The following is a 288,358-nucleotide window of genomic DNA, read 5'->3' on the forward strand; positions in this document are numbered from 1 at the left end:
GGACCACCTTTCTAGCCTCTGTGACCGTTAGGTGGGGCCGTGCTACTGGATCTGGCCAATGGAAAATGGGCAGAGTAATGCATGTCATTTCCAGGCCTGGCCCTAACCTCCCCTGAACTGCCCACCACACCCTCTTCCCCTTCCATAGCAACCACAGAAGCCATGTATTTAACACGGCAGTGTCAAAAGACGGGAGGAGCCTACATCCTTGAGTCCCTGCTTGGAGCTAAGCTACCAAGAATTGGTGACCAACCTGCACCAAACTGGCCAGGAGCAAGAAATCAAACTGAGCTATTGGACATATTTGTTACTGCGGTAGAGCCTATCCCATCCTGACTAATACACAGGGGTTCAGTAACTTACCACAGTCTCATAGGGAGTAGTCGCTAGAGTCAGGATTCTGATACCACAGTTTGTGATCTCCCACATTTTCCTTTACTTCTCTCATATTCTCCTGTATTTGTTCCCAAACTATGAAGTTGATGTAAAATACGTGGTCTTAAAAAGAAAGAAAGACAGGGGTTACTCCTGTAAAAGAAGCCAGGTTTTGTAACGTCTCTCCACACACAACCAGCCTTCTCTGCATCACGCCACATCCCCCAAAGAAAAATAAAACAGATTTCTTCTGCTGAGCTCCGTCCCTCCAGTTGATAAAAACCCTGGCAGCTTCTGGTACTCAAGTCAGGCAGACGTTTAAAGCTACTCTTCTTTAAGAGACGCTTCTCCAGCAATTTATTTTCTGTCACTGCCCGAGTTCCTGCCTATGAAGGATGATATTTTGTTCACCTTTGGTGCCTTTACCCCCTTGTATTCTGCAGTAAATGTCCCCAAACAATGCTCGCACTATCCATTAGGTAGGGCTGTCTTGACTGGCTGTCACCCAGCCAGGTTTTTGGTCTAAACATAATGTCATTTCTTTTTAGCATATCACCCACCACTATCTCGTGTTGAGTGAGTGTGTGTGCATTAAAAAAAAATGTTTCAACACAGTATTTCTTCTCTATTCTATATCAACACTGCACATGTCAGCACACAGAGAGCAAGCCTAGTGCTTGATAACCCTTTGAAAACTTTGAGGAGGAAGGTTTAGAAAAATGACCGAGAGGTAGCACATAAATTTGGAAACTTGGAAACAGAAAAGCAAACCTGGATACATGCAGCAACAATACTAAGAAGGAAAATGCCAGAAAGCTTTTCATGTTCTGAACCTAACAAGACAGTGAGCTTAAGTACTTTTTGCCCAACCCTTGAAATAGAGTAGGGTGGCCAGATTTTGCTGAGAGTCTCTTAGATGGTTGGTGCTGTGATGTGGACTTTCCACAGCTTCTTTGCTGTGTGACTTTGGGCAAGGTGTTAATGTCCCTGAGCCTCACTTTCCTCATCTGTAAAATGGAACTAATAACAGCTACCTTTCAGGATTCTTGGAGGCATTAGTGAATTGCGTGTGAAGCGCCCGGCACACAGTAGGTGCTCTTCCTTTATTCAAATCACCTTTCCTGTGGATTACATGTTGCTCCTCAGCAAAGTCTGGCCTCTAAAGTGTGGAGCAGCCCAAGGCACCGTGAGCCTGGCTCAGGAGATGAAGTAGGAGGTTTGGAAGGGCCAGAGGAGAAAATGGCACTCCGGGGAGAATCAGAGGACCCAGAAGAAACCTCCCCTTTCCTTGAACTTCACCTTGTGTGGGAGCGGCCTGGTTTCTGGTTTTAGGGATAGGTCCCCACTGAGAAGGTACCTTGTATGTTCTCTCCACCATCCCCTCTTCTCTGATTTATTGATGTGCGAAATTTTCTTCCTAGAGGCACCCAATTTCTAAATCAATTTGATTCTTCAAATATTTTGGGGTCACCTGCCACATACATTGAGTGGCAGGTAGCAGCGGGAAGACCTATATATGACTTAAATGGGACCAGAGTCTCAAGTAGAAGGAAAGACCCTAATGGTGGAATTTTATTAACTGGGAGAGGCACTTCTGGAAGCAGGAGGAGTTTTCCAAGGACTTGAAATTGTACTATACTAGAGGCCCGGTGCATGAAATCCGTGCACTCAGGGGGAGGAGGGTGTTCCTTAGCCCGGCCTGTGCCCTCTCTTAGTCTGGGAGTCCTCAGGGGATGTCCAAATGCCGCTGCACTCGCCAGCCTTGAGCCTGGCTCAGGGCTTCTGGCTGAGCGGCTCCCCTGTGGGAGTGCACTGACCATTAGCGGGCAGCCCCTGCACTGAGCATCTGCCCCCTGGTAGTCAGTGCGAGTCATAGTGACCGGTCCCTCCGTAGTTTGGCCAATTTGCATATTAGCCTTTTATTATATAGGATCATTCTTTTACTCGACAGGTGTTTGTTGAGCACTTATTATGTCCTGGTCCCTATACTAGGGACTGGCGAGGTAGATGATAAGACCCAGTTCCAGTCTTGTAGTTGCTCGTGGTCCACTAGGCAAAGTGGGCAGAGAGGAAGGTCCACAATGTGTCAGGTGCTGCAAGTGCAGAACAGGGTGCCATGGGGACACCGAGGAGGGTCAGCCAACTCAGACCTGTGGGGGTGAGGGAAGGCTCCTGGAGGAGGTAGCATTTGACTTAGGTCTTGAAGGAGAGTGGGTGTTAAAGAGGGGGATGAGACAAAGGAGAAAGATGTTTCTGGTGGAAAATACAGCACATGCAAAAGCATGGATCAGTTTGATAAGACCTACACAATAATAATAAAACCACACCACCCAAACTAGTAGCAGCCAGCATTTCCTGAATGCTCCCTGTAAAGTAAAGCACTTGCCATGAATGATCTCACTGAACCTCACAGTGGTTCTTGGAGATAGGTGGTCTTCATGTTTCCATTCTCCCAATGAGGAAACTGAGTCATAGGGAGGTGGGGTAATTTGTCCAAATTTACAGTCAGGAGCTCAGAACTTAACCTGGCTTTTCTACTTGGAAAGCAAAAACTCTTACAGTCTCTTCCATACTTCCTCTGAGTCTTCATTTGGAGCATTGAAGCCAAGAGCAGCCTTCCTGAGTCATCGTTCTCTGTGTTTGCCGTTTTCTCTTTAAGGTAGCTAAGTCTGAGGCCCAGGAGCTTGGGTGTGGACTCTGATCCATGGACTTCCTCTCTGCCCTCTCACTGCCCAGGATTCCAGCCATCCATCTTCACAAAGCACCAAATCAGAGAAAAGTTCTGGGAAAAACAAAATCGATGGCCGATGTCACCCCCGGGTCTTTAATGAAATTGCAGCGATGCTTGACTTGTGATGCCTCCCCGGCTGTCCACCCCTGGCTCCCCAAGCACTTAGCATCCCTATCGATTCCTCCACTGCTGGAGATGGGAGGGAGCCCATTAGGAGGACTCACTGAAGCCTGTTAATTTATCTTCCATTGTGGGTTGCCTTTTCACTTGTTGACTTAACTTATCTCATTTCCTTAGTTTCTCCATTTAGAAAGAAATAATATTGTCAAGCTAAAAAAAAAAAAAAAGTGTGTTGGCTCTGTGGTTCTTGAATCCATTCTCTCTCTCGCTCTGTTCTGTAAGGGAGCCAACATATTCTATTTCAATGGTCGAGTGAAAAGCCCTGTTTCGTTCAGAATGTGGAAAGTTTTCTGGCATTTTTCTTCTTAATATTGTTGCTGCTTTCTATTTGCTTTATGCCTTTTATTTACATCTCCAATGCCACTTTTAGGAATCTGTCCCAAGTGAAAAAGCATCTCTGCTTATTTACTTACTAGAGGCCCGGTGCATGAAAATTCATGCACTGGAGGGAGGGGGGGGGGTCCCTTAGCCTGGCCTGCCCCCTCTCACAGTCTGGGAGCCCTCAGGGGCGGGAGGCGACCCGGTGATCAGGGGAAGGTGACACCCCCATCACACCTCTGCTGCTGCCACTGCCGGCAGCGCAAGCCTTGGCTGGCCCTGGTTACCTGAGCGTTGGGTGGCCCTGGGAGGCTGGGCAGCTGCCATCCGAGGCTTGCCTGTACCTCGGGCTGGCCCTGGGCAGCTGAGGGGACTGAGGGACTCTGGAGACAGGCGCACGGAGCAGCCAGGCCTGCCTGGGGGTGGGCCCAGCCTTGTTGCACGCCTGCCACCCCGTTGGGGCTGAGGGGATTGGGCACCGCCATCTTGTGGCTGTGGGCACCGCCATCTTTGAGGGTGTGACAGTCAATTAACATATTCCCTCCTTATTGGCTGTGGGTGCCACCATCTTTGCGATGGCATGAGGGTCAATTAGCATATTCCCTCTTTATTAGATAGGATAGTGAAAATTTGAAAATAGCCTGTCTTAGGCAGCTTTGCTGTGTAGCGGACAATCTTAGCATCTCAACTGCCACAATTACAATACAAGGTGATAAATGTGTTTCATAACAAAGGTAAAGGCAAATAAAAACAAGAATCCAGACAGGAAGGGATCCCCTATGCCTGGAGGAGCCAGGGAAGTCCTAAAGAAAAGGTGATCTTTAAATCGGGTTCTGAAGGGTGAATAGTTTACTAGGTAGAGCAGAGGAGGGTCCAGGCAGGAAGATGTATAAGAGTGGGGGAGGCCTGAAAGAGCACATTTAAGGAACAGTGGGGAATTTGATGTGACAAGAGCTTTGATTGTGCGTGTTGAGGGAGGGAGGGAAGGTGAAAGAAGAGAAGTCAATTGGGGTCAGAGGGTTTTGGTGCCACCCTGAGAATTAGACAATGGAAAGTCAGTTTGGATTTGCAAGCAGAACTGTGGAAGGTTGTTCTGTTTCAGGAAGGTCATGAGGCCTCCTGGAGGCAGAGGGACAGTTAGGAGGCTCTGGAGAGAGGCCAGCTGAGCTTTGCTCAGGTTTGGCCCAAGGCAAAGGTGGGGAAGGATTAGAGAGTTATGAAAAAGAGGGCGAAGATAAACAAAGACTTAATTCCTGGATTTGCGATTTTTTGAGACAAAATGGAACAAATTATTAGAATACAATTGCACTCAAGAATGAGAGGGGTGCATATATTCTTTCAAATCAGTGTTTTGGGTGTCTTTAGATATATATCTAGAAGTGGGGTTGCTGGGTCATAGTGCAGGTCCATTTTAATTTTTTGAGGAAACGCTGTACTGCTTTCCACAGTGGCTGCACCAGTCCACATTCCCATCAACAGTGCACGAGGGTTTCCTTTTCGCCACATCCTCACCAACACTTGTTTATTGATTTATCGATGATAGCCAATATGACAGGTGTGAGGTAATGTCTCAATATGGTTTGAATTTGCATCTTTGATGATTAGTGATATTGAACTTCTTTTCGTATGTCTATTGGCCATCTGTATGTCTTCTTTGGAGAAGTATCTATTCATTATTTACAATAGCAAAGGTATGGAAGCAACCCAAGTGCCCATCAATAGATGAGTGGATAAAAAGCTGTGGTACATATAAACAATGGAATGTTACCCGGCCAACAGCATGGATGGACCTAGAGGGCATTATGCTAAGTGGAATAAGTCAGTCAGAAAAAGACAAACACTATATGACTTCACTTGTATGTAGAATCAAAAGAATAATATAAACAAACAAAACAGAAACAGACTCATAAATACAGAGAACAGACTGATGGCTGTCAGAGGGGGGTTGGTTCAGGGGATGGGTGAAAAGGTGAAGAGATTAAGAAGTGCACATTGGTGGTTATAAAATAGTCACAGGGATGTAAAGTACAGCAGAGGAAATATAGTCAGTAATCTACATATATAAAAGCCTAAGTGACCCTTTGACAGTTCGACTGTTCAACTGGTAGCTATGACGTGCACTGACCAGGTGCTCAACGCACAGCCATGGAAACATGGAACAGACTGATGAATCTCAGAGAGAAGGGGAGAAAGGGGGAAGGGCAGGAAGAGATTAACCCTTTGCACTCGCTTGCTTTTTCTCGATTCCTTTATTCTACTCAGGATTTAACTTTTTAAATACCCCAGATTTTACGAAGCGTGGCAGTAGAATAAAAAACTGGAGTTTTTTTCATACAAACTTATTTATTTGGATTTTTTTATATTTCAAATTATTGATACATTCAATACAATTCGACATACGAGCTGCTACTGATGCTAACCGTGTCGAGTCACACTTGACATCCGAATGCAAAAGGTTAACTAAAGATCTTATATCAGTGATGGTGAACCTATGACACGTGTGTCAACACTGACACGTGTAGCCATTTCTGATGACACGCGGCCACTGAGGTGGCCGCATGCCAAGGATGAAACATTTGCTGCTCCTGAGGATGAAACATTTGCGAAATAATGTTTTTTCCTCAAAGTGACACACTACCCGAGTTATGCTCAGTTTTTTGGCGAAGTTTGACACACCAAGCTCAAAAGGTTGCCCATCACTGTCTTATATGCATACTAGAGGCTCAGTGCACAGATTCGTTCACCAGTGGGGTCCCTTGGCCTGGAATATGGAAATTGGGCCGAAACCAGCAGTCCAACATCCCCCGAGGGGTCCCGGATTGCGAGAGGGCACAGGCCAGGCCGAGGAACCCTACCAGTACACGAATCCATGCACCGGGCCTGTAGTATTGTAATAACTATGCATGGTGTCAGGCGTGTACTGGAACTATCAGGAGGAATGATTGATAAAGTATATGATAGTCTAACCACTGTGCTGAGCACCTGAAACAAATATAAAATAATATTGACTATAAATGGTAACCGAAAAAAATTTTAAAAAGGATGCGAGGGTTACAATGAGGGAGACAATAGAAATAGAACTTTGGGAAATTATTGCCTCAAGCAACAGGAATTCCAGAAGAATACCTTCACACCTGGTGTCAGCCTTATCCCAAGAAAATAAAACCTCTTGTCCTCTCTGGAATGTGTCCAGGAAACATGGTCCACACCCAGGATCTTAAATGCGCAGGCAGATGTCCACATGCTTCTAGCATCTACCACATTCTAGCCTTTCCTCTACGAGTTTTCCTTCAGAGTGAAAGTGGAAGAAATGCAAGTTCATAAAATACCACCTTTGAATTTGCTTCAAATATGACAATTGGTGGCTAAACTCAAAATACAGATTTCTGGCCCAGTCAGCATGGCTCAGTGGTTGAGTGTCAACCTATGAACAAGGAGGTCATGTTTCGATTCCTGGTCAGGGCACATGCCCAAGTTTTGGGCTAGATCCCCAGTGTGGGGTGTGCAAGAGGCAGCTGATCAATGATTCTCTTTCATCATTGATGTTTCTATTTCTCTCCCTCTCCCTTCCTCTCTGAAATGACTAATAATAGATTTTTTAAAAATACGGATTTCTGTGAACATCTACAGTAACTCTTCCTGAAATGGATGATTTTGGACACTGGGAATTGGTTGTGCATGTGCATACCCACACATGTGTGCACATATATCTATACACATGCACACACATGTGCACATATGCATACACACAGAGAACACTCTATCCTACCCATCCTGCATATATTTTTGCCTTCCTTTAGTTACCGACCATTTGCAAAGCTGATCTAATGCCCATGAAAACAGTCTCATATCTTTCCGTGACATTATATAATGAAAGGGAAGGTTGGGCTTGGAGTGTAGGGCTGCAAGCTGTGCCCAGTAATAAGGCCCTCAGTTTATAGGTTAATTCTGCCAAAAATATCCTTACAGAGGCTGCCTTCTCAAGCATGTCGGAGAGATGAGAATTTATTACCCAAGGCACTGCTGTCATTGGGAATATAGGTAAGTAACTGCACTGCAAATGCGTTGTGAAGGGGACACGCTTCTGTTGAAAGTTGGCAGGTGGGGGATGCAAAGGGAAGCTCAAGGTCTACGAGACAGGGAGAGAAAAGCGCCCCCCTCCACCCCCCCCCCGCCGGCTTATGTGTTTGGACATTTCCCATTTGGGGACCCTGTCATGGTCCCTTGGGGAATTCAGATATTCAGCCTGGGAAAGAGAGACGGTTGCACGTGTTGGAGTCTGTCTCCAAACAGCACTGTCATTATTATTGAGGGCTTTAAATGAGTGGTAGCCTGGTGACAAAGGGGATTAAAATGCCAAGAGTGTGACCGTTGAGTAAAAGCTGGCAATTAACCTCCATGACACCTATTATCCACTGGTTTTCTCAGAATTAGATGCCAACCCCAGATGAAGTTTTGACCCTACATTACAGGCTCATGGTTTATGGTGACAATTAACATTCTGGGCCCAAGTTTCTAGGCAAAGCTTGAGAAATGTCTTTTTCTAACTCCACTGTCTCACCCTAAATACTCATCTTTGGGGACCTCTCACTGCAGCATCATTTTGTGGGGACCCCATCATATTTTAGGATAAATGTTAAACTATTGCAATGATATAAAAAAGACAAACAGAGCCTTACACAAGATTTCAGTTTACTTCTCTCCCACATAACACTTGAGTTTTTGGAAATTGGTGCAGGCTGGGCAGGCAACTCTGGTCTGTTGAGCCCGGGTCCTCAGGATCCAGGTGGCTTCTCTCCTGAATCAGCAAATACTTTCTGTGCCGGCCCAGGCAACTAACATTTCCAGCTTTGTGATCCAAATGGCCTCTGTTGTGACTACTCAATTTTGTCATTGCAGGATTATTAAAGCAGCTAGAGCCTATACATAAACAAAGGGACATGGTTGTGTGCCAATAAAACTTTATTGACAAAAACAAGTGGTGGGCAGGATTTAGCCTGTGGGTGGTAGTTTTCCTCAACCAGACCTGGAGCAATGCAGTCCAGTGGAAATATAATGTGAGCCACATATATGATTTTTAACTTTCCAGTAGCCTCATTTAAAAAAGCACAATGAAGCAGGTCAAATTCATTTTCATATTACATTGTGTTTAACTCATATCTAAAATTGTATCATTTCAGCATGCAATCAAAATAAATAAGTATTAGTGAGCTATTTTACGTTCTTCCTCTGGTACTGAGTCTTTGATCCCCAGTGTGCATTACATACCTACAGAGATCTGTTTGGACAAGCCACACTTCAAGTGGGTGGTGGCTTTCCTGTTGGTGCAGCCCTGGAGGACTGCTCTTGTCCCCAGGTTAAAGCTGGCTCATTGATACTACTTTTGCATTCCAGCTCACGGGATGGGAGGGAAGGGGAGCGTGCGTCCAATTTTTGCAGAGTCAAGACTCCAAAGTCACACACGTCATTTTCCTTGACTTAATGTTGGTAAGAATCCAGTCACATGGACACATCCAGCTGCAAAGGGGAGTGGGGAAGGTGGTCTCTGGCTGGGTGGCCATGTGCTCAGCTAACGCTTGGCAGGAAGAGTTCTGTCACTTCACTAAGAGGAGGGAGGGGAGAAAAGATATTGGTTGATTTTCACCATGCCATTTATGTTTTATTTAACTGTCCAACAGTCTTCTCTCTGATTCTGAAACCAGACTTTGGCTGAGGGTCGTCCTGAACGTCATTCTGTTGGGATGGGAGCGAGAGGGGTTTCTGTTCGTACCCTGTCTTTCTCTCCTTGACACCACCCATCCCCCTGCCATTCTTTCTAGTTTCTCTCCATCTCCTGCACCCACACGCCCTCTGTATTAGTTTCTTAGGGCTGCGGTAACAAATGACCACAAGCTTAGTGACTTACACAACAGAAGTTGATTCTCTCATAGTTCTGGAGGCCAGAAGTCCAAAATCAAGGTGCCAGCAGGGCCAAACTCCCTCCAGAGTCCTAGGGGAGACTCCTTCCCTGCCTCTTCCAGCTCCTGGCCTTTCTTGGCTTGTAGACTCATCATTCCAATCTCTGCCTCCATCTTCACATCATCCTCTTTGTATTTTTCTATGTCCTCCCCTCTACTTATAAAGATGCCAGGGTCTACACTAAATCCAGGATGATTTCTTCTTAAGATCCTTAATTAATTGTACCCGCAAAGACCCTGGTTCCAAATAAGGTCATATTCTGAGGTTCCAGGTGGACATGGAGTTTGGGGACATGATCCAATTCACTATATTGTCTGACTAGGACTCTGAATCACAAACAACCACGTTCCCCACACGTTCCTGAATTTCTGCTGTTTTAAACCCCTTGCATGTAGGAAACCCAGCACCAGAGCAGAGCTCAGGGAACTTCTCGAGGACCTCTCCAATGGCAGGAGGTCCCCCAAAAGAGCATAAGGCCCCTCAGCACTGCAAGTGGAAGAAGGAGGTGAGGGACAAGGTGCATGGAAGCAAACCTGACACTTGGCACATATCCATGAGTGGCACATATATAAAACACTTTGGATCCTGAGATAAAATAACAACAAAAGAAAACTAAAGAACAGGATCACCCTGTCTAGTTCTTGTACCCAAAATAAATGAGTCCTTGAGCATTTCCTGACAGCTGCTGATTACCTAGCAAAATGCCTTTATCCCTGACTTGTGCAATGTTGATTTCTACAGATGAGGAGATAAAGAATCACGTCTGAAAATTGCTCTTATTCCACCAGGAACAGACAAAAGGAAAGCTGACAACTTTGGTAGTTTTGCAGGTTAAAAAAGAATACCTGTTGTGTGTTTTTTTTTAAATTTTCTGACTTCCTTGCAATTCTTAGAAAATAGATTTCTTGCTTTTGCTTCTAAGTTTCCGTGTGTGTGTGTGTGTGTGTGTGTGTGTGTGTTAGCTGTGAAGGGGGAAGAATGGTGACAGTATCTGAGATGTGGCCTCCTCTCTCTCTCTCCAAGTCCTGTAGATTTTGTCCCCTATCTCTTCATTCTGTCCACTTCTCTCCACTATCCTTTTTCAACCATTCTAATTGGCCAAACCACAGCTTCTTGCCTTCCTACAATCCATGTTTTCTATGGAGGTTAGAGTGACTATTTTGAAACCCAAACCTGCTGATGTTACCTTCTTGCTACTAAGCTATGCTGTGTTCTTGTTGCTCTTAGAATAATAACAGATGTGTATATGGCACTGACATGTGTCAAGCACTGTTGTAAAAAGTTTTATATACACCAGTATTAGTTAATTTAATCCTTCCATTAATATCCCCATGTTTCACATGAGCAAACAGAGAGATTAAGTAAGTCATAGAGTGGGGACTTGAGCCCAAGGAGACAGGTTCCAGAGTCTGTCCTCTTACCTGCTGCTCTGGACAGTGGCCAAGTGGCCTCTGAATCTCTCTATGATGGCCCGGCCACTTCACCGGCCTTCTCACTCCCTGGTTCTACTTCCTTGTATCTCTGCTGCTGTCATTTACCACACGACCTTTGCACACACTCGGATCTGCTGAGCACACTCTTCCTTTCTTTTCTTTTTTTAAAATCCTCACCCAAGGAGTGAGGCTATTTTTAGAGAGACTGGAAGGGGAATAAGGAAGGGGAAAGAAAGCAACAGGATTGCCCTGTCTAGTTCTCGTACGCAACTAGAGAGAGAGAGAAACATTGATGTGAGAGAGACACATAGATTGCTTGCCTCATGCATGCACCCCAAATCAGGGGCAGGGATTGAACCTGCAACCAGGTCATGTGCCCTTGACTGGGAATCTAACTCATGACCCTCCAGTGCACAGGCAGACGCTCTAACCATTGGGAACACCAGCCAGGGCCACACTCTTCCTTTCTGTCTTAGCGAAGGTAACTCTTCCCAGACCTCAATTCAAGAATGCCATCCATGATGTCCCCCTAGAGAGGCCTCCAGGGCACCGCGAGCTTCTGCGCATCACACATCCCAGCTCTACCTCTCCTTGGTCTGGGTGATTAGTTGATGGTGCCCCTGCCTCCCCTTTCACACCTCCTCTAACCCAGTTGCCAGCTTCATGAGGACAGAGTTCTTCTCTCTGTTGTCCTTCCAGGGCTCAGCATGGGGTCTGGCTCACAATATTTGCATAATAAGGAACTGGACGAAGAGGATGTTGGTGAATCAATGGTGTCTGATATCAGGGTACTTACTGATGAGGATTACAGAAAAGCTAATCAGCCCTAGCCGGTTTGGCTCAGCGCATAGAGTGTCGGCCTGTGGACCAAAGGGTCCAAGGTTTGATTCTGGTCAAGGGCTTGTATCTTGGTTGCAGGCTCCTCCTCGCCCTGGGCCCTGGTCAGGGTGTGTGCAGGAGGCAATCAATCGATGTGTTTCTCTCACATCGATGTTTCTCTCTGGCTATCCCTCTCTCTTCTACTGTCTCTAAAAATCAATGGAAAAATATCCTCTGGTGAGGATTAAAAAAAGAAAGAAAAAAGAAAAGCTAACCAGAGGTGAGAGGACTAATCCTGTGGTTTTGTTGTATTGGTTTCCGTTCTTTGTGTGACCTGCCCTAGTTGGCCGGGATGCGCAGAGCAGGGAGCGAGCAGGCTGCTGTGGAGAGGACCTGGGTCTTGGAGCAGAAAGACCTTGAGAGGAAGTCTTCCCTCAGGGTCAATGTTCTGCCATATTTCTGTGTATTTCAGATACTCTTTTTTCCTTCAAATTTTAACGTTTTTGAAAGTGCAATCCATCTTACAACAGAGCTGTACACTTAATGAAGTGTGTTTTTTTGTTGGTCCCTGTAAAACACTTATGAAATCAATGGCGAGTCCCACAGTCAATGGCATTTTGGAATTGAGGTAATTCTCTTTGTGGCCTTGGGTAAAGTCTTTGCTTTCTGAGTCCTAATTTCCTTATCTATAAAAGGGCAGGGTTGTCGTAAATATTGGAGATGAATATAATGGCCTCAGTACAGTGACTGGTGGCTCTAATTCATCAACAGCAAGTCTATTATGGGTTTCATAAAATATGTGTCAGATTAGTGTTTTGCTACAATAATCCATATCCTCGCATGGTCAGTCACACATTTGGCTACTCACAATTTTAAAAAGGAAATGAGAGAGAAGATGGTAGGGGCTCTTTCTTCTTTACATTTTAATTAATGCTGCATAAAACCTCTTCCCAGTATCTCTGCTTTGTGAGGCAAACCTTCCCCACCCACAGCCCTGGGGAGAGGCGCTAACTGGTCACTAGGGTGTGCTCTTAAAGCTCAGTTTTTTTCCCTTTCCCCCACTTTCTAAAGACTCTACAAATAATCTACACAGGACCTTGCTTCTGCCTTCCATTAAAAATTGTATGGAATTTGACTCATCGCCGAAGCACATCTTTTTAAAAGTCAGGGCAATTACTTGTTCTATTTCTACATCCATTGCTCTTTCCCGTTTATTCTTGGTGAGCATTCATCAGCGCAGTTATATTTCAGTAAAGGATTCTATTTGCTCTAAACCAATAACTGGAGTATAATCTTGGGAAACTCATCTGCAGTCTTCACTGACGTCACTGTTGTTCATCGACTCGAGCCAGGACAGGAGAAATCATATAAATTAAGCCTTTAGATGATTCTGTGAAAAATTATGCCTTTGTGAAGGCCCTGACATTGCCCTTAAAAATATCACAAGACCAATAAATAGCTGTCTTAACCATATTTAACTTGGCAGACGCGTGTGTACTAAGAATAATTGAGGAAACATATATTTGGATTAAAAACAGAAAAAGCAACTGCTGAGTTAAGGCAGAGGAGGAGTAGAAAGTGGACTGAGCATACTTTTCAAGTAAAGAAACTCAAATCCCTCTTCTGCTGATTGGAGGAGCCAGCCACAGTGAAAGACAGAGCTCAGAGCATACCAGAGGTGAGAGGACTTTTCCATTGGCCAAGTTTTGTGGATGTTGGTAAATCATTTTTTCTCTCTATTTATGCTGCTAGGATGAGGTTTTCCATCATTTGCCATAGAACACATTTCCTCATCTTTTAAGAGTTGATTAAGTTTTGGAAATAGCAAAATACACTGAGAGCAAAGTTGGGCAAATAAAGTTGGTGATCAAGTGGACTAATGAATGTGTGTGTGTGTGTGTGTGTGTGTGTGTGTGTGAGAGAGAGAGAGAGAGAGAGAGAGAGAGAGAGAGAGAGAGAGAGAGAGAGAGAGATTTTTCTAATTGACAAAAAGCAATGAAACTGACTGCAGTGGGTTGAATGGTGTCTCCTGCCCGAAAGATCTGTCCATGTCCTAATCTGAGGAACCCATGAATGTGGCCTTATTTAGAAAAAGGGTATTTCAGAGGATCTCAAGGTGAAATTATCCTGGATTATCCAAGTGGGCCTTGAATCCAATGACATTGGAGGCAAAGGGAGAGTTGAGACAGCGGAGAGGAGAAGGCCATCTGAAGATGAAGGCAGAGATTGGAGAGGTGCAGCCAGGGAACACCTGCAGCCAGCAGGGCTGGAGCAAGCAACAGAGCATTCTCTCTTGCTGCCTTTGGAGGGTGCACAGCCTGCCGATACCCTGATTTCAGCTTTCTGTCCTACAGAACCAAGAGAGTGAACTCCTTTATAGGCTGCCATTTTGTGGTAATTTGTTGCAGCAGCTCCAGAAAGTTAATATGCTGGTGTTCTTTTTTGACTGTGGGGATGCTGGGGTGGACATTGGTCCTTTCTTCCTTCTTTCTTTTATGTATTTATTCAATGATATTTGAGAGTCTATGATGTGTCAGGGATTGTACGAAGACAATGTAACCAAACATCATAGTCTCTGGCTGGTGGCCTGGGCCTCCCTCTGGGGCGATTGATCACGGGGGCAGGGGGGGGGGGCAGATCGATCACCCCGCAGAGGGAGGGAGGCCCCACCGAGGCCCCACCCACCCACCCTAGCACCACTGGCCTGGTAGCCTGGGCCTCCCTCTGTGAGGCGATGGATCACGGGCTCCTCGATTGATTGCCCAGCAGAGGGAGGCCCTGCCCACCCGACCTGGACTCTGTGATCGATTGCCGCACAGAGGGTGGCCTGGGCCTCCCTCTGTGGGGTGATCATGGGGCAATGGCAGGCCCCCCAACCAATCGCATCGCACCTGCCTTGGCTGGCCTTGTGCCAGTGCGTGTCATAGCATGGTTGTCCGGAAGGTTGTCTGGATGGTCATTCTGCTATTTGGCTGTTCAGTCGATTTGCATATTACACTTGTATTATTATAGTTATTTGTGTGCACTACATAGTGTTCACTATTGTAAGTCTAGTTACCATCCATAACCATACAATTGATCTCCTTCACCCATTTTGCCCTCTCTCAACCACACTTCCCCTCTGGTAACCACGGGTCTGTTTTATGTATCTGTGAGTTTGTTCTGGTTTTAGTTAGTTTTATTTTTAGATTCCACATTCAAGTGGAACCATGTGGTATTTTTCTTTCTCCTTCTGATTTATTTTCCTCAGTGCATAATACCCTCCAGATCTACCCATCTTATCACAAATGGCAAGATTTCCTCGAAGAATGTCCTTGAGGCAATCTAATTTTGCATACAGTCTAATACCCCTCTACCTCAATGCTCCATTGAAAGTTTGAACCACTGAAAGTTCCCACATCAGTGTTACCACTCATTCATTCATTCATATAACCATTTATAGAGCCTGGAGAGGTTAAGCGATTAAGGTCATAGAGCCAGTTAGTGACAGTCTATCCTTTTGGCTGAAACATCACTCCCTATGGTGAAAGCAGAATTTCAGAACCCAACCTTAAAGCTATATGACAGGGACCTTCTCATCTTAGACCAGAGGTTCAAATGACTCCAGGTGCCTTGAGTATCTTTGGTTCTCCTTGACATCTCTTCAGTTTTCCTGCTTCATTGGTGCTCATTCCAGGTGCTCCAAATCCCAATGCTCTCTGGGACTGTGGGGATGCTGGGATAGACATTGGTCCTTTCTTCCTTCCTTCTTTTATTTATTTATTCAACGATATTTGAGAGTCTATGATGTGTCAGGGATTGTACGAGGCAATGCGACTAAAATAGTAACCAAACATCATAGCCTCTGTCCTTGGCCTCCTCAGGGCATGGACCATCTCAATGCCATCCACTCATTCTCTCATCCACTCATTCTCCAATATTTATTGACTGATGTTTATCCAGTATTTATTAGTTCAGTGCCAGGAGCTTTTCTAGACCTTTGGGAGATAGCAGAGAACAAGACAGGCAAGATTTCTGCCTCCATGGAGGTCACATTCTAATGAGGAAGACAATGTAATATATACTATGTCAAGTAGTAGGAACTGCTTGCAAAGAAAAAGCTGCGTGAATGACAGAGGGTGATGGAGGTTCCATTTTAGACAGGCTGGGCAGGGAAGGCCTTGCTGAAGACGAGACATCTGAGGAAAGATCTCAATGATGTGATAGGTGAGCTATTGCTGAGTGGAGATGAGGAATGGGTTAGTTATTGTTCCCTCTGAGGAAATAATTGACAAAGAATGAAAAGTTAAAGTGGATGGTGCACTCTAGCAGGCTAAAGAGCCATCTCAGATGGTGATGAAAGAAAATGGAATTTTTTAAGGAAAGAGGATGAGGGATGGGACATCCAAAGGGCAGGGCTGCACAGCACCGATGATGGCAGCACCCAGGAGCTGGAGTTGCATCCTTATAGGCAGTCCCTGGCGGGAAGCTCTTGTCATCAGTGGGTCTGGGGGGCTGAGGTGGGCTTGGAAGGTGGACGGAATGCAGTGTGCGATTAGGTGTCTTTAGGACAGTTTCAATTCCTAACATGGTCTGACTCCTGGCGTCGAACAAATCTTTCTTGGTCTTTTGTTCTATGGTGGGAAGCTTACAAATGGCCATTAAGGATTGTATTGCCCTATAGTCCTAACAGAAGGAATGTATGTCATCTGAGTCCCTATGGTACCTGGGTGGGGAAGAGGTTTATCAGTGAGGTGGGGGTCTTCCCAGGGCCACTCAGTCTGCCCTCCTGGGCTTATGAAGTTGTGTCTGAAGTTGCCCAGTGTCCTCTTTAGCTGGAGACAGTGCAGTTGGGGGACTGTAGAGAGCCAGCTGGAATAGTCAAAGTCAGAGTGACAGAAAGGGGACTCGCCACATGACATCACATCCCTCCTGCCTCCCAGGAATTCTTCATCCGTTTAGAAGAGGGGAGTGTCATTTCCCAGAACTGCTTGATCAGAACCTAATTATCCCTGGAGCTATGCGTTTCAACGGCGGGGTTCCTGCCACCTGGCGTTGAGAAATGGGTCAGCAGCCAGGACAGAATGTGCCGCCCTGGCATACACGTCAGGGCTGATCACTCAGCTTTGGTACAGAGACACTTTCCCACCTGAACACACCCATGCCTGGCCCCTTATTACAAAAGAAACTGTGGACACAATGTCCTAAACAGGAGACTGGCAATGTGGCCCTGCTACTCTCCCAGAAGGCACTGCCTCTCTCCAAACCCGGTGGACACCTCTAAGTCCACGACCTTCTCAGTCTCAGCTCGTGACAGCACTGGAAGCTGCCTCCTGTATCTCCCCTCTTTGCATCCAGGACATGTAGGGCTTCCTGCTGCTCCTACCTTCCTGCCTATTAGTCTCCAAAGCCCAGAGCTTCATGCATTAAAAAACTTCGGGGTTATGTGGTCTGGTGCTCTGGTTTGGAAACAAGAGACCCAGAGGCATGTGGTTAATTTATCTAATGCCCAACAGTTGGTTCAGGGCTGAGCCAGGCCCCAGGCTCTTCCCTCTGCTCAAGGTCACCTCCATCTTCTCTCTGTTCTGCCATCTGCTTTCTCCTTCACTGGATTTGGTCTCTATAGAGCTTCAGAAGTGGTGGCAAAAGTTCTATCAGCAGCCTGCCCTCCCTTAGCCAGGGACTCTCTGTTCCAAGGAGAACTTGGTAGATTTGACTTGACTCTCCAGCCTGTGAAAGGCCAGAACCCTGCCCGTGTCTACAAATTCCCAGGGCGTGATTGTCAGGGTCCTGCTCTGAGCACAGAGTCTCTGTTTCATCTGTTGTGGGCCTGACATGATTTACATGCACTCACACACATACACACACACACACACACACATACATCCCACTCATCTTGAGCATGTGTGCTTTTGGTAGTTTTTCCAAAGATTGGAGAGTCACGAGGAGGAATCATATAGCTCGCAGAACCTTTCTCATCTCTCGGTCTCTGTCCTTCCTTCTCTCTTCGTATTTTCTATCCCACTCTCACTCCTGGGAAAACAGATTGTGTTCTTCTTCTCCTACAAGGCATTTAGCCAACCTTTGGGATCTCATGCTCATATTTTTCTAAGCCAACCCATTGCTCTCCTTGGTAAATAAACAGGTCTCCACTTTCTAACACAGCAATGATCTCTCCCACACCCATTTCTAATCCTGGTCTCCTGCTTGCCTTTCACATGCAAATCTCCACAGACAACCCAGCTCTGGACCCACTGTTAGTCCTCCCCAGAATCCCTCCTCCTGCTCCTCCTTGCCCAGCTGTATGCTCTCCCTGGGCAATAGTGTCATTGGTCTCAAATTCACCTACGGGAGGGTTAGGGGACAGCATAGGGTTGGGAATGAGCTTTCAGATAAAACAACAACAACACACAAAACACAATTGTGAATCTGAATCTGCCACTGCCCATGGAACCCAAGGCAGATTACTTAACCTCCCTGAGCCTGGGACTCTTCCCCTGCGTGTGGGGATATTAACACCTGCTTGGCAGAGACATTTCCACTCTTAAGTGAGATAAACTTACACAAAGGGCCTGGCACAAGTAGGCATTAGAAAAATGTTAGCTATTATTCTTGTCGTCGTTATTAATAGACGGCTTTGCTCATTCCATTTTCTCATATCTGTCTGTTTGGATCCTACCTGTTCGCCATGGCCCAGCTCCAGTGGCCCTGGGAAGCTGTGCATCCCACTCCACCTCTGGTTCCTGCATTTATGGCCCTTTGGGCTAGTAACTCCTGGGAAGCACTGAATTTATAAGAAGAAATCATTGTTAATAGTCTCTTGGGTCCAGAAAGGCCTGAAGATCTTCTTTAACAACTTTTACTGAGTTCCTCTAATCTAGCCCCAAAGTCTTTCTTTTCCATAACAATTGTCATATAATTTCTTGCATTTCTTTAGTTATTTATCTGGCTCTTTGAGGACAGGGCTTAAGTGCCAAGAATCTTTGTAGCCTCAGTCCTATCAAACCCAGGGTTTGATATATTCAAGGAACTCAATAGATATGTGTATGTATGTATTGAAAGTGCTCAGTAGCTGATGGTTGCCAGAGGGAAAGGGAGAGAGGGTGAAAAAGGTGAAGAAAATAAGAGGTACAAACGTCCAGTTATAAACTAAACAAATCATGGGAATGAGGTATACAGCACAGGCAATATAGGAAATAATCTATATATATAAAAGACTAAGTGATCGAATGACTGGTCGCTCCCACAGCGGGAGCACCACTCAGCTGACAGACAGGCACCACATGTGGGGCTCACGATGGCCACTGCAGCCCAGAGACCACATTGGTGGCGGCGGCTGGCGCAGCGGGGCTGGGATAAGCAGGAGCGGCAGGCAGGAGCAGCAGGCAGTGTTGGACTGCTGGTTTCGCCTGGATGCCTGCAGGCTATGCCAAGGGACCCCACCAGTGCATGAATCCATGCACTGGGCCTCTAGTATTGTAATAACTTTGTATGGTGACAGATGGTTACTAGACTTACTGTGGTGATCACATCATAAGGTATATAAATGTTAAATCACTATGTTGGATACCTGAAGCTAATATAATATTGATCTCAACTATACTTTAATAAAAATAAATAAAAGTAAAACATAAAATGCTCAGTAGATGTTTATTGAATCAACCAATGAGCTATGAGAAAGGAAATCCAATAGGCAGCAGTTATCAGCTCCTGTAAATCAGTGAACTTCAAGATAGAAGTCACTGCTGTTATTCTCTTGGGCCCAGGAATGCCTGGGGAATCTTCTGTAACAGCTTTTACCAAGTTCCTTTCCGTTCATGTCAACTGGCAAAGCCCAAATGTGTTTTCACCATTTTTAGCAGACTGGGCAATCACAGCTCAGTCTCTTCCTGAAAGGCCTGGATGCCAGCCGCCAGGGGTCAGTTCCAGCTGTTAGCTCCTCTGGATCCTCCCTGGCTTGTAAACTGAAGGCACTCTTCTCTCGGGAGCCCTGGACTCTGACTGTGCAAGTTGGTGGTGCAGGGCCGGCTGTATCTGCCCATGTGGGACTGCTTCAGAGCCTCCGGGTGCTGGCTGAACTTTGTAGGGTCTGCATCACAGACTGATGCCCTGACCTACTGCTCTCCTTGTTCTGTGATAAGTGTTATTCCCTACGAAGCCTTTTGTACTTTCAATTCCAGCTAAGTCTCTGCTTCCCGAAGATCCTAAACAGCATACCTCTGCAGACCAGTGTCCCAAGAGAGCCTAGGAGGAGCCAGAAGGAAGGCTGACCTCATTTTCCAGGAGCTGTGCACGTTAAGGCAGGTGAAGCAATACAGAATCTTGGGCTGATCTGACAGCACCAGTTTTGGCCATGCTCCGGCCAGTTAAAGCCTTATCCAGGGCCCTGCCTGTATATCAGGAAGGACACGAAGGGTCCTTTGGTTTTTATGGGGAAATTCAGCTGTAATTACATTGCTCAAAATATTATAGGAAAATCGATCAGAGGGGATGTTCTTTGGGTGGCAAATTTCCTGATTTCCCAAATGAGTCTAAAAACAAGACATTATTGATGAATCCTATTATTCCTTTCAGAGGATAAAGATAAAAATAAATAGTGCTGTCTTAGATTGTACACCCAGAGGACTGGACGCAGCTCGTCCTGGAATGGGGAGGGGGAGGAGGGTGGCTGGGGGCAGTTTTTCCAGCTGGCCCTTCTTTGGTCTGGAGGTTTCCTGGAGTTTGTGATCTCCAAGTGTGACTATGTCTGTTCCTCTCCTTGCCCTTGTCGCCCTTCAGCAAGTCTCTCGGGGCTCCTGGGGATTCCTGCCTCAAGCCAGGCATCATGTGCATTGAAGGGAAATTTGTGAAGGACCTTCGTTCTGCCACTCACCCTTTTGCACTCAGCTGGTGCTTCCTGGGATATTTGGACAGTTTTGTCTTTTTAAAAAATATTATTTAAATTGATTTTGTAGAGAGAGAGGAAGGAAGGAGGATAGAGACATAGAAACATCAATGATGAGAGAGAGACATCATCAATCGGCTGCCTCCTGCATGCCTCTTACTGGGGATCGAGCCTGCAACCTGGGCATATGCCCTGACCAGGAATCAAACTGGTGGCCTATTGGTTTCAGGGTTGATGCTCAACTGCTGAGCTATACCAGCCAGGCTGGACAGTTTTGTCTTGTAGGTCACATGTGGCCTGAAAATCATCAAGACCCGTTCCTGAGAGCTTACAGAATATGTAATGTTGCTTTTAGACAATAATCCACCATCAGAGACATGCCTTCATCCACAGACACTTGGATGGTTTCCATATCTTGGCTATCCTATCTAATAATAGACAAATATGCAAATTGACCATACCTCCGACACACCCACAAGCCACGCCCACAAGCCACACCCACCACCCAATCAGAGCGAGTATGCAAATTAACCCAAACCAAGATGGCTACAGCCACAGAGAGCAAGGTTTCCTAGGTAACAGAGGAAGCCAAGCTTTCCGCCTGCCCTTGCCAGGCCTAAGCCTCCACTCAAGCCTACAAAGTTTCAATTATAGAAGGTAAACAAATTCAAACAAATGGCGGCAGAATGGAGCTTGAGAGAGCAGGCCAGGGTTGCCACCGGCAACGGGAAGCAAAGCTTTCCACATACCCTGGCCGGGCCCACCCGCTTAAGGCAACAAAGTTTCAATTATAACCCCAACACAAATGGCTGCAGGCCTTGGAGGGAGCCCCAGGCTTGGCTCCGCTCCAGGCTACAAAGTTTCAATTGTAGAAGGAAAATAAATTCCAGGTACCAGGGCCTCCACTTGGGTTGCCAGGGGGCGTAGCCGGCCTGCAAACCACCACAGGCCCCTCACTCAGGCTGCCCCACACCCCAAGGGCACCCCCACCTGATCCGGGACACCCTTCAGGGCAAACCAGCTGGCCCCCATCCCTGCACCAGGCCTCTATCCTATCTAATAAAAGAGTAATATGCAGATTGATCATCACTGCAACACACAATATAGCTGCCCCCCTGTGGTCAAAGATCCTGCCCCCATGTGGACACAAGATGGCCACCACAAGATGGCCAGCAGGAGTGGGCAGTTGGGAGGCACCCGGCCTGCAAGGGAGGGCAGTTGAGAGAGACCAGGCCTGCAAGGGAGGGCAGTTGAGAGAGACCAAGCCTGCAAGGGAGGGCAGTTGGAGGTGATCAACCCTGCAGGAGAGGGCAGTTAAGGGTGACCAGGCCGGCAGAGGAGGGAAGTTGGGGGCAAACAGGCTGGCAGCGGAGTGGTTAGGGGGTGATCAGGCTGGCAGGCAGAAGCGGTTAGGGGCAATCAGGAAGGCAGGCAGGCAAGCAGTTGGGAGCCAGCAGTCCTGGATTGTGAGAGGGATGTCCGACTGCCCATTTAGGCCCGGTGGGATCGGGCCTAAACGGGCAGTTGGACATCCCTCGAGGGGTCCCATATTGGAGAGGGTACAGGCTGGGCTGAGGGACAACCCTCCTCCGTGCACGAATTTCGTGCACCAGGCCTCTAGTTGTGCATAATGCTGCAGAGAACATGGGGTGCAGTCCTGATTTGATTTCCTTTGGATGTATACCCAGTAGTGGGACTGCTGGATCCTATGGTAGTTCTATTTTTAATTTTTTTGAGAAACATCCATACTATTTCCCACAGTGGCTGCACCAGTTTACATTCCCACTAACAGTGCACAAGGGGAAAAGAGAGATGTGTTTTAAAATACCTTGGGGCAAGATGGAGGAGGAAATGACAAGGCTCCTGTTTTCTAGAATCGTGTGGAAGGCACTGATATGCTCTTTTTCCAATGCATCCCTAACCCTTGCCTGCATGCCCTCCAGCGTGGTGACAACTCTGTCTATGGCAGCCTTTGGCACTTTGACATTGGCTGCCTGATCTTGGGAGGACACTTAACTTGTCCACACCTCAGTGTCTCCCTTCTGTGCCAGGGTGATTGTGAGGCTACAACTGAGATAATGGGGTGAAGAGCCCTGTTAGCTGTGAACCTGCAGTAAATGTCAGGTTTTATCATGGTACCCTTAGGAGCTACTTTACTTCCGCCACAGTAGGAAGGAAATATCCTTGAGATAGAAGCACTCCAGGACTTTTTTAAAACAGAGGGCAAGCCTTTGTCCGACATGAGCTAAGATGCCTGCTGAGGACAAACTTGGGATTTACAACTGCCTCTTCCTAAAACAACTGCTCCTGCGGGTCAGTGGTCAGACCAGGGGACACCCCCCTTACCCTTCCTTAAATGATGAATCACCTGCTCTCCTACCGAATCAGCAGTCTTCAGGAGCCACATAAATTCTAAGCTCCAATGTCATTCTACCGATTGAGAACAAGGAGTCTTGAGGTTAATTTAAGGGATGAAAATTTATCTCAGTGCAATGGCGGGTCTGATCTTGTCCTGGTATAAGGGGAGGTGGGTGGGTGTGTGCTGGTGTCGCCAACATCTTGCCCCTCTGGCTGGGCTCCTGAGCTTTTCTGCCCAGTTACCTGGGGGATGCTGAACCTTGGGTCCAGGATGCCCACCTGCATTTGGTGCATGAGAAGCAGGCCAGGATGAGGGCAGCAGGAATCCACAGCTGGATCATCTGCCTTGTCTACCATTGCATTCCCAGAGTCTAGCATAGTGCCTAGCTCTGTGGAGCCACTCAATAATATTTGTTGTACAATTAAATTAGTTAAACTTACTTTTCCAGTTTTCATTTTTTTATATATATATTTTTATTGATTTTTTACAGAGAGGAAGAGAGAGGGATAGAGAGTCAGAAACATCGATGAGAGAGAAACATCGATCAGCTGCCTCCTGCACACCCCCTACTGGGGATGTGCCCGCAACCAAGGTACATGCCCTTGACCGGAATCGAACCCGGGACCCTTGAGTCCGCAGGCTGACGCTCTATCCACTGAGCCAAACTGGTTTCGGCTACCTTTCCAGTTTTCAGATGAATGCACAGATTCTATCTCTTGGGTTGTGGAAGAACTAAGACACTTCTGATATACTAACAGGATATTGTAACATAGAAAAGTCTTATTTCTTTGGGTACATTTTAAGCTTCTTGAGGAGAATATATCTAAATATATATCTATCTAGATCTATATCCATGTCTATATTGATCTGTATCCATATCCATACCAATATCTATGTCTATATTTATACCTATCAATATTTATACCCAGATTTATATCTCTCTGTATCCAATTCTCTATCTATATATATACCCCTATTCATGTCTATTATCTATATTTATGTCTGTCCATTCCCATATCCATATCTGTATCTACAGTGATTTGTGGCTCTCAGGTGAACAGGTAGAGACCCACTAGCTAACCACTTAACTAACTTTACTGCTTATAAAGATCTTCAACTGATTGCATCCTTCAAGCAAGCCAGGGTGATATGCATTGTCGTCTCCCATTTGCAGAGGAGGAAATCAAGGCCCCTAGAAGATAAGGCCTGCCAAGGCGGTCAATGGTGAAACTGGGGTTCAAATCAGGCCCTCCCCCAGCATATTGCAGGATCCCCTCACAACACCAGTGTTAGTCCTAGATTCTGAAGAGCTCAGGGAAGGGAGACATGGGCAGGAGTGGGGGTGGGGGTCTCTGAAGACAAGTTCTGGATACTTTTTTTTCAGAATAACTTTTCCTATAAGACATAGGTGGGGTGAAGAGGAGAGACCCTTAGCTGGGGCCTGTAGGTAGCAGTGGAAGCCTTAGTCCATTTTTTGATTTCAGGGACTCTCTAACATCCCCCCCTGGTGTTTAGTTAACTTCTGAGAGTGATGCTCAAACACAAATGTCCCTGAGAAGAGCAGTTCAATGAATAAACAGCCGTTGGGATTAAATGTGGATGCATTTCTGACACTTGCCTCAGAACACTTTTTGATGTGGACTGGGGTGGGTTGAGCAGAGGGCATAAGAGCACAAAATAACTCAGATGCTTTAGAATGGAAAATTATAAGCCTCAAATACCTTTTATTTAGTCTCTTTTTTCTTTATTTTCTTTCTGTCACCATTCATCCCCCCATCTCCTCCTCCACCTCCACCCACCCTCCTGCCTCCCACAATCACCACACTGTTGTCCGTGCCCATGAGTTTTCTCTTTTTTTCCCCCTCAATCCCTCCACTCCCACCCTCAACACCCCACCACACCAGAGCTGTCTGCTTGCTCTCTATCAATGAGTCTGTCTCTATTTTGCTTGTTAGTTCAGTTTGTTCATTAGATTCCACATCTGAGTGAAGTCATATGGTACTTGTCTTTCTCTGACTGGCTTATTTCACTTAGCATAATGTTCTCCAGGTCCATCCATTTAATTTAGTCTTGATTAAAGCTAAATTGAGACCAGAGGCCACAGGCTTCAGTAGCAGGAATCTTGAGAGAATATACAGCCTCTGAGAATGCAAGGCATTGAATTAACCATTGTTTATGAATAAGGGAAGAGCTTAGAGGATATGTATAGGCCCATTATTATAAATTTAAGTTAAATCTATACTCCTTGTGTAACTTGTTCTCCTTAAGTAGAATTTCTGTTTGCTAAGAAGAGCAAAGAGATTTCCCATAAAATTATGTTGACTTGCAGATGCGAGACCATGAAAGTTTGTTATTTAGAAAACAGACCTTATCTTAGGGGATTGACTTTACTCAGACCCACTGTCTGTGACTCACAGATCTATTTCCAATCAATTCAACCCAACTAAAAGACTAGGTTCCTAGAACTGGGAACATAGCTAAAGGCATTCAGGTTTCTCCAGAAAACATACATGAAGAATTATTATAGGAATTAGCCAACACAGTTGTGGAGGTTGAGAGGTCCCATAACCTGATGTCTGTAAACTGGAGACCCAGGAAAACCGGTACTGTAATTCAGCTTAGTCCAAAGGCCTAAAAATGGGGAAGGAGGTGGGCAGGTAGGGTGCAGTGTGATGGTGCAAGTCCTGGTTTGAATCCAAAAGCCTGAGAAGCATGAGCACCGATGTCTGAGGACAGGAGAGGAGAGATGTCCTAGCTCAAGCAGAAAGGCAATTCACCCTTCGCAGGGTTGCTCCAGTTGGGTGATATGTTCATCACTAAACTAGTTACTGTGAGAGAATGGGATGTTCTGGAATGCTTTAGTCCAGATGACATGTGCAATGGGAGATGGAAGTATTTATCAAATGAGCCACATGGATTGAATGTGGAGGAGTCATTCCCTCCGAAGCACAGTTGTGTCCTGTTGTCATAAGAGGGGGCAGCTGAGGCTGGGTGGCAAATATCTCACAGGTATCTATTACACTGGTGGTGGGGAGGAGGTGGCCAAGGTCACCAGAAACCTTGGCCAGGGTCTTGAGGGCCCTTCAGCTGATTTAGGAAACTGCATGAGATATCCACAGGAGGCCCTTCAAGAGCATGATTGAAAATCAAGAGGCCACTCTGAGGCCGATTCAGAGCGAGCTCCAGACTCATGACACCCACTGAGTTTATGAAGAAAGGAAATGATGGGAAGCCAGAAACGGCATCTACACTTGACCAGCAGCCAACCACAAGAGTGGCATGTTGGGTGATGTGGTCAAAGAGGGTTTGGCAGATTCTCTGATTTTAAAAATGGACAAGATGGTTTTGTTTTATATTTATTTATATTTTTACCCCAGGGAATCCAATTTGTGGGCATTCAAAGTGAGTGCCTTTGAGGTCTGGATGAATAGTTTTTCTTCCGTTGTTACAGTGAGCATCAGAGCCAGAAGTGCCAGACATTAGTGAAAGCTTTCCAAAGCCTGTGGATCTGGTGAGACCAGCTGTGGGGTGGCAGTGGCTGGGAACTAGGAGAGGGGAATTACAAGCATGATGAGGTCTCTGAGATTCTTAGGAGATTTACAGTTTGGTTTAGTACTTAAAGATTCTTTTTGGTCTAAAATTAGATTTTCCCAAATTATAGTGTCCCTAGATTCACCCTCTTCTGTGAGATTTCTGTTATTTCTTGCTGAGAATATTTTCTCTTTAGTGTTTGTATGTCCAAAATGTCATTCATTCATTTATTCTTCTCTCCTTTATTCATTCAATCAACCAACATTACCCCGAGGGCTTCCTGAGGTCGAATCAATGTTTCATTCAGAGTAGGAAGATTTCACATCTACTCCCGCCCACTTCTTCCTTACCATTCCCATTGGTCATCTAGCTGCTCACGGATGCCTCCTAGACATTTCAGAGCCAACATCTCCAACACCAAATTTTTGATACCTCTCACTCCACCAAACCCTCTCCTCTTCTAGGCTTTCTCATCTCCAAAAATAGTGCCTCTATCCACCCACTGGCTCAAGCTAAAACCTGGGAGGCATTCTCCATGTTTCATTTGACTTGAAAGCTAAATCCAAGCCAGCACCTAGTAGACTCTCAATCAATATTGACCAGACGGACAGGTGGTTAAACGAGCTGGGGAAAGAATGAACAATGCTTTGAGCTGCCACTCCAGCCGGCACCATCTCAGCCCCTGTAGGCATGGATGTGTGCTCATGTCATGGAGACAGCTTGAGTAAGTGTACAACTGAACACAGATTTTTACATTTTCAAAAACTCCTGCTATTTCTTGGAAACAGATTGTGTTTCTCTGATTGTCTATTAAGTTTTTTTTTTTTTTTTTTTTTTTTTAGCCTGCTGAAGATTTTGGAACCAAACCAAAGTAATCTGCATTTCCATTTTTATATCTTCATTTATAAACGGCACCTTGTAATTTACAAGCACTCACTTAGTGTCGCTAGCAGAGCCGAAACAAATACCAACCCTGCCAGCTCTGCTACCCAAGTCTTCTCTCGGCACCTTTCCTCTCAGAACTTTCTCGTTTTCAGGTTGGAGAGGATGGGCTGGAGTCAGCCTGGCTTGGGGAGGGTAAGGATAGTAATAATGACACGTTACATTTATATGGGGAAGAGAGAGGAAGTCATTGTCTCATGACTCCCACTTTATAGATGGGGAAATAGAGGCTGAGAGAGGAGCGACAATGACCAAGAAGGTTTGCTGATGAGCGCTGGAGCCAGGCTTAGAATCTGTGTCTCTGGAACTCCTCATGCCAAGGGTCTTCCCAGGACACCCAGGCAGGGTCTCTCCACCTCGGCACCAGTGACATTTTGGGCCGCATCATTCTTTGTTTGCATTGCAGGACATTTCACAGCATCCCTGGCCTCTACCCTAGATGCCAGTTGCACCTTTCTCACGGGGACAACCCAAAATATCTCCAGACATTGCCAAGTGTCACCCCTGATTGACAGCCACCGTGCTAGACTGTGTCCTGTCCTTGATTATAAAGAAGGCACACGGGTCAAGAAAACTCATCTCCTTTCATAGCCCCTCCCCCAACCCCTGCCGGTTCCCTGCAATCACAGGGGTTAGCTGAGAATTGCCCTTTCCACCCCATCACTCAGAATTCTGAGCAGATGCCGAGTACCTCCTGTGTGGCACCAGGTGCTTTACATTCTTGGTCGCATTTAACCCCCCAAAGTGGGTACAACTATCTCTGTTTTACAGGTGAGGAGACTGAGGCTTAAACAGGGCACAGCTTGCCTGTGATTACATAGTTCGTGACAGGCATGCTGGGATGCTAACTCAAACCTGTCCAGTCCTGGGGGCAGAGAGCTGACCTTCCCCCCCCCCCCCCACCTTCCTCCTCGCTCCACTCCAACACAGTGAGAACCAGATTCTCTTTCTTGGCCCAGCAGGAAGGTACTGCATTAGAGAAGCCTTGCCCTCTCCTTCCCAGTAGCCCATCCCTCTAAAAGCAGCCATATTTCAGGCACGAAGGACACACATCCATGACTGTGGGTCCAAGTGCCTGACGCCAGTCGCCCTATCCAGACCGTAGCCTGCATCCTCCGCCCCAGCACTGGGCCTTGCTGAGTGAAGCATTTGATTCCCCCAGCTGTGGGATGCAAGCCAGCACAGCAGGGAGGCAGTTCTGGAGAAGGAGCCTCCTGGCTCTGTCCTGGGGACTATGGGCAAGCTGAAAACATCTCTGACCTCGATTTTCCCATCCATAAAATGGGAAGGCCCACTTCTCAGGGAAGGTGTGAGAATTAAATGATGATAACTGTAGACTGGTTCACATCGATGCTAGGTGCTGGATACAGGCTTCCTGCAATGAAGATCCAACTGCCTCTGTTGTAGGTTACCTGTGACCAATTCACTTTCAATTCCTGAACCCCTTTGGTCAGTCTGTGACCCCGTGTACTGTGTGCAGTTACTTTGTTAGGGCCATCTGCCCAGTTAGACTTCCCTGAGGAGAGGGCCTGTCCCTTTGCCCCCTCCCACAATGGCCAGCCCAAGAAACGCTCGTTCAGAATGATTGCTGAAGAAGGGATGGTAATGAGGATTCCTACAGTAACAGCCTTTTGTGTCGGCTGCTGCCTTCTCTGGGTGTGTCTTAATGTAAGAAACCGTTTGCCTTGGTTAGTAGCCTGATGACGGTGCCCTGGGATTCCCCGCTCTGAGCAGTTCGGGCTATTAGCCATCATTCTGGTTCTGCTTTGGCCATTTTCTTTGATTTCCCAGGTGACAGTAGCTTGCAGTAATAAGATTCAAGCTCAGTGGAGCAAACATGCAGAATGCAAGAGGGTGAAGCTCAGTAGGGCCTGGTTACCAATTCCCATCCCAGGCTCCAATCCCCACCTCTGCCCAGCCATTTACTCCTAAACCACCAGCCAGTTACTGGTGCTTTCTGTGCCTCAGTTTCCTCACCAGTAAATTAAGGATATTAATGGGAAAGATTAAATGAACAGCGCCTAGAATGCATCATGCACGAAATCTCTGTTAACAAGCACCCCAGTCCTTTAACTGGGGTGGGTGGGGTGCCAGAGAGCATGGAGTGAGGGGAAACTTTCTCTGCCTTTTTAGCTCTGTAGCAAGCAGCAGGCAGGCCCAGAGCGCAGGGGCGCACCCGGCTGTGGCAGGCTTTCCTTTCTCCATCCCTTCGGCAGGGAAGGTGGCTGGCTTGGCTTCAGGGACCCCACGGTGTCCTGGGAATGGCAGCCAGACCCCACTGCCCACCGCAAACGACAAGCGAAGCCATCCCGCCCAGCTCTATGGCAGCATTCGTTTCATTTCTTCTTTTTTTAGAAGCTGCTCCACCTTCTGCACTCTTCAAAGCACCCAGGACGAAATCTCCCTTCCCAGCCTTCAAGCCAGTTCCCGGGCCCTATTTCCCCCCCTTCTCCCTGGTCAGGTTTGGCCGGGCAAAAAGCAAAAAGAGCTGGTGGAGGGACTGCGGGCACCCGATTCCCACCGCCCCGCGGGCCCCAGGGGGTCTCCCTCCAAGTCCGGCCCCTCCCCTAAGGTTACCCAACTTTTTCCTCTTCCCGCAGCTCCCGGGGCGGGTGCGGGAGGGTCCGGAGGGGTGGTGGCCCGGGGCGCGGCGGGGGCGGGGCGCGGCCCCCTCTCCCTGGGGGCGGGCGCCCGCCCCGCAGTCTTCATTGGCCAGAGCGGGCTGCGGGCGCTAGTGCTGATGTCAGGCGGGCGCGAGTGCGGCGGGCGCAGCGGCGGCCGCCCAGCAGCCCGGGCTCGGGTGGGGGGGCGCCGAGTGGGGGTGGCGGCCAGCATGCTGCTCGGCTGCGGCTCGGCCTCCCACACCCGCGGCGCCCTCATCCTCGCCAGCAGCGGCGGCGGCGGCGGCGGCGGAGCAGCGAGCGGCGCCCGGGTCTGCAGAGGCGCCGGGTCCGAGCGCGCGGCGCGGCGGCGGGGATCGGGGCCGGGGCGGGGACCGGGGACCCGGCATGGCGCTGCGGAGGGGCGGCGGCGGGGCGCCCGGGCTGCAGCTGCTGCTGCTGCTGCTGAGCGCCGCGTGCCTGGTCCCGCCGAGCGCGCAGGTGAGGCGGCTGGCGCGCTGCCCCACCACTTGCAGCTGCACCAAGGAGTCCATCATCTGCGTGGGCTCTTCCTGGGTGCCCAGGGTCGTGCCGGGCGACATCAGCTCCCTGTGAGTCAGTGGGACCCGTCCAGCCCAGGGAGTTGGGACGGCGCGCCCTGACCCCACTCCTTAGCGGGTTTCTCGGTGTTTGGGTGGGGGCGCGCTGTGGGTGGAGTCTCAGGCCCTGGGGAGGATGGAGGGGGCCGGGACGCGGAGTCTGGGGACCCGGACAAGTCCCTGTAGAAGTGCTTCTCCGAGTGTGGCCCGCGGGCCCGCTGCATGGGACCCCCCCTGGGGGAGATTGTGCCGGTGCAGATTCTGGGGCCCGCGCTGATTGCAGCAGGGGCTCTGGAGTGGGGCCTGGGGGTGTGCATGTGGCGTCCCCAGGGAATTCAGAGATGCACTAAAGTTTGGGAGGATGTGTGCGTGGGGGCGGGGGCAGTGTTGTGTGTGGGCATGCAGATGCAGTGAGCGTGACTGGAGTGAGTGTACCCAGGAAGGGTGAGGCCTCACTGTCCCACCTCAAGTCTCAACCGCGGCCTCATCCCGACCTCTGCACAGCTCAGGATGGGAAGAACTCAGTAAAGTCATACAGCCTCCGGAAGGGGGGGGGGGAGGTGCCCCATGGGGCCTGGAAGAGGGGACACAGAGCTTGGAGAGTCTTGGGGCAGGTGGGGCACCCAGCCTCGTGGTCAGGTGCTGGAAGTCAGCCTGACTTCCTGCCCGGAGTCCACGCCGGCTTCTCTCCCTCCCTCCCCCCTCCTCCGCACCACATATTATATTGGCTGCTTTCTCAATGATGGAGGAGCTGATGGGAAAAGGCTCCACATCATTTACCCACCTACTAAGAGATGCTTTCAACCTGCCGGCACGTGGCCTCTCAAGCCGCATGACCAGCTCTCCTAATGGCTGTGAAGGGGCTCCGGGCGCTATCTTTCCTGCTGACATGACTCCCTGCTCGGGCCAAGGTGCTGGGGATGCCCACTCCACGCAGAGGCAGGGAATTCCCAGGTGGAGCAGCTGTGCTCAGGGCACTTCCTCCTGCACTACACTGCCCTGCCTCCTCCCCTGGGCAAGGCACAGAGGCCTGGACCCGGGAGTGAAGGGCTTCTGTTTGCATTTCTAGAAAGTTAGGAGTCTGGCTGGCAGGCGAAGAGGGCCTTTTTGGTTCCTCATATTGCTAAATCGGGTGACATGGAGGATCCCAGAAATTAGAATTCCCCTTGTTAAATCCTTCAGACCAGCAGCTGCTTAATCTATCTGCATGCCAACTGAAGTCATTCTGAAATCATGTGTTGAGGTCCTGCTGTGGCCAGAAGGGGTGGGAGGGGGGGTGCGGCTGGTGGCACTAATAGAGCCAAGCCTCTTGTCCCCCCCCCCCCCCATTGATCGTTAAATCTGGCAGATGGCATTGCCTCCCACTGCACATCCAAGTTCAGGTGTCTCAGAGTTTCCCCCCAAGGCTTTCACGGTGCATTTAATCAGAAGTGCTTCGAGTGTCTTTCAGAGCTGGGCTCCCAAGGGGAATGCTTAATGCTGCTCTGGAGTTCCGTGGGCCAACATTAACGCTGTGTCTACACAAACAGAATCATGGGCAGAGGTGAAGCAATTATCCATTTGCAGCCAGGGCCTCCTGTCGTAGAGAAAAAGGAAGCAGGGGGATTGAGTTAAACGGGCTGAGATAACGTCTGTGGAAGGAGCTAGTCTGAGGGTAAAGGTTGCTGTTATTCAGACTGGTTTTCCTATCGATCCAGTTCACTGGGACATGAACTTGACTTGCCTTGTTCCCTCCCCGAGAAGCCCCGGGCCAGCGGTTTTAAGACTCGTTCCTGAGTGGAGGCGTGCGCAGTACAGGTGGAGGGTAAGGCTGACTGCCCATCCTGCCCAGAACCTCTCAAACCACCCAGGCCTTGTTTTGTTCCTCGCTTGCCTGCAGGAGCCTGGTAAATGGGACGTTCTCCGAGATCAAGGACCGAATGTTTTCCCATCTGCCTTCCTTGCAGCTGCTGTGAGTATGGCAAGTTCTCCCTGAAAATGGGGGTCCCCTGAGGTGTGGTCCTGGGAGGAGCAATCTCTGCGTCTTTGATATCAATTCTTCCTAAGATGCTCAAGCTCATGAGTAAGTCACGGCTGGATCTTAGTGGTAACATGGGCTGTGGTGTTCTCCCCAAGCTGGCTCTGAAGGCTCTTAGCCCAGTGCCCTTTCCTACTTCTGGCCCAAGGATTGGATTGTAGACCCCAGCCCACACATCTGGCAACTAGGAATGTGAGTCCATGGAATTTTGACTAGAGCTTCACCTAAATGAACAGTTTCTCTCACTTTAAGAGCAAACCTACAGTTTCAATTCTTAATGTTACTCTGGAAATAGCAGTATTTCTAGTTGACTGAGTACATAAACTGTTGGGAAGCATACTATGCATTTATATGCAAAATTTTATTTAATCATCCGATTATCCTGACAAGAAGGGTGTCTTTATTTTCCCATTTGACAGATGAGAAAGTTGAGGCTCAGAGAAGTTAAGTAACTTGCTCAAAATCACAGTCAGGATTCTAACCCATACTCATAACTGTTCTACATCCCAGCCCCTCTTGGCGAGTGCCTATGTCCTGCCCTGTTGCCCAGGTCACTTCATGTTTGCTAATGAAAAGAGAAGTCCAGAAAGCAACTTTCAAAAGCAAATCATTGACAGGCAAAGTCATGAGTACATAGCACACTCTCTGTGTATGTATTGGGTTCTTAAACTTGAGATGAATCAAAAGCAATATACTACAGAAAAACATGAAGAAATGGAATATGGATCACTACTCATCCTAAGTCGACTGATTGTTGATCTTTTTGTTCTTGAAATGTTATGTACCTACTTATAACATTAAATTCTGAAATTTCTTAATAACTCTAGTTCTATTAAAATACACTTTCCATAAGTAGAAATACAGTTTTAGGTACTTTACCCAATAGACTTAAGTTGTAACTATCTATTCCATATAAACTTTTACCAAGGAGACTTAGGTGTGACTCATAAAAAACTATTGGTGCTGCTGAAACCGGTTTGGCTCAGTGGATAGAGCGTCGGCCTGCAGACTGAGAGGTCCCGGGTTCGATTCCGGTCAAGGGCACGTACCTTGGTTGCGGGCACATCCCCAGTGGAGGTGTGCAGGAGGCAGCTGATTGATGTTTCTCTCTCATCGATGTTTCTAACTCTCAATTCCTCTCTGTAAAAAATCAATAAAATATATTTAAAAAAAAAACACTATTGGTGCTAAAGAGTATTCTGAAGACTTCCTAAACTTTTTTTATTATTATTATTTATCATGGGAATGTATAATATAGTAGAAAGGTATTTATTTATTTATTTATTTATTTATTTATTTATTTATGTCTCAGCTGTGTTACTTTGGTGAAGTCTCTTAACTTTTCTAGGCTCAGATTTCTCCAAAAATGGAGTTGGATTAACTCCCTTTAGATCTCTCTACTTCCATGATTGCTAGTGTATCATGGAACATTCTTTGGCTATTTAGTTGTGCTGGCTTTAGAATGCTTTGAAATAACAGCTTTCAGGGTCTCCCCTGAGACCCAAAGGGGAGAAAGGGTAGAGTAATGGGAGTGACCAGAAAATCTGGCCAAAGAGAATCCACTTGCTGTGTTCTATCAGCATCTGCGAGTTGGGTTGTGCATCTAATGGGCCAGGCTTAGGTTGAGAAGAACCCATATTTGCTCGTGGCTCAGGACATAGGGAAAGAAACAAATGCTTCACCATGGGACTCCAGGTTTACATCTCCGCATTGAAACCTGTCCTTTCTTTTCAGATTGCTGAATTCTAACTCATTTACAGTCATCCGCGATGATGCTTTTGCTGGACTCTTTCATCTCGAATACCTGTAAGTGCTGTGCTTTGTCTGTTTGCTGAGCATTTGGTCCGTCAGTACAATTGCTCTATTGCTTTCCAAGCCGAACAGCATCTCCTACAGAACTTGGGGGTGGATAAAACCCCATTCCCTTTCCAGCGCTGACCTTTTATAGTTCACTTGTGTATAAACATGCCGGGACAGGAGGAGGCTGGGGACAAAGAGGGGGAAAGGAAACAAAGAAGGAAAGATATCCATTCATTCTCTGCTGACATTTAATTTGCCATGTAGTAAGCACAATTGGAAATTGTGTTGGATATTTTTACCTCTCATAACGAGGCATGGATTTGCTGATCAGCCAGAAAGGATTCTGAGGGTTACTTAGTTTTAAATAAAGTCTCCCTATATGGGAATACAATGTCATGATTTTAATTCAGCTGGCCTATGTCCTGTGTGCAGTATCGCCTGGGAGCTGCTGACAAGGGTCTAATTTTCTTTTTTCTGCTTTCAAGAATGATTATTTTTCCCTTTTCAGAGGTGCAGTTTCCCTCCAGCAATGAGCTTTGCTCTCTCTCTGATTTCTGCCTTTGCCCCCCTCTGATGTCTTTTTTCCGATTAAATTCTTTCATCCTTGTCTTGTGTAACTTTGTAATAACATTAATCCCGTTATCAGATGGGATTTCCTTACCTGGCATTCAGAGGGGTTTTTAAAGCCTTATCTCTGCTTTCCTATCTGAGGTGAGCAGGTAGGTGTTTGAATTCCGAACACATCCTAGGTCTAAGGAAGCTCTCTGCTGATGTTATGGCCTCAGGAAGGATGTTTCTGGCGTTGTTTCTCCAGATGCACATACTATGTGTGCTCTCAGGACATTGTACTAGCATGCTTCACATGGAAGACAGGTAGGACTGCAGCGCTGAGTCCAGCTAGGGTCTCTCAAAGCATGTGAACGCGCCATACAAGGAGTGAATGTGAAGCTACCGGTTTTCTCCTGTGAGCAGTTCATCTTAGTGTCAAGATGATTGAGGAGGAGGTCAGCTTAGTTTATCCTGAAGTCTATCATGGCATAGACCCCTGATCTTTAAAAAGCAGGCAAGGGGACGTTCTCAGTGCAAGAATCAAGAACTATTTCATTAACGAATGGCATCGTGTGCCAAGCCTCTCCCTTGGACCATCTCATCAAAGACCCTCTTCCATTTGATGAAATGTGATGCCTTAAACCAGGGGTGGGGAACCTTTTTTCTGCCAGGGGACATTTGGATCTGTATAACATCATTCAAGGTCCACACAAAATTATCAACTTAAAAATGAGCCTGCTCTATTTGGTCAAACATTGAATTAACTCACCCCTAATGCCTTGGCAGGGCCAGACCACATAATTTCGAGGGCCTTATGTGATGCTCCCCAACCCTGCCTTAAACTAAGCTGTAGGTCTCTATGGCCCGAGGGCATCATTGTAGTGCATCAATTTCTCACCAAGATTTTACAGCATGGCCAGAGTTATTATTAATGCAGGATCCTAGCTCAAGCCCCGGGACGTTTCAGCGCAGAGAAAGAAGTTTGGCCCGCATTCAATGTCATTATACTTCCCACTTCCCTGTGCCTTCGAGATCTTGAGAGGACCCTGCCTCGTCACCGATTTGTTCTGAGATTAGACCGTGTAGGACATGATGAACTCAAGAGTTTGCCAGAAGCCAAGCTTAATGGGACTCTCCCTCAGCGAGAACTTTAATAAGGAGATGTGAAACAACGGGCTCCCCTCAAGGGACAAAGATGTTAACAAAAGTAGGAGTAGCCAGGCCGTGAAATGTAAGAAGGGTTGATGTCTGGGAACATTCCAGGCCTGCGGAGATTTGAACATTCTTGCCTTGGTCCAGTGCTTTCTTCTTTTTCCCCCAAACATGTTTCTATGCCTGTTGCCAACTCTGAATTTGAAGACGTGTGTGCTGCTTCTGGAGAGAGTGCAGAACAAACACTTGTGTCCATGTTTTAGATTTTGTTTCAAAAGCATGCCAATATCATTTCCTAGAGCTGCTAAGCTGAGAAAGTTCCGTTTGCTTATACTGCTGTTCTCCTTAGGTTCATCGAAGGGAACAAAATAGAAACGATTTCAAGAAATGCCTTCCGTGGCCTCCGTGACCTGACTCACCTGTAAGTCCTATGAAAAGTGTTGTCAATTTTTCAAGGTGCAAAGGAAGATTCCCTTCCTGGTGCCTCTCTTTTTCTTGACTGTTTTGTCCATATCGTAACATCCTCGGAATGAAACTAATTTCCAGGTTGCCCTAAAGGTTTCTATGTTATGGACCAATCACCAGTCCTCGAAAATAAAGACACACTTGTCTTGATTATCTTTTCCATCATTCTGGATTGTTGTCATGGACCACAGGACTGCATGTCAAGTAGGGAGCACTCTGCTTCCAGGGGCCTACCTATGTGAGTGACGGAGGAGATGGGGAGGAGACTGACGTGTATTGTGCACCTACTCTGTGCCAGGCACAGGGCTGGGTGCTTAGTGAGCCTTCTTCTCATTTTTCAGGATAATCTGTGAGTCCCCATTTTACAGATTTAGGAACTGACACTTATAGACTCATAGAAGAAGGTTGAATGCAGGGTCAGAATTAGGACAAAGTGGAATAGAGACATTTTCTGTGGTTCCTCAAATTTGAATGCAAATAGCTTTTTCTTTTATGTTGGATTAATCGGCAGCTTAAGCTAAGCTCTCTGGGATTTTTAATAGCTTTCTGGAGAAAAAAAATTCAACAAATTGATTTGAATTGGCATATCAGAATGAAGCAAGTGCACACACTTAACAAATGTAGAAAACTGGAAAAAAGAGGGACCGCGTTTATGAAAATGTAAAGATAGCCATTGTCTTGGTAGAAGCCACTTATTAGCCAGGATGGATATTTTGTGTCTGAGTCTCCATAGTCAGGTCATGTGTGGTAAAAAGAGAAGTGAGAAAATGGGAGGGCTTTGACTGGGGTGTTGGGCAAGAGTGGTAATATCCTTGGCGTGTATCACCCTGCCTGATACAGCATCTGAAGAGTTTACATCAAACCCTGATGTAGGCAAAATGTCTGTCCCTGGGCTCAGGGAGCACTTGGTTCTGGAATCCTACCAAGCAGAAGCTCTGCCTGAGTTCAAGCTAACAGAGTAAGGAGATGAGGGAGCAGAGTGGGAGGTCCAAACATCCGGATCAGCACAGTCATCCTGCTGAGCATCTGACTCCTGTTGGCATAATTACTCCAGGTTTTCTTTTCTTCCTGTAAACATCTTGATTTCTCTCCCCAGCAAATTCAACCTACATGCCCAATCCCTACATTCCTGTAGAGTCACATAGACTTGGGTTCAATCTCAAGGCCATCATTTGTTACTGTTGCTTAGCCTTTTTGAGCCTGTTTCCTCATCCTTAATGTGGGGATGATGATACTGACCCCAGAGGACTGTCGCACATGGTGGTTAATGTTTGCTTGCAAAGCACCCAGCCCATCACCCAGGTTAATGCTCCAGGTATGATTGGCATTGATATCATTGTCATCATCATCATCATCATCATCATCATCAACAACCTCATTCCCTTCCTCCAATCTTTAAGAAGTCTCAGTTTTCTCCCTGGAATGCTGAGTAGCCTTGGCAGTTTGGGTGGCCAGACAGAGTCTGCTAAGTAGACAGCTGTGGGCATCTGAGAGGAACAGCTGTGGCCAGATAAACCAGTTCCCAGAAGTCAGGAATGAGGGGCTTTGTTTTGAGCAAAGACTCTGGGCAGATTGTGAACCTAAAGCAAAGCCCATGAGACTGAGTTAGCCCAGATGTCAACTTTCATTTGACCAGTTGGCTATGGTCCTTGGTCTGGAGAACGTATAGGTACTGTACATGTATATTTGCATAGCTTTTACATGGGTGTATGGACTTCTCTACATGTGTCTATACACTGAGTGGCCAGATTATTATGATCTCTGAACACATACTAATCTGGACACTCAGTGTATATCCTATATAATAAAAGACTAATATGCAAATTGTCCCCTCTACCAGGAGTTCGACCAGCAGACAGGCCGGCCAACCGCCCATGTCCCCTTCCCCTGGCCAGGCTGGCCGGACCCCACCCATGCATTCATGCACTCGGCCTCTAATATATATATATATATATATATATATATATATATATATATATATATACACACACACACACACACACACACACACACTGAGATCATAATAATCTGGCCACTCAGTGTATAACTGCATTTGTGTGTGCATGCTTGTGCATCTGCACATATGACCATATGTATATATCAGATGTACATATGTGTATGAGGCACCTCCTTCTCTGTGAGAAATGCAGAGGGAACAAAGGAGTCCTCTGCTTGGGTCCAGAGTGCATCAGATGCACTAATACACCCATCTCAGCTTGTATTGCCACTTGACAGTCAAGCCCACCAGGCCCCCTCTATCCCCAGCTCTTCAACCTCATTTCCCTAAATGTCCTCAGAACACTGGGCTCTCAGGGGGCTCCCATGCATACCCAACTCATCTCATTCCTGGGCTTTCCTTCACATCCTTTCTCTGGCCTTGGGTGCTCTTTCTTCTGCCCACCATCTCCTGGGATCTGCTTTTCCTTCAAAGTCCAGATTAAGTTCTGTCTCCCATGTGGAGCCATGTGGGTCTCCCCTTCACTTCTCCTGTAGCCTCCCTATTGGCTCCACACACCCAGCGCCTTACTGTAGACTCGGGCCACACTGGTTGGTGCGATTTCATGGTGTTAGTTTTATCTCCCCAGCAGCAGTGAGAGCTCCCTGAGGGGAGGATCTTGCATTAGCTGTGTTCTTCGTCCAGCATCTAGCACAGGGCTAAGCCAGCAGGACATCCTTTCAGATTCACTGGTTGACCGGTGGGTTCCTTACTGAGCTGGATTTTCCATGTGGACTCTACTTCTGGGAAAGTCAGGTGGACTCCTCTGGGCTGGAGATGCATGTAGTCATTAAAGCATTTAGTACATTGTTTAAGAATGAACTGGTCCTTTCATTTCCCCACTTTTTTTTTTTTTTTTTTGTAAATTCTGAGCAAAGATCACATGTCAGCTCTCTAAAGTTCACTCCCGTGATGAAGGAAATCACTGTCTGGAATTTGCTTGTTTAAGTTTCTGATTTTTATCCTCTATAAACTTCTCCAACACCGGCAGGGTCACGTTTTCATGTAAAGAAACACGGGTCAGGTTTCAGGGCCCTGAAGGAGCGGTGCCAATCTGTAAGTAAAATCTAGGACAGTTGTTTCCAGCAGTCCGTAAAGCCCAAGGGACAGGTTGCTGTTAAGTAGTTTTAGAAATGAAGTAAGTGCCATGAATTTGTAGATAAAATGAAGTGGAAAGTGAGATGTTATGCACTGAGTGTGAGTGGGGTGGATGGTCCATCTAAATAATTCAGCTTCTGAAATCCAAATTGAATGCTTGGAACGGTTGCTGAATAGTCTGCTTTTTTGGCCTCGAATATCCCGTATGTTCTTATCACTTCAATACCATACAGTTCAAGTAGAAAAAAAATTAGCTGAAAAATTCCCCTTTAATTAGCTAAAAAAGTTTTTACTTTACATGTTCAGGTAAGGTGACCATCAACCAGAAAAAAATCAAAATAAACATGTTCTTTTTTAATGTCAGAAAGTATTCTAAAGTATGTTCAGTCTGATTACATATTCAGTCTATTTTCCAACATCTTTAAAAATGTACAGATATTAGGAAATAAAGGATAAACAAATATAAGAAATGGCATTTTAATCCATTTGTGGTTACCTAGATGGGAAGGGGTATCCCCATATTCTGTTAGTATCTTGAAGCTGGAATGGTTGGTTAAAATGGGCTCAAAGGCCCTAGCCAGTTTGGCTCAGTGAATAGAGTGCCAGCCTGCAGACTGAAGGGTCCCGGCTTTGATTCCGGTCAAGGGTATATGTCCAGGTTGCAGGCTCAATCCCCAGCATGGGGCATGCAGGAAGCAGCCGATCAATGATTCTTTCTCATCATTTATGTTTCTATCTCTCTCTCTTCCCTTCCTCTCTGAAATAAATAAAAATATATTTTTTAAAAAAAGAAAACATGTAGCATTTTAAAAAATGGGCTCAAAACTTTCTATTCTAGTTGAGTATAAGGAGGACACGCATTTCTTTAATTCCTTTTTCTGGGATGGGTCATTATGATGCTACAGAAGACTAACTTCATATATGTTTCATATACATATTTCATATATAAATATATATACATATATATTTGGTGATGAATTGCCTACATGTTTCTCATTTATGGTTTTGCTATTTGTACTCATGTGTAAAAGAAAAAAAAGTAGCCATTAGTTTCTTGGCTGACTCATATTAGAACACAATGCCTGGGGGAAATTACAGACTCAGTGTACATCATCTCAACACCCAGCATCTTTCAACGTCAGCAGCCCAGCCCCATGACATTCATCTTTAGCAGGATGGTGACAGGGCACTGCAGAATCCTGAATCATCCGAGAAGGAGTTGATGGTGCTCAGTCAGAGTCTTCTTCTGGAAGAGGGGAAGTGGGGGCTAAGATGTTTTAGAAAATTCTTAAAAACTAACAGCAAAAATGCAGAATGGTTTCTGGTCAACCGTTGTTAGTGAGAAAACAAAATCGATCACCATTATTCATTCCCTAAATGGGGTTCGTTGAGGTTTAATATTATTGTCAGGGTTAGAGCTGAGGGTCTTTAGGTAAAAGCATATTTACTGAGTCCTTTCTTAGAGTGACAAGTGATAAAATTCATTAAATGGACCAATAGGGAACTTCTTGGTACACGACTGTCCATCCCTTTTTTAAAAAAATCATTGTCATTTTAGTGCATAATTCATTCAACAAAGATTTACTGAGTACCTACTATATGCCAGGCCATGTTCTATGAGCTGAGGATACAGATGTGGACAAACAGACAAATCTTTTCTCATGTTGCTTACGTATAGGATGAATACACAGTCAATAAACAAGTAGATAAATAAAATGTATAGTATGTCAAGTAACAGTCGTGCAATGAGGAACATAGCAGGGGAGGGAGATGTGTAGAGGTCAGGGAAGGTGGTGATAGCTGCGGACAGATGTAAGAAGGTGATGGAGTGAGCTGTGGGGTGTCTGGGGAAAGAGCATTCTAGGCAGATGGACAGCAAGTTCAGGCCATGAGCTGGGGCTGTGTTTCTCCTGTTTGAGAAATAACGAAGAGGCCAGTGCAGCTGGATCTTGGTGGTTAAGATGTCCCATCGGTAGGTGGGAATGGAGGTAAACTAGACCAGTGGTCGGCAAACTCATTAGTCAACAGAGCCAAATATCAACAGTACAATGACTGAAATTTCTTCTGAGAGCCAAATTTTTTAAACTTAAACTTCTTCTAACGCCACTTCTTCAAAATAGACTCGCCCAGGCCGTGGTATTTTGTGGAAGAGCCACACTCAAGGGGCCAAAGAGCCGCATGTGGCTCGCGAGCCACGGTTTGCCGACCACTGAACTAGACAATGGAGGGTCTTGCATGCCATCAAAGGGACTATGGCTTTTATTTTGAAAACATGAGTGCTACCTGAGGCTTAACCAATGTATATCAAGAGCTTAATAAATGCTTATTTTAAAAACAAAAGACTTCCATTGTACCCCAGAATTTATATTATTTTTTGTATAACTACACTCAGTTCTTTATCTCAGTATCGATGACCAGAGCCAGAAATTGAACCATGTTGTGCTGAAGAGGATTAGAGCTCTGTTTGAAATAATGACTTTATTTAAGGAACTTCAGAGTAATAGGGCATGAAGATAATAACCACATTAAAATGTTACTTTCTGGTTCTAGCTCTTTGGCCAATAACCACATAAAAGCACTCCCAAGAGATGTCTTCAGTGATTTAGACTCCCTGATTGAACTGTAAGTAATGAAAATCAAGTTTGTGTCCGCTTGTGCTTGTGCCCCAGTAAATCCTGCCATTAAGTCCTCTCTCCCCCTTTGCTGCCTTTCTCTTACACTGTAGCTCAAGAACCTATGACAGAGCTGTGCCCTCTGGGAAACACCATGGAGTCTGCATGGGGTTGGGTTGTGTCATTTTAGAATATCCTTAGTAGCCTTAGGTTCCTTCCCCGAGATAGCGTATCCATCTGATCTACCTTCTAGTGTTGGTCACTTTTTACTGCACGTAGTTTACCAAGATCTTAGCGTTTCAAGTGTGTTTGTGAAAACTGGTTTCCTGGAATGTCCTGTTCGTGTTTGTGTGAACCTGTGTTGGCTGGTGTTCTGTCATCGTTCCCGTGTCCAGCATGGCATGGCGACAGTTTCAAGAGAGTTTGGAGAAATGGTGGTATGTTAGCTCTGAAAGCTCCCTGTAGGCTGTCCAGTTAAAACCAGAGGCACTGAAGACTATTAAATAAAGTCAGTGATAAGAACAAAAAAATAGGATGTATTAAATATAAAAAAATTTAAATTACATTTTGGGGTGTTAAATATATCAAGATATTAATAATTCTGGAGTCTCCTACCAGTGCCCAAACATTTGAGGCATGTCTGTTTTCCTGTGCCTGTACTTGGTTTTGTTTTTTAGAGATTTAAGGGGCAATAAATTTGAATGCGACTGCAAAGCCAAGTGGCTGTATCTGTGGTTGAAGATGACAAATTCCACCGTTTCGGACGTGCTGTGTATCGGTCCCCCGGAATATCAGGAGAAGAAGCTAAACGATGTGACCAGCTTTGACTACGAATGCACAACTACAGGTTTGCAGATCCCCTGTCACCAAGGCGGTTAATTAGAACAATCCCTGTGTCTTCCCTTTAGCTTGTCAACAGGGACTGGGGAAAAGTTGTTGCAAAAACTTTCTGTCAAAGTTATTTTAGATGAAATTTAAGTTCCAAAAGGTATGCACTGATGTGGTAAGGAAAATATCTCAACAGTTTAGATTTTTGTTAACTGCACTGGCTTTATTATCGATTCTTTACAAAATTTAAATTTCTCTAAAGATTTTTTTTAAAGTCAAATATAAACTGGTGAGTTTGGCATAAAAACATTTTCAAGTCAGTTTGGGTTTCCATAGAAAGCCAGTGCAGAGAGGCCAAAACTTCTGTTTTCTTGATTGGATTACATGAATTTTATTGAAAATTTAAGTAGTAAATACGAGACTTTAAAAATCTATAAATTGCGTTTGTAGTCCCATCTAAAAAAAGATAACTAGGTAAATTATAACCAAACTAGGCAAAGTAGAAATATAAGTTAAGAGTTAATTGTCAAAAGAGGAAACTCACATTGAGGGAAAAATGTAAAGTTTGATTTTGTTTTCCAGGACCTACCTCAGGGTCCAGTTTATACATTATAAAGATAAAATTAAAATACTAACTGCCTCAACTCTCCGCACATCTTGTAGAGAGCAGGTGAGTGTCTCCATATGAAAGGCTTACATAGAGTCGCCACAGCTTCCGACTCCAGATGTTATTTGTTTTTTAATCCTCACCAGGGGATATATTTTCCATAGCTTTTCAGAGAGTGGAAGGGGGCGGTGGAAGAGAGAGAGAGAGAAGAGAGAGAGAGAGAGAGAGAGAGATGACAGAAACACATCAACTGGTTGCCTCCCGCATGCACCCCGACCAGGGTGCAGGGAGCAAACCCACAACCCAGGTACATATCCTTGACTGGAAATTGAACCCTGAATCCTTACGTACGTGGCCTGATGCTCTAACCACTTAGCAGCACCAACCAGGGCTAATACCAGAGGAGAAAAGATCAATCCACAGTATGAAACCTGCTTTATCAGACTTAGAAAAGTAAACAGGCTGAGATTTGATATCTACAGGGCTTCAAGGCATGTCAGTAGGAGCAGTATGAATGAGAAGGCAGAACATAGTTACCGAAACTCAAAAGACAAAAGAACTTCAAGAACAAAATATCCCATGTAGGCCAGTCCAACTGCCATCCTCCAAATAAACACTCGCAAAGTAAAAATTATTTCCAGATGTCTTTGTAAATAAGGGCCCCTGCAATTCTCTGTTCTTTTCTGAGAGGAATCTGAAATCTTACGGGAATGACCTTGTCTTTCATCACCAAACAGGGGCTTATTCAGCTGTGTAATCGGCAGGTGCCCTTTAGCCAGCGCGGCTGCGTCAGGTTATTCGCTGTATTGTGGAGGAGTGCAAAATATCAGAGAGGTCGAGTCAATGACATTTGCACCGGAAGGTGGCATCCAAGGCCATTGGGTATGAAATGCTAAACCAAAGCTCGTTGGGGCTGCTTCTACCTCTTCCCCAGCTTTTCTAGAGAGTTCCCTAACCCCCAGGTGAAATTAGCAGCTTTTCCATTGTTCTAGTCACACCTGGTCATAGTAAATGAAAAGTTTGCCAAGCTCTGAGAGAAAGGACACGGGCTATAGAGGGACTGAGGGACTTGGGAATAATTTACATGAGACAACCTTATTTCTGAGCTTAGAGCCCCATGGATGGTTATGAAAACCATCTGAGCTCTGATAATTGTCATGGGAACAGAGGGCACTTGGAACTGAGGTGACCACATCCTGAAATCTGTCATAAACCCAGAGTCCATGTCATAAACCCAAAATCAGTGTGAGTCCCTAACACATTTTAGGGCATTCTCTCTCTTATATACAATGAGTGACCAGATTATTATGATCTCTGATATATCAGTGTATATCCTATATAATAAAAGGCTAATATTCAAATTGTCTCCTCAACCAGGAGTTCGACCAGCAGGCAGGCCGGCTAACCGCCCATGTCCCCTCCTCCTGGCCAGGCTGGTCAGACCCCACCCATGCACGAATTCATGCACCGGGCCTCTAATATATATATATATACACTGAGTGGCCAGATTATTATGCATTCAGAGATCATAATAATCTGGCCACTCAGTGTATATCTTCACTAAACAGCTTCCTATTAAAATCCAGAAAGTCATCACACCTCCCTGGTAACAGGAAGATGAGGATTCTATCTTTGTTATTGTTTTATCCCTTTAAGAATCATGGACAAATGGCCCTGGCTGGTGTCTCTCGTGGTTAGAGCATCAGCACCATGCACCAAATGGGTCACCGGTTTGATTCCTGGTCAAGGGAATGTACCTGGGTTGCAGGTTCAATGCCTGGTGGGGTTTGGGAGGGGGTGGGAGGCAACCAATCAATGTTTCTCTCTCCCCCCACTTCCTTTCCTCCCTTCCCCTCTCTAAAAATCCATGGAAAGAATATCCTTGGGTGAGGATTAACAACAACACCAAAAAAGAATCATGGACAAAGGGCCTCTTGCTCCTAGGGTCTTCCATCATGAAAAAAAAAAAAGGCACAGGCAAGTTATAACCTGTCCCCAAATAGAGTCCTTGCCTTGTAAGAACATAGGTCAATCGATGGTGAGTTTTGGGCTCCTCTCTCCTGCTCAGATAAAGTGTCATCGTCTGGGCTTTATTAGAGGCTGGGAGGAAATGCGTGAGGAAGAGGGAAAGCCCATTCCTAGGTCATGGGACTGTTACCGCACCCTCACCAAGGAGGTGGGAAGAAGTGCATCTTCTTAGTGTATTATTTCCTCCGTGGCTCAGATTTTCAGGAAAAGAGTGAGTTCTTGAGGTGGAGGAGGCGAGGCAGACGCTGTTCTTCCCAGGGAGAGAAAGGTACTGGTACCCACTCTGTTCCCGGCACAGGGGTGTAGTTAGCACCACGAAGCACCCTGGGCTGTGTTCAGCTCTCTAGATTAATCACAGTCCTTCCCGAACCTTCCGCCTCAAGTCTATTTTTATCCACCTCAGAAATCCCTGTTACCTGCTCATGATTCCCCGTGTTAGGTGGATAATTCACTAAATTCCTTAGAGGCAGTGAATTTTGCATCCTAATGGTCCTGTTAGCTGCCCTGTTTCAGGGCTGATGAAAATGCAAAGAGAAATAATGCATTAATGTGCAGTTTCTCTCCCAGTAGGGTAGGCATCATGTATAATTTATTCTCTGCAAGTGCTATAAATAGCTATGTAAAAATCTGTTGATTCCAGGGGGAGCCGTGCCTGAATTGGAAGAGTCCCACTGACATCATGAACTTAATCCAGTGTGAATGGAAGTGGCAGGCTTTTGCAGAGATCCCAATAATACTTAAACACTAGTAAATTGGTGTCATATCAATGCGCACATTCTCCGAGAGCTTTCCACGTGGCTGTGCGTTTGCCGCTTGTGAAAGACAAATTAAGATGAGGATGGAAGACGATATTTAAATTTGAGTCCCCTCCCTCCCCCATGCACACACACTCATATGTATCGATCATTTTATTCCACTTGTTTTTTTCCCTTTTCCTTCTCTCCCTCCTCCTTTTTTACTTATTATATTTTTTATTGATTTCAGAAAGGAAGGGAGAGGGAGAGAGATAGAAACATCAATGATGAGAGAGAATCATTGATCAGCTGCCTACTGCATGCCTCACATTGGGGATCGAGCCTACAACCCAGGCATGTGCCTTGACTGGGAATGGAATCGTGACCTCATGGTTTATAGGTTGATGCTCAACCACTAAGCCATGCCGGCTGGGCTGTCTCCTCCTTTTTTTTTATTTTTTAAATAAATTTTTATTGATATCAGAGAGGAAGGGAGAGGGAGAGAGAGATAGAAACATCAATGATGAGAGAGAATCATTGATGGGCTGCCTCCTGCACGTCTCCTACTGGGGATTGAGCCCACAACCCGGGCATGTGCCCTTGACTGGAATCGAATGCAGGACCCTTCAGTCCCCAGGCCGATGCTCTATCCACTGAGCCAAACCAGCTAGGGCTGTCTCCTCCTTTTTTCTGAGGAGGGGTTGTGGAGGGAGAAAGGGGTCTCCTATTAGCAATTCGATTTATAATTCAAATGAGTTAACTGTCTGTGTTGTGCAAGATACTCAGTTTATACAAAATATGATGAAACCGATGTTTTGGGAAAATAAATGACAATCAGACCATTGAAGGCCAGATTTGTAAAATGCTCTCCAGTCTGGCAGCTCTTTCCTCATTCTGGGAATCGTTAATAAAACGCTGACTTTGGGGCCTGCACTTTAAATGACCTGCGTTTTTAAGCAGACGCTCATGTTTCTGGGAAGCCAGCGTGCGGCCGGGGGCCAGACTAGAACAAGCCGCTCGCTCCAGGCATCGCATGCATGTTCAGAAGCTTCTGCAACCCTGGGTTAGACGAATGCCCCTGACAGAGGAGTGGTGTATAGGCCTCGGGGTTGTAATGAAAAGAGGGCACCTGTGTCCTCAGAGTCCTTGGCTAACTCCGGAAAAAGAGGCGGACAAGGCCGGCTGCCCTTTCCCATCTCGCCACCTGTGAGCACAGAGCCCTCGGAGCCTGTGTCCTCGGCCAGCGCTTCCTGGCTTCTACGCTGGTCCTGCGCGTGCCAACAGGAAAGAGTCGAGGCTGATGCTTTCTGTTCCTCTTGGGCTGATCAGCGCTGGCCGAGGATACTTAGTGCGCGGGATAGCTGGTGAATTGATGAAGAAAGTGGGGAAAGGACACTCATAAAGTTTAAGTTCTTTCTTTAGCCAGAGAGCCTTCAGGTGCACTGCTTCCTGGCAGGTTAAGTGCTCCCAAAAAATGATGGTGCACGTCTGGCTAAGGAGAGTCGCTCTGTGAGAAAATCCTCGCCCCTCAGTTCCCAACACTGTCCTTATTGGGGCCCCTCAAGTCCCACCTCCTCTGCAAAGCCTTCCTTGACCGCTCTAACCCCTGGGACTCTTCCTAATTCATTGGACACATAACCAGGCACTGTTGTTTACATCCCGTTATCCACACAGACTGACTCTTCAACAAAGCTATCCCGCGCACTAAGTATCCTTGCATCTGAGGGCATCCTCGCCCTGTTCCTTGGTAAAACTGTACGTTTCCTACTGAGATTTAAGACAGTGAGTCTGTCGTAGCTCAGGGAAGCCGTGTGGACGAGGAGTTTTAATTTCCCACTAAATGTAAGAGTCAAGCATGTGCTCACATTGGGCGGGTTCTCTGTTGCTTGAAAATGCAACAGACCTCCCGTGAGTGCTTGCTGAGCTGTCCAGACCCCAGGCAGAGCCGTCACTCATTGCACCAGGCCCAGGAGCCAGTGCCTGCCTTTCCTTCCCCACAGGGGGGCTTTATAAACCTCTGAGACCGCATGGGAGGGGTTGGCTTGGTTTCCAAACATGCAGGGAGCCACTGGGGGGCTGACTTCTCATGGTGAACCTGCCGAGGCAGCCTCCCCACCAGGGTGATGCAGAGCTGGGCGCGTGTTAGCACGTGGTAAGAGGATCCCATGGCCAGGTCAGCTTGAGAACCACCCAGCAACAGGTTTCTTTACTGCCCGGCTCTTCTGAGAGCGTTAGACACAGCTTTCCCCAGACGAGGCTGCCCACGGCCGCCCTGGTTCACGGAGGAATTTTCAGGGTAGTGTCAGGGGTGCTGCCCTGTGGCTTCCCTTCTGTCTGGCCTTTTTGAAAGCCAGGTCTCACCAAATGTGTTTAAAACATTGAGATCCTTCAGCCAAACCTGTGAGCTGTGTATCTCAAAGAAGCTGTATCAGAAGCTGTGCTTTCAGTCTGAGAGTCCTGTGCACGCCAGAACCTTCTGGAATCTCCCAGAGTCAAACACACTGGGATGTTAGCGTTGCTTCTTTCCTGTCCCCCCTCCCCTTTTTGGAACCGATGAGAGAAAGGAAAGAAGGGGTGGTCGATGACTCCCACAGGACATCTCATGGAGCTTTTCTCTTTAAACACCTATTCCCAGATTTTGTCGTTCATCAGACGTTGCCCTACCAGTCGGTTTCGGTGGATACGTTCAACTCCAAGAACGACGTGTACGTGGCCATCGCCCAGCCCAGCATGGAGAACTGCATGGTGCTGGAGTGGGACCACATCGAAATGAATTTCCGGAGCTATGACAATATCACAGGTGTGTGTGGCTTTGAGGTATTGGCCTAATTTCAGCGAGAGAAGAAATTCTCTGCCGTACCGAGGGACCTCTTGGCTTTCTCCCTTGGTTAGATTTTAGGGACACATTCGAGCCCATCCTCATCTCTGATTGTTTCATGACATGGTCCATTATTGGTGAGAACGGAAGCCTCAGGTGGTGATCCTGTTTGTTGTTGGGGATCCTTTTAAAAAGGGAGAGAGTGATGGGGTACGTGTGGTGGGAGGCATTTCCCTGGAGAGGTGAGAGGTCACCCCGAGAACCCCTTGATCTTGAGCAGTTATGGCACCTTTGATTGTACCAACTTTGTAGTAGCTAAACAAGTCCTTGCCTTTTGTTAAGCAGATTATTAACAATATGGTAATGAACACATGCACACAAGCATGTGTGCTCATGCACACACATGCACGCACATGTACACGTGCACATACGCATACATGTAGGTGTGCACATACACATGTACACATGGGCACACATACATGCCGTCACATGTGCGATCACGCACACATGCACATAAACACACCTCCACTGTCTAGCTGTTCTTCCTGCCCCCTTGCCAGGTCCTGGTGATCACTGCTTCCTTGCAATAAATGCAAACAATTAAGAATGCATGGTTCTCTAAATCCAGGCCTTTGGGACAAGACTTAGTGAATGATTCTCTCAGTGCTGGCAGGGGCTCCCAGGGACTTATGCTACTAAAAATGGAGGGTCTGCTTGCTTTTTAAATAAGTGGGTAAAGTTAAAATAATCTTGCAAACACTTCTCATTTATCAAGTGCAACCGGATAATAATACTAACTATATAAGCAGCGTCACAATGGCCCAACAGTTACCCCACGAGAGGATTTCCTTTAGGGTCCTGATTTGGAGATGGAGCAGCGTTTTGCTGTTCCAGCGAGAAGCGGATGGAGGTGGAATTTCTGGAGGGGGAGGCTCCTCGGGATCTCTCCGGCACCGAGTGGCTTCGCAGCAGGTGCGGGGATGTGGGAGGCAGGGAAAGTGTCGTAATGAGCCCCATCTCGCAGCCCTGAGAGGTCTGTGAGACACACATGCAGATGCCACGGAGAGGCCATTCAGATGAGCACGTTGCTGTCGGCCATCTGGCCGCCTGGTGCTGAGCTCACATTCCTGAGCGCAGCCCCGCTCGTCCAAGTGCAGAGTCAGCTCCGAACCGCACAGGTGAACCTGCCGAGGGAAGCCGAGGCTTCGCACCCTACACCCAGCCCACATGAAAGGAAAAAGGGAGGCGAGAGAGGGACTCATGGACCATGTGTTTCTGCCTCTCTTTTTCCTGACTTGGAAGGTGGTGAGGGGTGAATGAGCCGGCCCCTCTGCCTTCTCCCCGTGACGGGACGTGGGAGCAGAGTGACGCTTTGCTCTTGTGCGGGGAGAGCCAATGTCAGTGCTTGTGGGCAATGCTGGCTGTGGCTGTGAGGTGCCAGGTGCTGGTTTGTGTCATTGGAAACACACACACACACACACACACACACACACACACACACACACACACGATGATCTCGGCTGCTACTGACAACTCCATGGGCTAGAAGTGTTCACCTGGGCAGAGGCATTAGGGAGCATTTCTGAAGTCAGTTCTTTCTGTCTCTCACGCCCCTCGGCTGAGACTGGCAGGCCAGTGGGTGCTTCTGGGCAGCAGGCGCTGCAGGAGGAAGACCAGGGGCGTGCACCCTCAGTTAGTGTTGGCAGGCGGCAGCCCGGGCAGCTTTCGAAGAGCAGTGTGGTAGTTTAAACCCAGAAGCCTTAAAAAATGTGCACAATGTTTGACTCAGCAAACACATAAGAACACTCCAGATGGTTTTCCAAAAACGATTTCTCTACGAGGAAGCATGTTATTTACAATCATGAAAAGCTAGAAATAGCTGCAGTGTCCAATAGTGGAGGATTAGTTAAACAAACTACGGTGCATTCATACAGCGGAATGCTGTGTAGTATTTAAAAGTCTAGTTATAGAAGAGGAAATAACATGGGGAAATATTCACAAGTGAACATGGTCAAGGGAAAACACAGGTTAATAAGAAGCCTATGTATTTGTATGATAAGCTCAAATTTATTTTACTTGATGATTAAGAAATATATCAAGATATTAAGTGTCATTTCAGCATTTGCAGGACCAATGATTTTGATTTTCTTCTTTGTGCTTTTTGGTACCTTGTTGGTGGAGTGTAGGCAGCAGCCAGACTATCTAGGTTTCCTTTGGCTCCGGCGATCGGAAGAGGCCAATGTCTTCAAGAGCCCTTATTAAAACTGTTTCCTTCTGCCCATGAGCCCTCACTCCTACCATCTGACTGCCTCCCCACCCCCAAGGGAAGACAGCCATTTAATGGCCTCCTTCTGCCCTATGGAGTTGGGACGTGCTTTTTGAACATCATGAGGACAATGCATTTGGTCTGTCAGTGAACTTCCTGACTTGTACACCTGCCTCTAAAGACACAGAGACCCAGGTGACCAGCATTTACATATTTCTATGGAGCCACCATTTATAAAAAGGGTTTAATATTTTTTTAATGATGGGAAACTAGACATGGGCTAGAAGCATAAAATGTACCACCTTAACCACTTTGAAGTGTACTGTCCAGTTGTGTTAAGTACATTCACATTATTGTGCAACCAAAAGAACCCTTTTCGCCTTGGAAAACTGAAAATCTCCACCCATGAAACAACTCCCCATTTTTCCCTCTTCCCAGACCCAGGCAGCCACCCTCCCATTTGTTTCTATGAATCTGACTACTCTAGGTACCTCATAAAAGTGGAATCATACAGTATTTGTTTATTTGTGAACTGGCTTATTTCACTTGGCTAATGTCCTCAACATTTATCCACATTGTATCATGTATCAGAATTTCCTTCCTTTAAAAAAATATTTTTATTGATTTCTCAGAGGAAGGGAGGGGGAGAGAGAGAGAGAGAGAGAGAGAGAGAGAGAGAGAGAGAGAGAGAGAAACATCAATGATGAGAGAGAATCATTGATTGGCTGCCTCCTGCACACCCCACACTGGGGATTAAGCCCGCAACCCAGGCATGTGCCCTGACCAAGAATTGAACAATGACCTCCTTGTTCATAGGTCAATGCTCAACCACTGAGCCATGCTGGCTGGGTAGAATTTCCTTCCTTTTTAAGGCTGAATAAAAGCCCATGTGTTTATCCATTCACCCATCAGTGGGCACTTGGGTTGCTTCCACCTCTTGGCTATTGTGAATAATGCTGCTATGGACATGGCTGGACACATATCTCTTTAAGACGCTGCTTTGAATTCTTCTGGCTAAGGATCCAGAGGTGGAATTCTGTATTATATGGTAATTCTGTATTTGATTTTTCAATGGTTTAACTTTTCTATGGTTTCCAGCGGGGCTGCCCCATTGTATATTCCCCACCAGCAGTGCCCTAGGGTCTCTGTGTCACTGTGGAGGAGCATCTTAACCACGGCTGCCCTAATCCCCTGTCCTCTCTTTTGGGGCACAGGTCAGTCCATTGTGGGCTGCAAGGCCATCCTCATCGACGACCAGGTGTTTGTGGTGGTGGCCCAGCTCTTCGGCGGCTCTCACATCTACAAATACGACGAGAGCTGGACCAAGTTTGTCAAATTCCAAGACATCGAAGTCTCTCGCATTTCCAAGCCCAACGACATTGAGCTGTTTCAGATCGAGGACGAGACGTTCTTCGTCATCGCCGACAGCTCGAAAGCCGGCCTGTCAACGGTTTATAAATGGAACAGCAAAGGCTTCTACTCCTACCAGTCCCTGCACGAGTGGTTCAGGGACACGGACGCCGAGTTCGTCGACATAGACGGGAAATCGCACCTGATCCTGTCCAGCCGCTCCCAGGTCCCCATCATCCTGCAGTGGAATAAGAGCTCCAAGAAGTTCGTCCCCCACAGCGACATCCCCAACATGGAGGACGTGCTGGCCGTGAAGAGCTTCCGAATGCAGAACTCCCTCTACCTGTCCCTCACCCGCTTCATCGGGGACTCCAGGGTCATGAGGTGGAACCATAAGCAGTTCGTGGAGATCCAGGCTCTCCCGTCCCGGGGGGCCATGACCCTGCAGCCCTTTTCTTTTAAAGAGAATCACTACCTGGCCCTGGGGAGCGACTACACGTTCTCCCAGATATACCAGTGGGACAAGGAGAAGCAGCTGTTCAAGAAGTTCAAGGAGATCTACGTGCAGGCGCCTCGTTCCTTCACGGCCGTCTCCACCGACAGGAGGGATTTCTTTTTTGCATCCAGTTTCAAAGGGAAAACAAAGATTTTCGAACACATAGTTGTTGACTTAAGTTTGTGATCAGTGAATTTAAAGGACACACAGCACGAGCTCTTGGGAGAGAACTGAGAAAACATATTTAAAAGGAAGCCAGGTTCAGAGGTCTGACGTTAACACTGCATTGGGGAAATAGACGTGTTCCAACTTTTAGAACTCACATTTTAATCAGGGATTACATTTATTGGCTAACTGCATGCCATGTCCATCCTCCCATTTAAAAAGACATAGGGAAGCCTGTAATTCCTGAGAAACGAGTACAGTAGTAACTCTTACCATCTAGGAAAGTAACGTGAGATTTTTTTTTTTTTTTCTTTTAATGAGGAAAGAGAAAATCGGATAAGATAGGACAGCTCTTATAATGAAGTTTTTAAAAAGACCAAACAAACTATGGGCCCTTCTCACCCCATTTTAGCTATCTTTCTGGTAAGGACTCTTAAAGCCAAAGTCAGCTGAAAAGATTTGCTGATGGTAAGTTTAAAAATCGGGTAACACTCAGCATTGCTATTTTGAGCCATCCCAATTTCCAGACCCCCCCAACCCCCCTTCCTAGCAGAACCTTGGCTATTGCATTGGCTCATATGGATGCTTGTCATGGGCGTGTCAACAAAATAATGTTTGACGAATTGCTTCCTCTGCTACAAAGACAATATTCTGCTGACACCTGTCTAGGCCCAGCAGGGGCTGTGGGCCCAGGAGGGAGACAAAGGAGGTCTCCTCTTCTTGTGGTTCAGCGCTGACCCCCGTGGTGGCCGGAGCAGCAATGCCTGTCTGATGCTCTCCCTGATGCGTCGCTTCTCAGAACCCATTCTCTGAGTGTGCGGGTCGCCAGCACACAGCCCAAAGACCGAATGGTGCTTTCTATTCTGTCCTTTAGAGCAATAGAGCAGGTATTGCCATCTGACGAGGATTTCCGAACTAAGAGTTTGTAGAGTGGAGGAGGACTTCACACACATCTCCATGTACTCTGAAACCTAGAGATGGCCCTTGGATTGATGCATGCCTTTGCCCCCTGGGCAACTTAATATTTCAAGTAATTGAATAGCAACCTACCTACCTGCCCACCTGCCTACCTCCCTGCTCACGTAGCCGTCTGCTTTGTTGATTTGCTGATATTGCTGCTGCCAGCACAGCCCTTCCAAAGGTGCTGTAGCACCAAATTGTAGAAGCCGGGGTGCTCAGGACAGCACGCTCCTCCCTGTCCCTGTCCTTTGCTCCCTTGGGGACATGTGCTGACAGGGGGCTCATCCTCTACACAGAAATGGGGGGTGGGCACTGAACAATAGGGACCAGCTTAGGAGCCAGACACGTAGAATCCCATAGGCTGGGTCTGCACTCAGGGGCCCAGGTGGCCTGTTTCAAAATGGGTCTCTCTGGTGTGGACCATCGGGAAGCTCATGGGGACAGGGCTCTGGTTTGGTGGAGGGTCCAGGGGGTGTTCTGCCTGGTTAGCTGGTTCTCTTCAGAGAGTAGGAAGGGAATGGTTTCAGGAGTGGCTCTCAAAGAGTAACCCCACAACTCGTAGCCATGAACATAGCATCATCGCTGTACTGTATTACTTTTTCAATGATTTGTGTTTGCCAAGTCATGAGTAGGTAGATGTTTTGACACAGATATGAATGTGTGTGTTGTTTCCAGACTGTAAGCAGTGCGGACCGAGGCAATAAATAGCACTTAGAGAACAATGCGCTGATGTCACAGCAGCTCTCTTGGGCACATTCTGGGACTGAAGGCTGAGGGCTCCCAGCCTCGGACACCAGGGACCGTCACGAACTAGCTCATTCACACATGGTGGCCTTGTTGCTTGGGGCGTTCCCATGAGGCACCGAGGGAACCGGAGAAAAGTGGCGTGTTGTCATTTTTTTTAAGCACCAACAACTTTCTCCCGTGTTCTTTCCCCTTCCTGGTTGTTTGCATTGACTGCAAATGCCCAGATCCCTGCGTTGGAGGCTGGACGTGGGAGAGCTCAGCTATTCCTCGGCTGTCACGATGGTCAGACTATTCTTTCTGGCACATGGAACCCTTCCGACAAGGCTGGGTGGGAAAACGGGCACTTGGCGAATAGTCAAGTAGGAGACGTTTAGACAGCCCAGCACTGTGCCAGATCGAAATGATGTTCCCGATTCAGACGTTTATAGAGAAGGCAACTGCGCCAACATCACGGCGTTGTCTCTACGGAGCGGTGTGCCAGTTTCCCAGCTTCACCGCTGGGGATGAAATTAGGGGCTAACCACGTGCAGTCACCACCCTGGTAACCATTGCCCAGAATCTGGAAAACCAGGGAGCACAGGGTGCCGGGCTGGGTGTGGGGGGGACTGGCTGAGTCCAGGTGAGATAGGATGAAAGAAAAATCCCAAGCTTATGATGGAGGTGGGGGTCGGAGGGAGAGGGGGTGAGGAAGCCACTCAGTTGCAATCAGGATTTTTTTTTTTCTTTTTCTTTTAAAAAACTTTCAGACAAGATCCTCGTCTGCAGTCCCTAGAGCCCCTGCCCTGAGGGAGGAGATATTTGTTCTGGCCGACTTAAGGAGTGGAGATGTTCTTGGCGCCAGGCGATGGTAGCTTTGCTTCATTAATCTTACTGCTCCATCCCAAGAGTCCCTCAAGTTTTAAACAATTTCTGCAAGAAGATTTCTTCCCGTAATAATGTAAGAGAAAAAAACACCAAGCAACAACAAGAATCCAAAGCAGAGCGTCTTGGGGGACCATCCCTGTGGAGATAGCATTAGGAGGGGCTGTGCTTTTTGCTCCGTTCCTTCCCATCACCCACTGCTTGATCATCTCCGCTGGTTTTGTCTTTACAATCTTGGTGGCGCGGCGCCCAGACTGAGTCCCTCCACATAGCCATGCGGCCAAGACACACAGCCTTAAAGCGAGGACTTGTCCCCAAACTCCACAGAGTCAGGAATAGATCCCTTATGAAGACTAAAAATAAGTCTTCAGATTGAATGGCGCTGTGTCCTTAGACAGTGGATGATAAGACCACCTTGCATTTCAGCAAACCTTTATATTTTTCCATGTACATGTGTATTCATCTTCTTCATAAATAGCTCTTTAGTTTTTTGGAGGGCAGATATTATTCCATCTACAGTGAGAAGGACATAGACACAGAAATTCTAAGTCAGTTGCCTGTTCAAGGTTCTTTCGTAGTGAGTGGCAAAACTAGAACTTGCCCTCTGCCCAGCAGGCTTGGTATTATTTTCCTGTGAGCACTGCCAGGCCCTCCAAATGAACACGTTTTAATCATGATTTTGAAGATAGCAGCACCTTGAGAGAAAATTTAAAAAATGCAACCAAATGTGTATAGCCAGAAGGAAAAGAGTGCTGACTAGACACCATCCAATCAACCGGTCCATTTAACAATTCAACACCGCAGAACTGCCGATACATGCAAGGCCCCACTCTTGAAAGTCTTCCAGAAGTTTCAGGTAATCTTCGGTTCTCAAGAGGGTTTCTAACGGGCCCGGCTGCCTCTCCCCTCACATAGCTACGGGAAAGATGCTGAGGTTAAGACGGGTCTGGTTCTTGTCACAATGTCCACAGGATAAACAAGAACAGTTCCGCGAGGAGGGGGAACTAAAACCGTGATGCACGAGTGATGATGAATTGCTCCGGGCTACAGTCAGCCCTCGGGGAGCACGCTGGGAATGGCAGGGTTGCATTTTTCTTCCCCATGGAGTGAGAGGCTGTGTATTTTTAGGGAAGAAATCAGCGTGGGATGCTGGAACACTCACGATGGAAATTTGGCTGCCAGGAACACTCAGGATGGAAATTTCTCCACCGGGGTGTAATGGAAGAGAGATGAAGGTCTGCGGGAGGGGAGTCTATTTGCATGCCTCCTAAGAAAATCTCTTGAGCCGGTTTCCTGATTCTTCTGCAGAAGTATCAGCCCCTCGCTCAAAGCTGTAGAGTTAATTAGGCAGTGACCAGAGCTTCTGTTAAATGGCACCCTGGAATAGAATGCAATAACCCAGCTGTCGACACAGTGAGTAAGATGGTCCAGACTTGGGGGAGAGGGAAAGGAAATGGATAGAAAAGCAAGGCAGATGGCTGTGGAGGAGACTCTTTGGGGAACATGGAAGTGAACTGGAGGAAAAGAACAAGTCATAATGATTTCCTTCGCCTCAGCCAGGCAAGTAGACAGTGGAACGACCAGGCAAATGAACAGCATCCTAATTATTAACGGAGAGAGCCAGTTATAGCGCTAATGAGAATAAGAATTATCTGGAAAGCTACTGAAATCTAAACCAAGGCACTCTGATCCCTACATGATTCCATTGCTTGTCTCAGAAACCACCTTTTTTCTAGTAGGAAACTATGCATTCCCCATCACTCCCTTTGACTATCAGGAATGTATAAGACCTGTGAGAAAATAGGCCAATATGCCATTTGGTACCATTTTTATGTATTTTAAATGCATAACTTAGGCAACATAAGAATAGTTTATCTGTATATGAGAGTGAATTTTGCGGTATGCAAGCTACAATGAATGCATTTTAAGGCCGAACGTATATTTAGCTCTTTTTGGTAAATAGAGTTAACAAATGATATGCCTCTTAATTCGCTATGTCCTGTAAACCTATGAATAAAAAGTAGCTCCTGCCTACTATGGCTTTGATCTCGGGTCTGCTTGCATATGGATACGTCCACCTGAGTCCTAGAGTTGAAGGGATGCCTACCCGGGCAGCTGAGTGTGCCCATGTGTCTTTGTGGCCTATTCCCTGTTTAAATGGAAGATGGGCACCGCATGGCAGAGTTACAGTATGCAGAGCAGGAGACACCCTCGCTCTCTGCATGCAGACTGGGAGGGGAAGGAGGAGGCTGGCTTAGCATGTCCAGGTTCTCTGTGCTAACTCACCAGTCACATTAGGACACCCCCATTGGCTCAGGTGGAGAGTGGAGCATGCGGGTTGGCGCAGGGAGTATTGTGCTCTAGGGGTCTCATCCACGTGGAAGGAGATATCCGGAGTAGGAAGGAAGCCTCACCCCCCCCCTCTACGCCCCCGAACATCAACAACTTGGGACAAGGCAGTGTCTCCATATTTGAGCAGATCTGGGGAGCTCAAGCTTCCTATTTCTTACCATCTATTTGAAAGTTGTCCACAGAGGCCACAGAAATGCATTTAACCACTTGGAAAGGATCTTTCTGGTATGAAAGAGACCAGATGACAAGGGAAATTTGCCAGCGCTGAGAGAGGACCCCTGGCAGGTGGCACGAGTTGATAGAATTCAGTAAAGCTCTGTTCTTTTTCACAATCCCTTTCTAGATTTTTATTTGCTATTTTATCCTTTCACTTTGAATATAGTGAACTCTAATGTCATTCTGGATCCTGAAGAAGAAACAGGTCAACTTTAAATTTCTTTCAGTAACGTAGAAAATCAGGAGAACTTTCTGGCATTTCATATTTTTAGCAAAGTGGAGTATCTGCTCCACTTACTAGAAATGACACTTTCTCCCACCGCTTCCATCTGCATTTATGTTCTGCGCGGACTGCTGAGCTAGCTTTTCCCCCTTAGGTTTACTGCCGATGCATTTGCATTTCGGTCACAATAAATAACCAGTAAAACCCTCCAATGAGTAGGTTCCAGAACGGTTCTCTCTCAGCATGGAACTACAGACAATCATTTCTAGTCAGGATGGCTCAGAGGAAGAAGAAAGTGGACTTTTGCAAAGAAAAAAATAAGTTAATTCAAACAAATGCTCACTGAGCCATTAGAAAATTAAAGATGAAATTGACATGGGGATTGTATAGCCAATCAAGCCGTGGGTGTGGGCAGAGCCACAGCAGGAGGAAACTCTCATTTCAGAGGCTGTATATGTCTGTCATCACTGTTTCCCTGGCACCCCTCATGTCACCTAGCCCAAAAGGGTTCCCCAATGGATATTCTCTGAAAGGATAAGATTGAAGGTGTTAAGTAGAGGGTATTACATGCCTTAACTCCACTTATTCTCACAACTATTCCATGAATCAGGCACTCTTATATTCCCATTTCACAGATGAGAAAATGGAGGCACAAAGAGGTTGAAAGATTCCCTGGGTTGTACAGCTAAAGACCAGCAAAACGAGGAAGCCCTGGCCCAGAGCACTTAGGTAACTTGCTCAAGTTTGTAGAGTGAATAAGACCTGAGGTAGGAACACACCTAGTTCACCTCCAGAAGAGGATGGGAAATATGCAGGATGCCTGTTAAATTTGCATTTCAGATAAAAACCAAAAAGTTAAAGCATAAGAATGTCCCAAATATTGCATGATATATACTTATACTAAAAATTATTCTTTGTGTTTCTAAAATTCAAGTGTTAACAGATACAGTATCCTGTATTTTTAAATATATTTTTATTCATTTCAGAGAGGAAGGTAAAGGGAGAGAGAGATAAATACATCAGTGATGAGAGAGAATCATTGATTGGCTGCCTCCTACACACTCCACACTGGGAATTGAGCTCTCAACCCAGGCATGTGCCCCGACCAGGAATCGAACCTTGACCTGCTGGTTCATAGGTCGATGTTCAACCACTGAGCTACACCAGCTGGGACATCCTGTATTTTTATTTGCTAAATCTGGCAACCCTAATCCAGAACCCACACTTTGTACATGTGGAAAAAAAAGGAAGTCCTTGAGGGCTAAGCCAGCTGTTCAAAGTCAAGTAGCAAGTGAGTAGCTCAGCAGGAATTCAAACCAGAGCTGTCTGATTCTCAAGTTGAGACCAAATAATGCTTTAGACAGGCCAGGCTAAGAAATGAAGTCAAATCAAGCATTGACTCGCACACCACTCAAGCCTGCAAAAAATTAAGCTTCTGTATTTGTCCTCTGATCAACCTAATATATTTTATGGACTCCACCCCACTGGGTAATGAGTAAACGAAATGTAAGCCAATCCAGTAAACTCAGTCTAATGAACAATTTAAATAGTCTCCTTAGAGCATTCAGGCTGTGGTGAGTTAAACACACAATTTTTCAGATTTCCACTCTCTGGGTTTCTCCTTCAGGAGAACTTTCAGGGACCTTGTGGCAGAGGGAGAGGGATAGGGAAGGTTCCTCACATGCATGTAGAATTTTCCAGATACTCCCTGACCTTTACCCTGACCTGGTTTGATACCTGACCTTGGGGCTGCTAAGGTCTGGCTGATCCTATATAATTTACTGAGTGAACTCGGGCAGGTCTCCCCACCTGCAAAGCTGTGGTTGTAATGGTACCTACCTCACAAGCTGAATTCAAAGATTACATGAGATATTCAATGGAAAGCACTTTGAGCAATGCCTCACATTTGGCAAATGCTCAATACACGTCACCTGTTTTGCTGTTGTTGGGCAGGCCCATCACTGGATCTTGGCCATTTGCCCCAGTCCTAGGCATTTAGCAGTGGCCTCTTTGTCCCCCTTGCAGGCCACTCTGCCACCCCCCTCAGCACCCAGGTCACCTCACCAGAGCACAGAAATGTTGAGATCCCCTGGGGCCAGAAGTGCTGCTCTGTCAGGGCCGTTGTCCCTCACCTTGTGCCATGTAGGAAGAGGCCACTTGGTGGGCTTCTCCTAGACCCTGGCAGCCTCTGCTTGGAATGCATGGCAAGTGGCACTGGCTCTGTAGAATTCTTGGCCCTCCCCCTGACCTCTGCAGCATCCCCCCCCCCCGCAACTTCCAGGGCCTTGCTCCTGCTTCTCTCTTCTTCCTCCCACAATCCCCAATGAACAAAGTAGAAGGCATGGCCTTCCAATTTCCTCTGCCTCAGCTCGGCTTCTTTCTCCTCTGTCTTATGGTAAAATGATTCAGTTGGCCAATGAAACTAGAGGAATTTAGAAACTTCTTTTGTTTTGACAGTGCCTGGCTGTCAAGACTATTGTCTTGCTAAAGAGGTCAAGGAAGGCAGCTTAGAGACTCCAGCTGATGAATGGCCTCTTTCTTCTGGGTAGAACCTGCCCTTGCCTTCCCTGGGGCAGCTGGGAGTTATTATTATCCCCAGGAGAAGCACTCTGGCAGGTCCACTAGGTGGGGCTGTTGGAGAAGGGAACTGAGCCTCAGATGCCAGAATGTCCCAAGGTCCTTCCTGGCTGGGGACACCTGAGAGGGTGGCCTGGCTGGTGGAGCCCTGAGGCACCTCTGGGATTGCAACCTAGGGCCAGGGCTCTGGACTCTGGCTTTCTTGGGATGCCCCCATGAGCAGTGCAAGTCCAGACTGGGGGCTTCTCAGAGCAGGTGCAACCCCGAAAACTGGTGGAGTGAACCTAATTTAGGGGCCATGTCACAAGGTGCTGGGACTCACACCTCCAGTTGGCTCACTACGATCATGCTTCCTCAGGCTTGGCCAGTTGAACCAGCCACCAGGAGCAGCACAAGTGGGGTGAAGGAAATAAATGTTTCTACCTATTAAATGAGAAAATGCCTGACTGAAGAGTCATAAAAAACGAGAGCACGGTTGGAAAAGCCTGTTTTCTAATGGTATTGTGTAGGCTGGGGACTCTTCAGAGGGACAGAAAGACATCTGCCGAGGGGCTCAAACAGGCCTCAGTAGAAGACCAAGGAGTGGGCATGTGGTATAAAAGAAGATGATGTAAATGCAGAAAGCAAGCTGTAGTTTTGAATATAAGCCGCAAATGAAAATTCAATTATGTAGGTGACACAGGCTGTATTTTCCAAATTTGGCCACAGCAATACCTTCCATCCAAGGTTGGAATCAGGGTGGGCTTATGGCTCACTTGCACCCAATAAAACTCAGCAGAGGTGGTGCTGGGACTTCTAAGGCTGAATTATAAAAGATGGGTTAGGTTTCTCTATTGCATAACAAATGACCACACACATCGTGGTTAACCATGACACTTACTATCATCTCACACTTTCTGTGGGTCATATGTTCGGTGTGGCTTAGCTGGGTCTCTCAAGGATGAAATGAAGGTGGTGACTGAGCTGGGTTCTTTGCAAGAAGCTCAAATAGGGAAGGATGCACTTCTGAGCTTCCTCAGGTTTGGGGCAGAATTTATTTTCTTGTGACTGTAGACTTCATGACAGCTGATTTCTTCAAGACAAGTGTATTAGTTTGCTAGAGCTGCTATAACAAAACACCACAGATCAGATGGCTTAAAGAGCAAACATTTATTTTCTCACAGTTCTGGAAACTGGAAGGCTGAGATCAAGGTGTCCACAAGTTTGGTTTCTTGCAGATGGCAAGAGGTTTGGCTTGCAGATGGCAGCCTTCTTCCTGTCCTTGTCCTCACATGGTCCTTTCTCTATGTACATGCATGCTTGGTGTCTGTCCATGTGTCCTAATTTCCTATTCTTATAATGTTGGATTGGCTGAGGGGCCACTCTAGTGGTCTCATTTTAACTTAATCATCTCTTTAAAGGCACTATCTCCAGTCACATTGTAAGGTACCAGGAGTTAGGAATTCAACATAGAAATTTAGAGGGGACACAGTTCAGCCCATGACAGCAAGCAATGGACAGAGAAGTCTCTGCTTCTAGGAGCCTCTTACTTCAGGAAAGGTCTAGACCTTCGTTCAGAGGGTTCACATGATTAGCTCGGGCCCATTCAGGACCATGAACTCAAAGTTCAATGATTATGGACATTAATTGCATCTGAAAAAATCATCACATTTTTGCCATTTACATAATGTAATCATGGGAGTGACAGCTCATTGCCCTGCATAGTCTATTGGTTCGAATTAGGTCACACTTCCTGCCAACCTCAAGGGGAGGGGATTCCTCAGGGGGCAGACATTAGGGGACAAGAATCATGGGGTCTTTCTAGGGACCATCCACCACAGCAGGTGTTACAACTTCCATCTGGTTTGCTGGGACACCACCTGGAGTTCTGTGCCATCCAATGAGTGGTCTGACTGCACAAAGGCCTCCATGCTGTGAGGAAGCTCAAAACACCCCACTTAGGAAGAACCCTGAGAAACCCCGAGCTGACATGAAGAGAGACAGAGGTTTGCACCCAAGCTGCTGCAGCCTCCCTCTGGCAGCTCCAGTATCCCTGCAATGCAGGAGAGACCCCCACGCCAAAACCACTTGGCTGAGCACTTTCCAACAGAAATAACGCGAGAGGATGAAACAATCATTGTTTTAAGCAGCTGCATGTTGGGGCCACTGTTTATGCAGCAATAGTAACTGGAACAGCAGGCATTCCCAGTGGAAGAGAGTTCGCGTATAACTCTCTGAGATGAACATCATAAGGGATGTATTTATTCAGAAACCCTCCCTTGCCTCCTACCCCCATGTTTCCTGGCCCCTTACCCATTTCACTTTTCTCTGTTCCTCTTGCTATCTGGCACACTTCATGTCTATCTGTTTGCATGTTGCCTGTTCTCCACCCCCCGCCGCCTCCCTAAATGTAGATTCCACCATGGCAGGTTTTTGAATCTTCTGTTGGTGTCTGCAGTGGGTGGGTCCTCAATGTGCACGCTGTTATTTTAACTGTCCACGGCTGCTCTAACAGCTGGAGGGAGACTGGAATTAAAAAAAAAAAGAACAGTGTTCAGAGAAGGTCAGAAAACCAAACCGAAATAGAGCAGAACCAGACCTCGGCGAGCATACAGTTCAAAGCCACATTTTATCCTTGAGGAAACGGGGCCCAGAGTAAAGGACTCAGATGACACAGGAGGTTAATGGCAGAGCTGACGCCCGGAGCCAGGTCCCCGAGCCTCCGAGGGTTCTGACCACTCGGTCACATCCACACAAAGGTGCCACATCCACACTGCTCCCACGCTCATCTGCAAGAGTTTTGCCTGAACTTGTGCACATTGCGAGATGTTTTATTTTATTTTTTTTTATAGACTACTCCTATTATTTCTCCATTAAAATACAGTTAGGGCATGATATTGATTTAAAAAAAAGTGTGTGGATGAAGGTTATAATGGATGAATTTCATTTCAGGAGAGCCATGGGGATTGTCTTGGCTGGGTCCCCCAGCACGCAGGGCCTGGGACACAGGCTTGGTTGGAAGGGATTGCTATTGGGGAGTGTGATCCCTGGATCAGGAGCGAGGAGCAGGATGAAGAAGCAAGGTGGCTGGGGCCATGGGGCTGCCTCCTGATCCCACTTGGACCGTCTACGTGTCCGTGTGGATGGGTTTCAGAGCCGCCTGCAGAGGCGATGCAAGGGAAGCATTGCTCCATCAGCTCTCGTCTCCATTGGCCACCATTGGCCTTACAGACATTTGCTGTTGCCCACCCCTGGGTTGGGCAGCCTCTGGGGGTGCCCTGTAGGATGGCATCAGGATGTATGTTCTCCCAAGGCAGGAGAGAGGTGCGTGTCCCACACAATGTAAAGCCCCCGTGTAAAGCTGGTCAGGGTCTGCCTAGAGCTGGTCGCTGCAGAAACGGCTGGCCTTGGAGGTGAGGCCCAGAGGACTCTCAGGAGCCGTCAGGAGGAGTCTGTCTGATCCCCAATACTCAGTTCAGAAGAGGGAAGCAGCTCAGAGCCTCTGCCAGGATCCTGTGCGTTTCTGGCTAATCACGTGGCCTAGATTTCTCAACGCAGAGTTGTCTAGGAGACTCCCTCTGCAACATCAAAGTCATAGGAGAAGTTCAGTGTGCTTTCTATTTGGAAAGAACTGAACCAAAATCTCACCTGTGGGAATTCTTGGTTGCCTAAGGCTTCCCACTTCCCTGATGCTGCAGTGGGTGTCAGGTATGTCCCCACAAGGGCCCTGAATATACGGGGGTTAACGAGGGAGCTGGGAGCTTAGCCTGTTGGGGAAGAGGCTGCAAGAGAATTAGCCGTTATCATTTGCTGAGAACATACTATTTCCAGGCCCCAGGCTAAGCACATTTCTCATTGAATTCTCCCTGCAAACCTTTTAGGTAAATATTATTCCCATTTTCTAAAGGAAAAGGCCTGGCTCAGAACCTCTCCAAAACGTCTATACCAGCACCGTCCAATAGAAATGTAACACAAACCACAAATGTCTCCTACTGCTGGACTTCACCATTTCCTGGTAGCCACATTTTAAAAAGTACCAAGAAAAAGGTGACATTTAACACAATATATCCAAGGTGATATCATTGCATCATGTAATCATTATAAAAAATAGTCACAGGAAACTTTATTTTTTCGTGTGCAGTATTTCCGGCTCATCTCAGTCCAGACTAGCTCATTTTCAGCACTCCGTTGCCATGCTTTAGGAAGCTGGTCCTTAAGCTGGGTATTTTAAAAAGTGCGAAAGTCGGGCCGTCGAATGACTGAGGGTGTGCTAGCTGTGCTCAGTGGGCAGAGATGCTGAGCGTCCTGCAAGACCCTTGACAACTATACAATGATCAGGACAGTCCCAAAGAGGGGGAAGAACGTCCTGCCCAAATGCCAATAGTGCTTCTATTGAGAATCACTCCCTTGGCACATGTAAAGTGCTCAGAGCAGTGCCTGGCTTATAGGAAACACTCATGCAAGCTTATCATTATTATTACTGTTGTCAGTCAAGTCCAGACCCCATCTCCTGGCACGTAAAACCCTCTATAATCTGACCCCTGTTACTAAGAAACTACACACACACAAACATCCACACACAATGCCCATAATAATATAGGGTGTCCCAAAAATGTATACACACACTTTGAATCATTATAAAGGCAGTGTTCATTAAAATACATTTCATTTTCAAATTGGGCTATCAGCTGTTAAAGTGTGTATACATTTTTTAGGGACACCTATATATCAGTAGTTGCTATATCTACTATTCTAATATATCCTATATAATAAAGAGGTAATATGCAAATTGACCATCACTCCAACACACAAGATGGCTGCACCATGTGGTCAAAAATGGCTGTCCCCATGTGGTCACAAGATGGATGCCACAAGATGGCTGTCAAGGAAGGGCAATTGTGGGTGATCAGGCCAGCAGGGGAGGGCAGTTGAGAGGGACCAGGCCTGAAAGGGAGGGCAGTTGGGGGTGATCAGGCCTGCAGGGGAGGGCAGTTGAGGGTGACCCAGGCCTGCAGGGGAGGGCAGTTGAGAGGGACCCAGGCCTGCAGGGGTGGGCAGTTGGGGGTGACCGGCTGGCAGGGGAGGGCAGTTAAGGGCAACCAGGCCTGCAGAGGAGGGCAGTTAGGGGTGACCAGGCCAGCAGGGGAGCAGTTAAGTGTCAATCAGGCTAGCAGGGGAGTCGTTAGGGGGCAATCAGGAAGGCAGGCAGGCAAGCAGTTGGGAGCCAGCAGTCCTGGATTGTGAGAGGGATCCTAGATTGGAGAAGGTGCAGGCTGGGCTGAGGGACAACCCCTCACCCCCCGTGCACAAATTTCATGCATCGGGCCTCTAGTATATATATATAAAGAGCCAAGGTCGTAACATCTAAAATGACCAAAGGCTTGACCGAATGCCAGGCAAGCGGGCTGAACTGCTGACCTCTGGGAGAGAGAGAGATGGGCCTCGCAGGCAGCCAAGCCTCTCTCTCTCTCCCAGAGGTCAGCAGTTTAGCTTGCTCACCAGCAGCCTGGGGCAACTGCTGATCAGCCCCACCTCTATGATCAGGCCCAGAGATAGGCCCAGAGATGCTAACTGGCATAGAAACCAACCAATCAGAACCATATCTGGGTGAACTGCGAGGAGCCAGTGGCTGCCTAGGAAGCGGAGCTTTTGACGCTGACTGGCATAGAAACTGACCAATCAGAACCAAATCTGGGTGAACTGCAAGGAGCCAATGGCTGCCTAGGAAGTGGAGCTTTTGACGCTGACTGGCATAGAAACCGACCAATCAGAACCTAATCTGGGTGAACTGTGAAGGCAGACCCTAAGGTGGGGGTTGAGGAGGGGTTTTAAGGACAACAGCTGTTTGGTGCAAGGTGTAAGAAAGTGATTCAATTTTTTAATGACTGGTTTGGCAGTATAGTGCATATGGCTGGCTTTCAGTCCAGATATAGGGATTATGTGTTTTTGTCTGCTAAGGGCATCTCCTCCTGCTGAAAAAGGCTCCCCCCCGCCCCATTTAAGCAATCCTATCCTATATAATCTATCTATACTGATAAAAGGGTAATATGCTGATTAGACCAGATCGACTGGCCATCTTCCAGATGTCTGACTTCCTTCTAGACAAAGGCATGGAGGTGGGGGCTGAGGCAGAGGCAGTTAGGGGTGATCAGGCCAGCAGGGGAGGGCAGTGGGGGGCGAGATCAGGCCGTCAGGGGAGATCAGTTAGAGGCGATCAGGCAGGCAGGCAGAGAGGTTAGGGGTGATCAGGCCAGCAGGGGGGCAAGGTAGGGGCAATCAGGCCAGCAGGGGGGCAAGGTGGGGACAATCAGGCCAGCAGGCAGAGGGGTTAAGGGTGATCAGGCAGGCAGGCAGGGAAGTGGTTAGGAGCAGGGAAGTTGTCTCAGATTGTGAGAGGGATGTCCAACTGCCGGTTTAGGCCCTGTGGGATTGGACATCTCCCAAGGGGTCCCAGATTGGAGAGGGTACAGGCCGGGCTGAGGAACCCCCGTCTGTGCATGAATTCTGGGCTCTTTTTTTTGTTTTGGCTCTTTATATTTCATTTTGTTGGATACTCAAATCTGCGATTGGAATAGGTAAGTATTATTAGTCCCATTGTACAGTTCAGAAAACCAAGCCCAGAGAAGTTGAACTGCTTGCATAAGTTCCCACAGCTACTGAAGGCAGAGCCATGACTTTATCCTCTTTGTTAGAGATTATCCTTAAGTCTGGGAGCCAAATTGATACCAAGGCTACTGGCATCATGGCGGAGGCCAGGCCATCTTCCATTTCCAAAGAGCTGCCAAGCCCTTCCGTGGGTGTGAGCAACACACCAGAAGAACAATTCTCCCCACCCCAGACCTCAGGCTCACCACACAGTTTCCCTCCTGTCCTAGAAGCGAGTTTGGAGCAGACGACAAAGAGAAGCATACCATGCAATTGCAACCTCAACAATGACAACTGATGAGGCACAATAGCAGGATCTGGCCTGTAATCAGCCTCAAGCTATACTCAGCTATTTAGGCGTCCATTCTGCTGGCTCCGAGAGAGTGCGTGGAGAGGCCCACACCCCTCAACTCCAGCTCCTCGCTCATCATCGCGGTGCACCACGCGGAAGAAGGACCCCTTTGTGACAGCAGCACAAATTACAGCCCAGGCAATCTGGAGTCTCAGCTAGAGCAGATTCTTCTCTCCCCCGAAAGAAAAATCTGTTTCAGGCTTAATTATAGTCTGTCATTACCCGCAATCTTGTAATGATCCGAAGTCCCTGGCAAAATGATAATAATAATAAAATAGAGAAAGAGAGAGGAGAGAGAATCAATTCAAATATGAGCTGAAAAGACTCAAGACAAGTACTGGGAAAGGAGGTGATGGTGGCATTCTTCAGAAACAATTGTGAAATGCAGATCAGAGCTTCCTCCGTAAATAGTCATTCTGGCTCAATTGTCAATTTACCAGGCCCCAGGGCTCAGTGTTAACTTTACCCACTTTCTGAAGCTTTAATCTTGTTGCTCAAAAATTCACCCTGTAAAATGTAGGAGCAGCTCCCAAGAAAAACCCGATGCCCTAAATCAAATGACTTAGATTTAATAGGACAATGCGTCTTACTTAGATCTTGAGAGGATGCATTAAACAGACTAGAAGTGTTCAGTGACATGTTCTTGGCATGTTAGCAAGAATATGCTGAGGTCCATCAGAAGACACCTTTTAAATCAAGTTTTCTTTGTCACTTTCCATGGACTGGACTGTAATTTCCTTTCAGGTACAGCCAACCATTGGGCGCTCCCTCTTGTGGCCATATCAGGAATGGGACTGTATCAATTCCCACCTCCCCACTCACCCCAAAAGCAAAAGTGAGACGACCAACTGATCCAACCTGGTGGGTCTAGGGTTGGATACTAGAGAGGCAGGTTTTTGGGGAGTCTCACATGTTCTGTTTAATCTTCCTGGAGCCTGGATATCCTCCCGAATCCATGAAATTTTGTGAAATGATGTGAATGGCAGGAGAAATTTCTTCTTTTCTTCTCCTGTTTAAATTCTTCCCTAGGTATGTTTCATAAGTTATTGGTGGAAATAATTATTTTCTATTGAATAAAAAGTTATGTATTTATATTGTATGGAACATGGTATTTTCCATTTGTTACTCTGTGAGACTTCTTAGAGCATCAGAGAAACCTTTTAAACTTTGTGTTTCTATAGGAAGATTTTTGATGTGATTCTGGAATAAACACCAATGCTCTGGACGTGGAGTTTGTTTTGGAACATGGAGCTGCCAGTGTTCAGAGAGAGTTGAGTGAGGTCCCCTTCCCTGGAATGGCTGGTAGTTCACAAGGGGAACTTGGCCACCATTTTATGCAGCTCCTCATTTTACCATTGCTCTCTGGTTTAAGGAAGAAAATTGTGACTTACCCATCAGCCCTGTTTCCTAATTTTGAAACCCTGGGGAGACTCCTAGGTAGTGGGAACAAGGTTAGGAAAGAAATGAGTTAGGAATCATTATGTTGCAATTAACAGAAAATTCAACTCAAACCAGCTTAAATCGTATATGGAATTTATAGATACAGATAAATAAGAAGTCTGTGTAGGTTTCAGGTAAGGCTTGATCCAGCAGATCAGAACCATCACCCAGGATCCCATTTCTCCCTCTCTCTCCTCTCTGTCTTCTAAGGTGTAGCAGGCACTGCCTGTGCTTTTCCCATTCCTCCTCATCCTTTCTTGAAGCTCACTTGTAGACATTTTCCATATAAAGAGTCCCTACATCTTTCTTACTGAGGGAATTCTCTGTCCCTGTGAGTATACTCAACAAGCTGGAAACACCAGAGAGTTAACACCTCCAAACTGACTGTCAATATAAAAAACATAAATAGAAGTTAGAGAATAAATAGCTTAGCCTGCTAATTCCTAGTGGGACCATTATGGTATGCGGTTCACTGACGCAACCTTCCAGGTGGGGTTCAGGATCTGAAGGAGGGGCCAATGCACAAATGAAAATGCTTTACAAGAAATATGAATTTAGAAGACATTGGGGGGCCAGGTGGAGACCTCTTTTTTGAAGAGGCACACCTGATTTCTGGCCTGGTCCACCTTTTATTTACTTGAATACACATTTTCCCTTTAGCAATGCATACAGGCATATCAAAGGTAAAGTTTGGTAGACAGTAAAAGGATTATCAGGTTAGGGAATTGCTTTGAGCCACCACTTATCTCAACACTAACAATGGTGCTTATCATCAGCCCTGCTAACGCCCAAGGTCCTTGGTGCACTCTCGTGGTGACAGTATCGGCAAGTGGTAGCTTCCTGAAGTTCACTCCATGTCTCAAAGTCCCCCAAGGAACTGAGCCCTCACTCCCACAGTGGTCTTATCCATCCACCCTTTATTGGTTTTCATCCTTTCCCTGTGTCACATCCCTACTACCTCACAGTGCTTTTTGGGGTTCCCTTCCCCCAAAATCACTTACACCCAAATCCTTGCCTCAGGACCTTTTTGTGGTAATCAGGCTAAAGACAAAACATGTTGCTTCCAGAAAGGGGAACATGGATATTGGACAGCAGACCACAGATGTCACCCTACCGAGAAGTCCTGGAGATTACTCCACTGAGAGAAGCCAGGAGAGCTCCTCTGAGGGAAGGAAACCAGTGAACATAAGTAGATTAGATTTTGCATCCAGATTGCCAGTGGTTTCACTGTGACCAGCACATAGAATGCTGAGCCCATTTCATCCTATGGAGGACGTTGGAAGGTGAATGGTGGGAGGCAGGATGAGAAAAGGGAATTAGAGACACAACAACCAAACAACCAAAGCAGATTGGTTTTGAATGCTGTCCCACCTCAACCCCATGGCCTGACCGGAGGTTTGCTCCAGACTCATGGACCTCCCCCACCAACACACCGCCCTCAAATTTAGACCGGCGGTGTGCAATAGAAATACAATGCGAGCTTTAAATGCAAGTCACATCAGCAATTTAAAATTTCCTAGTAGTCACATCAAATGGGGGGAAAGAAACAGGTGAAATTAATTTTAGTAATATATTTTACTTAACCCAATGGTCACAAACAGCATCCTTTCGACAGGTAATCAATATAAAAATTACTAATGTGGTATTTGCATTATTTTTTAAAAAAATACCAAAAGCCTTCCAAAGCCAGTGTGCATTTCCATGGAGCACATTTCAGAGTAGATTCGCCATATTTCAAGAGTTAAGTAGCTACATGTGGCTGATGGCTACTGAGTTGGGCAGCACAGGTGTAGAACATAACGTGTCGCTGTGTAAGTTTCAAAATGCTTTCATGTGCTTGTTATCATTTGGTCAACATTCCCAAGAGGCAGACCCCTTGGTACTATCATCTCCATCCTGACACTACCTCAGGGGGAGGGTAAGCTATCTTCTACCCCTTGGGGGAAGGGGGAGGAGGGCTGGGGCCTGAGCTAGATTTCAGTCCTGTGTAGCTTCCTTCACACCACATGTATTTCATCTGGATTCATATCACCTTGTTTTATCCCCTTCAATAGTAGCTGCTAGACAAGGCGACACCTCCTGGGATTGTTGACAGAGAAGCTGTGAGGGTTCCCTGGTGGAATTCAGGGTATTTTCCCCGCTCTGGGTTCTGAGTTGGATGGGGGTACACCCACATGGAAGTGGGGGCATGAGCCCGGGCGTCCCAGGTCTCTTCCAGGCCCGCGAGTCTCAAACCACAGATGGCTGATTGGTGGGGACAGGAAACGCACCTGCGGTCACCTTCGGGAGCAAACTGTCGCAAGCAGTTGTGCCTGAGGCTGACCTAGTTTGGCAGTGGGCCGCACACGGGCGCTCTCCTTTTCAAAGATTTGTTCCAGGCGTTTGTTTTCCACAAACCACTCTATTTGCCTCTAAAAATACTCCAAAGCAGATGTGCAACTGACCGTGACTCTCCGGCAACAGCCCAGCACACGAGCGTGAAGCGCTGAAGCCTCCCCTTGGGCCTCTGGCTGGGGGACCCCAGGGGAGCAGGGCTGCTTCCTGCCAGCATCCCCAGACGAATCCCTCCTTAAGATGTGCTGGCCAGGAAGGGCCTCTCTGTCTGTCTGGCTGACTATGAACAGTATCCATGGAACTCTTCCGTTGCAACAGAGAAAAGTCGATTCAGACTGAGGTCATCTCTCTCTCTGTCTCTCTCTCTGTCTCTCTCTGTCTCTCTCTGTCTCTCTCTCTCACTCTCACTCACACACACACACACACACACACACACACACACACACACACATTGTCTCAAGGAGCAAAAATTCACGGGACAGTTTCAGGCACAGCTGGATCCAGGCGCTCAGTGGGCCTGCTTTTGGTTCTGTTTCCTCTGTGTTGGTTTCTCTCTCAAGCATGTTTCTCCTCACAATGTCAGGACCGCTGCCAGGAGCCTCCGGTTTACATACTCACCACTCCAAGTTCAACCCAAAGAGCCTTTCTTTTCCCTGGTAATCTTTTTTTTTTTTAATTTAATATATTTTATTGATTTTTTACAGAGAGGAAGGGAGAGGGATAGAGAGCTAGAAACATCGATGAGAGAGAAACATCGACCAGCTGCCTCCTGCACACCCCCTACTGGGGACGTGCCCGCAACCAATGTACATGCCCCTGACCGGAATCGAACCTGGGACCTTTCAGTCCGCAGGCCGACGCTCTATCCACTGAGCCAAACCGGTTTTGGCCCCTGGTAATCTTTACACAGCTTTATGAGGGTGTAATTAATATACAGGAAACTTTATATATTTAGACTGTACATTTGGATAAGTGTTGATACATGTATATACCTATGAAACCATCACCACAATCAAGATGGTGAGTATATATATCCATGACCCAAAAGTTTCTTTGAGATTCCCTCTGCTCACTCCTCCTTTTCTTCCATCCCAAGTAACTGCTGATCTGCTGTCACTTTATATTCCTCTGCATGTTCTAGAGCAGTAGTCGGCAAACTCATTAGTCAACAGAGCCAAATATCAACAGGACAACGATTGAAATTTCTTTTGAGAGCCAAATTTTTTAAACTTAAACTTCTTCTAATGCCACTTCTTCAAAATAGACTCGCCCAGGCCGTGGTATTTTGTGGAAGAGCCACACTCAAGGGGCCAAAGAGTCGCATGTGGCTCGTGAGCTGCAGTTTGCCGACCACGGTTCTAGAGTTTTATGTACATGGAATCATACAGTATGAATGGGGTGGAGTGTCCTGGATTGCTCTGAGTTGAATTAGCGCTTGTCATGACTTCCTATGGAGGCAGCTGACCTCAGTCTACTCTCCTCCTTAATCTCTTGCTCATACATATTAAACAGTACCCTTGTCGGCTGCCTATTGGTCTTGCCCTTAGAAACATCAATGAGCCACGGAGTGGTGGTGAAGGCCTGGGGTAGGTGTGAGTGTGAGCGTGGGGTGTGTACTGGGAAGAACTGGTTACCGGTCACTAAAACAATTTGCATGAATAGCCTGAAATGGCTTAGATCCGGCTCAGTCCTCCCAGGAGGGAGTGTAGTAAATTCACAAATGCAGTCTGGAGAAGGGAGTCAGAGGCTGTCAGCAGCCTTGAAACAAAACAGAACAGCTTTAGAAGTCACTTTGAAAGTCTTTACATATGTTAATAGAGGGTCACCAAGCGGGTGAGTTGGGACCATCAGGCCTCCGGCAAGTTCAGAGGAACCCTTGTACGGGGTCGGGTTGGGTTAACTAGGTTTTCCATCATCTCACAAGAAGCATCCGGCTTCTCCCTCAGCAAAGGGAGAAATGACTCAGCACTGGTCCCATTAACTTGGTAGAAGACGCATGAACATGTTGAGGTTTATATTGTTGCCTCTCAGTATTCTAACAATGTGCCCCAATTTTTTTCAGAATCACCTTTGGAGTCTAAGACATTCATTAAGCTTCCTGACATCTTCTTGGGTGAAAATGAAAGCAAAGATTGTTTCCCTCTAGTTTAAAATTAAATGTATTGGGGTGACATTGGTTAATAAGATTATGTGAGTTTCATGTGCACACACCTTATGTGGATGTGAACACAGATGCCCCGTAATAGGGTCAGGAGAGTGGAATTGTGAGCGTCTTAAGCCAAATGGAGAACAATGGCGGGGGACCCTGGGAATCAGTGGTCTTGTGTCTTAAGTGATGGGAAGAGGAGGCTCTACGACAAGGGTGGTCTAGTTCAGCTGAGGTGATTGAAACAGAGGGAAGTGGGCAGCCTCGGAGGAGAGAATTGTTGCAAAGAGAGAAGGAAAGACCTTGCCCTTCATGGAAGCTCCTTGCTCTCTGGCCTCCACAGAGCCCCATTTATATACAGTGCGGGCCCTCTGCGGAGCTGGGAGGCTGTGTCTGCAGCGTGGGCTTCTGGGAAGTCCTGGAATATTAAGATGCAAATTAATAATCATAATTCCTGGCCCTAAGTGGCACCACTTCCTGAAAGGCCTCAAAGAGCTTTACTATTTACTGTTCCAAACAAAATGCTGCTTTCTCCAATAACACTGTGAGGTGTAAACAGCCACAAAGCGAGAGAAAAAGAAAACATTTTAAATACAGTCACTATCGCAGGTGAATTTTGGATGGGAAATGTATTTGGTCAGAGAAATCGTTATCAGCTAGGCTCCCCCTTCTTTTCTTCCCCTTTAAGCCACCATAAAAACCCAGAGTAAGTTACCATGAAAAGCTATAATAATGCTAATTTTGTTCCCATTTCCTGGCTTTTTCCACTAGACTCGAGGCTGTTTAATATGACTTTAAAATTTCCTTCCATTAATAATACCCTTTCTTTTGGCCTCTGCTCTTTTGAAGTTGTGTTATTATTTCCCTCTGTGACTGACTGCGGCATATTTGCTGTCCAAAATCAACTCCCAATGCATGAAAGCACATTCCCAAGGGCCACGCTGTCCACCCTGAAGTTTAAAAGCTTCCAAAGATGAGTGGGGATGCATCGTTCTGAATGGAAACATTTGGGGCAGCTTGCCCTGAAAGCTCCTTGGGAACAGGCAATCTGAATGAGGAGGCGTGCATCTGACCTGTCACTCACTGCCTGTAGTCCTGGTAACCGCCCAGGCAAGAGTGGTACCCACACAAGCGGTAATCACCCAGCACTGGGCAGCAATTTCCTGCACACTCCTGCCCCTGGCCCCTTTCCTCCTCCCCAGCAGGGGAACAGTTGCTTTTTCTCCAGAAGGGGTCCCTGAGGGTCCACAGATGCTGAGCTGGGGTGTTGATGGAGTCCGAGTCCTTGAAGGCTGGAGCCGAGAAACATGGGGCACATCCCATTCAGAAGCAACTGAGGCCTGGGCCTTCTCATCAGAGGCCCGGAAGGACCGTATATGTGCCTGGGACCCACCCTCAAAATGCGAAACAAGTTTGTTGCCTTGTAAGCACAGCTGCATAGTGGGACAAATCTGTAAATTGAATACATAAGTAAATGAAAAATAAAGGAATGATTTGCTTTTAGCCCCACCACAACCCTAGAAGGTAAACACTATCATTATTCCCATTTTATAGATGAGAAGACTAAGGACTGGTGAAGGTAAGTCCTTGCCAGGATCACAGAGATGGCTTGTGGCAGAACTAAGATGCAAATATTTCTCCAATTCCAAAGCCTCAGATGCTCCACCTTGCCTTCCAGCCTTGTGCCCATCGACCACATTTTCACCTCCAACTCCACTTGATTTGGGGCCATCTTGAAGTATGTTTACAATGTAGCCACCAGGAAATGAAGGTAGTGACGTGGCTTAGAGTAGTAACACTAACATTCACATGGAGTAGTAATACTAACATTGACATGGAACATGCTCTGTGCCAGGCCCTGCTCTAAATCCTTTGTGTAGGTCAATTAATTGACCTACACGACTCTCCATCAGGTGGGGTTAGACTCTGCCTTTACAGATGAGGAGACTGAAGATAAATATATTACTTGTCAGCAGGTGACACAGACTGGATTTCGAGCCGGGCAGTGTGGCTCCAGAGTTCGTGCTCACAGCTTTGTGCCTGCATATCCCTCTGTCCCCTCATAGGGCTGAGGAACGTTGGGACCATCCCTACTCTTCTCATCAGGTGGATCAACTCCCTTCCCACCTCCCCAGGTGCAGAGGGGCCAGGCCAGAAGAGTGCCTCTGATCCACAGCCTTTTGACTGTCGCCCATCCTTCTGTTCATGGCCCCCTCTGCTGCCCTCTATGCATCTGCAGGTTTCTAAAGCAACCCTCCGCCTAAGCCAAGAGCCCGGGTCTGCGCCTGAATCTCTGCAGCATCTTGGGGGAAAGGCCACGTCTGCCTCATCCTTCTGCCCACGCCCTCTCCCCCAGAGGGTGTTGGGTCCGAAGTGCACAACTGACTGTTCTTCGTGGAGGTGGGGGCTCCCTTCCACCACGGCAATTGGCAGTTGACCAAGCCAGAGCCTCCACTTGGCGACTTCGGTGCCGCCGGGAAGGAGAGCTGTCTACAGGGCCCCTTCTCCCAGGCTGGGAATCACACAAAAAGTATTTCGTCTGTGTGTTTGTGGAATGTGTGTGAGCCCCTGAGACCAGAATCACGTCCTATTTACTCTTAACCTCAGAGCGTAGCATAGATTCTGGCTCATTGAGGTATTCTATTGCTAGTTAATAAGTGAATAAATGAATATAGGTGCTCAATCTATTTTGATTACATCGGATACGGGAAGAAATTGAGGTAGGACATGGGGTCTTGACCCGATTGCAAACCTAGCCACCTGATTGCAAATCTCTAAGTTGTCCTTAAGAATATCCTTCTAGCTTTTTCTCGCAGACATACTGCAGAGCCACATGCTTCTCTAAGCATCGGTGTTTGCAACCACTTGCTGGTGTTTTGTGCTAGGTCTCTTAAATCACCCGCTGTAACCCACAGCCCGGCCACTCCGATGCCTCTGAATTTACAGCTCCACTTAGTCGCATCCATGAAGGGGGCTCCCCCTATCCCTTCAAAGCCCCCAGATTGATTTGGCGCTCACAGTCACTGTTATATTTTATACTGAGCCTTCTGCATCAGCTCATTGGATTTTAGCTGTAGCTATATAAAATCTTCTCCAGTGAAATTATTTGGCCATATTGCGGATGGTTCTGCCATGATCTATCAATGCCACTAACTATCCAGCAATATTAAAAAAAATCCTCTTTCTTTTCTTCTCATTGTAATGAATTTTCTAAACTCGGATTGAACCTTGAAAGGCACTTTACTGGCTTTTTCATTTTTAAAAGGTAGCGTTTTGATTTTTAGATGCAACACGCAGGAGGGGTGGTGGCCAGTTCTGGCTATTTGCTATGCCGTAGAAAGTTTCTGGGGAGGTTCAGAAAAGGGTGGCTGGGATTTCTTGGGGGGCAAAAAGGATGGACTTGGGGCAGGCTCATGGGAGTCATGTTTGACTTAAACACCTGTGTTTTAGTGCAGGTTGGGAGGATGGAATTGAAACAAAGAGCAGGTATAAACACCTGGCTGAGATTATTTCAATGTATTCGTGCATTAATAAAAAGAAGAAAAGTTGCTGTGATCTATCTAATGGTTTGAAAAAAAATATATTATTGTCTCCCACAGGAACCTGATTTCCAGGTCAGATGGGAAGCTGTTGATGCCCACTTTATAATAGCATTGCAAAGTGGCTTAGGTGGAGGAAGCAGATGGTGTCACAGAGAGGAAGAAATGTGCAGTTCAGGGAGGAAAAGCTATGCGTGCATATGAATACTGAGACACCACAAATAACTGTGTATGAAAAACGCAAGTCTTGAACTCTAAGAGTGCGCCTCGAGTTAATATAAATGAGATTTTAAGGCAAATCTTAGACTGATGATAAACCTGGAGTTGATATTAACTCACCTAATAGGATAAGGAAAAGGAAACTCCCACCTTTTGCTGGGATGAAGTTGCTCATATTTACCAGGATTGGCTTTTTAGACAGTCATTTAATGTGTCCCCTCCTTAGGGGAAAGCCCTCTAGTCTAGTTAATCAATATTGTATCTTCTCATGGTCTAACCCAGTGGTCGGCAAACTGCTCTGTTGACTAATGAGTAAACCAGTGGTCGGCAAACTCATTAGTCAACAGAGCCAAATATCAACAGTACAACGATTGAAATTTCTTTTGAGAGACAAATTTTTTAAACTTTAAACTTCTTCTAATGCCACTTCTTCAAAATAGACTTGCCCAGGCCGTGGTATTTTGTGGAAGAGCCACACTCAAGGGTCCAAAGAGCCGCATGTGGCTCGTGAGCTGCAGTTTGCCGACCACGGGTCTAACCAATGGAAGGCAAGCAGGGATATTTTTATTTTTTAAGCAGGGATTTTTTTCAAAACACCACCTTAGAAAGCACCCTTCCTTTGTTCTAACATGTGCATTACTTTTATAATTAGGGGGAAAAAACAAGATATTGTAATTGAAACAATGTCATGTTAGAATGATTAAAAAAACCTGAAGAACAAGGTTAAGTCCTCATTCCTCTGCAACCCAGCTAAGTGTAGGCCACTTCAAGGACACGCATGAAGGCTCTAACGAAGCCTTCTTGTCTCAACCTGGTTTCTGGTAGTTGCTGGCGACCCTGGTGTTCCGTGGTTGGCGGATGCACCAGTTCGGTCCTGCCTCTGTCAGCACATGGCTTTCTTTCTCCCTGTGTGTCTCTATTTCTTCTCTTCTCCAAAGGACGCCAGTCATCTTCCGTTTAGGCCCACCCTGATCCATATGACCAGATTCTGCTTCTAAATAAGGTCAGTTTCTGAGGTTCTGGGAAGACAGGAACCTTATGTCTGTACATGTGTGTGTGTGTCGGGGTGGTGGTGGTGACACTATTTAACTTAGTTTACCCATGAAATGTAAATTCTGAGGCCCCACCCTAGGCATATTGAGTCACAAGCTTTGTGAGTGGAGCCCAGCAAACTGAGTCTCAACAAGACCTCTGGGGGATTGAAGTCCTCCATAGTATGAGAACCAATGTCCTAGAGCAGTGGTCGGCAAACTGCGGCTCACGAGCCACATGTGGCTCTTTGGCCCCTTGAGTGTGGCTCTTCCACAAAATACCACAGCCTGGGCGAGTCTATTTTGAAGAAGTGGCATTAGAAGAAGTTTAAGTTTAAAAAATTTGGCTCTCAAAAGAAATTTCTATCGTTGTACTGTTGATATTTGGCTCTGTTGACTAATGAGTTTGCCGACCACTGTCCTAGAGGAACTGCACATGCAATTCCCCACGCCAGCATTCAGGCTGCACAGAAAACATAGAAAGCTATCACTTTAAGGAGAAAGTGCTCACGAATGGGATTGGTGCTCTTATAAAGGAAACCCCAGAGAGCCGTCTTGTTCCCCTTCCACTATGTGAGGACATAGCAAGACGATGGCGTCTACCAACCAGGAAGCAGACACTATGTCTGCCAGCACTTGATCCTGGACTTCCCAGCCTCCAGAACCGTGAGACATAAATTTCTGTTCTGTATAAGCCACCCAGCCTATAGTATTTTGTTATGTCATATTCTTATGATATTTTGTTACAGTAGCCTGAACAGACTAAGACACTGTTTTTTTCCTTCATCGCAATTATCAGTAAGAAATCACACAATTATTAGTTTATCTGCCTACTGTTTATTGTCTCTCCCGCTAGAATAGAAAACTCTATGTGGAAAAGGACTTGGTCTGTTCACCACATCATTCTCAGGGATGGCTTGGAACAGTCCCTGGCCTATTTTAGGACTCAGTAAATATTTGTTGAGTGACACCAAGCTGCAAAATAAATAAGCAAATAAAAACTTGTGTGATACAAAAATAAATAAATAATAAATATAAAATATATTTGTAGAATAAATTAAAATACCAAGAACCCTAACTGATACATGAGCCTTACTTTTCTGCAAAAATCATGTCCATCTTCATGGAAACATTTTTCTTTAAATCCCAATATTCTTTTAAACCCGAGATCTCTAGTATGGTACCAGGAAAACTTCAGGCTTTTTGTTCATTTGTTTAATCTAGAAAATACTTTGGGTCAAGCTCTGCAGTGCATTTTTAAAAATATGTATTTTATTGATTTTTTTACAGAGAGGAAGGGAGAGGGATAGAGTTAGAAACATCAATGAGAGAAACTTCAATCATCTGCTTCCTGCACACCCCCTACTGGGGAGGTGCCCACAACAAAGGTACATGCCCTTGACCAGAATCGAACCTGGGACCCTTCAGTCTGCAGGCTGATGCTCTATCCACTGAGCCAAACTGGTTAGGGCTCTGCAGTGTGTTTTAAGGTGACTTGGGCATTGTTACTTTCAGCAGGTAGTACAGAGCAATCCTGTGGGTTGGTTAATGACAAGGCACCACTTAGTCCAGCCTTCTCAGGATAGACTTCTTGTGCTGCCCCATCCCTCCCATTTAAATACATACAAGTCTCGGAGAAACCAAGATGGCGGCATAGGTAAACATCTAAACTGCTGCCTCGCACAACAATTTCAAAACTACAACTAAAAGACAAAACGGACATCATCCAGAACCACAGGAAGGCTGGCTGAGTGGAAATTCTACAACTAGAAGGAAAGAGAAAAGCACACTGAGACTCATAGGAGCTGCGGAAGGCAGAGGTACGGAGGCGCGTGCTCGCAGAGAGGGCTGGCAACTGAGTACGCAACTGGCTTTCTCAATTGGGAGGGAGACAAAAGCTCCCGACTGCTCTGAACTCCAGTTCCAGGTGAGACTCTGGGAACCCAGACTCATACGGGGAGAAACTGCACTGTCTGGCAGCAGGCGAAACTCGAGAGCGGCTTTCTCTCAGAGCTGCTTGCAGTGATTACCATGGAACACTGAGACCCAGGGGCCTCTTAGGGCAGGGCTGATGGGAAGCCATTGCTGATTGCTCTGCCCTGAGACTCTGCCCCATCCAAGTTGAGCGCAGAGGCTTTTGCATATGAATGGCCTGGTCCTTTGAATTCTAAACTTACCTAACAAACTGCAGCTGAGTCAGTGAGACCCAGAACATCCAAAAGAAGGCTCAAGGCCCCACAGCAGCTTGCATTGCTTCACAGCTGGACCTCATCTAGGCACCTCCAAAACCCAAACAAAGAAGAGGAATCTGCAGATCTCTCCGTAGCTCCTGCTGGGTGGCCTCAGGCAGAGGCTAAATTAGCACCTCCTTGGAGATCCAAGAACCAGTGTACCCAGGGGTCAGAGTGGGACCATCCAGATTACAACTCCTCAGAACCATAAGGGACACACTCAGGGGGCAGACTCAGTGAGCACGAAAGCCCCACTGAAGCAAGTCTTGTCTCATAAGGGTGTCTCCAGCACAGAAATTCTCCCATCATAGACACAGCTGATCCTCACAGCCAATTGGCCTGGAGGTCAACTCCTCCCAGTGATACCAACAACTATCAAGGCTTAACTACAACAAGGCTGTGCACACAGCCCACAAAGGGGTGCAGCAAGAGTGTCCACCTCAGGTAACTGGGGAGGCTGAGCCACTGGGCCCTATAGGACACCTAGCACACAAAGCCACTCTATCAACTCAGGGAAGCAAATGTGGAGACAAAGAAACAGGACACAAATGAAAGAAATGGAGGAAAGCAAATGACTGGATATAGAATTCAAAACCACGGTTATAAGGTTTTTCAAGAATTTTCTAGAAAAGGCTGATAAATTTAGCGAGACCCTCGAGGATATGAAAAAGGACCAACTAGAAATTAAGCATACACTGACTGAAATAAAAAATAATATACAGAGATCCAACAGCAGACTAGAGGACCACAAGAATCAAGTCAAAGATTTGAAATACAAAGAAGCAAAAAACACCCAACCAGAAAAGCAAAAAGAAAAAAGAATCCAAAAATATGAAGATAATGTAAGGGGCCTCTGGGACAACTTCAAGCGTACAAACATCAGAATTATGGGGGTGCCAGAAGAAGAGAGAGAGCAAAATACTGAAAACCTATTTGAAGAAATAATGACAGAAAACTTCCCCCACCTGGTGAAAGAAATAGACCTACAAGTCCAGGAAGCACACAGAGAACCCCAAACAAAAGGAATCCAAAGAGGACCACACCAAGATCATAATTAAAATGCCAAGAGCAAAAGACAAAGAGAGAATCTTAAAAGCAGCAAGAGAAAAACAGTTACCTACAAGGGAGCACCCACACAATTGTCAGCTGATTTCTCAACAGAAACTATGCAGGCCAGACAGGAGTGGCAAGGAATATTCAAAGTGATGAGTAGCAAGAACCTACAACCAAGATTACTCTACCCAGCAAAGCTATCATTCAGAACTGAAGGGCAGATAAAGAGCTTCACAGATAAGAAAAAGCTAAAGGAATTCATCACCGCCAAACCAGTATTACATGAAATGCTGAAAGGTATTCTTTAAGAAGAGGAAGAAGAAGAAAAGGTAAAGATAAAAATTATGAACAACAAATACATATCTATCAACAAGTGAAGGTAAAAATCAAGTGAATAAAAAATCTGATGAACAGAATAAACTGGTGAATGTAATAGAATCAGGGGCATAGAAAGGGAGTGGACTGACAATTCTCGGGGGGAAAGGGGTGTGGGGGGTGCAGGAAGAGACTGGACAAAAATCGTACACCTATGGATGAGGACAGTGGGGGGTTAAGGGCAGAGGGTGGGGTGGGAACTGGGTGGTGGGGAGCTATGGGGGGGAAAAAGAGGAACAATTGTAATAATCTGAACAATAAAGATTTATTTAAAAAAAAGAAAATAAAAAGAAAGTCACAACAGGCAATACGTAAATGATGCACGTGGCCAGGTTCCAATAAAACTTTATTCACACACACACACAAAAAAATACATACAAGTCTCTACTTTCACCATAGAACTCCAAACAGGGGCTGATAGTTCCTTATTAATTCCAGTTTTTCCATCAGGGCAACGCGAGAACAGCCCCCTCTTTTTTAGTCATCAAAGAAGATCATTTTCTAGTATTTTTCCTTCCTGACTCACTGGCCCTCACTGCACATAAGACATCAGCCCCGGCCACCCTGGGGAATGCCTTCCCCTGAAATAGGTTTACTGTGATGTCATTCATGCCTGGTTGGACCACGGAGTCATAATTAGAATGAGGCGCCTCTCCCCGCTCATTGCTCTGATGGCTCTAAATTGGCTCGCACAATCCCATTTCTTTCTAAATGAATGGGACCTTTGCCTTTCTGAGTGTAGACATGTGAGATTGGCCACTGGGTCCCTGACACTTCCCTCTCACGATCATTTCCCTGGTGTTTTCAGGTGCTCTGCCCTCTACATTTCATTTGGGAGCCACATTGCTGGGTTGTAATTTAATTTTTGTAAATTTAGTCTGTAGAAGGCCACGGCCAATGGCAGGGGATTACAGCTTACTAGGAATCCACATTTAAGCCAAGGGAAGTCCTCTCTGGGGATCTGGATTTATTTACGAAGTTTGGGGACTCAAATGAAGACCAAATAGATTTAGCAGCCACACCTCCCTACTGCAATTTAACAGTCTCTTAAGCACAAAATCAAACACAATATAAGCAAAGTGGCTCAAGTCTTTCCTCAGTGTCTTACCTTCACTTCTGCTGCCTCCTGTTTTGCTATCTCCTAGATGTCCCCAAAGAAGCCATTTTACCTTTTTGAAGATCTGTAGCTTTTTAAGGAGAAACAATCGCATCTCCTAAAATACTTCCTGAAACCTCAGGAGCAACTGGCATTGCAGAAGATCGAATTACTAAAAGACCAGCTCTGTTGACAATCTTGATTAGAAAGGTACTAATTGTGTGCAATACCTTTCAACAAACCTGCTTTATGCCCAACACTGTACTTGGCATTATGGGGAAATAAAGCAATAAATCAATTTTATATCTTAATCTCTGCTAATAAGGAAGTTAAAAAGACAAGCTGCAATGTAGTGGAGTAGTTCAGAGCATGCTCTGTGGAAGTGAATAGGCTGTGCTAGAATCCTGGCTGGAATCCTGCTTGTAACTTAGCCTCACTTTCCTCATCTGCTAGTTTGAGACAATAAGAGTAGCTACCTGGCCAGGGCCTATTGTGGGGTTTTAAATGAATTAATACATGAAAACAGGAGAGTGGCATGTAGCAAGTGATTTCACTTTTACATAGATATGGACGTGTGTGTGTCTTCATACAGTGTAAAAAAATACCTCTTATAAGGAAGGGGCACAGACAGTGCTATCAGAATCCAGAGGTGGGAGACAGTGTTTGCAGCTGGAGGGAACCCGGGAGGCTTTCTGGAAAGTGGTGAAAACAGTAATGCTCACTAAATATTATATTTAATTTGGGTACTTCCCAGCTCTTTTTTTTCAGGGTCACATGACAAGTTCTGGCCAATGGGATGAACGGGGAAGAGCTGGGCGTATTTGGTCTCTCCTCTCCTACTGCAGTGAATGAGAAGGCCACCCCTCCCAGATGTTGTAGCTACAAATGGTAGAAAGGCCGTCAGCCTGGGTACCTGAGTGTCAGTGTGGAGTAGAGACTTCCTTGGACTCAAATACAAATAAAAACCCTATAATGGATATGCAGCATGAGCAAAACATAATGCTTTCATATGCTAAGGAAGCCATTGGGAGTTTAGGCTAATGGTCACTGTAGTATAACCTAGCCTGTCTTGACTAATATAAAATTTTATATACATTATAAGGAATCATGTTTTTTGCACCTTTTCCCAGAAATACTAAAACCTGTTATATTGGTGAAGGTAGTCCTAGTTACTGTAACAAAACAAACAAACAAACAAACCCCAAAACTTTGTAATGGCTCAAACATGGCAGACATTTATTTCTTACACAAAATTCTAAAATGGTATTCCTGATTGGTAGGTGGCTTCTCCTCATGTGATGATTCAAAGACCCAGGACCCTTCTATCTTGTGGTTTTGTCATCTTCCAGATGTAGTCTCCAAGCTTGGCGGAAGAGAAAGAGAATAGAAGGTTATGCATGGAGGTGTAATGGGCCAGGCCTTGACGTGGTAGAATCTTTTCTTACTTTCCATTGGCCAGAACACACCTATAGGCTCTTCTTTAACTGCAAAATAGGTAGGTCAGTGCCATTTATCTTGTGTCCAGGAAGGAGAGGAAAAATGGTTGGGGAATAATATAGGCTCTGCCACACCTCTTGATATATGTCCATTAAAAGGATGAATTAATAACTTCTAGCTTCTTGTTCTTTCAATAGACATCGATTAAACCCCTGCTCTATTCAAAGCACATGCTTGGTGGCTGGGGGATGCAGAGGAGAATGCAACAGGAAGTCTCCCTCGGGGAGTTTATAATCTAGTAGAAAACAAACTATATAATATAAGGCAGAAAATGACAAAATCTCCAAGGGAGGTTTAGATAAGTCTTCTTGAGGAGAAGGGGAGATGGAGGATTCTGTGATGGGAGAGGGGTGTTGTAGGCACAGAGGAGGGGAATTGGGGAGTCTTTATGGCAAGAAGTCAGATTTGATTTGCTGGAGTGAAAGGCATCAGAGAGAAGAGAGCAAGTTTAAGCTGGACCAGTGTGTTGGATGCAATGCCCTCAAACTCACTCATCACACACGATGATGTGCATTTCTGAGAGAGGCTGTTCAATCACCTATCTCCACAGTTTCTATTTTCCCCCGTCTATTTTTCATTACGTAGGTAACCTGCTCTCTTTCCACTTCAAATAATTATGAAGGTGATTATGGAAATGTAGTGTTGGCGATGCTAATGATGAGGAGGGAGAGGAGATTTGGGGAAATTTCCTAATCTACCCGGAAGCCTTTCTGTCTCACTCTGAGAATCCTCGAGCTCATCATTCAGGAGCTGCCCTGGGCCGACCTCTGCTCCCTGGGAGCCCACACGAGAAAAAGTGCAGCAAATTACAGGCTGCTTTTGAGAATCAGCAGAGCAGAGCTTCGGGACAATACATCTGGAGAACACAGAAGTCACCAAGCAGCACATTTAGGCCAGCTCTGAATGGGACCAAATATCACCACCAGATCATGGGACTGAACACCGCTGGGGTTGGGACTGCTTTTCTCCACCCTCAGCTTTTCTGAGGAGCATCAAAGGATACGGGTCAGAGCACTATGCTAATAAGGGTGCGTCTTCATTTAAATCAAGCAGATGGACCAGCTAAGTGCATGACACTGTAGCAACCTGGCAGGTGAAGTTTAGCAATAATTCAAGTTCATTTTAGTGGACCATAAATGTCACCTAAAGAAGGGGTGTGTGCTACTCAGCCCATCACATGGAGTGCTACCTGTGCCTCTTATTCTTCTCCTTCCGTGCCTTCCAGATTCATTTCAGCTCCCAGACACATTAGGAAGGACAGGGAAACCCCTCTACTCTGTGCAGATGATGGTACATCTCTGTTGGATTCCTGGGCCTGCCACAACAAAGTACCACAAACTTGGTGGTTGAAAACAACAGCTATTTATTATATTCTCTCACAGTTTTGGAAGAGTGTTCAAAGCAGAAGGAACCATAATTGCAAAGGCTCTGTAGTGGGAGGGAACCTGGCCGGTGTTATTAGAACAGAGAAAACAAGATTAAGGGTAGTGGGAAGTGGGAGCAGAGTTAGGAGTTTTGGACAAACCACACATAAGCAGTGGTAAGGAGGCAGTGGGTTAATTATGAAAGTGAGAGCAATACACATACCATCCATTCAGTTGGAATTCTAGACATCCTTCACAATCATCAGGTGCCCACTTTCCCCGATGCTGCCCCTCTCCCTTCTCCTCCACCACCTCCTCCTTCCCGGACACCTGACCCATCTACACACAGTACGTATCATGACCTCTTTTATGCCATGCCCTACAACGCACATCTCTCTAAAAAAGCACCTAGCATGTTGCTTTGGACACAGTAAGCACTGAGTAGTATTTCCTTCTATAGTTCTTAAAATCCTTACTGCAACTTTCGGAATTTTCACTGCAAATCAAACTTTTTAGACAAGACCTAGTTTATTTGCAAATACATAAAGATGTAATAGAATCCTTTCAAAGAGCTCTCTTGCTAATGCTAAATTGTAGGGAACAATGCATTCCTGACATTTTCAGATTCACAAACCAGAGAAAAAATATGATCAAGGGTTGGCGGGAGAGGGATGAGAATTTTATAAAGGTTCTTTGGTGCCATCTTCTTTCAGACTGTGTCTTTATTCATGGGGCAAAAGGAAGGAATTCACATAGGGTAAAATCAACTTCAAATCAACTTGGGCACAGGTGTATATGTCCTATGTTTTTGTCCAAGCCAAGTCTTAACTATAGAAAATATACTAGTTCTGTATAAGGAATCTAAGGAGCTCTAGAGGACTCTAGAGGGATACAGGAAATTTTGTGTATGCATGTGTGTGAGTGTGAGTGAGTGAGTGTGTGTGTGTGTGTGTGTGTGTGTGTATGTTTGGAGAGAGGGAGAGGGAGAGAGAGAGAGAGAGAGGGAGAGGAAGAGAGAGAGAGAGAGGAGAGAGAGAGAGAGAAGCTAAACTTGTGTATGTTGGAGATAGGAGGGAGTGGTTGATCAAGTTAACATAAGAAAGTATAATAAGCATTTGACTGCTTAGACAAATATAGAAGTAGTACCTAGAGAATACCATCATTATATGGGAAGGGGGTCATTTGAAAGTGGAACACTCAGGCTAGGAGGAGGTTTCAGCACTTGCTTTAGACAACCTTACAACGATTTTTATGACGATTTACACTTATAGACGTTTGAATATTTTTCTCGAGTTCCTCCCCTTTGCTTACAGTTGGTAATTTTTCCATGTTTTTGGACGCAAATAAACGCAGCTGTTTGCTCTGCGAGAACTATGGAAAACACATTTATGCTGCATTTGTAAGATAGAGAATGTTCAATTGAGACTGAATTTGGCTTCTTGCCTTATGTTTCAACTTTTTTTTTTCTAATAACATAAGGTCCTTCATTCATGCAAATGATGCTATTGACTCATCAGCATGCTATAGCAAAGGAATTGGGGTCTGGCCATAAAATAACGGCATTTCAGTTCTGCTTCATCAGTAATGACCTTCCTGGATGTGGCAGATTATAGTTTGCAAAGATGACCTCAAAAATATCTCATCCCACATCCTCCTTTACAATGTGAACTTGACACTTTCCCATCAGGAAGAAGAGTGTATGTCCCCTCCTCTAGAATCTGAATAGGCTTGTGACTTCCATGTGACTAATGGAATGTGGCAGAAGTGACCATGCATGAGTTCTGAGGCTGAGGCATCAAGGCCATGTAGCTTCTGACTTGTTCACCAGAAACTTCACACTGGGAGCCGGGCTGCTATGGGAAAAGTCTGACTGTTCTGAGGGCGCCATACTGTGAGGAAGCTAAGCAACATGGAGTAGCCAGACTGATAGGTACTCCAGTCAAAAGTCTAATCTTCGAGTTCTCCCAGGCCTGGTTCCAGACTGATTGAAAAAGCCTTCAAATGCTCCAAACTCGCAGTTGTAGAGTCACTCCCAATCTTCAAGTATTTCCAGCTGATGTTCCAGACAGGCCAGATACAAGTGATCCCAGCTATGTTCTTTCTGAATTCCTGATCCACATAAACCATTAGCATAGTATTTCATGCCACTAAGTTTGGAAGCAACAGGAATGGAATTGGCAGCAATAGAAATAGAAACTCTGGAATCTGGAAGTGGGGGACTACTGTAACAAAAACCTAAAGCATATGGCATTAGCTTAGGGACCCAGTGGCAGGTGGGCTCCGGAAGCCCTTTGTGAGAGTAGTGAGGGAAAGCTGGAAGGGCCTCCAGGAGAGCTGATGAGGGATTAAAGCAAACCGAGGGAAATGTTATTAGAAACTGATGGAAAGGAGAGCCTTGAATGTAGTGGAAGAGATTTCAGCAAAACTGTTTCCTATGCTAATGCATAAGTAGAAAATATATCTATATAATCTAGTAAACTTGATTTCCAGGCAGAGTATTGAAGGTGCTGCCGAAACAAAACAAAACAAAACAAAACAAAACAAAACAAAAACAGAGGAGTAAGTAGACTAAAGAATGAATTCTTAAGTTTTCAAGCAATTTGGAGACTATATAAATACTAGAGGCCTGATGCACGAAATTAGTGCAAGGGCCTTGGCCCTGGCCCCTGCCCGCTGCAGCCGTGGCTAGGGGGGACTCTGCCACGGCCCCCACCCACTGCGGCTTTGTCCAGAAGGAAGGACATCCGGAAGGATGTCTGGTCTAATTAGCATATTACCCTTTTATTATTATAGATCCTAGAACAGTTTTTTTCAGCCAGGAAAGGATCCCAAATTAAGAAATGGCTTCTGAGAAAATATAAGTTCAAGATGTAGCTATAAGATCTTTTGTTTAAATCTCAGAAAGATCGAAGATGCAACCTTAGAAATTCTTCCAAAAAGACAAAAGGCCTTCTAAGGATCTTTAGTGTGTGCCTTGTAGATTCTCTTCATTAAACAATGAAACTTGAGGGCAGAGTCCCACAATAACCACACCAGGGCCCAAGAGACAGAAGGGTCTGACTCAAAAAGATTTGTGTGACAAATTCCAACTTTCTTAACACGGCTAAGGCTCGGATCCCCCCTCCAGCCCAATCTCCTGGCACTTCTTCATTCCTCTCTGTGCTCAGGTTAAGCTGGTCTTCATGAAGTTCTTTTGTTTCCATGCTGTTCTCTCTGCTTGGGTAGCACTCCTTCTCAGCTCATCCTTATTCCCAGTGAACTTTTACACATATTTCAGGTCTTGCTTTAAATGACACTTTACTTAGATTTCCTATTCATGCTCTCATAGTATCCTTGTATTTTTCTTTCATAGCACTTACGACTTTGTTAATGAAATAATCATTTGCATAACTGTTTGATATCTCCTTCACCACTATACTGTAGACATGATGGGGACAAGGCCCATGTTCTTTTTATTTCCTGCTCTAATCTCAGTACCTAAACAGAGCCAGGCACATAGTATGTATTCAAAGACCATTTGTTAAATTTTATTGAGTGAAATTGTAAGACAGCTGACCAAGGTTTGCAGTTCAAACTCGTGGCCATAGAAGTAAGCAAAATATGAACTTGCCCATACGGTATCAACCTACAACATTGACTTCATAATTATTATGCTCACAAATCAGCTGAGCTCACCCCACCAGGCTGAGGGCCCCCTGAGTTTGCTCCCGATAGGCCATCTTGGTGTCATCAGGGACACTTCTGATAATAGAATCTCTCTCTTTAAAAAATTGGTTTATGGATGAAAAAGTCCCAAGTATATAGGATGCTGAGTTTAGCAGAATTTGTATGTAAATTGGTATTTGGCTGGTGATCAATCTTGTGCTAAAAATGGAAAATCAATAAAAAAAAAAGAGAATCTAAGGGGAAAAATAAGTTGTAGACATTTTTGGTCCAATGAGTTTCTAAGTCTGAGGACACTGCATCTAAGACCAAGGTTACTGTCTGTTTGAAAGGAGTGAGCAAGAAAACCAGACGAGCATCTCACACACAGAATATAGCTGAAGCTCCTGGTGAAAGAAGAGTCCCAAAGGCAATGCTTCCCATAGCACTTGCTGGGAAAGACCTTTGAGGTGTCTCCTTGGAACTCAGAAAGGAGGCACCGTACATGATCAGCAGTTCCAGGATCTGTTGAGCTGCAGAGTTCACTGAACTACTGAAGGCACAAGAGCTGACCTCATGTGCCAGGCAGTCAGCAAGCTTAAGGACATTGAAGGAGCACGAAAAAGGAATAAAATGAGTAAAAACACCTCATCTCAGTGCCTTCCACTAGATACCAAAATGTTTTGGGACAATCCATGCTATTGGCACAATAGAAAGATATGGATTGCATGGGGGGAAGGGCAAATGTTGCTGAGTAGCACCAATTCAAACAACTTCTGATTGAAGTGGGTGTGTTGGGGTTTTGTGGGGGGGATGGTTAGGGATGGTTAAGCATGCATCAAGAAGCTATTGGACCCAGATAATTTATGTAGATGCCCAGTTAAGTTTGTTATGCAGAGATGCGAGAAGTCTCATTGAAAAGAAAACAGCTGTTATGGGTTGAATTGTGTGTCCCTTCCCTCTCTCCTCCCTAGTACTGCAGAATGTGACTTTATTTGGAAATAGGATCATTGCATCATTGCAGATGTAATTAGTTAAGATGAGGTCATACCGGAGTGGGGGAGGGAGGGCTAATCCAATATGACCGGTGTCCTTATAAAAAGGAGAAATTTGGGCAGAAACAGACGCACATAGAAGGAAGACACAGGGAAAAGATGGGCATCTACAAGCCAAGGAGAGAAGCCTGGAACAGATCCTTCCCTCACAGCCTTCAGAGAAAACCAACACAGCCCATTTCTATTTCACAGTTCTAGCCTCTTGAGCTGTGTGGCGATACATTTCTGTTGTTTGAAGCACCCAGCCTGTGGTCCTTTGTTACAGCAGCCTGAGCCAACTAACACAGAGGATCGCGCAATAGCAGAGTGCATGGATCTCGGAGGCAATGCACAGCTCCTGGATCCACACTTCACTAGCTATGTGACTTTGGTTAAGTCATTTAAAAACTCTTTAAAATTCTCAACTTCCTTTTCTCTAACATGTAGATAATCAGGAGTGATATTCAAGATATTTAACAGCCCATTAGGTTCGCTACAGAGGCTGACGAACCCACGCATGGCCACTGGAGGGTGACTCTAGGTTCATTCCTTCTTAAAGATTCATTCCAGTCTTGGTGGCTAGACAGGCACCGAGCATGTATCTGCTGAGGTGCCATCAACACATTAGCCAGGGTTCTGTCTACTCCTTTAGAGTTGGTCCAATCAGGCCAGGGTGACGCATGACCACTGTGGAGGAAGCACTCAGGGCTCTCTACCCATGATAGTGCCCACCTGGGTCTCTCCTGGGCTGGAGTGTTCAGTGGAGAAGAGGTGTGAAGTGAGGGGCTCATTCAAGGGATACAGAGAAGCTGTTAATTACCAACCTATATGGAAGCATTTTAATATCAACAATCAATCAGGCTTTCCTGACTTTTACCTGCTGAATATCAGGCCTGTGATAATTACAGATAATTATACAGTTTTGTGAAGATTAGATGAGATGACACATGTCAAGTGCTTAGAAAAATGCCTGGCATATGACAATAAATGCTAGTTTACATTATAATTGAGAAGAATGGTACTTCAGTGGAGCTCACTTTATTAAGCATTAATTAAGCACCTACGACCTACTAGGAATTAGGAATACAGAAATGAATGTGGCATAATCCCTGCCCTCAAGGCATTTGTTTTTAGCAGAGCTGAGATACTCTTTTCTACTTCCCTGCTTTTCATAATAAAGGGAGATGAGGGTCTTTCAGTATTTCAATGCCTAGCACTGTTGATTCCACCTTCCTATTCACACTAGATGTCCCCATGCATTCCTCATTCGAGTATTTCTTTAGGGACTTGCTATGTCATGGTTTGGCTTAAGTGATCCCCAATTTGGTAGGTTTTAAAACAAACAAACAAAACAAACAAATAAACAAACAAACACTTGTACTTAGGCCTGAATTCAATTGATTTTGTTTCCATTAAGATAAAAAATGTCAGGCTTGGTTAATACCTGCCTAGTATTCTTTTTCCAAACAGGGCACCCAAAGGATAATTTGTGGTAAAAATCAGAAGTGCTGCTATGGTAGCTTGTCTCCAAAGCTGGGAACCATTAAATTTTCCTCTCCCTGCATGTGATTCCATTACAACTCCATCTAGAAGTGGATTCTATTTATCTACCCTCTTGAATCTGGCTGGCTTAGGAGGAACTGTGACAGAAAGGATATGGTAGAAGTGACTCTATGTCAATTCCAGAACTCACTTTTAAGAGGACTGGCAACTTCCACTTCACTGTGGTCCGAATGTCTCTGTCCCCTCAAAAGCCGTATGTTGAAATTCTAACCCCAAGGTGATAGTATTAGGAGATGGGGCCTTTGGGAGGTGATTAGGTCATGCATACTCTGCCTTTGGGACTCGGATTTATGTCTTTATCAAAGAGACCCCAGAGAGCTCACCTTCCATCTTGTGAGATCACAGGGAGAAAATGGCCATTTGGAAGTGGGTTCTCACTGGACACTGAGTCTGCCTGCATCATGACCTTGAACTTCCCAGCCTCCAGAACTGTGAGAAATACATTTCTGTTGATTTTAAGTTACTCAGTTCATGGTGTTTTGTTATAGCAACTAGAATGGACTGAGACACACTCCCATTCCCTTGAAGCACTTATCCTTGGGCAGCTCCCTCTGGGGACCCAGGGGCCACGCTGTGGGAAGCCCAACACGGAGAGACATGAGTAGGTGCTCCAGTGGACAGTCATCTGAGTTCCCAGCCGATAGCCAGCATCGACTACTAGCCATGTGAGTGAGCCAACTTGGACATCTAGCCCAGCCAAGTCTTCAGAGGACCGCCGCCCCAGCCTCCATCTGACTTCTACCTAGGAGACTCCACCTGAGCCCAGTCAACCCACAAAACCACAAGAGACAGTGATAAATTAATATGTAAGCCACTGGTTTGGGGCAGTTTATTGACTAGCAATAGATAACCAGAATTCTGCTCTTAGGAACCTCAAATATTGCCAACCTGTAAGCATTGTGAAAGAGGCAGGGCATGGGGAATCTAAAGTCTGGGCTCTCGCCACAGCTTTGTCCCTAACAAGCTCTGTGACCTTTACCACTCTGGGCCTCTGATTCTTCTCTTGTATAATAAGGGTCTAGACTGCTAAGATTCCTCGGTATACTTCTAACCCTCTATGGCACTGTAAGCTCTCTTGGATGATATGAATATCACCTTCACTAACCTTTTGTACAGAGTTCCATTCAAATGGAAAATTCTGCTTTTATTTCATAGTCACCGATCTTCAAGGTCATCGGGCCCAATCTGCTCTTTGTATAGATGAGGATAAGCACAGAGAGGTGGAGACGTCCCAGCTTGCACACCCCCTGCTTCTACCTAGGCCCCCTTTCTAAAGTTCTTGCCCAATGACTCCTCCCTTCACTGTGGAAAGGGGTCATTGCTTCCTCTTTTTTAAACGCTCTGGGATTTGTGAGTAAACTCGCCAACACGTGCTTTCTGTGCCTCTGTGTCTTTGACCTTGCCCCGTCCCAGCTTTCTACATGGACCTACCTGGTTTTTCATTTTCTGAGGTTATTTTCCTCAAAGTTTTTTCTTTTACTATTTTTTTTTTTATTATGGGAAAATATATATAACATAACATTGGCCATTTTAACCATTTCAAGTGTACCAAATGGATCCAGTTTCCACGGTTAATTCCTGGCCCTTGAAACCTGTGTGATATCCTAGCTCAGTGGTCGGCAAACTCATTAGTCAACAGAGCCAAATATCAACAGTACAACGATTGAAATTTCTTTTGAGAGCTGAAAACCGATTTCTGTGCATGGGCCACGAGGTTTCAATCGCACTGTACGTGCGTGCCCGCATGTGGTATTTTGTGGAAGACCCACACTCAAGGGGCCCAAGAGTCGCATGTGGCTCGCGAGCCGCAGTTTGCTGACCACTGTCTTAGCTGAAAAGGCCAGTTCTGGAGCATCTCTCTGTGTTCCTGTAGAGCTCAGCTGCTTGAGGCTGCTGGACTAAGCCTCGAGGACAGAGCCAGGTCCAAGCCTGGCTGTCATCCCCATGGCCTAGCTCAGCGTACAAATGCTCAAGAAATGTTTGTTGTGCTTTGGCTCAGTTGGTTGGAGTGTCGTCCTCTTCACCAAAAGGTTGTGGGTCCCATTACGGGTCAGGGCACCTATCTAGGTTGTAGGTTTGATCCCCAGTTGGGGCGTATACAGGAGGCAACCAATTGATGTTTCTCTCTCTCTCCCTTCCCCTCTCTCTAAAATCAATAGGGTGAGGATTTAAAAAAAAATTTGTTTAAATTTAAAAATAAAAACACAATTGTTTGTCAAGTGAAGACATGACCCTATATGTTAAAGGAGAGCCTCCTAAGACTCTCTTATATCACCTTAAGATTACTTCTCCTGTCTCATGGGAATAAACAGGGTTAATAAATGGCAACCACTGTGTCACATGCGGGCCTATAAGGGGCACACATATGCCTCTTTCTCCAAAGGTGAGCTTCTCAGTGCAACAGCGGGGACATGATAGGCTCATAAATACCCCTGGTGACAGTCTCGTTTTAGAACTCACGTTTACTTGCCATGTTGTGTTTCTGTTAGAGAACAAAGAGAAATCTGCCCTTTGGTGACTGAATGAGGTCAAAGCATTATAATGGGTGTCACCAAGGGCTGACAAATTCTGCCCCACGAATGTAATAAAAATGAGCAGATCACTGCCATCCTTTGAAACACTCGCTCAAACATGCCTGTTTCAAACCCAGGCTGTGGGCTGCAGCTAACCACCTCTTTGTCTTCCTCCAGACCAGGCAAGCCGCATGCAGCAGCTCGGGGGCCCAAAACCGTTTGGACATTGAAAGGAATCGCAGCTTTGGCAGAAAGCGAGAATGTCTGTCTAATGGGATGAAGGGACAGTGAGACCCTTGGTCTGGCGGGTCTCTGCTGTCTTGAATCTCCTGTGTCACTGCAATTCCAGTTGCAGAGGGAGGCCTGGTCCAGAGAGGCTACCCCCACACTCTGAACGGTCCTCTTTGCTGTCACTGTCATGGTCATGGCCAGGCTGGAGAGTCTGAGACCCGCTGGGAGAGGCGCATCTTTAGATAAATGCCGTGACCTGGTTTGAGGGGAGAAGATAAAAATCAGCCTTCAGTGCTGTGAAGGACAGCCTAATGGACAATAAATATTTTACCAGTTCCGGCCATTTATATGCAATGCCACCTTTTCACCCTCTCTAGCAAATTGTTTTCTTTGTTTTTTCTTTTTTCCCTCCCCAAGCCCTATTATTCTTTCATAGTGCAGAGGGGAAAACAACATTTCTGTCACTTCTCTAGCCACTCCTGTGTACACAGTAGGTTCTAGTTAGTGGTAATTTTCTTCTTCTTTCTCCCCTGACCCTCTCCACTGGATAAAAATTGCTCCCCCCAACCCCCACCACAAGACAAAAATCAAACAGGAGGACAACGTAGGTGATTCTACTGTAGACGGCCATCAGACTTCTTTTTTTACCCCTTCCAGAGCGACAGGGTCAGCCCCGCTCTTGGCCTGAAGTTGAGGCCAGTGGCCCCCAAGGCGGTTGCTTCTATTTCCGGCTCCCCAAGTCCAGAGAGCGGTAACCTCGCCTCTGGGAGGGCCACGCAACCTGCCCGCCGGCAGCTCCTGCCTACAGCCTCTCTGCATCTACATTTCCATAAATTTACATCAAATTTGTGCTGAATCATATCCCCCCCATGCAGAAGAAATGAAATTCATTATCAATAAGTACAATAAATTTGAATAATCTGAGAGGCGAGTGACTTTCCCTGTCTCTCTTCCATTTAACTCCTTCCTTGAGCCACTGCTCACTCCACTCCCCCAGGAGCCCGAATTGTCTTTCTCCCACCCACCCCTGGTTTCCCATTTTCTGGCTTCTCATCAGGAGCCCTGGGCCCCATCCCCCTTTGTCTTTCCTTTCCTATCTGGCCTTCGCAGGCAGATCGCCCTTTCCAGTAGGTTTCCCCTCCTGGAACTCTTCCATCAGTAGAAGGATCTGCCCCTCTGCTCCCCCTAGTCCCCACCCCTTGCCCCACAACACCCCAGCCAATCACGCCCAAGCCTGGGCCCCCTCAGGATGACAATTGCGGGTCCCCAGCCTGCCAGGCCGTCATCAGCCCCACTCAGTCATTTTGAGCACCTCCTGGTGGTTCAGCGGGGAGTGGAACTTACTTCCACCCCCTGTTGCTGGGCTGATTGGCAGCCAGCGGGGCAGCGGGGGAGCAGCCAGCAACTGATTGTTTGTTGCTGGGCAGGGAGAGCTTAGTGCGGGCAGAGTGAGGGCCCAGGAGCTCAGGGGGCTAAGAGACAGAGGATGCTCTGAGTCAGGAACCTGGCCAGGATCCCCTGCCTGTCTGTTGTCTGGCTGCCAGCCCTGGTAGAAAAATGGATGAGGCCCTTTGCAGAGTGTCCCCAAGTAGAGGGAAGAGAGGAGGTTTATCTTTTATAGAATTGAGGCCAGTGGCCCAGGGGACCTCAGGTCTCAGGGCTCTGCAGGAAGCATGACCGTGACCGCAGTGCACCGTGCCACCTGCAGTCCCCTGCCCCCAGATGAGATCACGAACAAAGGAAGGCATTTAGCAACCAGCCCAGGGGGGGGCTCCTGCCAGGACCTGTCAAAACAGCCCTTCCTTGACAAGAGCAAGAATTGGGGACCTTGACTCTCATGGAGCTAATTAAAAAAAATCTGTATCTACCACTATAAACCACAGTCATTAAGAATCATTTTTTTCCCAGGCCCATCAGCCTTGGATTCTTCATTCAGGCAGGAGAAAAGTGACCTGGGAAAGGAGTGGCCGTGAATACTGCCCAGTTGCATGGTTAAGAGAAAAACCGAGCCAAAAACCTCTCCTGCAGACTTGCTTCGTTTCCTTTAATGAGAACTCTGGCATTTTTGCTTGGGTAGCCAGAATTTGAACTGAAAATACTGTCGAGAGAAGTTGTGTCAAACGCTTTAGGGTTTTCCCCCCATGTGTCTGGGGCTGTTGAGACTTGGCCAGAGTCAACCTGCACATCAGTAGAAAACCTGCAACGAGAGGCTCAGGTTTGTAACAAAAAGTTCACGTCGCCCTTTCCCAGTCTCTCCAGAGATTTCTTTTTTGTTTTCGTTTTTTTGTCATCACTATCTGCTGGTTTAATTTCTTAGATCAAGCTATTTTTGGAGTTTCCACATCTAAACTCCTCTCCAGTGTTTGAAAGTGAAAAGCGTCATTCAAAAGCATCCAAGCACTTTCTTCTACCACTATAGGTGCATAGAAATAAATAAATAAAACTGGCCCCAGGGCTACGAATCTATATGGAAAAATTAGGTCCCTAGAGATTTCTCAGGGAGCTAAGGGAACATGAAAATAGAGGCTAAAAAATAAATGAACAAGCAAAACAGAAACAGATTCATAGATACAGAGAACAGACTGATGGTTGCCAGAGGGGAGAGGGGTTGGGGGGTGGGGTGAAAAAGGTGATGGATTAAGAAGTACAAATCAGTAGTTACAGAATAGTCACGGGGATGTAAAATATAGCATAGGGAAGATAGTCCATAATATTGTAATAACTATGGATGGGGCCAGTTAGGTACTGGAAATATTAGGGGGATCACTTTGTAAAGTATCTGTCTAACCACTATGCTGTACACCTAAAACTAATACAAAATAATATTGAATGTCAACTGTATTTGAAAAATAAAGAAGAAATAAACACTCCTGATGTGGGCTTTCAAAATACGTAATTGTTATTAATAGCACTTTTATTTTACATTTACAAAAGGGTAGAAAATAGAGAATAAACACAACAAAGTAAAAATCAACATCCCCCTCCCCCCAAATAAATGCATAGGAAAAAATGTGAGAAATTAGCTAAAATATTTATAACAATTTACCTAGGTCATGGGAGATTTTATAAGCTTCTTTCTCTAGCAAATACAATGGAATTTAACTTTAAAACAAAGAAAGGAAGAAAATAGAGGCTAGAGTCACGTGTTAATACTTAATTCCAGGAGGGAAATTCAAGTCAAGGGCAGCTGGTTGTAAACTGGTTCTGTGCAAATGGACTGTCGGATGAAGCATTTAATGTACTGCTTTCACCAGAGGTAAGGAGAGTTGGTCAGCAGTTTTCCTTATTTTTCACTTTTTTTTTTTTTTTTTTAAGAAAAAAGCTAACCAACAATATAATTAGCTTTGTTTTCGTCAGCCTGGGCTGCTCTTGATGAGGTGTCTAGAGGCCTTCTGGTATAGGTGCCTAAAAGCTTAAATGGCATTTAATTATTATTATTACTCAATGTCAGGCTCCATAAATGAAAAGAGATAAAAAAGAATCGCTCGCAGCAATACTGCCTTGGTTTGTGATTTCATCGCATCTCAGAAGCGAGGCAGGTTCGAGCTGGCAGGTGGGGCATGAAACCTCTAAGGAGAACCCAGCTCCTGGAGACGCTGTTCAACTGAGCTGGACATTTCTCCACAGGCTGGGGAGGGAAGAGGCCTGCCACTCTTTGATTTTCCTCCCCAATTTCATATTTATTTAAAGAAAATATATTTTTATTGATTTCAGAGAGGAAGGGAGAGAGAGAGATAGAAACATCGATGATAAGAGAATCATGGATCAGCTGCCTCCTGCATGCCCCGCACTAGGGATTGAGCCCACAACATAGGCATATGCCCTGACTGGGAATTGAACCCTGACCTCCTGGTTCAAAGGTCGATGCTCAACCACTGAGCTACGCAGGCTGGGCCCTAATTTTATTTTAAAATACCTTAAATACTGGCTGACTTACTTCAGAGAAGGAAAGCAAATTCGAGAAATGACTTCGCACAGAGGTACGTGGCCTCTAATGTCAGGTCCTTGGCAGCTGACGGCCTGAAATATCAGTGACCGTTGCCAAGGAGCAGCGGTATTGAAAGCCTCAGCTGAACGTGGTAACTGGAAGGGGCAGGCTGCGTTCCCACCTGAATGCCAGCTGAGAGCAAGGCGCAGAGCAGGAGGCAGCGGAAGGCAGATGGACCGAGTTATGTCCACTCTTCCTACAGTCTATTTCATCGACAGGTCAGAAGGAAACCAGATGGTTTGCCAGAGGGCAATATATTGGCAGACAGTACCTGCTTCTTAGCATGAGACATCAGGCTGTTTAAGAACAGGAGCTTGGCGCTGAGTTAACCCTAGATGTTCAGCTCAGGGATGACCTTCTTTCCACTTCCTTGGATTAAAAAGAGAATAGATTAGGTGGCCCAGCATGGTCAGAAGCCTGAGCTGCATTCTAGTCCCTTTTTCTCACGTTTTATTCCTTAGAGCAGTGGTCGGCAAACTGCGGCTCGCGAGCCGCATGCTCGCGAGCTGCGGTTTGTCGCTCTCTTGACTAATGAGTTTGCCGACCACTGCGTAAGGCATTACCCTTACCCAGAAGTTTTGACTTCAGGTTAAAGACATTAGTACATTATTAAAATGTTTTTTAAGTGTTTTTCCCTAAGGTAGTGGTTGGCAAACTCATTAGTCAACAGAGCGGCAAACCGCATGTGGCTCGCGAGCCACAGTTTGCTGACCACTGCCTAGAGCAAAACCTCGATGGTAAGGATTGCAAACCCCACAGGCCCCAGGACAGGGACTGTGGTCTGCAATGCTATTGAACCCAGGGTGAGTATAGGATTTGTATACAACAGGCACAGAATAAAGGCGCTGACTGGCAATCTCCTAGTCCTTGGCCTGCCAGAATCTGTTGTAGAATCTTCTTTAGATGAGGACCCAACAGGTCGGGATGCCAGGGGCTGTTGCTTTTTACGTGCTGCCAGGCAGGCCATCCAGGCTCTTCAGCTACTGTCACCATTTGTATTGGTTATGTGTTGATCTATAGCAAACCCTCCCAAACATTACTGGTTTAAACCCACATCAGTTTATGTAGCCTGTGACCTGTGCAGCAGCAAACGGGGCAGAGCTCAGCTGGGCAGTTCTTCTGCTGGTCTCATCCACAGCACCTGGGAGTCAATGGCCTCGCTCACATATGTGGTAGCTGAGTTGGCCCCGAGTCCCTCATCACCCAGCAAGCTTTTCTGGGCTTGTTTCTATGGTGGGGATCAGAGGTTCCCAAGGACAGAAGCAAGGATAAGTCTGACTGCACAGGTGTTTGCAGGCCTCTTTGTGTAGCACATTTGCAAACATTGCATCAGCCAAAGCAAGTCACATGGCTGAGCCAAGGGTCAAAGTTACAGACAATGGATGGGACACAGGCAGGAAATTATTCACACCATTTTGCAAACAATCTACCACATCAACAAAACAAGGCCAACATTACAGTCCCAATCTTTGCAACTCCCAGGGGTGATACTTCGTTTGTAGATTTCCAAGATGCTTGAATGGGGCCTATTGGAGCCAGATGTCCTAGTTCAGTAGTCAGCAAACTCATTAGTCAACAGAGCCAAATATCAACAGTACAACGATTGAAATTTCTTTTGAGAGCCAAATTTTTTAAACTTAAACTTCTTCTATCGCCACTTCTTCAAAATAGACTCGCCCAGGCCGTGGTATTTTGTGGAAGAGCCACACTCAAGGGGCCAAAGAGCCACATGTGGCTCTCGAGCCGCAGTTTGCCGACCACAGTCCTAGTTGAATCTCTGCTTCCCCATCTGATAAATGGGGATAAAATCTACCTCATAGGGTTGATACAGGATCAATAGGGGCTAAAAGTAGTTTATATATATATATGTATATATGTATATGTATATATATATATACATATATATATATATATATATATATATATATAGAGAGAGAGAGAGAGAGAGAGAGAGAGAGAAATATGCTAATTAACCAGGATGCCATAACGGGTCAACTGGACAGGAGAAGGTTGCACACGCAGTGTCGGGGGTGGGGCGGCAGGGGCCTCCATGCTGGGGGAGGGCTGGTCAGCAGCCGTGGAGGCTGCTTCAAGGGCTGGAGAGGGAGGCAGGGCCAGACCTGCAGGGCCAGGCCCTGGCTCCCTGGGCCGTGGCTGCTGCGGGGCCCGGGGAGCCAGGCAGGGTCGGACTGGCGACTCCAGGGTGGGCGGTGCAGCAGGCGGGTCTGGCCGTGCAGATTGACAGCAGACAGCAGGGCCTGCTTGCCCATCGTGGTGGTGTGGAGCAGGCAGGCCCTGCAGAGAGCAGAGAACCACAGGGAGTGGGCCTAAGCCATCAGTAGGACATCCCCTGAGGGCTCCTGGATTGGAGAGGGTGCAGGTCGGGCTGAGGGACACCCCCCACCTGTGCACGAATTTCATGCACCGGGCCTCTAGTAAATAAATATTGGCTGTGGTGCTTTACACCTGTAAAATGGGTTCACAGCTTCTCTCAACCTACCTGCTCATCTCCACAGGCAGGCAGGGCTGTGCAGGTACGGAAGGCTCACTGTTGGGGATGGTCCGGGAGAGGGGTTTAGGTGGCGCAGGGAAAGCACCTCGAATGACAAACTCCTGTGAGACTCACCTGCCCTGCCATGGGCTTCCAGTCCTTCCTCTTAGGGGAAGTCTCAGTTTGTCCGGGATGCCTCTTAACCCCTCTCCTGCCAAGTGTTAAGCATCACGCTCAGCTTCTGGACCAATTTAGAATTCAATATCACTTTACTGTTCACTGTTCTTTCTATTTACGACAGCTGGTCATTTAAGAAATAAATACAAATAAACCTTAGTAGCTTGGAAAACAATGTTAAATATAGAACACGTGCTTCATTCATTCAGATGTTCGACAACGCCTTGTAGAATGTGCTTTACATCAGAGAGCAGAGCCCAGCCCGGGTGGGGCTTCCACTCCCACAGCAGGGGCCTGAGGGTGGTGGGGAAAGGGCAGGACTGGGGGATGCGCTTCTTGTGGGAGACACACAGGTGCCGGCCCAGCCCTCCTCCTGCCCTGCAGAGCGGTAGTGCTGGGGTCAGGGGTTACCTCCGGGCAAAGACCCGGCCGCCCCTTCCCTAGAGCCCGGGCCGGGCCAGGGGCGGCCGGCGGGGTCCGGGCTGCGCCGGGCGGGCCGGCGGGGCTGTGGCTGCGGCCGCCCGGGCCCGGCTCCTCCTCCCCTTCCTCCCGCCGAGGCTGACGTGGAGGCGACAGCGCGGGCGGCCGCAGGAGGCGGCGGCGCAGCGGCTCGAGGCTCCAGGCCCTCGCGGGGCCGGGCGGTGGCGACGGCGGCGGCGGCGGTGCGGAAGGTGGAGGCGGAGGTGCAGGCGGAGGCGGCGGCGCAGGAGGAGGAGGAGGCGGAGGACGGCGCCGGGGCAGCCCGCCCGCGCCTGCAGCAGGAGGCCATGAACGGCGACCGGACCGAGAGCGACTGGCAGGGGCTGGTGAGCGAGGTGAGGCCGCGGCGCCGGCCAGGCGGGAAGGGCCGGGCGAGCGGCCCCCAGTCCCGGGCCGTGCCCCCCGGGATGGCCGAGCCGGGCGGGGACGCGCGCACGGAGCGGGGGGACGTGCACCGGAGGCCTCCGCGCCCGGCCCTGCGCGACCCGCCAGGTGCGCTGCTCCTTCGCTCTTCCCGGTCTAGCCGGAGGCCACTTTGCTCCACGCCATCTGGTGACAGCCCGTGGGGAGGGGCCTTCCTTCCCTCCGCTGGGCTGGGCCCCGGATTGGAGCGTGGAGCCCGGATCCGGGAGGGAGGAGAGGGCGCCAAGCCCCACCTGCCTTCCTAGTAGCCGCTGTTTTGGAGCCCAGCGATTGGACGCCCGGTGCTGAAGTGGGAAGGTGGTGCCAGGGAAATCCGGGCCCTGCGGCAACCCTAGGCCAGGTGGCATTACCTGCAATGGAGCTTTGGGTGGGGGAGGTCAGGGTCCTCGTTAGCCTCCATCCATGCACCGCTCCATTAAGTCCACATGGGTTGACCGTGGGCCCACTAACTGAAACAGGTGCAGAGTCACTGGGTTTGTGGGAGCAGAGAACACCACGCCCCGCTGTTTTGTCATAATCACCGCTGGGTCAGTGTTTTTGGACTCTTACCCAGTTTCCTCCTCCGTCCACCCTCAGAGCTTTTGACTCGAGAGGGGCTCCCTGACCTCTCCCGCGGAGCGGGCTTGCTGAGGTCTCCTTCTCACAGGCTGCTGGTCCAGTGATGCAGTCACCCACGTCACCCAGGCGGGCTGACCACCCGCCAGAAACGTGCTCTTCTCTCCCTCCTGAGAATTACCTTCCGTCCCCGAGGCGCAGGGGCTTCTTTTCCTTATTCCCGTGCACACAGGCAGCGCCATGACTTTCCCTTCTAAACGTCCTCTCGGCCCCCAGGTCAGCCGGGGAACAGTCCTTAATGTCTCATGCGTGCAAAGCATTGCAGTTCCAAAGAGGAAGGAGATGTCAGAGCTTCTTCCGTAGTTTAATTTGTTTACTCTTGGTCTAGTCATTGGAAACTCCTAACTGTACAGAATTATGATACATTGTGTTGCAGTCTGTCCCCATCTCCCCCAACTTTTCAGGCTTTATGTCAAGGAATAGATCCTCTGGGCATCGGTTCTCTTGGCCCATCAAGAATCAGACCCAGCCCTGACCGGTGTGGCTCCGGGGATAGAGCGTCGGCCTGCGGACTCAAGGGTCCCGGGTTCGATTCCTGGTCAAGGGCATGTACCTTGGTTGCGGGCACATTCCCCAGTAGGGGGTGTGCAGGAGGCAGCTGATGGATGTTTCTCTCTCATAGATGTTTCTAACTCTATCCCTCTCACTTCCTCTCTGTAAAAAATCAATAAAATATATTTTTTTAAAAAGAAAGAAAAAAAAAAAAGAATCAGACCCAGCAGTCCAGGAGGCTGGAGGTGGTTCTTCATAGAAGTCCAGTGTTGAACTCTGAAATAGCAGCATAATATTCACCACCCCCACAGATGCTCACCAGAGGCCTCGTAGGAGTCAGGTTCATTGCCAGGTCCTTGGGATTCAGTGGCGAAGAGAGGACCCTTCTTGCCATCAAAGGACTCCTGGAGCATATGGTATAGTTTGGGAGGGGCCTTCCCAAACTCTACTAATCCTAAGAAAATACAAAAGAATGGAATATGAAGGTTGGAAAACCAAAGGAAGGAGGTGTACTGCATTGTAATCTAGTGGCCCCCCTGCTGGGCTGTGTGTTTTATTTGGCTTTCTTCCAGTGGCCTACATGGAGCACCATACACAGAAGGTGCTCAGAAAATGCTTGCAGAATAAGTTGAGATCCAGGACATGTCTTGCCTATCCCAGACTTATGCTTTCTTCCCTTCCACAAGCATTTATTAAAGGCTTGGGATTGGGGGGAGGGGGGGGCGCTGGGGGATGTGAAAATGAATGCAAAATGCTTCCCGCCTTCACAATAGCTAATGACGATTTGGGTCCATCTTTGATCGTAAGCATTTTACATGGCCCGTTCTCATAGTGGTGTGAGGGAGAAATTATTTCTGATTTCATGGATGAGGAGACTGTGGCTCAGACAGGCTTGGAACTTGCTTGGAGCCTCACAGCCAGAGGTGCAGAGTTGGATCCCTGGTTTTTCTGACTCCGGAGCTTGGCATCACTAGGCCACACTGTGTATTTTAATCATCTGTGCATCTGTCTGAATCTTCCACTAGACCAGTGGTCGCCAACCGGTGGCCCGCGGACCACTGGTGGTCCGTGAAGTCTGAAAGGTTGGTGACCGCTGCACTAGACAGTAGGTTCTCCAAAGGAGGGGACCATGTCTTGTTCATTTTTGAATCCTCAGCCACTGGATTAAATGTTTCGCAGAGTATGATCACCTGCATCAGAGTCATTTTAGGAGCAAAGAGTGCAAAGAGTCATTTTGTATTTTGGGGAAAATGCAATATTTTGAGTCTCACCGCAGATCTGTAGTGGATTGAAATCTCCCTCCCCGCCCTCCAATGGATACATCTAACTGCTGTCCCTCCCCTTCCACCCCCCCCCCCCCCATGAAGGTGAACTTATTTGGAAATAGGGTCTTTGCAGATATAATCAAGTTTAGGATTTCAGGATGATATCATCCTAGATTTACAGTGGGCCTTAATCTGAGCGATGTCCTTCCTTATAAGAGAAGAGAGAGTTGAGCCACAGAGCTACAAGGGGAAAGGCTGTGGGAAGACTGAGACACACCCAGAGGGAGCTCATATGAAGACGGCTTTTTGACACACATCTATTTCTGCACAAGTCCTGGTGTCTCCCTCTCACGCGGGGTCTGCATGCCAGTAGCCTGCCTGCCCAGAGCCTGTGCTCTCTTTCAATCAGTTTGCTTCCTTAGCTTGCCTCTAGGAAGCAGTTTTCATTTAAAATGATTCTACAGACATCAGTTTTACTTTCACCTTTTCAGTATAACAAGCTGAAATGACAGCCTTCTCACAGGCCCTGGAGTAAACGTGGCCATGCGTGTGAAAGGGGCACGGCTGATAGTCTATTTTGAAAATTAAATGTCTGGGGAGGGGGACATGTTCTCCTTATCACCACCTGAGGTGATCTCTCAAAATCAAGGGAAGATCTTGAAAGGCAGCTGTGCGGGCAATCAATAACTTTTTATTTCCTAGATAAAAATCCTGGCCATCTTTCAGCCTACTGCCCTATGATAAACCGTGGCTAATAAATTTTGGTTAATTAATTAGATAGCAATCACTCTTGTGTTCCTTGACTGTGTTGTATGCAGTGGCTGTTAGGCAGATGGAAGACAGTTAACCCTGGGCCTCTGCCCCAAGGATAGCCACTGACTTTGGAAGAGAGGAGTTTTGAAGAGGCGTAGAGTCTGGCTCTGTGATTAAGGCTATAGCTATCTGTCTCAGTTGTTGACTGAGATCTGGGGTGGTGAGTTTTAGCTCTACCTCTTTCTTTTTCTTTTTTTATTCTCACCTGAGGATATGTTTATTGATTTGAGAGAGGAAGGGAGAGAGAGAGGAAGAGGAACATCGATATGAGAGCACAACATTGATTAGTTGCCTCCCGTATGCGCCCCAACCCGTGATGGAACTCACAGCTTAGGTATGTGCCCTGACCAGGAATTGAACCCGCAACCTTATGGTATATGGGATGACTTTCCAACCAGCTGAGCTACCTGGCCAGGACTCTAGCTGTTTCTTGATGCAAATGATCAAAAACCCAACCCAAAGTGGTTCATATTAGAGGGAATTTTTTTGGCTGATGTTGTGGGTCAAATTGTGTCCCCAAGAAGATATGTATCTGTGAATGTCACCTTATTTGGAAATAGAGTCTTTGAAGATGTAATCAAGTTAAGGTGAGGTCCTTAGAGTGGGCTCCTAATCCAACGACCAACATTCTTATAATAAGAAGAGGGAAATGTGACACAAAATTGCACAAAGGGAAGACAAGGTGAAGTGACATAGAAAAGAAGGCCATGTGATAACAGGTAGAGACTGGAGTTACGCAACTCAAAGCCAAAGAATGCCACGATCGCTGGCCACTACCAGAAACCAGGAAGAGGCAAGGAAGAATTCTCCCCTCGCGCTTTATGAAGGAGCATGGTCCTGCTGACACCTTGGTTTTGGACTTCCAACTCCCAAGAATATCAGAGAATTAGCTTCTGTGGTTTCAAGACACCAGCTTTTGGCACTTCGCTGTGGCAGCCTTAGCCAACCAACACAGCTGATGTGACTACAATAGGCGTGACTTTGGGCACAGCTGGATTCGGCGCTCAAGCAGATGCTTCCTCTCCATCTTTGGGTCTGCTTGCTTACCGCCTTCAGTCTCAGCCTCCCAGCCTCTCAAGTTCAAGTCCAGAGGAGAAGCCAGAAACTCTTATGTGGTAGATCCTATAAAGTCCCAGGAGTCACTTCATTTGAACTCACTTAGATAATTTGCCTTCCCTGGGAGAAATCACTCAGGAGTGTAGTGATGTGATTGTCTTAGGCCTGGAGTTGTGCCTGGGGCCCTGCTCAGACCACATGGACTGAGAGAGGGTTGGGACATTCGAGACTGTTTGCCAGAAGAAGGGGACTGGATGTTGAGAGAATCACCACGCTGTGCAACTTCTCTGAGCCTCGTTCTCTCATCTTTAAATAGGATAATAAAGTACTACCTCATAGGTGCTATAATTGTGAGGCTCAAATTAAATAACCCTGTTAGTGCTTAACTTTCCACCTGGTAGAAAGTGTTTAGTGATCACTGGTACAATAAGCATGAACCTCAGGACACAAATTCAGGTGTTCACAAAATGAAAACTTCTTTATTCTGCTATAACACCTTAATTTTGATTACAAATTCATACTGTGAGGGTGGTAGAAATGTAATCTGGATTGGAGTCATGCCTCTCCCTTTCCTTGAACTTGTATTTAAGTTCTAGGGGGCTCAAGTAGTGCTCAGCCATTGGCAGTGGTAATGGGGTGGAGGGCTATTTTTAAAAATATGTTTTTATTTATTTTAGAGAGAGATGCAGGGAGAGGGAGAGAGAAAGGAGAGAGAGAGAGAGAGAGAGAGAGAGAGAGAGAGAGAGAGAGATATTGATTGGCTGCCTCCTGCACATCCCTTACTGGGGGAGTCCAAAACCCAGGCATGCCTGACCCAGAATTGAACCTCTCGATGCATGGGATGACGGGGCAATGCTCAACCAACTGACCAGGGGGAGGGCTATTTTTGTTGAGCCACACTCTCATTTCAGTCTAGTATCTGATTATTGATCACTGGATGTCACTGTGGTGTCCTCCCTTGTTCCCTCTTGGGCCTCTCTGGCCCCTTGTCTGTACCACACCCACATGGCTTTGGGTGGACGAAGAACAAGTTGGTGTAGTGCCTTCACTGTTCTGGGCATGGGGGACTTTGAGCTCTTGCCCAAGGTGGGGGCAAGGTCATATTCTGTTGCCCCCAAATCACTCCTGAGCTGAGGAAAACTTTGGAAAGTTATTGTGCCCTTGTCTACATAGATGCACCACACAACACCAGGCTGGGTTCTGAGATAATGGGGTTATTTTGTAGTTCCTAAGAAAGAAGGCTGTGTTTATTAGGGTAAAGTCTAGGCCACTATACCAAAGATCCCTATCCCCTCCCCAACCCAACCCCCAACATATTATTTTAAATCAGGTAGATATATGGATGCCTTTCACATCACAATGTGGTGGCCCAGTCTGGGAGAGTGGTCCTGCTTCATGGGTCATTTGAGAACTCAAGGTTTTCTCACATATTGTTACTTCACTGTGTCTTAGAGGTTGGTCCTCAACTGTATGGTTAAAGCTGGGTTGTTGCCGTGGTTTTGTCCCATCCCATGGGAAGGTGGGGAGGACAGGGAGAGAGAGAGAAAGAGAGTGCGGAGAGTTCAGAGCAAAGGACTTTTCTTTAATTAAGGATGTCTTCAGAGCTGTACAAATCACTTCTGCTCACATCCCATTGGTCTGAGCATAGCCACATGGCCATTGCTAGCTGCAAGGGAGTCTAGGGATGTCAGTCTTTAGCTGGACATGCCTAACTTAAATTAGGGACAGTTACTCTTATCATTATCTAAGATGATCTTTCAAAATTTGGGAGGTTAAAAAGTAAGAAGGGCATATAGGACACAGAAATCCCCAAGGATAAGAGAAAAAAAAAAAAGGATAAATTGGACTTTACCAAAATTAAAAACTTCTATTTTTTAAAAGATCCTGTAAAGACAAGCCAAAGACTGGAAGAAAATGTGTGCAGAACACGTAGCATATACCCAGAATATATAAAGAACTCTCACAACTCAATAATAAAAAAACAAACATCCGATTTTAAAAATGGGCAGAAGCCTTAACAGAAGGTGCACTCAGCAAGAGACTTGCCTGGCAAATAAGCATATGAACAGATATTCAGCAGCATCATCCATTAGGGAAATGTAAATGAAAACCACAAGATGCCGAGACACACCTATTAGAATGGAAAAACAACATGAAAAATGGACAAACCAAGTGCTGACAAGCATGAGGCACATGGGAAGTCCCAGACATGGCTGGAGGAATAGAAAAGGGTATACCCACTTTTGAAAACAGTTTTGCAGTTTCTCATCAAGTCATACATACACTTAACCAAACAACCCAGCAATCCTACTCCTGGGTATTGACCCAGGAGAAATGAAGACACATGTTCAGACAAAAACTTGTATGTGAATGCTTAGAGAGGTCTTATTTATAATGGCTGAAAACTGGAAATAATCCCAATTAATGGGTGAGCAGATGAACTGTGTTCCATCCTTTAACAGAATCCTGCTCAGTGTTAAGGTGGAACAGACTACTGATCCATGAAAAAAGTTGATGATTCTTAAAAACATTTGGTAACTGAAAGAAGCCAGAGATTCAAATGTTCCTACTGTAAGATTCCATTTATATGAAATCCTTTAAAAGGTAGAACAAAAAAGACAAAAACCAAATTGATCTTTGCTGGAGCCTGGGAGAGGGGTGAGTGGATCAACTACAGAGGAACACGCAGGAACTTTGGGGAATGATGGCCATATTCTCTGCCTTGATTGTGGGAATGGCTACAAGACTGTACAGGTTTATGAAAATTTATAGAACGGTACACCTAAAAAGGGTGAATTTTTCTCTATTTTACATAGAGAAATCTATTTTCTTTTAAAGGGAGAAAAGGATATTCAAGACAGCTATCACTATAGAGACTTTACTCTTTACCTGTCCAATTCCTCAACTCATCAGGTTTCCATCATAACTAGCCATGCCCCCACCTCAGTCCCCCAGGCCTCACTCCCTTCTCCCCACCCCACACTGACTGGGCAAAGCTCAGTGTTTATCCTTTCTTGCACTCTGATTTTTCCGCTTTTCCAACTTAGAAATCTTTTCTAGTCTTTTGTGTGTGTGGAGGGATCATGGGGAAGGGAGCTAGTGGGGAGACTCGTCTATGCCCTGATGTCTTCAGGACCAGGCTCTCAAAACGGAAAAGCCAGTCACTTTGTTTCCTGTGTTCTGCTGGGCACTCCCCTCTTTGGAACACAAAGTCAGAATGTCTGGCTTCTAAAAAGGGAGTCATGCCTCTCCCTTTCCTTGAACTTCTAAAAAGGGACAGGAGTATGTGGGGAGAAACAGCATGGGGGTTACAGGAAATAGAGGCAAGATGGATCGATAGATAGGGTATCAGTTAATATTTCAAAGTATTACTTATACTAATAATGTTATTAAATGCAAAAACGGTGTGCAACAGTGAATAATACATCTTAGACACACATGTAGGCATTTGGTGAGGCTTCATGAAATGGGAGAAAGCTTCTTAGAAGAAGTGGACCTTGAACTGTGTCCTTCCCTTTGGTTTGAAGAGGGTATGGGCAGTCATGACAGGAAACAGGTGTGACACTGGGCTGGTGGTTGACCTCTGAGGAAATGCTCCAGATAAAGACAGAAACCAGTGGGTTGAGGTATAGCAGACATTAAGGTTGGCTAGCCAGGATGGACCAGATGGTGAAAGACTTCCAAAGCAAGACAGAAGGGTGGCTAGTAGCAGAGAGGCACTGGATGCTGTTCTAGCTGGAATACAAGTTGGTGAGAATATTTGGGAAAGATTTGTTTCCACTGAACTCAGTAATCACTAAGCCTTTATCATCAGCAAGCCTTCATATGACAAATAAAGACTAATTTGGTAACTTAGCCAGGAATCAGGGAAGGATAAGATGAGAGATCAATAATCTAGTTTTTCTGTCCCCATCAACATTCCCAAATATTCCTATTGCGTCTAGATCATTCCACTTACATGGTTTTTGAACTAACCCTTGACTTGTCTCTCTTGCTACTGGACCCAAAAGATCTAGAACTCCTTGAAAGTAGTGACCACATGTTATTCCTTTGTGACCTTAACACTTAGTAGTGTACCTTGCCCTTTGTAGGTGCTCAATACATGTAGACTATATGAATGCTCGGATGCTTGAATGAATGACATGGATACAGCATCAGTGGGAATTAAAAAAAAAAGGGATGGCAATAAGAAAGAATTTAAAGGATGACCCCTTCATGATTTCATAGCCAACTGGATTGGAATATGAAATAGAGAGTCCAATATGACCCCTGATGGGTGGCTAGAGAGTGGGGATGCTGGGTCCAACAGAAGGCGGAGTCTGCTGAGAGGAGGAGGAGTTCCGTTTAGAACTCTTCATTGTTCAGTCTCCTGGGAGCGCTAGAACTCCGATGAGCAAGCTTAGTGCTTACTGGGCGCATTTTTGATGAACAGCTCTCCTCACAGAGGCAGATGATTTCGGAGTAAGTTTATTAAAATTAGCATGTAGGGGAAAGTGAGCACAACTGCTATTTTTATCTGATAGGATTCATGTTCTCTCCTGTGCAGGGGAATTCGCACATGTGCTTCTAAAATTGACAACTTATACTCTTACTATGTTAAAAATTAATTTACTGACTCTCACATTGAGTAAAATAATTGGCTGAAGATTAGAAGAAGACTTTGGCTAGCCCTTGAATAAAAATGACTAGAGCAAATGACATTTCTTTCTCACTGCCTGGTTTTCCACCAATAAGACCACACTGGGGCCTTGGGTACCTCACGGCGGAGGACTTTGCTTAGTGGAGAATCTGCATCTCTCGCCCATCAGGTAACGTGGCACCAGTGGTAGGGGACACTCAGTCCCTAAGGAACACAAACCTTTGGTTAATTTTTTATTTTGAAATCTTCCCATTTTCATTTCACCTCTCCTATTCTACTCTGTTTTCATTATGTTACGCTATTTTATTGTAACACACATCTTTTTTTTTAAAGAAATTATTTCAAAATATATTTTTAATATGTTCAGAACAAAGTGTAATCATTATAATTTAAGAAATACAAAATTAAGAGAAAACAAAACATCTGAGGAAAATAATTACAATAAGAGACACTGAAAAAGAGTACTTGTTGAAACAGTGATGCTTGATAGAATATTAACTAGATTATTAAAAGTTTAAAAAGCTACTGTGTTATTATATAATGGCTAGAAGCCACAGTGTTTGATCTGATGAAGAATTGGCAAATAGCCGTGAGCAATGGTTAAGTGTCCTATGGGACTGACTTTCAGAAAATCAGGTTTTGAATCACCACACATCCTAATTATGTTAGGTTCTTCTTCAAGCCAGTCTACCCTCTACACAACTAACCTATAGGATCACCTTAAGAAAATAAAACGCTTTCACCAGGTTCTCTTGTTCAGAAGCCTTCCATGGCTCCCCATTACTGGCATTCAAAGCCCTCCTCAAACTGGCCTTGACCTTCCTAGCCTATGTCTCACTGCTCCGCTCATAAATAAGCTGTTCCAGCCAAACTGATCTGTCATGCTTTCTGGCTTCCATCTTATTTTCACGCCCTGGCCTCGTGCAGGTGGACCTTCCGCTTCTTCCCTGAGGTGGACTAGAAGCCCACACCCCTCATAAAGTCTCCCAAGGTTGAAGTGAGCTCTTCATCCTGTTCTCCTTTACAGGCAAGGTTCCAGACTGCTCACACCTCACTTATATGCTCCCTAAGAAAGGAAAGCACCTTCCCTGTGTGTGCATCTTAACTCCAACACAAGTTACTGAGCTCCTCAGAGACCGGACTGTGACCACCTGTGTTGGGTAGGAAAGAGGAATTCTAGAATGATGAGCTTCAGCCCTAGCCTGTGTAGCTTAGTTGGTTAGAGCATCATTCCATGCATTGAAGGGTTGGTTGTCATTTGGATTCTGGTCAGGGCACATACCTAGGTTTCAGGTTTGATCCTGGTGTGATGTTCTCTCTCTCTCTCTCTCTCTCTCTCTCTCTCTCTCCCTCTCTCTCTCTCTCTCTCCCGCCCCCCTCCCTATCTCTGATTTTAGAGAGAGGGGAAGGATCCTGGCTCACGCTTCAGTGGGTCACGTGTCATCAAGCTTTACCACTAGGCAGCTACATGGTCGTGGGCAAATCTCCTGACTTCTCCAGGCTTCAGTTTCTCTGGACTTTATACAGTGAGGATAACAGTATCTGCCTTGTGTGTCTCATTTAAGATGAGGATACAATGGGGTGATGTGAAAATGGGGTTTAAAGTCACCAACCCACTACAGCCGAGGTGGTGGTCCTATCCTTGCCTTGCCTGGGCTTTAAGAAAACCCTTCCAGGTCTTCAAAGATGCTTCTGCAGAGAGAGGTGATGTGTCAGCTGCCGGCTGTCAAGATGATGCCATTGAAAATTCATATTGATGGGGCACAGATTGACGGATCTGCTGGCTCTGCCATCTGCAGACCCATGACCAAGGCAATATTGGAGGTGGCAGGCATGGGACTCCCTTCTCCTAGCCAGGTCCAATTTGCTTTTTAATTTGCTCCAGCCTGGTGAGTTCTGTCAGGGTCACTCGCTCACCTTCTCTTCTTTCCCGACAGTCTCCGTTGTTGCCAGACCTTTCAGCATGGTTGTAGCTACTCAATCAATCCCACCCCCACCCCCGGTCTCTTCTGCTCTCCCCTTATTCACCTTCTATCACACCCCTCTTGCTGTCCCCCAATCCAATCTTCTGCCCCGAAGGATCTGCCCTTCCCATGTGCACCCCTCTCTGGTTGTTAGCCATCTGCTGACTACTTCACTTTCCTTGTTTGTTGTAGTCTTGAACAAGCCTCCTCTTAAGCTGAAGGCAATGCTCAGGAAAAGACACAGCTAACAGTTATCCCTCTCCCCCTGGGTTCTTGCAGGTGCCTCCATCAGCTTCCTGCCTCCTGCATCTCCCTCTACCTTCCCAGCCTGCCCATAAAACTCCGGACCTGACCCTTCCTTGTTCAAAGACCTCCATCATTCCTATTGGCTCTCACTTTGGTTCAGACTCTGTTGTCATCGAAGGCCTTTCTTACTTTCATCTAAACCAAACGTTCCAACCTTGTTTTGTATTTCTCCTTTTCACATGTTCCATGCTCCTGGCAGACGGAACCACTTTGGGTTTCCACGTACTTGGCCTTGGCTCAGGTTGTGCCCTCTGTCTGGAATGCTTGCTTAGTCATGACCACCTTGCCCCCCAACTGAAAGCTCCCTTGCCTTCTGCGATCCCATAGCATCGCAGCACGCCTCCGTGACCTGCGTCTCCCTGGCCGCCTTATGCTGAAATCATTTATGTTCTGCCTCGCCTCCAGCTGAGAGTTACTCCAAGCAGGAAAGGGCTGATTCATCTGTGAATCGCCCACTGTGCCCAGTGCACAGTCCTGTGTGTAGTGAACGAATTTAAAAGGGATGACAAACCTATTGAGTTCTCAGTTAACACTTGAATTGAAAACAATGGTATCTATTTATTTTGGTCAGAACACCATTCTCCTCTGTTTCTTTCTCCAAAGTCTTCTTACATCCATTTGATCTCACAGAGCTTCTGAGTTTCAAAAGATTGAGATCTTTTCAAGGTAGTAAGTCAGATCTCCTTTTAATACGTTCTAAGGGATTTATGAATTTACTAGAAGGCCATTCCTCTCTCCTTGCTTCCCTCCCTCCCTTCTTTTCCTTCTTTTCTTCCAAACTGGAATTTTATGGCATCAGATATATTGCTTAGGAAGAGTCAGGCAGAAGCTTCGGGTGGGAAGTCGTTTGGTTGTAAAGAGCTGCTTTTTATGATGGGCTCTGATCTGTATTATGTGTGTCTGGCACATGCCAGCCCTGAACTGTGCTCTGAGCTACCTTGCTCCAAGGTCATCTACCACCCCTTTCTTTGCGTTGACTCTGTGCAAAGAAATTGTGTAATTTCTTTGATTCCTATGCTCATTGTCTCTTCATGAGAAATAATAAAGACAACTCCTTACCTTTGACTTTCTTCCCCTGATATTGAAGACTATGTCCCAGGCACTTTGCTAAAAGTTGGAGTGCAAAGTGCAGCAGGACATTGCCACCTTCCTCTGCATTCCTAATCTAATCCCCATGACCTCCTTGCCAGTTAGGATGAGCAGGGGTAGGGTCCTCATTTAATAGGCAAATACATGGAAAGTCAGCGCCCTCCTTTATGGTCTCTGGGCAAGAAGCGAGTGTATGGAGCGCAGCCTTTTAACTTCAAGTCAGATAGGTGTGTTTCCCGCCGGGAGCCTTGGGTGCAGACCCTCTGCCACTCACATCAGCCGGCCCAGCTTTAAACCCAAGACCTTGAGCTGAAAGAGAGACTTTTGGGGTCCAGTTTCAGATTCCTGCCCAGACTTCTATATGGGCTGGAAGCTGAGCGAAAGTGGTGTCGGGAGACCTGTGGATGAGACCATATTTTGAAGGACAATCAGGACACCACCTCTGCCTTTGTAGGCAGACCGGGATGACCCAGACCCGTTGTGAGAGAGTCTAACAGTGCCAAGGATTCACCCACTACCACACTCCCTCCTGCTTCACCCCCAGCACAGGGGTTCCTTAGGAAGCTGTGGGGGCCCTGCCTGTGATGGACTGAATCTGTGAATGGGAACAGGTTGGGGAAGAAAAGTGAGTAGCCAAAGGTAGTACCTGGAGATGATAAAGCCTTGGGTCATAGTGGATTTAACTTGAAACATCCAAGTAATATGAATTCACTGCACTCCCTAAATTTAGAAACTATAGATACATTTAAAAGGGAAAAATTATTTCAGTACTCAGAGCTGACTGTTGTTAATATTTTTGTGCATAATCTTTCAGACATTTTCTCATGGCTTTATTTCTAAAACTGAGTTTATATCATAAGCTATTTTATCTTTTTATTTGTATGGAGGCTCACATACGTACTGTGACTGAACACAGTGAAAGCTCAATGCTGTTTTACACGTGTGTGCGTCTGTGTAACCACCACCTAGATCCAGATCCAGAGCATCCCCAGCTCCCCAGAGGTTCTGCATGTCCTTTCCCAGTCACCCCTCCCCCAGGTAACCATATTCTGACTCTGTCAGTGTATGCTGTTTTTATTCTCTTGCCTACTCAGCAATAAGGAGTGAACAGCCTCCATGTCGCTAGCTCATTGTCATTATCCTCACAATCATCAGTCATAATGGCAGCATAGAGTCCAAGTATTGACAAGCTAGCCATTTGTTGGGCTTTGAGCATGTCTTAGAAATACTGATTGTATTGTTCCCCACCATCAGGAGGCCCAGTCGTCTGATCAGAGTTCTATTTAGCTCTACAACAGGCTGCAGGCCCAGTGACTGGAGATTTTCCTGTTTTGTGTGTGGGTTTTTTTTGTTTTTTTTTTTTTTTTTTGCAAGGCCTGCTTGTGCCCTCCCTGGCTTGCTTGCTTCTTTGAGTGCACGTGTGTCATGGTGAACTTCCTGCTGACCACTTCATGTGCTGAACAGGGCATCCTGCAGCCTCACACATGGTACAAAGGTTTTTACGGGACAGCAAATTTAGGGTGTGACTTCTTCCCATTCAGTAACTTCTTCTTTTTATTATTATGTTTTTATTCTTTATTGATTAAGGTATTACATATGTGTCCTTATCCCCTCATTGCCCTCCCACCCCTCAGCTCGTGCCCTCACCCCCCTAGTGTCTGTGCCCATTGGTTAGGCTTATATGCATGCATACAAGTCCTTTGGTTGATCTCTCCCCCTTCCTCCCACCCTCCCCTGCCTTCTCTCTGAGGTTTAACAGTCTGATCAATGCTTCTCTGTCTCTGGACCTGTTTTTGTTCATCAGTTTATGTTTTTCATTATATTCCACAAATGAGTGAGATCATGTGATATTTATCTTTCTCTAACTGACTTATTTCGCTTAGCATAATGCTCTCCAGGTCCATCCATGCTGTTGCGAATGGTAAGAGTTCTTTCTTATTTATAGCAGCTAGTATTCCATTGTGTAGATGTACCACAGTTTTCTAATCCACTCATCTGCTGATGGGCATTCAGGCTGTTTCCAAATCTTAGCTATTGTAAATTGTGCTGCTATGACATAGGGGTGCATATATCCTTTCTGATTGGTGTTTCTAGTTTCTTGGGATATAGTCCTAGAAGTGGGATCACTGGGTCAAATGGGAGTTCCATTTTTAGTTTTTTGAGGAAACTTCATACTGTTCTCCACAGTGGCTGTACCAGTCTTCATTCCCACCAGCAGTGCACGAAGGTTCCTTTTTCTCCACATCCTTGCCAGCACTTGTCATTTGTTGATTTATTGATGATTACCATTCTGACAGGTGTGAGATGGTACCTTATTGTCATTTTGCTTTGCATCTCTTGGATGATTAGTGACTTTGAGCATGTTTTCATATGTCTCTTGGCCTTCTATATGTCCTCTTTCAAAAAGTATCTATTTAGGTCTGTTGCCTATTTTTTTGACTGGGTTGTTTATCTTCCTTTTGTTAAGTTGTATGAGTTCCCTGTAAACGTTGGAGATTAAACCCTTATCAGAGATAACATTGGCAAATATGTCCTCCCATGTAGTGGGCTTTCTTGTTGTTTTGTTGATGGTTTCTTTGGCTGTGCAGAAGCTTTTTATTTTGATGTGGTCCCATTTGTTTATTTCTCTTTAGTTTCCATTGCCCTAGGAGCTGTAGCAGTGAAGATATTGCTTTGACATATGTCTGAGATTTTGTTGCCTGTGGATTCCTCTAAGATTTTTATGATGTCCTGTCTTACATTTAAGTCCTTTATCCATTTTGAGTGTATTTTTGTGTATGGTGTAAGTTGGTGGTCTAGTTTCATTTTTTTGCATGTATCTGTCCAATTTTCCCAACACCATTCATTGAAGAGACTGTCTTGAATCCATTGTATGCTCTTGCCTCCTTGTCAAATATTAATTGAGCATAGTGGTTTGGGTCAATTTCTGGGTTTTCTATTCTATTCCATTGGTCTATATGTCTGTTCTTGTGCCAGTACCAGGCAGTTGTGAGGACAGTGGCTTTGTAATATAGCTTGATATCTGGTATTGAGATCCCTCCTACTTTGTTCTTCTTTCTCAGGATTGCTGCAGCTATTTATGGTCTTTTTTTAATCCATATGAATTTTTGGAGAGTTTGTTCTAGGTCTGTGAAATATGCCATTGGTATTTTAATGGGGAATACATTGAATCTATAGATTTCTTTGGACATTTTAATGATGTTGATTCTACCAATTCATGAACATGGTATATTCTTCCATTTGCTTATGTCTTCCTCTATGTCTTTTTTCAACATCTTGTAGTTTTGTGAGTATAGGTCTTTTACCTCCTTAGTTAAGTTTATTCCTAGGTATCTCAATTTTTTGTTGCAATGGTAAAATGGATTTTTTAAAAACATCTCTCTTTCTGTAAGTTGTATAAAAATGCCATCGATTTCTGGGCATTAATTTTGTATCCTGCTACATTGCTGAATTCATTTACTAAGTCCAATAATTTTGTGATGGAGTCTTTAGAGTTTTCTATGTACTGTATCATGTCATCTGTGAATAATTACAGTTGTACCTCTTCTTTTCCAATTTGGATGCCTTTTATTTCCTCTTCTTATCTAATTGCTATGGCTAGCACTTCCAGTACTATGTCGAACAGGAGTGGAAGTGGGCATCCCTGTCTTGTTCCTGTTCTTAGGTGACATGGTTTTAGTTTTTGCCTATTGAGTATGATGTTGGCTGTAGGTTTGTCATATAAGGCTTTTATTATGTTGAGGTATGATCCCTCTATTCCTACTTTGCTGAGGGTTTTTATCAAGAAAGGGTGTTGGATTTTGTCGAATGTTTTTTCTGCATCAATTGATATGACTATGTGATTTTTATCTCTCAGTTTGTTTATGTGATGTATCACGTTTATTGATTTGTGGATATTGTACCATCCTTGCATCCCTGGGATAAATCCTACTTGGTCATGGTGTATGATCTTTCTGATGTACTGCTGGATACGATTTGCTAGAATTTTTTTGAGGATGTTGGCATCTGTTTCTGAGGGATATTGGCCTGTAATTCTCTTTCTTTGTGTTGTTTTTATCTGGTTTTGGGATTAGGGTAATGCTAGCTTCATAGAATGAGCTTGGAAGTGTTCCTTCCTCTTGAATTTTTTGGAATAGTTTGAGGAGGATAGGTTTTAGTTCTTTGAATGTTTGGTAAAACTCCCATATGAAGCTGTCTGGCCCCAGGCTTTGGTTTGCTGGAAGCTTTTTGATTACTGCTTCAATTTTCTCCATAGTTATTGGCCTATTGAGATTTTTAGATTCTTTCTGATTGAGTTTTGGAAGGTCATATTTTCCTAGGAATATGTCCATTTCCTCTAGGTTGTCTAGTTTGTTGGAGTAGATTTGTTCATAGTATTTTTTTTTTTACAATCCTTGGTATTTTTGTGGGGTCTGTTGTAATTTTGCCGCTTTCATTTCTGATTTTGTTAATTTGGGTCCTCCCTTAACTTCTTTCTAAAAAATTCACTTTTAGCCCTGCTGACGTGGCTCAGTGGTTGAGCATGAACCTATGAACCAGAAGGTCACGGTCAATTCCTTGTCAGGTCATATGCCCAGGTTGCAGGCTCAATCCGCAGTGTAGGGAATACAGGAGGCAGCAGATCAATGATTCTTTCTCATAATTGATGTTTCTATCTCTCTCCCCTCTCTCCCTTCCTCTCTGAAATCAATAAAAAATATATTTTTAAATTAATTTTTAGGCCCTGGCCAGGTAGCTCAGTTGGTTAGAGCATCGTCCTGATATGCCAAGGTTGTGGGTTCTATCCTCCATTGGGCACATACAAGAATCAAACAATGAATGCATGAATAAGTGGAACAGCAAATTGATGTTTTTTCTCTCTTCCTTTATCTCTCTCTGAAATCAATTAATTTAAAAATTCATTTTTAAAAGAGAAGGGAAATTCACTGGACAATTTAAACATCTGGGTTTAGAAAAAGGTTCTTTTAGGTGACATTGGAGAGCTAAGCAAATAGCCATCTTGGTTACTGGAATCATCTGTGAAGGCACTGACAGGAGAGAAATTCCATGCGTCTCCCAGAAATACTCTCCTACCCGATGCTGAGCAGTAAAGTCGTGATTATGTAGGCGTTAGCCATGCACATTTGGGAACCTTCCCGGATTCCACCCTCTTGGTTTAGATTTTGATTATTTCACTACCACTATTACTATATTATTCTGATTGCTGCTACTACTCTTAGTATTATTGTTACTACTAATAGCAGTAAAGTTTGTCTTACACTGTTTCCATTTCTTAAGCACTTGTATGCCAGGCACAACATGAAGCATTTTTCATATAATGTTCAGTTCAGGCGCATATTTTAAGGAAAAAGAAAACATTTTATTGAGCCGTTTTTTAATGTGCTGTGTCCTGTGCTGAATGCTTTATATGTGTGATTTCATTTATTCCTCACAATAGCCTTGGGAGGCAGTGAGAGTTATACCATTTTATAGCTGTGGTCAGTACGCCTAAGAGATGGCAAGTAAACTAAAGGAATATGTGAGCAATGCAGGAGCTGGGATTTGAACCTCAGGCTTTCCTGATTCCAAAGCCTGTGTTTTTCTTCTCTACCACAGCCTCAGTGGGTGGGTGGATGGATGGATGGATGGCGGACCACCCGACATGAAATGCTCATTTTTAGGAAGTATATATTTTGAATTATGGAGCCAGAATGGACATATTCTCTCATTTAAACTCTATTTAATACTTTAATATAGTACTTGTACACTTTTGTGTCATAGATATTTGATGTCACTTGTCGGTGGTGACATAGGGTTCTAATATGAACTCAAGTACATAGCTTGCATTATAAGATGCCAAATTTCCTCCATATCAGTTGTTTGGGGATATTGGTATATTATTTAGGATTCATTTTAATGTGATATTAAAAACAACAGTGGTTGAAATGTGATAGAGTTATCTGTGTCTCTCTCAAGAACTCTAACTTTGAGGTAGGCAGTGCAGGGCCAATGTGGCGGCTCACAGTTTGTCCGGATTCCAGGTACCTTCAGTGTCTCTGGTCGGCCACTCCATTCCAAGAGTGAGGCTTTCCGTTTTGTGGACCAATAGATTGCAGGAAGGAGGGAGACATGAAAACGCGTGTGCCCTCTCCTTAAGGAAACGTCCTAGAAGTCCCGCAGGACCCCTCTGCTTCCAGCACTTTATATGTACGTAGGGATCGTAGTAACAATAATAGTAGGACCTATGTCATAGGGTCTCATTGTGAGGATCAAGTGTGTAAAGTCCCTGTAGCAGTGACGGTACACAGTCAAAGGTAGAAGAGTCTACCATCTGTGTTTTGGCTGATGCGTCCATGATCACATCTGGAATCTGGGCCCATGAGGCTTGGTGGGACTTTCCTAAGTAGGACTTGTAACTAGTGTTCGTCCCCTCCCACACAAAGTGGACAGCACCCCGTCCTGATGAATCTATGAAGATGATGGTTATGGATGGTGATGGTGATGACAATGATGAAGATACCTCTTGGGAAATGCCAGCTACATGCCAGTTACTTGGGCTAGACACCTTGTTTTATTATTTCCTTTAATCTTCTCACACACCCTATGATATAGATACAACCATGGTCCTCATTTTCCAGATCAGGGGTCTTGGGCTCAGCAGGAGATGGATTAATTTGCTCAAGGCCATTAAGCAAGATGTGGCAGGGCAGGGATTGGACTCCAGGAACGTTAGACTTCCGAGCTCAGGGTCTTACTTGGAACCTCCATTGCTTTCCCTATCCTTTTAGGTCTCTCTGCTTCTGACATTTCATCTCCTTTTGGAGGATCAGCCTGCTCATATACTTAACACTTCCACTTATCTGTAGTGATCCTGATTATTACTGAGTTCTCTTTACTGAAAGAGAAATGCCCAAACATTGACATTAGCTGCAGCAGTGATGTCTGTGTGCCCTCTCCCAAGGAATTTTTAAAGTGTCAGTTCTTAATTCTGTAGTTGGGGAAGAGTAAATGGAGCAACCTATTTTATTGGCATTTAAATGCTCTCCTGGTGAATGGTGATGACGGAAGTAGTGGTGGTTGTAGACAAATGGACTGTCAAGGAAAGCAAGTAAAACCATGCCCAATATTGCCTTGAGGTCCATTGGCGATGTGTAGCCAATGAGGATTTTTGCCGTCTTCCCTGAAAGCCATAATTAACTCAGGCCACCCACGGGAGCCTCTCGCTAACATAATCAACTCATGTGCACAGTTATCAGTCAGAGAAACAGACCTGGACAGAGTCCCCGCCTTAAGAAGTGTTTACAGTTCAGTCTGTCCTCGGAAGTCTCGGGGGATTTGAATCACCAGGTTTGCACACCCACCCGTGCTCTGGGATGAATCTCCACCTGACTTTTTGCTGTGGGGCTGAGTTCTGAACTGACAGTTCTTGTTGAGGAAAATTCCTCACTAATCAGTATTGCCTGGAGTTGGTGGAGAAAGTAAGAATGACGAAGATGAAGTGCGGGAGCAAATTAACGGTGCTCAGAAAAATATGAGCGAAGTGGAGAGAGAGGGAAAAAACCAGCTCCCAGCCGCCAGCTTCAGGGGGGAGACCTTCATCCCGCAGGCGGAAATTTGGGCCCACGTGGCCCTTTAGCGGTGACTCCGCTGTTCTCATCCGAAGAGAACCATTGGGGAAGCTGTAATGATTGAGACTGATGAGAATCTTGGCCTGTGGCGATAAGAGCTCTATTTACTTGGCTAATTAACGTGGTGATGGATTTGCATGGCTGATTTCAAGATCTCTAGTCTGCAGATGACTGCCTTTTGGGGGAGACTGGGATGAACATCTCCTTGCTTAGAGTATCTGCACCTGACTCGAGTATCTGAGAGGTGGGAGCCCACAAGTATTCCCACAAGTGCTGCTTCTTGAGTTGAATCGTCCCCTTGAGCGCTCTGGCCCTTTCATGGAACTCTTCATCCCAGCAAGGGAAGACATTTGTCAAGAAGGCAGGGTCTGCTGGCAAACTTAGGAATGGAGATTTTCTTTCTTTGGATAGGACTGACACAGTTCTTTTCATTACTGTGGTAACGAGATTGGTGCCTTTAGGACTTATTATTTGTGTGTGTTCTTTTATATGCAACATCTTACAGAATCCTTAGACTCTTCCTTAGACTCTTCCGTGAGAGAGGCAGGGCACTGGCAGAAAGGGCATGGGACAGGCCTGGGTTCAAATCCCACCTCTGTCCTCACAAGCTGCATGTTTTATTTTTTCACCTCTTTGAGCCTTGGTTTCCTGATCTGTAAAAGGAAATAGGAAGTTTACCATTTGGGGTTGTGATGAGGATTAATGATTTATGGATGTGAAATGCTAAGTCATCTTTGAGCACCGAATAGCCCCCAAATGACGATGGTTATCATGTGATCACTTATAACAGGGGAACAGCGCAGAGGGGGTGAGTGGCTTCACACCCAGTGGGAGGTGATGGCAGTGAAACCCACATTTTACTCTACACCCAGTTGCTTCTGTTAGTGGCGCCTTTGTCTCTGTATCTTCTGAACACCTTTTGTTGAAGGACAGTCCAGGAGTCATTTCTAGTTCGGCAGATGCCACCCCGTAAGTCTCTCAGGCCCCCATCTATAGAGTGCAGGCACTGTCCCAGGTCTTCTCTGCCTCGCGGTGTTTGAGGCAGACAGGAGAGGCTAAGAGCTGGTAGATGTGCAAGAGGGTGCTGTAGCTCACTGATAGTGGGGTTTTAAGGTCTTTTTATGATTTCTCTTTGAGACAAGGGCAAAATGAGCCACAGCATTTGGACAGCTTTTAAAGACAGTTTGACCAAAAGTTGTCGATGCCTTGCTGGCTTTTTACCCAGCCCACAAGAAAAGCCCTCTGCAACTGAATGGGATTACAATGTAATGAAATGACCAGTGAATCTGCCATTACATGCCACATGTGACTGTTACATAATGTCATTGCAGACATGAGAATTGGTGACGTGAGGTATAGCCTGCATCCAGTGTATCCCAGGCCCCTGGCAACCTGGATGGAGAAGGGAGAGCCCCAGGTGCCTGGGTAATTTTAGTGCTCCATCTTGAACACCTGATCTCTGAAACAAACCAGAATTGCTCGCCCCACCATCAGTATCTCGGCCCGAGGCAAGGTCGGATCAGCCTTACAGTGAAAAGACAGCAAACTCACTCTGGGCAGCAATGATTTTTAAAAATATATGCTCTCTTCAGCAAATGAGATGGGGCTTCCTAGCCTGGTTATGGCCAACTAGAAGGAAAGCCAACCTTTTCCCCTTGCGTTTCCTCCTCCTCTTTACAGGCCTGAAAAGAGCAGGTGCTGCTCTTTGTAGAGCGTAGAGGAGACTGAGAAGATGGGGAGAGGGAGGAAAGGAGAAATAGCAGGAATGAAGGATTGAAATAGATATTCAGGCATACCTTCCCTATTCAAAACTCCAGTTAACCAAAACTGTCAGTGAATCCCACATACCCCCCAGCTACTGTGGTTCACATTATAAACTCTTCCAATTACCTGAAATCTCACTTAACTTAAATTTCAGCACATCCCCTGGGGCATTCAAATAATCAAAGTTTGCCTGTCGAAAGTAATACCGGAGAGGGGAACCCACCAAGATGACTCCGAGAAAGATAGATTATTAAAAAATAATATATCTTAGAGAATGGCATTAGAATCACTAAGTTACCCACTTGAAATTGCTGAAGTGTTATCTAAAAATTACAGAGGCGGACACAGATTTAGACAAGGGCTGTGGAAATGCCCGGGAAGCTGTACAGTTGGAGACTGAGGTGTGGACACAGGCAGGAAAGATGCATCCCGAAGGCACTGGCCAGTTGTGTTGTGGGGCAGGGATTGCTGGGGGCCGGAGGACTTCAGTGCAATGCATGCCAGCGTGTGGTTAGCTCCACATGGCATTTTATGCTACAGATGCCTCGGCTCAGTCTGGCCAGGTTAAGTATACCTGCATCTCCAAGTGACTGTCCTCTATGCCATCCAGAGTGGTGAATCTGCAAGACTTCAAAAAATGAAGGTGGCGAATTGAGTATATGGCCATGTAATGTAGGGAAGTGCTCATTGTAAGGGATAAAAATGATGTTAAAGGCAAATGCCATTGGATGATCCTATAAGTGTTACCTCGTGACCTCTCCATAGACATGGAGTTTATGTATCTGGACTTTTCATCTTCTAAACATGATGTTTAGTGAAAACTGAAATTTATTCCTCAACTATTTGTTGAGCACTCACTCTGGGCCAGGAGCTGTGCTTGGCTCTGGATACGCAAAGGTGGATGACCTTGGCTGCAGAGAGGCCTTGGGCAGTGGGGAGGCAGACAGGTGGGCAGGTGGTGGTGATGCAGTGTATGGTACTCTAATCAAGGTGTACCCAGAATGCCTCGGGGCCACTGGGAGCTAGCTCTTGCTCTGCCCCAACGGTGGCAGAGGGCTTCTCAGACAGGGACTTGTGATCTGGATCCAGGACATGACAAGAAAGAGAGAGGGGAGGGGGATTGAGTGTGGGGTAGCTGTAGGTGGGACAAACGGCGACACGGTGGGCAGCCAAAGTCCGAGAGTAGACTTGAGGGCACATACTAAAGGGCTCTTATTTGCCAGTCTCCTTAATGGAGGCATTTTTAAAGAAGAGTGATGGTTTTCAGAGATTCTGGTACCTGGACTAGGCAGGCAGGGGCAAGAGGAGGCTGTCATGATGGCCCCGGCCAGAGATCACTGGGTCGGGCAAAGCAGGGGTGCTAGGAATGAAGGGAGTGATGTAGGTGAGGTTGGAGAAGTTACGCTGGTTGTTGAATCCTGTTTCCCTGGAGATGCTTATTGGCTGGGGGAGCAGGTATTCCTGGATCGGGAAAGAGTGGGGTATGAAGAGGGAGTAACAGAGTAGAAAGTAGAGGGGGGCCAAGGGAAGAAATACCTCCAAGAGTGAGTCTGCAGTTGATAAGCTTGTAAATTACTCCCGAACATGAACCCTTCAGCCAAGTGTGTTCATTGTCACACGGAGAAACCTTTCTGAGTTGGCAGGCCACGTTCTTGCAGCGGTTAATGAGAGCCAGCCTGATCCCATCAGTACCAGTCCCCAAGGACCACGAGTCATTGTTTGATGGAGAGGGTCACTGGGCGGAGAGGTCGCCTCCCTGACATCCCGCTACCTTTATCTCTCTCTGCAGTTATCTGGTTGTAAAGCCATCCAGATAGTAATGTAGTATGTCAGATAGTCATTTAATTATTATGATCTCCTTTGTAGCAATTATGACTTGCTTTATTGCAGATAACAGTAAACGGGTAGATAAAAGCCACTCGGTAGTGAAAATTGTGATTTGGGGTTCTTAAGATGATAAGCACAAGGCTACCTTCATGGTGTTTGCGGGCGGGCGTGAATTAACATCGACAAATGAGTTATGCGCTCTGCTTTAAAAATATAATTGGAATGCAATTCAAAAGAAAACTGTTTCTGAGAGGATAATAAAAATATTTCACGATATCTAGTATATATGCCAAAAGCTGGACATATTTTATCAAGATTATTCCGTTTAAACTCCACTGATTACTTAGTCTAGCTGGTGTCTGGTCTTTGCCTTTCTCTAGTCGGTAGGTGCAGCCGTGTAAACGTCACTGTCTCTGTGTGGTTAATAGAGATGCTGAGATTGATTAAAATAAAAGAAATTGTTATTAAATAGCCGCTGTTTCTTTTTCCACCGTTATTCATGAACCACTAGAAGGGGAACCTCAGCAAGGTTGAGAAAACTCAATAGAATGGGCCTGCCTAGGTTACTGTGGTGAACATTTATTGTTCTCTTCCCAGCATTGATTTCTCTTTCTCAACTGCACCCCAATTGGGAGGGTGTTACCACGGATACAATCTGGAGGGACAGATCAGAGGGACACGATCTGGGTGTCCTCTCCTCCCCCAAGGCAAAGGATGGCAATGATCTGCTTTGGGCCAGTTGGAGACACCCTTGAGCAGAGAGACCAAAGGTCTGAGACACAGTGGAGTTCAGTTCTGCCCCATGTGGTGGCTTCCGACCTGAACTTTCTTCCCTGAGACTTGCCGGGGCCCCTGGTCCTGTCTCCAGCCTCCAAAGTCACCTTGCTGCCTACCTGTTTCTAAGTTGACCTCTCTGTCCTCCTGCCAATTCTATGAGTGCCAATATCCTCCCAATAGATTGCTGTGCCAATTACTGTTGCTTATAACCCAAGGGCCCTAATTGGTGTATGCAGAGAATGGCCTGGCTCTGCTGCATATAACCTTTGGGATGAAGGACAAATTGACCTCTTTGAGTTTCAGTGTCCTCATCTCTAAAACAGGGCTAATCATACAACCTGTTCCATAGGGTAGCCACATGCATTTAATATGTTCACTAAGTAGTGACTGTGGCATTTCCTGTTATAATCAAATAAAGGTCTCATTATTATAGTTCCTAACAGTGCCTGGCACATAGTTGACATTCAAAAAATACTGACCTGTTTTCTCCTTCCTCTGTCCTAAAAACAAACCCCAACCCTCCTTGTCTGGGGTTAGAGAAGTGAGCAAATATCTCTGGCCCCTACTGCATATGAATTTGACAAGCATCTCTGCACCTTGACTGAAGAGTGAAAACAAAAGCATAAGGAGAACCGAGTGTGCATCCCTTGGACCCACCTGAATGACCAGAAAGTGAGACTCTTTTCTGTGATTTGCCCTGCTCAGCTCAGCCCTTTGGGGTATGGTTGGATGGCCACATGACCCACTTACCCACTTATCCACTAATGTGATTCTGATACCAGCTGCCTTGGCTGAGGCTAAGCCCATGCATGCATCTGGTAACAACCTGCCCAACAATACCATATTAGACAAGGAGATAACAGACCCCTCATTAAAAACAGCACAGCCAGTGATGCTTCATAGGCCTGGCAGATCGGTTCCTACTGCAGGACCCAGAGGTATGTCTGCAAGGGGGGTAGGGGTGCTGAACCACCTTCCCCTCTCATGTGAGCTTGGCAACAAATTCTACCCAAGCTGTACATAGTCCAAGAGAGTTTATACCACATGACTGTCAGTACACACAGATCTAGGTAGGAGCCCTGAGACTGAAAATCTACTCCTGTAAGTGGAGGGTGGGAAGTACCTAAAAAAGAGGCTGGCCATTCCAGTTTGGTAATCAATGGACTTCATTAAGGGAAACTCACATACCAAGCATGTCTTGGGGCGGCTGCAAGATAAAAGTGGATCACTATGCACACTTGGCAGTCACCAAGAATGATATGGGTAAGGGGGAGGGAAGATGGTCTCTGGTGTGGGAAGTTACTTCACATGCTTGATCAAGTCAGGACAACAACCAGTTTCAGGAACCAGCACGTGGCAGAAGATAGGGGAGTGGTGCTGACTTATGTCAGAATGAGCATCGCTTACGATCAGACAATCTCTAAGAAGGGTTTGCAGAAAACAACCTCCATTCTGGCCCAGGTCCGATGTGGGGACAGGCAGCGGTCACATCATGGACAGTCTCCCCTTCGCAATGCTGTCAAGATGAAATTGTCTTTCTAAAAAGACTCTTAATGTCACTCCACAAGTCTAAGACCCTTGAGACTCCTACTTGCTGGAAGAATAAAGCCTGAACTCCTCCCAGGCCCTTTCTGACCTGGCCACCGTCTGTCTCTTCCCGGCTCTGTCACACGCAGCTTTGATTCACACCCTCCACCGAGGCCAGCCCGGCACAGTGCTCACTGTTCCCACAGTGTGTCTTCTGGGGTCTCACCTTTGTGCTTTGCTGTGGCTGTTCCCGGCCAGGAGCATTGTTTTCTTTTCACCGCCACCTGTCACAACTTCCCTCATCGCCAAACACAAAGAATCCCTCTACTTGTTTTTCGGGATTCCTTTCAAATGTGCACATCTTTGTCCAGGTCTTTGAATAACTTGTTTGCCAAGCTGAGATCACTCTCCTAGTGGTAAAAAGGGTGGTAATAACAATATGCACACAGCACTTACTATTTTCAATGTTTTACATATGTGAATGACTTCTTTTCATTCTCAATCAGCCCTGGGAAGGTGCTCTAATTATACCACTTAACAAATGGGGAAACCGAGTCTCGGAGAAGCTAAGTAATTGATCACATAGCTAGTGAGTGGCAAAGCCAAGGTTGAACTCAGGCATTTCAGTGCCTCTGCCATGTTCTCAACCATTACTCCCAACTGCTTTTCTCTCTTCTGGGAGCTTTGTATCTCCTTATGGTATTAGCATAATATTAGTAAACTAGAAGCCTGTTGCACGAAGTTTCATGCAATAGACCTTCCTTCACCTGGCTGCCGGCACCAGTTTTCCGCCAGCAGCAGTTTTCCTCTGGCCACCCGCCGATCGGAGCGCCTCCCGCCAGCGCAATCGGCTACCCCGAGAGGAACTCCGATCGGGAGGTGCTCCGATCGGCGGGTGGCCAGAGGAAAACTGCAGCTGGCGGAAAACTGGTGCTGGCAGCCACGCAATCGGCCACCCCGAGTTCCGCCACCGGTGCCTTCCGATGGATGGTTCCATCGGTCTTCCCGCAGTGCCGGCAGTTGGGGCCTGCGGGAGGAACGGGAGGCGGGGACTCGTGAGTCCCCGCCCCCCGCTCATCCTGTCAGCCCAATTGGCCACCCCAAGTCCTGCCCCCAGCCTGCCATCGGCCCAATTGTGGGTGTAGTGGAGTGATGGTTATTTGCATACTTCCCTTTTATTAGGTAGGATGACAATCAGGCTACTTATTATCTATTTTATTACATTAACCTTTTGCACTCGGATGTCGAGTGTGACTCGACACAGCATTAGAATAAAGGAATCGAGAAAAAAGCAAGCGAGTGCAAAGGGTTAAAAATTAAGATTACTATAAAAAATGTGCCAGGCACCATTGTAAGTCTCTAGGCATGAATGTCTCCCTAGCAGGAATGTGCACCTTACTTAGGGAGGACGGAAAGAATACTGAACTTGGAATGAGAAGAATCCTCAGTTTAGGTTTTAGCTCTGGATTCTACCAGCCAACCTTGGATAAGTCAGTCTACCATTCTGAGTCCCGATGTTCTCATCTGTAGAATAAGGGTCCTGGCTTAGATGATTCCTACAGTCTTCAGTAGCAGTGAGTTTGAGAGTCTGTAAAATGGGACAATACCACGTGTCTTGGGTATGTTGAGGCTATAATAAGATGATGTATGAAGATTTCTCATTCATTTTAAATAGATCACCAGCTATGTATCATGCATTGTTCTCAGCACTGGAGATGTGGAAGGAAAAAGCAAAGCCCTTGCTGCCATAGGGAGGGAGATACTGAAAATAAACCAATAGTTAATTCTATCACTCAAAGTGAAGTGATAAGTGCTATGAAGGAAAACCTAAGGGGAATGAGAGTCTGAGGGACGAGCTTCCTGAGAAGAAGACATTACAACAGAGATTTGAACAAAGGCAGGGAGCAAGCCACACAACCCAAGCAGAGGTTCGGAACAGCAGTGCAAAGGCCCTGAGTGAGCTTGATGGGTCAAAGACTAGCAAGGAGGTCAGTGAGGGTGGAGAGTGGTGAGCGAGGGCAAGTGGAAGGACTGGGTTTTGTTTTAAATGTGTTGGGTGGCCACGGGGCATTTTGAACTACCACAAGTTGCCATCTGTTGTCTTTTAAAAAGCATCTTTCTTGTTACTGCATGGAAAATAGACCGTAGGTGGGTAGAGGTAGGAGGTAGAAGCAGGAGGCCCAATCAAGAGATGATGGTGGCTTGAATGAGGGTGATTGTGCTGGAAGTGGGTGAGAAGTATTCTAATTCAATATATCTTGTGAAGGTAATGCCCATAGGCTTTGCTGACAAATTAGATGAAGGCTGGGAGAGAGAGAAGAGACAAGGATGACTCCAAGGTTTTTACAGAAACATGGTTTGTACCATTTCCCAAGAGGGAAGATTTGGGAAGGAGAGGTTCAAGGGAGGGCAAGGGTTGAATGTAAGATGCCTCTCAGCCCAGCCGGCGTAGCTCAGTGGTTGAGCGTCGACCTATGAACCAAGAGGTCAGGGTTCGATTCCCGGTCAGGGCACATGCCCAGGTTGCGGGCTTGATCCCCAGTGTGGGACGTGCAGGAGGCAGCTGATCCATTATTCTCTGTCATCATGGATGTTTCTCTCTCTCTCTCCCTTTCCCTTCCTCTCTTAAATCAATAAAAATACATTAAAAACAAAAACAATGCCTCTCAGCTGTTCAGATGGAAGCACACAGTTGGATGTCAGAGTAAGACGCGCAGGTGAGAGGGCTGGGCTGATGGAATCGATCTGGGAGGAATCAGCAAAGAGATGACCGTGAGGGCCATTGGACTGAACAAGATTCCCTTGATGGAAGTGAGGTGGAGCTAGGATTAGAGTTAGCCAAGACACGAGACCTAGGGCCTGAGTCACAACTTCTGCATGCAAGTTCCCTTTGAAAAATAAAGTGTCTCAAACCTGGGAATCAGCTGGCAAAGACCCCAGTGTGATGAGCCTGTCATCCAACACTCAGCTAGCCAGACTCTCAGGGATGTGGAGGTGGCTGATCGATGAGTGGATCCACGGGGGACCTCTTGCACCTCAGCCCCTGCCGATGGAATAGGGCTGTAAAGGCCCCAAGGGGCTGCCAGTTTTCCAAACAGGGCCTGGAAATGCTATGAACTAAAATGCATTGCTTTCAGTAGTTACACAATTATCTTTAAGAGTGTCTTGTTCAAAATATGATTGGACTCAAGAGAGGTAATATGTGGAACAGCTAATAATGTATTTGGTATCAATATGGAATAGTGAGAAGAGCCTGGGGTTGGTGGTGAGGAGCCCTAGTTTGAGCTGACAGTTGTTAGTTATGTGCCTCTGAGGAAGACAAGCTCCACTATTTTGTCTGGAAAATGGGAAAACGTTTTTGTCCCGCTTGTCATATAGTGTTGACTGTCAAGTGAGAGAGTGTCAGCGACAGTGTTTTATAAGCTTTAAATGCTAGAAAAAATAATACTTGTAATTTTGGAAAAGTTTACAAAGCCAAATTTTAGCATATCACCTTTCATTTCAAGCTCACAGTCACTTCAGGGAGATGGGCAGAGCAGGTATTAATTAATCAGGGTGGTGCCTCAGTCCCAAAGAACCAGCTAATTATTTCCATTTCATAGTGGCCTTTATTTTGTGCCTTTTATACCTACCCATCACTCAAAAGTCATTCCCAAGCATCCTTTCCTCCCTGTAGCTTTTCCTCCCTGCTCCACCCCCATCCCCCAGCCTCACTTTTGCCTCTCTTGGTGCCTTTCACTAAATAGTTGACTGAATGAATACATGTGCAGAGTGGCTTATTATAGAACTAGAGGCCCGGTGCATGAAATTCGTGCATGGGGGATGGGGGGGGTGTCCCTCAGCCCAGCCTGTACCCTCTTCAATCTGGGACCCCTCGAGGGATGTCCGACTGCCTGTTTAGGCCCGATCCCATGACTGCCCGTTTAGGCCCGATCCCCGTGGGACATCCCTCTTACAATCCAGGACTGCTGGCTCCCAACTGCTTGCCTGCCTGCCTTCCTGATTGCCCCTAACCACTTCTGCCTGCCAGTCTGATAACCCCCTAACCACTCCCCTGCCAGCCTGATTGATGCCTAACTGCTCTCCTGCCAGCCTGTTTGCCCCTAACTGCCCTCCCCTGCAGGTCGGGTCACCCCCAACTGCCCTCCCCTGCAGGCCGGGTCCCCCCCAACTGCTCTCCCCTGCAGACCTGGGTCCCTCCCAACTGCCCTTCCCTGCAGGCCTGGTCGCCTCCCCCTTCCCTCCTCTGCCAGCTTGGTCACCCCTAACTTCCCTCCCCTGAAGGCTTGATCACCCCCAACTGCCCTCCCTTGCAGGCCTGGTCCCTCCCAACTGCCCTCCCCTGCTGGCCTGATCACCCACAACTGCCCTCCTTTGCAGGCCTGGTCCCTCCCAATGGCCCTCTCCTGCTGGCCATCTTGTGGTGGCCATCTTGTGTCCACATGGGGCAGCCATCTTTGACCACATGGGGGCAGCCATCTTGTGTGTTGGAGTGATGGTCAATCTGCATATTACTCTTTTATTAGATAGGATAGACGCCTGGTGCACGGGTGGGGGCCGGCTGGTTTGCCCTGAAGGGTGTCCTGGATCAGGGTGGGGGTTCCCTTGGGGTGTGTGGCGGCCTGGGTAAGGGGCCTGTGGTGGTTTGCAGGCTGGCCATGCCCCCCGGCGACCCAAGCGGAGGCTCTGGTATCTGGGGTTTACTTATCTTCTACAATTGAAACTTTGTAGCCTGGAGTGGAGCCAAGCCTTCTGCTTACCCCATGGCAGCAGCCATTTCTGTTGGGACTTATGTATCTTCTATAATTGAAACTTTGTAGCCTTAAGCAGAGGCCTGGGCCGGCCAGGGTGTGCGGAAAGCTTGGCTTCCTCTATTGCCAGGGGCAAACCTAGCCTCCTGCTCTTTCCAGCTCCGTGGCTGCCACCATTTCTGTTTGGATTTATGTATCTTTTATCATTGAAACTTTGTAGCCTTGAGTGGAGGCCTAGGCTGGCAAGGGCAGGAGGAAAGCTTGGCTTCCTCCATTGCTGGGGAAACCCAAGCCTCCCTCCTGCTCTCTGTGGCCGTGGCCATCTTGGTTGGGTTTATTTGCATATTTGCTCCTGATTGGCTTGTGGGCGTGGCTTGTGGCGTAATGGAGTGATGGTTAATTTGCATATTACTCTTTTATTAGATAGGATAGTAGTTATCAAACTTTTTCAATGGCAGTCAGCAATAAATGCATGAAAATAGGCATGTAGGTGTGTTTATTCTCATACACATATTCAAAAAAGTTCCATGAGTCAATACTTACCTTTACTGTATGGGATTCATGCTTATATTTTCTGGTCTATTGTGTATCTTCTTTATTTTATTTTTTTTTAAGAGTGGCCCTGGGATTAGCTCAGTTGGTTAGAGTGTCGTCCTGATACACCAAGGTTGTAGGTTCAATCCTCGGTCAGGGAAAAATACAAGAATCAACCAATGAATGCATGAATAAGTGGAACAACAAATTGATCTCCCTCTCTCTCTCTCTTCTCTCTCTCTCTCTCTCTCTCTCTTTGTTAAACCTCACCCAAGGATATTTTTCCATTGATTTTTAGAGAGAGTGGAAGAGAGAGGGCGTGACAAAGGGAAACATTGATGTGAGAGAGACACATCAATTGGTTGCCTCCTGCATGCATCCTGACCAGGGCCCAGAACCTGCAACTGAGGAACATGCCCTTGACCGGAATCAAACCCTAGGACCTTTCAGACCCCAGGCTGAAGCTCTACCCACTTAGCCAAACTAGCCAGGGCTGATGTTTCTCTCTCCCTTTCCCTTCCTTCCTCTTTCTAAAATTTTTTAAAAAATTTAATGTTAAAAAAATAAGAAAATGAGGATTGCAACTGAATTCATTTTACCATCCAGATTAATGTATCATGACCCACAATTTGGAAAACACTGTCATGGACTGTTGGCAGCCAGGAGCCTTGTTCTTTGCGAGTCACTTGGGTTATCTGTGAGGTTTGCCCAGCCCCAGCATTCATGCTCAGCTAAAGGATAAAGAAATCAGAAGGCTGTGGGATAGCAGTTCAGCATGACTGCGTTATGATATATTACTGCATGGGATGTACTTCCAGTTTTTCCTGGACTACGTGAGGAAGTAGACATCTAATACATACTTAGGTTTTGGGAAATTACTGTTTGAGAAAGATTTTATTTTCGTCACACATATGTCATTGAAACTGTGTAGGATTTGCAAGGGTGACTTTCAAATAAAAGTTGGGTTCCCTGTCCAGAATACTTGGGCCCCAAATGTTTCCGATCAGGAATTTTGGGTGGCGGAAAGGAAATGCGATAGCGTACTATATATGTTGTATCATCCCCAGTAGAGGCATGGGCAGCGGCCCGTACTCAAACACATTGATTTGCCTTCAGCAAATGTATGCATATTCATACTCAGTGGCCTAAGGACCATAAACACCCTCACACCAGCTGAAGTCATTAACAGGGTATGAACATGGTTGCAGTTTTTAGAAATTTGGGGGGTTTCGAAAAAAACAATCCCATAAGGGATTGTGGAAGTAAAATGTTCTCTGGGTCCCATGTTTTTCCTTTTCAAAACCAACAGGAACCTTTATCCCTTTAGGAGACCAATGCTTGGCTCAGTGCCTAACACATAGAAGACACCCAGCAAATATTTGTTGAATGAATAATGGAGACCCACTATCGCTTATAGAAAAGCCCCATTACAACCAAGCTGCTTTTGAGGAAAGCTCTATGGTTCCTCTGCGAGGCCCTCTGCTCTTACCCCATTTCTTACACGTAGATGGAAACCCATTGCTTCTGCTTGGCTGCCTCACAAGGAGCAGAGGGTACAGATGCTTGCGGGTTCTTTTGTGGGTTTTTTCCCCTTCTTCTTTCAGGCCTTGAATCTGAGGAAAGGAGAGGCAGGCCCACTGGTTTTAGAGAGAGGGGGGTGGGTGAAACTATAACGGTTTTACCCATTTGTTCTAGGTCTAAAAAATAGCCACATTCAAAAGGGCCCTTCCTTAGCTTCTTTGTGCTGGGACGACCAACTCCGTGTAGTAACCAACTCCAGGAATATTCTAAGTTTCTTTGGGGGGCGGGCATAGAATGCTTAGTTTGTCAGGAATTTGGGGTTTCTTTCCTCCCCCAATTTTTTCCTTTATTGATTAAGGTATTACATATGGGTCCTTATCACCCCATTTCCCCCCCCCCCAACCCCCACTCATCCCCTCATCCCTCTGGTGTCTGTGTCCATTGGTTAGGCTTATATGCATGCATACAAGTCCTTTGATGTCTCTCCCTTACCCTCCACCCTCCCCAACCTTCCCTCTGAGGGTGGAGTAAGGAGGAGAGGTGTGATCGATGCTTCTCTGTCTCTGTTTTTGTTCATCAGTTTATGTTGTTCCTTATATTCCACAAATGAGTGAGATCATGTGATATTTATCTTTCTTCAACTGGCTTATTTCGCTTAGCATAATGCTCTCCAGTTCCATCCATGCTATTGCAAATGGTAAGAATTCCTTCTTTTTTTTACAGCAGCATAGTATTCCATTGTGTAGATGTACCACAGTTTTTTAATCTACTCATCTACTGATGGCCACTTAGGCTGTTTCCAAATCTTAGCTATGGTGAATTGTGCTGCTATGAACATAGGGGTGCATATATCCTTTCTGATTGGTGTTGGAATTGGAGTTTCACAGGCTTGGCTCTACAAAGACCTGGGTTTGCATTCTGGGTCTGCCAATCCCTGGGCACATTACTTAAACTCTATAAATTAAGGTCCACATTCTCATTTAGAAAACAAAAATAATAATAACATAGTGGTCTCATTATGTTGTCAGGACGAAAGGTGATCGATCGATCATACATAAAAAGCATTTGTCACAAAACTTTGGTGGTTTTTTTTAAAATAATGATAGTAATAGTGACAATGTTCATCCTGAGCACCATTGTGGTGACTCAGCAGAAGCACAGAGCAAGAGTAAATATAACCTCCACCAATCTCCCACTCTCCCACTATTTGATATGGTCTGTACCAGTCAGGATGGGCTAAGTTATGCTCTGGTAACAAACACCCCTGATCTCTGAAACTTAACACTACAAACGTTTATTTCCTGATCACACAGATTTCGCTGGGGACTCAAATGACTCTCCAGGGCAGTTGCCTGTGTGTTAGCTTCAGGCTGATTTGTTCTTTTGGCACCTCCATAACAATACACTTCCACAGCTGTTGCAACAGGAGAGGAGAAAGCTTGGGGATTCTTACCTTGACTCTTAAGTGCTTCCACCCTAGAAGGTTCCATGTTCCTTCCAGCCCCATTTTCTTGGATAAAGCAACTTATACGATTTTACCTTACTTCAAACGCATGGGGAAGGACAGGCCCTCCACGTGTCTGGAAGTAGAGGAGAAATGGAAATATTGGAGAGAGGCACTAATGTTGACCACATAGACGTTTAGTCTTTTCTCACTCTATCATGTACTGCTCTTGCAAACACAGGTCTAGTGCCCCTTCCAACAAGGTTGCTGAAGGCCCTGCTGTGTTGAGATTCTGGCATTGCCACTGTCGTGGATGATCTTTCGAACTCACTGAGCGGGCTCTGTCCTAGACCAGGCGATCTCTGGGTGCTTGGAGTGAGTCATACCTCCTGGACTAGAGCCCCTCACCCCCCAGTGTTTTCCCTGACACCGTTCACCCCCAATCTTATTGGATGTGGTGTTGACATTGTGGGTTTCTCAAAGTGGAAGTCACCTTGGGTACACCCCTTCATATTCCAAATGTGGAAACTGAGGCCCAGGCAGTGTGTGTTGGTTTTGTACCTGTGTTCTGTGGCTTTCCTGGGGTCCCAGTGGTTCAGGATTAGCTCATCTTTAGACCTACATCTGGATGGAAGCCTCTGGGCTCTGCCTGATGGTTACTGCTCTCCACCCACCTTCTCCATCATCTACGCTTACCGTATTCATCCTCTCCGAGGAGCCAAAACATCCCAAGAACTGGCTGGTCTCGCTTTCTGTGTTGTGATAGGTCCCGTCTAAGGCCAAGGAGTAAATCCACGAGTTTGCTGATTGGTTAGAGCTCCAACAAGAGGATCTTTAGGGCCTTTTTCTTTCCTTCCAGATTTTTTGGTTGTGTCCAATTAGAGAGATAGGAAATGGGACATTTTAACAACTGTCATTACAGGGACTAAACTATCATCATTTTAGAATGAGAGTGAGAAGTCCCATCCCTGTCCCCAATACCCCACCAACACATTCCTCCCAGGGGCTCCCGTTGTTATTTCATTGAGACTCTGCATACGTAGGGTCTTTGGCCAGATGCAGTGAAATACTGTCTATGCTTATACTTGGGCATTTAAAAATAATTAAATTTATTGAGGTAACATTGGTTAATAACATCATATAAATTTCAGGTGTACAACATTATAGTTCGAGATCTGTATACACTTGTGGCTTCACCACCTAAAGTCTAGTTTCCTTCTGTTATCATATATTTGACCCCTTGCCCATTTCTCCCTCCCCCACACACCTGTCCCTCTGCTAACCACCATTCTGTTGTCAATATCTTTGATTGGTTTTTGTTTGTTTTGTCAGTTCATTGTTACTTTTTTTATTTTATAGTCTCAGAGTGAAATCATATGACTTTGTCCTTTTTCATCTCGTTTATTTCACTTAGCATAATACCCTCAAGATCTGTCCATGTTGTCGCAAATGGCAACGTGTCGTCTTTTTTATGGCTGAGTAGCATTCCACTGTGTACACGGACCACACCGTCTTTATCCTTTCATCCCTTGATGACACTTCGGTTGTTTCCATGTCTTGGCTATTACAAATAATGCTGCAATGAACATAGGGGTACATCAACATCATTGGTTAATAGGGAAATGCTTGTACTTGTTTAGAACCCCTCTGTGCTACGGAAGGTAGCACAGACACCCCAGAACAATGCTGAGACCATTCCTTGGTCCTGAACTGGTGGACTGCAGCTGGCCTCTCGGTCCTTCCAGACTATTGTAGCTGGTTCTAACTTTTGAGACACCATAAAGCTGGAACCTCCTGAGCCTGGGTTTTCAAAGTGTAGATGGGAGTGAGAATCACCTGTGCCATGTGCTAACAGTGTGGCTTCCTAAGCCAGTCACCCGACTCGGATTCAGTGGGTCTCAGCTGGACCCGGGAATCTGCATGTTCACGAGCATCCTGAGATGGTGCAGGGCAGTCTTTTCCAGGGCTCCTTGTTGATGAGGCCTCATCAGGGGAAGCGTCCCACCTTCGCCAGGGCAGCACCACTCTGAGCTGCTTTAGAAATGAGGTTTCAGCCTAAGCTTCTACTGGTAAAAATGATTGATGTGGACTACAATTTTTGAACTTCACTGCTGTAGACCATAGTAAGCAGAGGAAAGAGCAATCCAGCCCTGGATTTGTAAAGACCACCCTTTCGTTGGTGTGACTTCCTCATCTACACAGAATGCATTTGCTTTTTTACCCTTTAGTGGAGTCGTAATTGTCCTGTGTTCTGTGCCCCGAGGGGAACTGAACTGCAATGGTCCTGCTCCTCAGATCCTGGCCACTGGGTCTGAGCAGAGGCCTCTGCCTGTTTTCTGCCAGGTACCGTACACCCAAGGGAATGGTGGGCATCACAGCTTCCGGGGCCCATTTCAACCAGGACCTGAGAGAGAAACAGTTTCTCTCTTGGACCCTAACTGATTGCAGTTCAAGTCAGGGAACTTGAATTTCCACTTTGCCAACAGTGGTGGCGAGGGCCTGTTCCTCTTCGTAGACCGGATGTTACAACTCATCCTGCCTACCGCTCCTTACCATGTCTCCACGCCACTGGGATTTTCTTCCCCGAAGTCGGAAGACACTGGGTATCTTTGGGGCCTCAGATTTGGATCTGATAAATCGAAGGGACAAAGGTGGCTGTCTTGATGCCACCAATACTAATAGCACTGACAACCACCGCTGCTGATTGCGGGCAAAGAACCAAAGGCACAAGGGCAGGTCTGTTCAATTGTGTGTAAACGGTATTTTTTTCCTGTGAAATCTCAATACCTCCCTTAGGACATTGCAGCTTAGGTTTCTGAGCCACTCGCCTTTGATATTTACTCGTTGGGGATTTTACTCTTGAGAAATCACTGTGGCAACAGAACCATTTTGCCTCCATGAAGAGGATGTCAAAGTCTTAAAATCCAGGACATTTTGAGGCAGGATTCCAACCTCATTACTGCCAGGAATAAGATTCATCCAAGGTGGAAGTGTCCTCTCTTAGAACTCAAATCCGTCTCAGAATGGCTTTTCTCTCCCCTTTGTTTTGGAAGCCAAGCAATTACTTTTTTTTTTTTTAAGGAAAAAAAAATTGTGCTAATGCACAAAACTCTCTTTTTCCCCTTTCATTTATTTGAAATTGAACTTAACAAAGTCAGTTCTGAGCAAGCTCTCTATATGAGTAATGCTTTTTGTCCATAAAAGAGCATTGACTCAAATGTTTCGGGAGTGCTGATTCTCTCTGCTTTGTGTGAGCGTCCGCAATGACAAAGTGCTCATGTCAGAGTGTATAATGAAACTATAAATTGTTTTCATGAATGCTCTGAATTTGGTCTTTTACGGGGCAAATTCAAAAGGTACTTAGTGCCACATTTCACGTATGTGAATAACACCAGATGGTGCGGTATAGCCAATGAAAGTAAAGGAGTCCTGGTCAGGGCTCACGCTGTCCCATGTGCTGGGTGGTTGTCACGTGGGGGTGGTTCCCAGTGGGGGGAGAAGGAGGGACAAAGAGTTTCCACAAGGTACACTCGTCTATTTGGGGATAATTCCAAATGTGGCTAAAGTACTTAGTTCGTAAAATTGGTCTCTGCGGGGAGGGGGGCTGGAATCACAGAAGTTGTGCATATCTTGGTCAAATATGTGAACCAAAATTCTCAGGTGAGAAGATGTCTGCTGTGTTGTGTGGACAGGTACAATCTATTGCAATAATTTATGGTTCAATTAAATTATTTTAAATAATATTTTTGTGTTTTTTAAATTATAGACACCGTACGAGTTTAGTCTAGAAAATTTAGAAAGCATAGAAAGGCTTAAAGAATAAAAATTTTAGCCCGACCGGCATGGCTAAGTGGTTGAGCATCCACCTATGAACCAGGAGGTCATGGTTCAATCCTGGTCAGGGCACATACAAGGGTTGCGGGCTCAGTCCCCAGTAGGGGGTGTGCAGGAGGCAGCCCATCAATGATTCTCTCTCATAATTGATGTTTCTATCTTTCCCTCTCCCTTTCTCTCTGAAATCAAGAAAAAAATATATTTTTAAAAAGAATAAAAATTTTAAAACATGCAAATAATTTTGCTGCCAAGAGACAATTGTTAGTAATACACAAATGTCTAATTAAGTGTTTTTCTTGGTATATCATTTTGTAAAATTTTAACAAAATTTTACATAATCTTATCTGGATATAGAAATCCCTTTAAACAAAATTATTGGGGTCCAGCTATCTATCTGTTTAGCTATGTAATTTTTTAAAAAGTATTCTACTGTTTTACTTGTTTGTAATGAAGTGATTTTATCTGACCCAGTTTGCCAAAGTTCATGAGCATCCAAAGCTTGGGTTCTGTCCTGAGGGATAGGTTAGGTACTGTCCCAGCCTTTAGGTACCTATGTCAGTTACTGACAAATGTCTGGGTATATGTTCTCTAAAAACAAAACAAGCAACAGAACAAAACAAAACAAAACAAAGAACAAAACAAGCCTGCAGGGCGTGGTAAATGTTGAGGTCCTGTTGAGGTCCTGACAAGTCGCTTGGACTTCTTTTGCAGTACCTGGTGTGTAAAAGGAAGCTGGAGAGCAAGAAGGAGGCCCTGCTGATCCTCTCCAAGGAGCTGGACACATGCCAGCAGGAAAGGGACCAGTACAAACTCATGGCCAACCAGCTCCGAGAACGCCACCAGTCCCTGAAGAAGAAATACAGAGAGCTGATAGTACGTATGACGTCACCGTGGCATTCCTGCTCCCTGGTTAAGATAGAAAGGGGGCATTTTAACATGCCCTTTTCTCAAAAAAGTATTGACTTCAAACAGTTCCACAACCCAGTCCCTCCAGACGGCTTACTCGGGCACCTATGAAGCACACATGTACACATATGTGTTCGTGTGCCAGTTTACTTATTCTTTTGTTCCTATGGAGTATTTTTAAGAGGATTTGTCTAATACAGAAACCACATGTGGTTATTTAAATTCCATTTTAAATGAATTAGAATTAAATAGAATTGAAAACTCAGTTCTTCAGTCTCATCACATTTCATGCACTCAATTGGCATAGGTGGCCGGTGGCGACTGTATTGCATTGCATTGCTACGGGGCACTTCCATGGTGGCCACTATGCTGGACAGTTCCATGTAGGGTGTTTCCAGCTCTGCAGAGTTCTGTTGGACAGCATGGTATAAATGTTGTTCTAAAACTTGCTCTTTTCACTCACACCTTATTTTGGACATCTCTCTAGGCCATACATACAAATATTGCTCATTTTTAAACATAGTTGCATAGTAATATTTTCATTTTTTAAAACTTTCTCTTATCATGAGCATTTAGGTTTTCTTTAGGGCTTTATATGGCAAGATTTTTAAGGGTATAAATTATATGGAAATGGAGGATACCAAGAGCATTCCTGCTTCTTTTTTACTCATGTATGCAGCCTCTTTTTAAAGTGTTGACACGATTGCTAATATTTAACCATTTGTGCTGGGCTCATTGAACTGTCCTGGCACAGAAATAGAGTAGAAAGATTCCTCGGGTTAAAGTACTGTTGACCTATATGTGGACAGCATCAGATAAAAATGTACTCATTATTGAGCATTTACTCATTCACCTGAGATATTTGTAGTCCTGGATGACCTACAAGGAGAGAAATTGAATTCTTTTAAGACAAAAAGTCTAATAGGACTGGAAGTTCTCAGTTAATTTTCTTTTATTTTGAGCATATCTTTTCTTCCCCCTCCCCATATTATTCTGTTCATAGAGAAAACTCAAGTGTGTATCCATTGCTGTTCCTTTGGATCTAACGATGTAAAGAGGAACTCAACTCAAACCAAATGAAATATTACATAAGATTGGCTCTGCTCAAAAATAATTTTGATAAATGCAGGGTTTTTTTTTTTGGGGGGGGGTGGTTGGTTTGCACAGTTTTGGAAAATATATAGGTTTGGTCTTAAATGGAACTGATCCCTCAGAGGTTTTTCCAAAATAAGTCTGGTTGAATTTGTAGTTAATTTTTTGAAAGCATATCTGAACTTGGTTCAGCACATTACTGGTTGCAGGGGGTGGGACTTGGGAGGGTCTGAATCTAGTTCATAGTTTGGTTCAGTTCCTTGAATCTAAGCACATTAAAAAAAACTAAAATGTAGCATTTGTTTCTTTGTAGGATGGAGATCCGTCACTTCCACCTGAAAAGAGAAAACAGGTGAGACTTACTCCTGATCTTGGATAACTCTCAAATTGTATGCATTGGTGCCTTCAACAGTTATGGAGATCAGGGAATCCCACGATGTGCAGAGATATCTTTTACTTTCCAAAATCCTTTTGTCCTACGGAGGGGAATGGGTAGTAGGGCAGTTCTACTGCAGAGAGGGATTGAGGTGGGGTGAAGGGTGAAGGGAACCGAGTGAAGTCCAACAGGGTGGCAGAGTGCACCCCATTCCTTCTTCCAAGGAATTGACCGCATTCCCTTTCTTGTTGGGAAACTGTAAGTTGAAGGTTCATGGCTATAGCACATTAGCTTACTGTTCCATGGGTGGTAATGTTTACTGTTTATTTTCTGCCACTTTAGGCTTTTGTTTCAATTTTGTATTTTATTTTATTCATACTTTAGTATAGTTAGCATACAATATTATATTAGCTTCAAGTGTACAACATAGTGATTCAACATTGTATACCTTACAATGCGATCACCACAATAAGTTTAGGACCCATCTGTCACCATACAAAGTTATTGTGATATTATTATTATTGTTGTTGATCCTCACCCAAGGATATTTTTCCATTGATTTTTAGAGAGAGTAGAAAGGAGGGAGAGAGACAGAGAGAGAGAAACATCGATGTGAGGGAGACACATTGATTGGTTGTTTCCCACAAGCACCCCAACAAGGGCCAGGGATTGAGCCTGCAACCGAGGTATGTGCCCTTGACCAAAATCGAACCCAGGACCCTTCAGTCCATGGGCTGACACTCTATCCCTTGAGCCAAACTGGCTAGGGATTGCGATATTATTGACTACACTAGAGGCCCAGTGTGTGAAATCGCAGGAGACCCAGACCCGGTGCACCGCGGGACCCAGCGTCAAGTCCCGCCGGCACCGCGGGACCCATCAGTGCACCTCCTGGTGACCGTTCTTTGGTTGTTATGGCGTTAAGACCCCTGGGTTTTTATTATATAGATTCCCTGTGCTGTATATTACTTCCCAGGACTTATTTATTTTATAACTAGAAGTTTGTACCTCTTATTCCCCTTCACCTTTTACCCATCTCCCCAATCTCCTCCCCTCTGACAATCATCAGTTTGTTCTGTTCCTATGGGTTTGTTTTTCTTTTGTTTTGTTTGTTCATTTGTTTTATTTTGTTTTGTTTTAGATTGCACATATAAGTGAAACCATATGGTATTTGTCTTTCTCATTCTGAGTTATTTCACTTAGCATAATACCCTCTATGTCCATCAATGTTGTTGCAAATGGTAAGATTTCAATGTTTTCATATTCCTGAGTGATATCCCATTGTGCATATGCATCACATCTTCTTTATCTATTCATCTATTGGTGGACACCTAGCACTTGGGACTTTTAAAAGCCATCTTACCAGCAAAACTCACAAGCCATTTATGTTCTTTTCTTCTAAATGGTAGCCAACATTGTTTACTGACAAATTCAATTTTTCCCTGTGGCTTTTAGATGCCCACTTTTATTAATGAATAAATCCTTGTATAAATACATGGATCTGTTTCTGGACTTTCTGTTCTGTTCCTTTGAGCTTCTATATAGTCCTGTGGTCCTACCACATTATTCTGGTTTTACTTTATAATACTTTTAATGTCTATTTGGGCTCATCTCCTTCCCTTTGCTCTTCTTTTTCAGGAAGATAACGAACATTTTGTCATGTGTTCCTCTGATTCCTCTGCCTCCCTCTCCAAATACATACCTATTGGTATTTTGATTCAGGGCTTGTTAAATTTATAGATTAATTTGGGGACAGTTGACATTTTCATAGGATTATGTCCAGGAATATTGTACATCAAATTTCTTTTAATACAGTTACATACATACATACATACAAATATATTGCTTTTTCCAAAGATATCTTTGTTAGAACTTTTCTTAACTTCACAATTGTTTTATGCTGACATACCCTGAATTATCGCCTTTTATGGGCTTGAGGGGAGCCCGGATGATGTGATGTTAATGCTGTGTATTCCATGTTATGGGAATTCTCTATACCAGAGCAGGGCTTTGAAACTTGTGGATGCAAATAATAACAGGTCTGTTTGGTCTTTTCATAACTGTCACAGCTAACTAAACATTCTGTTTTTGTTCATTGATCATATACCTGGTATTGCATATAAACGTCTTGGGTTCATTACCTTGTAATTTTTGATGCTGCGTGAATAGTATGGCCAAGACACACACACACACACACACACACACATGCACACATGCACATGTTCACAGGTGCCAGTGGTTCTTACATTCTTGAGAAGCAGAGATATCTTTGGGAAAATGATGAAAACCATGGGCCTTTGTTCTAGAAATGCGGCACGTAGATGCCCACAAAAATATTTGCCTTCAATTTCCTAGATTCATTGACTGTCTGCTTCCTGTCCATGGATCCTTGGGGTTTCTTGCACTGCATTTAATAGCTGCTGCTCTAAATGAATTGAGGGTTCTTCTTAGATATAAGTAGAAAACATTTGTGCTTTGTAGTAACTTTTCAGAGACTATGTATGCATGGCTGGATGAATAGATGGATGGATAAATGGATGGATGGATGGATGTAATCTCCTATCTCCTGAGGTCACACTGGCAAGGATGTCTTTCATGAAGTCTCAAGGGCACATTATGGGCATCATGGATTCAAATGTAAGCCAACTACTTGCTGACTGGGTGATCTTGTGTAACCTTTCTGAGACTCAATTTCCTTCTCTTCAAAATGAACATAATAATGACACATATTTATAAAGTTCTTATGAAGAACTGGTATGATAATGCTGACTTCCTTGTACTTGGTGAGTGCTCCATGGTGAGTGAAGAAGTGGATTGGCTATCTTTAATTTTTCATGTAACCTGTCCAAGGTCACACTACAGGTTAAAAGAGCAGCACTAGAACCCAGATCTCCTAACTTGTGGTTCGGGGTTTGAGTTCAGGTGTTTTTGTTCTACGTTTGATTCTTAGAATATTTGAGTGGAGAGGAAGCATAGTCAATATTTAATTCAACCCATTCTGAAAGTCCACAGATTAAATGCTTTATTCGAAGCCCTCTGCTTCAGAGTGGTGGAGAACCAGAAATTAACCTAAGAATTGCTGCCTAACCCACTATTCTTTCCTGCGGCCAACAATATCTGGCCATACCTTTTTCCCTGCTATTTAAAAAATATATACTTTTATTAATTTCAGAGAGGAAAGGAGAGGAGAGATAGAAACATCAATGATGAGAGAGAATCATTGATCAGCTGCCTCCTGTACCCCCTTACTGAGGATCGAACCCACAACCCAGGCATGTGCCCTTGACTGGAATCGAACCTAGGACCCTTTAGTCTGCAGGCCAACCTCTATTCTCTGAGCCAAACTCGCTAGGGCCTTTTTTTCCTGATTTTTTTGTCTCCTCCTCAGAGGACAGACCAGAACTTTCATGATTGTGATGCTAGAAACATAGTTGTCAAGGCTTTCTTTTGGAACTTAGAATACTTTTGAAAACAACTCAATTTCCAATGGTAAATCATCCGTTAAAGAAGCTGTGAAGAAGACGTGACAGCAGCGATGCACTAATAGCTTCCCGTGCCATATTGAAATGGAAATTTCTTCCTGGTACTCCAGGCAGAACCATGCATGGGGCACCTCTTCGCACTGCAGCGAGAGATCACCGGAAGATCTCAGATGATTCTAAATATTTGTCTTTTGCTAAACAAGCAGCCTCTCCAAAGGCGACAAAGGGGAATGTAAATGATCTTGGGTTAATCTTCTTATAAAGTGGGATTTGGGGCAGTCACGGCAGCCCACTCTCCCCACGCAAATTCCTCCTGGAGTGAGTAACCAGATGCATTGTTGTCTTTTCCGGTTTTGATTTTGTGCAGATATGCCACGGGAGGCTTCCTCTGGGTCTAGGGGGGAGCCTTTGCTTTCTTCCCTTAAAAAGTGATGGCTTATTTAGACGGTGATGTACGCTAGGATGACAACCCTGGAGAAATCAGAGCAGAGAGGGCCCTCTGTGGGGTGGGAGGGAGCCTTTCAGTTCAGTAGCAGTCTTCTTAGTCAATCTTATTTCAGTCCCTGGTGACTGCGAGGCAGAGCAGCTTTGCGTCTGAGTCCCGGTTTGATGCTCAGAACCGAAAACTCCCTTCAAAGGTCTCGAGTGCTTTGAGATGTTCCTTTCATAACACTTTGAACAGTAAGTACGACTTTCCTGTCACACCAGGGAACCTGGGGAAACATCCAGGGTCCAGCCTGTGGGATATCTCCCAAAATATTACAACTTCCTTCCGAGCCCTAATGCCTCTTGCTCTAAGCCCTTTGAATCCTGACAGCAATGTTGTAAGGAAGGTGCAAGCACCCCCAATTGGTAGGTGAGGAAATTTAGGCTCAATGCGTCTAAAGAACTTGGGAGCTGTTAAGGGCGCCACTGGCAGATGCAGAATCATAATGAGCAAGATTAAGCAAATATTTATTTACGTAGCCACCTCCCAAACCTACTGCAGAGCGTTTGCCCATGGGCTGGAAGTGTATTCGTTGGCAAGTGTGTGTTTTGAGATTATGTCCGAGATCTTTCTATGAGGTGGGAGGAGGCTGCTGAGGGCTCCTTGCCCAGCCAACAACTATGTATGGAATAATCTCTCGGGTGGTTGTTTTCTGTAAATCAGAAAGCTGTCGCTGTAGCCGAGGTCATCACCTTGGCAGTTGCTGTGAACAGGGGGCCCTTGCTCAGCAGAACAAGTTTCGCTCTATTACTATTAACACAGGAGGCGCCGTACACCAAAGCAGCCGAGTAGAAATTGCAATTAAATTTGCTATCAATCACACCTCTCAAGTAAGCTTGATGTTTCATCAAACTTTTTTTTTTTTTTTTTACAGATTCTTGTTTTATGTAGTATGTTCCCCTATGGAAGGTGTGGGGTAAGGGGTCCAGAGTATCAAACTTTTTAACACCATGTAGTTGAGCAGCATTTTCTAAATCTGGTCTCTTTCTCATGCTCTTTTTTCCTTACTCTTCTTCTTTTTTTTTTTTTTTAAATATTTTTATTGATTTCAGAGAGGAAAGGAGAAGACGAGAGAGAGATCGAAACATCAATGATGAGAAAGAATTATTGATCGGCTGCCTCCAGCATGCCCCCCACTGAGGACTGAACCCACAGCCTGGGCATGTGCCCTGACCGGGAATCCAACCATGACCTCCTGGTTCATAAGTCAATGCTCTACCACTGAGCCACACTGGCTGGGCTCCTTACTCTTCTTGAGGAAATGCCTAGGTCAAGGTTTTACCGGTCTCTCTCTGACTTTTCCCTCACATGTTTGATTTCCAGTTTTACTATATTAGCAAATTGAGAAGTAAGATACAGGGCTCCCTGGTAATGCATCCTCGTTTACTCTTCAGTGTAGAGGAGCTTTTCCATGGCTAGGTTACCTGAAATGCTGTTCATCTAATAAATTAGCAAGATTCAAGGTGATTGAGGGTTCGCTCCTGGAATGCTGCCCTCCCCTTCCTGGTCACTGGCCTGAATTATTTAGGGGCTCGGGTGAAGACACCTGGCTCTCCCAGGGTCTGGGCTAGTGCCAGGTTGGAAGGTTATCTTAATGTTGTCATCACTTTCTCTTCATGTTTTATATCCTCTATCCTCTTAGGTTCCGTGAATGGGGCCTGCAAATGGGGCCTACAAATAACTAACAGGAGAGTGATTGACAGGAGGTAAAAAGCATGATTTTATGAATATTTTACATGGAAGGGAATTTAGAGAAAAGGGAAACTCAACGAACTGGTTAGACTTGGGGGGGGGGGGCGTGGCTTGTATACCATTCTAACAAAAGGATGGAGTTTGGGCTTTGAGGGATGATAAATTGTGGGAAAGTGACTAGGAAATATATGCGGAAACTAACCGGAGACGAGGGTTATTTTAGTTAGGGCTGTTTATGGTGCCCACTCTCAGTCTCTGGTAATAGGAGTTGCTCTCCTCTTCCTGGTACTGGCACCGATGGGACACGCTCACAAAAGGAAATGTGTGCCCTGCTTTCAGGCAGGAAAGGGGAGGAAGGAGAGCTCTCCGTATCTGTTGATTCTCAATTTCTTCAGCTCAAAGTAATCTGTATGACAAAGTGGCATATTTTGGAGTGACATATTCTGACCCGCTCGTAACCATCTTTTCATTCTGACGTCGGGGAGAAAAATGGTGTATGTGGATCCTTTTGTCCCATCTCAGAGATTCAGGGCTGTCTCCTCCACTCGCATCCTGACACCCCCTCCTTGGGACCACTGATGATTACTCGATCATTGGAAACAGGAGGCCCTAACAGTGATCGTCCTTGCCAAGCATGAGGCATCATTTTTTACAAATCTCCCGTCGCTTTTTGTAAGTTTCAAGAACGTATTGCATCTAGAGTGTAAACGGTTCTGGCACATGTCGTGGCATTTCTAAGGGAATTGAAACAGCGGTAGAGGCAGGAATGTTGTTTTTATCCTCTGCCGTCCAAGGTTCCGTGAATGGGGGCCTGCAAGTTTAACTAACAGGAGTGCGATGAACAGAAGAAAAAGCACATGATTTTATGAATATCTCGTGTGGCTGGAGTTCACAGGATGCAATAGGACTTGGGGAGAGTTGGAGAGACTCTCACTGCTCACAGGACGCGTCTGCCCCCGTGGGAACTTCTGCAGCAGAGCGGAGGGAGCGCTGGGGTGAGATGCTCACTGGCCTCTCTGGTCCCAGGGCTCTGCCTTCCCAACAACCGTCAGGGGTGTCGTCTTCACCTCTGAGCAGAGAGAATTTCTGGGAGCCCCACCGTTCCCACAGCGGGGCTCGCCCCGGAAAAGCTTCTGCAGACGTCAGGGTAGTTGGGGGTTGAGCTCTTCCTCTGACAAAGGAAGGTGTGTCGGAATGGAGAGCCATGATACCCTCTCAGCCTCAGGCCTCCTGGCTGGATTTTCATCAACTCTCTCTCCCCTCCCTTCCGCATCCCTATTTTAATAGATCAACTCCTCGCCAAAAAGAGGGACTTCAATATATATGGATTCTGCAATATGTTCCACCGTATTCAGCATTCCGCTATGATCAGAGCTAAAATGTCAACCTTTCCTGTCGGCCTTGGCTAGATCTGAATATTGAAAATAGGCTTCTCTTTAAGCCTTTTCATGTTCTGCTATTCATGCTCCCACCTGCCCCAGAGGTTTAGAGAAAATAATCTCTCGGCTTTGTTTTCTTTCCCTGTGAAATCCTTCCCAGCGTCTGCCACCTTCCCCTGACATTTCCCGCACCCAGTGCTGCTGTTCTAAACCCATGGTCACCGAGTCCTTCCCGATAACATGGAGACAACACGCTCCGCATGGCGGATAAATTACAAGCAGGCGCCCCGTGTTCGCTGGATGGGTTGTTGCAGTGAATGTGTGTGAGTCACGGGCATTATTTTTGGTCAAAAGAATGGTGTGAACTTTTCTCCTCTATTTTGAGTGCTTTGAAATGTACAACTTCTCTTGTCTTTCTTCTTGTTCTTTAAGGTGTTAGGCACCGTATCAGAATAGTCATTTTCTGGTTTTCAGAGTTATTGTTTTGGAGCGGAGGTGGAAGGCCTGATGAATAGGAAAGAATTGTGTGCTGACAAGTACTCCAGCCTGTGAGACACAGAAGAAAATTACAAGTCACCTGCCCTAACGCAGGACACCTCCCCACCCCAGCCTACCCCAGGGGTCAGTTTTAAAGCTGGTGTAGATTTACTGTGAACTCACTTGATTGACTATTGTTTTGCAGCCACTGTAGATGCGACTGATTTTATTTTGGTAGATTTCTTTTGAGCCAGGCTGCAGAGAAAATCATGCTTGACAGTCACATCACTGGGACTCTGAATCGCTGTTCCCTGAAGCAGCCCTATTCTCTGCTTTATGTATCATTGGAGGTATATACCAGGTGCCCGCCCTGTTCTGAGGTCTAAATCCTGGGGAGCGTCGCTGAGCTCAGCGCTGTTCAAAGTGATGTCCAGTGACCAGTGCCCAGTTCAGGCTGCTGTTGCTGGACAAGCTCAGTGGAGAAATGAAGAGGAAGTGTTCAGAAACTTTGACAGCAATCTGACAGCAGGGTTTTTTAAAATATATTTTTATTTATTTCAGAGAGGAAGGGAGAGGGAAAGAGAAATAGAAACATCAATGATAAGAGAGAATCATTGGTTGGCTGCCTCCTGCCCGCCCCACACTGGGGATGGAGCCTGCATCCCCAGCATGTGCCCTGACTGGGAATAGAACCGTGATCTCCTGGTTCATAGGTCGACGCTCAACCACTAAGCCACGCTGGCCGGGCAGACAGCAGGATTTTTGAATATAACAAACACTTGGAGTCCTGATGTCTTAAGTTCATTTTCCTAGTAGTTGATTTCTATTGTATTTTGCAACAGTACTGGTTTGTGACGGAGTAGAGGTGGAGTCGGAGTAGAGGTCCACGGCCTTTCACCATGGACAGACACATGGAGTTGTACTGACTTAGATACTGCGGTGATGCTGGTGGGTGAACATCCACCCACGTGAGGGGCGCAAGCCATTATTGATTCAAACAGGGAAGGTTAGGGCATTGCAGTTTTGGGGGCACTGTTTGTCTTTTTGAAGTTTTCACTATTACTGTTACAAGCATGTCTATCTGGGCATCTCTTCTGCCGCTGAAGAAAAGGCAGGTGCTGTGAAGGTGGATTTTGCTGTGTGTCCTGCAGATGGGGTGCTGAGATGCCTGACCATGTGCAGGCAGCAGCGGGCCCTGGGAGGCTGCCTTCAGCCCTGGGCTCCTCCCCCTCCTCTGGGCATGTCCCCCGCTCTGGTGGAAAGGAATTACACTTGCTGAGCAAATGTCTGGCAAATGTTTTGGAGTTGCGTGGAGGAAAAGCAGAGGCTGCCCACCTGTGACAGTTTGTGCTGAGGAAGAAGACCTGCAGGAGGGAGGGGGCGGGGACCAGGAAAAGAACTGGGAAAAAATTCAAGAACTGAATCCTCTGTCCACTTCATTAGTCTCTGGGGTGAACTGCTCTCCCAAGTGAAAGTTTTCGATGTGATGGGGAGAGGGAGAGAGGGAAGCTAGTAGCTGGAACTTCCCCCGGGATTACCACAAGGGTCTTGCTCACTCTCTCCCCTTTTCCAAGTCTTGGTTGAAATGTGCCCTTCCCAGTGAGGCCTCTGTGGCTCTTTCCCCTGCACACTCAGTTCCCTTTGCCTGCTCATTTTTTCTCCATAGCGCTAACCATCCAACTACTGGTCATTATTTGTTATAATATAATATAATATAATATAATATAATATAATATAATATAATATATATATATAATATGTCTATATATATAAGTTTAAGCTATCAAACGACTGAACGACCAAACAACCAGTCAACTGGTCGCTATGACATGCACTGACCACCAGGGAGCAGACGCTCAACTCAGGAGCTGCCCCCTGGTAGTCAGTGCGCTCCCACAGCCAACCTCCTGCGGCCGGCCAACCTTCTGCAGTCCCTCCCCCCAGCCGGCCAGCCCCAATTGGCCCTGATCGGGACTGGGAAAGATGGCCCCTATTGGCCCCTATCTCTGGCCAGGCCGAGGGACCCCACCCATGCACAGGGCCTCTAGTATAATATAATCTGTTAAAATGCATGCTTACTAGGGCAAGGGGTTAGATGTATTGCTTACTGCTGAAACTTCTGAGTCTAAAACAGTGCCTGACACATGGTAGGTGCTCAATTAATATTTGTTATATAAATAAATATATAAGTAAGGAACAGTGAAGAGCCAGGATCACAAAGGAGGCAACTGTGCCCAAGGAGGCATTTGGCCAGATCTTCCCCTGTGTGGTTGAGTTGGGGCAAGTGGAAGGACATAATCAAGCGGAAGGCAGCCAGCCGTTAACCAGCACCTATCTATGCCAAGAACTGCGGTAGGTGTCCTGTCTTTATTGCTCAATTTTAATATCAAGGCCCCGCATGAAGTATATATGGTGACTCTGTTTTACAGATGGGGTCACTCAAGAGGTTAAGAAACTCACCCAGGGTCACCCAGCCCAGTAAGTGGAAGGACTGGGATCCAACTTAGTCTTTCTGATTCCATTGAGAAATTTCCAAAAATAGCTTGTTGATTACAATGTCCCTTGATTCTCTGTGTTCTTCTCATCCTTCACCAAATTTTTATCTGCTGAGAACAGAATCTGGGAGGATTGGAATGCAACAGTTACAAGATAAGAGCTTTGCAAATACACAGTAAAAACATGAGATCACCTTATTGAGTAACATCCACAAATAAGTGAGTAGAAGCCAGGGATTGGTTAAACCCAGCCCGTGGGGATGAGTGAGCTTTTTTATGCAAGGGCCCATGCCTGTGCTGGTTTCAGTGTTGGTCATTGTTGTCATCATTCCAGCTCCCTTCCAGGCTGAGATCACAACCTCCAGGCTCAGCATATTGTCTCTTACTAAGAAAAATATTCATGGAGTATCTACTAGGTGCTGAGGCAGATCAATAGCTAAAACAAAGTTCCTTGCCCTTCATGTAACTTCCATTTTAGTAGGGAGAAGGAGACAGGAAATAAGTAGTAAGCAATAAACCAGAAAGGAAGCTCAAGTGCTGCCTGGCTGGTGTGGCTCAGTGGTTGAGAGTTGATCCATGGACAAAGAGGGCACTGGTTTGATTCCCGATCAGGGCATATGCCTGGGTTGTGAGCTCAATCCTCAGTAGGGGGTGTGCAGGAAGCAGCTGATCAATGTTTCTCTTTCATTCATGTTTCTATCTCTCTATTCCCCTCTCTCTCTAAAATCAATAAAAACGTGTGTTTTGTGTGTGTTTTTTTTTAAAGATGACAAGTGCTGTGAAGAGAAGAAAAAGTAGTATAAGGGAATGGGCTTGGGAGTTCAGGGTGGAGGTGGGAAGGTTGCAGTATTAGATGAAGTGGTTTAGGTGGGCCCCCTTGATACCATGAATTTTAAACAAGGGCCTGAAAAGGTGAGGGTGTGAGCCAAGAGGTATTCTGGAGGAAGAGCATTCCAGTGAGAGAGAACAGTGCAATAGGGCTGAGCTGGGGTCATGCCTGGTATGTATGGGGAACAGCTCGGAGCCTGAAGGGAGACTGACTTGGGTGGGGGATACCTTGAGTGTAGAGACAAAAGATGGGATATGGGAGATGAGATAAAGTGAGGAGTCAAGGATGAGCCTAGGTTTAATTTTGCATTCTTTCACCTTTATTCTCTTTTGAGTACCTAACATACCTGAGTATTCCCCAATGTGGTAGCATTGAAGTCTTGGGAGATGTAGCCACTACAGTTACACTAGGGTCCTAATGGCTCTGGACCTGAGTTTCTTCAGCTATAAATGAAGGGACTGTACGAGGTAATCTTCAAAATGCCTGTGTGATGATTTCTGATCAATTCCTTTCCAGTAGTCATATTCTGGTTGCTTATTTCCTTCCCTCCTTCCTTCCCTCTTTTATTCATTGTGCATCTTTTATATATATATATATATATATATATATATATATATATATATATATATTTATAGATTTCAGAGAGGAAGAGAGAGAGAGAGAGAGAGAGAGAGAGAGAGAGAGAGAGAGAAACATAAATGATGAGAGAGAATCATTGCTCAGCTTCCTCCTGCACGCCCCACACTGAGGATTGAGCCTGCAATCCGGGCATGTGCCCTGACCAGAATCAAACCATGACCTCCTGGTTCAAAGGTCGATGCTCAATCACTGAGCCACACCGGCTGGGCTATCACAAGTCTTTAAAACATTAGGTGGAGCACAGGCTTCCTATAGCTGAGGAAGCAGAGAACGGAATCTCTGCCTCTCCATAGCTTGCAGTCTTCTTGCTAATGTTAGATTAGAATGCAATAGCAAGGGGAGAATTGGAACAAGTGACAGCTAGCAAAATGCAAAACAGTACCACAGAACAGGAAGCCACATGAGGCTCAGTGGAATGATAAATTACAGGCTTGAGTGGATGAAAGCGTGTCCATAGCTGGGAGAGCAAACAATTCCAAATTTGGGGAACCTGGAGAGGGGTGGGAACGTGGTGAAAGGTGCCCACATGTGGCGGGGAAAGGGCAATCATGGTGTGAGATGAAGCAGGATTGAGAGGGGAGGCTGGCTGTTGAACAACCTCCCGCACGGGCTGAGGGATCTGGGTCTGAGCAGGGTGCAGATCTTAAGGAAGGGATGACATCATGAAGATGGGACTGGCAGGTAATTGTCCTTGTTTGGGAATAAGGAGGTGGGAAAACCAGCCCAGGAGACGTGAATTATCTCTGGACCCTGACTTTTGAAACTCTGGCACATGATGTGATCAAAATTCTGGGCATCAAGGTAGCAAAGAAAAGTTCATGAAACAAGATCTATTCGAAAGGGAGGCAGGGAAAACTATCTAAACAAGGAAATGGAGCTTTTCCTATATTGTTGACCCAGATTTTAGAATCGAACTCGATGTCCACTTGCAAGATGTTCAGTGAAGAGCTCTTACTTTAAAAAAAAAAATCGAATACAACCAACTTTTTTATTACTTACCTGTGAGCTATTCTGGAAACAAAGAACATCCCCAAATGGAGGTTCAGGGCCAACTTCATTTCCTCCAGGCAGCGTCGGGGCCCAATGCGCACACTTGCGGCATTCATACATGCCTTGACTCTGATGGGCTTTGTGTGGCTCAGCTGGGCTTGCACACCAGCCTTCCCGAGCCTCATAAAGCCTCACATTTGTCCACGCCTCCGTTTCTGATTGTATCTCCTAATGTGTTGATATTTCCAGGCTAACCTTGTACAACTATTGAGAGACTCTCAGGACCGAAATAAACACCTGGGAGAAGAAATTAAAGAACTGCAGCAAAGGCTCGGAGAAGTCCAGGGTGACAATAAGGTACCGTGAATATTTAAAGGGAAAGGCTCTGCTGAGTAATTGTGCTCCAGACGTTTATGGACAGCGCATCAGGAACATGTAATGCAGCATTTGCTGAAAAAGTTTGTCATAGATTTTTACATTTGCAGTGAAAATTCACAGTGGAGTATTTCTTATCTTTATGGCATTCCCTTTGTGTGTGCCTGCGCACTCGTCTGTGTGTGTTTTGGGGTTGCTCTAAAATATTGTCCAACTCATTGTAGAAGTTTCATTATGTTCAGCCTGATGATGAATAACATTGTGGTTGAGGGCAAAATAAAAGCCAAATGCTATACTTTTCCCCTTCTATACAAATAATGGATTTGTGGCTCAGATGATTTGGAATTATTCACATTCGGGTTTGAATTTTAAGTAGTCATCCTACTAATTATGTGCACATAACCAATTTATTTTATTGCTAAATTTGGCAATTTGTATGGAACATTGCTCAAAATCCACCGCTCGGTATTAATCAAACTCCCCTGTTGGCAACGTTAATTATAAAATATGAACTCATAAACTCCCAACTAAATGTGTGCACTCTCTCCCAGCTAAAGCTAGGAACAAAAGTACAATTGAGAAAAGGAAGAAGTGCTGAAGTTTAATTCCGTCCCCACGAACAAGTCCCCATTTTGCCGAGATAGATTTATTTTTAACTCCCTGCCGGAGGCAGCGCTCTCAACAGAGATGACCATTGGAATGTCACTCACGGAAACGACATAGTGGGGGGGGGGGGTGCAGAGATGCGGAGAGGGGGACGAGGAGGTGCTTTCTTGACAGATTGTGATGATGGGCCTAGTTCCTGGGAGTTGTTGGTTACGGCAAGGCACCATTTTGAATGTTGTTCACTTTTTTTTTTTTTTTAATGCATGTAAGTGTCTGCTGCCCCAAGAACTCTTTCCACAACAAAAGATCAGACAGGATTTCAGGGTGCTGCTGTCTTGAGTCTCCACCTGTGGGAAATCGTCTTTACATAGCCTCTTCTCTACTTCATCTGCCTCTAACACTCTTCATACCTCTTAGATTTAGCATGTATTTGAAAACTAGGCTCTCCTAATTCCGGTCTTGAACTAGGGGGTAGAAAAGAACGCCAAAGAAAGGTTCTAATGAGCCAGGAACACACTAACCAGGCATCTGGTGTGGCTTTATGCATCATGAAAAGGATTTGAGATCTGTAACCCAGGTGTGCGGCCAGTAATTCAAGGCCAGCCCTTCTCTGTCACTTCCTCAAGCGTGTGCAGTGGTTTCCTGTAAGCCCACAAAAATAGGACAGGAGTTTTGGAGATACTATAAACCCACAAAAGACTGAAACATTTTATTATGTGATGTTTGGATTCATGGTTCTTCTTGATGACTGATTTTTTTCTTTTTGAGCTACCCCATCTCCAACTTTCCTAAGTGTGCATCATATTTTGGTCACTTTTTGGTCAATTGTATCACCTTTTAGGCAGGAGATATGTTAGGAATTGATGTTAGCAACTGATATTTGAAGGAAAGAAAGGGAGGGTGTGTGTGCATGAGTGTGTGTGTGAGAGAGAGAGTGTATGTGTATGTGTGAATGTATGTATGTGAGTATGTGTGTGTGCACGTGCAAGTGTGTGTTTGTATGTGCATGAGTGTGTGTCAGTATATGTGAGGTGTGTGTGTGCATGTGCAAGTGTGTGTTTGTGTGTATGCATGAGTGTGTGTCAGTGTGAGGTGTGTGTGTGTGTGTGTGTGTGTGGTCTGGGGCTTCTCTTGCTGTGACACAGGCTGAACTCCATGGTTTGCTTGTGCTCTAGGTCTTTATTCCAGGAGCTGGACACATTTATCAAACTTTGCTTCCCCAGCCAAGGTTTAGAATTTAGGGACTCAAATTCATGGCCTGTGAACTAATTCGCCTGCCAAAATGTGCAGGGAGGATGTTATAATGTTCAACAGACCCTGCATCTTAGTGTCCAGCCTCCCCCCTCAAAAAGGGCCAATTGCGGGGAGCCCCAGGGATTTCATTTATTCTCATTGGCATCGAAAGTTCCAGGGCTGGTTTCTTGTCAGGCCCCTGTGAGTCATGGCCATCCTCCCCTTCCTCCCACCCCCAGTCACCAACTTTAAGGCCACATTTACTCATTTGATAAGGACACCAGGCATCTTGAGGAACTCAGAGGCCCCTGTTCAAAGGTGGCTGTGACCGTGTGATAAGAGAATCAGTTAATCCTTCATTATTGTCATTTTATTCATTATGTTTCTCTCTGCTCCAACCTTCTCATGGCTCTCTGGATCCAGTTCCACTTTCTTGCCATCGTGTGCTAGACCTTCCATTATTTAGCCCTTGCTGACTTCTCCAGCCACATCTCTAACCGCTAATCTCCTCATCCTTCCACCCTTCAGCACGAATTCAGTGTCTTTGCTAAGCTGAACTGCCTCGTGCCTCGGGGTCTTTCTTTGCACCTGTTGTTTGCTTGTCTGGTACACTCTTCCCCTTTACTTCCCTTGCAAACTCCTGCTCATCTTTCAGGTCATAGGTCAAATGCAGCCTTCTCTACCTCTTAGGGGCCGGTCCTGGGCTTGCCCACAATGCCTTGCTCTCTCCCCTCTGCTTACACTTGTGTGGTATTCCCACGAGTAACTAAGCTCTTTGCAGGCCAGATTCCTGACTGGTATACTACTGTATCCCTAGGAATTAACATTCTTGGTTCCTAATCAGTAGGCATTATTTGATAAATCCTTATGAAGGAATGGAATGGAATAAATGAATGAGTGAATGAATGAAATGAATGAATAAAGGGAATGAAAAGAAGAGCAAAAGGGTTCAAGAAAGGAAAAACAATACAAGAAAATAAGTGGACTCACTGTCACGCAGGTTGTCAATAGTAACTCTCTTCATGGGAAGAGAAACAGTTTAGAAATTTGGAGAAAGGAGCCAGAAAAGCAAATCGTTTGTTTCATCAGAGAAAAACAAAACAAGACAAGGCAAACCCAAGGTGTGAGACCTGGGGAAGGCCCGTGGAGAGCAGAGGGTTTGTGGTGGACGTGGGTAAGGACCTGCTCATTGGCCAGCTGAAGAGCTGAAGCCTGTTAAATTCTAGAAGACTTAATGACTGCTGCTGTTGGTCCCAACTCCCCACTTTCCAAACAGAGGGCTGACGGAATCCTTTTATGAGCGGCCATTAAAGTGGAAGATTTTTATCTCCGAGCTGCCATTTTAACTGATGACCCTCATCCATATTTGGGAAGCCCAGCTTGTGGGTGTTAAGTACATTTAAGAAACAAGGTGATAGGAAATGACTTGCCTTGGATATTTTAAGGTAGACTAATTTTCCCATTTGTTCAGCTAGAGCCTGTAACCCCATGTGCCATAAAGCATTTTCAAACAGCCTCTTGAAAGATTTGTTGCCACCCTGGCTTATAAACAGCTTAGCACTCCTGTGGGGTTGGGGGCAGGGTTCTGGGACAACGGGGGTCCTGTGACCAAACACCCTCTGCCGTCCCTCTGAACAGTGCCCAAGAATTTCCTGGGGCTCCCAGATGGACATACACCCCAATCCAAACCAGATGAAAGGTGTGATATGGGAAATCTACTAGATACCCTCCCCTGCCTTGATAATTCTAGTTCTGAAAGGTTAATGATGGAAGAGGAGGCCTGTGGGGCTAGGAGGACACCCCCCGTACCTTCCGCCAAATCACCCTGGGAAACTCAGTGTGTCAGTCTATAAGGAATAAGGACCAATTAATAATTAATGATGTGGAAAGATCCAGCGGCCCATGCAGGGCCTCAGTTCTGAAAGCAACCCACTGAGGAATGGCTGCTCCCCTTCCGGCCCCGGGGTCTGCCAGCTTCCTCGTCTGAGCATTGGGAAAAGCGCCAGATCAGGGGAAGGGGACCTGGAGGAAGAAGGAAGATTCGGAGAATATAAGGATTAGTAAGACTCAATCATCAAAGGGGCATTCCAATGTGCTTTGAATCACAAATATCCAAAGGTGAGCGGGTGGGCCAGCTGGGTCTCCGAAAGAGGAAGCCTGGCTGGTTTCTCTTTGCTAATTTCCACCATGTAACTGCTGATGCCATGACAAATGTCAGGCTCCCCAGTGAACTCACTGACCTTGGAGTTGGAAAGATTGGCCACTCCAGAAAGAGCCAGCTCTAGCCCGCCCTGGTTCTGCCAAGTGGCGCAGTGTAGGACAGCAGGTCTTTGAATAGTGTTCCGTTCAACTTCATTTTATTATAAAATTAATGAGAAAAAAATTGATTCCTGGCCACTGTCCACATGGAGTTTGCATGTTCTCACCATGTCTACATGGCTTTTCTCTGGGCACTCAGTTTCCTCCCACGTGCTAAAGATGTGCACATGAGAGTCTACACTGTCCCAATGGGTATGGGGGGTGATGATGCCCCCTGAGATGGAAGGGCATCCTGTCCAGGTGGGTCCTGTCTTGCACTCTGAGCAGCTAGGATAGGCTCTGGCCACCTGTGACCCTGAACTGGAATCAGTGGGCTGGAAAAGAATTATCTTCACTTGTTTCTGTTAATCTTTCTTAAATGTATGTAGAGTTCATGTTTATTTCAATACTTTGGGTCTTTATTTATAAATTTGGTGATGTTTCTGTGACCAGAAATAGGCTGTAGGAACTTGACTCTTATTTATATCAATTAATCTATGATAAAATTAGTTTCGCTATATGTCATTTCACTTAAAGTCAGTGTTCAAGAACCTATTGATGACCTCGAGGACTCACTCTATAGTCCAATAGGTCCATCTTTGGAAATGTTTAGAGACAGGTTTAGGTTCTAGCTCTGTCAGTTACAGTCTCTGTGGCCTTGGGCAAGTCAGTGTTCTCAAGGCCTCAGTTTCCTCTGATGGAATTGTTCTCAGGTTTCATCATTCACTCATCAACACATGATTGGGGACTTGTTATGTGTTGATTCATGTTCTAAGATTTAAGGAAACATAAGAAATAACAAAGACCAGGTACTTGTTCTCACAGAGCTTATGTTCTAGTTGGGAAGACAGACAGTAAGAAAATAAAATAGACAAGTGAGATCATTAGACAGTGGTTAGTGCTGGGGAAAAAGAGAAAGCCAGAAAATGAGGTTTAATGATTGTGTGTGTGTGTGTGTGTGTGTGTGTGTGTGTGTGTGTGCATTCAATATTAAGTGTTTGGAAAGTGTGTAGCATAGTGCCTGGCACCCAGTAAGCACTCCACAAGGGTAAATGTTGCTGGTGTGTTTAGCATGACACAGGCCCAGATCAGCTTGGAATCCTCTTGATTTCCACCAGAAATCTTTCCAGGTCTTCCTTCCCGTGGATCAACTGTTTCCAGTGGACTGGGTGTGTGCCTTCCCACGGAGACAGAGACCGGGACGAGAAGCCCGGCAGATGACCCCCCAGAACTCAGCCCTCCTCATCACCACTCCCGACTTTGCCAGCACCAGCTTTACTGCTTTGGGGCAGTTCTGGAAGCTTCCTTGCATTTTATGTGCCCCTAGTGGGATAAGCACCTACAAGATACTCCAGGAGCCGCAGCTCATGTTCCCGTGGAGACAGCCAGCAGCTGGTCTTCTTGTCCATTGGCTTTCGTTTTTCTTCATTTTGCAGAGTCTGGCACGTTAGTGCAGAAGAACGATAGGGCAGTGCGAGGTTTTCCAAAGCAAGAAGGTTCAGGGAGCAGTGCTTCTGACAGGGGCATGCATTCACACTGCCCGGGCCTCGCTGCCAGCTTAAATGGAGCTGTTTGTGACATTCCATAAACCCCGGGTTTCGCCCTTAATAATGAGCTTTATGTTGCACCAGCTGACGTCTTTCAGTGCCTCTGTTTTATCTGGTGTTGGCACCATAAAACAATGGAGCCCTTCTGTGACCATACCTCTACTGACGTGGGACTTTTGGATAGATCCAGCGAGCAAACCAATTAAGTCAAAGCCACGAGCCAGTCAAGACAGACCAGTGAGCATGCAGGTGACTAATTAAAGTAGACTTCACTAAAAAAGGAAGAAAAAGAGCTGGGCTGTGAGTGTTTGTCATGGTCCTGGACGAAGGGCCAGGGAGCTCTTTGTAAACGGTTTCTCTTGATGCTTAAAGCTCAGAGATGTCCCGTCCTGCTGAAATCCCAATGAAGAGGGCGCTCTAATGGAAAGCTCTCACCTCGGCGCATTACAGAAATTAATTACAGAGAACTGAAATGAGGGATAAGGGCCCTTCCCTCGCTCCAGCCCCATCATATCTCACTCGAACTGGGATCTTGACTGTGAACTACAGGTAGTGCTCAGCTGGGTCAGTGAGCAGCCGGGCTGGTTCAGCATCCCCTAATGTTTTATTGGCAAATGAGCTAGTTGCATTTGGTTTCAGAGACCATATTTGAGCCTGCCCTGGCTTATATGAGCTTGTATCATGGATGGCCCATGTGACCAACACAGCACACTTTAGGACTTTAATCCCACTGACCATATATTGTAATTATACTTCTTAGTAGAGAACTAGTTCTGAAAGAGATCTCTGCCCAAGACTGATCTTACAGCAACCATGCCCAAAGTCTACTAAAGTAAAGAGAAACTGAAGCAGCTTTCACACTATTTGGTGGGACACTAAAGATTGTGGTTCTGGGAACAGTGTGTACTGAATTGTCTGATGGTCGTTCAAGGGCCTTCCTAGCTGTGTGATCTTGTGTCACTTGCTTGACTTCTCTGTGGCTTAGTTGTTTTCATTGGTATAGTGGAGATAATAGTAGTACTTGCCTTATGGCAGGTGATTCAGTTCATTTCAACACATATTTATCGGGAACCTGACTACATGCTCTGGGGATAGGACAGTAGTGAGTGAGTCCCTGCTTTCATGGGGCTCCCATTCTAGTGGAGACTGGTGGACAATAAGCAAATAAATTTTGATATCAAATGCCAGGACTGACCAGCAGACCCTGAGTGACAGGTGAATGATTACTCTGACACACGTTTCTGTGAAAGAGAGGGCTAAGGGACTGCCTGGCTAAAGGAACCAGATAGCCCTGTTCACCTGCCTCCTTAGGCTTTTATTGTAGTAACAGCTTGAACTAAAATTAGCTATCAGATACTAATAACAGGGTAAGCATTCTTGAGAAGACACATGCATCTGTAGTGTCCTTTAAGCAAGGACGTCTCAAGTCTAAATATAAAGATTCTGGTAAAACACCTGGGGGCTCAGACTTGTTTGGAAAAGTCAAGACATGGCCTGTCGCTTTTGGCAAGGGCCCCCTAGAGGCCCCTGACCTTTCAGAGATTCCTCCTTACAGACTTTCCAACCAAGTCCCGTGCTTCCCCACAATCATATTTCCCAGATTCTGAAATGCATAGTTTTCACATGTGAACACCTCTGACCTAGTCAGTGGTATCATGTAGTTATGATTAACACTTTGTATTCTTTTTAGAGGTGCGTAATGGTGGGTCTCAAAGTTGATAGAGACTTATGTTTGATGAAATACAGTAGTCCCTCCTTATCTGCGATTCTGCTTTCCACAGTTTCAGTTACCTGTGGTCAGCTATGGTCCAAAAACATGAAATAGATAATTCCAGAAATAAACAATTAATAAATTTTTAATTGAGGGCAGTTCTGAGTATCGGGGTGAAATCTCCAGCCATCCCACTCCATCCCGCAGAGACATGAATTACCCCCTTTGTCCAGCGTCTCTGCATCACATACACTCCCCACCCATCAGGCACTTAGTAGCCATCTCGGCTATCAGATCCTGATGTCACAATGCTTGTGCTTAAGTCACCTGTAGTTGACTTACTAATGGCCTCAAATGACAAGAGTATGATGCTAGCAATTTGGGTATGTCAAAGAGAAGCTGTACACTGCTTCCTTTAAGTGGAAAGGTCTGTGTGTATAGGAAAAACCACGGTACATGTAGAGTTTGGTACTATCTGAAGTTTCAGGCATCCCCTAGCGGTTTTGGAACGTATCCCCCTCAGAGAAGGGGCACTGCTGCATGACGTATTGTGTCAGAAGGTGCTAAGTGCTTAGTAAAACACAGACTGTGTAGCATGCAGCCTGGCAGAGCTGGGGTGGGAGAGGGAGGGCGGGCGCGGAACGGGGGCACTGTTTATATTGGGAAGGAGTATCTATCTAATCATGTGCAGCTCTGAAGGAACCGTGGTGGGAGGTGGTCAAATAACCCAGGGAAGAGGTGAGGAGACCCTGTAGGCGGAGCTTGGGGTGGTAGAGGCCCAGCTTGGGGCCAGTGAGCCTTTTGTGAGGATGAAATAGCAGAAGTTACACAAAGCACAGAACACACTCCACGGTGGGGGCGCTGTGCAGTATTGTTGTTGTTGTGGAGGGAGGCAGCATAGCAGAAACTCTAGAACCCTACACGGCCAGGGTTCCATGCCTGGCCCGGACATTGGTAAGGTCCGATGTGGGCAAGTTACTCTGTCTGTGTGTCTCAGTTTCTCACCTGAAATTGAGGATAGTAGCAGCACCTTGTAAGTGCTTGTTGGAGTTACATGGGTTAACATGTGTAAGCACCCAGGACAGGGCCTGGCGGGTAGCTATGTGCGCGTGTTTGCTCTGAGCGTTAAGACTGAAACCTTGGGTGAGGGCTGCTCCTGAGCTGAGCAGGTCCCGGGTGAGGAGACCTGGCTTCAGAGCCCTGTGTCAGCCCCCCGGGGGGTTCTCAGCTGTAGAGAAGGGAGGACAGTATCTGCCTCCTGGAGTTGTGGGAAGCATCAAATGAGAGGTCCCTCATTTAAGGAGCACTTGAGGCCCCTGGGAGAGCCAGACACTGCTCTGAGTGCCGAGCTATTTCAGTGCAGATGACAGGCCAGGCTCCTGCTGTGGGCAGCTGACAGTGGGGAGCACACACGCAGGTGAAGGCGGCCATGTCTGTGAGTGCGATGAAGACAGCGGGGCAGGGCGGTGCGAGGAAGAGTAACTTGCAGGTAAAGAGCTTCCGGGATGGTGTCCAAGGAAGACTTCTCTGAGGAGGTGGCTTTTAACCTGAGACCTGAAGGAGACAAAAGGATGGGCTCTGGACAGACATGTGGGCGGGCTAGTCCAAGGGCAGAGGAAGTGCAAAGGCCCAGGGACAGGCGGGAGCCTGGTGTATTTGAAGCACAGAGTGGCTGGAGAACAGAACAAGGGAGCGTTAGCACTGGGGTTGGAGGTGGGCCGGGAGCAGCTCATTAGCCTCCAAAGGGCAGAGGCATTTATTCCAGTGCAGTGAAAAGCCACTGAAAGCATCATGTGAAGGAAACTTCTAGCATGTTGTTTGGCCCAAATTGGGTGCTCATTAGCTGGGCAACATCGATACACACTAATGAGTGTGTGCACGGTGATCTCCAGAGCCCGGGAGAGAGAAAGTGAACACTGCTGGGTCTGTGTTGTTGTTGTGTGTGTGAGTGTGTGTGTGTGTGTGTGTGTGTGTGTGTGTGTGTGTGTGTGTTTAAGTGACAAATGCTTCTGTTTAAAGCTGGAACTGGACTAGAAATGTGGTCTCTGGTATACACAGCAGAGTTGCCCACGTGGGGCCTTTTAATCTCTCGTGTTCAGTTTTATCGAGGGTATCTCAGAAGTCAGGGGCAGCGGGAGAGAGTGTGGAGAAAAGCAACAGGAAAAGTAAAGCTAGTCAGGGCCTTGTTTATTAAGCTGCCCAGCACAGCACTCTGCCCGACGAATGTTTAATAAGTGCCTTTCGGTGCTGACCTCTTCCTAGGTGAGCTATTTGCATCCGTGTACGGGATTGGGGGTGAGGAAGGGCTAGCATCTGCATCCTTCAACAATTCTCTCAGCTGACCCTCCCAGTAACCCTGGCAAATAGGCACTTTATACGAACTGTAACCAGACCAACTGGGACTGGGGATTTCACTTCCAAAGCTCTACATCAACAATACATTTACGTCAACAGCGAGAGTTACATCAACAGTGGTCCTTGCATTATATCAGCGATTTTCAACCTTTTTCTTCTTGTGGCACACACAAACTAATCGCTGAAATTCTGAGGCACACCAAAAAAAGAAAAAAAAAAAGTTTTTGCTGATCTGACCCCAAAAATAGGTATAATTTTGATTCATTCACAACGGGCAGCTATTATTGTGTTGGCTGTTGTCATTTTTTTATTTGACAACCGAAGGGGAAAAGAGGTCACTGCCCCTGACTACAGAGTCAGGTGTTGCATGTTTTAAATATTCTTGCAACACACCGGTTGAAAAATCACTGACTGATATCTTCCTATTGAGAAGACGGAGGCCCTGGCGTTGGAGTTGTGCAGTGTCCAGGCTGGGCAGCCATTCCTAGCTGTGCTGTCTGCAGGGTCACTTTAGCCTTATTATAGGTTGAATGTGTCCCCATGAGATTCGTCTGTTGAAGCCTAATCCCAGTGGGATGGCAGTGGGGGTGGGGAGATTAGATCTTGATGGCAGGGCTCTTACACATGGGATTAGCGCTCATAAAAGAGACCCCAGGGAGCACTTCTGCTGCCTCTGCCACGTGAGAAAACAGCCATCCATGAACCAGGAAGCAGGCTCTCACCAGACACCAAGTCAGGGGGCACCTTGATGTTGGAGTTCCCAGCCTCCAGAACTGTGTGAAGTGAGTGTCTGTTGTTTGTTAGCCCCCGAGTCTATGATATTCTGTTATAGCCGCAGGAATGGACTAAGACAGTGGTCGGCAAACTGCGGCTCGCGAGCCACATGCGGCTCTTTGGCCCCTTGAGTGTGGCTCTTCCACAAAATACCACGTGCGGGTGCGCACGCACAGTGCCATTGAAACTTCGTGGCCCATGCGCAGAAGTCAGTTTTCGGCTCTCAAAAGGAATTTCAATCGTTGTACTGTTGATATTTGGCTCTGTTGACTAATGAGTTTGCCGACCACTGGACTAAGGTAATTCCTATTTTTTTTTAAAAAGTCCCCTGGGGCCCAGTGAGGTTTGATGGCTGCTGAGAAGGTGACTAGATCAGCAGAAGCAGGATCTGGGCGCAGATAGCACCTGGGGAGGAGTGCCTGTTCCTGCCCCTGGCTGCCCCTCACTGTCTTGGGGGAGTGGGAGGGGGAGGCGCGAAGATGGATTCAGGCAGATGACAGGAGGGGAGAGAGAATGGGGAAGGCTGCGAGGGATGAAGCCTGAGAAGAGATCAGGGAAGGAGGGGGTCATTCCGAGCCAGGGGCCTTGAGGAGGACCCAAGGTTGAGTGGGGAGTTGGACTCAACGGGCAGTTGGGGGATGGGCGCCTAAGAGCCATTTGGCCCCTTCATTTCAAGTCCCTTCAGCCACATCCCAGCTGCAGCTGCGCCTCATCCATAAGCTGACGACTCACACCCATAATTCATTCATAAACGTTTATTTCCATCTAAGTCACCAAATGAATGCATCCGCTGATGGCAGTGCGCGCACGCCTAGGGCACTGAGCCACGTCCAGGGCTGGCGCTGGGAGGCGGGCTGAGCAGTTCTGACCCTATGTTTGTGGGAATTGAGTGCCCAGAGCAGTTGCTTCCTAGCCTTTTCCAAGAGGGAAAATCATCATTGCCTTCGGTCTACAGATAAGGCTGGTGTGGGGGCTCTGCTTTCTCCAGCGGGGAAGTTTGTGGGGAAACTTACGTGGAGGGTGACACTGACCATCATTCTGATGACAGTCATAATAGCAGCTCACATTATGGAGTGCTTTTTCCGTTCCAGGGGCTGTGCTAGGTATCGCAGAGAAATCCCATCTTCTCTCATGTAGGATTAGGTTCTGAAGTCAGCATGTGAGAGGCAGGAACTTGTGTCTAGTCAAAATTCCCCTGATGGACCCTTAAATTTTCCATAAAGTCCAGGGCACCTGGCCATGTGTAGAGCTGAACAGTGGTATTCTGTATAAATATGAACAGTATGATTTTGCCCACCTCGCAGTCTGGGACACTGAAAGCTGGGGAGGGTAAAGTCACCCAATTTTTAAAACTTTTATTTCTCTCTCAGTCTTTCTTCTCTATCTCTCTCTTACTCCTCTTCCCCCTCACCCCATCTTTTTTTTTTTTTTTTTTGCAAACACATATATTTGAATTCCCTAAGTTAAATGTGTATTTAATAACGGTAAAAAGCTATACTATTGTCATATTTTTACAGTGAAGGATGCTAAGGCTCAGAGACATCAAGGCACATGTTTGAGGTTGCACAGCTCATAGACTGTGGGGCCAAGAGGTGAACCCCAAGGCAGGGGGGACTCCAGAGCCTCTGAGCTGTCAGCTGGGAAGGCAGACCTCTTCCTGGGCCCTGCCATTCCTGCTGCGTGGCCTCCGTGAGCCCCTTCGGCTGATTGCACTTGAGTGTCAAATCCAACTAATGATCCAGCTATCACCAACTTGGGCCTCACTTTAAAAATAAGTGTTTCAACCAGTCTAGCCCTGAGGTTTAATAGCCGATATTGTATGCACATTAAACACCAAATGATTGTTAACATATTTATTGAAGCTTAACAGGCATCCAGTATATAAACGATGACTCTCTTATATGGCTGTCAGACCTGAGTAAACATGTTTAATAATTAATTGGCATTAAGCAAACATAATTGTGTGATTCTAAATTAAGTGCTCAGTGAAGCGGATTGTGAATGGAAAACCACCGTGGTGTTTTATTACTTAAAGTTCAGGCCGCCAGTCTGGCTTTTCATATATCAAGAAAAGAGCCCCACTTTCCAAGTCATGTCACAGGCCTCCTGCTGCCTCAGACTGCAAAAGGCAGAAGCCTACCTGTCCCTCCGCCCTTTGATTTGAGAAAGCTTTTTTTCTTTGGTTAGCTATTTTTCTTTCTGGATAGCCACTTCTGCAAGTCCTGAGCCAAGCAACTGTGTAACGTGAAAGAGTTCGCACAGATCAGCTTTCAGTTGAATTAACCTTTGATGCTATAAACTCCACCCCCCACACCCGCCAGGCCCAATGCAGTTGATTCTCATTATTTACCATAGTTGTATTCTCTATAGTTGTTGCAAATGCTAAAGTAACACATAAAGAACTATGGCTCCTAGGAAAAATACAGGATTAGGTTTGTCAACCCTGAGAAAGAAGATACCTACCAAAAAGGGCTCCTGTGGCTAACTGGGCTCAAATTTAAAAGCAGAACCTAGCAGCCATTTGTAAATAGGGGACTCTCACACAAGCCACACTTTAACAAGAAGTCTGCATTAAACTGCCCACTGCTTGCACTGAACTGCCTGCCTTCAATGTGTTCCTGCCATCTGAGTCAGCCCTTTACAAAGAAGTTCCTGGAATCCTATTTTAACCAATAGAACTGAGGCATTTCCTGTCTAATCGGAGCTGTGCAGCTATATCTCCATTAGCATCTTCACTCACCAATCAGAGTGTGCCTTTTGAACCAATCAAACTTCAAGGATTTGGAGTCCTCATTTGCATGAGGATGGACCAATTGGGGCTAGGATTGGGAAGTTCTGTCTATATAAGTCCTCTGGCTCAGGGAGATAGAGTACTTTCTCACAGCCCAGTTATATCACAGTTGAGCTCTTTGCACTGAATAAAGTTTCCTTCTTCACCACATCCCAAATTGGGATTCTTGTTGGATGTCGAATTGGTGCCAACATCGGTTGACAGGTTTCTGTGAGCCTCTGGTCACAACATTTTTGTCAATGGATCAATACATAATCTTGTTTTATGTGTAGTTTGTTTCTGTTTAATGCATATTATTTAATGCATATTGTTGATTCATCAACATTGAACTCACAACCATTCACTCTTGAATGAAGCTTAGCTAACACACGTATTTTCTCTGTAAGATGCATCACAGCCTTCTTGTGCTTAGGAACATTAGATAGCACTTCAGCATTATGCATGAGGGCCATTTTAAACAGGAAAAAAAAGCAGGAAAATGTGGCACTAAATAGACCACAGAAAGGACACTTGTGTAGAGAGCTAAGCAAGGGCGGAGCATTGCCTCTTTCAACCTCAGTTGGGAGCCAGGCTAATAGACAATGCACATTTTTTGCAACTCTGCACTTGTTCACCCATGCCCATGCAGGATTTAGAAGTGCCATGGGTGTTGATTTTGAGGTTACAAATAAATTTGGGCAAATTTGAAAATACAGAATCCTTGACTAATGTGGCTCGACTGTGATCAGATTCCATCAAACACATGGTCTGTGTATAGCCTCTGCCAGGTCTTCTATAAGCTGTTCTGCTGCCTGGAACATTGTCTGCCCAACCCCAATGATGCTTTAGCACATAGTAGGTGCACAATAAATATACTAGTATGTCCAGTTCAACTGAGTAGTTTTTAAATAAGGAGCCCAAGCTGATGTCCTTTGAAAATGCTCTTCACTCTTCTCCAGTCATCATTTCTTTTCCAAGTTTGTTATTATTTCAATCTACTTAATATTCTACTTTGCCTTTTAACTTTCTCTCACCTCCCCCTAAATCCTTCAGAGACTTGAAAATAAAGCCATTTCCTCTACTGGCAACAAACCCCTCAAGATTCATTGGAAGGAACGAGGAAAAGTGTGTCCCAAGTAGGCACTGCTGGGGAGTGGGATCTGTGTGACAGGGAAAAACTATCCCCAGGATCTCATCCATATAGGAAGCCTGTCCACACACACCCTACAGGGAGGCGGGGGTGTCAGGCTTACAACCTTTTTAGAAGAAGCATCTGGAAGCAGTACCGTAACTTTTAAAAGTCACTCTAATGGCAACCTGCCTGGCACTAATGGGAAGATAAAGGGTCCTCTGGGACCACTGGATCTTTCTGGTCTCACAGAGTTCCCATTGTTGCTCTACCTGGAGGTTTGGCGCTGCCTGTGAAGCTTGGCCCTGCCGTGTGGGGAAGCTATGCATTCTGTGGGGATCCTTGGGAAAATTGCATTTCTGGAATTATATCCCTAGGGATTTAAAAACATATAAATAAACATATGTTATGAAAGTCATGCATAGTTATTTTAAAAGTTTGGAAGCTACAAGTGTTGGCAAAGATGTGGAGAAAAGGGAACCCTCACATATTGTTGGTGGAAATGCAGACTGGTGTAGCCACAGTGGAAAACAGTATGGAGTTATTTACCTCAAAAAATAAAAAAATGGAACTGCCTTATAACCCAGTAATTCCACTTCTGAGAATGTATCCGAAGAAACCCAAAACACTGATTTGAAAGAATATATGCATTTTGCAATAGCCAACCTATGGAAGCAACCCAAGTACCCATCGATATATAAGTGAATAAAAAAGTAGTGGTACATATATATAATGGAATATTACTTAGCCATTAAAAAAAAAAAGAATGAAATCTTACCATTTGTGACAACATGGATGGACCTACAGGGTATTATGCTACATGAAGTAGGTTAGTCAGAGATAGACAAATGCCATATGACTTCACTTATATGTGGAATCTAAAGAACACTATAAGTGAACAAACAATACAGACTATAGACTGATGGTTGAAAGGGGAGAGGGCTTAGAGAACTGGGTGAAAAAGGCGAAGGGTGTGAGAAGTATAGATTTGTGGTTAAAAAATAGTCTCAGGATGTAAAGTACAGCATAGGGAATATAGTAAATAATATTGTAACAACTATATATGGTGCCAGGTAGGTATTGAAAATATGGTGGGGAGGGAACACTTTGTAAACTATGTGAATATCTAACCACTCACTATGCTGTACACCTGAAACTAAAAGAAAATAATATTGAATGTAAACTGTCATTGAAAACATTTTTTAAATTACAAACAAAATAAAGAGCAGCATACACAGTCTCACCATCACTTAAACATTTTAGTATTTTGATATATCCTATCTAATAATAGACAAATATGCAAATTGACCATACCTCCGACACACCCACAAGCCACGCCCACCATCCAATCTGAGCGAGCATGCAAATTAACCCAAACCAAGATGGCTACAGCCACAGAGAGCAAGGTTTCCTAGGTAACAGAGGAAGCCAAGCTTTCCGCCTGCCCTGGCCAGGCCTAAGCCTCCACTCAAGCTACAAAGTTTCAATTATAGAAGGTAAACAAATTCAAACAAATGGCGGCAGAATGGAGCTTGAGAGAGCAGGCCAGGGTTGCCGCTGGCAACAGGGGAAGCAAAGCTTTCTGCACACCCTGGCCGGGCCCACCCGCTTAAGGCAACAAAGTTTCAATTATAACCCCAACACAAATGGCTGCTGGCCTCAGCCTCGGAGGGAGCCCCAGGCTTGGCTCTGCTCCAGGCTACAAAGTTTCAGTTGTAGAAGGAAAATAAATTTCAGATACCAGGGCCTCTGCTTGGGTTGCCAGGGGGCGTGGCCAGCCTGCAAACTACCACAGGCCCCTCGCTCAGGCCGCCCCACACCCCAAGGGAACCCCCACCTGATCCCAGACGCCCTTCAGGGCAAACCAGCTGGCCCCCACCCCTGTATCAGGCCTCTATCCTATCTAATAAAAGAGTAATCTGCAGATTGATCATCACTGCAACACATAATATCGCTGCCCCCATGTGGTCAAAGATCCTGCCCCCATGTGGACACAAGATGGCCACCACAAGATGGCCAGCAGGGGCGGGCAGTTGGGAGGCACCTGGCCTGCAAGGGAGGGCAGTTGAGAGGGACCAAGCCTGCAAGGGAGGGCAGTTGGAGGTGATCAACCCTGCAGGAGAGGGCAGTTAAGGGTGACCAGGCCGGCAGAGGAGGGAAGTTGGGGGCAAACAGGCTGGCAGCAGAGTGGTTAGGGGGTGATAGGCTGGCAGGCAGAAGTGGTTAGGGGCAATCAGGAAGGCAGGCAGGCAAGCAGTTGGGAGCCAGCAGTCCTGGATTGTGAGAGGGATGTCCGACTGTCCGTTTAGGCCCGATCCCACCAGGATCGGGCCTAAACGGGCAGTCGGACATCCCTTGAGGGGTCCCATATTGGCGAGGGTACAGGCTGGGCTGAGGGACAACCCCCCCTCCGTGCACGAATTTTCGTGCACCGGGCCTCTAGTTTGGTAATATTTTTCTTTTACCCATGGGTTCTCAGTATAATTTTAATCCTACTGAATATGAAAGTTAGTAATCTGCTTTTCCCCCTCCACTTAACATGGCATTCTAAACATGTCAGTGGGATTACATAGTTCACATCACCCTTATTTAAAACAGCTACAAAGAAGCCCATTGATTGATTGCATTATAGTTTGCTAACAATTCCACTATTGTTAGAGGCTCTTCTAGTTTGTTTACCCGTTCTATAAATAACAGTGCAATATGCCTTTTCTTTTTTTCCTAAAGCTAGTTTCTGTCTGGGATTATTCTTAGCCCAGATTGTCAGAAGTGAAGTTACTGGATCATTAGGTTGGGACATTTTTAAGGCTCTTGATAATATGGCCTCATTGTTAGGAGTGTGGAAACATGCTCATCTCAGAGTGTGCTATCATTTTTTTTTTTTTTAATTTCTGCTAAGTTTAAAAGAAACCCAGAGTTGGTTTCCTCACCAGGGCTGTGCTAACAGGACATCCACCTTCAAATGCCCAGGCCTGTGTTTCTATAGCCTTGTACCTGCATACATGCACACATGTGTATGTGCATGCGTGGACAAAATACAGTATATTTCTAAAAACTTACAAAATTGGCAAGAAATTTCTTTGTCTTCTGCTTTTCCCTGGCATTTCTTGAAAATCTTTCAAAACTTTCTGCCTGGTGTGCTTGGGTTTGTTTGTTTGTTTGTTTAATCTACTCATTTTAACTCTCTCCCTCTCTTTCCTACTAATGGAAAATGCAGCTCTTGAGGATGACAATTGCCAAACAGAGGCTTGGAGATGAAGAAATCGGTGTGCGGCACTTTGCCGCCCATGAGCGTGAGGACCTGGTTCAGCAGCTGGAGAGAGCAAAGGAACAGGTATTGCTAACATCCGTTCAAAGCAGGAGATGGATTCGCACAGCTGGACACCACACAGAGAAGAGTGGACCGTGTCCCTGTCGCCCAGAGGGTGTGAGGTGTCTGGGATGCGAGTCAGAGGGGGAAGGAGGGTGCCAGCCCCGTGCTTTTCCTTCCTGGGTACTCTGCGAGGTTCCCAAGCCACCTCTGTGTTCCTGGCTTCCAGCAGGTCTGCTGTTACTTTGGATACCATTGTTCTGAACACAATAAGAAACTCCCCCCACCTACCCAGGATAGACAAGGAGAGAACAAAACGTGACAAACTGGCCTTAATTTGCCAGTTTCCGCTCAAATGCTGAGCAGTGCTTTTTAGGCAAAATCTCAACGGGTACAGAGTCCTAGTTAGGGAACAGCTAAGAGAGCCCAGACTTGCTTTCCTTCTCTTGTTAATTGGTTTTGAAGAGCTCGAACACGATTTCTGGGCCTAGAGCGGCTTGAAAAAGCCTGTGTTTGTAAGACACTGGCTGCTGTTCCCAGCGTCGGGATTTGGCCTCTCCGAGCCTCTGATTTCAGGGCACGCTGCCCATTGGTAAGGAATCGGTGCTGTTTCTCCAAGCCGGTGCACCCCTCCCACCTTAGACAGAGTAAGTGTCTGGCAGGACGCCGGCCCCCTTCCTTTTAGCTTTGATCATATTCCAGTGAGTGGCTCTTAGGGCTTTACAGCATGCGGGTCGTCTTAGGCGCTCTCTAAAAACCAGTCAGCCACGCAGAAAGCCCCACCGCTGGCCATCAAGCGGGTGCCTGAAGAACATCTTGGGGAAAGGAGCTTCCTTCTGTTTCAGATTGAGTCTCTGGAGCATGACCTGCAGGCCTCTGTGGATGAGCTTCAGGACGTGAAGGAGGAGCGGTCTTCCTACCAGGACAAGGTGGAGAGGCTCAACCAGGAGCTAAACCACATCCTGGGCGGCCATGAGAACCGCATCATTGACGTGGACGCCCTGTGCATGGAGAACAGGCAAGTGGCCGGGGCCGGGGCTGCCAGCAGGTAGAATGCCGGCTCACCACCGGCCTGCGGGCTAGGAGTTATTTGCAGCCCTGTTCACCTTTGAGAGAATGGCCTTACAATGGAAGGAACATCACAATCTCCCCACCCCCCGACCCAAATAATAATATTAATGTCACAGATTAGTAGTCAATGTCGGAAAGAAGCACCACACACCTGCACGCCCACGTGTGCCCCTTCCTCTCTCCCCTCCCACCCAATTGGGCGAGAGGGCAGGGAGCCAGTGAAAGCTGCCTGTTACTGCTATCAAGGAGAGAGAAAAGAATGAGAAAATAAATTGAGAAATTCCCTGAGCCGCCTCTTTTCCCCGAGGCAAATTTCAGTGTGTGTATGTGTCTAACTCAATGTTATGTCTGGTGTTGCTTCTTCCCGCCTGCCTTCCCAGTGGAATCATCTTAATGAGAATTATGTGAAAAGCGTGTGGATATCCCTTAGGGGATCTCTGCACGGGGCTCTTCTGAAGCGGGGTTTCTGTGATTTGGGCATATTTGACCTTGATCGCAGCCACTTAAGCAGAGGTCGCACAGATGCACTTCCCTCCCCTCCCTTCGGTGGTGAGAAGCATTGTATGTCAAAGATGGCTCTTGAGGCATGTGCTCTTTCCTCCTCTCCTATGTGAATGTATGTGGGTTTTTTTGTTTGTTTGTTTGTTTTTTTGCCCCCAAACACTTTCTAGTTGTACTTGTTTTTCCAGGTACCTTCAAGAGAGATTAAAGCAACTTCATGAAGAGGTCAACCTCTTGAAATCCAACATTGCCAAATACAAGGTAGCAGAGCCATGGTGATGGCATTGGTGATTCCATTGCACGTCTAAATGTCATCCTGTTTCCTTCTCTTTTATGTGCCAAAGATATTTTAGTGCCTGCCTGCCTGCCCTCCCAGAGAGAGGCCCATAAGAGCTTTCACCGAGGTAACTGATGAGAATTAAACCTGAGACAACAAAACAGCTTTTGCGAGAGTTCCTTCATTGCTGTTATCAGGATGGGGCACATGGAGACCCCAGAATCCAGACACGGCCCCTTGACAGCCTCGGTCGGTCCATGCGACCTCAGGCTTCTTACCTGGCTTTTCTAAAAACTGTTCCGTCACCAGATGCTATTGGTCTCATCATCGCCCCTAAGAAAATGGTTTCCGAGCGACGGAGAAACAAAGATTAGGAAATCACAACCCAGACCATAGTGTTCACGTCACCCTGAAGGACAAGGTGTCTAAGTTCTCCCCGCTGTTATTTCGTCTCATTCCAGCACCATTAGTTTGATAATATCTATTTCTGCAGATGTTTCTTGTAAGTGTTATAATTAGAGAAATCTCCTGGGTTTCTCTGCTTTGAAAATAGATTGATTTCCCTTGCTGAGGGGGAAGTTTTACAGCAGTCTAGATGCTTGGGGGAGAGAGCCTTCTCATTTTCCTGGCTTTTGACGTGGGCTTTTTTTTTCTTCTCAGAAATCTCCATGCTGTTCCTCTTTTCCGTTCTGTGGGGGCCACACGTTAGTTTATACCCGTCTATATATACCCATGCAGCCAAAGAAGAATGCAGCTTTAAAGATGTATAATTAATACATAACTTTAAAATATGCACGAATGCATTCAAGAACATGTATTCTGCTCTTCTATGTGCCAAGCACCGGCTGTATAGTACATATCAATTTTTTTTATTAACAGAATTATTTAGGTATAATTTGGTTCCTTGTTCTTTTTTTAAAAACATATTTTTATTGATTTCAGAGAGGAAGGGAGAGGGAGAGAGAGATAGAAACATCAGTGATGTGAGAGAATCATTGATCAGCTGCATCCTGCATGCCTCCCACCGGGGATCCAGCCCACAACCTGGGCATGTTCCCTGACCCAGGGAATTGAACCGTGACTTCCTGGTTCATAGGCTGATGCTCAACCACTGAGCCACACTAGCTGGGCAGTACACATCCATTTCGCTGTAAGAGTCTCTTCTAGGAATGACATTTAGGTGGCACCTATGCACTTCCCTTTCTGTGTCCACGGCAGGAATCACTGATTGGCCGTGGCTCTTTTTCTGGTCCAACCACGGAATCCTTCCAAATACCACCGACAACTTCTGGGCCTCGGTACACGAAAGTGAACCTGTTCTCCACCTCTTGTCTGTTCGGAAGGGTTTTCATAACCAGTGGCTTCACACATGAGACTGAGATTTGATCATTTAACAAATATGCATTGAGTGCCTTTTCTATTTGGGAGAGGGAAATCGCTGTCATTCTGCCAGGCACCAACTTTTTAAAAACCTCCTTCCCGGGACCATAAAACCCCACCCCTTTGGCAGGGACTCGGAACCTGAACAGGTGGGCCAACCTCAGGGGTTTGCCAAGGGTTCTTGGGAGCTGAACTGGGAGGATGTGACTAAACGTAACGAGGTGTTTTTTCCATGATTGGCTTTTCTGACAGAGGTTTTTCTTTTTCTCCCAATCCTGCCCTAGAATGCTCTCGAGAGACGGAAAAACACAAAAGGCCAGGGCAGATCCAGCAGCAGTGCTCTGACGGGCGTCCTCTCTGCAAAGCAAGGTAGGGCTTGTTCTCAGGGGGGGACCCTTCGGACCCCAGAATGCTAGAGCTGTCAATCACATCTCATTTTGTGGACTGGCAACCGAGCTGGCTCTTAGAAACTTCCGCCTGCAACAGAATTCCCTGGCGGGCTCCTTAGAACACAGATTTAGTAGGTCTGGGGTGGGCCCTGGGAATCGGCATTTCTGAAAAGTCCCCAGATGAGGCTGATGCTTGGTTGGGGGGCCCTGCTTTAAGAACCTCCACCTTAGAGGTTTTTCTAATAACTGGCCTCTTCTGTGTCCTTTCCCCGGCCCTGTGCTCTTCTTTCAACAATGTTGTCCCTTCTCTGATCACCAGCTTAGCATCTCCGAGTACATGTTGCAACCTCATCGAATTTCCCTTTTTCCTGGCCTCTTTGAATAGAAGTCTCGGAGCTGCCGGAATCATTTTATCATGGAGCATGTGCCTTTTTCAAGGAAGCTTGTATTGATTGCAATTTTGTTCCTCCTCCCTGTCGATTCCGATGAAAAATAATGGTCTTCCAGGAACCGTCCAGGGGAACAAATAGCAGAGAGCTTGCTTCTGACGCTTACGATCTGGGAACTCAGTTTTAATCGTAAGCCTCGGGTTGAACATGCGCGGCTGGCCCACATTCGGGTCATTGGCAGTGCAGACAGCAACAGTCAGATGGCAGTCTTAATCAGAGCGAGGGTGGCGTAGGAAAAAAATGCTGACTCTCCAGCTTAACTAACACCCAAGGCACTTTTCCAAGCAACTTTTTTCTTTATTCTACTAGAAAAGGACACCCTAGATTTGTTTTATAGATTTTTTAAAAATATATTTTTGTTTATTTCAGAGAGGAAGGGAGAGGAGGAGAGAGATAGAAACATCAATGATGAGAGAGAATCATTGATTGGCTGCCTCCTGCACGCCCCCTACTGGGGACCGAGCCTGCAACCTGGGCATGTGCCCTTGACCGGAATCAAACCTGGGATCCTTCAGTTCGCATGCCAATGCTCTATCCACTGAGCCAAACCAGCTAGGGCTAGATTTTTTTTTTTTTTTTTTTGAGAAAACTACAATACTCTATAGAAATGTGTAGTAGCCCATCTACATTTAGCTTTGGATACTCTTGACAGCATAGTGTCTTTGAGTGCCGAGACCAGTCTTATCACTGCTGCGGGGAGTGCCAGCCATACTCAAACACCGCCGCTGAGCAGCAAATCTGGGCAACCTTTGCAAATAAGCGTTGGGCAACCTATTACAAGATGCCTTAAACTGGTAACTAGAGACCTATGCAGACATTTTGCTTCAAGAAAGTTCTTCCTACATTAGTTATAATAAACATTGGAAACGACATTTATTTATTATAGATCTGTATATGAACTACTAAACAGCTCTTACGTTTTGTTTAAGGAGATACTCAGGATGAGACATCAAGTTAAGTGAAAAGAGCAGAGCTTTTTTCCCATTTTTGAAGAAAAATGTATGAATTAGTATATCTATGTATAGGCATATAGGAATGGTGTTCAAAATCATATAGTGAACCCATGGACACAGACAATGGGGTGGTGAAGACTTGGGGGTAGGGAAGGATGGGAGCGGACTGGAAGAGGTTAATGAGGGGAAAAGGAGGACCCATGTGATGCTTTCAACAACGAAGATTAAAAAACAATAGTCATATTAATTTAATAAATCATATTATTTTAATTAATTAAGTCAACATGGAGCCTCTTAACAAATAATCATGTTAATCTTATGTTTTATATGTAAATTTAGTTTTCAGTTAGCTAAAATAATTAAACTATGCTAATATGTGAAAAAACACACACAAAAACATAAAATGATTTACACTGTTTTCTTTTTCTGTCTGGTGGGAGTACAAGTGATCATTGACTTTTTGTGTAAACCCTTAGTCTATCTTTCCATTCCAAAAATGTGCATATACAGAATGTATTTTGTAGTTTAAATAGCCTCCCACGTTATCTTACGACTAAAGGTACACACCCTGGGAAACTCTGACGTACAGGAAGGGGTCAGGACTAGAGTCATTGTCATTAGCGTGGCTGCGTGACCTTCAGCCAATGTTTTTAATCCATCTGCACTTTGCTTTCCTGTCCATGAAATGAGGATAAATGCTGCTTTCCAGGTGGATTTTTGTTGTTGTTCATTTTAAGTCTCAAATGAGTTAGTCAATAGGAATGTATCTTTGAAATTATAAAATACTGGACAAGTGCAACAGATCTCCTTTTAAAAGTTGTTGATAAAAATCCATGAGGACTTCCGCCTTCCTGTTTAACCCACACACTGTATTTCATTCTGTTGTACTTTTGAACCTCGAAGTGGACTCTTCAGTGCAACCCAGCAGCAGTTAGAGGCAATCAAGCAAGTTGTCAGTGTCCAGGAAGAGCTGACATTGGTCTGCATTCCAGGGTTCCAAGTGACCTTAAGTCTGAGTTGTCCCTGTTCTGTCCCACCTAGTCCAGGATCTGCTATCGGAGGATCACGGGTGCAGTCTGCCAGCGACTCCGCAGTCCATTTCTGATCTGAAATCTCTGGCGACGGCCCTGCTGGAGACGATCCACGAGAAAAACATGGTCATCCAACACCAGAGGCAGACCAACAAGTAGGTGGCTGGGCCTTCAGGTGGGGGTCGGCCGGAGAGATGTGGGGTGATGGCGACTGGTGGGACCATGTGTCTTAAGGGGAGCCGGTGAGAACCCTTCAATTTGGAAGGAAACTCCTTAAACTGGAACTATGCTTCTGCTGAGATCAAGCAAGCAAATAACACTGACCACTGCTTATTGAATGCTTACCCTGACCTACACCCTGAGCAATGCATATTAAATGGTGATTTTGATAGTATGCTTGCCCTGGTAACTCAGCCTACCTGTCCACCAGGTCTCCTTTAGGGGAGGTAACTCCTGGGAGCCATTTTTACCTTTGAGGGGCTTTGAATGGCAGGAACAGCCAAGCATCCTCTCAAAGGCAGATGTGGCTACAAAGGAGTCACACGTTACACTTTAGGATCAGCAAAAAATATAGCAAAAAAGAGTGACAATTAAAACAGAATGTCTTATTTGGTTATTATAAACATACTGTATTGGGCAAAATCAAGCAAGTTGAAGTAGCCATTAGAGACCATAGAAGCAAAACTGAAAGTGTCCAGAGAATGGTGAATAGACAGTAAATTAAAGCAGCAAACACTGCAAACCCCGCCCCGTGGTTGTCAGCACTCCGTGCTCAGAAGGGCCCTGCATGGGGTCTGTGGCTCCTGTCTCCATGTTGAAATTCTTAATTATTGTTCAGCAAGGGGGCTCCCCATTTTCATTTTGCCCCGGGCCTGCCAATTACGTAGCTGGACCTGCTTATAAGACCTACACCCAGAGCCCAAATGAAGGGGTGGAAGAAGAGAGCAGCAACGAAAGGCTGGGCTTCCAGCAAAAAGGGGAGGGATTGGGGAGGGAGTTGGGCCCTGGAAAATGATTGAGAGTATTGTAAAAACAAAACAGAGAAAAAGAGGAGATGGAAGGGAAGGGAAGATCGCGCAGGAGATTAAGATATATATAAAAGAAGGCAGAGAGCAGTGGAGGGAGTCTGGGCAATCTCAAAGAATGACAAGGGTAATTTATTGACAGAAGTCATTTCAAAGATTCTTTTTAAAGAAATCTTAACCAAGGAGTGAAACGGCCAGAGGCTGAAATGCAGATACTTCTAAGGGGAGGGAGAAGGAATGGGAATCTCCTCGAACAGGCACGAGTTCTCTTTTCTCAGGCAGAACCCTGCAGCATTGCACTTTGCTGTTGACCTGACACTCCCGCCTCTCTGACAGGTTGATTTCCTAATGCATCCCTATGGATTCCCATGGGTTGCCACCTCCTTTGAGAAAGACTGACATTTGCATTTTGCTTTAATGCACCTTTTCATTTTTAACTATTTAATATTTTTGAACCATTTTGTGGTTCACATGTAAAAGGTTAAACAGCCCAGGCAGTGTTACTCAGTGGTTGAACATTGAACCAGGAGGTCACCGTTCGATTCTCGGTCAGGCACATGCCTAGGTTGTGAGCTTGATCCCCAGTGGGGGCGTGCAGGAGGCAGCCCATCAATGATTCTTTCTCATCATTGATGTTTCTGTCTCTCCCTCTTCCTCTCTTGAAATCAATAAAAATATATATTTTTTAAAAAGAATAAAATGTTAAACAACAATATACAGCAGGTCCTTGAATAACATTGGTTCATTCAGTGTTATTTCAGTATAATGTTGCTGTGTTGAAAAGGCACGTAACTCATGTTTATATCAATCAGCCTATGGTAAAACTGGTTTTCTTATACGTCATTTTGCTTAAAGTCAAAGAACCTATTGAGGACGTTAAGTTAGGACTTACTGTATCTCCAAACTACTGTTGTCTCTTAGCCACCCAGTTCCCTTTCCTGGAAGAAACCGCCATTCCTCATTTCTTAGGGATCCTTCCCAAGCATGCATATATAAGCAAGTGCAGAATACATTTATATAGATATACAAAAACGCTCATGTATATTTGTGTAGGTATTCTCTCTCTTTTTTTTTTTTATAAATAGTAGCTAGCATACATATTTTTTAAAGTTTTTCACTGTTCTGCACTTTGCCCATAACAATAGATCTTGAAGATTGCTTCACATCAGTACATAGAGTACCTAATGTGCCATTTTTAATACTAAGAAGGTCTTAAGTTTCATGCTTTTGATAAATGTTTTATTTGGGAGCATGTAAAAAAACTAAACAACAAATGGAGTGTGGGCTAAGAATAGAATGTGAATTTTGTCTGCTTGCTGTTATTCCCCATGATTTAGGGCTTTGTAACTAAAATAACAGCAAGCAGAGGGTTTTGGGGGAGCATCATTCGTGGGAATAAAGATACCCTGTCCCGGAAGTGTCTTCCCCACTGACTGACGGTTACCGCCCACCCCTTGAGAAAGTGCAATGGGAGCCATCTTGAAGAATTGATGACAAAACCAGGACTTTACATTTTGAGAGGACGTCCGATTACTAGGCATTTTGCTTGAGGTATTTGTTGCCAAAGAGTTGGCAGTTGTCTGATTATTGCTACAGAAGAGATGAGGTTCACTTGTCTTATAGACAGATGGCAAAGCATTAATAGAAGAGGCAGATGTTAAAGTACTGTTTCATGTAACACCACCTTTAGTTCTCCAGGCCTTCTCAACAAACCATCACTTTGCCAGTGTGGGGTGGTGGGATGTTGGTGGTGGTGAATTTATGAAGACACACTGGCCTTTCGCTACCCTTCCTGCTGTGCCTAAAACTGTTCACTGCTCTTCCCCTTCCCTGGCCAATGGTAAATAGCTTAGACATTCAGGATCTTAGTAGCAGCACGAGCTATCATGGATCAGAGCAAAGATTCAAAAGAAGGTCGCCTGGGTGGAGGTGGGAGTCGGCATCATCTCCAGGTCTGAGGAGAGCCACAGCCCTTTGCTGCTTCTTCAGGTCCCGACTCTCCCCAAAGACCCTCCCTCAGGGATTTCTGTTCCCTGTGTTGTCCAGAAAGCAAGGATAGAGGCACAGTGGTGGCCAGTTCTTGAGTTAGTTCCATCTTTGTAGATCCCCTCTGATGTTGTTATTATCAGAAACTGCTACTGAACATCCAGAGTTCTGACATCTTGAGGATTTTCCTAGACTATTAGGTGGGCATATGCGGAAATCTCCCCATCTTAAAACAAACTGTAGCTAATTACAAATTTTGTTTAAAATCTCCCCTATCCTACAAAAAAATAAAATAAAATAAAATCCTCTCTCCAGCCTGTTTAGCCTTGAGCTACTGCCCTGGCTGTCTCCTATCCCCTGCTCAGCTACTTGGAGAGTCATCTAAAGTCACCGCCTCAATGTTTTCATAGTCTGCTGTTGTCTCAAGCCTGTCACTTGGGTTCTGGATTTCATTGCCTCCACTGACACATCTCTCTCCAGGGCCAGGCACATCCTCTAAGTGACCTCCTCTACACTTTCATGTGGAAGTATGACCACTTCTAGAATAAGACAACACTCATCACACCATCACACCTGGAACTCTCTTCCCTTGGCTTTTAAGGCCCCACATTGCCCTCGCTGCCCTCCTCCGTCTCCAGGTGTGCTTCTCTGGTCCTTTCTTGCCCTACGCAGGAGGCAGTCTAGTCCCCTGTTCCTCTGAATTCTCCCATGCTGTTGGTGAGCAGAGCCACTCCCCCGGGCTACACTCTCATCTCTGCACTCCCAGATCTTCCCTCTCTCCCGCATGTCCAGATGGAGATGCTGTAGGTGCCTCACACTCCTCACCTGCCTCCTGCTTGTTGCCTCATTCCTTTAGCTTCCCTGCATCCCCATTGGCTTGTTTCAGGCCACCATCGTCGCCGACCTGGACAACGACTTTCTAACTGGTTTTTTCCAGTCCCTTCTCAACTCTGCATCAAGAATACTTTTCCTAAACCTCATTATGCTACTTCTATGCTTAATACCCTTCAATATCTCCCCGGTGCATAAGTCTTAACATTGTCAATATGGCAACAAGATAATTAAATCTTGGTCTCTACAAGCCTCTCTGGATTCATCTTTCATTCACTCTTCGCTTCTGCTGCACAGTTCTACTGAAGGACTTGTGTATTTCCGGGCCCCTTCACTTAACAGCTGTGTCACCCCGGCATATTAGTTGACCTCCCTGGAACTTAGTTCCCACATCTACAAAATTAGGATGGTAAGAGCTGCCTCATTGGTTGTGGCAAGGGATTGAGATAATTACTGTGCAGTGCTTAGGGTAATATCTGGTACAGAACACGTGATTGATAAATATCAACTGTTATTAAAGCTTTCCACTGGCACTGCACGTGCCTGCACACATCTGTGTGTCTGTCTCCCACCAGGCTTTTAGTCCCTCAAATACAAGGACAGGGTCTGCTTCTCTTCATTATCCCCTACAGCCTCAGTAATCGTTTGTTGACTTGGTCAAACTGAATTGAATGGACCCTGCTCTTACTTCCACCATCTCTATCTATAAATACAGCCAGCTATTAAGACCCAAATAGCCCTTTTCTCTTCCTGGGCCGCAACATGCCGTTCAGTAGACCACCTGCCATATTCTTTCAGTGTCAAGCCAATCAGGAGGTCCCTCTTTGTCATTTGAAGCATCTTGGGTTATATTTGGCAACTCAGCTGTGGTTACATCCATATTTCAATATAAACAGTTTTAATGAGAATTTGCTCCAAACACAAGAAATCTTGTTTCCTATTGCCATTACTGGGTATTGGTTAACAGTATGCACTTCAGAGGCAAACTGAGGCTTAGGTTTGTGAACCTGGAGGACTAAGAAGAGCTCCTGGTGGCTAACTAGGCTCAAATTAAAAAAAAAAAATAAAAAGGAATCTAGTAGCCATTTTTGCACAGGGGCCTCCCACAAAAGCTGCACTTTGGGGAGAAGCCTCTGCATTAAAATGCCTGCCTCTGCACTGTGCAGTGCTTAGGGTAATATCTGGTACAGAACACATGATTGATAAATATCAACTGTTATTAAAGCTTTCCACTGGCACTGCATGTGCCTGCACAAATCTGTGTGCCATCTGAGCCAGCCCTTATAAAGGAGTTCCTGGCGTCCCATTTCAAGGGACTGAGGCTTTCCCCAGCCAATCAGAGCTGCACAACTCTGCCCAATCACAGCAGCTCTATTCTGACCAATCAGGACAGTGCCTTTGAACCAATCAAACCAAGGATTGATTTGGCATCCTCATTTGCATGGCAATGAACTAATCAGGGACCAGGGGCAGGGACTTCTGTCTATATAAAATCAGCATTGTATTAGGGAGCACACTTTTCAGGGAAGACTAAAGAATCCTATTTCCGTGAGTGGAGCAGAGCTGCAGAGCTGAAGAGGGTCCAGGACCTGGGGCAGCCTCAGAGCCCTGCTATACTGCCATTGAGCTGTTTGCACTAAATAAAGTTTCCTTCTTCACTGAACCCCAAATCAGGGGTTCCTTTTGGCCTTGGAATTGGTGCCAATGACCATGGGTTGACAGGTTCAAATCCAGACTCATCACCAGCTGAGTCCTGCATATGGTTTTGGTCAAGTTAACTATCTTCCATGCCTATGTTTTCTAATGGGAGGAGTAGAGTATGGTGGGTAAGAGCACTGAGTGTTGTGAAAAGACAGATTTTTGAGATGAACTTTGCATCCTTAGGCAAGTTGGTTACCTCTTTGTTCCTTAGGGTCCACATGTGTAAAAGAAGGATTAAAAAAACAATGTGCACTGCAGGGGTTTTGTCAGGTCTGATGAAACAATGCAAGTCTGGTAGGTGTTCAGCATGGACCCCAATTCATGTCCAGGACTTGGGAAAGGTTAGTTTTGCTGTTTGTGTTAACAGTATTGCAGTTGCTATTGCTATCGACACTGTTACTACTACCACAACTCCCGCTGGGTCCATTTTACTGCCTGCAGCCCTGCATCAGATGCCAGTGCCAGGCCATAAAAGCAGTCACCCCTGACAAACTTAGGAAGTAGATTGTTGGGGACACCAGCAAATTCACCTCACTCCGTTTCTGGGAGACATGGCTATTCTCTGGGAACATCAGAAAAAATACAGCCAAATGTCTCTCCACCACGCGTTCCAACATTGCCCTGAAGGCCTCCCTCAGTGTCCAGGGAAGAGTTAAAGCCTTATTGTTTGTTTCCAAGAGGCAGCCACATACAGATGATCTGATCTCGTTAAGAAATAGGCGTCAACTTGAACACGGCTGCGATTGCATCTCAAACCCATCAGCTGGTGAAAAGGGAGCTTGGATCAGAAGGCCTGAGCAAAATATTGAAAATGAGATTACGAATAATGGTGTTTATTGAAGGGTCAGAGTCATGAAAGCAGAATAAACCCAACAATTGGAGTGAAAATTGAAAGTAATTGATCAAGACTATGTAGAATTTAAGACTTAAGGAAAAGAGGCAAAGAAAAGCTCTAAGTACCCAGATGAAGAAAACCACATGTAGTAATATCAAAGAGTTTTTCATGAACTCCGAGGGAATATTAATTAAGATGCTGTAAGTTGATTTAGATAAAATAAGGATGAATTCAAAGCCATATATATGTGCAGATATATACATATTCATGTCTCTGTGTATATGTGGGTGTGCTCAGCTATCTCTGGAATATAAAGAGCTGGGAGAACAATTCTGCTGTTCTGAATTCTCCTGTTGAAAAGAACTGAAACTTTGCTATTAAGGGGTATTTCCGCATCATTTTAGCACAGCAGTGCCAAGAATATTCTCCAATAAAGACTTTTTTCAATTTCCAGACCAATGGGAAGTGATTGAAGTTTTAGATGACTATCAAATTATTTCCCAACATATTTAATTTTGTGTAAAGGAGGGGAAATATATGTCCACATTTATGTCTCTCCATGCATATATATACAAAGTTTGACTTCCGGGTAAGTAGTGTAGTCTAATTCAAATACTCATTCCAGAATTCACATATCAATGAGTCAGAATGGTCACCTTGGGAAGTAATATCATGATTAAAGTGATTTTTGCAATCACTGAGAGTTCTTTAGAAATGTCTATATCTTTAAACTAGAGGTCCCTCAGCCCTGCCCGCACCCTCATGTAGTCAGGGAGCCCAGGGGGTGGGGGTGGGGGTGGAGGGGTTGGTGTTCCACTGATGGCTTATGCCCGCTCCTTAGCGCTACCTCGGAGGCAGCAGAGGCTCCTGCCACCACTGCTGCACTCGCCAGCCGTGAGCCCGGCTTCTGGCTGAGCGGCGCTCCCCCTGTGGGAGCACACTGACCACCAGGGGGCAGCTCCTGCATTGAGCATCTGCCTCCTGGTGGTCAATGTGCATCATAGTGACAGGTTGTTCCGCATATTAGTCGATTCGCATATTATCCTTTTATTATATAGGATTCTCTGTCTACATTGATAATTAAAAGCCATGAGAAAAGAAAAGCATTTATTTAATCAAGTACATTTTTGAGCATCTACCAGGCTTTATTCTAGATAGTAAGACATCAGTCCAACATAGGTTAGTTCTAAGAGGGCAGATATTATTATTTTATTGACTCAAAGCAACATTACCAAGTATATTCATGCATGGTATTTGTTAGACTTGATTGTTTCCAAAACTCAGATCTACCTTCAAAGAGTCAAGGTGTGATACTACTAAGGGTATTCAAAATGCATAGTCATTTTTAGCAATGAGCAATTCCTAAATAGAAATTCTTTAAGATGTTTGGGCAATGGCTGGATAATTATTTAGCTTCTCAGAGAAACTACCTTTTTGGGAGAGGAGTCACTTCAATAGCAACATTTTAATATTTTAAAAAATTATGCACTTTATATGTATTTCCAATAGTGTGTGTGTGTGTGTGTGTGTGTGTGTATTCAATTTTTAGCATGTATCTTAAATCTCAAAACATTTTTATTAGTGTTCTAGTGGGTTTCCCAAGTAGCCTGCTCACATCTGTCTGCTGCAATATTCTCCCCTTTTCCAGAATCCTAGGGAATCGGGTGGCTGAACTGGAGAAAAAATTAAGAACTCTGGAAGTTTCTGGTTTGTGGAGTCTTCCAGGTAAGCAGTACGTCATAAAACTTTTTATTTATTTATTTTTTTAAAAGGAAGCACTCTCATAATTTGCAAAGAAGATTCTACCTTTTCAATGTCCTTTTATTCTAAGATAAGTGCTGAGAAATCTACAAGTGCTTTAAACTTAGAAACCATCATTTTGGAGGGAAATCAGTAAAGTACAATACATATGCAGGTTCTCATCTACGTAACTATGAAGTTTTGCTAACATAAATCTGAAACAGTCTCTCCATGTGGCTATATGTTTTTTGTAAACTTTGTGAATATAGTAAATTGCTTCATTTTTGTCACCATAGGTGTCTTATAAAGATTTGTTCAATTTAATCATAAACCCTAAAAGTGAAAATAAGAAAAAACAAATATTCTAACCCCCATGCACTTACCAACCTCCTTCTCCTCTCTTCGCCCATCCCATTTTTAATGTAGCTTGAAGATCAAAATTTCCTGTGGAGATTTTTTTTCACAGTTGTACACAGTATTAATTAGCCTTATTTATTCTGCTTGTCTTGGTAAAATAACCCCTTTATCGACCCCAGTCAGCTATTCCCCCTTTTCCTTTACACATCCCAGAAACTTGTACTTAAACATTTTCCATCGCCTCCTCTGCCTCTAGAAGCAACGTTGTACATATATTTTTAGTTACTTAACCTTTCTACACAAGCTAGTCTCCTCTACCCTTGATTCCTATCTGTTGCTTCCCTATAACGTCCAGGGAATGAACATTGCCACAGGGATATGAACAACAGCATGTTTGTTAATGTAAATCTGAATTGCTGCCTTAGGTTGCCTGGAAGTGTGTTTCATAAATTGGAATTTTGAGCAGCGATTCCTTGAACTTGATGTCAAAAGACCTAACAAAACTAATTAGTGGCGAGTGCCATCCTGGGGATTTGAATGATCCATTTTGCACAAAAACCTTTTGATGCGGTTAAAACCTTATCTTCTTTGAAGGCCTTTCTTTTATTGCATTGAATTTCAACACAGTCGGGCACATTTGTCGTTTATTTGTGCAGTCAGATTGCTATTTCTGTGCTTGTACTGAAGTTTGGATTTCCCACCCCCTCTTCAAATGACTTAGTGAAATTTCACAATGTTTTATTTCTACAACTTATGTAAAAAGCTGGGAGTTGAATAACAATGAATGCTGAGAATTTTCTCTTTCTGGTGATGTTAGGTCTAGGTTCGAATGGCTATTGTGCGATAACAATTGTCTCTTTCCTTCCTTTTGCTGCCTGAAGGCCTGAGCTACAACGTTTCAGTAGGATTTGGGAGTATGTTCTATTCGACATTTTTGTGTTTGTGGCTAATATCGTTAGTGCATAAATATCCGCCCCGCATGTAAATAAATAGAAATGCATTCTCTATGTATCCTTGCACTTCCCTGATTAGAACAGTCAATTGAAATGGAGAATTTAATTAGCACAAAGCAAATATTAAATGGTGAAATTAGCTTTGAGGAACCCGGCTGAATGGATTTTATGCCATGGCCATGTTTGTTCTCAACTCTGGCCTCCACATAGATACAAAGTGGGAGGGCAGGAAAAAGAATGGCAATTTCCCAGTGGAATAGCATTGCCCTGGCACAGTGATGAAGGATGTTACAAGGAAGCAGCGCCTTATGATCATTCTCAAAGCTGTGTGAGAGTAAGGGGCGGGCCTATTCCAGCATAAATCAGACCAGTCCCTCTGCCTGCTCATTGTTTTATGGCTCCATTGCTTTATGGCTCCAATTATGAAGTAATAATACTCCTCTTCCCTCCTCTTCCTCCTCCTCCTGGTCATTCTCTTCTTTTTTCTACCTTTTCATCCTTCCTCTTCCTTCTCCTCTTCTTCCTCTTCCTCTTTCTTTCCCCAAGTGGGAGCCAAATTATAATGTTTCAGCCAGATGGAGGGAAATGAGTCTCAATGGTTTCAGAGAGTTGCTAACTCTCTTATTCACCATCGTCTTGAAATTATCAGGGTTTCCTCCAGTAAATCAGCCCTTCAACCTGTTGATACCTTTTTGGGCATCACTTTGTGAATTTAGTTCTGTACCAGCCATTCTAGAGATGCCCCTCACCCACTCCAAGAACCCACAGTCCCATTACAGAGGCAAGAGGAATGTATATCAAGAAGTGAGAGGAAAGAGGGAAATGGCACATAATTCAGTGCTGAGGGATAAAGATGTTGGTGTGTGAGGTGTCACTGAATACTAGCCCTGGAAGGACAGTGGAGAGCAAAACGTTCAAGGATGGCAAATACTAATGCATTCTCTATGTATCCTTGCACTTCCCTGATTAGAACAGTCAATTGAAATGGAGAATTTAATTCTCCATGGTAGTGGCAGACATTGCTAAATCAATCACATTGCTCTTCTTTGATGATCTCCTGTGTGGCCCTCAGAACAGCGTTCTACTGTTGGCTTTCCAGGAAGTCACCTTTGGTCAGAGTTGACATGTGAGAGAAAACATTTTCCCCTTTCCTGAGCTAGTCCGATCCCCTCACTTTAGGTAAGGAAGGTTTCTTAAGGAAGCCCAGGAAGTTAGATGATACCTGAGGCCACAGTGGCTGGTGTTAGAACCCAGGTGTTCAGCTTATCATTTCATGTGCCACCTGTCCTAGGAACTACAATTCGGAGAAGAGACCATAGGGTAGGTCAGATGAGGAATGGTTCACAAAGCAAGCTGGATTGGAGAAGAGAAAGTCAGAAGCCAGGACAGTCTCTTCTGAGACACCAAAGGCCAGTGGTGAAGGAGCCAACAACTCGTTGCTACAAGACAGAATTACTGCAGGGCATGGAGCATACTGTGATGTTTCTTTGACTCTCTTCTCCCTCCTTCCCCACTCTCTCAGTCAACAGTATGTAGCTCTTGATGTTCTTTGATAGTCAGGGCAAACTTGTGATCTTGCCTTGAAGTAGATAAGTAGACAAGTCTGACAAATGTCACAGCCCGTGGAGAAATCATCTGGATAGCAAAGCATATTCCACACTGTGTGTCCCATTTCTGAGAGGTGGAAAAGGTATGGGGCTATTGTGAGGAAGCCAGAGGGTGGGTTGGCCCTATTGACCACACTCCTCGGGAAGGAATGACCGTCCGCCCTCCCTAGCCCCTCCCTGTCAGCCTCATTCTCCCAGCCCTGTGCTGGCCTCTGCGTGGAGAATGGTGCTTGGGGATAAAGAAATAGTGCTCAGAAAGGAGTTGCCCTGTGTGTGTTCATACTCTAGAAAGAGACACGATAAGCCAGAACAAATATGGCAAGAATGGAGCCTGGCTCTTAGAGCTTTTCATTTTAATTCTCTCTTCTCCACGTTAAGCATCAGCCTAAGGAGGAAAGTGTGCATTTTGAAAGTTCTTGGCCAATTTTAGAGGAGGAGATGAGGGATGTTGTGTTAGAAGGAATCAGGGGGGCTTCCAGAGTCCAAACACCGGTTCAATGGGATCTTCTACAGCAGTTGTGGTTTGACTCTAGTTGGTGGGTCCCTCATCCTCCAGTCCTACAAACCAAAGGGAAACTGTGCAACAGCAGGCCATCAGATTAGAGCTCAATGTAGTTAATATAGATGGAATCTGGACTGAGTTAGAAACAATAGAACTGGGGTTCTCCTAAGAAAGACCTTTGAATCCTTCAAATATTTTGCAAGAATGACCAAACCTTCCCATTTAGCCTTAAGATTAGGAAATAATCTCCCCAGGCAGGCATCTGGGGAGGTAGTTATCTTCTCCCCAGACACCACCTTGGTTGAACATTAATGAGTGGTGGCTTCTGTTTCCCTTCTCTCCGCACTTGTTACTCGGGTTCCTGACGAGGTTTACTGTTGCTGGTGCCAGCATTTTGGAGGGGCCATGTGGAATGGATGATGCCCTGTGGTTTGAGAGGGCCACAAGACATTCCACCCTAGACATTTCCTCGTGACAGGAAGGGCTGAGGATCTCAGCCAGTTCCCAATTTGGCCCATAATTTTGATTCTTTGGCCACCAAGGCAGAGGGGACTTGGAAGGCTGGTTGGGACACAGAGAGGCAGAGTGTGTCTTTTGCTGAGTCCCCTTAAGGGTGGGGAGCTGCCAGCCTGCCCACTGGGGAAAAATGGATTAGGAATTGCAGTCCTTTCCCTGACTTGAGGACAGTAACAAAAGTCCATCCTGAGGTATCTGCTGAGGGTTCATAATAACCATTAAGCCCTCAAGGTATTTCCAGATGGTATCTTTGCAGCTCAAAGGAAGACCTAATTACATCGACTTCATTCTGAGAGTCACTTAACAATACCCCATGGTTCTCTTTGGGAAACCTCTCTAGACTGAAGATTTCTGGATTTTTTCCATATGCGAAGAATAGCTGTGCCACTAGAGAACCTCAGGGTCAGCTCCTATCAGACTTCTATTCTTCTAGCATGAGCCTCAGATACAGAGAAACCAGAGTGCTATGGCTCTAATAACATAGGCCGTCCACCTGAGGTAGCAGCAAGCACCCTGCTCCCAGGACATCGGGGTTCCCAAGCATGCACCTGCCATTTATTCACACGTTTATCAGATACTTGTTCAGCACCTAATATGTATAAACTCTCTACTATAGTCTTGGAAATCAAGTTAATAAGACTGGACCTCATGGGAAGATAGTGTTATAAACAAACTGGAGGCTCAGTGCATGAAATTCATGCATGGGTAGGGTCCCGAGCGGCTGCTGGCTGCCAGCCGGGGCCTCCCTTCGTTCTGCGCCACTCCCTGGTGGTCAGTGCATGTCATAGTGAGTGATCGAACTCCCAGTCAGTTGAAGTCCCGAGGAGATACTTTGTATATTAGGCTTTTATATTTATAGATGAGGACTCCAAGGTAGAGTCTAGTTCACCAAAGCAGTGGAAGTCTTCACCCAAATCTCACTCTGTGCTCCATTGAACCTGAAGCTGACCAAGGTAGTAGGGCTTTTGAGCCTCTGACCTGAGCCCCAGAGACAGCTAACAACGGCTTTAGAAAGTGTCTTATGTGAAGTTAGACAGCTAAGGTTGGAGCATAGGCTGGGACATGGCCCCAGGGTTTGGGGTTTAGCACAGTGGTTCCCACCGAGGGGGTCCCAAGGCTTCACAGAGCCAAGTTTGGGATCTAGTCCTGCCTGTTGGGCTGTCTTTACTGCCGTGGCAGCATCGCTTTCTGTCCACACCTTTTGTGTCTGTGTTCAAGGTGCTCATTTTCAAAGCCATACTTCCCTGCTCCTCGCTCCATAACTGGCTTTGAGAATAAAGTTGTAATGGTTTCCCTTTCCTTCTTCTCTTTGCCTCAGACTTTCTCTGTCCACTTAGGGAGTTCATGCAAATTGATCCAAGGTTGCGGCTGGTCTGGGACTATATGTTCTAAGTGAAAGTTTACTAGTAGCTATGATAATTTGAGGAACCTGATACTACCTGACTTATGACAGAGTTATTATTCAATCTTAATGACCAAATCAAATTAAATCAGATAGAGTGTCTATGACAGTGCTATGGAAGTGCCTTCTAAAGTAATAATTTGAATAGGTGGCATTTACCGAGTGCTGACTAAATGCCTAAGTGCTTGACATGAATTAATTCATCAAAACCACCTAGTGAGGTGGGTACTATTATTTGTCCTTATTTAACGGATGAGGGTTCTGTGGTTCAGAGAGGTTAAGTGATTTGCCTGAAGTCACACAGCTAGCAAGTGATGGAGTCCAGAACACAAACACTGTAGGGCGGTTCCAAAGCACGGTGATGCTGTTGTTATTGTTATTATTGTTATTATCTCACTCTGATCAGTGCCACTCAGTTTTCAGCTAACATATAGGCGTTTGTGGGCAGCCATCCCCTGAGCAGACTCTCAGGACTCAGAGACAGCTATTCCCTGTCCTCACACGAGAGAAAGCACCTGCTGGCATTGCCCTTCCCCAGTGTTACCTCTGACTGAAGAAGGTGCCTTATTCACCAGCAGGGGTGAAAGCAGCAGCAACTCCATTGAGGACTAATATGTCCATTTTTCCCTTCTCCATGGCAGGGGGCAAGGACACCATAATGTTCAGCGACCCTACTCTCCCCACCACTCAGAGGTCCAGGTCCCCACTGCTGAAGTTCGCCGAGCAGCCCACTGAGGACAAAGTGAACCCCAAGGACGGTAAGCACACCTCGACTTCTTGGTCCTTGGTTGGCCTGTGCCTGGGACAGAAGAGGGCTCAGTGGACCTCAGTCCCGTCCATCTCTGTGGCACTGCTGGGTCATTCCTTGTGTTTCTTTATTATCCTTTCTTGTTGCTCCCATGGGTTCATCTTGTTTGGAGTTTCTAGCCAAAAAACTCAGGCCCCTGCACTCTCTGGATGGTGGCACAGAGGTTAAGAGTGAGGGCTCAGTTTGTTGAACAGCTTGGGTTTCTATTCCAGCCCCACGTCGTATTGGCTGTGAGAACTTGGGCTAGTAACTTCAGCCTCAGTCTTCCTACCTATAAGTAATGGTGCCAATCTCAGGGAAATCTTGGCACATTGCCTGGCACATGGTACGTGGCCTAGGAATCAGTTGCATGGAGAAAAAGTTGTATCCACTCCCAGGCACACTTTCTGGAGGCAGGGTGTTCTGAAGGGGACCATTTAGGGTGCCAGAGGAGCCAGCAGGTGTGAGGGCAGATCTCTTCCCACGTGGCAGCCTTGTTTCTCCAACTCAACTATCCTTCACATCTTTTTAAGTTTGGCTTGTCTTCTTCCTCCATTCCCAGTGTGGTTGCCAACTTCCAAAATGGCCCCACATGATCCTCTTCTGCTGGTATTTATGACCTACTGTGGTCCTCTCTTGCATTGTGTCAGGTTTGATCTGTGTAACTCACAGAATACAGCAGAAGTGATGGTATGTGACTCCCCAGGCTAGGTCATAAAAGACATTTAGTGTCTGCCTTGCTCTCTCTCTGTCTTGGATCATTCACTCTGGAGGAAGCTGGCTGCCATGTCAGAAGGGTACTCAAGCAGCCCTCCATGCTATTCACGTGGTGTGGAGCTGAAGCCACCAGCATCAGCCATGTGAGGGACCACCCTGGAGGCAGCTTCTCCAGCCCTAGTCAAGCCTTCAGATGACAACATTTGGCATTCAACCTCATGAAAGACCATTAGCCAGAACCACCCAGATAAACTTCTTCCAGGCTCCTGAGTCTTAAGCTGCTAAGTTTTGAAGTAATTTGTTACACAGCAGTACCTGACTAATATACCTTGCATGCGGTGTCAAGATTCTTTCATGAACATCTACATTTCCTCTCCATCTTCTCTTGCTCAGAACCATGCCTTCAGCCATCACCTCTATGAAAATACTCTCAAAATTGCCCCCACGCCCAGGTCCCTCTACAGAGTTACAGTTTCACATTTCTCAACGCTCAATCTTTCCCACTGAAATACTCCCTGTACTCCTCAAGTATGACATCCCCAACTCTTCCCGCCTCCTCCCTTTATTGTCTCCCTCTCAGCAGCTCTCCAGGCTTGAAACCTTAGAGTCATCATTGACCACTGTCAACTTTCCTTCCCTGTCCACTCCTGGTCTTTAGCCAAACCCTTTCTTCAGAGTTTCTCGTACCTCCATTCCTACCACCTCTGCCTTGGTGCAGCCCCACTTTACCTCCTCGGCAGGGCTTCCATCCTAGGTTTCCTGCCTCCCAGACTCTCCTGACTTCATCCCATCTTCATCCTGCTGCTTTAACATGAAGCATCTGGAACACTGATTTCCATCCTGCTCGTTCCCTGCTCAGAACTCTCAAGTGGCTCTCAGCTATCTTCCACTTAAAGTCACAGCTCTGCGACCTGGCCTGGCTTGCCTTTCTAATCTTACTTAGGTTTCTCTGATATGAAAACTGTGCTTCCATCAAACTGTACTAACCAGCTGAACCAGTCAGCTATCTGTATAACAAACTACCCTGAAAGAAGCAACTATGTATTATGTATTACAAGTCTTTGGGTCAGATGGGCTCCACAAGCTCACTCACACATCTGGACAGCTGTGTTTTGAAGCCTGTGCTAATCACTCATCATAGTGCTGGGATAGTAAGAATAGGAGCTAGGACAGGTCTGGGATTTCAAGAGTGGTCCCCCATGCACATGCAGGGAGAATGCCTAGAGAGAGCCCCTGACCTGGGTGGGTTACACAACTGGCCAGAAGGCAAGGTTGGGTCTTTCCCAGCCCAGCAGCACGTGGCTGTTTGCAAGGCTGGTCTGAAACACAGCGTGGCCTGCTGTGCAGTCCGGAACATGTCTTAGCTGATAGTCATCCCCTACCGGCATCTGATATCCACATGGAGAGCAAAGCCCTCTGTCTGCTCTGGGCTGCTGAGCCCCCAGGGGGACCCGGGCTGCTACACTGAAAGGGAGCCTGAGCCTGGCTTGATTTTCACCAGGAAGGCATATGTAATGGCCTGATTCACAATGATCGCTTCCTGGGTTCCATCATTAGCTCTCATTGTTCCAGCCGGTCCTGCACCAGCACGGTGGAACAAGGAAGCATTTATGTCGCGGCTGTCATGTCTGGGATGGCCTCCTCATCACTGCGGCATCTCTGATTAATTCCAACTGAAAGCAGCTCACGCTCAGAGGACAAAGCCCATCAGAGACCGGTTAACAAAGGAAGACGAATGCCCCCCTTGGGCCAATGGAGGGGGTGTGGAGCACATTTTTAGGGACCTAGCAATCTTTCCTTCAAAGAGCTACTGTTTCTTCATTTTTTTTTTTTTGAGAAAATACATTTCTCTTTCCACACTATTTGTGTCATAATGCATTTGTATCCGTTGATTGCCTCGTCATTATTAATATGTGTATTGTTACTAATAAGTATTAATGATCCTAATTCTGTTGGCTAAAACAGCACAGAATAATTACTATTATTTATAATAATATTTTCCTACTCTGGACCAGTTCAGAAATCTCTCTTGTATGAAAACGGCAATGCTATGCCTTTGTTCTCACAGGGAAGATGGAATTCCCACAACTTCAGCATTAACGTTCCAGAATCACAGAATGAAAGGAAGATTTTGTTCCCACGGCAAGTAGCCAAGGTCCTTGTTTTGGCTCAACAGTTGTGACATTTTCAGTAAATTTTCTTTGTCAATGGCTTGAGTATATTTTTTACGTACCTGTTGGATAAACAAAGGGGAGGAGTGTTTGGGTAAATCTGCTGCAGACCCATAAGCCACTCCTGGAGCCTGGCCCCTGTATAGTTAAGGTCCTGAGGCTCTGAAAAGCTAGCCTTTCTCAGAAAACAATCCCCGATAGAACCAAACAGTAGAATTTCTGCCTCGTGCATTCCCTTCTGCAGCTGCGTTTCGACCTCTGATGATGACCATAGTGGTGCTCCCCTCCCCGCACCCAAGAAGCAAAGATTAAAAGTTCTCCCTGCTCATCTCAGAGGCTTGCCATTTTCAAAAAGATTCTTACAGTTGATTATGAGCAGACTGTCACCTAAAGAAATGCTACAAGGCAAAGCGCCAGCGACCAAAAGTCCCCTGTGTTAATTTAGACCCCCCTCACTTAGATGTAAATGAAGGCTGAGGAGATTAACCTGATCAATGGTATAAACACTACAAATGGTGTAGGGGTTGGGTTCTCACTGGTAAGGTTAATTAATTTTTTCAGGGCCATCAGAATATACTGTTAAGTGTCCTGGAAGAAGTCACGTCATAAGAGTGATTTCCAGAAGGAGTTTATTCACCTCAGGCTGGTGGAAAGTGTGGCTGCAGAAAAGACTACCTATTACTCCTCTAGGATAAGGCTTCTCACTCTGTTCTGGAAACTCGCTCATTTTGACTCAGTGTTTCCCATGTCCCCTGCACAACCGCTATAAAATTTTTATTTGTTAGTGTGAAAATTATGTAATTGCTTCCCTGTCTACCTCAGATGTAGCTAAATGTTTATGTGAGTTAGAAATCTTTCTCTTTTTACCCCCTGAAAATGCCATTTTAAGAACTTTTCGGGTAGCAACCTGAATACAATCAGGAACAAACACTATAAATTCAAGGATTGCTTTATTAATTAATGCATGATGTTTCAATATGCTAATATATCCACTGATTCACGAGTTAATGTATATGTCCATAGATTCAAACATTTAACAAGCTATTTATTGAGCCCCTACTATATAGAACATTGGCAAAGTTAAAAAATTAACCAGGTAAGATTTGATACCTCAGGTGGTTTTTATAAGCTAACTATACATGGATAATCATTCAAGGGTAACAAGAAGTACTATATTCTCTTGGGGTCCAGAAACAACCTTGTGGGGATTAGGACACTGGGGAGATGACTTCTGACCAGACTTAATCAGATGGGCTTCGTGGAGGAAGTGGCCATCTGGATACATAGAGGAGTGATGGTCACGGAGGCATAGACCCCCTAAGCAGAGGTACAGCGGGTGGGGCTGGGATGCTGTGAAGGTTCCATGTGGCTGGGAGCCTAGGGCTATAAGGAGAAGAGTTGGGACTCAGCTAGAAAGGTCGATGGATGTTGGGTCACTGAAGGCCTTGAATCTCAGGCTAATGGCCTGGGCTTTGTTCCTGTGGCCGTGGCAGGCTGGAGGTTTGACAGCTGGGAAAGGCACGGTCAGGTTTGTGTTTTAAGCTCACAATGTTTCTCAAACTGCAGCGTGTACCCAGATTGCTTGGGATTTCGTTCAAATGCAGATTCTGAACCAGTGGGTCAGGGGTGGGGCCTGGGAGCCTGCATTTGAACAAGCTCCCAGCTGATGCACCACAGCCGGGCCAGGGACCCCACTTAGAGTAGCAAAGCTTTAGGGAAGGCCCCTCTCCCAACAGGTTGGATTAGAGCAGGGGACTAGAAGCAAAGGAACCCATTAGGAACTAACCTAATTATCCTGGCTGAACAGATTGGACTTTTTTTTAAATCAAGGCTTGCTTTAGTCACTCATTTATACATTATGAGTTTCATTGTAAGTATAAGTAATGGTCTCATTTTCAGGTACAGTACTTACCAAGGTCAATGAGTTCTCAGGAGAGTGATAGTTGTTCGTGACTAAGTACACGCGTTAGAAAGTGCAATGTGGATTGGTTGAACTTCTGTCCCTGAGACTTTTTTCTGTGGATATCAAAAAGGCTAAACAGAAAGAAAATGGCTTCTTTTGAAGGTGAGAAGCAAATGTGTATCAGAAGGACTAGAGAGGCACGGGGTGTGAAGACAGTGGTCACAGCCTCCCTGGCTGAGACCCACAATTGTCTTCCCCAGTGATGCCAGCCCGTTGACTGTCACAGCCACCACTCTGTCCACAGTCATCTCTTCCTTCACCGTGCCCCACCCTTCTTCACCTTAGTGGCTTCATTTCAGTCTTGTGATCCATTTGATCTCACCAACATTTCATTTCTTCTAAAGTTTCTCAGAGTTATTTTCCAAGGGTTCAGCCATTTTTAAGTTTCTTAAAACTTTAAATACTATTTTAAGTAACTAAATGCCCAAAAAACACATCCCGCCCTAACCAGTTTGGCTCAGTGGATAGAGCGTCGGATGGGGACTCAAGGGTCCCAGGTTCGATTCTGGTCAAGGGCATGTGCCTGGGTTGTGGGCTCAGTCCAACGTGCAGGAGGCAACCAATCAATGATTCCCTCTCATCACTGATGTTTCTATCTCTCTCTTCCTCTCCTTTCCTCTCTGAAATCAATAAAAATATATTAAAAAAAAAACACACCCAGCTTTTAAATTAAATAAATAGAAGCTCAAAACACATTCTATTCTTTATTTTTTCAATAATGGTTGGCATTTAATATTTTTATATTAGTTTTACATGTCTAGCATAGTGACTAGACAATCATGTAATTTACAAAGTAATCCCCTCAGTATTTTCAGTACCTACCTGGCACCATACATAGTTATTAGAATAACGGTGTATCACATGAATTGATTTGCAAATATTGAACCAACCTTGCATGTCAGGGATAAATCCCATTTGATTATGGTGTATGATCTTTTTAATTTATTGCTGAATTCGGGTTGCTAATATTTTATTGAGGATTTTATCAATTATGTCCATCAGGGATATTGGCCTATAATTTTCTTTCTTTGTAGTGTCTTCATCTGGTTTTGGAATCAAGATAATACTGGCCTCATAAAAATGAGCTTGGGAGTCTTCTCTTGAATTTTTGGAATAATTTGAGAAGTATAGGTGTTAGTTCTTCTTTGAATGTTTGATAAAATTCATCTGTGAAAGCATCTGTCCAGGACTTTTGTTTGTTGGGAGTTTTTTTTATTACTGTTTTGATTTTGTTGGTTGTAATCAGTCTGTTCAGGTTTTGTTTCTTTTTTATTCAGTCTTAGAATATTGTATGTTTCTAGGAATTTATCCATTTCTTTCAGATTGTCCAATTTGTTGACATATAATTGTTAGTAGTATTTTCTTATAATCTTTTGTATTTCTGTGGTATCAGTTGTCACTTCTCTTCCATTTCTGATTTTAGTTATTTGGATCCTCTTTTTTTTCTTGATGAGTCTGGTTAAAGATTTTTCAATCTTGTTTATCTTTTCAAGGAATCATCTCTTGGTTTCATTGATCTTTGTTATTGGTTTTTATTTTACTCTCTTTCAACTGTTTCTATTCTTAAGAAATACCTTTATGTATTATATTAAAATATAAATGGATCACGATACATATAATAATATTGGTACATGTTGCAGAAATTCTAAGCTATATTTTAATTCAAATGTTTTAGAATACATTATTTTTTTAGATTATATCTATTTAGATTTATGCACTTTTAAATATGTAACCTTTTTTTAAAATATATTTTATTGATTTTTTACAGAGAGGAAGGGAGAGGGATAGAGAGTTAGAAACATCGATGAGAGAGAAACATCGATCAGCTGCCTCCTGCACACCTCCTACTAGGGATGTGCCCACAATCAAGGTACATGCCCTTGACCGGAATCGAACCTGGGACCTTTCAGTCCACAGGCTGATGCTCTATTCACTGAGCCAAACCTTTCTAAATTATATAAATAATTCTCAAAAATTCATATAATTCTTAAAAAGTCACCATATACCTATTATCTGCCAGTACAGACACAAACTAGAACATACAGTATGATTTCAGTATTTGAAGTTCAAAGACCAGGCAAAACTCATCCTTGGCATCTGAAGTATGATAGTGGTTGCTGTTGGCAAGAGAAAGGCGATTAGTAAAGAAATATTGATGTGAGAGAGACACACAATTGGTTGCCTCACACACGCATCCTGACCAGGGGGCCAGGGATCAAACCTGCAACCCAGGTACGTGCCTTTGACTGGAATCGAACCCGCAGCCCTCAGTCAGAGGGCCGAAGCTCTATCCACTGAGCCAAACCGACTAGAGCTTTTTTTTTTTTTTAACATTCTTGAATGCTTAGAATGTTCCAAGCACTGTAAACAAGTCGGGTGAAATACCTGCATATATTCTAGAATAAGTTAAACATATGAAATGCTGAGCACCAAGCCTGCACAGAAAAGCACCTAATAAGGGTGAGCTGGTATAATTCCCTTTAGAGAGGGGGGAAACCAGATGGCGCAGGCAGACTGAAAGGCAGCGCAGAATGGACAGAAGGACACTATAGGCGAGGGAACCGTGGGAAATGAGGCTGCAGGGCGGAGCAGGGCAGACCAGGTAGGACCCTGGGAAGGACCTACGTGAAAGGAATCGAAATGTCTCCTAAAAGCCACAAGACGCCAGCGGATGGTTTTAACAGGAAAATACAGGGTCAGACAGGCCTACTTCCTTCTAACCCTCCGACAGTTCACCCTCGGTTCTCCAGTGTTCCAGCCTGAAGCGCACCTGCATGTATTTCTGGCCTGGTGGCAGCGGGGATTCTACTCGGGTTCCATTGGGGGGACCAGGAAGTGCTCCCAGGCCCCTCGCCCCTGGAGGCACCCGCCCAGCAGCGAGCCCCTTCCATACATTTCACACTGTGTGTCCCCGGGGCTAAGAAAATCTCCACTTCTGGGAACCCAAAAGCTCGCTCCCAGCTGCTTCCCAATCCACAGCCCACCTTTGCTTGTTAGGTCGGGAAGGGACCTCGGAGAGTCCTGCCTCATGTTGTGTCTGGGAGAAGGAGGCCAGACAGGTCCTCGGGTCACAAAGCCAGTGAGTAGGAAAATGGGAGCCTGACACCGGCTCTTGGGGACCCTCCTCTCTCCTGCCTCCACCCAGTTGCAGCTGGAGAATTTCTATTGTGTAGAGAAGGGGTTTCCGGGGGGCAGTTTAGCTGGGGACAGAGGGAGCTTGAAGCTGCTTTTGCATAGAGTCGTTTTATTTGAAATGGAGGAAACTTCAGCGTCTACATCAAAGACTGCGGGGCTGGTGGAGAATGCACTTCTGTGCCCCCCAAGGCAGACAGAATCCCTTTTCCCTTCTAAAGAGCACAAAACCTTTGTCCTCAATTAAATACTTAAGGGGCCAAGGCTAGAGAGAGAGCGGGAGGGAGGGAGGGCCTGGGCAGGATGGGTTACAAAATGGCCCTGGTGCTCCCTTTCCCTCCCTCAATGACACGGTCATCACCCTCATCACCCGAGTGCCTGCTGCTTTCTCTTTGAACTCGGGCCCAGTGTCCCCCCCAGGGTCAGCGAGGGGGGTAGGGGGGCCAGGGACACTGTCTGTCTCAGAGGCCCCGTGCCAGTGGGCGGAGGTGGGGGGAGTTGGGGAGTGAGGGCCGCCTTCCAGCCAGAGGGTTGATGCTGTCCTCGCTCTGTTCCAGGGGAGGTTCAGACGCAAGAGCGAGATGAAAGCTGTGCGGCTGCCGAGGTGCTGACAGCGCCGGAGGACGCCGGGAGGGCGGCTGTCAACTCCCCAGCAAACCAGAGCCACGGGCACCGACGCAAGCACTTTCATCCTTCATTACCCTCGTTACCTTCGGTGGAGGAAGAAGTCAACAGGCCTGGAAGGGAAGCCATGAAACTGACAGAGGAGCCGGCAGCTGCAGAATCGGCAGGGGTCAGCGGGGAGAGTCCCCTGGAGGGACCGAGGGACGAGGCGGGGCCTTCGGAGCGGCCGCTCCCCAGGTCTGGCCAGGACCCCTCCGCATCCAGCCAGGCAGCAGCCGCCGAAGCGCCCACCCGGGAAGATGCCCAGGAGCCGCCAGAGGATGGAGGCCCAAGGAGCACCGTGAACACATGAAGGGCAGCGGGGCGGGGCCTGAGGACCCCTGGGCGGCACCGAGGACGGGACGGGATGCGCGGCCAGGACAGCTCTGCGGAGCCGCTGTCCCCTAAACCCCCTCCCGGCCTGGGCCTGCCGGCGAGGACAGACACGGCTCCTGCCGCAAACGGTGACGGCCGCGGGGACGCCCGCGCAGTGCGATTCATTAAATGCGGGTCCTCACGCTTCTCGGTGTCATCTCTCCCCGCCGAGGCCGCGCCGCTGCGCACAGGGCCGGGCGCGGCGTCGTGGCCGCCATCTGGCTGGTTCCCGGCATCCGTCTTTCTGTCGGCATTTTGTTCCATTAGAGCTGTTTTTTATTAGCGTTTAATGTCCATCAAAATGATGGGAGGGCTTCACACCGATGGGGTTTTTAATCAGATCTCCGTCTTCGTCGTGGGTAGGCGGCTGGGGAGGAAGGTGTAATTGAGCATAATGGGTCCAGAGGGCCCGCCGCGCCCCCGCATCCTGGCGGGGGGGCCCCCCCGCAGGACCTCCCGTCAGGGGTGTTCTTGGCATCCTGCCCGCAGCAGGCTCCGTCCTGGCACCCACTGGCAGGTGGAAGGGGCTTAAGCGGGCTGGGAAGGTGGGGCTTCGGGTCTGGCAGCCACAGCCCCCGCGGAGACCTGTTGGCTGGCTGCTGGAGTGCACTGACGGCGGGGTGAGACGGGAGGAGGGGCACTCCAGGGTTGTTTTTTATGTTTTGTTTCTGAGGTGAGATGAGGGCCGGGACCTGCAAATGCTGCCTCTCTCATTCAGCCTGTCCTGGGGCCGTGTGGGATTGCGGGCAGGATACAGCTGCTTAGGGCCCATTCAGTTTCCCGCCCCACCTGAACCCGCGAACCCATCCCTCCTCCAACAGAATGTGAAGGCTGCCCCCTCCGTGCCCCCAGGAACAGGGATGTTAAAGACAAGACACGGAGCTCGTGACCCTAGAGTGGAAAGAGAGAGGAAAACAACTCCCTTCCAGCCCGTGAGGGGGCTGGGGAACCAAGTACTAGGTCCACCTGTGGGGACGGGGCGTGGTCAGCCCCAGCCGGTTCCGTCCTTGAGGACAAAATGAGCACCTGGCCCTGCAGACAACTGAGGCTCATCCAACGACAGGACTTTCTTGGAGCCGAACTCAGTTTCTTTTCCCAGGAAGACCCGATACCAGATCCCAAAGCTCAAAACACTCTGAGAACCAGCAGAATCACTGCTTCAGACAAAGAGAGGCTCACTGGGTGGGAAAGGTTGAAAATTCACCCTAAAAAGCGGATGATCACAATCCTGGGGTGAAACCTGCACGTGCGGGGCCGGCCCACCCTGACCCTTCCCCGCCACATTTCATCTCCTGGCGCCGCTCTGGAGCAGAGTAGGAGCCCGGAGGAATCAGTGCTGTCTCATTCCCAAGGGGCACCGTGCAGACAAGAAGGCCCAGTCCTTTGCCACGTGCATGATGGGGGAGCCTCCGGCAGCTTTCTTTCCACTCACGGGAGGTCTCCCCTGCTGGTGGAATGGGGGCATGCCCGAGTCAGCGCACTGTGGCTCCTGGTGAGCTGGACACACCATCTGCCCCCCCCCCCCCCCGTCTGCCAGGCTGGAGTGCCCCTTTCCCCACTCTGTGCTCCAGTCTCTCCCCCCTCCCCAGGCCCACCCCTCAGCTTCTTCTCCGGGGAGGCCATTTCCACAGCTGCAGAGCCCGCACAGCCCAGCAGCCACAGACATCATTTTCCTGCTGCACTCGGCCTTAATCGCCTGCAAATGCTCAGCCCTGCTGCATAGAGTCACCAAAGGAAAACACAGGCAGGTTTAATGCCATCCTAATCAGAGGGACAGTGTCTCCCCACGGAAGCTCTGGTTGGGACACACGGTCGGCCAGGTGCACATCTTTAGGGCCCGTTCATGACTTTCCAGAAAGCAAAGCTTATAGTGAACTCCCAACACATTCCATCATGGGCAGGAAACTGCCGTGAGCCCCAGGGAGTCTGGGGTGCAGGGCGGGGAGGTCATAGAGAGCGATCACCTAAACCCCCCGCGGGCGATCAGCCTAGAAAGGCTTTGTGTTATGAGATGGCATTGGAGCCAGTGAGTCGATCCTGTTGTCGTGCCCCATACACACCTGTGGCATTGTCCCACCTCTGCTCTCCCAACCCAACATGGTTCTTCTGTTCCATAGCATTAAAGAGAGTTTCGGCCATTACTGATGGTTGCCTTTTGTCTTTTTTTAAAAAATATTTTTTTTTATTGATTTTTTTTACAGAGAGGACGGGAGAGGGATAGAGAACTAGAAACATCGATGAGAGAGAAACATCCATCAGCTGCCTCCTGCACACCCCCTACTGGGGATGTGCCCGCAACCAAGGTACATGCCCTTGACCGGAATTGAACCTGGGACCCTTCAGTCTTCAGGCCGACACTCTATCCACTGAGCCAAACCAGCCAGGGCTGCCTTTTGTCTGTTTAGGAGGCCCTGTGAAAGGGTGCAGCCTTCTCTCCCCTGTCCCACCAGATAACCCTGCGTCAGTCAGGGTCTCCTCATCTGTAATTCACACTTCTTGTTTAAGAAACTTATGCAATAGAAAAATGAATTATACTGCATAACAGGAACTTTAGAAGTAGGGCCTTCCAGGTCTGGCTCATTCAAGAAAGTCACCAAGGATCTGGGTTCCTGTTGTCCTGCTCTGGCCGCCTCGGTGTCAGCTGCTTCCTCAAGCTCACGAGAAGGCTGCAACAGCTCCAGCCATCACCACCTCTCACAGCTGTGTTCAAAGGCAAAAGGAAGTTTCCCCTTTTGCGTGTGTGTGTGTGTGTGTGTGTGTGTGTGTGTGTGTGTAAGAGCAAAACACTCAGTTCTTGTCACATTTCATTGGTGAGAATTGCCTATGTCTAAACCAATCCCTGGCAAGGGAGATGAAAGTATGTCCTGGGTTTAGGTTCACAAATTGGGGAGGGGCCCTGTCCCTGAACATGCAGACCCCACAAGGGTAAACACCAAAACAAAATCAGGTCTTGAGAAACATAGGTGAGTTGAGAATAGATTTGAGTAGTAGGCCATCAACAGCATTGTCACTGAACCCCACGTCTGGTGTTTTAAAAATTGGTTTCTCCTTAAAAAGCCAGAATATTATGTTACTGATGAGGGTGGCCCTGGGGGGAGGGTGGTGGTGGTGGTGTGTTGTTTTGCCAGTTAAGAAGCATGCCACCTCCTCTCCCCTCTCCCCGGCTTCTCTGTCATCCGTCCTATTTCGAAGCTGGAACGCTCCCGCCTTTGTTTACCTCCTCAAGTGTGTCTGTCCTGCCATTATTTTTCCAGCCTGGTTGCCAGCAGAATGCACAGCAGTCTGGATAAATGAAACAGAGCTGACAGGTCTCTTAATGAAAGCTTGTTCACACGGGCTGCATTGCTGGCGATCTCTCTGTACCCGGGAGCCTTTAGGTGAGGATTTTTACATATGAGTGTTTGTCGTTCTTTTAATTAAGGCCCATGGAAATGGATTGGTTTTTGCAAACCAGGCATTTCTCATCTCTAACGCCTCTCCCTTTCCAAGCCTCTCTGTCCCTCCCCCTCCCCCTTTCTTCTTCGCTGGCACAGCCATTCCCAAAGCCTCTCCACGGGGAGGCTCCTCGTGGCCCTCAGCTCAACCCCTGCTGGAACCTCTGCCCAGTGGGCAACCTTAAATAAGCCAAATTCGTTTTCCCGTCCTTGTTCTTCTGCGCCCTCTCTCCCAAGCACCATCACGTTGGGACGTTCTAAAAAAAGGGTTCTGGTATCTGTCATTCACGTGTTGGGGTGCATTTTCGGATGTATTCTTCCGACTGGAGCATTGAGGATGGGCACCCCGATTCCCCATGGGATATAAAAGGTCCAGTCTCCTCTTTAAGGAATTTCAAAGACCAGCTACTTCCCTGTCTCTTTAAAATTACAGCGTGACTTGGCTCCTCTTGGTTTTCTGTTCCTCCAAAAAAAATGACACTTCCTCCTGGCTTGACCATTTTCCTGCAGCCCTGGGGCTGGCTTGGTACCCCACTTCTCTTTGAAAGAGGTCTCTCTTTGAGCATCTTCGCCCTCTGCTTTCATTCGGGAAGTCTCCTTAATAATATGGAGGGTACCTTAGGATGTCAAAAAGGCAGAGGAGTCCCCTTAACTCACTAGGTTAATATATTCCCTTTTTTTTCCAGATGTCTTTCTGAACAAAGAAAAATGTGAAGATCAGAGAGATGCAATAGAGAGCTCAGTAGTGAATCTAAATAGAAACGAGGAGCAGAAAGAATAAGAAGGACCCGTCTCTCGATATGATTGCTCACCAAAACAAAGCAAACCACGTTGATACAGCATGAAGGCAATTTAAAATGATAGATATTGATGTGCTGCCTTACATTTTGTATCACCTCTTTACTAAATGAGAATGCTTTGGAATGCACAGCGAATGTTTGTATACCACTGACAAGTCTGACTTTCTGGAGCCTATGTGAGCCCAGGAATATACATTTTTGGGAATCTTAGCCAAGGCCAGTGGTAGCCTATTAAATTTAAAACAATTGGCTTTTTTTATAAAAAAAGGCAAAACGGCTGCTATTTTGTAGTTTAATTTAAAAAAAAAGAAGTAACTTCTATTCATTTACAGGCTTTGCTTTATTGGATTCTATGATCATCATGTATCATGTCTGTATCATTTTTGTTACCTGAAATAAATATGTGGTAATTTTCCTTATACAGATGATTAATTATCTTTATTATTTGGGTCATTTTTCTCTCTCCACCCCCGCTGCAGGCCAAACATAGGCTGAGCGTTTCTCCATATTGTAGCAACTTATCAGTTACAAATCTATCACCTAAAATTATTAGCTCATGTGCTCATCATGAAAATTAAGGAGAATGTAAAGATTTTATGCATTCAGTCCAAAATGCCAGATCTAAAATCAGTTCATTTATTTCCTGCAATCTTTCAAGTTGATCCAAGTACTCACTGATTTGCTCTATTTTCTCACATTTTTAGTATTTCTGTATATATATATATATGCACTGAAAAGCCCAGCTCAGAAAAATTCACTGCAATTCTGAGAAAAAGCTTATCCTAAACATCTAAAGATAGCATTTCTAATTATTGTCTACATTGTGTTTAAACTCTGCAAACTTGAGCATTCTTCTCACTTTACCAGCTGTGTCTAGGTAGAGTCATTACATCAAATGCTTCTAATTTTACAAAAAGAAATCAAAACAAGTGTGTGTTGAAGTCTCAGTGACAAATGCAAACCCTGTGAGTCAAATAGGCAAGCTGATTAGCAAGCTGGCTGGGAAGTCAAAACAGCAAATGTAAAGAGATTAACAAAATAGAACGGTAAGGGGAGAGGCTAAAAATAGCCTCCGGGGCCAAGTGGGGGCCAAAGGACAGGTTTGGTGACAGGTTCTGGGCCAAAAGCAAAGGTCTGCTTTTCTGGCCCACAATCTGTCCCTCATCTCCGATCCCCTCCCCCCAAGAGCTGGGATCGCAGAGTTTCTCTTCTAACAAACCTCAGTGGTGGCACCCTTCCCTTTACTTGAATCTTTCCAGTGGTGTGGCACTCAGTACCTAACAAGGGAGTCCAATCCATGAGGGGTAGCTATTTTTCTGACCGTAGCCAGGATTAATTAGACACTCAGTAGATCCTGAGGTCCTCATGTGATGCTCTACAGCTTTCCTGAATAAGACTTGATTTAACCCTCACAACAACCCAACAGGATAGCCTTATTTTACAGATGAGAAAAGCCAGGCCCAGAGAGGTGCGGTGACTTGCTCAGGTCACACAGCGTGTGAGTATGGCAGAGCCGGGGTTCCAAACAGGCTTTTCTAGCCGAGCCCGAGCCATCAGCCATCACACTCCACGCGTTCCTTCGCCCTGGCAGGGAACTGTAATTGGCCCTTGTGTTAGTTCCTCTCTGTTTCTTGGCTCTGGAGCCCCATGGAATAGTGTATCCATTCCACTCCCATTAGTGGACAGAACAGAAAGGAGTAGGTCTGCTGGGGTTTCTCCTCAGTCTGAGGGGCTGAGGGTAGTGAAGAGAGAAAGTAAGAACAAAAGGTGCTATGGTCTGAATGTGTCCCCCCAAAATAAACATGTTGAAATGCTATCCCTCAAAGATGATGGTTGTAGGAGGTGGAGCCTTTGGGAGATCCCAAAATCAGGAGAAAGAGAGAGAGGGAGAGAGAGAGAGAGAGAGAGAGAGAGAGAGAGAGACAGTCAGGCATGAATGAGATTAGTGCCTAAAGGGTTCCAGAGAGATGCCTTGCACCTTCCATCATGGGAGGATGCGGCAAAAAAGCCCTGGCTGTGAACCCCAAAAAAGGTCTCTAACCTGGCCATGCTGGTGCCATGATCTTGGACCTCCAGCCTCCAGGAGTGTGAAAAATAAATTCCTGTTGTTTCTAAGTTACACGGTGGTGTGTGTGTGTGTGTGTGTGTGTGTGTGTGTGTGTGTGATAGCAGCCCCAACAGAGGAAGACAAAAGTGGTGAAAAGCACCAGTCTCCTCCTGAAAAATAAACCCACACCTCCTTGGGTGATCCTGAATTAACCTACAATCTGGCAGCAGAGTCAAAGATGACGTGTCTGGCATTTTAGTCCTCTGTAATTGCTGCCTGGCCGTTCTTGGAACTTTTAATTGTGGGGATAGGTGAGCCCATCTCTTTGAGATCAGGATATTTAAAGACTCGGTTTGCTCATCCCCTTTCAGTGCTGACCTGTACAGTTCGAGTTAAGGTTTCAAACCAGTGAGAACCAGTTGGTGGAGCAGAGTCACCAGACAAGAATAGCCTTTCTCCCCAATTGTCACTTGGGTTCAAAGGAAGAACTTTCAATGACAAGCTAGTCCTGGTAAGAGGTAAAAATAACCACTGGGGATGGGTTTCTGGCTAAGGGTCAGTGTGGCTCACTGTTTTAAGAGTCGGGGAAACACAGAAGCTGCCTCCAGCTAACCAGGGTGCAAACGCCACGGCCAGGGCGTGGGTCTACACCAGGAGGTTGAAAAGTTATTATGAGAACTTTTGTTCAGTAAATGAAGGTGGATACGCAAGACTGATCTAGTCTGTGTGTAGATTGTGATTTTCAAAAAGAGGCTGAAACTCCACGCTTTGAATGAAAACCAGCCCGCCTCCGGGCCCCGCTGCTTCCAGGTGCCTTTGTGTGGAGAAGAGCATCGTCCTGGTTGTGCAAAGGCCGGGCAATGCCGTCTGCCAGCACACCCTCCTGTCACTCGCCCAGTGACCCCGCTTCACTGGCCCGACCTCAGCCACCCGGGAAATGGGCCTCATGCCGCAGGGAGAGGCAGGTGTGAGGAGCCCCAGGGCCCAGGCCGTGGCTCCAGTGTCGGAATCGCCGGCAGCCTATTGCAAACAGATTTCCTTCTCTCCGGTTGGGTTCCGCGGCTCCGGGATGAAGCCCAGGAAACGGAATTTTCCTCTCTCCCTTCCCACAACAACCCTTGCCGGCAGAATTGGGACGAGGGGAATAAGAAGTCCTGCAGGGGGTTGGGAAATATCTTTGCTATTTTCAAATAGTAACTGAGCCCGGGAGAGAAGCCTCAAACAAACAGAGTAACCGAGGCCCTGATGCAGTACTGAGCTGCTGCGTTTTTAATGTGCGACGTGAAGATTGCCAGGCCGCCCCAAAGGGCATCTCTCTGCAGGGGGGCGAGGTGCCCAAAATAGCCGAAGACTCCTTCCTGCAGGCGCCGCGGCTGGCAGGGCCACGCATTGGTGGTGGGTGGGGAGGTGGGGACTCTAGGCAACCCCAGAACGAGAGCCTGGCGGAATCTAGGGGGTGGGGGAGTTAGAGGGGGGTGTCCTGAGGGCATAGAGGTATCTCGGGGCTCATGGGGTGAGGGCCGGGGTGACAGGGTAGAAAAGGACCTCAGGAGTCTAGGAGGCCCTCGGGGTAGATGGAGTATGTGGTAGATGGAGGGGCGTACCTCTGGGGGTTCTTAGAGCTCAGGGTGGGGGTGCTCCCAAGGGGGGGGGCCTACCCTCTGGATGGAGGGGGGTGTCTCAGCAGGCCTGGCTGGAGATCTCAGGGTAGAGGATGTCTCTGGAAGAAGAGGGAGAAAATCACGGTGGGGCAGGGTCTTGGGGCAGATGGAAGGGGATCTCGGGGAGCTTGGAGGGGTGTCAGGGCACCGGCTCGGAGGGGCGGGCGGACGCGCTCAGGCCGCCTTGCTCTCCCGCCGCCGCTTCTTGCTCTCCTTGCGCAGCTGGTGCTCCTGCGCCAGGCGCGCCCAGTGCTCGGGCCCGCACAGCCCCACCACGCAGCAGGCCAGCCGGCGCCCCGCGTTGCCGTTCTGCACGCTGGCCGCGTTGCCGCCGAGCCCCAGGTCGTCCTCGCCCGCGTGCACCACCACGGCGCGGCCCACGATGGAGTGCGGGCCGCTGAGCGAGGCGGCCAGGCCGGGCCGGTACTTCCAGAGGCCGCCGCCGCGCACCGCGAAGTTGCCGAAGTCGCCCGGGTGCTGCGGGTGCGGCACGCCCAGCGGGTTGTAGTGCGGCCCGGTGGCCTCGCAGCCCTGCATCGTGTCCCCGAACTGGTGCACGTGGATGGCGCGGCTGGAGCTGTTGGGCTCCGTCGGGAAGCCCTTCAGGTCGAAGTAGGCGTCGAGCCGGCCCCCGGGCGCCAGCTGCCGGAACAGCACGAGGCCGGTCACCTGGGGCTGGGCGGCGTCCAGACTGGCGGACGGCCGCACCGGGCAGGCCGCGTAGAGCATGGAGGCCGCCCGCCGCCGGGCCATCTCCTCCCGGGTCTCCGTCACTATGGCGCGCGTGTCTCTGTTCGGCTCCTCGGGGCCCCCGAAGCTGGCATCGGAGCCCACCCAGGCGCCCGAGGCGCAGGCCACCAGGAACCAGCAGGCACACAGCAGCGCCAGCATGGCTGGACTCCGGCACCTGCGGGCACCCCCGGGGGAGGGGGGGGGGGGGAGAGAGGCTTAGTCAATAGAGACAGGGAATCTCAGGGACCACAAGTCCTTGGACCCAACCCATCCCCACCGAGAGACGTCCTTGTCCAGTCGTTCCGACCGACAGCCCTTATTTCGCCAGGTCCAGAAACTGTGTTCCAGAAACTGTGCTTATAAACACGAAAATCTCGAGAAACTAACGCGTAGGGATCTTTCTGAGCCACGAATCTGATCATGGTTCTCCCAAGTCCTAGCTTCCTGGGTGGGGAGTCTCAGGGCGCATGAGAGGGAAGCTCGTGGCCCTTCCAGACGCCTCCCTGTCTGCATCTCCCTCCCTGCCACTCTAAGCACCCCCCTTGCAGGCATCCCTAAGGCTTGCTGCCCCTGCCTCCTGGGTCTTTGCCATGTGGTGCCCTCTCTCTGAAGTGCCCTGTCCCCCTTCTCAACCAGGTTCAGTTGATGTGAAGACAGAAACTCTCTTTTGCTCATCAGTACCCCGAGCGCCTGGGCCTGCACCTGGCAGTGGGAAAGCTTTAATAGGTGATTGTTGAAGGAGGAGTCCACTGAGGGACAGACATGTCATCAAATCATTCCAGCTTCACCCTGTGCTAGGGATGGATGGAGGAAGCAGTGTCCATGTCTCTGAGGAACTCCGGGAAGGCTTCCCGGAGGAGATTTTTGAGCTGGGTTCTATAAGACAAGTAGGAGTTTTTCAGCCAAGCCAGGTTGAAAGCTCATTTCAGGCAGAAGGCACAGCATGGCATGTTCACACGCTGTGAAAGGACACTGTTTAGAAAGGGGGGGGGGGGGATTTAGTGTGGCTGGAACATGGCCTGGGCCACCGGGAGAAGTCGAAGCTCAAGAGTAAACTTTGAGCCAGGGATTGAGGGGATGGATTTGCTGTGCTGATCGTGGATATTAGCTGGGAGGCCTGTGTGGATGGAAGTTTTTAAGCAGAAAAGTGGGTGATGAGATAGCTTTTAGCTCATTAAGTCGCAGGAGGAAGGATGTGGGCTGGTCTTTAGGGGAGAAGAAATGGGAATAGCCTAGGGAGAGATGGAGACACAGAGAAAGAGAAACAGATAGTCAGAGGGCGATGAGTTAGGAAGCTGTTGCAGCAACAATGAAGGCTTTTTCCAAGGTGGAGGCAGCGGAGGTAGAGGGGGCATGGGTTGGGGAGACCCGTGGGGAACCCTGAGGGGATGGAGGGGGCGAAGTTGAGGATGACTGAGTTCCCAGGGGAGACTGGGTGCCTGGATGGTGGTCCAAGGCCATGAGGAGAGAGGGGAAGATGCTGGTGAGCGCCCAGGTGGGATGGTCAACAGAGGCCTGGAAATGCAACTGTGACTCGCGGAGGCAGCAGCGCAGCTGGGGAGGGTTCTCAGGATTGGCTGCACATGAGATTCTGGCTCTTAAACACCAGAGGCCTGCGCTCCCCCCTAAGAAACTCTGATCCCGTGGGCCGGAATTGTCTTTTTTAAAAAACTCCATCAAAGATTCTGGGACCCAGCCAGGGATTTTTAGAGTCAGACACAGATTCAAATCCCAATCCCAACAACTGTGACATCATCGAGAAGGTCTGACTCTGCCTTAGCTACTTGTAAAATAAGCCCAGTAATACTACCAAGGGTCCCGGTAAGGATTAAATAAATTACTATATTCCAGGCCCCCTTCACATGCTTAAGTCTGCCCACAGGGGTCACTGCTGCCTCCCAAAAACTGGTTTGAGGGTCAGCTGCACGTTCAAAGGCCTTCTCCAACTCCAAAGCAAGCGTCATTGTAAAAGCCAACGCCGGGGTTGAGTATTGATTCTTTCCACAACCATTACAGAAAGGTGGTCTGGGAGGGTGATGAAGAGAATGGATTCTGAGCCCTGGCCAGGTGGTTCCGTTGGTTGGAGCCTCGGCCCAGGCACCAAGGGTTTTGATTCCCAGTCAGGACACATGCCTCGCTTTCGGATTCGATCCCCAGTCAGGGCGAGTATGGGAAGGAACCGATCGATGTTTCTCTCTCACATCGCTATTTCCCCCCACCCCCTCCTCTCTCACTAAAATCAATTAAAAAAAAACAACCAAAAATGTGTCCTTGGGTGAGGAGTAAAAAAGATAATAATAGATCTAATAATAGATTCTGAAGATCCCTGCCTAGGTCTGAAACTGACTCTGCCCTGTGCTCTCCAAGGGTTCGCTGTTACTGTTAGCAGAGTGGCTGGTCTGCAAACTCGAGCCGGGCTCCACCTCCTCTCTGAGCCTCAGTTTTCCTAATCCGCAATTAGGGACAATTACACTTCCCTTCGGGCTTTGCTGTGACGCTCGGAAGAGACCATTAGAATTGCTAACCTATATTGAACACACGTGCCAGGCACTGTTAAAAGCAGTTGGCACGTGTCAATTCACGTGAGCCTCACAAGAGCTCTGTGGGGTAGGTGGTATTGTGATCCCCATTTTGAAGCGTGGGGAAACTGAGGCACAGAGAGGCCAGTGTGTTGTCCAAGGTTACACATTCAGTAACAGTGGAGGACAAGATTGGAAAGCGTGTGGTCTGCTCTGAGCCCCTGGCCTAGACCGCACCCTGCACAGCTCTCATCGAGGGCACTGAGCTCAGAGCGGACGCCTAGAAAGTTCTCAGTGAATGGCAGCTCTTTTCTCAGGGATCAGAGACAAACCGCGGATAGAGATTTCAGGCCCGTCAGAGGAGAGCTGATACCGAAGCCGTGGGCAGAGGGTCCCAGGAAAGGCTCCAAGAAGGAGTGGCAGGTGAGGGGGAAAGCCCAGAGAGTGACATCAAGAGAACCACCTCTGACATGGCCTGGCGTGACATAGCCCGGGAAGTGACCGCAGCCATGGGACCCTCCCTGCCAGGCCTCAGCCTCAACTCTCCATCATCTGGGGCCGACCCCTCCCTCTGAGGCAGTCCTACCCCTTAGGAGGGCTCTGCCAACCGGAAAGTTCTTCCTTAAAAGCATAGAGCAAAAACAGACTGTTCTCTCTCGAGAACACTCGGCTAATAATTAACATGGTATGGAGATGTTTTTCTCTTAACAAAAAGAAAATTCGTCCTGAACGCCAGACAAGCCCTGACTCCCGGTTTCTTAGGCCTTCCACTTCTGTCCCTTGAGGCCAGCTCCCACGAGGCTCAGCCTTCCGACACAGTCTCCCCCTTTGTTTGAACTGTGGGTGGCCAAGTGGTTTTTCAGGATCTGGTCTGGGGGGACAAGATAATGCCTCGCCTCACTCCTAGAAGGAGTCTGGCTGGGAGCCTGAGCCTCCTCCCCCAAGCAGGTGGCTTTTTCTCAGTAGCTCCTGCCACCCGAGCCATGCAACACCCAGAGAGGGCAGCCTTGCGCCCTCCAGACTGATCCCTTCTAGCACTGAGGTCCTCTCCGTCTGGCCCTGGCAGGTCCAAAGGAGAACAGCTCTTTCTCTCACTTGCCTTCCTCACCCCTCTCCCCAGCTCCCCGCTCATCCCCTCGGAGCAGCCGGCCTGCCACTGTTTCTGTCTCAAGAAGATGATCAAACACTTTCCCAAGAGGAGGCCTGATGCCCCACCCCGGTTTAAACTCTTCAGAGGCGCACTCCGAGAAGAAGGAAATGAACCTCAACTTGGCACCCACCTTTCCAGCCCTTCCAAGAGCGTTTCCCCGCCTGAGGAGTGGAGAGCAGCACCCTGCAGACGCAGCCGGTCTGGTCCCTGGAATGTGGACTGACTCCCGAGGCCCGGCTGGCTGTGGGTGTGCCGGAAAGCCAGCCCAGGGGAGTGGTCACCCTGAGGAAAGAAGGTCATTGGGTGGTTGGGGAGGGAAAGCAGGCCGAGCTGGCCCTTGTGGAGTTGCCTCACCTCCTTCTCCTCTGTTCCTTCCTCCCCTGGCCCCTCCCCAGCCCTGGGGTTCCCAGCCAAGTATTCCTTGTCAATGACCTCTTTGGTTTGTACAGACGCAGCCAGTGACCTTCAGCAGGCAGCAGCAGGGGAATAAAAATGAGACCAAAAATAGCCTGTTTGGAAAGGTGGACAATGGTTTCTTTAATGAGAGGCCCTTTGTGCTCTCAAGATTTCCTTAGCTGTTGACTCATTTTTGCTGGACGCTTCCACGGTGGAAGTGGGCACCTGACAGGCATGCATGGAGTTTCTCAGAGCTGCGCCGCCCGCCCCTGCGAGAGCTGAGAGGCAGGTGCGGCCCCACGGGTGGCAGAGTCCCAGCTGTGGCCCGTCCTAGCGATGGGCTCCTGGACCGGCGGCTCCCTGTGCCTCCCTTTCTTCATCTGCATCTGTGAAATGGGGACAGCATGCTAACCGGTACCATCGTCACCAGCGTTGCTGTCGCTTTGTTAGAGACGGTATGGAGTGTGGAGTCTGCGTGAACCTTGAGCCCATCCCCTCCCCAGCGGCCTTTCTTCCTTTGCGGCTGTGATCTTTCCTCAATCACAGAGCTCTTCCAGAAACAGCAGCTTTTCTCCCCCAGAAAAGCTCACGTGGGAAAAGGCAGCTGGCCTGGCAGACTATGTGTCCTCCAGCCTTCCTTCAGCAAGCGCTTAGTGGGTGCTCACAGCACCCCAGGTACTGCACGGTGTGCAGGTGTCCAAAGCAGCAGGGGTTCCTGCCCTCAGGGGACTCACACTCTATGTGGGGGAGAGGGGGCGGGAGACAGCAGTGTCAACAGGTCCTTCCATTACAGAGTGGGGAGTGCAGCTGGGGAGGGATGGACAGGGCCCCTAGAGGCCCAAACACTAGTCCTGGCCCCAGGAAAGCTGGCCCCAGGAAAGCCCAAACATCCAGACTCTGGCCCCACCCAGGCTGAGTGAATCGCTTGCCAGCAGGCGCTTCCTGGAATCATCTTTTAAAATGCTGGTCATTCTAGTGAGCGGCCAAGTCTGAGAACCACTACTTGGCAGGAAGAACTTGAACTAAAGATCTTTGGCCGGGACAGCCAGTCCAGATGATAACATGGAAACTTCTGGGAACTCAGGACTCTAGCCCTCTGCCCCGCCATCCATCCTCAGGCTCCCGGGAACTCCTCTGCTCCACCCCTGCCGCTCTGCATTCTGCAGCTGGGCGGAGTGTCTGTCCTTGACTATGGACTTTCCAGAGTTCTGACCGCCACTTCCCACCCCGCCCCACTCCACAATGTTCTGGTGTCTCATTGTGAACCTTTCATCCATTTTTTTTTACTTTATATTTTCATTCAGTTCTTGAAATAATAACAATTATGTAAATTCACGATTACTGCATGGAGTGGTGCTTTCTTCGTTTAATCTGATTTTCTTTCTTTTAAGGTCCAAGAAAGATCTCCATATGGACTTCTAGAACTGGTGTTAAATTCGTTATTGTATTATTTTCTTTAATCTTTAGGGCCTTCTAAGGGGAAATTCACCCCGACCCTGGCAACATCCAATTCCCCTTTTGTTGGCAATAGCACCCTGATTTCCTTCTTGGAAACCATTGCACTTTCAGGCAATGCAGGGGGTACTGACTCCACCTCTTGCTCCCGAGGTGGGCTCATGTCAGAGTTGCATTGGTTCCTAGATAATCCATTCAGAGCTAATGAGATGCGCTGACACTTTTGCTGGGACTGTTGGAAGAGAGGAATCCTCTCTTACCCCCTGGACTTGAAACTGGAGGAGAAAGAATGACGATATTGCAGCCACCTTGCCCAGATAAGAGAGAACCTGTCTGAAGAGAGGGCCAATGTGGAGGGGAGCAGAATAAAAGTAAGGTGAAGTCTGGACCCAACAGCAGTGTTTGAGCCCCTGGATCTGGCCATGCCTACAGCTCTAACTCTTTATTAGGAGGGTCAATACATTTTTATTTTGCCTAAATTGTTTGGATTAGGTTTTCTGAACTTGAACTGAACACTTTATAAAACACGTCCTCATATGATATGCTATTCGATGCTTTCAATGATTGTGTGGAATGGCTATTCATTTGCTCACTATGTAGACAAGGAAATAAAGTTCACAGAGAATAAGGAATGGGCCCAAAGTTGCAGAACTAGGAAATAGCAAAGTCAAGATTTCAACTCAAGACTCTCTGATTCCTAATCATTACACTTTATTACCTTCCAGGCTACAGAGGAAAGAAAACTTAGAAACAACACGCAAGTCTACAAGGCGTAGTTATCTCTGCAACATCAGTGCCTGCCCTGCACTCGAGACATAGAAATGTTGGCATCTAAACCAACTCTTGCCCTTCCCTGTACAACAGGAAACTAAGAGAGCCTTGGCAAGCAGCCATATTAGGAGATGCAGATGTACTCATATCTGCAGGGTGGGGCAAAAGTAAGTTTACAGCTGTGAGAATGCAAAAGAGAGTTTATTCTTGTAATATTACTTATTTGTTATTGTATTATTTTCTATATGAACGACTGTAAACCCACTTTTGCCCCACCCTGTACATAGAAGAAATCTCTGCTAGAGGACTTTGTTCTTCTTTTATACAGAAACTAGAGGCCCAGTGCATGAAATTTGTGCACTCGGGGAGGGGGGTCACTCAGCCCGGCCTGTGCCCTCTCGCAGTCCGGGAGCCCTTGGAGGATGTCCAACTGACGGCTTAGGCAGGGAGTGGTCCTAAACCATCAGTTGGATATCCTTAGCGCTACCGTGGAGGTGGGAGAGGCTCCCACCACCGCTGCTGGACTCGCCAGCTGTCAGCCCAGCTTGTGGCTGAGCAGCGCTTCCCCTGTGGGAGTGCACTGACCACCTGGGAGGCAGCTCCTGCATTGAGCATCTGCCCCTTGGTGTTCAGTGGGCGTCATAGTGACTGGTCGTTCAGCCATTCGGTTGATTTGCATATTAGCCTTTTATTATGTAGGATACCAGTTGTAAATAGCTTCCCTCTCACTGTGTTCAGAAAACCAATAGAGTGAAAGTCCACAGGAAATAAGTGGTTACCATGAAGAGAAAAATTAGGGTTCCAGGCTGCCTCCTTAAAAGGCTAAGTTCTGTGTCATAACAGGCTACCCAACCAGAGCCCTTCAGACATGCCCCAGGAGACTTCAAGAGTGTCTTACCTGCCTATGGTTCTTCCAGAAACCCCTGGGGGAGGGAGTGGAACCAGGTTACTGCATAATTCAATCTTGGATCCTCTCATTTTGTCCAAAACACATTTGGATAATCTGGCGCGGGGGGGGGGAGAGCCTTGTTGGCAAGGTGGGCAGGAAAGAAAAAGGCATCATTCTTATTAATAATAATAAAGTAATAACATCGAACATTTATTAAGTGCTGCTTGTGTGCCAGGCACTTATTAAGCAATTTACAGTCACCTTTTCATCCGAGTTAATGGCACTGCTCCTCAATGAAAAAGACAGATTGCATTCTGTGTCCACGTCACATTCTGGCAAGTGTCCCTTTCACATCACCCTTCCATTCAAGTGTCTGGACAATGTGTTTGAATCAAAAAGTAATGAACACCAGTCAGAACCAGGAGTTTCTCAACTAAGTCCACTTGGCTGACCATGTGAGAACAGTGACCAAAGGTTGGACACAAAAGCAATGCCTTTTCTGACCAGAAGGTGAGTGTGTGCAAAGCATTCTCAGGAAAACACAGAGCGAAATCCCTCTAGGCTAAGTTTTCATGGACCCTGACCCTGTCTCCAGGTCTGCTTTCTGGCTGGACCTGCGAGAGGAAGCTCAAGTCATTCAAAAGCAAGATGCAGTATGAGTAACTCCAAAGCATATCCAAGGTGGTACTGATTTCCTCAAAATAACTGCACAGTACATTCTGCTTGGAAGAAGAGAAGCCTTTTCCAGCCTACTTTCCAGTCGTGTTTATTTAAAAATATTTGGTGAGCACGGCCAGTGTGGCTCAGTGGTTGAGCATCAACCTATGAACCAGGAGGTCATTTTGATTCACCGTCAGGGCACATACCTGGGTTGTGGGCTCAATCCCCAATGTGGGGTGTGCAGGAGGCAGCTGATCGATGATTCTCTTTCATCATTGATGTTTCTATCTCTCTCTCTCCCTCTTCCTCTCTGAAATCAATAAAAATATTTTTTAAAATGTATATATTTGTTGAGCCCACAGCCTACATCTACCCATCTTCTTGCTGTCTCCCACTGCAGAAGTTGAAAAGCCATTGGCCACCTCTTCACCTTCCCCCTGCTGACCCCTCACACACACACACCCTGCAACCTCATCATAATGAAGAAATACTCTCCCCACTCAGCCAGCTTGGCCCAGTCCCTTGCCTGCACAGCCCCATCATGGCCAAACAAACAGAAAACATGGGCAGAAAAACCTCAGGGAATTTGTGAAAAATGCACAAACCTCACAACATGTGGAGAACGGAATGTAGGGACAAGGTGATAGACCTTCTCTACTCCTAGGCTTATAGAAAATCATTGCTGAAAGAAACTACAGAGGAAGGAGAGGTCTTATGATTCAGCCTCCATTGTGGAAAATGAATTAGGATGTGTAAGTGCTAACAGGATTCCAAAGCTTCAGATTCTAGGCCCAGGGAAGGAAATTGTCAGGAAAGCAGCCGTGGGTCTCAGAAAATGAATGCAGGATGGCTCTGGCCACTGTTAAATGATGTCTAAATGGAATGGGTGACCACCTTCATCACAGCCTCCAAACCACCATCACCCACTACGTCCTCCCAGATGGTAAAGCCACAGGACAGCAGCATCTGGAAGATTGGAAGGTTCTGTGTTATGGCCCTGGTAGCATATTCTGAATTTCATTTCACAGAATGTTGGAGCAATCTTACAAAGCGAGCAAGCTCCTCCCAGTGGTCTGGGCCCTGGCCCAGCTGTGCAGGGCACCATCTTGCCCTTCCTGGAGAGAATATAGGAGTAGGGTGGGGTCTCAGGACATCCTCCTTACAGTGGGGATGGAACAGGAGCTGCTGGCACCCCCAGCTGGGGGTTGAGGCACGGAACTTTGCAAACGTTTCCCCCACCTTCAGTTCGTCTCAGCATAAGAAATGTTCACACTGGTCTTTGTCCACACAACTGTTACATGAGAAGCAGACATTTATTTCTTATTGGTCTGTTGCCCTCAAAAGCCAGAGCAGAAGAGATGGAAGCTAACTATTGGCTCAACTATTTGATTTTACTCATAGAGACATATTTTAATAACTAGACCATTGTTCTGATTGGGTATTATTGACCAGGATAAAGTTAAATCTTCATTCACGAGCACATATGCATTATATAAACACTAGTATAAACTTGAATTTTTTAAAAAAAATATGCATTTACAAGGAGAGAACAGCCATTTGTAAAAGAAATGCCTGTGCATGGGCTAAAGCCATTGTCTCTTTTTTAAAATACTAATCCTCAGAGTTAGATCATCTCAAACAGAACTTGAACATTTACTGCAACTGAAAGTGAAGCTCAAATGTCTATGGAGGCCAACCAGGCCACATAATGAATAAAATGGGCCAGGTATACATTGTCTCCTTTTTGTCTTTGAACAGACAGCCTGTTATCTACATTTTGTCTTCCCATGTAATGGGGATATTTACCCAAAGAAATATTTGTCTTCAATGAAAATAACAACAGCCCATTGAAAAATGGCAATTCAGCCCCAGTGCCTGGAAGATAGAGAAGAGTGGGAACTGGAGAGAGCATGCCAAATCTATAGGGGGCATCAGCTGCTCAATGGGATGTTGCCATATGGAATGCAACCTGTTATTCCCAGATCTTCTATTTCTCAAGAGAGGCCAGAGATTCAGATTTCTATGTGACATCACTCATTTTTTAAAAATGATGGCTCAGTAGTGTTATTGGCTGCCTATAAGAGATACATATTAAATATAAAACACAGGTAGATAGCTAGTAAAAGGATGAAAAAATATTTACCATACAGGCAGTTAAACATAAGATGAGCATGATTATATTAATATCAGACAAAGTACATATCAAGACAAAGTCTATTGCTGTAGTGTGTGTACATAGTCACAGCTACTGGACATTTCACAATGATAAAAGCCACATTTATTAGGAAGACAATTATCCTAAAGATTTACATATACAATAACAAAGCTTTAGAGCACATTAAATAAAAACGTATAAAGCTGCAGAGAGAAATAAATCCATAATCACAGTTGCACATTTTTCACAGACCCTCTTATTAATTGATAGAAGAAATAAATAAAATATCAATTAGTACATAGATTATCTGAGCAACACTATCAACCAACATGACTGGAATATTTTCACAATAGTTGTAAAATGTATTCTTTTTACATTTTCATGAAATGTTCACCAATATAGACCATATTCTAGTCTATCCTGATTTCACTAAATTTTAAAAAGTTAAAGCCTACAAGCTATGTTATCTGATTTCAATGAAATAAAAATAGAAATCAATAATGAGATATCTAGAAAATCCCCAAATATATCAAAATTAAATAATGCACAGTAAGTAATCCATGAGTCTAAAAAGAAACCATAAGGGAATTAGAAAAATATTTCTAAGTAAATCATAATGAAAACAGCATATCAAAATTTGTGGGATGCAGCCAAAGCAGTTATTAGGAGAAAATATAGAACTTAAAGTGCCTATATTTTTTAAAAAGAAAGCTTTAAATGTTAAGAAGCTAGAAAAATAACAGCAAATTAAATCCAATGTAAGTAGAAAAAATAATAATAATTTAAAATATAAAACACTGAGATTTAGAACAGATAAACATTACAGAAAGTTTGAAAAGCTAATAGTGGATTCTTTGGAAAGATTAATAAAACTGATAAAGCTCTAGCAAGACTTCTTTAAAAATCCAAATTACCAATGTAAGAAACGAAAGAGGGCATGACACTCATATTCTATAGCTTTCAAGAGGATAAGTAAATATTTTAAACAAATTTATGTCTATAAATTCAATAACTGAGATAAGATGGAAAGCATAATTTATTAAAATTGACACAGGAAAATAGGTTAAATGGCCCTACATTTTTTAAAATTAATTTTGTAATTTAAATAATCCTTACCACAAAAAAAGTGTAGGCCCAAAATGCAACATTTGTTTAACATTTATTTGAAAATTCATTTATGCAACTCACCACATTAACAGAATAAAGAAGAAAAATTTACTGTATTAGAAATTAAAATTGAAAAATGTTTAATTTCTTTCAAAGGAACAATAAATTTATTACATGTTAACATAAATATTTTTATGAAAAATAACTATAATTTTAAAAACAAAAATTACTGAAAAAAAAAAGAAAAATCACATGGTTATCTTGATAGATGAAGAAAAAGTGTTTGCTAAAATTCAACCCCCATTCATGGTAAAAACTTTTGCAAACTAGTAATAGAAGGAAACTTCCTTAATTTTATTAAAGACAGCTGTGAAAAACCTACAGGTAACAGCATACTTAATAAAGAAATAATTGCTTGCTTTCCACTTAAGATTGGGCATAAAGCAAGAATATATTATCTTTCTACCCCAATTCAATGTTGTACTGGCAGTGCTAGCCAGTGCAGTTAGACAGGAATAAAAAATAATGAAATGCATGAATATTGAGTGGGAAGAAAGTAAACATCATATAAACACCATCTTTGTCTACATAGAAAATTCTAAGGACTATTAAAAAATACTACTATAAATAATAAGAAAATTTAACAAGGTCACAAAGTAAAAAGTTAGTAAATAGCAATTGTATATTTATACTAGCATAAACAATTGAAATAAATACTATCTATACTAATAAAACGGTAATATGCTAATTAGGGCAAACGTCCTTCTGGACAAAGCCGCAGTGGCTGCCTGGGGCTTAGGCAGGCCGAGGTGTCCAGCAGTGGCAGCAGTAGAGGCATGATGGGGGCATCGCCTTCCCCTAATCTGCCGGTTGCCTCCCTCAGAAGGAGGCCAGACTGCGGCTAAGCCATCAGTAGGACATCCCTTGAGGGCTCTTGGACTGTGAGAGGGTCAGGCTGGGCTGAGGGACCCCCATCCAGTGCACGAATTTTTGTGTACCGGACCTCTAGTTTATAATAACACCAAAGAGAATAAAATATTTAGTAATAAGTTTAGGAAAAGATTTTAAGACCTATACACTTAAAATTATAAAATGTACAAAAATAAAAATGTTTCTGGGAAATATTAAAGTAGATCTAAATAAATAGAGAGGTATTTTATAAAATTCAATATTGTTAGGATGCAAATTATCTCAAATTTAATGCAATTCTAGTCATAATCCCAGTGGACTTTTTATAGAATTGCTAAAATAATTTGAGGAGAAAAGTTAGGGGACTTACACTACCAGACTTCAAAATTTATTATAAAACTTTAGTAATCTAGTACAAGGGATAAATCTTTATGATCTCCAAGTAGGCAAAAATTGCTTAATTGAACACAAAAAGCATAAATCATAAGAGAAAAAATGGACAAATTGGACTTTATTACAAGTAAAAATGTTTGCTCTTCAAATGACAATTTTACAAAACTGAAAATGCAAACCACAGACTGGGAGAAAATATTTTTAATATATTTTCAGAATATATAAAGAACTCTTACAACACAATAATAAGATAATGCAATTTTTTAAACGGATGAAAGAATTTAACCAATGCTTTATAAAGATATACAAGTTGTCAATAAACAAATTAGTCATCAGAATAATGGAAAACAAAACCACAATTGAATATCACTGCACATCAATATGCTTGGCTAAAAATAAAAAGATTAACAATATAAATATTGGTGAGGTTGTAGAGTAACTAGATTTTATGTTACTGGTGAGAGTTTAGAATGGCTCAACCACTTTGAAAACTGTTCAGAAGTTTCTTATAGGGTGAAATATACCCTTAACATGTGACCCAATAATTTCATTCCCAGGGGTTTATTTAAGAGAACTAAAAATGAATGCCCACACAAGACTTATACAAGAATATACACAACAGCTCTATTCCTAGTAGTTCCACTGGAAACATCACAGATTGCCCATCAGCAGGTAAATAGATCATTTGTCTTATAGTCCCACAACTGAATACTATTCAGAAGACGGAATACACTACTGTTACATACAACAACATGGATGGATCTCAGCAACATTGCCCTGAGGGAAAGAAGCCAGACACAAAATAATACATACTACATGACTATTCCATGAAATTCCAGAACAGGTGAGCTAATCTATTGTCATAGAAATCAGAACAATGGCTTCCTAGGATGAGGTGAAGGGGCATTGGCTGGGGGCCAGGGTATGTGCTAGAATTAGCTCCAAAGGGACATGAGAAATCTTTCTGGGATGATAGAAGTGTTTTATACATTGAACATGGGATGCCGACATGAGGATTTGCTTTTGTCAAAGATCATGCATTTTATTTATTTATTTATTTATTATTATTTATTTTTTTATTGTCTAAAGTTTTGCATATGTCTCCTTTTCCCCCAATTGAGATCATGCATTTTGTTGCTTATAAATTGTACTTCAATAAATTTGAAAAGCAGAGACATTTGCAAGCATTAGCAGAGTTACAAGGCTGCCTGGCAGCTGTTGGGCTGACCTCATGGTGTGAGGATAACCTCAAGTTCAAATTCTTTCCAGTTAAGGTTATTTAAATGGAATTTTGTATCATGTGTTGTTGGTCCTTGAAATTCAGTTTTGCAGAGGTTGAGATCAGACCTCTAAGGAGCAAGAATTCTAGAATAAACAGAGAATGCTTTCTTATTCATTGCTGGGATGGCTGTCTTGTTGAGGTCCTAAACAAACCCTGAGACAACGGCTGCTGGACAGTTGACCACTGATGGAGACATCAAGAGTGGTGAGAGTGCTGCTCCTGACCTCAGGCGATCTAACCCGCAGGCCCCTCACATGGGTCATCCACTCCAGCCTGAGGGTCCTCAGTCCTCCTCTGTGAAAACCAGACAGTAATTGTGTAAGGTTTAAGTGAGAAATGTGTGTAAAAGTAACCAGCAAAGTGCTTGGCATATTGTCACCACCACTTCTTCTAATTTCATGACTTGTTTGTGAGGCTAATTCATTTTCTGATTGAGCTAGGAAAATACACGAAGATCTCAGGGTGGGGGTGGGAAGATAGTTGTGAATATAAAATGAATTTCTTTATATCATCACAGTTGGCTATTTCTCTTTCAGACTCAAGTTACTAGTATGTTTTGCTTCTGTATTAATTAGATCTCCTTAAGTTGCAAGGGACAGAAAAGCCACTCATGCCAATTATAGCAAAAAGGGTTTTTTTTTATTGGTTCATATAACTGAAAAATCCAGAATCTTATATTCCAGTAGCTCTACAACCCTGAGTACCTCCAACAGAAGTGTCAGGCTGAGTCTCATAGGACCTTTGTGGGTCATGCTCCCATATCTGACCCAACTACTATGTGATGAGGATGGAATGCAGTTCTGTCATAGGCCTATCCCGAGAGCCAGGCGTGGTGGGGTCAGCACCACCAGAACTGCAGAGGAGAGAGGCAGAGACATGGCTCCCAGAAGGAAAACACAGGTGCTGCTCTGTTTTGGACGAGTTCTGTACATCTGGCAGGTGCTTCCTAGCACTACGAATCAGTCCCCCCGCGCATGCCACACTGAATGCCACAGTGGATTATGCACAAGCTGATTAGTGTTCTGGGGAGAAAGGAACTCCCGTGAAGCTGCCTGCACGTCGCATGATCCTGCCGCTCAGTTTTCACATCTATTCCCAGTGAGGCACCGGTTCTTAAAAGTCCTGAGAACATTAGGCACCCCCGCTGGAAGCAGACTATTTCTAATAAGTGTTCATGACATTGTCTTGTTATTGACCAGACTTTGGAAATTCCTTCCATTTAAACAAAGCCACTTTCACGGTACGAAAGGGTGGTGCTGAAGTAAACCCAGGCTTTCACCACCCTTTCGTACAGTGAAAGTGGCTTTGTTGGGAGGAAGAGAAGGGAGGGGTTGTTTGTTTTTTCAAATATTCCATTTTTATAAGCGGGTGACTTGGTCCCTTGGGACACTTTAATTGCTTCCTGTTATGAGACCAGTCAAATAGGATGAATGAATCAGACTATTCAGTTGGAAGCCATGAATGTTAGCTGAATGAACAAGAAAACAAGCCATCTTTTTCAGCTGGTAGCCAGAAAGCGTTCAAAACAATGCTGGTGCACAGCTGGCAGAATTGTCATCATCATTTTGCAGGTTGGGGCTTCCACAATTTGCAAAGTCCTTACACATGTGTGCCATGGACACTTGGGGCTTCCCGTGATTATCAACCCCTGGTTGTCTTTCTAACAGGTATACAGTTCATTCAGGTATCTAAGGCTACCCAATAGGATTCAGAGGGTCACCAAAGAAAGTTGCTGATGAATCTAATTCAATTAGCACGTGGGGTTCTCCAAGGCTGGCCGAGCAGAGAGTCTGAGTCCCTGAGGCTGTGATGGCTCTGTGACCATAGCTTTACCTCTGGACTTCCCACTATGTGATCTGTCCTATAAATTAGTGCAAGCCAGGGGTTTCTTTTATTTGTAGCCCAGACTAATACAGTGTGCCACCCATCCCCTGTGAGGAACTGGCCTTTATGCAGCTAATGCTCAATAAAGGATGCTTTTTCCTTTCCCTAGAACCAAGACTACAATTTTAAATTGGGTCAACCCAAGAGTAACTGCCAGGAATACTTTTGGCTGCAAATAACAGAAACTATGATAAAAAAAACTCCTTAAACATATAGATGTTTGTCACATGGTGCAAACATAGAAAAATAAAGTCTCCTGCTGGCAGGGAGGCTCCATTACACCATCAGGGCTCAGGGCCTTCTCATCTTTCCTTTCCATTATCACCAGTGTGTAGACTTCTGCCCTCACGCACGTGGCCTCATGGCTATAGGTTGGCTGTGACAGCTCCAGACATGGCATCTCATTTCAGAGGCAGGAAGCAGAAAGGAAGAAGAAAGAGTACCCTATTTCCCAGATGACTTTAATTTATGTCTCATGGCCAGAAATGTATCACAGAGCATCCCCAGACCCATGGGAACCTGGAAGAGCAAGTGTTCTTGTCTGAACATATGGCAACCTTAACAAAATGGAATTTTCCTTGTTAAGGAAGGAGAGAATGTCTATTAGGTAGGCAGCTAGCAATGCCTTCCATGCTTGTTCGCATATTTCTCTTTAGTCCTTTAAGAAACTAAGGAGGTTCTTTAATTTGGGATTTTATAAAGACAGAAAGAAGATGAGATCAGGAGGACTAAGCTCATTCATGGAATTAACTGCTGACGGTTAACTTGAGCATAAAGAAAGAGGCCCCAAACTAATAACAATAACATCTTCTATATTCCTTATCTGAAGGGAGGGCTGTAAACCCTAACCAGGTGAGCTAAGGAAAATGTTTCTCCCAGATCCTCCTCATCCCTCCTCGTTCTGGTTCTGTACCATTCACAGACCATTTTTTGGTCCCACAATGATAAATGGTTTCCTTCTAGCAGAGCTTGTGGGCATAATTGTATTCTCTCTATCCAGTATACACATACATACATACATCCACCATTCCATCCACCCATTCTCTATCCATCCATCCTTCTTTCCATCCACCCATCATCCAACTATTTATTCATTCAATCTAAGTTTTCTGGGCTCAATCAAAATATAGTGTCTTGTCTACAATAGCTTTATAACTTTAGTTTTGCTAGTGCCGAGCTACTACCACACAGGTCTGTGTACATGTTCCTTCAATGTGCTCTCAAAATGCTTCGCTTTGCTTCCTTACCCTCAGAGCTGTGTGGCTATTTTCTGCCTATCCCTGTTCTGAGCAAGCTCCACTCTTCAAAGTAGGGGTGGAAGCAGTTTCATTGTCTGCCCTTGCTTTTGACAGGAACAGAAAAACTTTCAAGTTGAGTATATCTTGGCGGGGAGGGGGGATCTCCTTAGAGAGCTCTCCCTGACTCTCCAGAACTTAGAGGGATGTCCAGTGCAGCATAATTAACCAACGATTTTCATCCCTCTTCCCAACCAGCCCGCCACCCAGTTCCTAAGCACTGGGTTTTGCTGTTTAACCCCATGTGGATAGCTGCCACTGGCCTGGACATGTGAGCCTCAGATGTTCCTCCATGTGGCCACTCTCCCTCCAAGATTTTGTGTGGCCTTGTTCTACAGCAGGGACACTCAGATGTCTTATCTGGTGGCTCAGGGCACTGCAAATGGTTCCCTGGGCTCAGAAATCCCAAAACCTCACTTCCTTCCAATTCCATTGGTCAAAGCAATCACAGGCCAAACCCAGATTACATGGAAGGAAGGAAAAAACAGAGAAGTTTTAACGCTTAGAATGCCACGAAGAAGTGAAGAGAAGGCACCTAACAAAACTGCTTCACAGCTTGACTTGTGGGCAATCACCAAGGTTCCCTGGCAGACTGATTTAGGAGACAGCCCTGGCTGAGGGGCCTGGGTTGTGAAATAGGGCTGTGTAAGATTTTGGAGTCAAGCTCAGAGTCAGACAGACTTTCAGTAATACACTCATTTCCTCTCACTCATACAGTCATTTCCTCTCACTAATACACTCATTTCTACTCCGTCATCCCACACATGTTTTGAACAATCCTGCCCTCGGAATGAAGAGAAGACCAGCTTTAAAGCATTTGAAGAAAATGCAGAGAAATGGCCTCATTTTGCTCTGACCAAGGCAGTCTTCACAACCACCTGTAAGAGCAATTTATTTGCTTATTTAAGCAAAATGTGTTGATTATTTTTAGCATAACGGAAGCCCCGGGAGACTAATGAGGTGTTAACAGTGTGTGTTAATTATGTGATTTTTGCTGTCTTCATTAAAGTTAAGATTCTCCATCCTATTTGCCACCTGAACTCCCAGAGGAGTCGCATTGCTTTCCTGACCCTGGCATCTTTCAGTTTCCCACGGGGCGCACAATTCCCCTGCAGAGGAGCAGATGAGCCTGGCTCACACGCCGGGAAGACCTTGAATACCCCCTTGTAAATTTGTATCCATTTTTAATCTCCGTTATTAGTTATTGGAGCTTACAGTAGGCTCCTCGTGCAGGAAGCTAGCAACATGAGCTCATTTTGGATCATTTAGAACTGACTGTCCTTCAAGTCAACAGAAAACTGCCAGAGAAGCTGAAAACCAGGAAGAGGGAGACGCACAAAAATCAGCTTTCGTTGCTTTTCGCAGCATTTTAATTAACCAAGGAATTGTGTTGCTTACACACGACGCTGGTTATTTTAAACTTCTGCAATATATGCTATACCTCTATCCTGGGTAGCAATGCACCCCATCCGGAATAACCTGTTCTCAGGAAGAGATAATCACCTGTCCCGGACTCATCTGAAGCAGCAATCAACATCCCTTTCATGGCTTTGTCTGCGTTGCTGATGTGCTGGAGAAACTTTACTTGGCAATGGTGTGAGGGGCCTTACTGCAAGTCCAGGAGGTAATGGAGCTCAGGATTTCAGCTGAGCGCATCTTAATGATGGCCTCATCAGGGTGTATGAAGTTGGAATGAAAATAGCAGGTGAATCTGACTGCAAATAGCACATTATGAGTCTTCCTAGTCGTTAGAGCTGTCTAAAAATGCAATGGGCCATCACATGAGGTAGCGAGCTCCCACGCCAAAGAATCTGGGATGTTGAAATGAGGGTTCCTTGTCAGGCAGGGGTTAGACTCAATACTCCTTTGGGCCTCTTCCAATCTTCACCTAGAGTCTATGGTTGCTCTAAGCCCACACAGAGCAGTAGTCTTCACTTTAAGAATTTGTCAGTTGGGTTCCATGATGGAGTATGCTGGGTAGAAAGTCCGGAAGTCTTGGGTTCCAATTCCTGCTTTGACCCTTACGAGCTGTGTGACTGTGAGCAGGTTACTTAAAATCTCGGTGCCCTATAAAGTGATGATGGAAATATATTGCTTCCAGGGCTGTTGCAAGAGTTAGAAATAATACATTGAAAACATAAAATGCAAGGTAAGCACTCAATAAATCCCACCTCTAGTTACCCCTAGGAGTCTAGTTCTTTTATTTTGTTATTCATTCTCCACTTCAATGACAGTCTTGATTGGTTAAAAACAGAAGAAATGGAGGGCTCACAGAGACACTGAAGAAAGATCGTACTAACAGCTGGTCTAGCTGAACAAAGAAGGCTGAACACCTCTTCATAAGTCACCAGGTAGAGAGTCTCCTGAGCAGGCAGAAGCCTGCAGCACTGTGCCCTTCCTGGGAAAGGATACTAGCATTACTGAGTGCCTGCAGTGTCCTGGGCACATCCTTAGGATATCTTAATTCTCTATACCATTGTCATACCAACTCTGAGAGGTAGATCTGATCATCCCCACTTTACAGAGGGAAAAACTGAGGCTCGGAGAGGTCACCTGTCTAACCCACTGACTTGTGGCCATTCTCCAGATCGACCTCACCCACTCTACCACCGAGCATTCTGCATCCTCCATCCACAGGGCAGACCTCACCCAGATGCCCAAGCCCCCTTTGGAAAAGAAACCCCCACCTGAGGTCCTATGGTGAATTTAGCCCAACCAATGGGAATCTCTGCAAACCTAGTATTTGTGGATTCTAATTTAGTTGTGATCTGCCACTGACTTCTTCTTTATCTATTCAGCTTGGCTTTTGCAAAGGGGACGTATGTGTCTGCTAGACCTTCATACCCTCTCTTGTCCACACAGTTCAAAATTTTAAATTACAAAAACAAAAAACAAAAAAACGCACAATGAAAGGTCACCCTTGCACCCTGTCTTCCAGGTACCCGGTTCCCCTTCCCAAAAACAGTTAGTTTACCAGTTTCTTGGTATAGCCTCCCAGGGATTTGTGGTCTTGGTTTTGCCAAACCTGAAGTGAAATTCACATATGGCCTTCAGAAAGTGTGCCATTCAATGGCAGTCACAATGTTGTGCAACCACCACCTCTGTCTAGTACAAAATGTTTTCATCAACCCAGAAAAAAGAGTCAAAAACTAAATCACCCATTAGATAATAATCATTTCCCATTTCCCCTCCCTGACTCCGTGGTAACCACCAGTCTGCTTTCCATCTCTATTGACTGCTTCCCATTTCTTCTGAGCACATCATATCAAAGGAACCATAAACCTGTGACCTTTGCTGTCTGGCTTCTTTTACTTATCATGATGTTTTTTTAGGTTCATCCAAGTTGTAATATGTATCAGTACTTTATTCCTCTTTATGCCTGAGTGACATTTGGGTTGTTTTCACCATATTGGCTATTATGAGTAATGCTGCTATAAACATTTGTATACAAGTGCCTGTGTGCACATATATTTTCATATGTCTTGGGTGGGATTGCTGGGTCATACAGTAACTCTGTGCTTAAACATCGAGGCGCCAGAGGCTTTTTGAATGTCCATAACTCCCCCTATTTTTGCACAGTTGTTACCATACCATGCACGCTGTGCTGTGCCTTGCTCTATTCACTTGACAATGGGTTTGGAGGATCTTCTCAGTGGTGCACTAGTACATGTTTAATAACCAGCTCTCGTAGGTTAGGAAGTGCCCTGATTGGTAGCATTTATGATTTCCACAGTGTAACTCCTACCATGGCCATGGCCACTCTGTGAGGTCTCTGGCTGCGGAGTTAGGAGGAGATGTTATTAACCTGCCCTCACAAATGTGTCCAAGCCCCTCCAGCAAACAACTGGATCATTCCATACCACAGAGCAGCCTCATTCCTTTTTATGACTCCAGAGCATGTCATTTTAGGATGTACTATAATTTTTTAACTAGTCCCTCGTGGTAGACACTTAGGTTGTTTCCAGTCTTTTACTTCCACAAACCAGGCTTTAATGGATAACCTTGTGTGCACGTCATTTTGCTCATGTGCAAATATAGCAGTAGACATGGTTCCATGACTTCATAAGCATCGCTAAGGGAAGAAATTCTCAAAAGGCAATTTATTCCTTCACTGGACAGTTATGGCTGCGAGGAAGCACTCTCTGCAAAGAAATTGTCTTTTTTTGTCCCAGTTTCCTTGTGAGTCAAATGGATGCAAATTAACTAGCTCTTGCCAGCATTGAAGAATTAATGTAAAGCCTTGAAATGAAATTGAAAAGCACGTTTTTCTTCTTCAAGATAGGAATTTGTGTGTAAATACAAAGTGGCACGGTTCATACTTGGTGACAAAGAGCTCTCACAGTAGGTTGGTGAGAAAAAAATACATCCACATTGTACTCCTACTCTCAAGTCTCATAAAGATAAGATTGCTGGAGAGGGAGCCAATCAGCTGATGAGGAACTTAGCATAGTTAAAGTGTTTTAGCCCAGTTCTTACTTAGAACTTTTGACCAAGTTCGACAATGTTTCTCAGCAGTGATTACGCTTTAGAATCAGCTGGGAAGCTTTTACAATCTTGATGCTCAGGCCACAGCCCAGACTAATCAAATCAGACTCTGGAGTTAGGGGCCCGGGCATCTGTGTTTTTTAAAGCTCCCTTGGTGATTCCACTGCTCAGCCAAGGTTGAGAAGAGAATAGAAGGAGGTAATCAAATCAGGGACATAGAGGAACATTTGTGTATTAGTCGAGGTTCTCCAGAGACACAGGACCAATGGGATGCATATACACAGAGAAGGAGCTTTACTTTAAGGAATTGGCTCATGTGGTTATGGAAGTGGAAAGTCCAACCTGTGCAGGGTGGGCTGCAGGCTGGAGACCAGGGAAGAGCTGATGCTACAGTTCAAGTGTAAAGGCTGTCTGCTGTCTTGCTTAAGGAAGACAGTCTCTTGTTCTATTCCTGCCTTCAATTGATTGGATGAGGCCCACCCACATGATAGAGGGCAATCTGCTTGACTCTTGGCCTACTGATTTAAATGTTACTCTCATCCAAAAATCCCTATCACAGAAACATCCAGAAAAAATGTTTGGCTACATACCTGAGTACTATGACTCAGTCAAGTTGAAATATAAAATTGACCATCACAATTTAACAGTTGTTTGGGGATATCAAAAACTTTCTCTTTAAGGAGTAAATAGAGGAGTTCGGTGGTTATTTGAAATTGTAGCTCGGTTGCTCCCCCAAGAAGAACCATGTACTTGTCACTTGTAAGCCCTACTCCCAGAGCTTACAGATTTTATTAAAATTAAGAATTATGAAAAGATAAAGTAGTTTGTTCCATCAGCTTGGAATTGTCTGTTTTTATTAGAAGATTATCAATTTTTTTTTTCGTTAGCAGAGTGAGTGTTGTTAATAGTGCAAGGAGATTCACTAGAGTGGATATTAAAAGTTGATCTTAAGCCATGAAGATATTCCTTTAAGAAAATCTGATTCCTTCTGCTCTCTTGAAAGAACCACAGTATCAAAACTCAGAATTAAAAAAGATTAGTGGTGAGACTTGTATAGGTCTCAGCAGGAAGGAAACGTGGTTTATTGGGGAAATCATGGGCAGCCTAATTATCCTTTCTCTCCTTTAAAAAAAGGGCTTCAGAGCCTTTCCAGGTCACCAGCAGAGGCTTTACTTTCTTTCACAACTAATTGGAGTTTAGTTGAGAACCCAGATTTTCTCTACACCTGACCATCAGGTTGCCTGAATATCACAAAGTATTTGATATCAAGTAACAGATGAGGAATTGAAGGCCTTTGGCTCAGCAGCAACCTCAGCTCTGTGCTTCCAGCTGTCCTTGAACCTCCTACTATTGCTCAGGCTCCCATTTCAGAGTGCAAACTGGGGAGATTCAGCCCTTTGAGAAGACCCAGGCCATGAGTACAATGCAGGGCTCGGGAGGGGGGGAGGAGGAGGAGGTCTGAGGACTCACACTGAGCCTCTCACAGCATGCCATATGCAATTGCTCTGGTTCTCCTGGATCTTGGGTTCCGCCTGAGCCACTTTTAACCTATAGAACCAGCTGACTGATAAAGCTGGGACTGCTGTGAGTCAGTAGGACACTGAGTCAGCCTCATTGATTTGGAGTAGGAGGGTGTGGGTTGAGTTGGTGAGGACCTTGGGTGGGTTTTTGTGGTCATGAAAACAGTTTCATTTGCCAGCTACGAATCAACTAGCATTTAAGCAGGCCCAGAAGGAGAAGAGCTAAAGTTAAAAATAAGTCAACCTTTTATTTTTAGGCGAGGCAGAGCACAACCCTAAAATGGTAATTGGGGCATGCAGACCTGCCTCGCTTTGAAGATACAGGGGGAAAGGGCAATCCCACGTAGCTTTCTTATCTGTGCAGGAGGGTATGTGGAAAGACCTGCCTGAGCATGGGAGGTACCCTGAACTGAAGCAGGGTTGTCCTCCTATCCAAGTCCCAAGTAAAGTTCAGGGGACTGAGAGCCTCAGTTGGCTATCTAAACCCTCAGGAAATTATATCGGGGTGAGGGCACCTCTGCTATGTGTAGGTATAGTGCATATAGGTAGAACTGGTGTGCATCAGTACCCAGCTGCTCTAGTTGTTAAAACATTGGGATAGTTTCATGCTCCTTGGTAAGTAGACATTGATCCAAGTCCTCTGTTTATCTACTCATTACCAGCTATCCTGGCCCCTCCTCTGGGACCTCAGAGACTTTCCCAGTGTCCAGAAACTAAAGAGTTAATTCCTGGCACACGGACATCCAGAAAATCAGATGCCCTCTGTTTTCTTGAAAAAACTCCAGTATCAAAATCTAGAATTCGGAAAGATTGGTCATGAGAATTCTATTGTCTCAAGAGGAAGAAATCTATATTTTATTGGGAAAATCATGGACAACTCAATGATCCTCGCTCTTCTTTATAAAAGAGTTTGGGGGCTTTACTATGTCATCAGCAATAGGATTTTCTTTCTTCCACAAATGATTGGAAGCTTCAGCACCAAGGCTAGCTACACCCTTTGAGATTGGTCCTTGTCAGTTCAGTAGTGGTTAAATATAGTGACTATAGCCGATGGCTATAGAGGGATGTGGGTTCCATCAAAGGTCGGTGTTGGGTCAGTAACCCAAGGTACTATATTCAAGGCCCTGCCTATTTAGCAGAAAATACTCTATTTAACCATAGCGTTTTCCTGTTATTTCAGTTCTCTGGGTGCCTTCTCCCATGAGCTCAGGCACTGACCTTTAAGTTCTGCCACTCAGTCCTCTTCATCATGTCACCACCATACAGTGTCCCTGCACCCAATTATTCTTTGCTGGTAACTTCAAGGAAGCAAGAGCTTTGCTCCTTATGTCCATTGAATCCCAAATAAAGGTAGGCCTTTCCACTTGGTTCCCACAGGGCATCAGAGACCAGGTTGTCACTTTAAATGAGACCTAGCATAGCTGTGGAGGCAATGACAGTGAAGTGAAACACAGAAAAAAGCTCATAGCTCTGATGGGCCAGGCATCCTTCACAGCTCATCTTCCCCTTCTGTTGCTTTGGGGCTAAGATCAGCTTCCCTCTGCAGCCAACAGAAAGGCTCCATATGTCCCCCAATAAGGAAGCTACATGGGATTTCCTTTTTCCCCTTTAGGCCAAGCTGACTCAGCCCTGCTCTACAATAAGGAAGAAAGGATTTTCTCCCTGAGCTCTAGGGCCTGCTAAGAGACACAGACAGCTTGGTCAGTGGGAAAGAGCACAGGTTTCAGTCAGTCTCTCTCCAAGAATCCAAGCATCCTGCAAAGGAGTCTGAGCTGGAGTCAACCAAGTACAGACCCCCTCTTACCATGAGAGTGTTTGTTGTATTGTCATTCCTATTTTATAGAAGAAAAACTGAGGCTCAGAAAGGTTTAGTAACTCAACTAAGCTCACACAGCCTATAAAGCTTCTACGGCCTGTACCTGGACAAACACTCCAAAATGACTCCACAAAGCACGTCTCTTATGCGGGACTGGGAAATTCTTAAACTCTTCCGTTATCGACATGCTACAAAGGTGAAAAGGCATGTGGTGCTCTCCAGTTCAGTATGAAGTTAACCTTGAAGACCTCTGGTGGGTTCATGTGGAACAGAAGCCAACAATGAGAAGCTCAGAAGAGGACACGTCACCATGCTTTTGAAGATTTCCAGCTGATTTCTTCACCAGCTTACAGGTGATACCAGCAGCAGCAGCTTCAGCCACAGCACTGGTGTTCTCTAATTCTGCAGTTGCCTTGTTCCTGCAAACATTACTCATGAGCAGCTGTTTAAGATCTACAAGCACAGGTGTGGTGATCACAAAGACCCTGACCTGCCACATGCTGTAGTTGCTTTTGTATCAGGCTTCCTTCTGCTGTAGTAACGCTTCATTTGGGATGAGTATGATTTTCTCTCCTGATCTTTTCAAATCAGATTCTTCACTGCTGTGTCTTTCTGCCTTCTAGCTTTTAAATATCTCCATAATTTGGGTTACTAAATGAGCCCTCTGATTTACTTGCCAACACCAGAAAAATGTCCTTATATATTTCAGGTAATTCCTTTGGTTGCCTACACATATGAGAATCTATCCCTAGTTTTTCCATTCCTTGAGGACAGGGACCATGTCTTAAACATCTTTGTTTTCCCCTAAGCTCCTAGCTCTGTTCTAAGTTTTTCCTGGAAGGACAGTTTTCAGTTTGTACATGGCCCATTTCAATGGGATAAGCTCTCCATTTCTTCTTGCCACCCACTTCAAGTCCATGCCATGGCAACTCTGTACCATTTCCACTCATCTTTGTGGTGCAGAGGTGGTAAGAAGTGAACCATCCTCATCCTTGAAACAGCTCCTTGTTTCCTTAAGTTTCAATTAAGTTCATTTTTGATATTTGTTTCATTAGAAAAAAAATTGCAAAGGAGTATTTTTCAAATTTTTTTTCTTTGTCCTCATGGCAGGCACACAAACTGCCCTTTCAGGTAACATATTCACAGGTTTGGAGGATTAAGATCTGACCATCTTTGGCGGGGGGCGGGGGACGGGGCGTGGGAGGGCGGGGGGGGGGGGCGCGGAAGGGCGGGGATGGGGGCATTGTTCTGCCTACCACAAGCAGGGGAAGCATTCAATGATGTAAAACATCTCATTGTGTCAGAAAGTAAAGAAGTGCTCAATAAATGATAGGGGCATGTCCAAAGGACACTAGGAATCAGTTTGAAGGGCCTTGTATTAGTCTGCTCTGATTGCCATAACAAAGTAGCACAGACTTGATGGTTTAAACAACAGAAATTTATTTTCCCACAATTCTGGAGGCTGGAAGTCCAAGATCAAAGTTTTGGCAGGTTGTGCTACTCCTGAGGCCTCTCTTCCTGGCTTGCAGATGGCCACTGTCTCTCTGTGTTCTTACGGTGGACTTTCCTCTGAGTGTGTAAAGAGAGAGAGAGAGAGAGAGAGAGAGAGAGAGAGAGAGAGCTCCCTATTGGATTAGGGCCCCACCCTGATGACCTCCTTTAACCTTAATTATCTCCTTATACAGTCACATTGGAGGTTAAGGCTTCAACATACTAATTTTTGGAGTACACAGTTTAGTCCATAACAGTTCTTTTCATTTGTATTATAATCCAGACCCGCTATGTGAGCAAAAGCATGTTAGGAAAGCTCTCTGGACATCAGAATGTGGGGGGCCAGATGTGATGTGGTTTGGTGTATAACGCATGGATGGCTTTTGACTCTGCATTGATTGCGTGACTGAATATGAGCATATTCTGTTTGGACAGGTTTGTACCATTTTCCAGTTTCATCATTTAATCTATTTTCTCCTATTAATTGTTTCATTGAGGGGGGGGGGCAGGCAGAATTAGATTGTAATGAATGTATGGAATGGAGTTCTTGAACCTGCAACTAAGAAGAAAACACCTTTGGGCTTCTTGCTGGCCCTAAGTTAGACTGCCCTAGAGCTGTCACATAAAAGCCAGAAAACCACTGCTTGGCTGATTCCCACCACAGCCAGCGCTGTCTCCATGTCTGATCAGCCATATTATCAATGCCCCAACTCACCCCAAAACCAAGTTCCAAGTGATTTTCATGGCTACTCTAAGTGTAAACTATAAGAATAATGAAAAAAAAGTTATGATAAAATAAATGGAGACAAACAATAACAAAATAATCACAATGATTTTGTGCATTCCTTCCCAGTGGTTTCCACATACCCATTTTTGTGTGTATCACCTCAGTGACAGTGTTCATGCAATTCTATATCCTGCTTCTTTTACTTCATCTTAGAAGAGTTCATATGTTGTGTGGCAGTTTGCAAAGATACCTGCATCCTTTGTCACTCTTTTCATAGAGAGGTGGTGTCTATGTGGCACAAAATTAGACACACAGACCGATGGAACAGAATAGAGAGCCCACATACATAATCAACTTGGGATCAGCAATGACTTACTGACCTTGTTGTAGCCCACGGAATGCAGCAGGAGGGATGCTGTACAACTTTCAGAACTGGGTCAGAAGAAGCCAGGTGGCTTTTGCCTGGTTCTTTGGGGATGTGAGCTCTGGGGGAAACTAGCACCATGTCAGAAGACTGCCATGCTGGAGAGCCCACCCGTAGACACTCTGATAGACGGCCCAGCTTAGCTTGCAGCTGACAGCCAGCATCAACTCCTAATTGTGCAAGGGAGCCATCTTGGACATCTAGCCCAAGCAAGTCATCGGATTTCATTTTATTTTTTTGCAGCCCCAGCTGACATCTTAGTGCAGCTGCATGAGTAACCTCAAGTGAGAACTGTTCAGCTGAGCCCTTTTCAAATTTATGATGCACAAAATTATAAGCAAAATAAAATCGTTGATGTAAGCCACTAAGTTTTAAGGCAATTTTCCGCACAGTGGTAGTAACCAAAACAAATTTTGGTACCTGGAAATGAGGGACTGCTATAATTAAAATGTAAAACATGTGGTACTGGCTTTGATACTGGGTGAGAGACAAGGGCCTTGAGAATTATGTCAGTGACAGCTTAAGGGAAAGAGAGGAAAATGTTATAAGAAGCTGAAGGAAAGGAGACCAGTGTTATGTAGTGGTGGAAAGTTAGCAAAACCATCACCTGCAGTAATACAGAAAATAAAAAAAAAAATGCACTCAGTGAACTCTACAGTCTAACCAAGGAAATGTAGGGGCAGAGGGTTGAAGGTGTCCCTGGTTTCTTCTAGTGCCTATAATAAAATGAGAGCAGAGAAGTACAAACAGGTGAACTAAAAAACCAACTATTCCGTTTTCAAGTGGAATTTGGAGGAAATACAAAGGGCCAAAGACAATATTTTTAGTCAGTAGAGGGTTTGTAAAATAAAAAGGAGCCTCAGGAGAAAGATTTTTAAGAAAAATGTGGTCAGAGGGTAAGAAGAAAACCAGAAGAGTAACTTTAAAACACTTTTTAAAAGATTCCCGAAAAATTCAAGATGGTATCTCAAGACACTATCATCCAGATAAAAAGCATCTAAGGGTCTTAAGGTCATGCTTTGTAGATCATACCTCTTAAATAAAAGAGCTTCTAGGCTCGTACATATATTGCCCTTGGCAGCCGTACAGCGAGTCCAAGATAGAGAGGGTCTGTCTCAAAGACCTTCTGTGGCTTTTGTCAATGAAGGGAACTCTAATAAGATTCATAATAACCCACAAAATTTTCAAGAGAATTATATTGGCTGAAGCAATAGCATCCTGAACTGCAAGAGACAGAAGCCGAACAAAATGAAAATAGGACTTTGGATCCCCAACCATCTGTGGGAAGGAAGCAGAATAAGAAAGCTACCCAGCTGCAAGCAGAGGCTATTTATTATGGAAAAGGAAGAACTACCCAAAGCTATCTATAGATTCCATTCAATCCCAATCAAAATTCCAATGGCATGTTTTGCACTATAGAAAAACCAAATCTTAAAATTTGTATGTAACGACAAAAGACTCTGAATACCAAGATAATCCTGAGAAAGAAGAACAAGCTGGAGGTATCACACTTTTTTATTTCAAACTATGCCCCAAAGCTATACTAATAAAAACAATACAACAATACAGTAGTGGCATGAAATTAGACACAGAGACCAATGGAACAGAATAGAGAGCCCACATACATAGTCAACTAATATTTGATAAGGGAGCCAAGAATACTCAACGAGGAAACAATAGTGTCTTCAATAAATGATGTTGGAAAAACTAGATAAGCACATGCAGAAGAATGATATTAAACCCCTACCTCATGCCACTCTCAAAAATTAACTTGAAATGGATTAAAGACTTAAACATAAGACCTGAAGCCATAAAACTCCTAGAAGAAAACATAGGGGGAAAGGTCCTTGACATTGTTATTGGCAATGACTTTTTTATGTGACAACAAAGGCACATACAACAAAAGCAAAATTAAACAAGTGGGACTACACTAAACTAAAAAGAAAAGAAACTCCTGTATACTGTTGGTGGGAATGTAAATAGTTTCAGTCACTGTGGAAAACAATATGGAAGCTCCTCAAAAAATTAAAAATGAAACTACCATAGGCCCAGCAATTTCATTTCTGGGTGTGTATCCAAAGGAAATGAAAACAAAATATCAAAAGATATCTGCATTCTCATGTTTATTGTACCATTATTCACAATAGCTAAGATAGGGAAACAACTTAAGTGTTTATCAGCAAATGAACGCGAGAAGAATGGATATATTAAGTTGTATGTATATATACAATGGAATATTATTTAGCTATTAAAAATCCTGCCATTTGTAACAACATAGATGGACCTTGTCTTTTTCCTCTCAGCCACCTTGTAAGGGAGACTTTATTCCTCCTTTTTAGATAGGGACTAGTGACACATAATTTGTAAGTGATGGGAACAGGGTTCAAACCCATGTGTTTGGCCACCATACTTCACTGCCTCACCTGGACTGCCCATGGTCTAAGTGTTTCCTTCCCACTCACCACTCACCTCTACTTCCTGGGAGGAAGGTAGAAGTCACTGGAAAATTCCCATTCACTCGCTTCAAATATTGACCTGATCCCTATTTTTAAACCATCCTAATTTAAAGTCAATGTCCATGTTTTAACGATGTCTACACCTCTACATGATGGTGGCATTAAGATGCATCTAACATTTTGTTGGAAATTATTCACAGAAATTGAGTAGAATATATATATATATATATATATATATATATATATATATATATATAAACATTTCTCTGAAAAATTTATTCAGATGTCTAAGAAATTTTATACTTCTTAATATGAAAAGAAAAAAAGTATTTTAAGTTACTCTACTTTTCCACAGTCTTTTAAATTTCTTCTCCTTCCTTGGGATAAGCTGTGATATGAAATGTGAAGCCAAAAGAATCCTCTCAGAGACTGGGCAATGAGCTGAAAACATGATTTTACTTCTCTGTAATGTGAATTCCATGAAAGCGAGGCTTTGCTTGTTCACTGCTGTGTCCCTAGCACCTTGAACAGCACCTGGCATTCAGTAGGCACTCGTATCTGTGGAATGAATGAATGAACTACCTGGCTCCCTGCCCAAGAGTCCTCTAAGTCTCTACAGCTAGGATAATTTGTCACGTGACTTCAGGCTCGGCATCTGCCATGGAACCAGCTCAAGGCCTTTGATACTCAAAGCCAGATCCTTGAGCCAGCACCTGGAAGCTTGTCCAAGAAATGCAGAATCTCAGGCCCCACCCCAGACCCACTACAATTGAACTAGATCTCTAAGTGATTTTTACCCACATTAAAATTTGCAAATGACTCAATAGGCCTGAGTCCAGCATCGTCAGCATGACCTGGGAACCTGTTAGAATCTACTGAATAAGACACCCTGGGAATTGGGGTCCAGCAGTGTGTGCTTGCAACCTCCAGGAGGTTCTAATGCACTCTCCCATTTGAAAACCACTGGCACAGGCTCACCAACCTTGTAGCAACTAGACTTTTTTTCTGATTTCCTACAACCAAACCTGTGCTTGGCCCCCTCTAATTATAGGAAATCCACTTTGTCCTAAGGCTTTACATTTCAAATTTGCATAATTCTGCAAGTTCTTTCTTACCATTCCTTGCACATGGTATGACATATTCCATCCCAAACAGAATGAATCACCTCATTCTTCTAACCCAACCTTTAGAGAGTTCGGATACAGAGTTCTAAATATGGGTTCCAGACCTTAGGAATGGATCCTGTCAAGACTCTTCAGGCCTGTGGATACAGCAAGTCCCTGCACAAAGATGCTCCACACAAGTGGTGTGAGAAAGCTGAACTCTAGCCCATGTTCTACTAAGTGATTCACCTCCAGGCTGCATTGTGCATAGGGAGTCTTTTTCTAATTCACTTAAAGGTGTTGGGTGAGCTAGCCGTGGTCCTGAGTCTTACTCCTGTGACTTGTAGATGATCATTTAAATGATGATATACAATAGGGTCCTACAGTCCCACATGCAGGCAGTGCACACAATTCTAACTCTCTGTGCTGTGCCTGTCTGCCTTGATTACAGCTGATGGATGGCTCTCCTCTGCTCCTTCTAACTGACAATCGTAGGGCTGTTTGCTCTTCTTCTAATTTCCACTTTCCTCCAAGTTTACTGTTAGCCTTTCGCTTGTCAGCTATTTGATCTTTTTTAAGGTTTTATTGGTGTATCTTCTTCCATTTCTCAGAGCTACTAGACATGGCTATACAAATTATTTTAAAACTCTTAAACACCTATAGGCAAATAAATGCTCAAAACATACATAGTTCTTTTATAAATAAGGTTTGGGCACTGTATTAATTTCAAAATATAAAACACCTATTTGCTACTACAGGTTACAATCTATAATACAACTGCTAAGCTTAATTTTTTTAAAAGTAAACAAAACCCAAGGTCAATATGCATAAGTGGTAGAGCTATTGCCTACTTTCACTTATCAGTGTCAGTATTTATAAATTAACAACTTCAGTGTTCACAATAATGCATTCTTTGACTGGAATTACAAGGTGAAAATCCATTTCCAGATGTCCTTTGGAAAAACATATTTAAGCATTTCACAGAGAAGGATATGGAATGAAAATGTGTCTGTTTGTAGTGTCTGCCCAGTGATCCTAGATCTGTCTCCAGGGGTAGACAGAACAAACTTTATCCTTTTTCCACCTGTCAGACCTGCAGATTTTAAATGTGTGCTTTTTAAATATATTTTTACTGATTCCAGAGAGGAAAGGAGAGAGAGAGAGAAACATCAGTGATGAGAGAGAATCACACACCCCACACCCACACCCCAACTGGGGATCAAGCTCGCAACCCAGGCATGTGCCCTGACTGGGAATGGAACCATGACCTCCTGGTTCAGAGGTCGACACTCAACCACTGAGCCTCACTGGCTAGACAAACCTGCAGATTTTAAACAATATCTTTCATACCTTCCCTTCTCTATTCCCACCCCCTCATTTTCTCCTCTATAAAATAAATACCCTCTGTTCCTTTCATTGTTCATCACATGGTAATTTCCATCAATTTGCTATTTTGATTGTTCTCCTCTGAATGTGTTCTTGTTAGTCTATAGAATGAAAAATGTATAGGGCCCAAAATGAAGATACACTTTTCCCTGAAAAGCATGAAATAGAGGACTACCATCTCCCTTAAGATAATATACCTCTACTTCCCAGCGGTATGGTTCAGTGGGTGAGTATCAACCCACGAACCAAGAGGCCATCAGTTTGACTCTGGGTCAGGGCACATGCCCAGGTTTCAGGCTTGATCCCCCGTGGGAGGCGTACAATGCTTCTCTCTCATCAACATTTTCTAGCTCTCTATCCCTCTCCCTTTTTGCTCTCTCTAAAATAAATAAAAACGTATTTTTTAAAAAGATAATATACTGCTACTAATGCTACTTAACATCACAGACCGCTTACTTTGCACCCACATCCTGCTCATATCAAACAAAACCTCAATTGCCATATATGATGTTGATAAGTAAGGCTACCATAGCCTTCTGGGGCTTTCCTCCAAAGTTCCTGCCCCTCCAGAAAAGACCACCATCAGCCATGTCCCTCTATGCCATGCAACTAGGCACAGTCACAACCGACCACAACAGCCTTTATAACCATTGCTGGCTGCTTATTCACCAGCAGACCTGAAAACTTGATTTTTAACAAGAGCAACAAAAGAAAAGTGCTATCTATGAGGAAATCTGGTGACAATGATTTGTTATTATTACTGCTATTCCCAGCCCAGATGGCTCTCCAGATGAAATGAATAAAAATTGGATCCTCTTTGTGGCTGGTGACAGGTGCAGACTTGGCCCCTCCAGTGGGATCTCATCAGACACACAGCACACCGCCGGCTCAGGAGCTTCCCACAGGCACGTGTGTGTTGTGGCAATTCCGAAAACTGTCAAGTGAATAATTGGCCTCTGATGTGGAGTCTTTAAAGATTCCCTTCTGCACATCCCTTCAAAAGCTGTATCAGTCAGGTTCTTTGTTTGCAAGCAACAGAAACAGGATCTGGTTAACTCGAGCGGAAAAGGTATTTTTGGATGGACGTGGGGGTCCTTCCACGATTGATGAAAGGTTAGAGAAACAGGCTTTGTATATGATGGGAACCAGGGGAGTGCTGGAAATGTAGGTGCAGGAGATGACTGAGAATCTTGTCAGGGTGTGGCTAAAATAAATGAAGTACAACCTTTTATTTTCTGTTTTTGTATCACTCCCATCAAGATTTAAAATTTGAGTCAAGAGAGTTTGATGGCTCAGTTTGTGTCTTAGGAGGCGATCTGGGCCTCTGGTTACTAGGCTCAGCAAAGCAGTGCACAATAGAGAGATAATGACATAAAATTATATTGAAGAGGTAGGGTTTCCAGAATGGCAGAGAGAGGAGCTCAGCAAATTCTTTCCACCAAAACAACTATAGAACTGGACAAAATTGTCAAAACCAACTTTGACACACTGGAAACTGACCAAACTGGCAAGAATTTTAGAAATGTTTATTTAAGCAAACCTACTGAAACTTGGCTGAGGGCAATTGGACTCTGATATCTTCACCTGGGGGTGTTCCAGTAGTACATGTAGCAGGTCTACCAGGGCAGGGCAGAGTTTTTTGCCAGAGGAGGCTGATTTGATTTGGAGTAGGACATGGGAAAAAAAATCGCATGTCCCTGAAATCATGGAAAACAGAGGTGACTGCATAAGCAAACAAAAGGGAAAGACCAAATATCACAATCACAAGCAATAGACTAAAAGCATAGTCAGAAATTAGACAGGGACATCTAGGGAACTAGATAGTCATAGTGGGTCTAGAAAAATCCATCCTATCCCTAGAGGTCTGAAAGGCTGTAATCATGCTCAAAGGCTAAGTGCATGCTCAGGAGAAACTCTCTAGTTTTCTCTAAAACTCTAGCTTCTACACATTCCTGAATAATGTGACAGCCTGTGTACATGCAGAGGAGACACAAACAGGTCCAATAGAAAGTAAGAGCAGAAGTAGATTTCTAAATTCCCTAAACTTGAATGTGTCCTCCAATCCATATAGAGATCCATCAGCAAAGGGTAAAAGTCTCACTGGCTCAATGTGTTTGAGTATAACCTCTGACCAATAAGTAAGCTATTCTGAACTAAAGGTGAATAGTAAAACACCAAGTTTAGAAATAAAAACAAGACCAAAAACAAAACAAAAAACTCAGCGAAGATATCAACTGTCACACACTGAAAGACTACAGAATAAGTACAGTCAAGTCAATGAACAAACAAACGAACAAAAACCCCACAGCAATAACAATTCCAAGTCAGGATGTAAGAATCCAGAATTACTACAATATATTATCTAAAATGTCTAGTTCCCAATAAAAGATTACAAGATTAAAAGATCCAAGGAAATGTGAAAGTGGAAAAAGCCCAGGAAAAAAGCAGTCAAACTATCCCTGAGAGGTCCTCTACAATGATGGACTTAGCACAGAAAAATGTCAAAGTAGCTAGTAAAAATATGTTCAAAAACCAAAATAATTACACTTTAAAAATTAAGGGAAAATATGATGACAATAACTAATCAAATAGAGAATAGCAACATACATGTAGAAATTATATTTGTGAAAGAACAAAGTTGAAATGGAATCCAGCAAGTCAAATGGAATTTTCACTGGAGGGGCTCAACATAATATTAGAGATGGCATAATAAAGAATCAGTGACCTTGAATATAAATCAATAGAAATTATCCAATGTGAAGAACAAAAGAAGCAGAAGCAGAAAAAGAAGGAGGAGGAAGAAGAGGAAGAGGGGGAGAAGGAAAAGGAAGAGAAAGAAGAGGAGGAGGAGAAGGAGGAAGAGGAGGCGGGCGAGGAGGAGGAGGAGTGGAGGAGGAGGAGAAAGCCTTCAAAAAGCTGTAAGACCCCATTGAGCACACCAATATACATGTAATTGGAATCTCAGAAGGAAATAAGTGTGAGAGAAAACAAAAATATTTGAGAAAAAAAGGCAAAAACCTCCCAAATTGATGAGAAATATTAATCTACAGATTCAATGTTTTATGAACTCCAAGTAGGATAAATATAAATAGATCTGGAAAGCTAAAGAAAAGCTTGAAAGCAGCAAGAGAAAAATGACTCATCACATACAGAGTGACATAAGTACAATAAACATCTGACTAATTTTAAACATGGAGGCCAGAGGCAGTGGGAGGACATATTGAAGGTGCTAGGGAAAAAACTCAATCACAAGGAATTAAATTAAAAATCAGCAATAGAAATAAAATTGGGAAATCCACAAATATCTAGAAATTAAATAAGACACTTCATAATAAACAATGAGTCAAAGAAAAAAATCACAATGGAAATTAAAAAACATTTTAAATGAAAATACAAAATATCAAAAATACTTGAAGCCCGATGCATGAAGATTCATGCAAGAATGGGGCTTCCTTTCCCTGGCTGCCGGCACCACCTTCACTATGGCCCCGGAGCCACCTTTCTGCCTTCCCACGCTGCCCAGAGGCCCTGAGCGGCTGAGGTGGTGCAGAATGCCTGCATTGTCACCATGGTGACGACGCAGCATCCTGCCCCGCCCCCGGCCGCTCAGCCCCTGCATATACAAATTAACCCGCCATCTTTGTTGGGTTAATTTGCATACTCACTCCTGATTGGCTGGTGGGTGTCACAAAGGTATGGTCAATTTGCATCTTTCTCTTTTATTAGTGTAGATATGGATTGTAACTAGAGACATGCTAAGAGGAAAATGTATAGCTTTAAGTGCTTATATTAAAAAATAAAAAAGGATCTCAAATCAATAACTTAATGCTTCTACCTTAAGAAACTAGGAAAAAGGAGCAAACTAAGCCCAGAGCAAACAGAAAAAGAAAATAGTAAAAAATTATAGTGGACATCAATGAAACAGAAAAAATAGTAATACTGAAATATCAATGAAATCAAAGTTGGTCTATCAAAAGATGCATAAAATTGACAGCCTTTAGCTAAATTGACCAAGCACAAAAGAGAGAGAGAAATCAAGAGATAGAGAGAAGGAGAGGATATAAATAACAAAAGTCAAAACTGAAAGAGAAGATATCACTACATACCCTTCAGAAATTAAAGGAATTATAATGGACTAGTAAAAATAATGTTATGGCAATAGATTCAACAGTTTAAGTAAAATTGACAAATTCCTAGAAGCACACTAATTATCAAAATGAACTTCAGAAGAAATTTTAAAACAAGAATAGACCTATAACAACGAAAGAAATTGAATTACTAATTTAAAAAGCCACAAACAAACCCCTCCAAACCCAACTGGCTTCATTAGTGAATTCTATCAAATATTTAAATAATAAATAATACCAATCCTCAAAAAATCCTTCCAGAAAATATAAGTAGTGGAAACACTTCCCAAATCATTTTATGAAGCCATTATTACCCAGATGTCAAAGTCAGACAAAGATATCACCAGAAAGTAAAACTGCAGACTAATATCTTCATGAATATAGATACAAAAATCCTCAAAATATTGGCAAAATGATTCTTGAAATAAAAAAAGAATTATACACCATGACCATGTAGGACTTATCTCAGTAATGCAAGATTGGTTTAAAATCTGAACATTAATTAATGTAAAGTGCCATGTTAATAGAATAAAGCACAAAAGCCACATGATTATCTCAATAGATGCAGATGAAGCATTTAACAAAATTCAACACCCATTCAAGTAAAAATTTTCAACTAACTAGGAATAGAAAGGCTAAACCTCCCTCAACCTGATAAAGTGCATCTATGAAAAACTTACAGCTAAATATCATAGTCAGTGGTGAAAGACTAAATATTCTCTCCTTAAGTTCAGGAACAAAGTAAGAATGTTTCTCTCTTGCCACCTTCTATTTAACGTTGTGCTAGAGGTTTTAGTTAGCGAGTAAAGGGGAAAAGTTTTAATTAAAACCATTCAAGTTATGTATGCATGCATATAAGCATAAACAATGGACGCAAAACTCTGGGGGGGGAGGGCATGTGTGGGTGTGGGGTGGGGGGGTAATAGTAAGATATGTACACATATAATACCTCAATAAAAATATTTAAAAAATAAATAAATAAAAAAAATAAAAATAAAAAAAATAAAAAATAAAACCATTCAAGTTAAAAGTAACAAGTAAAATGGTCTTTATTCGCATATCACATGAGTCTGTATAGAGAAAATCCTAAGAAATCCATACAATTTTCTCTTTAAACTACCAGAATTAATATATAAGTACAGCAAGAGCACAGGAAATAAGATCAAAAATCAATTGTATTTTGACATAATAGCAATTAATAATTCACAACATGTAAACAATTTCATTCACAGTAGCATTAAGAAGAATATATAGAAATAGATTTACCAATAAATGTAAGACTTGTACACTGAAAATTACAAATCACTATTAGAGAAATTGAAGAAGAGCTAAATATAAGGGGAGTGTTATGCCCAGAATTCGGGGTCCCCAAGAAAAACCACCAGGGAACCAAACGAGTCCGATGCAAAAGCAAAGAGTCTGTATTCAAGCTAGCTTGAGCTCAGTCCCCCCCCCCCCCACACACACACACACACACACACAAAGGCGCAGCGGCGAGGTGGGGAGAGGAGGAGCCTTGGGAGAACAAAGGCTTAAAAAGGGGGTCCAAAGCAGTGGGCGGGGGGAACATTCGTGGCCCCGTTGATTGGTCAGGGGGCAGGGTCAGGGGTCTGGTTACATGGGGGATACTGTGCAGCTTGCCTAATTTGGACTGAGTCTACTTCTCTACATTCCTATTGGCAGGTTTATGCAACTGTTACATTCTCGCGGTTTTCTAAGAAAAAGGAGTCATATACATAGTTACACAGGATGGAGGGTACAGTACATTTTGTGCTGTCCTGCTCTGCCCTTTCATGGAGATATTCCATATTCATGGATTGGAAGACAAAATTGTTAAAAAGTCAGTTTTTCCCATATTAATCTATGAATTCAACATGACCGCTATTAAAATTCCAACAGTATATTTCAGAAATTAACAAGCGGGTCTTAAAATACATGTAAAATGGCAAAAGTCTCTGAGTAATCAAACCAATTATGAAAAAGAAGAAAAATGTGGGAGAAATTTCACTTCAAAATTTACTATAAAGCAATAGTAATCAAGAGATTGTGATACTGTTGTAAGGAGATATGTATATATTTAAATTAAACATGATTGAGTCTAAAAATAAACACATTTTTGGTCAATTGATTTTCAACAAAGTATCAAGACAATTCAATGGGAGAAAGAATAGTCTTTTCAGAAAACAATGCTGAGACAATTGAATATCCATGTGCAAAATGATTCATCTACACCCTTATTCCACACCACACACACAAAATTAATTCAAAAAGGACCATAGACATAAATTTAAGAGGTAAACTATAAAACTTCTAGAAAGAAAAAAACGGGAATAAATTCTTAGGACTTTGGATTAGACAAAACCTCTTAGATATAACACCAAAAGCATGATCCACAAAAGAAAAATTTGCTAAATCAGATTTCATCAAAACAGCTTTTTATTGATGGTAGCCATTCTGGCAGGTGTGAGGTAATATCTCATTGTGGTTTTAATTTGCATGTCTCTGATGATTAGTGACATTGAGCATCTTTTTTATATATATTTTTATTGATTTCAGAGAAGAAGGGAGAGGAGAGAGATACAGAAACATCAATGATGAGAGGAAATCATTGATGGGCCGCCTCCTGCACGCCCCCTACTGGGGATCGAGCCCGCAACCCAGGCATGTGTCTTTGGCCGGAATCGAACCTGGGACCGTTCAGTCCGCAGGCCGATGCTCTATCCACTGAGCCAAACCAGTTAATGAGCTGCTGGACTAGAGATAAGGACAGGAGGGGACTGCGATGCCTGGAAATGGGAGGCACTGAAGGAAGGCTCCTATCATCCACTCTTAACAGGAATATATCTCCTCGGCCATGGAAATGTAACGATTTCTAAATTCTGCCCACTTATTCTTGCCCTTCAAATGAATCCAAAGATTTGCTCTCAGTGAGTCCTTGGAGATGCCATCACATTATCCGTCTGAGAAGTAGGCTAGGAAAACCTGTTACCGCGGCAAATAACTCCATCTCCACGTGCTGGAGGATGAAGGGTTGCAAACCACCAGTCCCTCCCCTCTAGGATCTTACAACTTATTCTGGACCCTGAAACAGGAGGCTCTAAGTAATGTTGCTCTTATTTGTAAGGAGTACTTCCTAAATGCCAGGCACTGAGCTGAGGACCTAACATGAATTCCATCATTTACTTTTCATAATAACATCACCAGGTTAATATCCTGTTATTACCATCTCACAGACAAGGGAAAGTGCAGGAAGTCACCCACTGTCTTCACTAGCAGAGAGGTGTGGACTAGGAACCCGGAATGCTGGTGACCCTTGAGCCCTGGCAAAGGTCAGGGCTGTACACCCACTGTTTAGTCCAGACAATGGTAGCTGAAGCAACTTCCCTACCAGATAGTCATGTAAATCCTTACTGATAAGATACTCTGTTACCGGAAATTGCCTGCATAAGGGCTATCGGTATATCCCAAGTTGAATAAAAGGATGGCAAGGCCTGAGCCCAACCAGAGTCCTTCCACTTGAGTTGGACTTCCGCCTGGTCCCCCAATATTTCCAAATTATTATTTCTTGTCCCATCTTTTTCATTTGCATGTGGCTCCTCTTCCAGAGCCCAAACCCTGAACCACACAGGACGTGGGTCATTCACAGGAAGGGAAGCTCAAAACATCCCTAACTTGCTAAGTGTAGAGAGTGGTGGACTTGGGACTCACTCTCAGCTCTGACACAGAGCCTGCATTCTTGTCCATGAATGTGGGGAAAGAGAAAGGTATTGGAGTTTGAGAAAGAGAAAGGTCTTTGTGGTTGGGGTACTGATAAAGAGCCAAGATCTCCTGAAAGTAGAGTAGTTGAAGGAAACTCACCTGGAAAGAGTAAAAGAATTTATTATAAGCTTTTCTTTCTTTCTTTTTTCCCTCCTGAAGAGTGAGACAGTGAGGCACAGCAGGGGACAATGAATCTTCCAAGGTCATGTCACAAGTCACTAGCCAAGCCTGGCCTGTCACTCACAGTTCTGAATTCCCAGCTCACTGAATTCAGCAGTCAAAGCAGCCGTGGAGGGGCTATGTCAAATAGGTCTGGAAGACAACACCTGCCTGCAGTGTTTCCCTCTCCCCCTCTCCCCACCGTGTCCCCTGCCCCCTCCACACACAGCCCTCTTATCCTCCCTCCCACCAGCCCATAAACTGTCCCAGGAAATGCCAGGATCTGAACACCATATTGGCCGTGAGGGACTCGGTCAACTTCTCTGCCTTCTGTCTGTTCTAAACAAACAAAGGGCATTGCCCAAGTTATTAGTAAATACCAAGGCTTAGTTTATTGTATAAAACTTCAATCCAACAAATAAATGAGCCATCAAGTTTGAATTTATGTAGCATTCAAAACACATTAAAGCCATTTGACCATGACAAAGGCCTTTCCTGCTTTGAATGATGAAGCCAGCGCTTGCAAATACCCTTCGGATGAGACATTAAGCGAGGTCCTTTCAGTTTGTCTCTGGGGACCGTCAAGGTGGAAGGGAAAGGTTCTGGCACTCTTTCTAAAGAATTCTTTTGGGAAAATCCCATCTTGGCTAAGTTTCCTTCCTCTAAAAAAGCATTTGTGAGCCTATGCCATTCAGAACAATTACAATCACTCGGCTAGGTCATCTAGCTGACCAGCAGGAGGCCCTTACTTACCTTGGGATAATCCCAGGGAGACATCAAGGAACAAGTTCTCATTAAAGGAGGCCGGTCACTGATGTCACGAGGTTCCAGCTGCTTGTGTGGCCTGTCTCCGAGCAGTTTCTCCATCTGCAAATTGGTTATAAACAATACCTCCAAGGGGTTGGTGAGAAATTAATGAGATAACACAAGAAAGAGCCTTTTATCAATCCCAAAGTCCTGTTCCAATAAAAGGTGTTATTATTAATAATATGTAAAGGTAATAAGTCAGCCGCACCTTCTCACTCCATTTCAGTTTTTTTGTTTGTTTGTGTTTTGCTACAATGGGAAGTTTCTCATTCAGCTGGTGTTTCTGCTCTTGCAGGGAGCTCTTGGGGCCAGCGTTTGCTATTAATGACTGGGGCTGACCCTTTGGAGTTGAGCTCCATCTGGCCAAGGACTGAGCCTCTCCATGAATAGGTAATTTTCTGGCAGACATTGCCAAGAGACGTAGAGAGCCTGGGAGAAATTATATTTGTCTGGGCTTCTTCCTATTGCACCCCCAACTGCCACCCAAATGAAGATCAAAAACAACCTTAAAAGTATGTCCTCCCCAGCCAGGCTGGTGTGGCTCAGTGGTTGAGCATCAACCTGCGAACTAGGAGGTCTTGGTTCAATTCCTGGTCAGAGTACAAGCCTGGGTTGCAGATTCGATCCCCAGTGCGGGGCATGCAGGAGGCAGCTGATCAGTGATTCTCTCTCATCATTGATGTTTCTATCTCTCTCTCCAATTTTCTTCCTCTCTGAAATCAATTTTTTTTAAAAATACCTCCTCCCCAGAAAACACCAAAAAAAGTAGATGTTCAGTAAATCTGGGTGAGAAGGGTTAGAAAGAATATTCACTCAATAAACTGATTGGACACCCACCATGTGCCAGCACTCTGCCCAATGCTGAGTTGGAAAGATGAGGAAGACACGGGCCCTGCTCTCCAGGGAAGTTAGACATTAACCGACGTGCCGGTAACAGATATGCTCTGGCTGGAAGCTGGGACCAAGTAGCTGTGCCTTGCGGAGTAGCTCCATGCCCTTTGTTTCAGCACCTTTGGGGTTAGGACTGATTTGTCTATATCAAAGTTTCAGGTCATTTTAGCATCTCTCTCTTCCAACTGTGAAAACCTGGATCATTTCCTCCTCAATCTCAGCCTAGGGTGATTGATTTCACTGGATACACATTAAGGTGCAACCCATGCACATTCTCTGCTAGAAGGAATACTGGGCGACATGGGAGAGCTAAATAGCCAAGGGTTCAAAGAGGACAAAGAAGACAGATCAAAGGGACGAAATCCAGTCCTTGGCCTCCAAATGTCTGAACTGTTGTGTAAGGGCTAGAAATAATTATAAATATGCCATACTCTCAATCTCATTTAATCATCACAACAACGCTGGGGAACAAACCTTCACTGCCCTGTTCTACAGCTCAGGAGTAAATGTTTTTGCCCAAGATCCACGGCTAGTGAAGACAGGATTTGAACTCACACCTCACTGACTTCCAATCTGGGCTTTGAACTGTGCCATGTGCTGTCCCTGCCTGAACCCTTTTACCTTGCGCTCCCTGGTAAAGGCCTGATATTTTGGAAAATATGCTTTGAAGGTTAAAGCTCAGATGAGATGATGGGTGTAAAGCACCTACTGTAATAACTGGAACCTAATAAGTGTTGAATATATGACAGCTTCTTCTCCTTCTACTATTATTATCATGCCATGGTGGAAGCTCAGAGAACAGACTCCAGCTCTGGGAGAAGGTGTTGGGGAGAAGCCATGTAGGTTATCAGTCTATTCAGGGCAGAATCCAAGACCTAAGAAAACACAGAACTGGGCAATTTCCTGAGGCTGCCTATGGAAAGACAAAACTTTGTGCTAAGCAACAAGGTTCCAGAGTGTGCGTGTGTCCATCCATCCATCTATCCATTCATCCAACAAATCTTTCTAAGCACATCTTATGTTCCTGGCACTGAGTATAAAGCGATGAACGAAACAGACATAGCTCTGATCCCATGAAACTCATCGGTGGGGAAGATGGACAACAGTAAACACAGAAACAAATAAATATGTCATCGCAATTGAGAATAGCATCATAAATGTGATGTGCTGGGTGCTAGGTTAGAGAACACCTGAGGAGAGAAGCTATTAAGAATATCAAGGAAGGCCTGTCCAAAGAAGTGACATTTAAAATGAATTTGAAGATAAGAAGTCAGCCAGGAGAAGGAGGGGGTGGGCAGAGTGCATTGAGACCTGCTGCTCATGGAGCTGCCCAATGGACCACCTGACAGCAGATCCTGGAGGCACAACAGCTCACCTGCAAGCCCGCAGTCCTGTGGGAGTGGAAGCTAGTGAATGACTCTCCCTGCACCATTGGTTTGGAGACTAGGGGACCCCTGGTTGTAAAGGTAGCCTGAGGGGAGGTCCTGGGGAACCCAGGAGGTCAAAAATAAGGACACTCAGTAAAGCATCAAACAGACTTTCAAATTACAGGGGGAAAGTTAGGGAGAGGTGGGGGAATTATGAAATCAAACGAAGGACTTTTATGCATGCATATAAGCATAAACAATGGACGCAAAACTCTGGGGGGTGAGGGCATGTATGGGTGTGGGGTGGGGGGGTAATGGTAAGATATGTACACATATAATACCTCAATAAAAAAAAAATGCCAACTCATTGTCCTTGAATTAAAAATGTAACCATTGTCCAACTCGGTTCTATGTTCTTTGAACATGATTTCCTGGTCAGGAAATAATGTGTTACATATATTAAAAAAATAAATAAATAAATAAATAAAAAATAAGGACACTGATGAGTTGCCATCCAAATGCTTCCCGAATTCCTCATGAGATTCATTGAATGAAGGGGTTGGGAGTGGGTCTGGGGAATTGGATGGGGACAGGCCACCCAGTGAACTCTAGTTCAATCTGCTTTCCAAAGCCCCACAAAGAGCATGACTGCTATTTACATTTCAATGTAAATCAAGCCGCCTTCAACCAGCAAGGCTGTGTAAACTTGTGTTTAATGTCAGGTTTATATTAATATTTGTATTAACAAGATTGATCATTTACATAACAATGCATACGTAGAGTCACAGCTAGGTCTGGGTTTACACACATTTGCATAATGTTTACAGATTGATTGATTAGACAAACGGAGCATAAATCCAAGTAAACTGCTAGCTGTTTGTTTATTTTTTCTGTCGGGGCTCGGTAGCCTATATCTTAATAAATGGGCTAAACTGAATCTAAGTCCTCTGTTATAACCTTCACAGAGATTTAATAGTTCTGAAAAGTAATTTTCATCGAGAAGAGTAAGATGAAATCATCAGGGCTATTTTTCCCTTTAATCTCTGCATTGAGCAGTGAAGAGCACACTGGCTTTAAACTACGCTCTAACAGAGATAAAACCAGGCTGTAGGCAGAAAATTGAGATTCCAGACTCCTTCTGCCTTAGCCCTGGCGGAGAAGTTCAGGTTTGTCAGGGACCTTGATGGGCCATCTGCAACTCTGTTACCCACTGGTCCCAAGAAGCCAGGACCGAGTGCAGCTTCCTTTTGTGCCTTGAGTGCCTCCTTCTGGCTGAAGAATATGGGGATTCATGCAAGGCCCTCACCTCTATTCCAATTCTTTCCTCCCCTTCATGGGGTACCACTTAAATTGCCCAGGAGATCTATGGGGATCATGAAAACAAATGAAGACCAACGTAATGAGAATAAGCAAAGGCTATTTATTCTGATTTTGCTACAGCAAGGTCAGCCAATATCACTCACATTTTGACAAAGACTTAAAGGCAGGCAGAAGAGTGAGCGAGTCTTATAGTAGAAAAAGGGGAGGCTTCAGGTGCAACCTGATTAGAGGCTGTTGGCCTGGGGAAGCTGAAGGCGAGCTAAGTAGAAGGGAGGTATTCTATGTGTTCAGTCAGGGATTAGTATTTGGCCTTCCCAGGTTGGTATCCTAAGTTGGAAGTGGGGACAAAAATTAGGAAAGATGTCAGTTATTAAGTCCTGGCCATTTGGGGCCAATTGCTAACAGAAGTTCTTGTTTAGCATCCCAGACAGTTTAGCAGTCTGACTTCCTGCAAGATGACTTACAGCAAGCTGCCTTCCTGGGATGGTTATTTCATATAACTACTGGTTGTTGGGCAGGTTGCTGGGCAGGTTGCTGCAGGCTGTGGGTCAATGTTCCAAAACCAATTATAACTTAAATCTTTGTGTTCAGAAAGCAAATCATTAATAGTGGGAAAATATTTCAGAAAATATTGAATATCTTAATCTTAGAGACTCTGATCAGGGTTAAATATGGTATGCTAAGAGCTTTCCAAGGATCATCTCGATTCGTCTTTTCAATGAAGTCCTTGAAATGGGGGCTGCTATCATTATCATTGCCATCATCATCATCAACTTTATTCCTATTTTAAACATGAGGAAACTGAGGCTTATACTATTTAAGTACTTTATCCAAGGTCGGTGTATCTAGAAAGTAATGGCAGTCAAATGCAAATCCAGGGAGATCTAATGCCCACCCAAGCACTGGAGAAATCAAACTCTTCCCAGTACTTTCAAAATAACGATTAGAAGCTCGGTATTTCCATCAGTTGAGGTACTAGTCTCAAGTGGTTATGAATTATTTACTGAAACAATTCCCAGGGGGATCTCTATTTGCCAAGACTTGGTCTCATTCTCTTTATGTTCTGATCTCTGGAAAGACTTAATTTCTTCAGAAAGGCTCTTGGTCAGACTTTCGCTAGTTCAAACAGGGAAGCCTCTCCCCTCCAGCTCTCAACTTTACAACCCTCGTGATTCAGAATGACGGAGCTTGTTTTTCCTGGGATGCTCTGCGGTGACTTTGACTTTGGAGGGCTTCCTGGAGAAGGTGCCTGCTGGTCCTTAAGTACCACGCTCCCCTCACACTCCCGCCACATTGATTTCTCTGGGCTCAACATGCCCATCTTGCTGGCGCCTCAGACTATTTGCATTACAGTTTCCTCAGCCTGTGAGAGCTGTCTCCCAAATCTCCCATCAGCTGACTCCTCTTCATTCGGGTCTCAGCTCTGTGTTACCACCCTCAAAGTCCCCTCCATGATATCCATATCTAATTTATGCCCCTTCCCCATTCCCGGCCCAGCACATGCCACTCCCTAGTTTAAGTTTTTGTCTTCGTAGCACGTTACACTGTCTGTAACCATCTCGTTAATTTTAAAAGCTTGCTGTTGAAGTCTCCCATGAGACTATTACTTGTATGTGGTCAAAAACCCTGTAGCTTGTTCATTGTTGCATCCCCTATTCCTGGCACCTAGGAAGTTCTCAGTAAAGACTTGTTGAATAAATTATCCCATGTAATCTTCCCAACAGCCCATAGGGCAGGTCCTGCACTGCAGCTGAGGGGCTCAGGGAAGTTAAAACAATTTGCCCAAGTCACACAGCTAAAGACTGGGGGAGCACAGAGTGACGACATAAACCCAGGTTCATCGGCCTCCTGTTGTTTTAATTCCCTCTCATTCAACCTGTTGGTGAGGGAGGGAGTTACTCCCCAGGGCTATGGGGCCACCGAATACAAGACACCTGACACTGGACAGATGAAACCAGAGCAGTTTATTAGTCACAAACTCACAGCCCCACGGGAGGAGGACACTGTGCCGTGCAGGGACACAGGGGGTTGCACTAGGGAACAGAGTGAACCACAGGGGACTGTGGAAGGTTTGTCAAAAGGGTGGGGAGCCCCTGGTTCCAGCGGGAGGACATGATTGGCTTGTGTGAATGTCTTGGAGCTGGAGAGGAATTGAAACCTGCTCCTTGGGGATGAGCAAGAAGTACACCCGGTCTGTTTACTAAGGCGGGTTGTGTGGCTGGGAGCCCTTATCTGTGGGAGCAACGTGGGAACCTCGGGGTTAGGCCATTTAAGGCCCTCCCACTTCACCAAATGCCAAGGCAGCCCCTAATACAGGACCTTAATTTTAGGCCTTCCTCCACACTCAGATTAAAAACTGTGCTGATGGGTAAAAGAGAAAACGAGAGGACTGGGAGCAAGGAGACGAAATAGAAGTTGCCATTGAATAAGGCAGCCTAAATTTAAAGAGGGTCAGACAGCACCCCCGAGGGGAGTCCCCAGCTCTTTCCAAAATTCGTCACAATCTTCAGAAGATTCTATCTTATTTCGAGAGTACTGGAGAATTGGCAAGGCTGGTCTTTCTGGGAGGACCCTCAAGGGCACTGTGTTAGGGCATTTGAGCTCATGTAGATTATGGGTGTTGGCAGACTCGCGTCCTGGAACCTATTCAACACCTACCCATATAATACCCGTGGGTCTTGGTAGTGTGATTTTAAACACCCATAAAAATCAAGCTTTATTGATAGGGAAAGCATAATAACTCCTTGGAAGTGGGCCCTGTTTTGTGCAAAGAGAGTATACACAGTGTTCCCACTAAAGATAACTGACCCAGGAGTCCTCTGGGGTCACTGAGGCTGCAAACATAAACTCATCTGAAGAACTCATTAAAAACAGCGATTAGCATCCAAATCATGGCACTCTTGCCTGCATTTCAGATGCTTTGTTGGGTCAGACATCAAATTATTTCCATTATGTGGATGAAGAGATGTTTGCAGTTCTTTTTCATTTTGCTTTGTGCGTGTGTGTTTGTTGTTATTTTGCATCTTCAGTTCATTGCGATTGAATTCTTTCTCTACTTTTACATCCCCACCCAGGAAAGAGGAGGTGAACATCAGTCTGCATCCCCTGGCTTGCTGTGGAAAGGTGCAACCCCCTTATATGCGTCACTTGGAGAGGTATCTCCTATGAGCCTTTTCCCTCTACCTAACATGTGAGTACATACATACACATGTATGCACATACACTTACACATACGTATACAATACACACATATGCGCATGCACACACACATACTGTAGTGTACTAATACCACAGACAGCCTGGGTCTGGCCTACCTTTTGCCACTTACCACCTTCCTCTTTCACTCCTGCCAGAGAAAACATAGGCCACATCACGATTTCTCCACCTCCTGACAGTCTTTCTGGAACTGTTCCCTGCCCCTTCTCTTTTTTTACCTCCGACTCTCACTCTCTTTCACTGGCTGACCCACGGCCGCCTGTCAGATCTCACTTCCTCAGAGAGGTGCATACGTGAATTATGACCCACATTTCCCATCCTGCAATCCTCTGTGTTCAGAGGCAGCCCTGGGAGGTGCAGGCAGCAGCCGCTCAATCAGAGTGGGCAGGGGCCAGACCGCAGCACCAGCTTGGAGGATTGGACCTGTCAACTTCTCTCCTGAATTGTTCTCTCCATTCAACCCTGTTTTCTCCATCTTGGTTCAGACCACCATGAATGTCCAATGAACTGCGGTAGCAGCCAATCTGATCAGGTGACAGGGCATGATCCCTACCCTTGGGCTTCTGGCCTGGGCTTCCCACTGCATAGGGTCCAGCTCTGGCTCTCCCTCAGCTGTGCCCCACACTTGGGGTGAGGAGTCACCATGGGACCAACAGTCTTCCGGCCAAGGGGATGGTCCCACCAAGGCCTGTGTGTGCCCCTACCTCCCACCCCTGCCGCATAATTTGAGACCTTGATCCACATACCCAGACCCTGCATTCCTGATAATCCAGCTCTGAACACATTCTGACCCTACACGGGACCCCTCCCAAGTCCACTTCCCTGAAGGCAGAGCTTGACCAGTGTACACACCGCCAGGCTGGGGAGTGGCCAAGGCGGCTGTTTGCCTGGGAGTGGGTATGGATGAAGCCTGAACATCGGGTGCAGAAAGCACAGGTCTGCCGAGTGGGGCAGAACTGGGAGGAGAAGAGGCCACAGGCTGGGGTCCCTGTGGTGTGAGGGACAAGCCTGAGGGCACCCCCTGTGGGACCATCAGGGACTCCTTACTACCCTCAGGAAACCATCCAAACTCCTGAGAATGCGATGCAAGGCCCCGAAGGTCTTTCCTTTCTGTGCTTCTCTATCCTCAGCCTCTTCTCCCAGGCTCCCTCTCCAATTCGCATTCCAGATCTACTAGACCATTTGCCTACCCTTAGCAGATAACTTACCCTATTTTATCATCATTTCTTTACTTTCTGATCCCCTTTCTCCCCTCCACCCCCTGCCATGCCCTGGTGTCTCCCTAGCACTCAGGACTGGGTGTGGCACATGGCACGGAGCGGCTATGAGATCTGGGTTTTCTGCCCAGGAGATGGATAGCCTAGAACCTCTGAGCTGCCCCAGTCCACACTCCAACACCCAGAAGCTTCTGAGAGTGCTATGCTGGGGGAGGGAGTGGGAAAAAGAGACATGAGCAGAATGAAGAACATCAGTAGGCATCTCCATTAATTTTGTCCTGGTTCCCACATTTGCAATCTGTGTCAGAGGTCAGCAAACTTTTTCTGTCAAGGGACAGATAGAAAATGTTTTAGGCTTTGCAAGCCAAACCTTCTCAATGCTGCCTTTTGGCATAAAAATGGCCACGGACAATACACAACTGAATGGACATGATTGTGTTCCAATAAAACTTTATGTATAAAAACATACACAAGGCCAAATTTGGTCCACAGTTTGCCAACTTCTATTCTCAGTGATCTAGAGCCTATCAAACCTTGTCTGAAAACCTTTGGTGACATAATATCTACTTTATATCAGGTGAAGAAATGTTATTGAAATTATTTTGAAAATTAATGAAGTAGAGCACTAGGGAAGTAAACATTATTAGTATCAGTAATGCTAATATGCGATGGCTAGTCCCGTTAATAAATTTATTGAGTACTCACCTTAGTGCCTTGTATTCATGAGTCAATCCTCACAAATATCTTGTGGAAAAAATACATCTTACCAATATACTGATGAGGAAACTGAGGCTCAGAAAGTGGCTCAAAAGTCACACCGGTGGTTGGAGGCAGGGCTGGATTCTAACTGCTAGCAGTTTCTGCATCCAAAACAGTGGCCTCAAAAAGGGAAATGTAGCTGTGTGGGGTGTGAATAACAGAGAAATAGATGGCGGCATAGCTGCAAACAGATGGGCCTGTTGTGTTCCGATAGGAGGGCAGGGCCAGGTCATATGCCCCTGGCTGTCACACGAGTGCCCGTGTTTGCCATGGCATCTGAGGCTGACATTCTTCTCCGGAGGAAGGGAATATTTCCCAGGCATGGTCCCAGGTCTAAATCCTAAACACGGCCAGCTACCCCTGCCAGCGGTGCAGAGCTGGCCTTCTTTGCAAGGGGTTTCCTGAGTCACAAGGCAGCTTTCCAGAACTTTCTGGGCCTGCCTCAGGCCCGAAGGGAGGCTTGAGAGCCGGTGCCACTGAACACAGAGCCCCCTGCCTTGAGGAGGCCGGATTTAGCAATCTGTCACACACAGCCCACCTCAGTGTGCCACGGGGCTCAGAGAGCAGGCAGCTTGGGCAAGCAGACAGGGACTCAAGAGCCCGGGGGAGGATAATTATGGCACTTGCTTTCCTCTAACGTGCGCATCAGGAGGAAAGGATTAAGCGAATTGAAGAAATCTCCAGCACTGACGTCAACGGTGGCTGCCGAGCGATTGTTTTATCTGCATCTCACCTGCTTCTGAGAGCCCCGCTCGGGGAGGCCTACCCACATACATCTCCACTTTGTCCCCAGCAGCTCTTTTCAGAAATAGTTTGAGTTGGCGTTAGCCATTCTGCAAAGGGGAGAGGAGCTAAAAATAAGTGCATGCGAAGGAGGTTCCCTGCCTTTTTTTTTTTTTTTTTTTGAAACTTCCAAAGCTCACTTCGTGTTTCCCAGAGGAAGATGGAGTTGATTTTCCTGAGGTTTCACTTATGTGTGTGTGTGTGTGTGTGTGTGTGTGTGTGTGTGTGTGTGTGGTGAAATAATGGTTCTGAGAATGCAAGTACTACACAGGGACAGGTGGCCGCCACTCTCAAACTCTCTCTCTTTTTCCTCTCTCTGGAGCCTCAGGAAACCTGTGCTCCTAGGGGCCATGGTCATGCAAAGAGAAAGCAAGGACTCCAGGGCCATTGACCTTGCTCTCCGTCCCACAGCGCCACCTTCAGGCCCAAGCATCTCCAAACCCAGAGCCTGCAAGGGGTAGGCTGCTGTCTTCTGCCCTGCAATGGGACTCGGGTTCTAGTTGCCTGGTGAAAGATTTTGGAGCCCTCTCTGGAACGAATTGGAAGAGGCAGTAAATAGTAATAGAAAGGTTCCTTCTTTTAGTTCAAGGCATTATACTATGTCTACCAAATAATATTTGACACATGGGCTGCTGTTTCCTGACAAATAAAATAACACATCTGAAAAATATAGCCAGTTGCCTAATGTGTGCCATGATGCATTCTTAGGCAGCCTTACAAAGCGGATTGCCAGGTGAATCTGGGAATAGGCATTTGAGTGCTTAGGCCTGGAATCCTGGCGTCATTCTCTGTCATTCTGTCTGACGTTGGGTGAGTTACTTCAACTTTTTTTTTATTGTTTTCATTCATGACATGGGGGGAATGATGCTCACCGCATGGAGTTGTGAGGATTACACGGGATGGCTCAAGAAAAGCATCTGGCACATAGTAGGCACTCAAGAGTGGCGCATGATTGTCATCATCATCTGCCAGAAAATCCTAAGGCACCAGGTTTTGTATTAGTCAGGCCTCCCCCAGAAAAACAGAACCAGCAGGATGTGTAAATAACATATATTTGGATTTTAAGGAATTGGCTGGTGCAATTGTGGGGGCTGCTGGCAAGTCCGAAATTTGCTGGCTGGCTGTCACGCTGGAAATTCCAGTGGGAGTTATTGCAGTCTTGAGTCCCAAGGCAGTCTGAAGGTGGGATTCCTTTCCTCTGCCGGGGACCTCAGCATTTGCTCTAAGGCTTTGAACTGATTGGCTGAAGTCCACTCGCATTTTGGAGGATAATGGGCTTTACTCAGAATCTACTGATTTAAATGTTAATCACATCCAAACAAATACCTTCACAGCAACATGTAGACTGGTGTTTGACCAAACAACTGGCTGCCATGGCCCAGCCCCGTGGACACATAGAATTAACCATCACAGGTGTCAGCTCTCACTTCAGGAAAAATCATACCTGACCAAACAGTGAGCATGGAAATGCAGAAATAACAAAAAAAAACGTACAACCGATCCCCTGGGTAGCCTCTCAGAACCTACCGGAAGGGGTGTGATGGAAAGCCCTCCTTGCTCAGAGCTGACAGCACAGGTTGCAGCCCGCCCCCGCCCCTGGATGAGTGTGTGGTTTTTAGGCAGATCACTAATGTCTCTAAACTTCCTCAGCTGCAACGCATAACAAACACATCTGCCCTGCCTGCTGCACATGGCGATTGTGAGAATAAAATGAGGCAACTGTTGGAAAGGGCTTTGAAAGTAAACTGTTAAGTGTACTAATACAGGGCATTGTCCTACGAGGAACAGAATGCTCTTTATAGAGAGTCCAGTTCTGTATACTAAAGTAAAGGAAAGGCAACCCTACGAGGTCATATGTTTGACCTAATTCTAATATGTTCGCTAACATAATCATTAATGTCTCCAGTTAAAATTAATTGTCTTGCCTTCTTGGGATTTAGAATGATTTCTTGGATGTGAATTCAATGACCAAGTGGTCTGAACATTAAACTTTTTCCCCCTCTCTCAATAAATTTTCATTGCGTTTGAGCAGAAAGCATTTCATTGCATTGGAACAGGGCTTAAAGCAGCAGGTCCAACAAATGTTGTCGTGGATAATTCATTCATTACAGAGATATTTATGGAGCCCTCACCATGTGCCGGGCACTGCTCCGGGTCCTGGTTGGAGAGGCTTGTGACTTTAAGTGCTGAGCCCAGTCATGGCTCAGCGTAAGTGCTTGATAAATGCCAGCTATTTACTATTTGTTCATACATTACTATGTGGCCATCTTTGGAAAAGAACGACAGGATTCATGCTTTAAAATAAAGACAACCTCTGCAGGTTCCCAGACCTGCAGCTCAACATCAGGTCATTATCACTCTGAACTCCAGAAGTCGGAAGTCCGGGCGCCAGGAGCCCGGAATAGTGGAGCCCAAAAGACTGAGGCAATCGCTCTTTGGAAAACATCACCATCAAAGGTAATTGCCCTGTGCTGTCTCTTAGAACACTTCACACTTCATTGGGAAGCTATAAAAACAATTACCAGGTCATTAGTAAAGGTTATTATATTTTTTAAGATCCAAAAGATTCTCCCAGAGTGACCTTAGCAAGCATTTCAGGGAGACACAGTTGCTTTAGTGGAAAGAGTGAGAGCTTTGGAGGGGAAACCGAGAGGCCCTGCACTGGGCACTCAGCCTTCTCCGAGCCTCAGTTTCCTCAACCCTGTGCTAGAGCTAGGAGTCCCTGCCCATGTCTGTGGGGCACGGCTACAGTGTTTGGACAGGTTTAAGCCTTGGACTGATGAGAGGGCACAGTCCTCTCATGGCCACGTGCAAGTCCCAGCTTGGAGGGCAGAGCCCTCCCCGCACAATTATAGCCAACAGCTGGAGTTGTAAGCTTGAACCTATGGTCCGAACACGTGGCCCCATGTGCCTAAGTGATATAGGCTGCCAGTAAACAAAGCTTGATCAGGTGCATGTAATTGAGTAGGATCGAAACTCACGAGAATGTTGTAAACATCTTGACCATGTCCTTACATTGCCTCGTGGCATCTGCTATAAAATAAAGACACGGCTTGCGGGCGTCGGTGCTGTCTCCAGGGAGCAGTGTCCCACCGAGACCCAGCTTTCATTCTCTTGTCTGTCTTTTCTTAAGCCTTTCAGCTGCCCCCACTCAGGGTCACCCTTGGCCATGCTGGCGGGGCACATAAGGCACCCTGAGGCTGAGTATGCCATGGCCGTGCCGGCGCGCCACACATGTCATTGGGCTGTTGTAGAGGTTGAAATAAAATGGCTTTGGGAATGACACCTAGCACCACCCTGAGCACTTGGAAGGCACGCTGGAGATGCAATTCCTTCCCTTCCCTGCTCCTTATTGCCTGTGTTTGGGGTCAACATATAAATGGATAAAGCAGGAAGGATTGAAATGGACATTGGATCTATCAGGCCACGCTAGGTTGTAGGCTAGGCTGCAATAGTGATCTGAAAACCTCAGCAAATCCATTTAAAACCACCAAGTCCATTTCTCACTCACACCTCCTGTCCATCATGAGCTGATAAACAAGCTCACTTCCCAAAGCCACTCAGAAATCTGACAGACAGAAGCACTATCTTGTCACATGATTCCAAGATCATCGGAAATAAAAGGAGCATGATGAATTATGGTGGTTCTTAAGATCTCTGCCTGGAAGTGATGCACATTAATCCCACTCACACATCACAAAAGCAAATCATGTGGCCGCACCTGAGATCTACCAGGGTGGCAAGGACTGGAGGTGTAGGAACAGACTAGCATATAGGAACATTGACTTCATCCATGTCACACCATTGGACCAAGGCAATGTTCATATACAATAAAAAGGAGGTGGGACTCTAGCAAAAGTTGAGGCTTTAAATATAATTCATCCTGTCACATCAACTCAGATTATTTTCTTTAATAAATAACTTCCTTTAAACATGCAATCCTTCACTTACTCAATAATTTGGTTACACACCTTTGATGTACCAGGCATCACTCTAGGCTCAGTGAACACTAACTAGTCTCTGCTCCTATGCAGTGGATCTCCTAGAACAGTGGTTCTCAAGCTTTCTAATGCCGCGACCCTTTAATACAGTTCCTCATGTTGTGGTGACCCCCAACCATAAAATTATTTTCGTTGCTACTTCATAACTGTAATTTTGCTACTGTTATGAATCGTAATGTAAATATCTGTGTTTTCCGATGGTCTTACCTGTGGGTTGAGAACCGCTAGCAGGGTCGCCTAAGACCATCGGAAAACACAGATATTTACATTACGATTCATAACAGTAGCAAAATTACAGTTATGAAGTAGCAACGAAAATAATTTTATGGTTGGGGGTCACCACAACATGAGGAACTGTATTAAAGGGTCGTGGCATTAGAAAGCTTGAGAACCACTGTCCTAGAAGGAAGGCAGACAAAAAACAAGTAGGAAATATATACTGTCCTTTCAAAGCATATTAAGTGCTACAAAGAAAAAGAAAACTTGGTCAGGGAACCCAGGGTAACTAGAATGAAGTATGAGATTCAAGATGTATGTTTGAGGACATTGAATGAGTTCAATGGTATCTCCTCAAATTTTATTTTATCTCCCCTCATCCTCTTAATGCTTTCTGGAAGGTAATGCAGCTCAACATCATTGGTTATTATTTATCGGGCTCATATTAAATTCCAAAAAATGTGCTAATAACTTTACATATATTATACACTACATATCACTTCATATTTAGTAGATGATGTTTATGCCACAACAAACCTATGAGGTGGGTCATAATACTCCCATTTTTGCAATGAAGACAGGGGCTCTGAGAGGTGATGTCAGAAGTTCTAGAGGTGACTGCTTTGAAATAATGGCAGTGACAACAACTTTAAAGTCATTCGAATTGATTTTACATGAGAGCTACATGTTTTTCCTACTCCTCCTATTGTGGAACTTAGACACTGGGAAGTGCTCCACACACCTGCTGTTCCAGAGGCTACACGGGGACAGAGGATGGAAGCCATTAGATTAAGGCAGGACAAAAATATGTAATACCTTAATCAATAAAGAAAGAAAAATAAAGTGCAGAGCAATCTTCCATTAAAAAACAAACAGCCTCCACCAGTGCCTGGGGTGATGACATAACCACTGGCAAGGCCTCACCCTTCCTGTGAGGTTGTTACCTATCAAGTTCATATTATATTCCAAAAACTATGCTAATGACTTTACATATACACTGCGTGGCCAGATTATTATGATCTTTGAACGAAATAGAGGCCCAGTGCATGAATTTGTGCATGGTTAGGGTCCGGCCAGCCTGGCCAGGGGGAGGGGACATGGGCGGTTGGCCGGCCTGCCTGCTGGTTGAACTCCTGGTCGAGGGGACAATTTGCCTATTAGCCTTTTATTATATAGGATATACACTGAGTGGCCAGATTATTATGCATTCAGAGATCATAATAATCTGGCCACTCAATGTATTATACACTACAAATCATTTAATAGTCAGTAGATTATGTGTATGCCACATCAAACCTATGAGGTGGGTCATTAGAATCCCATTTTTGCATTGAAAACGGAGGCTCTGAGAGGTGATGTCAGACTCTAAAAACCACCCTTTCACCCACTGTGTCACGTGGCCTCCAGAAACCACACTGCTTTTCCAACAGGCCTGCAGGCTGCTGTCACTCTCTCCTGCAGCCTACCAGGTAGACTTCCTCAAGTGAACTTTGTTTGCTGTCCCAGACTCCTTTAAGGATCTGATGAAAAGGATAGATCCCTTCCCAGAAAAATGCTCATAAAAACATAAATGGGGAAAAAATTACATGCAATACTCTTATTATATTAGAAATGTATTTACTTCATATATGTTTGACTTTTTTAAAAACGTTATTATAAAAAAATGAATGATTAATTCCAGGAAGAAAAAAATGCCATAAAATAACATCCTATCTCAAATTTGCTCAAAAATAAATTTCAATTTTAAAAGCATAATGGTGTTGACCTTAAAATAGACCTTGAAACTGCAATATACAGTTTGACATGGCCTGTGCATGTCATCTTTCATATCCAATCAGTTTGACTTTTCCTTTGGAAAATGTTAAATGCTGACTCACAAAAGGATCAGTGTCCCCACAGCTCTTTGCCAAATGAAGGAAGACTTATGCCAAGGAGCACCAGCATTCTCCAAGACAGGGTTCTCCAGTCACGGATCCTATCTATTTGTTAAGCTGCTTTGGAAGGCAAGTAACAAAATATCTAACCAAAGTGATTTAAGCCTTAAGACTGTGTTTCTTCCCCAGGTAATAAGAAGAGAGAGAGTTCCAGCGTTAGTTCAGCAGCTCCACAATGTCAGAATTCTGGGTCAGCTTCTCTGCAATTCTCTTGGCCTTACCCTCATGGTCACAAGATGGCTGCAGCCACTCCAAACAACACGTCCTCATAGGACATCACATTAAATGAAACGTCAATCATCCCAGGGAGGTGTCATCATTTCACAGAGGTATTGCTTCAATTTTCTTTATCTACAGCAAGTCCCAAATAAGCTAGGTCAAATTCACAAAACAAGGACTTCTCCAAATCTCTCTACCCATATATGGCTACTTTTTTTCTTAAAGGTTAAATAAGCATTTGTGTAAGATAGTTCAACTAAATGATTTTGTCCCAAGACAATACAAGTTTAAACACAGTCCAGCCTTTAAAAATCAAGCCTTCTCATGAAAAGTATCCAACGTATTCTCAGAATTAACAGTCATAATTTTGTAACACAATAGTCATCATGGCTTTTGGGGAAGTGTGGGGAGGGAGTTCTTATGTTTATTGAAAAAAATTTTAAAGATATATGTACATTTTGACATAATTTCTTTTCATTGATATTTCCTAACTCAGTGGTCAGCAAACTGCGGCTCTCGAGCCACATGCTGCTCGCGAGCCGCGATTTGCCCCTCTGTTGACTAATGAGTTTGCCGACCACTGGGATAGGGGCTTAATCACAAGGAACAACAACAGCCTGTAATTATTGGAATCGAGAGTCTAGGTCAGTGGTTGGCAAACTCATTAGTCAACAGAGCGGCAAACCGCGGCTAACGAGCAGCATGTGGCTCGCGAGCCGCAGTTTGCCAACCACTGTCCTAACTTAAGCTAGGCCCAACATAAGAAAGACAGAAGTGCACATTCAATGAGAGGGTGTAATGTCTCCCATTTTTATCAATGGATGCTCCTCTCATCAACAGGAAGTCAGGGTAATCACTAGTGTATTTACTACTAACCATGTATAGTAACATCCTTTCCATCCTCCATTTGTTTGCAGTGAAACACATCTATAATAATAAAAGTGCAATATGCTAATTAGACCAGACATCCTTCCAGACAAAGCCAGGGCTTCGAGGGAAGCCCGGGTCCCAGGTGCTGGAGGAAAGCCTGGGTCCCAGGTGCCAGAGGGAAGCCAGTGCTGGCAGCCGAGGGAAGGAAGGCCTACTCTTGCACAAATTATGTGCGTCAGGCCTCTAGTATCCAAAATATTTTTACATTAAAAAAAATTATTGTCATAAAGGTAATTTATAAAGTGGCACCAAAAAAAACCCAAAAACTAGAAAAAAAATATTTTTCATCCCACCAGGAGATCATTCATGGACTAAAGATTAAGAAACTTTGCTTATAAACAATTCCCCTCTTTTCCCAGTGTGACAGATGGTAAATGCTCCTCTACATGTGATCTCAGAATTCAGTCTCTAAGAACACCACATACAAAGGACAAGCTAACAGACTGAGATACAACCAATTTTCAACCCTTCACTCATTACTTACTCAAGGGTAGGTTAAACAGGCTGGAGAGACAGTGAGGGTCTCTTTGTAGAAAGGAAGCAGTGTGATCTGCAGAGTGACACAGACTTGTGTCATGGGTTTGAATCCTGACTTCCCCACTTTCTACCTCTAGGACTTGTATGAAATCATTTATTCTCTCTAACTTTAATTTCCTTAGCTGAAAAAAATGAGGGTAATATTTCCCTCAGGGGGACTAAACATTTTTAAATTACTAAAATTGGTACTCTGTTTAAGACTTTAGTCATTTTGAAGTGATCAAAGAATGTTTTATTATCTAAGAGTGACTTGTGAGTTAAGCAGACCAGCCTCAGTTTCCACCCACAAGCCAGGGAAGATGCAAGCATAATTCTATCCCCCCTGCTTGTTCACAGTTTCTGTTTCTTATACATAGAAATCAAGATGTAAGTTGAGTTCACCCTGCCATCCTGGGTATCCTAGCCCTCCTGAGAGGCAGCAGGGAGAGAGAGAGCAACCAAGGCTCACATTTGTAGGCAACTCACATCAACCCCTCAGTCCCACCAGGAGAAGATGTCTTGCCACCTTGTGGTCTACAGACAATTCAATATAACGGTGGCAACAATAGGATGGGCAGGGAAATGTGGGAGGCACCAACACTTGGTTTCTTAATTTTTTTTAAAGTTTATTTGAGAACAAGAGTGAAAGCTTTTGCACATCTGACCAGCTAGAATTGCTTTGATAATAAACACCATCCATATTCATCTCTACCAATATTACCACAAGTGGAACATGTTTTTTCTAACAAAGATATAGGCATAGGTAAAGGACTGTGATGAAATAGAGCCAAAGGAAAGGTGAGGACCCAAATCTTAACCCTTACATTGATTCACCACATAGGATTTAAACCACACCATCCAGTGGTTCTTAACTTGGCTTCCTATCAGAATCCCAGGGATTTTTGAAAGGCAATTCCCATAACTAGATGGTGCCCTTGGCCAAGAGTCTCTGGGGGTGGAACCCGGGCATCAATATTTTTTTAAGCTTCCCAGGTGATTCCAATGTGCAGCAGCTGAGGTAGATCGCCACTGCTCCAGAGGCAGGTAGCAATTATTAGAGAGTTCCTCAGCCCATCATTTGATCAGGCCAGAGGGAGAAGCAATGGCTGTGTGAAAGTCCAAGCTCACAACTCTGTCTTGGGCAAGACACTCAACCTCTTGTCTTCTCCCACCCTTTCCATTTATTTCATTGCATGTGGTTTTTCTCATTAGAGTAACCAGGAGAGAATCTGGTGCCATCCATCCTTAGCTGAAACTACTAACATATGTGCTTAGGCTCTACCTGCATTCTTAACGCACTTCATTTTGTAGGTTGCCAGATTGTAGAGTCTCATATATTTTCACTGTATTGCTCATCTTACTAGTCAAACATGCTCTTCTCAAAACACTTATTGAATACTAGAGGCCTGGTGCACGAAATTCGTGCACTGCGGTGGGGGGGGGGAGGTTCCCTCAGCCCGGCTTGTGCCCTCTCGCAGTCAGGGAGCCCTTGGGGGGGATGTCCAACTTCTGGCTTAGGGCTGCTGTGGAGGTGGAAGAGGCTCCTGCCACCGCTGCTGCGCTTGCCAACTGTGAGCCTGGCTTCTGACTAAGAGGTGCTCCCTCCGTGGAAGCACACTGACCACCAGGGGGCAGCTCCTACATTGAGTGTCTGCCCCCTGGTGGTCAGTGCGTGTCATAGCGACCAGTCGTTCTGCTGTTAGGTCAATTTGCATATTAGTCTTTTATTATATAGGGTATTTATTTCCACATACATAGCATAAGTTTTTTTTGTGTGTGGAAATGAATATATACATATATCTGTACACCATCTTATGTACACCAAATACATCTTATGTATTTACTATCTAACCAAATAAATGTCTTTCCCCCTGTTCAGTAGATTAAGTTCTTGAACAGTAGCCATCCATCTTCTACTCGTTGCAAATTTCAGAGCCCACTTTCTTTAAATGACTTTACAAGTTTGCCTTTGGTTGAATTCTCTGGTTTCTGAAAATGAATCAGAACTCAGTCTTACTAGAGCATTTTCCACGGGGTTCTGACAAAGGCAAAGGAGAATACCCAGAATTCTAAAAAAGAAGCATTTAGAGTCACCCCTAAGAGTTGCCAGGAAAAAAAAAAAATGCTCCCGCCTGACTCTTCTTCCATTTCCCTTCAATTCTCTCTTCTGATAAGCAGAATCTAGATGCTGGTGCTTCCCAGATATAATTGCTTCTTGCTGAATCCCTGAAAAGCCCAGGCAGAGATATTTTTCAAAAATCTGGCCACTTTGATATCAACGGTGACTGGGGCCCAGTGGAGAATGTTGCTTCTTATTGCCAAATTGCAAAAACGTCCTCTTGAGTTTCCAAAAATACCTCTTGGCTGAAGAGTTCTTTGCCTTAGAGAGGAAGGGTGATGGGTCGAAACAGCCACTGAGTAGAAGGCAGCAGACATTAGTCACACAGGGGAGAAGTTGCAGATAAATTTTAAGAGCCACTGCAAACACGGGACCATCTGGTGTCCGGGGGGCATTTTTGTTTTAGCAGATATATCTTGGGATCTCCGAAGGAATGGTTGCACTGCCAACTCGTCAATTAATCAACCGTCCCAAGGTCGCCAGGGACGCTGTGGATTGGGCCTGGGCAATAGGGGCCTGGAGGAACTGGCTTTAATTAAAGGATTTGTGCAGTAATGGAATCCTGAAATCCTTTGAGCAATGTTGCATGAACGGGGCCTTTCAATCCCTGTGTGCATTTTCCATGGCTGCAAAAAAAATAGCGACAAATATCCTGACCAAGCACTTCGAGGGAGGGTGTTGTTAACCCATTTAGAAACCCTGCTGAAGGACACACGGTTGGGAAACAAGCCCAAGCAAATGAAAAAGAAGGAAAAACCCCTCAGTCTGCAGCAGCGGGGAGGATATCTATTCTCCAAACTCCAGCGATAAAGTCCTGATGTGGTCATTACTATTTTAAAGAAGAATTGCTTTGTGGACGTTAAGTGTTGGCATTGCCTGCACTTGAGTACTCGCCAGTTATCTTCATTTGAATTGTTAGTTATGGTTTGGATGGAATAATTGATACCTGAGAGTAACAGTCTTGCTGTTTGTGAGGCCTACAGCCCGGGGATTCTCCAGATTAAATCCGCCTTCCATGGCTTTTGGCATGCAGACTATTCTTGTAGGGCATCTATTGGCTTCTGAAAAGATCAGCTACCTTCTTTGGACCAGGTGTGTACCCTCGGGGCCCACTCCACACACAGTCCCCATCTGTCTGGCATTTGAAGGTATTTTTTTCTTTTGTGACCTTGACTAGACATTTTTCTGAAGCTGGGATAACCTCTTTTCCTTCATTTGGCACATGTAAAATTCACACACACACACACACACACACACACACACACACACACACCATTCTCTCAGGAGTGTTTCAACTTGTGGGCTGCAGCAGAGAAGGTATGGGCTGGACGTAACCAATTCCTGGATGCCAACAGGAGCTGCACCTTGCAGCTGATGGCCACACACCTCTTCTCCAGTCCCATGGCCAGGAAGCTCAGAACCTGTCTCATAAGACGTGGTTCCCGAAATCTCTCCAAAGAACTGCGACTGAGCTTTCAGGCATCAGCTTTTTACCAGGAGCTGTTACAAGGTCACCTTACAGTGATTTGAGAAACTGCTATCAATGCTAATGTATTGTACAATGTCTCTTATCAGAGTAACCTGCAGGCTGGGTTACTCTCAGGGCTCAGAACTGGGAAAACAGTTTGTTTTTTTCTTGATAATCAGATGTGTACAGTACATGTCTTAGTTAGCTCAAGCTGCCATAGCAAAATACCACAGGCTGGGTGGCTTAAACAGCAGAAATTATTTTCTCACAGATCTGGAAGTCAGAGATCAGGGGTCCAGCAGGGTCAGTTTCTGGTGACATTCCCTTCCTGGCTTGCAGACCCCGCCCAGAAATAGAGAGAGCTCTCTGGTGTCTTTTCTTATAAGGACACTAACCCTAATAGGTCAGGGCAGTAACCTATGACCTCATTTCACCTTAATTGCTCCTGTAAAAATCCTATCTTCAAATACTGTCACATTGACCGTTAGGGCTTTAACATATGAATCGGGAGTTGGGAGGAATCACAATTAAGTACATAGCAACACATGTACATAATCCACTCAATTTTCTTTCTTCCTTGATGTTAATTAAGAATGTCATAGCAAAGTTTGGACTCCATTCCATTGACTTCTTGAACCTTCTAAAACACATCCATGTGTGTAGATGTGTTTTAATGATAAATCTTCCAAATAAATTTTGGAAGCTGATAGAATGTAAAACAATGTTCAATACGAGAAAAGATGTATACCATGACACCATGAGGAAAGATACTCTTCAGAAATGCTTGTTTGTCTTGGAGATCTGCTCAGCTTGTTTCTGAAGGTCTTAGCTCGAAGCACCTCTAAGGCTAATAATGGCTTGTTGGAAGGCACAATAACAATGAATGGTAATGCTGAAAAACAGATGAACTCTGTCTTCTATACTTTTCTTCAGGAAAGTTACTCCAAACAAAGGAGTATTAGGAATTAGGAATTGGATTCTTCATCAGCCATTGACTCAAGAACAAGTCATCACATGCCGGGCTGTCATGGCTCAGTGGATGAGCATTAACCTATGAACCAAAGAGGTCATGGTTCAATTCCTGGTCAGGGCACATGCCCGGGTTGTGGGCTCAATCCTTAGTGTGGGGCGTGCAGGAGGCAGCTGATCAATGATTCTCTCTCATCATTGATGTTTCTATTTCTCTCTCCCTCTCCTTTCCTCTAAGAAATCAATAAAAATATATATTTTTTAAAAATGACTAGTCATCCTTTGCTTCAAATCATAAATATTTGACCTGTAACTAGATTCTTCCCTCTTATTTTCATGCTTCATACCCAATCTGTTACGAATTTCTGCTGATTCCACCTCCTTATTATCTCTTAAGTGCATTTCTCCTCTTCATCTCCTCTACCCTCACCTTAGCTTGGGTCCTCACTGGCTTTTTCATGTACACTGTTGAAATAAACTCTGTAGTGGCCACTTGTCATGTTTTTAGACACCTTTTCTGTATTTTGTAAATGTCTTTATCTTCATTAGACGGAAGCCAGAAATAGTTTTCCCAGCATCCCTTGCAGCCAGGACACAGGCATTGACTTGGCCTCAATCAAACATCCACACATGAGACTTTGAATGAGAAGCGATTCAGTGAAGCAGAGGCCACATTGAATTTCCCTGCCAAAGGTAAGGGCAGAATCTTCTGGTTTCCAGGAACTGTGGCTCTGAAGGTCATGTTCAGCGTCTGTGTCCCTTGATGGCACAATGATGGTGATGGTGACGTCACCGCTGCCGCTGTTCCCAGGTGTAGTTTGGGCCTCATTGCTGGCTTCACAACTCCTCTGAGGCTCTCCACGAGATGCTAGGGCTTGTCGATTATCCTCTAATAAGTCGTGTTCTGTTAAAACCTTCTCGAGTGGTTTTCTGTCATTCACCACTAAGTTCTCTATGTCAGACAAGATTTTAGTTTTAAACGACAGAACGGACTCTGACTGATTCAGTAGAAAAGTAGTTGATTAAAAGGATACTGAATGACTTGCATCTTCAGGAAGATGCAGTAGACATTCTTGCCCCTATTTTTCCCACCAAGTACAACCGAAAACACTAGGCATTACATCGGGCAAATATAAAAAGTCTCTGAAACAAAGCTGACTAGTTGGGGAACATGAGATCCAAGCAATGGTGTAGGGATGAGTTCCCTGGGTTATCTTTTTGCCTTGCATATTCCAGATTGGGAATTGGAGACGTTACAAATCTAGAAACACCAAGGAGAACAGACCAAAGGTCTCTGCAGCAGCCTCTCTCTCTACGGAAATGACTAGGACAGAAAACATTCAGACAACAAGTACCCTACTCCAGCCAAGCGCCACAAGAAAACCCTGTGGCTCCCCTCCACCTCTGCCAGCAAAGGCCAATACTCTAGACTCCCCCTCTTTGCCCCTCTGTAGTATGGTACCCCAACCTCCCTCCTGGGGTAGTATCAGAAAAGGGCACGCAGGGAGCCAGGATTTAGTAAAAGGCCACGCAGGGAACCAGGAGCTAGTCCCCAGCGGGTAGTAACCTAAGGGAAAGGAGGAGGAAACCACTATTTCCCAGCCCATGCCCGGCAAGGTCTGGCCATGCTTTCTACCCTTGAGTTTTATCAGTTTCCCCTCTTTTAACAAATTCTGCTTTTAACTTAAGCAGTTTAAACAGGTATCCAAGTCTCATATCTAAACGTATCTCTGCTCAGACATACAAAATTCGGCAGGAAGCCTGGTACCCAAAGATGGTGTTGGTCGTGCATCTGCCTCTTAAAGTCCCCCCCACACCTCCAGGACAGCTGCCTTTCTCCAGTGAAATGCCACTTTTTCAGAGAGGGTTTCTCTAAACTGCAGCTCCAAATCATGCCTCTAAGGGGCCTCAGGTCCCCCTTTGAGTCCTAATCACAGGGGTCATTGCACATTCCTCCATGAATGCCGGGGCTCCCTGGGCAGAGGCAGCATGCTATCGGTCAAGTTCACATACCCAGCAGGCTACAAAGCACAAGACGCACAGTAGGTGCTCAATAAATAGCCCTTGAATGGATGAGTCTCTGAAGCAGGAGGAGCAGCCATTCCCTGAATACCTCTCAGGCTTCTCAGGATGACAGGGGAGGTGACCCCTGGCCAGGTATGCACAGGCGGGAGGGGCAGCCTCGTAACAACCTCCTGTCTCCTGGTCCCCTCCCTGCACCCTGGCCAGCCTGCTCCCCTCACTGGGCAAACTCCCAGAATGGAGGGGCTGACTCGGATCTCCCTCCCCACTTAGTCCATCCCCCCTGGAGAAGAATGGCCAGGAAGACAAAACGCTAGGAGGCGGCACACACAGACCCATTTTCCCCAGAGGGAGGACCTGGCCGAGTCTGCGGCTGCGCGCAAGGACGGCTCTGCAGCTCCTGCAATCCTGCCAGGAGGCTAGAGAATAAACTCTTGGTGACCTGCAGCCATGAACTTTACGCCAGTGTGGAAGCCACCCCCTCCGTCTCCCAGAATTCAAAATAGCAGTGTGTTTTGTCGACCTCCGTCCTTTTAAATCGGTCACCGAAGGAGCGCGCGGCACTGGCCATGGTTTTAAGTGAGTGGAAGATGCGTTTGCACCGAGACCTCTCCTTGGCCGGCTGCGGCCCCCGAACAAATGTTGCGATCAAATTACCGTCCCCTGGAAATAGCAGCCTAAATGGGAAATGCTGACAACGTCTAACTTGAGCCGTGCAAATGGCATTGATAGAATATCTAAAATAAATGAATATAGGACAGAAAAGAAAAAAAAAAAAAAAGCCTGAGGTATGGGTTTCCTTAACACAGCAGAACCATGTGGCTCTGGGCCTTCTGTGAATGGGAGGGAAGGAGCCGCCAAGGCAGGCGGTGGGGAAGCCTTTGCTGACCTTTGCATAGTATTATGTTCCGACAGCATTGTTCTAAGGAACAGAAGGGGCTCTGTGATGAGGGCTGGTAATCAGAGAGGCCCTGTCTCCCCTGCCACGGCCAGAGGACAGTGCCTTTGGGACCACAAAGAGTGCATGAGATCTTATGTGCCTGAGGTCCTGCATTATAGAGCTGTTTATCTCATTCCGGGTTCTTTTGAAAGAGACAGGACAGGTTTTTAACTCTTCGTTTTACAGGTAACAAAATCAGCATCTCATCCAGGTCTGGAGCTCCCACTTTATGGTCCATAATCCAGTGTTCATTCCACCAAAATCATGTTTGGAAGCTTAAATATGATAATGATCATGATAGTAATTACTAGAGGCCCGGTGCACAAAATTTGTGCATGGAGGGGGCGTATCCCTCAGCCCAGCCTGCACCCTCTCCAATCTGGGATCCCTCTCACAATCCAGGACTGCTGGCTACCAACTGCTCGCCTGCCTGCCTTCCTGATTGCCCCTAACCGCTTCTGCCTGCCAGCCTGATCACCCCCTAACCACTCTGCTGCCAGCCTGATTGATGCCTAACTGCTCCCCTGCCAGCCTGTTTGCCCCCAACTTTCCTCCTCTGCTGACCTGGTCACCCCTAACTGCCCTCCCTTGCAGGCCTGGCCCGTCCCAACTGCCCTCCCCTGCTGGCCATCTTGTGGTGGCCATCTTGTGTCCACATGGGGGCAGGATCTTTGACCACATGGGGGCAGCCATATTGTGGTTGGAGTGATGGTCAATCTGCATATTACTCTTTTATTAGATAGGATAGAGGCCTGGTGCACGGGTGGGGGCCAGCTGGTTTGCCCTGAAGGATGTCCCGGATCAGAGTGGGGGTTCCCTTAGGGTGTGGGGTGGCCTGGGTGAAGGGCCTGTGGTGGTTTGCAGACTGGCCACGCCCCCTGGTGACCCAAGCAGAGGCCCTGGTATCTGGAATTTATTTACCTTCTACAATTGAAACTTTGTAGCCTGGAGCGGAGCCAAGCCTCCTGCTTGCTCCATGGCTGGCAGCCATTTCTCTTGGGACTTATGTATCTTCTATAATTGAAACTTTGTAGCCCGGAGCAGAGGCCTGGGCCAGCCAGGGCTGGAGAAGCTTTGCTTCCTCCATTGCCAGGGGCAACCCTTGCCTCCTGCTCTTTCCAGCTTCATAACTGCTGCTATTTCTGTTTGGATTTGTTTACCTTCTATAATTGAAACTTTGTAGCCTTGAGTGGAGGCTTAGGCCAGTAAAGGCAGGCGGAAAGCTTAGCTTCCTCTGTTGCCGGGGAAACCCAAGCCTCCCTCCTGCTCTCTGTGGCTGTAGCCATCTTGGTTGGGTTTATTTGCATATTTGCTCCTGATTGGCTTGTGGGCGTGGCTTGTGGGCGTAGCAGAGTTGGGGTCAATTTGCATATTGCTCTTTTATTAGGTAGGATGACTGTCATTTATTGAGCACTCATCATGTGACAGGTACTGCGGTAGGTATTGCAATGATATCATCCCATTCCTATGAGGTAGGCACGTCCTTATCTACATTTAATGGGTGAAGAAAATAAGCCCAGAGAGGTTAAGTAATTGTCTAAGGTCACACAGCTGTCACAAATGGCAGACCTCAGAGCCAGAGGCTCAACCCCTGTACATGAGTTCAACATTAAGAGAAAGAGTAACACTGTTTAATTTATTTTGTTTTATTTATTTCTTTCCTTATTCTAAAAGCTATTTACTTACATGGTTTAGAAATTAGGGGAGGTTCATTCAATGGATTCTTCCAGCAAAAATTGGAAGATTACTTAATAGAAAGATGTACCTGATAAACATTTACACCTAAAAGCAGGATACAAAATTGTAAATACACTAGAATTATAACTGTATAAAATAATCATAGGAAAATAAAAATAAAGCTATAAAGAAACACACCAAGTTTTTATCAGTAGTTGTATTGGAGTTGTGTAATTCTATGTTGTTGTTTTTTCTTAATATTCTCTATTTCTAAACTTTCTGGATTTGTGGTTTTATTTTTTGAAAATAAAATTAAGGAAATGTGAAAAGCCTCCCAAAACATAGCTTGACTTAGAGAATCTATTCTCGGGCATTTTGGGAAGCACAGAGGAAAAAAAATGTGTATAAAAAGCAAGAAAGGTGGGTGCAACTCATGTTTTTCATTTTTATTGTATCAAAACTTCAAGGAATTTGTCTTGATTATACTAGTACAAACTTGTCTTCATTGCTGAGAGAAAAGAAGGAGGAGGATGAAAAGAAAAGAGAAGGGAGGGAGGGAAGGAGGGAGGGAGGAAAGAGAAAGAAAAAGGGGTGAATTTTGTCGCACAGCAGAACCATTAAATTCCATTGCTTTATTTGGGAACTACTTAAGTCCACAAACTCTAATCTTGCTGGGCAATTAAAACAGTGTAAATGTCACTGTTCCGATCTTTGACATTTGGTTGGGGTCCTGACAGGGCAGAGTGAATTATAGAGAAGGAGTCTGCCTGTTGTGAGCACATGTGTTTATAATCCGGGCACAAGGCTTTACTATTCCTCTAGATATTTGAACAAATCTGTACAGCGAGTTATATGCCCTTCCTTCCACACTTCACCCCACGCTGCTGGCGGCGCCTCTTCTGCTGCTGTTTGTGTTGTTGTGTGGTTGTCCTGAATCATTTTAACTTCCATGCATGTGAATCTGGATTTGCCCTAAACATGGCATCTTTCCTGAGGGCACAGATTGTGCTGTATTTCTTAGTAACATAATGCCATATACACCAGAGAAGGTCAACCTCATTTTAATAACCTTATAATAATAAAAGCATAATATGCTAATTAGACCGGAAGACCTTCTGGACGAAGCTGGGCGGCGCAGGAAGCACAGGTCCCGGGTGCCTGCCAGCGGCGGGAAGGGAAGCCCGGGTCCCAGGTGCCAGAGGGAAGCCGGTGCCAGCAGCCAGGGGAAGGAAGGCCTACTCTTACACGAATTTCGTGCATTGGGTCTCTAGTAAGAATAATAATAGCTACGACTTATTGATCACTTACTATGCACTAGACAAGGTGCTTTTTTACGTACCAAACACTTGCTCATTTAAAGAGAAGCAGTGTGTGCAGTGGTTAGAGCAGGCAGCCAATCCCAAGTCTACAATTTACTAGTTCTATAATCTCTGACAAATTTCTCAGAGTCTCTGTTTCTTAGTATCATCCTCAGTATAATGAGAACTCTTTCCTCTCCTAACCCTGATTTCTACTCTAGACATCTCAGTATATGGGACCACCTTCTTCCTGAATGTCCATGCCAGAACACAAGCCATTATCCTTAATGTCTTTCTTCGCCCTTCTCCAAAAGCGAAGTCCTGAGTCCTCCCACTGGATTCCATGCTGTAGCCCGGCCTGGGTTAGGAACCTGCTTCCCCCATGTATTATGCACCATGTGATAATGGACAAAGTACTGGGACTCTCATTTGGATAAAAGTAGAACCTCCATCATAGGGTTGTTGTGAGGACACAAATAATCCACGTAAAGCACTTGAGAGAATTCCTGAATATAGAAACCACTGAGGCAATGATAGTCAATGTCAGTGTTGTCCTTACGTCCATTAATTCCAGGCCGGTCCAATCTGCAATCAGCTCTCACTTGGGCTGAGGCTGTGGCCTCTTAATTAGTCTCCCTACTTCAGTTCTTACCCTTTCATCCCTTCCCCACACAGCCACCAAAGGGCCTTGTTAATCTATAATAATAAATATGCTAATATGCTAATTAGACCAAACAGCCGAACAACCTTCCAGACGACCTTCCAGATGAAGCTGGGGCTGCGAGGGCCAAGCGCCTTGCATGAATTTTATGCATCAGGCCTCTAGTATGTAAATAAAACTATATCTCTGCATTGCTAAGAATCTTTCAATAGTTTCACATTACACTTGGATTAAAAAAACAAACCCTCAGCTCTGGCTTACAAGTCCCTGTATGCAATGACTCTGTCTAGTCTGACCTCAACTTGGACTGTTGTCCTCCCCTCACTAGAATCCCGGGGCACCAGCCATTTTTTCATGATCTCACTTAGATGTGGAATCTAAGAGTCAAACTCAGAGAAGCAGAGAGGGGGGAACAGAAGGTGATTGTCAAAGGCAGGCGTCCTCAAACTACGGCCCGCAGGCCACATGCGGGTGTTTTTACCATTTTGTTTTTTTACTTCAAAATAAGATATGTGCAGTGTGCATAGGAATTTGTTCATAGTTTTTTTTAAACTATAGTCCGGCCCTCCAACGGTCTGAGGGACAGTGAACTGGCCCCCTGTTTAAAAAGTTTGAGGACCCCTGGTCAAAGGGTTCAGAGAAAGGTTCAATTCTGCAAGATAAATGGTTTTTGGAGATCTACCATACAACATAGTGCCTATAGCTAATAGTGCTGTACTGTATCCTCAAAATTTGCTAAGAGGGTAGATTTTATGTAAGTATTTTTACAATAATAATGATGGTGATGAAGGTGGGAAGAAACTTTAGATGTAATGGTTACATTTACGGTCTTGATGGTGGTGATGATTTCACAGGTCTATACTTATCCTCAAATTCATCAAATTTTATATACATTAAATATGTATAGATTTTTACATGTCAAGCACACCTCAAAAATGGTTTTAAAAATAGGCATTTATTCATGATTTGGTTTGTTTTTATTGCTTGCAAGGGTGTTTAACATAAACTAAAAATCAAAGAAGAAGAAGGAGGGAATGTGGGATGGCAGATACTGATAGAGACGTCATGAAATGCAGCCAGCCCTAGAGCTCTGTGAAAGCAGTGGCCTTCCTCGTTCATAGCTCCAGCACAGTGTCTGTCACATAGTAGATGGTCAATCAATATGTGTTGAATCAAGGAATTAAATGCCCTATCATCTTCATTTTACAGATATAAGAGTTGCTACTCAGTGAATGGCTCAGGTAGAAACCCAGGTCTGGCTCCAACAGCTTTTTCTCAACAAATTCCAGTCTCCATCCCCTGCCCAATATTGAGCACTGAATCAACAAAGAAAAGAATAAAGGGTTGAATTAGTCTATGTCTTCCCTAATGAAATTATTCTAATATGACTAATTACCATTCGGATCCTATCATGTCTCCAATTTTCTTCCCAGATATTTATTTCCCAAATGTTTTAGTGCTGATTCTTAACACAGATATGTACCACATGTCCTTTTTCAATGGGATCAGGATGCCTAAGACAGCTGCCTCCTTGTAAAAGGTCCTGAGAATGGTTAAGCACAGCTTTCCACAGACTCCAGCCAAGGACTGTCTAAGCAGCCTTCCAAACTGAAAGCATCTAAATTGTCACTTTCTGTAGGTTAGTTTCTGGTCTCAGCTGGTGATGGGGTAGGAAATCTGGGTCATGGTTCAGAGGAAGAGCGCCACCTACTGGTGACCTGCTCTACCTCCAACACCTCTATAGTTGTCTTAGACCTTCCCCTTCATGGTCAAAAGGGTGTGGGAGGTCTTCTGAGCAGAACAGCGGAATCTTGGTTTTGACCTCCAACTCTCGTATTTAAAGTAACACTAATAGAGACAAAAATCATAGCACATTGAATATAGGGCAGGCCAGTGTGGTTCTGTGAGGAAGAATGGTAACTCAAGTGGGAAAAGAGTCTTTCCAAAATACAGCTTGCACTTTTCTGGCAAGCTTCTTCACTGAACGCTACTTTATTAGGGAGAATAATCCCATAGCATATTTAATATTATAAGAAATAAGATGGACTGACAGAGGCATAGAGAGATGGATTGGTGTGTGATAAAGCAAATGGACAAAAGGTTAATCACTGTAGAATCAAGGTGTTGTGCATATAGGTGTTCACTATACGATTTTTTCCATTTTTCTGAATGTTTGAAAATTTCCAAAATAAGTAAAAAGAAAATGAAAAAAGTACCCAGTCTGATAGAAATTACACACGTACCCACCTCCAGGTTGAAATAACTTAAGAAAATATAAAGTTTGAACTGCTTTAGGCTGAAAGGATCTCAACTCAGTTATTTTAGTCAGAAGAACAGATTGGGTATTTCAGATGTCACCAATTAATTGTTTTGAATGAGACAATTTTCGATTCTTAGGTGCCTCTGAACTTCTTGGCACATCCCTGTAGTATAGGTGGGCTCTCAAACTAAAGTAATGAGGCCAAGAAAAAAAGATACTGCTTTTACCAATTATTTGTACCTTTCTGTAACCTCTTAATAAGCAAGAATGTTTTAAAGAATGGTTGGGACACGGACAACAGTATGGTGATTATCTGAGGGAAAGGGGATGAGGGACAGTAGAAGAGAGTAAAAGGGGGATAAATGGTGATGGAAAGAGACTTGACTTGGGGTGGTGAACACACAATATAATATCCAGATGATGTATTATAGAAGTGTACACTTGAAACCTATATAATTTTATTAACCAGCTAGAGGCCTGGTGCACGAATTCATGCATGGGTGGGGTCCCGCGGCCTGGCCAGCAATTGGGGCGAGCTCACCCAATCCCAATCAGGGCAATTGGGGCCAGCCAGCTGGGAGGAGGGACCACGGGAGGTTGGTCAGCTGCGGAAGATTGGCTGTGGGAGCACACTGACCACCAGAGGGCAGCTCCTGCATTGAGCATCTGCCCCCTGGTGGTCAGTGAGCATCATAGCTACCGGCCGGTCATCTGGTCATCTGGTCGTAAAGGTTGCTTATGCTTTTATATATACTAGTATAGATGTCACACCAATGAATTCAATAAAAAATTAAAAATAAGAATATGACATAAAGAAGCACAAAACATAAAGGAAAAAATAAATAATAAATTTGATTTTTTTTTTTTAAAGAAGAAGAAAGAAAGAATGGCTGGGAGCCTGTCCTTCCCCAAGCCTATAACCTTCCTAGCTTTGTACTTATTTTTTCAACAAGAATACCCCCTCCTAACCATCCTATCTCTGGAAAGAAGCTGCACACAAAAAATTCTTACTTAAGAGAGCCAGCAAAGCTTTTTAAGCCATCGAGTGGTTTAAGCAAAGATGAACCAGAAGTATACGAATTAAATTTCCCCTCAAGTCCTATAGAAATCCAATAAATAAATTAAATGCATGTGGATTTAAAAATTAAAGGCCGAGAAGGCTTGAGGCAAAGTGCATTTGACATTTGAAATAATAGAAACTTGAGAGGAGGCATGTAGCAAGATGTGCCCTTACGAGGTGTGATAGGGGCCCTTGGTCAACGCTCTGCCTGACTCTGTGTTTACAGAGCATAATGGCATTGTAGGGAAATTCAATAAAACTCTCTGGGCGCCAGGTGTGACTTGAGTGCCATCATTTAGAAGACAATGTCAGAGGGCTCCAGCTCAGTCTCAACCCAGGAGGGCCATGATTGCTGTGGTTCTTAGTTCCTTCCCAGTTGCCATTCCTTTAGAAAAGGTTTGCCTATAGTTCCAAAGCATGCCTGCAAAGGGGGCTGGCAATAGATTTCAAGAGCCTGAAAGATGTCCTCCACTGTGAGGAATTTAGCTTAAGCAAGGAATTCTGAGAAGTAGCCAAACTGTGTGGACAAGAATATTCATCACTGTGTCTTTCAACACAGTAGAAATTTTTAAGCAAGTATATGTCCACTAATAGGGGGTTGGATAAATACTTGTTGTAGATCCTGCTTAACACAGTAGTTAAGACAATAAGTATGAGTTTGAGACCTGGCTTAGCCACACCCAGTGGTTTTGGCACTTGGGCCAGTTCTATATGTAACTTGGCTGGACCTCTGCTTCCTCATCTATAAAATGGGGATAACATTACCTATGGGCCTGTTGGAAGGATGAAATGAGACAATACAAGTAAAGCCCTTATCCAGTACTTGACTACTATGTATGATTATAGATATATATGGATAGATAGATATAGATAATAGATATTCATATGTATGTGCATGCATAATACTCTTATGTAACTACTAGGGGCCCAATGCATGAATTCGTGCACCTTGAAAGGAACTGTGGGCCGTGAGGCTGCCATAGGCACAGGGGCAGGTCTTGGCCCTTCCTCCGCGCCCCCACTCTTCCCCTCCCACCACGGCCCCCAGTCCCCTGTCTGCTGGCAGCCCCGTTCCCGCTGCCGCCGCTCCCATGTACTGACAGGGCCAGCCCCACTCCCACCCACTGATGGCGCGGAGCAATTGGGGTCGGCGTCAGCAGCGGGTGTGAGCAGCGGCTGCTGCCCTGATTGCCCCTTAGGGGCAGGGGAAGGTGGAGAAGCTCTCAGGGGCTATCAGAGCTAGCAGCCGCTACTCACATCCACTGATGGTGCCGAGTGATCGGGACTGGCACCAGGCACCAGCAGCGGGTCCGAGCAGCAGATCTGGGGCCAGTTGCAGGTGTGAGTGGGGCCAGTACTGGCAGTGGGTGCGAGTGGCAGCTCTGGCACCAGCAGCGTGTGCAAGTGGGGTCAGTGCTGGCAGCAGTTGCGAGCGCCGGGCAGGACCATGGCACGTGGGAGCAAAGAATTTTCATTAACCACCAGAGGCTCGTCCCAATGACAGTGACCGGCACCCCACCTTGGTCTGGTGCCTCTGCTCACCTGCTCCACCATTCCACTGTGGCCAATGCCCGCATGTTCCACACACAGCCCATGGTGGTCAGCACATGTCATAGTGACCAGTTGTTCGGTTGTTCTGTTGTTCTGGTTGTTCCATTGTTCGGTCTATTTGCATATTAACCTTTTATTTTATAAGATTACAAATTATATTATTTAAAGAATATTTAATAGCATGGGAAATGCTATATCTTACTAAGAAAAAGAAATAATACAAAATTGAACATAAAATACAACTCAATTTTATTAAAATAGACATTTAATGGACATGAGAAAACAAACTGGATGAAGCAACCATCAAAATGCTGTTAGTGACTATCATGTCTAATTGGGAGAATCTGGATTATTTAAATTCTGTTTTTTATGTTTTTCTCTGTTTTCAAAATTACCAATCCAGATCATATATTACTTTGAGCAAGTTCCTTTCAAATAACATCTATTAGTTTACTTTAATAGTTGAATATAAAGAAAAGAGCAAAAAGTGGCCCACTATCTTATTACCCAGAAAATTCTATTGGCATTTTTTAAAAGGTAATATATAAACATGATTAGAAAATTGAGGGCCTAGTAAAGTACAAAACTAATAGTGGAACTTCCTGTCTGCTTACACCCTCTGTCCATCTCCTCAAAGGTAAACACAGTTAATAGTTTCCTTCGGGGGGTTAGAGGGGAAATAACCAAAATTTATCAGTGCACGTAGATCCATCTCATTCTTTTAATTTTTATCAAATTTTGTTTACATTCCATTCTAGGAAAACTGTTGCTTTTGAAACCCTTTACCCAACACCCAATCTGTGGCCCCCTGTCCAGCACAGCCACAGGTAACAGAGAGTCCTCTGATGTCGGTTCCTATGCATTTACTTCCATAATGACATCCTCACACAGCATATGGCATTGCTGTGGGGCCTTTCTTTTTCATGTAAACAGTCTCACACTCTACACATAGTTTAACCACAGCACAGTTTTCTCCAGTATGGCTACCCCATCGTGTTCATATCATTTCCCCTATGCATGGGACTTAGCCTCATTTCTGTTTTTATTTATTAGTTTCATAATCAGAAGGAAATACTGTTTTTAGGTTTCCTTTTCACTAAACCTAAAATATATATATATACAAATTCTAAATGGGATGTTGGAAGCAGAGAATTTAAAGCCATATGGCTTCCTTGAGTATTGAATTAATGAACCCTCTTGGTGGTTCCATGGTGTTCATCTCCTCTGGGCCCTTCGAATGAACTGTGCAACCTCGATCACACTGGACCTCAGAAGTCAGCACTCCACCCCGGGGACCGCTCCAGGCTCCCTCCAGGTTCACCCCCTCCACCCTGAGGATGCTCTTCCCTACATACATGCCTTCTTCTGTGACCTCCACTGAGCCCCACAACCCAGTCTCCACTTCTCCTCCCAGCCAGGAGGTAGCCAATCCAGCTTTGAACTTGCTCTTCCAGCTAGTCACCAGTAGACAATGAATAAAGGGGTCAGAAAAAAAGAACTTTCTCTTGTTTTCTACACCTGAACAATAGAGAAGTTGATACCTTGAAGTAGGGTTCTACTGTAATATCCCCTTATCTAGTACAGAAGTTTGTATCTTTTTTTGTAT

At 45.4% G+C, this 288,358-nt stretch overlaps 3 protein-coding genes and 2 long non-coding RNA genes across 7 annotated transcripts; 2 read left to right on the plus strand and 3 right to left on the minus strand.

Moving 5' to 3' along the window:
* The first annotated feature begins 30,517 nt into the window (after nt 1-30,517).
* Nucleotides 30,518-53,710, plus strand: LGI2 (leucine rich repeat LGI family member 2). Its single transcript, XM_028143622.2, has 8 exons — nt 30,518-30,720; nt 32,588-32,659; nt 34,460-34,531; nt 36,576-36,647; nt 42,336-42,407; nt 43,075-43,244; nt 49,230-49,394; nt 52,893-53,710. Exons 1-8 carry the CDS (start codon nt 30,518-30,520, stop codon nt 53,708-53,710), a joined length of 1,644 nt encoding a protein of 547 aa, XP_027999423.2.
* A 31,574-nt stretch (nt 53,711-85,284) lies between these two features.
* Nucleotides 85,285-102,667, minus strand: LOC114231040 (uncharacterized). Of its 2 annotated transcripts, none has more exons than XR_003617008.2 (3): nt 102,398-102,667; nt 100,169-100,266; nt 85,285-85,428 (listed from the first exon to the last, which is right to left on the minus strand). It is a non-coding gene; the product is annotated as an uncharacterized LOC114231040 (long non-coding RNA). The 2 variants fall into 2 exon arrangements; XR_003617007.2 differs by lacking the exon at nt 85,285-85,428 and adding an exon at nt 95,569-96,165.
* Nucleotides 102,668-103,300: 633 nt separating this feature from the next.
* Nucleotides 103,301-203,702, plus strand: CCDC149 (coiled-coil domain containing 149). 2 transcript variants are annotated; one of them, XM_054729780.1, is made up of 12 exons: nt 103,301-103,380; nt 142,005-142,166; nt 143,605-143,643; nt 156,387-156,494; nt 174,153-174,269; nt 175,091-175,263; nt 176,006-176,078; nt 177,759-177,843; nt 180,307-180,451; nt 188,323-188,399; nt 194,393-194,509; nt 203,079-203,702. In XM_054729780.1, exons 1-12 carry the CDS (start codon nt 103,333-103,335, stop codon nt 203,495-203,497), a joined length of 1,563 nt encoding a protein of 520 aa, XP_054585755.1. In that variant the 5' UTR covers nt 103,301-103,332; the 3' UTR covers nt 203,498-203,702. The 2 variants fall into 2 exon arrangements, with proteins under 2 accessions (XP_054585755.1, XP_027999409.2); XM_028143608.2 differs by lacking the exon at nt 103,301-103,380 and adding an exon at nt 112,088-112,170.
* Nucleotides 203,703-211,080: 7,378 nt separating this feature from the next.
* Nucleotides 211,081-216,147, minus strand: SOD3 (superoxide dismutase 3). Its single transcript, XM_008140348.3, has 2 exons — nt 216,033-216,147; nt 211,081-212,408 (listed from the first exon to the last, which is right to left on the minus strand). Exon 2 carries the CDS (start codon nt 212,390-212,392, stop codon nt 211,676-211,678), a length of 717 nt encoding a protein of 238 aa, XP_008138570.2. The 5' UTR covers nt 212,393-212,408; nt 216,033-216,147; the 3' UTR covers nt 211,081-211,675.
* Nucleotides 216,148-216,439: 292 nt separating this feature from the next.
* Nucleotides 216,440-225,424, minus strand: LOC129152155 (uncharacterized). The gene is made up of 3 exons (XR_008558883.1): nt 225,384-225,424; nt 219,423-219,527; nt 216,440-216,684 (listed from the first exon to the last, which is right to left on the minus strand). It is a non-coding gene; the product is annotated as an uncharacterized LOC129152155 (long non-coding RNA).
* Between the last annotated feature and the right edge of the window lie 62,934 nt (nt 225,425-288,358).

Source organism: Eptesicus fuscus, chromosome 2, assembly GCF_027574615.1.
Source record: "Eptesicus fuscus isolate TK198812 chromosome 2, DD_ASM_mEF_20220401, whole genome shotgun sequence".
NCBI classification, from domain to species: Eukaryota; Metazoa; Chordata; class Mammalia; order Chiroptera; family Vespertilionidae; genus Eptesicus; species Eptesicus fuscus.

Coding starts and splice junctions, on each gene's coding strand:
- SOD3 (XM_008140348.3), bottom strand. CDS start 212,392: ATGCTGGCGCTGCTGTGTGCCTGCTGGTTCCTGGTGGCCTGCGCCTCG.
- LGI2 (XM_028143622.2), top strand. CDS start 30,518: ATGGCGCTGCGGAGGGGCGGCGGCGGGGCGCCCGGGCTGCAGCTGCTG. Junction 43,245..49,229: donor CTACGAATGCACAACTACAG/GTTTGCAGATCC, acceptor ACCTATTCCCAG/ATTTTGTCGTTCATCAGACG. Junction 49,395..52,892: donor GAGCTATGACAATATCACAG/GTGTGTGTGGCT, acceptor TTTGGGGCACAG/GTCAGTCCATTGTGGGCTGC.
- CCDC149 (XM_054729780.1), top strand. CDS start 103,333: ATGAACGGCGACCGGACCGAGAGCGACTGGCAGGGGCTGGTGAGCGAG. Junction 156,495..174,152: donor AAGTCCAGGGTGACAATAAG/GTACCGTGAATA, acceptor TGGAAAATGCAG/CTCTTGAGGATGACAATTGC. Junction 194,510..203,078: donor CAAAGTGAACCCCAAGGACG/GTAAGCACACCT, acceptor GCTCTGTTCCAG/GGGAGGTTCAGACGCAAGAG.